At 45.2% G+C, this 288,358-nt stretch overlaps 1 protein-coding gene and 2 pseudogenes across 2 annotated transcripts in view; all 3 read left to right on the top strand.

Moving 5' to 3' along the window:
• Positions 1-5,062: 5,062 nt before the first annotated feature.
• Positions 5,063-160,417, top strand: LOC144791043 (cytochrome P450 2J2-like; annotated as a pseudogene). Its single transcript, XR_013602282.1, has 9 exons — positions 5,063-5,645; positions 15,755-15,917; positions 17,291-17,440; positions 26,026-26,186; positions 48,835-49,011; positions 50,556-50,697; positions 70,656-70,843; positions 87,976-88,117; positions 159,169-160,417. The product of XR_013602282.1 is annotated as a cytochrome P450 2J2-like (transcript).
• On the top strand, positions 107,919-108,060 carry LOC144793282 (U6atac minor spliceosomal RNA; annotated as a pseudogene).
• A 25,472-nt stretch (positions 160,418-185,889) lies between the features above and the next one.
• LOC144791456 (cytochrome P450 2J2-like) overlaps positions 185,890-288,358 on the top strand; it is a 124,735-nt gene continuing 22,266 nt past the window's right edge. Inside the window, exons 1-8 of the mRNA XM_078666134.1 lie at positions 185,890-186,446; positions 189,878-190,040; positions 198,758-198,907; positions 206,924-207,084; positions 223,609-223,785; positions 225,330-225,471; positions 229,884-230,071; positions 244,487-244,628. Coding sequence (XP_078522260.1) covers positions 186,276-186,446; positions 189,878-190,040; positions 198,758-198,907; positions 206,924-207,084; positions 223,609-223,785; positions 225,330-225,471; positions 229,884-230,071; positions 244,487-244,628 — 1,294 coding nt within the window. The 5' untranslated portion in view covers positions 185,890-186,275. The remainder of the gene's footprint in view (positions 186,447-189,877; positions 190,041-198,757; positions 198,908-206,923; positions 207,085-223,608; positions 223,786-225,329; positions 225,472-229,883; positions 230,072-244,486; positions 244,629-288,358) is intronic.

A 288,358-nucleotide genomic window follows, 5' to 3' on the forward strand; every position in this document is an offset into this window, starting at 1 on the left:
AGACCTCACATCCAGGCAGCAGCACACCATGAAAAACATATGAAAACTGATGGCATAAGAGATTGGACCCAAAGTCTGTTTTCTGTATGGTCTTCTTTAGACTTCTTTTTGGTGTACTGATGTAAAGAGCTCTTGCAACAGACAGCTACCAACCTACTTTTCATTCTTAACCTGCCATACATTCCCTGCCATAGCTCCCTACCAAACATACTTTACTATACCAACCCCCTAACTTACCATCCATTACTTAACCAGCCATACCTACTCCACTATACCAACCCACTAAACTATCATTCATACTTTACCTGCCATACCTATCTTACCATACCTGCCTAACATACGTAACCCAACAGTGCAGTGGGTTTACTTTAAACCTGCCGTGGGGTGGTGGTTTTGTGGAAACAGGGCACGTTATGCCTATAAGATCTTTCAAAGGGTTTAGAGTACTTCAGTCTATTATACAAAGCTCTTCTGTCTAACTCAAGAGATCTATAGGAGGGCCTAAAGTACTGCAACTTGCAAAGGGAAAGTGCTGATTGCAACTTCTTTTGAAGTGCATGAATATGGGAATGTCATTGCTTCTTTAAAAATGGGGAGAGCTATTGGCATTACCAATGTTTATTTCCTAAACTGAGTTCTATGCACTTTTTGCATGTTAATTTTATGTGGCTTTATGATGGCTATACATTTGGATGCATTAAAATAGTTTTGTGAAGCAGAGTTACCACCTTCTAATGAAATTTCAATCAAGAGGGGGGACAATGATTGTTTCTTCTCACACCCCATTCGGGACTTGAAATGTACCACTATTTTAATGGTCTTGCTTGACAGAGCTGCTCTCGCCTGACAATGATGTCATACTCATGACTAGGAGAAGGGCTTTGCCTCCACCCACATGATGGCACCAAGGTGTGCATGTTTTGATCGGGCAAAAGTTGAGTGCTTCTACAAAAGAAGTGCTTGCCCTACACACAGCTGTGTGATCATTTTGTATATTTATCCAGCTGCCTGAGTTTGAACTTTCAGGGGCATACAAATGACATTGTGATGCTATTAAACTCTTCTAGATAACAAGATAATTTATAGTGCTTGCCTTTCTTTGGCAGCAGCACTGGTGCAAGGAGGTCAATCATTAACTTAGGCATCAATTTAAAGACAATAGGCTTTTAAGGATGGATTTGTATTACACTGTGCTAAAGACTGTAGGTAAGTATTTCACAGGTTGCTGTACTAAGCAAGAGTTTTGGTGTTGGGGAACCACTCAAACTAATTGTGAGGATAGAAGATATGCAATACAATAGTCCATGTTGGGCTCTCTCAGGAGAGATTGTAGTTTGCTCTGCCAGTTGTAATTTTGTATGCATGTGTGCTTTTATGACTGCATGTGGATTGGTTGTCATGTAAAACTTTCACTGAGTACAATGGGCTTGAGTTGGTTAGCTCTCCTGTGCTGCTGCATCAGCCTGCTTCCTCCTCATTTTTCTTCGTGGGTTTCCTGCTTTTGCCTAGTTTTTTTGTTTATCCTTCCTTTCCCCCTTTTTTCTGAGTGCTTTTCCCCTATTTTTTTCCCTGCTTTCTCCTTCCTTCCCCTTCTGTTTTCTGGGTGTTTTTCCCTTGTTTTTTACTGCTTTCTCCTTCTTGTCCCCCATTTTTCTGAGTGCTTTCTCTTGTTTTTCACTGCTTCTCCTTGGTTTTTCCATCATTTACCACTCCCGCCTGCTGCCTGTTTTTCTGCTTAGCCTCACCCACCCCCTCCCAGCGCCACTCCCTCCTTCCTGGACCTACTTAATGAAGGCTTCAGCGCAAACCCATTGAGAAGGGCGTAGGCCTATCGTTCCATGCTGCTGCACCGTCCTGCTTCCTCTGAGTGCTTTCTCTTACTTTTGCCTTGTTTTTACTGCTTTATCCTTCCTTTTCCATTTTATTTGAGAGCTTTCGCCTGCTTTTGCCTCATTTTTCACTGCTTTCCACTCAAAGTAGGAAGCAGCTCCAGCAACTTGAGACCCTCACGGGTGATTTACAGTACTTTATATATCCTGATTTATTGGTGGTGAAAAAACAATATCATGGGCTATATGCCCGAAGTTTTATGATGAAACATTATAATAAAGGCAGTTGGCCTGATATACTAATTGTGAAAAGCATATGTTCAAGCCAATAGGCATAAACGGGTAGAATCTTATGACTCTGAATTGAAGCCTATGGATAGGTTTTTTTGTTACATGGAACCTCATAGATTACTTTAGTAGGCAAGGGGGTTGGTGCTGGTTTACCCCTCTAACAAGCTACAACTATAGAAAATTTGTACTGTGAGAAACTCTGCTGAACCCTATTAGGAGCTATAGTATTTAGCCATGCTAATTGTAATTGTGCATACATTTCCAATGTGATTACTGTATGCCTAACAATTGCCTTGTAAGGAAAGCTTATGCTCAGTAGAGTAGGCCTGAGTTGGTTATGTTGACAAGCCAATGTTAAAAGTTGTAGGCTTGATTGGTGTGCAGGGAAATGTTGTGTCTGATGTCATAGGTCTGGTCTGTTTATTATGAAGTTATTTTAAAGGCAGAAGGCCTGGATTATTTATTGTGAAAATCATATGGTAAAGCCAATACCCCTCTAACAGTGAATTGTTATCACATTATGTTACAGGCTGTGAAAAGGTAGTACGTTAAATCTAATATCACAGAATACCATAGTATGCAAGGGTTTTGATGTTGGCCATCCATTCTAACAAACACTGGTAGTAGAATGTCACTGTGATAATTGTGGTTGGGCTCTATTGAGAGGTGTTGCATTGTATATTTTTTTGCCAACTGCAATTTTGCAAATATTTTTAGTTTTATAAATGTTTGCCTGGTGGCTGTCAGTTTATGTGCACTACAGTAGGCTGTTGTACATAGTGTCAAGCCATCGGCATTGGCCAATTCCCATTGGCATTCGCAAGAAGCCTTATCGCTTCCCTGGGAAAAGTTATGTCTGATTCCTTATGTGTGATCTCTTTATAATGAAAAGTTATGTTTCTCCTTTTATTGTTCCCTTTACTTTTCTTTACTTCTCCTCTTTTTATGTTAATGTTTCCTAAAAGGACACTACAGTGCTAATGGATTGCTTGCTTGCCGATCCTTTCATCTGCAGTGCATCGTATCCTGCGAGGCCGGTTGCTCTGAACCAGTCAAGTGGTTGGTTATAGTATTCATTTTTTTAACATTTAAGAATTTTGAACATGTTGGTTCTAAATGTGGCAAACATGCTTGAACTTTAAAATAACAATAGACAATTTAAATGACCTTTACAAGACAGACACCTGCTGCTACTTTTAGTTTGCTATTATAAGCATATTTCCGCCGTGGTCAAATGACAGCATGATTTCTTCTTCCCACTTGTGTATCTTTTAATTTATCTTGCATATGTTGTTCAGTTTGTGTGTGTTGTAGTGCGTTCATGTCAGAAGGTGAACACAAGAAGGAATCAGTGAACTGATGAATGGATGTAAGAGCGGAAAGATGAGTATTATAATGCATGTATAATGACATATTGAGTGCCTATAGCCTCCAATAACACAAAAGGCACTTTCAATCATGAGCCAGACCTATTGTATTGCCAATGCTTGTTAATTTCTGACTCTGACATATTCATTTTAACAGGAGGTGGTGGGATAACAGGTTTTAAGTACAATGGTCGTTCCACCTATTAATTAATTTTCCATAAAGCAACCAATGTGAACCTTCCATGATTGTGGATGAAGAGAGGATTTAAATAAAATGGGTATTTAAATACAAATTATGTTTAACAATCTAAATACAGATGATTCAGGAGTCTCTGGCACAGCTACAAAACACTGGGGCACAGTCCAGGGAGGTTGTGATTTTTATTGTCAATACATTTGTATGCACTTAGGAAAGGTCAACTTAGAGTAGGGCAGTGATGATGCAGCAAATGTTCCAGCTCTGATAAGCCAATATGTGATGTAAAAAGATCAACTGGAAAATAAACCAACACTAATCAACATGTCTGTGGTGACCTCTTCTTAAGAAGACCCACAATGAACATTCTTTGTTTCTGAGGAGTACATTTACAGTACAGTAGGGAAGAACTATCGTCAGTATTTCTGGGTATGGCAGTGCTCCACATTATACTGGTTGCCCGCTGGAAAGACTCAGAAGCCCCTACTTTCCAAATGTGGTTATGCCGTTTTCTGGGAATTTTTAAATATGAGATAGCCATCTATAAAACCAGAGGAAGGAATTCTAGATCACTTGGGACTCAGATTTGGGCTCCTATTATTAGATGGTATAATAACAAAAGGAACTCTTAGAAACCATAATGATTTGAAGTATATCTTTATTTACTTATTTTTCCTTATGTATGCAAATTTATGAAGTGATTTTTTTTTCTTTTTTTGCTGTATCTACAAAGGATGTGATTATTACTCTTCTATTTTTCTTCGTTTCAAATTGTGATGTATATTTTAATGAATTAATTTCTTCGAAGGTTTATTACCGTTATATGTATCTTGTTCTTGCTCAAATAAAGAAAAAAAAAAAAAAGGAAAGTTCAACTTAGAGTAGGGCAGTGATGATGCAGCAAATGTTCCAGCTCTGATAAGCCAATATGTGATGTAAAAAGACCAACTGGAAAATAAACAACACTAATCAACATGTCTGTGGTGACCTCTTCTTAAGAAGACCCACAATGAACATTCTTTGTTTCTGAGGAGTACATTTATTTGTGACTAGTTCTGTCCAACTTAAAAGTACCCCCTTGAGCTGTCTGCTGCCAGGGCTTGTGGCACAGCCTCTAAGCACTGGGCACGAGCCTGGAAATGATGCTGTGTTTATTGCAAGTACAAGTGTATGTCCTTAGGAGAGGTCAAAGGAGGGTGTGACGAAAAAGTTATGTTCCCCCCTAGAGAGATAAGCTTGTGTGTTAATATGAAGCAGCCAACTTGATGAAAAGCCTATCAAATAGCAAACACCAAAGGTAAACACCTCGACTCTAGTTGTTGCGATAAATATAAAAGGGAAAAAAGTAGCACAGAAGCAGAGGAGGCGAGGGCAGCATTTACTGAAACAGGGAGAGTAGAAGAGAGGTGCACGGGATAAGCATACATACTGAAGAAGATAGACATGGAGGCTGGACATAAAGGAGGGAACTAGGCATAGAAATAAGGAATTGAAGGAAGTCAAAGAGCGTGAAAGAAGGTGGAATTGGGAAAGGGATGTGTTCATTAAAACCTGAGCACAGAGAATAAGCATATTCAGGGCAGGGAAAGACGTGCAATAGCTTCGAACACGTTAAAAATAGAAAGAGGGGAGAGGAGGAGAGTGAAATACTAGGAGACATAAATACAGGATTAGTGAACAAGAAATAAAGGACACTAGTTCTTGAGAGAAGAATAGAGTGAGGTTTGAATATAGAAGTAAAGGTCCATTCTGAAGAAGAACACCTAGAAACAGAGACAAGCCTCCACCACCATGCTGCTGCTCACTCAGCTGTTAATTGCTCTGTTTGTTACTCTTCTCATTACACGTTACCTCAAGCTTCAGTGGTTGAGGGGAAAATATCCTCCAGGACCGACCCCGCTGCCCATCATCGGCAACCTGTGGACCCTGAACTTTGTGCTTCACCACGAGACTCTCATGCAGGTACCATAGAGCTGGTTGTAATGTTGTTACCTCTGTTGAATATTTACCCATCACACAGACACACACACACACACACACACTGATACTTGAACCCAAGAACAAATTGAAGGCAATTCATTGGTCTTTGTATTTCTTTCTCTGTGGCACACACCTGAATGTGTCTGTGCCTATCCATCTCCTGAACCTGGCAGGAGAGGTTCACCAATTCAATCTTCTTTTTGCTTCCTTTTCCTTCTTCACTTGTCATACCCAGCTGAGTCACTCACCTTTTCTTAAATCAGCCATTCACCGTGGGTAATAACAAAATGCACACAGACACAGTTCGATTGCAAACTTTCTTAAACCACTCAGAGACAGGTTGCTCCATCATAATTGTACTTTTACTGCTGCATGATTTCCAATGAGTGCAATATTTAGGCCTTCAGTGTACCAAGCATGAACGTCTCCTAAACTAATCAATCCCATTAAATGCATAAAGTTATTTTCCCATAGGCTTTGTCCAAGATGACCAAGGATGTTGATTGCTTGTCAGTTCTCTGTGTCGCTTTATATTGCTCCCAGCCCCACCCCCCTCACCCGGCACTTCAAAAGTAAGCCAACTTACTACAAGAGCCAGAAGAGTTCCCAATTGCTGGTTCCACTGGGCAATCCCCTTTTTAGAGTAAATACTGAGCACTAGCACTAATTAGCAAAGTGATGGTTGTGCTTTGGTGCAGAAGTCCAGCCAGAGTTTTGATTAAAGCTTGATTTATTGGGGATAGGTATTCCTGTTGCTGACTGTTCACAACAAGCACTCATTTATTCAGCAGACTGCATTAGTGCAACTCTCTGGAACCCCTTTGAAAAGTTACATATACTGTTCAATTTTCATAAACTGAACATATGAGTTTCAGGCAGGGCAACTTTTAGATAAACTTCACTGTTTGAAAGGAGGTGAATTCTGTGGAGGGGATGGGCTCATTGATTTTATGAGCCGCAGAAGAGATTCTGGGACTGACCTTATTCCCCTATCTCCCTTCCAGAGCTGCTGATAATGGCCTGGGAAGCTTGCAAAAACACCTCCTCCAAACATGAGCTGGAAACCCACACTGCACAGGGGTTTCCAGCTCATGTGTCTGCCACCGTGGGATACCAGCTCCTCACTGGGAGATCATGTGAGAAGAGCCGATATCTGGTGACACACGGTGGGACGGCATGTGTTTCCAGGTCTGGAGTTTATAAACCAACAACAATCTCTCCTCACAATCTGCAAAGCTCACATGTGACCACCACACAGAGCTAATCCCCAAAATGTCAGTTTTATAGTTTTTATTGACTCATTGCCATTAAAGGAAATGCATTATTTAGTTCAAAATGTGGTACTTAAAAATTCATACCATCTTCAGACATTCGGAGAGTCTGCTTTTGCTAAAAACTTTGTTGGAGATTCCCATGGTGGCCCCAGGTTTAAAATGCCTGATAATAGGCGGGAGCCATGAACATGGCTGTATGTACGGAGAATAGTACATATGATTTTATATGTTTGTTAATAATTAAGGCTATCAAACCCACACATGCCTGAGGGGATCCATAGCATCATATTTTCAGGGACCAGAACAATGGCAGAAACACAATATGTGTCCACATTGAATTCAAGAACAGGACCTGCTGGCTCACATGCACCTATCATCTTTGTCATGAGCTGTTTTATTAACAATGAAGTTGTAATATATATTAGAGTAGGTCTTTAATCTGTGTTCTCTTCTTTAACCCCTATAAGTTTTCAAGAGTGAAGGGTGTACCCCTTTCACATATGCACATTAGAGCTGGCTGAGGCAGATAAATAGGCTTATTTGTAAGCATGGGCGGAAAATCCGTTCCGCTTGCGGATTTTGCGGATTTTCGACAAAATCGCGGTCCGCGAGATTCGCGAATTTCCCGCAAAATCCGCGAGCGGAACGGATTGGGTCAAAAGTTGAAGCTGACTTTTGTAACTATTTTAGAATTGCGCCGGCAAGCTGCCAGCAAGCTGCTAGAGCCATATTAAAATAGTTACAAAAGTCAGCTTCAACAGGAAGCACTAATAGATAAAGTAAAGCAGGTGCTCGAGTTGAAGCTCAAATTCAGTTACACAATCATTAATCACCCCAAACTTGGGGTGATTAATGATTGTGTAACTTAATTTGACCTTCAACTCGAGCACCTGCTTTACTTCATCTATTAGTGCTTCCTGTTGAAGCTGACTTTGTAGCTATTTTAGAATGGCGCTGGCAGCTTGCTGGCAGCTTGCCGGCGCCATTCTAAGTGGGGCTGAGGGCAGAAGGGCACAAAGTGGGACAGAGGGCAGAGGTGACAAAAATGAGTTAGGCAGAGGGCAGAAGGGCACAGAAACGAGTGGGGCAGAGGGCAGAAGGGGACAAAAACGAGTGGGGCAGAGGGCAGAGAGCACAAAAACGAGTGGGACAGAGGGCAGAAACAAGTGGGGCAGAGGGCAGAAGACCACAAAAACGAGTTGGGCAGAGGGCAGAAGAGCACAAAAACCAGTGGGGCAGAGGGCAAAAGGGCACAAACACGAGTGGGGCAGAGGGCAGAAAGGCACAAAAACGAGTGGTACAGAGGGCAGAAGGGTATAAAATACGAGAGGGTGGCAGTGATGAACCAGAGGGCGCATCGCGGTCTCGCACAAAGAAAACCCGCGAACACGCAAAAACGCCCCACGAACACGCAAAGCGCCCCCGAACACGGAAAAATAAAAAAATCCGCAAATTCGCACAGATTCGCGAATTTTGCAGATCGCGAATTTGCAAATACGCAAATTCACGGATCGCGAATTCGCAAAATTCGCCTATATACTTATTTGCTGAGTGTGCTGCTTCTTCCAGCCTAACATCGGATCATCCTACCATATTTCATTTTTCTGAGGTGTTGGGACATTTCTGACAAAAGTGCTGATGCTGACATGGTGAATTCACTTTCATCAGAAAAAGAATTGTTGGACCCGGCCTCGTGGCGTGGTCCTACCCCTCCCGCATGGCGGGCCCGGGACGACACCGGCCCTCTACCGACCCGCTGTCGCCCCCCTGGCACTAGCCTCCACGAACTCTCGACGAGAGCAGCCCCACTGTGGTGTCCCTTTGTAGTGGTGTGATTGCTCGGCTATTATGATTGTAGGAGAGGAGCCTCGCCAAGGAGGCCTCTCGACGGCGCTCGGCCTATTCCATAAGGAGAGGTGGGTCTCGGGGTGGTCAGTCAGACATCTTCTGTCTCCCCTGGGATCGCCTTTCTAACATTGGTGGCAGGCGACGGGATCCGAGCTGACGCAAATCGTACAGCGAGTAACTCGCCCACTACTAACAGATACACAGCAACCATGAGTACTAAAGAAGCCGGAACGACCCCACAGTTCCAAAAGGAACTATTGGAGGAGTACACCCATAAAGAACTCAAACAATTTTGCAAAGACTTAGCTATCGCTACCACCGGACTGAGCACCAAAGAGGATTTTAAAGAAGCGCTGCAAACCTGGGTGGAGGCCGGAGCGACACCACCCCAAACTGAAGGAGACACTGTCCCCGACATGCCCCCGGGAACCATAACAGCCCCAGCGGAAGAAAGAACCGCCAACAGAGACACGGGCCTCTCCCATGAAGACGCCCAAGAGCGAGAGAGAAGCCGGCTCCATGAGTTGGAGCTCGCCCGACTCCGGCTGGACTGAGAACTCAAACTAGCGGAAAAGAAAATGGCCATTGAGCAACTACGGCTCCAAGGAGACCTGGAGGAGAGACGGAGGCAGAGAGAATTGGAAGAAAAGAAACTCACGTTCGAGCACGAGCGTGGCCTCAAAGAACTGGAGATCAAGGCCAAGAGCGAAGAAGCTGGCGCCGCTGTGAACCGAAGCCCCCCACCTCCTGCCGACGCGAAGGTCCACATTCCCAAGGATGTCGTCAAAGAGTACTATAAAAATTACGACATCCAGCAGTGGTTTAAGGCCTACGAAGTCGCCATGACCGCGCACCGCATACCCCGAAAAGATTGGGGTGCCGGCTTATGGGGGAAGTTCATCAGCGAAGGAAGAGACACCCTGCTGGAACTGGCCGACGACGTGATGTCCTCCTATGATCACATGAAGGATGCCCTGCTCACCCGTTATGGTCTCACTCCTGAGATGTACCGGCAGAGATTCCGAGACTGTAAAAAGATCCCCGGTACCACATGGGTGGAGTACGTGAACTTTTATAGCCGGGCCCTGGAAGGGTTGATCAAGGGCAGCAAAGTGACCACCTACGAGCAGCTGTTCGACCTCATTGTATGGGAGCACCTCTCCAACAACTGCTTTGTCGAGCTCAGACAGCATCTACTCGACAGCAAACTGACCGAGCCACGGAAACTCGCCGTCGAGGCCGATCGATGGGTGAGCACCCGGGTCCCCCGGGCCCCGATAGGAGAATCAGGACAGAACCCCCAAGGGCACATCCGCCAGCGAGGTGGCGGAGGAGGCCAGAACCGGAACCGAGACTTCCCGTCTGCGCCACCCCGGAGTCCGCCCCGGGGGTCGCCCCAGAACAACACTTCGCCATCCCTGACCAGAAGAGGGGCCCCCCCAGCACGGCCGGGGCCCCGCCCGAACGTTACCTGCCACAGATGCCAGCGGCCAGGTCACTTTGCCAGTGACCCCCACTGCCCAATGAACCACCGTACCGGCACCGCCGGACCTCCGACCCGCCAGATCGTGGCCACCGCCCTGGGGGAAGGAGGGGAAGAAGAAGAAGAGGCCTACAACGAGGACCAGACCGAGTGGGAGCCAGCCGCCATGGCCCTAGTCTGTCTGGGCGAAAGAGACATGAACCCCCTGTCTCCACTCCCGAGCAACACCCAAAAATACCGTCAGTGGGTCAACATTAATGGGCGACGGGCCGAAGCACTCCGTGACACTGGAGCCAGTGTGACGGCCGTCCGCTGCCACTTAGTGACTCCCGAACAGATCCTACCGAATGTGCTGTGCCCCGTGCTGGCCGCCGACAATTCCGAGACCCTGTGCCAGATGGCCCGGATCCCCTTCGGGTGGGGAGGGGTGTCGGGCACGCTAAAGGTGACCGTCCGGGACGACGCCCCCGTGGACTGCCTCCTCGGAAACGACCTCGAGAGTTCCCCCTGGGCCCAAGTCGAGCGGAGAGAGCACCTGGGGATGTTGGGACTACCCAAGTGGGTCTGCGCGACCACCCGATCCATGGCAGCCCGGGCCCCGGCGTCGACCGAGGCCGCCCCTACCGAAGAACATGAGTGGCCCGCGCCGCCGCCACCCGCCGTCGATGAAGAAACCGACCCTGAGTCCGGGCCACCGGAGCCCCATCGCGAAGACATCGCCGAGCTCGGCGACATCCCCGAACTAGCCCAATGGCGCCAGGAAGGTGGTCCCACCCGAGAACAATTCCGGCAGGAACAGAAGGCCTGTCCCTTCCTCGAGGGAACCCGGCAGCAAGCCGCAGCCCAAGCTGCCGGGGACACATTGGGGTCCCACTGGGTCTACTGGGACCACGACCTCCTATACAGCGAACAGAAAGTTGCCGAACTGGGGGCCAGCCGAGTGTTGGTGGTCCCCCTACGATTCTGAGACTTCCTCTTAAACCTGGCACACAACGTGCCCCTCGCCGGGCACCTGGGGCAGGACAAAACCTACAGCCGCCTAGTGACCCATTTTTACTGGTCAAAAAATGTGCAACGATGTGCACAATCACTGCAGAACCTGTCCGACCTGTCAAGCCAGCGGATAGAGCGGGGGAAAAGTCAAGGCCCAGCTCCAACCCTTTCCCGTGGTAACCACCCCCTTCGAGCGAGTGGGGATCGACATCGTGGGGCCCCTGGACCCCCGCACCTCTCAGCGACACCGCTTCATCCTCGTCCTGGTGGACCATGCCACCCGCTACCCAGAAGCCATCCCCCTCCAGACCATAATGGCCCCCGTGGTGGGCCGGGCGCTGATGGGGATCTTCTCTGGAGTAGGATTCCCCCAAGAGGTCGTGAGTGATCGGGGCACAAACTTTATATCCAAATATATGCGGTCCCTGTGGCAACAGTGCGGGGTCACATATAAGTTCACCACCCCGTATCACCCCCAAGGGAATGGACTTGTGCAGCGGTTTAACTGAACACTCAAGGGGATAATCAAGGGCCTGGAAGAGGCCCTACGCCGCAAATGGGACGTCCTGCTGCCCTGCCTCCTGTTTGCCTATCGGGAGGTGCCCCAGAAGTCCCTGGGGTTCAGCCCCTTTGAACTATTGTACGGACACCCTGTCCGAGGTCCCCTCAGCCTGGTCAAAGAAGGCTGGGAGACTACAGTCCGAGATGCTCCGCCTGATGTCTACCAGTACCTCCTGACCTTCCGAAACCAGACTCGGAAGTTCCGGGAACTGGCCGAGGCCAACCTTGGGGCCAGTCAGGAGGAGATGAAACGAATGCCTCATCCATCGAGTTCGAGCCGGGCCAGCAGGTCTGGGTCATGTCCCCGGTCGAACCTTGTGCCCTCCAGGACGAGTGGACGGGGCCCTTCAAAGTGGTGGAGCGCAAGAGCCCCGTCACCTATCTGGTGGACATGGAGTCCCCCAGGAACCCCCTCCGGGTTCTGCACGCCAACCGGCTCATGCCTCACTTTGCCCGCACGGAGCTGAGCCTGCTGTTGGCTACGGATGATGGAGCCGAAGACGACTCCGAGCCCCTGCCCGACCTCCTGAAATGCTCTAAAAAAGACGGCTCCATCGAGGGAATCCCCCTCTCCTCCGCCCTGACCCCCGAACAGCACCAGGACTGCCGAAAGCTGCTGGGGCAATTTGCGGACCTGTTTTCGCTCACTCCCGGGGTCACCCAGTGGTGTGTCCACGATGTCGACACCGGGGACAGCCCGCCCATGCGACACCGGGCCTTCCGAGTTCCCGACCGAGTTCGGGCCTGCATCCAGTCCGAAGTTGCCAAGATGCTAGCCCTGGGGGTGGTCGAGCCCTCAGACAGTCCCTGGGCCAGTCCAGTTGTCCTGGTCCCTAAAGCCGCCACCCCCGGCGCCCCTCCAGAACTCAGGTTTTATGTCGACTACCGGGGGCTGAATGCCGTCACCAGGACCGACGCCCATCCCATCCCCCGGGCCGATGAACTGATTGATCACCTGAGGGCCGCCAGGTACCTCAGCACCTTCGAGCTCACGGCCGGGTATTGGCAGATCGGCCTCACCCCTGGTGCCCAAGAGCGATCTGCCTTCTCGACCCCCGATGGCCACTTCCATTTCAAGGTGATGCCCTTCGGTATAAAAAACGCCCCGGCCACCTTCCAGAGACTGGTGAATAAGGTGCTGGCGGGGCTAGAAGAGTTCAGTGCCGCATATCTGGACGATATTGCGGTGTACAGCCTCCACTGCGACGAGCACCTGACACACCTCTGGGAGGTCCTGGCGGCCCTCCGACGGGCCGGACTGACAATAAAAGCCAGCAAGTGCCAGATAGGCCAAGGGTCTATGACCTATCTGGGGCACCAAGTAGGGAGCGGCCAGGTGGCTCCCCTCCAACCAAAGATTGACGCCATTGTGTCCTGGGAGCCCCCGGTCACCCAGACAGCAGTCCGAGCCTTCCTGGGGCTCACTGGATATTACCGGCGCTTCATAAAAGACTATGGGAGCATTGTGGGGCCCCTCACTGACCTGACCTCCAAAAGGCAACCACCGAAGGTGCACTGGACACCCGAGTGTCAGACGGCCTTCGAGACTCTGAAAACTGCCATGTGCACCGCCCCTGTGCTCCAAGCCCCCGACTGCAGCCGAGAGTTTGTGGTCCAAACCGCGCCTCGGAGCACGCCATCGGGGCGGTCCTATCGCAAGTTAACCCTGAGGGAGTTGACCATCCTGTGGCCTTCATCAGCAGGCGCCTGCTGGCTAGAGAACAATGATGGAGCACCATAGAGAGAGAAGCCTTCGCCGTCGTGTGGGCCCTAAAGAAACTCCGGCCCTACCTCTTCGGCACGCACTTCGTGGTCCAGACCGACCACCGGCCCCTGCGGCGGCTGATGCAGATGCGGGGCGAGAACCCGAAGCTGCTACGATGGTCCATCTCCCTGCAAGGGATGGACTTCACTGTGGAGCATCGCCCTGGCAACGACCACGCCAATGCTGATGGCCTGTCCCGCTTCTTCCGCCTCGGCGAGGAGAACCCCCAAGAAGATGGGTGACTCTCCCTGCCTTCAGCTGGAGGGGACGTGTGTTGGACCCGGCCTCGTGGCGTGGTCCTACCCCTCCCGCATGGCGGGCCCGGGACGACACCGGCCCTCCACTGACCCGCTTTCGCCCCCCTGGCACTACCCTCCATGAACTCTCGACGAGAGTAGCCCCCCTGGCAACCCACGGCTCTCCCCCATGGAACCCGGCGAACCCTGCTCGCCCCAACTCTGCAGGTCCGGCTACCACTCCGGGCCACCATTTCAGGCCCGACTCCATCTTGGGCCCATCACGTCCCGAGCATGTGGCCTCGGCCAGACCCCGGCCACGGCCCCAGCGAAGCCCCGACATCGAGGCACCAAGATCCACCCAGGTGGTGTAGTGGCCACTCGACGGAACTAAGAGGAGGGGAGTTTCGATGGCCCTCCAGCCGTCCCCGAACGCCTGGTATCGATCGCCCTCCGGCCTCCCTGGGCGCTGGCTCCACCCCCCTGCTGGGTGTCTGGACACCCTCATCCCGGCCCCTCTGACCCCCAGGCGCGAGGGTCCGGACATCAAAGTACTCCAGCCCTATATCTGGGCTAGCCCTGGATCAGGACTCCAGTTGTATCTTGGAGTCGAAGCCCTGCTGACCTCGTCGCGGCTGATCCTGATAAGAACTCTTGTACTTGGAACTTGGAACCTCGGAGCCCTGCTGACGCTGTCGCGGCCCGACCACGCTGAACCATCCTCGGAGCCCTGCTGATGCTGTTGCGGCCCGACCACGCTGAACCATCTTCGGAGCCCTGCTGACGCTGTTGCGGCCCGTGCTGGGTGGGTTTCCATGTCAGATAGGGCTGCTCCACATTTTTGCCAAACTGAGGGATTGTTTCTACAAAACAAAAACACATGTTCACCCACAATAGACTATACCTTCTAGTGTCTTTGACTAATAGTCATTTGACAGTCAAAGATTTCTGACAGAAGAGCTTGCTCCACCCTGAGAAACCTGGTGGTTGATCTACCTGTAAATACAGTGGAGCAACCTCTGGTTTAATGAGGAGGAAGTCTGAGTCCTTCGCCCAAGTTATAGCAGGGAAAACTCAAGATTGACCACTGGTGAAGTCTTTGCTGACTCTTCTGCTGATCAATCATTCGTGGCGGCCCATAAACACAGATCCCTTGACGATAATGTGTCAGAATTTCCGCCCTGTTTAGGGTATATTCCTGATGCAGATTATAACTGTCCACATCTGACATTCAAACACCTGGCAGGAAAAACTCTCTCTGGTGTGCAGGGAAAAAATCTCTCTGTGCATCGGTGTTATTGGTATTGTTTTGTTTTGTATGCATGAAAAAGCTAAATAGAAATGTTTCCTCATCACAAAAATGTTTTCATGAGCAAACCTGTCATACACTTTGACATACATTGATAAGCCACATAAAGGCATGGAGAACGTCACAACTACTCACATAAAATTATTTGATAGATGGACACTGTTACCAGTGATACAAGTAGTTCAATTAAAAAAATATGGAGAATATTGCTGTTTAGAAAGATGAAGTATGTAAAAGAGAAATTTGCAATGTGAACTATGAAAGAAGGATTTTCGGCCATTTCTCAGGATCATATGCGGTCCTATCATATACATGAACTTGAAGCTGTGCACCTTTCAAGCTGCTCAGATGCTGTTCCGAAGTAAGAAGATTTCTATTGGAATGGCTGACTGATGGGACCTTATGTTCTGTTTAAGTGGCACTTAGGAAGGGCAAAGTAATATGTGCGGGTCTATCTTTCTCAGTGCTTCACCAGTTCTAATACCCTGTGTGTCCATCTTTGTGTGGGCAGCCCTAACTCTAACATGCATCATAGTGACCTCCCCTAAAAGGGACAACTTTTAAGTTGGCACCCACCTCTTGTGTTCTATTCACTTGTTGAGTGTTTACTTCCCATCTCCAGCTTGCGAAGACCTATGGGAATATTTTCACCGTGTGGCTGGGGCGTCAACCAGTAGTTGTGCTGAATGGATACCAGACAGTAAGAGAGGGTCTAATCTCCCACTCTGAGGACCTTACTGGACGCCCTACAACTCCTTCTACAGAAGAGCTTTCAAAGGGAAAGGGTAGGTAACTCTCATCGCACAATGGTGCAGGTACACAGCAAATGATAAAATCTTGTTTTTCTATTGCTCTTCGACTGCAGTTTTACGAAATATAAGTCCTATAAATAGCAGTTGTCAACATTTAGCTTTATACACTTTATTGGAATTCAATTCAACAACCAAGGATTTATAGAGGATGAGTTTCTTGCCAAGGACAGAGTGTGTGATCTGCAGTATCAAGAGTTTTACTCACTAAGCACCTCACTGAGCTCTGAGGCTATCAGAAGGCAAAGAGAGGAGTGAGAAGGATGTGACATTCACTGGGAGATGAAGTAGTAAGTTACCTCAACATTTAATGAACTCCTCTATCTGCTACCATACTATTCTGCTTTCCAGAATGGCAACTCATGCCTTGTACACATGTAGAGTTGTAATTCACGTGTTGCATATCTTACGTGAACGTTTTGCTGATCATTACGGCTGTAAGATTGATCCACATAGCCAATTCACACAGTGAGCTTTCTTTAAGATGGTGGGAATTACTCCTGAGTTATTCCTTCTGATGAAAAAAATCTTTGTGAATCTTAGCCAATGAGAGGATTTATGTATGGATGAGCTGTGCAGTAATGCTAGCACAGAAGGTGAAGAGCTAGAACAAACTGTACACACTGTGCACTAGTTACACATGCAGTGCTTCTGCTATACCTGTACATTCTGCGTATCTTTCTGCCTCCAAGGATACCTTATGTGTGGTCTCCTTTTCCAGCAGGATACCAATCTCTGCTATATCTGTCTAAGCCTTGGCATTGTGAGCTGTTGACTGATGGTAAAGGCAGTTGTGCTAGGCTAGGAGTGACTGAAAATTGAGCTAGCCACAGAAACCAACCAGAGCTAAGACATGATACGAATCAAGCCAGTGAAACAAGAGGAATCTAAGGGCCAGATGTTCAAAGGTTTTTACCCATTCTGTATCTATGGAAAAATGTGTTCATACATATTGCCCTACATGTTAGCACTCAATACATGTTTCAAAACAGAGTAAATCAACTATGGGTAAAAGGATTCCTGGAAGTGTAAGAAAGGGAAGTGACTGTGGATCCCCCAGGACATCAGTTTATCAAGGTATACTTCTAAATTTCTTTTTCAACTACAAGTGTGGTCTAATACAGAAGACAGAGTGGCAGAGTAATGGGGCAGGATGTTTGTACCTCAAAATGAAACTTGATGACAAAGGAGTCTTTTTTGTAGCATTTTGCAAGGAGCACATTTACTTGTACAAGTAACAAATTGGAAGAAATGGAAAAGCATTCTTCAGCCAGACTTAAAAGTGAAACAAGCCTATTATTTATTATAGAAGTAATTACAAAAAAAATAACATACCATTAATTCCTTAGGAGTTGTATTTACTTCTGGACACAACTGGAAGTAGCAGAGACGCTTTGCTCTAACAGTCCTAAGGAACTTGGGACTTGGGAAGAAAAGTCTAGAAGCGCGGATCCAGGAGGAGGCGCAATCCTTGGTGGAGTTTTTCACCATACAGAGAGGTAAATTATTTGAGGCTTCAGCGCTGCTTCTTAGATAATAAAACTTGTTATTGTCATATTTCAACATTAGAGGGACTCTCTGCTTCAGCTACTGTAATGTGACTGGCCCGTAGACATTTGAAGCAATTAAGAAGCATTGCATACCATGGTTTTCACAGGCTGGTCAAATAAGCCTCATCAATATATACTATCACCAAATAAGCACTTACTTTCAACAGGGACTTCTTTCCAAACTAGTTTTTCACTCTTATGAAAAAGCAGACCAGACACATCCAGGAGCGTATCTTGTTACATCCTAATTGCCATTTTAAAACCCTTCTTTGGATCATTGGTTGGTTTATTCATATATTTAGGCATCTTTGAAGTTAATTCTGGTGTCTGACAATGTTTGTCAATAACAGTAAAACATTACTCACTTCTGACCCCAATGCCTTTTTCAGTTTGGTAAGGAAATACTTAGAAACATAACCCAATAGCCACCAGTCTTTAGGTCTTGGATGAACATTGTTTCACCCTGTGGATCCTTCGCCACGCCCTCATCTATCTTTTCATTTCATCAAACAGTATCGGGCATTAGTGACAAATGATCTTATCCTGCAACAGATAAACATTTCTCTTTTTTGTTCCTAAGATACTGCTCATTGGCCTCAACAACCTTCTTCACTTGGTGGTGGCTACTTTTCAGAGCAATGACGCTTTAAATGAGGAAATATTTTAATGTCTTACCTCTGTAGATAATATTTTAGCCAAATCTAGAAGGTTTGAGTCTCCCTTAACATTTCTATGTTACTAGCACAATTCATCTTTTCAATTGATTACTCCTAAGAATTTGATATAGACCAACAAAGAGTTAACCTTCTACCAAAGTTCTTCCCTAACTAAAATGTCCTCATTTAACTAAAGTCCACCTATTAAATATATTCTGCTACCCAAACATGAATGTCCCACTCCTTTCTTGCAGGAATTTGTAAACCCTGCCTTCATTCAATCAATCAATCAATCAAGGTATTTATAGAGCGCACTACATACCTGTGAGTGTCTCAAGGCGCTAGGGGGGGGCGCTGCTTTGCATGCCTTTAATAGCATGCTCAACCCATAATGGCAGAGAACAATATGTCTCAATATTTGAGCAGCTTCTCATGTGACATCACAGAGACCTTTCCTCATGATATGCCTGCACAAGCCCATCTTATATTCACCCAGGTCACCAAGTGATTTCCACAAGTGCCCCGGGGCCTCTAACTGTTGTCCGCATATTTTGCTCTCCTCGTGCAATCCTTATGCCACATGAACTCAATTGACAGTTGCATTATGACCATAATGTTGCATTAAAAAAGAATAATCAAAATCCTTGCTCAAATTTAAATTTAAATTTCTACCTAATGTTAAGCCACATTTCTATCAACACTCATCCTTCTTTTAAAATGGTTTAACCTAGCCAAAATCTTTGGCAATTACTGACATGACTTACACCTCAGTTAAAAATAAATATTCATAGGTAAAACCAACCTGTTTTGAAAATAGCATTAAACATTTTCTGCAAGGAGATCATAGTGTTACTGATTTGCCTGTATTTCTGCCCTTTGAAAGTAGGAGCAAAGGGTCTTGCACATAATTTTACCATTTGGTTCTGATCTCGCTATAAAATCGACAGCGTATAGAATGGTGAACAGGAATTTCACCAGAAAAAACTCTAAATTATCCGCATAGCCCTATCACCAGTGCGTGTGACTCTTCCTTTCATTCTTTGGCTTTTCTTAACATTATTACTATTGAACTGGGTAATAACGTGGGAGATTTGTTGGCTAGCAGTGGTGATGTAGAATAGTCAGTCACATGTCTGACATGTGATTTACACTTACGCAGCTCCACCAACCACTTAGAATAACAGTTGTAGATCATAATCATGTTGTCAATGGTATCTGTCAATGTACTTCGGTAGCAGCTGCATTTTTTTTTTCTTCTATATATTAGCTTCTAGTGTGGTCATTGCTATTAGAACAACTTAAGTGACATTCATCTTGCCTACATAAAGACCATGACACAGAAGTACAGCATTAAAAGACCTGTGGTTGTATTTCATCTATGCACAACACATGGGTTAAACCAGATTACAATGATAAGTATGTCAGCGGAAGAGGCTTAAGTCTCCTAAACATGGGAGTGTTCATGGCAGAGAAGGAAATGTGGCCATGAATGTCCAAGCTAAGCACATTATGCAAAAGTAAGTTGACTCTGCTTTTCACTCTAGTTTTGCATAATAGCAGGACTGAGCTTGACCATTTGCATAAGTGTCAGAGTCATTATCTTTCTTGACTTATCTGTGATCTCTAACTTGGGTGGGAGGAGAACGGTGGCTCCTTCCAATTTGCAATAACTCTGCTTTTCACAGAAGCCCAGTGGCAGGAGCTTACTTGACCAGAATGCTGTCCAAGCAGCAGGGCAGAGACAGAAAGAATGGCTTTTGTTTCGGATGATCTTTGATCAGTGGGGGCTGTGCACCTCTCCCGTGAGGGAATAAGGTGAGCCAAATTAACTTGTGACCCTCAGATTTCTCATATGTAGAAAAATAATTAAGGGCACCAGCAAACACTGGTTTCTTAAAAGTAACAAAATGTAATGTGCCCTTTACCTGTGCTCCCCTGTGCCCATTCTGCCCCGTGCCCCCGCTCTTCTCCCCCGTCCTCCGTGTCCCCCTGCAGTTTTCCCGCCGCTGCGTCCCTCCGGCCCTGCCCCTCTGTCCCCCATTGACCACCCCGCTCCCACCTCCCAGCTGCTCCTCCCTCCCTCTAATCCTCATATGGAGGCCGCGCTGTGACCACGCAGCGGACACGTGCAGCGGGCACGCTGCTGGTGCACCGAATGCGCGCCAAAGGCAAGCCCGTCTGCACCCGTCCGCACCTGGAACGCGCCCAGAGCCAGAACCCCTGGACACCGCGCCCCATGCAACGCCAGACTGCACTACGACTTCAACACCCTCCACGCACTCAACACCGGACGAGACCACCCCTGCCACCGGGCCACCCCGAAGCGCACCCAAGGGCCCTTCGCCTGCTGGAAATGCAGATTCACCAGCATCCAGCCCACCAGACCACCAACCAGAGAACCCAACCACCTCCACTGCATCCTCCTCAACACTCGCTCCGCTCGCAAGCACGCCATCGAACTCTGGGACCTCCTAGACTCCACCGCCCCTGACGTCGCCTTCCTGACGGAGACCTGGCTGAACGCCACCTCAGCACCAGACATCGCCATAGCCATCCCACAGGGCTACAAGATCTCCCGCAGAGACCGCACCAACGGAGTCGGAGGAGGAATCACCATCATCCACAAGGACAACCTCAGAGTCTCGACCAACACCGACGACACCCTCACCACCACCGAACACATGCACTTCCAGATCCACACCGACCCCAACACGACCCTCCGAGGAACGCTCGTCTACAGACCACACGGACCAAGACCACAGTTCAGCGACACCATCGCCGACCTCGACAGCACCCAGGCCCTCGCCTCCACGGACTATATCCTCCTCGGGGACTTGAACTTCCACCTCGAGAATAACAACGACACCAACTCCACCGCCCTGATAGACAACCTCGCCAACCTCGGACTCAAACAGCACGTGACGACACCCACCCACGCTGCCGGACACACGCTGGACCCCATCTTCTCTACAAGCCCCCACGTCTCCTTCAACCACACCACCGAACCCCACGGGACCGACCAAAGATGCGTCCACTTCACCTTCACAAAACCCACCACACACCACCGCACCCAACAGCTGCCACGCCGCTGCTGGGGCAAGGTCACTGCCGACCCCACCGACCCCGACACCGCCTTGACCAACCTCAAAAAAATAGATCAACGACTGCGCCAACACCCTCGCCCCTCTCAAGACCTCCGCAACCAACCACACCAACAAGAAAGTCGCCTGGTTCACCCAAGACCTCCGGACCTCCAAGCGCACCTGTTGGAAGCTAGAGAAGAAATGGCTCCACGACCGAACACCAAACAGCCACACAGCCCACAAGAGCGCAACCCACAAACACCACCAACTCATCAGGACCAACAAGAGGACCGCCTTCAAGGACTTCCTTGACAACAACGCACACAACTCCAGGGAGCTCTTCAGCGTCATGAAAGAACTCTCCAACCCCCGCACCCACCATCGAGCCCAGCACCCCCGCGACCACCACCCGCACCAGCCGCCTGACCGCCTGGTCCAACGTCAGCGACGAAGACACCATCAAAACCATGAACTCCATCCACTCCGGATCCCCATCCGACCCTTGCCCTCACCACATCTTCAACATAGCCAGCACAACCATCGCGCCCCACCTCCGGAAAACTATCAACAGCTCCTTCGAGACAGCAACCTTCCCGGAAAGCTGGAAGCACGCCGAGATCAACGCCCTTCTGAAGAAACCCAAGGCGGACCCCAAGGACCTCAAGAAATTCCGGACCATCTCGCTGCTCCTGTTCCCGGCGAAAGTGACAGAGAAGATTGTCAACAAACAGCTAACCCGCTACCTCGAAGACAACAACATCCTGGACCCTTCCCAATCCGGTTTTCGCAGAAATCACAGCACTGAGACCGCCCTTATCGGCGCCACTGACAACATCAGGGCCAAATGGACAAAGGAGAAACAGCCGCCCTCATCCTCCTGGACCTATCAGCAGCCTTTGACACAGTCTGTCACCGCACCCTATCAGCACGCCTCCATGACGCCGGAATTCAAGAGAAGGCCCTGGCCTGGACCACATCCTTCCTCTTCGGCAGAACCCAGAGCGTCTGCCTCCCACCTTTTTGCTCAAAAAACGCCGAGATCATCTGCGGCGTCCCGCAGGGATCCTGCCTCAGACCGACGCTGTTCAATATCTACATGGCACCGCTCGCCCACGTCGCTCGTCAACACAACCTCAACATCATCTCCTCCGCCGACGATACCCAGCTGATCATATCCCTCACTAAAGACCCCCACACCGTCAAAGCCAACCTCCACAGAGGAATGAAGGCCGTAGCCGACTGGATGAAGGACAGCAGACTGAAGCTGAATTCAGACAAGACGGAGGTCCTTATTCTCGGACCCACCCCATCAGCCTGGGACGACTCTTGGTGGCCCACATCGCTAGGCACTGCCCCGGGAACCCACAGACCACGCACGCAACCTGGGGGTCATCCTCGCCTCCACCCTCTCCATGACCAGGCAAGTCAACGCCGTCTCTGCATCCTGCTTCAACACCCTCCGATTGCTCCGTAGGATCTTCAGGTGGATCCCTCCCGACATGAGAAAAACCGTCACCCAGGCCCTCATCACCAGCAGACTCGACTAAGGGAACGCCCTCTACTCAGGAACAACAACCAAGCTCCTGAGATGACTGCAACGAATCCAGACGCCTCGGTACGTCTGATCCTCGACGTCCCCCGACGCAGCCACATCACACCCCACCTGAGAGGCCTGCACTGGCTCCCCGTCAACAAGAAGATCACCTTCAAACTCCTCATCCACGCACACAAAGCACTGCACAACACCGGACCTGCATACCTCAAAAACCGTCTCAGCTTCCACATCCCCACCCGAAGCCTTCGTTCAGCCAACCTCGCCCTCGCCACAGTTCCTCGTATCAGGAAAACCACATCTGGCGGCAGTTCCTTCTCCTACCTCGCCGCCAAGACCTGGAACGCTCTCCCTACCAGCCTACGACAGACTCAGGACCTGATGGCCTTCAGAAGACTTCTCAAGACCTGGCTCTTCGATCAGTAGCCCCCGCCCCCCAGCGCCTTGAGACCCTCACGGGTATGTAGCGTGCTCTAGAAATGCATTGATTGATTGATTGATTGATAGTTTGTGAAAACCTATGTAATAACACCCTGGTTGACTACTTACTTTTCTTTTCCTTAATTACTGAATTGCTATGAGAATAGTTCTAACTCTGTGCATTCATAGGAATAACAACATTCATAAGCAACAACACAATCCCTTTGAGAATGGGACTCTTGTATTTGTCAGGCAAATCCCTGTTTCATGCTCTTCCTCGCAATGCAGTCAGGGTTATTACCTTTTCACTCCTGGCCACAAACAGGGAATGCCCACTATTAGGCTGTAATCAAGAGTTCAACTTTGAATCTTTTATGAACTGGTCAATAGTGTCTATGGTACCGCAGCACCTTCATCAGCGAACCCCAGGGACCAACAGGCTCAATTCAAGTGTTACCCACTCCTGCAGCTCAGAACCATTCAGAGTAGACATCAAGAAATCTGAAGCTCTGGTCCTGTTCACAGAAGTTGGGCTGGTTGTGGTACACGCTGCAATACCCAGTAGGAACTGGCTCTCGCCTGAGCTCTGCTGTTTGCTTACCCCAGTGAACAGAGTTGCATCCAGACTGCGATGATGGGGTAAGTCAATATATCCCACAAGGTGGAGGTGGAGGTAGGGGTGGAGAGGCGAGGTGAGGGAGGATTCAATCTTCTGGCTCCCGACCTGACAATGGCGATGGTGAGATCACACCGCAACGAGATGGCATGGGCTTGGTGCTCCCCACACAGTGCTCAATGTACAGGTCATTTCAAAAATGCCCTCTCTTGGCATCCGGGGATTGCTGAATTAATCCTATACATTGGCAATGACCCGATAAATGCACAGCTATATCCTACCTCCTCGCACAGGGAGTCGTCTCTGCAATGCTCCCAACTGGACCTCACTCCCAACTGGACCTCGCTCCCTCCAACACTCCCCTCTTCCTCACCGGGCACACAGGTCTTGGCAAGCAGGCAGGCACTGGTGCACCTGGCTCCAGGGCAGGAGGTCTTGATTCCCTGGGTGATGTACCTCACCTAGAAGGAAGACTAGAAGACCTTGGTCCCTAGTCCTGATCACTGGCATGCACATGCATGATTCTTCTTTGCCTGTGACAACAAAACAACAGCATTAAAGATCCAGACAACAGTACAGTTAGACACTCAGAGCAGAGGTACACGCCTTTTACCATGCACAGGACCTTTACGTCACAACATTGCAGAATGTTAAAATATTAGTATTCTGAATAGCATCTAGAGGGCAATCTCAAGAAGTTTCTAAGGCCTGGGTGATCATTCCTTTTACTTAGTACTTTTGATCTGTATTGGTGCTTACAACATTCCCATCATCTATATGAATAAGTTAATAACACTGTTTTTTTGGTTTCTTAGATTTTTTTAAAAGAGTGACTCGAATATTCTTTTGGTGATATATATCTGACACAACTTGTTTTCACTTATTTCCAATGAAGATTATAGTTAGCAGTCTGAAAATGGTATGACTTCTCCAAAGTCGAGGATTTTCCAGAGCATCACAATGATTGCAAACATTTTAAACAGGTTACAAGTAGATTTTCTCTGGGTGAACCCTTGAAAAAAAACTAAATGTAGAAGGACAGTTCTCACATCAAAAAGGTTTGTTCAGGCAAATTGCCTAAAACATTTTTTCCAGGAAATTGTATCTTCTGATGAAGATTTCTGAAATTGACAAACAAAATATCTTCACAGACAGGGGGTCATATCAGAGTTAGAGTTTATGAATGTTGAAACGATAATGCAATAACTAGAGTGATGACCAACTGATTCATGTGGGTGCTTTGGTGCGATTTATGTTGTTCATGACTACTTAGTGTCTATGAACAGGGTTTTAGGAGTTGCCATGTTTCAACACAGTGAACACGATCCCCTGTGGCCTGTTTTGTTCATGAGTGACTCAGTGTTGGCAGCCAGTTAGCAAATGATAACAGTGTACTTTGTAACCTGAGTGATCTCTGTTGCCAGAACATGGGCCCGATTCACAGAACTAACTTAAGACAAAATCCTAAACTTACTACTTTTGGTATTCACAGAAGTTAGGATTTTGTCTTAAGACAGACTTAAGACAGACTTAAGTTAGGATTTTGTCTTAAGTCTGTCTTAAGTCTGTCTTAAGTCTGTCTTAAGACAAACTTAAGACAAAATCCTAACTTCCGTGAATACCAGAAGTAGTAAGTTTAGGATTTTGTCTTAAGTTAGTTCTGTGAATCGGGCCCCATGTTTTGTATTATTTTGTGCAGTGAGTTTTTTGGTTTCTATTCAAAAGGTGCAAGTACCTTATGCAACTGAAATACTAATAAAGTGTTATTGGTTTATGCAAACTAATTCTAGTACAATATTCATCATTATTTCAACCATAATGATTGTGGTGTATTATATCTAAATTCACTCTTCACACAACCTCCTTTAAACTAGGCCTTGATTGCTCAGCTAGGTTGTCTTGAGAGTCAAAGGGGCTTACAATACCAACTTTCCATCCCAGACCCAAGTATTCATTGTCTTGGTTAGAGGGGACCTTTGCATCTCAACGTTGACATTGCTCGGTTGCTCCTGTAACTGAAACAACCAGGGAATCAACCTGACAGCTATTGGCTAAGAAGAACAATGAAGGAGTAAACAGAATGCTTGAAATAATCTGCACAATATTCCTGTCCATGTTTTACTCTTATTTCGCAAGGTGTTTTAAGATGTGTATCCCAAAGCTGCCCATTGCATGCTCCAGTCACTCTTTCCCTCTTTTTTCCAAAGGGAAAAGCCTGGATCCCACTCAGGCATTTGTCCTTTCTGTAACCAATGTAATCTGTTCCGTGATTTTTGGGCACCGCTTCTCCAGAGACGATAAAGAAATCCATCACCTTATCAAAGCAAATGATCTTCTTGTTAATAATCTAGGCACCAAGTGGGTCCTGGTGAGTATCACAGCAGCCTCATATTATATGTTATCTGTCAATCCTAGGAACACTATGAACCAAGATATTTGTAGGTTTGAAGAAAGGTAAAAATTAGAAATGTGAAAAAAGGCAGGTACATGAAGGCAGGGCTTATTCATGAACTGCAATTTGTAGTAAGTTTAGTAGTACTACAATATTATTACTAAGGTACTACAATGCTGTTCACAAACCTACCAGCGTTACCTCCACCTCATCTATCCTTTCTATGGTGTGAACCTCACACATAGAAGTTTACTACCTAAATGTGGGGGGGCTGGAGAAAGGAACACATTTCCTACTAAATATGTGGGGTTTAGTAAGGAATGAGGATGGGTTTAGAGGAGGTTAGGGAGGGGTTTGGTGGTGACATACACCGGCCCACAAAGGAGGGTGCTCATTGCTATTCACAACCTGCAATTTTAAAGTTACTACAGCCAAGAAGGGACCCAAAATAGAAATAAATAGAAATACCTCCAGCACCACTCATGGACTCCAGCCCCTCACGCTGGTAGGCAAAACTCTCCCATAGAAAAAAAAATATTGGCAGGGATTAAAATAAAAATCCATGGGAAATACTGGAAAATTAAATGACATCATTTAAAATAGTTAAACATTTAAATTAATATAATTTCATGTTAAAAAATCGAAATATATATTTATTATTTAATTGCAAAAAATAATAACTTTTTCAGATTTATGAACTAAAGTTGCATATATAAAATCAATTAAAACGAATATTTAACATATAAATATGTTTATATTTTTTTTAAAAATTACATTTTCCCAATACTTTCCAATAGAAAGACTCCACAGTCGGGGTGGAGATCTCCCTATGATAAAATATAGGGAAAATGTTAGAAGGTAGTTTAAGCTTTATATTAAATCAGTACAAACATTTTTATGTTATTTATCGCAGTATATTATTGAATTCTTATGCATTAATAATTATTAAAACTGATGCATGAAATGAATTCCAGCTAGAGTAATTATGGCTTAATAAAATGAATATCACATTAATGTATAACATGCCAAAACGTTGTTAAAATATTTTCCAATTAAATTATAAATATGCTTTATTTTTAGATTTTCTAGTGTGGGGCTGGACTTTCTACTGTTTCTTTTTGGCAGTATTAACTTACACTTGCACGTTAGGCTCCACCCCTTTTCACTTTTCAGTCATTTTTTGTGGATATCAAAAAAAGAAGTAAAGTTATCTACGTAGGAGACACGGTTACAAGATTGAGGATAGGTGTCTGGGCACAAGTAAATAAGCCTTCAGACTCACTGCATAAACATCATTACAAAGACCTGTGGTTGTTTAAGACGCCGTGAGTAGTGATAGGAGCAGAGGAGTTAAAAGGGCGAAAGGGCAGAGACAGGTCAAAAAATGGCAGTTGCGGCCCGTGGCGGGAGTGTTGCAGGTGGTGGGCCGGGGGAGGAGCAGGGTGGGGGGTAGTAAACTAAAGAATACGGCTTAATGGAGGTAAGTAAACAAATAAATACATAAAATGAATTTCATTGTGCGAGCTGCATTGCCAAATGCTATGCAGCACGTTCAACGAAATTCATTTTATTTATTTATGTGTTTACTTACCTCAATCCGGCCGTATACCGTAGTTTACTACCCCCCACTCTGCTACTCCCCGCCCTGCCCCACCCCCCAGCCCGCAGCACTCCCTCCATGGGCTGCTACTGAAAGAAACATTGGCATAGCCAATAGATCTGGCTTTTGGGACCTTCTAAGTATTTAGTTATGCAGCACATTATCCTTGGTGCAACCTCATCAACTGTTGCATGGCTAAACACTTATAAGGTCCTAAAGACGAGACCTATTGGCTATGCCAATGCTTGGTGTGGTTATGTGTGTGGTTGTGTGTGTGTGTGTGTGTGTATGGTTGTGTGTGGTTGTGTGTGGTTGTGTGTGTGGTTGTGTGTGTGGTTGTGTGTGTGTGGTTGTGTGTGTGGTTGTGTGTGTGTGGTTGTATGTGTGGTTGTGTGTGTGATTGTGTGTTTGTAGTTGTGTATGTGGTTGTGGTTGTGTGAGTGTGGTTGTGGTTGTGTCTATGTGTGGTTGTGAGTGTGTGTGTGGTTGGGTGTGTGGGATTCTGTGTGGATATATTTGTGTGTGGGTGTGGTTGTGAGTGCGGTTGTGGTTGTAGGTACCGTTGTGGGTATGGGTGTGGTTGTGGTGTGTGTGTGGATGTGTGGTTGGGTGTGGTTGGGTGTGGTTGTGTGTGGTTGTGTGGTTGTGTGTGATTGTATGTGGTTGTGTATGGTTGTGTGTGGTTGTGTGTGGTTGTATGTGTTGTTGTGTGTGGTTGTGTGTGTGTTTATGTGTGTGGTTGTATGTGTCTGGTTGCATGTGTAGTTGTGGTTATGTGTGTGGTTGTGTGTGTAGTGTGTGTGGTTGTGTGTGTGGAGTGTGTGTGGTTGTGTGGTTGTGTGTGTTTGTGGTTGTGGGTGCGGTTGTGGGTGTAGGTGCGGTTGTGGGTGTGGATATTTGGTAGGGTGTGGTTGGGTGTGTGGTTGTGTGGTTGTGTGTGTGGTTGTGTGTATGGTTATGTGTGTGTGGTTGTATGTGTGGTTGTGTGTGGTGTATGTGGTTGTGTGTGTGGAGTGTGTGTGGTTGTGTGTGGGTGTGGTTATGTGTGGGTGTGTTTGTGTGTGGGTGTGTGTATGGTTGTGTGTGTGGTTGTGTGTATGGTTATGTGTGTGCTTGTGTGTGTGTGGTTGTATGTGTGGTTGTGTGTGTGGTGTATGTGGTTGTGTGTGTGGTTGTGTGTGGGTGTGGTTATGTGTGGGTGTGTTTGTGTGTGGGTGTGGTTGTGGGTGTGGGTGCAGTTGTGTGGGGGGTTGGTTGTGGGTGCAGGTGTGGTTGTTGGTGTGGGTGGGTGTGGTTGTGGGTGTGTGTGGATGTGTGGTTGGGTATGTGATTGTGTGTGTGGTTGTGGTTGTGTGTGTGATTGTGTGTGGTTGTGTGGTTGTGTGTGTGGTTGTGTGTGGTTGTATGTGTGGTTGTGTGTGTGATTGTGGCTGTGTGTGTGGTTGTGGTTGTCTGTGGTTGTGGTTGTGTGTGTGTGGTTGTGTATGATGTGTGATTGTGTGTGTGGTTGTGTGTGTGTGGTTGTGTGTGTGTGGTTGTGTGTGTGGTTGTGTGTGTAAGATTGTGTGTGTGGTTGTGTGTGTGGTTGTGTGTGGTTGTGTGTGGCTGTGTGTGGTTGTGTGTGTGGTTGTGTGTGGTTGTGGGAGTGTGCGGATGTGTGGTTGGGTGTGGTTTGTGTGTGATTGTGTGTGTGGTTGTGTGTGTGTGTGGTTGTGTGTGTGGTGTGTGTGTGGTGTGTGTGTGGTTGTGTGTGTGGTTGTGTCATTGGTTGTGTGTGCGGTTGTGTGTGTGGTTGTGTGTGCGGTTGTAGTTGTGTGTGTGGTTGGGTGGTTGGGTATGGTTGTGTGTGGTTGTATGTGTGGTTGCATGTATGGTTTTGTGTGTGGTTGTGTGGTTGTGCGTGTGGTTGTGTGTGTGGTTGTAGTTGTGTGTGTGTGTGGTTGTGTGTGTATGGTTGTGTGTGTGTGGTTGTGTGTGTGGGTGGTTGTGTGTGTGTGGTTGTGTGTGTGGTTGTGTGTGGTTGTCTGCATGTGGTTGTGTGTGTGTGGTTGTGTGTGTGGTTGTGTGTGGTTGTGTGTGTGAGGTTGTATGTGTGTATGGTTGTGTGTGTGGTTGTGTGAATGTGTGGTTCTGGGTGTGGTTGTGTGTGTGGTTGTGTGTTTGGTTGTGTGTGGTTGTGGGTGTGGTTGTGTGTGTGGTTGTGTGTGGTTGTGTGTGGTTGTGTGTGGTTGTGTGGGTGTGGTTCTGTGTGTGGTTGTGTGTGGTTGTGTGTGTGTGGTTGTGGTTGTGTGTGTGGTTGTGGTTGTTTGTGTGTGGTTGTGTGTGTGTGGTTGTGTGTGTGTGTCGCTGTGTGTCTGTGTGGTTGTGTGTATGGTTGTATGTGTGGTTGTGTGTATATGGTGAAAAGTGTGGTTGTGTATGTGGTTGTGTGTGTGGTTGTGTTTGTGGTTGTGGGTGTGGTTGTGTAGTTGGGTGGTTGTGTGTGTGGATGTGTGTGTGGTTGTGTGTGTGGTTGTGTGTGTGGTTGTGTCTGTGTGTATGGGTGTGTGTGTGGTTGTGTGTGTGGTTATGTGTGTGGTTGTATGTGTGGTTGTGGTTGTGTGTGTGGTTGTGTATGGTTGTGTGTGTGGCTGTGTATGTGGTTGTGTATGGTTGTGGTTGTGTGTGTGGTGTGTGTGATTGTGTGTGTGGTTGTGTGTGTTGTTGTGTATATGGTTGTGTGTGGTTGTGTGTGTGGCTGTGAGTGTGGTTGTGTGTGTGGTTGTGTATGGTTGTGTGTGTGTGTGTGTATGGTTGTGTGTGTGGTTCTGTGTGTGTGTGGTTGTGTGTGGTTGTGTTTGTGTGTGGTTGTGTGTGTGGTTGTGTGTGTGTGGTTGAAGTTGTGTGTGTTGTGTTTGTGGTTGTGTGTGTGGTTGTGTGTGTGGCTGTGTGTTTGTGTGGTTGTGTGTGTGGTTGTGTGTGGTTGTGTGTGTGGTTGTGGTTGTGTGTGGTTGTGTGTGTGGTTGTGTGGTTGTGTGGTTGTTGTGTGTGTGTGTGGTTGTGTGCGTGTGGTTGTGTGTGGTTGTGTGTGCGGTTGTGTGTGTGGCTCTGTGTGTGGTTGTTTGTGGTTGTAGTTGTGTGTGTGTGGTGTGTGTGATTGTGTGTGTGGTTGTGTATATGGTTGTGTGTGGTTGTGTGTGTGGCTGTGAGTGTGGTTGTGTGTGTGGTTGTGTATGGTTGTGTGTGTGTGGTTGTGTGTGTGTGTGTGGTTGTGTGTGGTTGTGTGCATGGTTGTGTTTGTGTGTGGTTGTGTGTGTGGTTGTGTGTGTGTGGTTGAAGTTGTGTGTGTTGTGTTTGTGGTTGTGTGTGTGGCTGTCTGTTTGTGTGGTTGTGTGTGGTTGTGTGTGTGGTTGTGGTTGTGTGTGTATGGTTGTGTGTGTGGTTGTGTGGTTGTGTGTGTGTGGCTGTGTGTGTGGTTGTGTGTGTGGTTGTTGTGTTTGGCTGTGTGTGGTTGTGTGTGTGGTTGTGTGTGTGGTTGTGTGTGTGGTTGTGAGTATGGTTGTGTGTGTGGTTGTGTGTGTATGGTTGTATGTGGTTGTGGTTGTGTGTGTGTATGTGTGGTTTTGGTTGTGTGTGTTGTATGTGTGTTTGTGTGTGTGGTTTTGTGTGTGTGGTTTTGTGGGTGGTTGTGTGTGGTTATGTGTGTGGTTGTGGTTGTGTGTGGTTGTGTGTGTGTGGTTGTATGTGTGTAGTTGTGTGTGGTTGTGTGTGTGTGGTTGGGTGTGCGTGGTTGTGTGTGTGGTTGTGCGTGGTTGTGTGTGTGTGTGTGTGATTGAATGTGTGGTTGTATGTGTGGTTATATGTGTGGTTGGTTGTGGTTGTGTGTGCGGTTGTGTGTGTGGTTGTGAGTGTTTGTGGTTGTATGTGTGGTTGTGTGTGTGGTTGTGGTTGTGTGTGTTGTGTGTGTGGTTGTGTGTGTGGATGTGTGTGTGGTTGTGTGTGTGTGGTTGTGTGTGTGGTTGTGGTTGTGTGTGTGGTTGTGGTTGTGTGTGTGGTTGTGGCTGTATGTGTGTGGTTGTGTGTGTGTGGCTGTGTTTGTGGTTGTGTGTGTGGTTAGGTGTGTGGTTTTGTGTGTGTGTGTGGTTAAGTGTGTGTTTGTGTGTGTGTGTGGTTGTGTTTGTGGTTGTGTGTGGCTGTGTGTGGATGTATGTGTGGTTGTGAGTGTGGTTGTGTGTGTGGTTGTATTTGTGTGTATGGTTGTGTGTGGTTGTGTGTGTGGTTGTGTGTGTGGTTGTGTGTGGTTATGTGCATGGTTGTGTGTGTGGTTGTGTGTGTGGTTGTGTGTGTGTGTGTGGTCGTGGTTGTGTGTGTTGTGTTAGTGGTTGTGTGTGTGGTTGTGTGTGTGTGTGTTGTTGTGTGTGGTTGTGTGTGTGGTTATGGTTGTGTGTGGTTGTGTATGTTATGTTATGTTAAAATAATTTTTAGAGCGCACTTACACTAGGCGGTTTCATGGCGCTAGGAGCGGAAGGACTGCAGCAGAAAGATTCCCGGAACATTATTCATAAGCTTGTGAGAACAGGAAAGTTTTCAGAAGAGTTCTAAATTGAGTATAGCACATTAGGAAGGGAGTTCCAAAAACGGGGGGCCAGAAAAGAAAACCTAAGACCACCATGTTTTTTTTGTTTGAAAGTGGGGATAGTGAGCAAGTGGAGGTGAGAGGAGCGAAGTTCACATGAGGGAACATAACGTTGGATCCTGGAAGAAATGAAAGCAGGGCCTTGACCAGCAAGGGCTTTGAAGATGATACAGCCTAATTTAAATACACAGCGTTTGGCTACCGGGAGCCAATGAAGTCTCTTCATCAGGGGGCTAACATGTTGGTGCTTGGGTTGGCGAAAGATGAGCCTATCTGCCTGATTTTGTACGAGCTGTAGGCGATGAGGTTGCTATGCTGGAATGCCAACATAGAGAGCATTCCCATAGTCAATGCGAGAGGTGACCAGGGCCAGGATTACAAGAATAAGGGCCTCTGTGGTCAAGAACCTACAGATCTTCCGAATTCTGCGAAGATGGAAGAAGCAGGAAGAGACTACAGCATTGATTTGTGGCTTCAAGGACAAGTCACTGCAGATGATGACTCCAAGACTAATTACAGAGCCTAACGGGCGGGGGGGGTGTCCAGAGACGGAGGCCAGAAACTGGAGTTCCAGGGGTTGGTGGACCCGCCAGTTAGAAGAAGCTCTGTTTTATCGGGATTAAGTTTTAATTGGCTAGAATAAATCCATTCACTATTAGAGATCATAGTGGATTGGAAATTACTAATGGATGTATTGGAGGAGTCTATGATGAATACCAACTGGAGATCATCGACGTAATTGAAGGTTATGGCTGGGCTATTACGTAAAGATACAATCAAGGGTTCCATCTTTAGGTTGAATAGGAGGGTTGATAGGGCAGAGCCCTGAGGGACCCAACAGGTCAGTTTTGTTTTCCCTGCCGAGAAGTTGGCCAGATGGACTGCCTGGAAGTGCCTGTGTAGAAAGGAGGTGATCCACTGTGTCAAAAGCCGCCGATAGATCCAGAAGCACCAGGGCCTGGGTGATGTTTTTATCGGCTCCTCTCCTAAGCTCATCCATGACTGCCAGAATGACAGATTCCATGGAGTGTGCTGGCCTGAAACCCGCCTGCAGGGGGTTGAGAAACTGGGAATGCTCAATAAATGAGCTGAGGCAATTCGTGACGTGAGCCTCTAATATTTTGCTGTGGTAAGGGAGCAAAGAAATGGGATGAAAATTGATCAGCACTGAAGAATCTGCGTTGGGTTTTTTCAGTATAGGAACAACTACGGCGCATTTAAAGGTATCCGGAACAATGCCTGATTTGAGTGAGTTGTTAAGGAGTGAAAGTGGCGGGTCAGGGCAGATAAGAAAGGCCTCTTTCAGAATGTGGGGGGGGGGGCAGCAGTCAATAGGAGAGCCAGATCCCACTTTATTCAGAAGGGTCAGGAACTCTTCTCCAGAAATCAGGAGAATTTGATCAAACATGAAGGGGTTTTTACAGGGTATGGGGGTGGTAGGGGAATTGGGGGTAGGGATATTGGGATATTGTTCTTAATGGAGGTAATTTTGTCAATGAAGAATGAGTTCAATGAATCACATAGTGATTGTGAAGGGACAGATTTAGTGGTCACCCTGTTAGGTTGTGCAAGCTCATCGACAATTGAGAAACTGTCTTTAGCCTTCATGGATGAATTGTTGATTTTTTGGGAGAAGTATACAGATTTAGTTTGAAGAATGGAATCTTTATAATTTTTTAACAGGGCTACATATGCCGCTCTCTCCTCAGATGCATAGGCTCGCCGCCAACAGCGCTCTGCCTGTCTGAGTGCCAGTTTTTTCTTTTTTTAGATCATCGGAAAACCAGCGTTGGGCATCGTGGGGGCGTTTAAGTTAGATTTTTTTCAAAGGGGCCGCCTTGTCACTGGCTAATTCTAGCCAGTGATCAAGGCTAGAAGCCTGAAGAGAGATAGGGGCCCGTTCATTGGGAGAGGTGATGTTAAAAATGCGTGGAAGTCGCCCATATTAGCCCGTTTCCAGTTCCTGGCCAAGAAGTTACCTGCCAGGGGCGACATAGTGGGGGAGTATAGGCCATAGTAAAAGAAATAAAATGATGATCAGACCAAGTGCAGGGAGAAACTAAGGGGAGTGTGATTTCTATGTTAGATGACCAGACCTGGTCCAGAGTATGCCCCTTAACGTGGGTAGCTTTGTGCACATGTTGCGTGAAATTCATGTCTAGTAGAGAGTCCGTGAACTCGACCGAGATGGCACTCTCGGGAGTATCAGAGGGCCTGTAGTTGAAATCACCAAGGATAATGATCCTGGCATGATTGATGACTAACTGGGAAATTAATTCACCAAAGAGTTGAGGGAACAGGGGCATATGATCCGGGGGTCGATAAAAAAGAGCACACATGAAGGAAAACTTGGGGGAGTTAAATTTTAAAATAGGACTATCAACCTGAGGTGGTCTGTTGATCTGTAAGGTGGTACATTTATGTTTTTGTTGGATAATAGCTGCCACTCCGCCCCCCCAGCTTACCCGACACCCTATTTGCTTGGAGTTGTGTGTGTGTGGTTGTGTGTGTGTGTGTGTGTGGTTGTGTGTGTGTGTGGTTGTGTGGTTGTGTGTGTGGTTGTGTGTGTGTGGTTGTGTGTGGTTGTGTGTGTGTGTGGTTGTACGTGTGGTTGTGTGTGTTTGGTTGTGTGTGTGGTTGTATGTGTGGTTGTAGGTGTGGGTGCATGTGTGGTTATATGTGTGGTTGGTTGTGGTTGTGTGTGTGATTGTGTGTGGTTGTGTGTGTGTGGTTGTGTGTGTGTGGTTATGAGTGTGTGTGGTTGTGGTTGTGTGTGGTTGTGTATGTGGTTGTTTATGGTTGTGTGTGTGGTTGTGTTGGTTGTGTGTGTGGTTGTGTGTGGTTGGGGTAGTGTGTGTGGTTGTGTGTGTGGTTTTGGTTGTGTGTGTTGTTGGGTGGTTGTGTGGGTGTGTTTGTGGTTGTGTGTGTGTGTGTGTGTGTGTGTATGGTTGTGGTTGTGTGTGTGTGGTTGCGGTTGTGTGTGTGGTTGTGTGTGTGTGGCTGTGTGTCTGTGTGGTTGTGTGTATGGTTGTGGTTGTGTGTGTGTGGTTGCGGTTGTGTGTGTGGTTGTGTGTGTGTGGCTGTGTGTCTGTGTGGTTGTGTGTATGGTTGTATGTGTGGTTGCATTTGTGGTTGTGTGTATATGGTGAAATGTGTGGTTGTGTATGTGGTTGTGGTTGTGCGTGTGGTTGTGTTTGTGGTTGTGTTTGGTTGTGTGTGTGGTTGGGTGTGGCTGTGTGAATGTGTGGTTGTGGCTGTGGTTGTGTAGTTGGGTGGTTGTGTGGTTGTGTGTGGTTGTGTGTGTGGTTGTGGTTGTGTGTGTGGTTATGGTTGTGTATGTGTCTGTGTGTGTGGGTGTGTGTGTGGTTGTGTGTGTGTGGTTGTGTGTGTGTGGTTGTATGTGTGGTTGTGGTTGTGTGTGTGGTTGTGTATGGTTGTGTGTGTGGTTGTGGCTGGGTGTGTGGTTGTGTGTGTATGTGGTTTTTGGTGTGGTTGTATGTGGTTGTGGTTGTGTGTGTGGTTGTGTGTGTGGTTGTGTGTGTGGTTGTGTGTGTGGTTGTGTATATGGTTGTGTGTGGTTGTGTGTGTGGCTGTGAGTGTGGTTGTGTGTGTGGTTGTGTATGGTTGTGTGTGTGCATGGTTGTGTGTGTGGTTGTGTGTGTGTGTGTGTGTGTGGTTGTGTGTGGTTGTGTGCATGGTTGTGTTTGTGTGTGTGGTTGTGTGTGTGTGTGTTAGAAGTTGTGTGTGTTGTGTTTGTGGTTGTGTGTGTGGTTGTGTGTGTGGCTGTGTGTTTGTGTGGTTGTGTGTGGTTGTGTGTGTGGTTGTGGTTGTGTGTGTATGGTTGTGTGTGTGGTTGTGTGATTGTGTGGTTGTTGTGTGTGTGTGGTTGTGTGCGTGTGGTTGTGTGTGGTTGTGTGTGCGGTTGTGTGTGTGGCTGTGTGTGTGGTTGTGTGTGTGTGGTTGTTGTGTGGTTGTGTGTGACTGTGTGTGGTTGTGTGTGGTTGTGTGTGTGGTTGTGTGTGTGGTTGTGAGTGTGGTTGTGTGTGTGGTTGTGTGTGTATGCTTGTATGTGGTTGTGTGTGGTTGTGGTTGTGTGTGTGTGTGTGTGTGGTTGTGGTTGTGTGTGTTGTGTGTGTGTTTGTGTGTGTGTGGTTGTGTGTGTGTGGTTGTGTGTGTGTAGTTGTGTGTGGTTATGTGTGTGGTTGTGTGTGGTTGTGTGTGTGTGGTTGTATGTATGTAGTTGTGTGTGGTTGTGTGTGTGGTCGTGTGTGTGGTTGTGTGTGGTTGTGTGTGTGTGGTTGAATGTGTGGTTGTATGTATGGTTATATGTGTGGTTGGTTGTGGTTGTGTGTGTGTGGTTGTGTGTGTGGTTGTGAGTGTTTGTAGTTGTATGTGTGGTTGTGGTTGTGTGTGCCGTTGTGTGTGTGGTTGTGTGTGTGGATGTGTGTGTGGTTGTGTGTGTGTGGTTGTGTGTGTGGTTGTGGTTGTGTGGTTGTGTGTGTGGTTGTGTGTGTGTGGTTGTGTGTGTGTGTGGTTGTGCATGTGGTTGTGTGTGTTTGGTTGTGTGTGTGGTTGTATGTGTGGTTGTAGGTGTGGGTGCATGTGTGGTTATATGTGTGGTTGGTTGTGGTTGTGTGTGTGATTGTGTGTGGTTGTGTGTGTGTGGTTGTGTGTGTGTGGTTATGAGTGTGTGTGGTTGTGTGTGGTTGTGTATGTGGTTGTTTATGGTTGTGTGTGTGGTTGTGTGTGGTTGGGGTAGTGTGTGTGGTTGTGTGTGTGGTTTTGGTTATGTGTGTTGTTGGGTGGTTGTGTGGGTGTGTTTGTGGTTGTGTGTGTGTGTGTGTGTGTATGGTTGTGTGTGTGTGTGGTTGCGGTTGTGTGTGTGGTTGTGTGTGTGTGGCTGTGTGTCTGTGTGGTTGTGTGTATGGTTGTATGTGTGGTTGCATTTGTGGTTGTGTGTATATGGTGAAATGTGTGGTTGTGTATGTGGTTGTGGTTGTGCGTGTGGTTGTGTTTGTGGTTGTGTTTGGTTGTGTGTGTGGTTGGGTGTGGCTGTGTGAATGTGTGGTTGTGGCTGTGGTTGTGTAGTTGGGTGGTTGTGTGGTTGTGTGTGGTTGTGTGTGTGGTTGTGGTTGTGTGTGTGGTTATGGTTGTGTATGTGTCTGTGTGTGTGGGTGTGTGTGTGGTTGTGTGTGTGTGGTTGTGTGTGTGTGGTTGTATGTGTGGTTGTGGTTGTGTGTGTGGTTGTGTATGGTTGTGTGTGTGGTTGTGGCTGGGTGTGTGGTTGTGTGTGTATGTGGTTTTTGGTGTGGTTGTATGTGGTTGTGGTTGTGTGTGTGGTTGTGTGTGTGGTTGTGTGTGTGGTTGTGTGTGTGGTTGTGTGTGTGGTTGTGTATATGGTTGTGTGTGGTTGTGTGTGTGGCTGTGAGTGTGGTTGTGTGTGTGGTTGTGTATGGTTGTGTGTGTGCATGGTTGTGTGTGTGGTTGTGTGTGTGTGTGTGTGGTTGTGTGTGGTTGTGTGCATGGTTGTGTTTGTGTGTGTGGTTGTGTGTGTGTGTTAGAAGTTGTGTGTGTTGTGTTTGTGGTTGTGTGTGTGGCTGTGTGTTTGTGTGGCTGTGTGTGGTTGTGTGTGTGGTTGTGGTTGTGTGTGTATGGTTGTGTGTGTGGTTGTGTGATTGTGTGGTTGTTGTGTGTGTGTGGTTGTGTGCGTGTGGTTGTGTGTGGTTGTGTGTGCGGTTGTGTGTGTGGCTGTGTGTGTGGTTGTGTGTGTGTGGTTGTTGTGTGGTTGTGTGTGACTGTGTGTGGTTGTGTGTGGTTGTGTGTGTGGTTGTGTGTGTGGTTGTGAGTGTGGTTGTGTGTGTGGTTGTGTGTGTATGCTTGTATGTGGTTGTGTGTGGTTGTGGTTGTGTGTGTGTGTGGTTGTGGTTGTGTGTGTTGTGTGTGTGTTTGTGTGTGTGTGGTTGTGTGTGTGTGGTTGTGTGTGTGTAGTTGTGTGTGGTTATGTGTGTGGTTGTGTGTGGTTGTGTGTGTGTGGTTGTATGTATGTAGTTGTGTGTGGTTGTGTGTGTGGTTGTGTGTGTGGTTGTGTGTGGTTGTGTGTGTGTGGTTGAATGTGTGGTTGTATGTATGGTTATATGTGTGGTTGGTTGTGGTTGTGTGTGTGTGGTTGTGTGTGTGGTTGTGAGTGTTTGTAGTTGTATGTGTGGTTGTGGTTGTGTGTGCCGTTGTGTGTGTGGTTGTGTGTGTGGATGTGTGTGTGGTTGTGTGTGTGTGGTTGTGTGTGTGGTTGTGGTTGTGTGTGTGGTTTTGGCTGTATGTGGGTGGTTGTGTGTGTGTGTGTGTGTGGTTGTGGTTGTGTGTGTGTTGGTGTGTGTGTGGTGGTGTGTGTGTGGTTGTGTGTGTGTAGTTGTGTGTGGTTATGTGTGTGGTTGTGTGTGGTTGTGTGTGTGTGGTTGTATGTATGTAGTTGTGTGTGGTTGTGTGTGTGGTCGTGTGTGTGGTTGTGTGTGGTTGTGTGTGTGTGTGGTTGAATGTGTGGTTGTATGTATGGTTATATGTGTGGTTGGTTGTGGTTGTGTGTGTGTGGTTGTGTGTGTGGTTGTGAGTGTTTGTAGATGTATTTGTGGTTGTGGTTGTGTGTGCCGTTGTGTGTGTGGTTGTGTGTGTGGATGTGTGTGTGGTTGTGTGTGTGTGGTTGTGTGTGTGGTTGTGGTTGTGTGTGTGGTTGTGGCTGTATGTGGGTGGTTGTGTGTGTGTGGTTGTGTGTGTGTGGATAGGTGTGTGGTTGTGTGTGTGTGGTTAAGTGTGTATGTGTGTGTGTGGTTGTGTGTGTGGTTGTGTTTGTGGTTGTGTGTGGCTGTGTGTGGATGTATGTGTGGTTGTGAGTGTGGTTGTGTGTGTGGTTGTGTGTGGTTGTATTTGTGAGTATGGTTGTGTGTGTGGTTGTGTGTGGTTGTGTGTGGTTATGTGCATGGTTGTGTGTGTGGTTGTGTGTGTGGTTGTGTGTGTGTGTGGTTGTGGTTGTGTGTGTTATGTTAGTGGTTGTGTGTGTGTGTGTTGTTGTGTGTGTGTGTGGTTGTGTGTGTGTGTGTGTTAGAAAGGCGACCCCGGGGGAGGCAGAAGATGTCTGACTGACCACCCCTAGGTCCACCTCTCCTTTGAGAAGTAGCCGAGCGTTACTGAGAGGCCTCCGGAATGAGGGCCCTCTCCTAGGATCGTACAGCAGAGTAATCACAACACTACAAACGGACACCACACAGGAGGGCAAGTTCTCAAGTTTTATAGGTAGTAAAAGGATGCGGGTTCTTGGCAGTATATACAGCTGGATCGAGGGATCCGTAAAGTCTCGAAAAGGAGGGGACGAGGTAGCGGGACAGTCTAGCTTCTGGGTGCAGGAAGGGATACCCTGCGCACAGCTCTCAATCCTCGAGCTGGGGGGTTCCGAGAGGTTCGAGCCGCGGCCGTGCCAGCAGGCTTACAGGATGATTCAGCAAGGTAGGCCGCGGCAGCGCCAGCAGGCTCTCAGATGGTTCAGCAAGGTAGGCCGCGGCAGCGCCAGCAGGCTCTCAGATGGTTCAGCAAGGTAGGCCGCGGCAGCGCCAGCAGGCTCTCAGATGGTTCAGCAAGGTAGGACGCGGCAGCGCCAGCAGGCTCTCAGATGGTTCAGCAAGGTAGCCCGCGGCAGCGCCAGCAGGCTCTCGGATGGTTCAGCAAGGTAGGCCGCGGCAGCGCCAGCAGGCTCTCGGATGGTTCAGCAAGGTAGGCCGCGGCAGCGCCAGCAGGCTCTCAGGAGGTTCCGCAAGGTGGGCCGCGGCAGCGCCAGCAGGCTCTCAGATGGGCTTCGGGTCACAGGAAGGATGAGTTCATCTGGTGTCGGCCGTGACAGCGTCAGCAGGGCTTCCAGTCCAGGATACAACTGGCGTCCTACTCCGGGGCTGGCCCAGATATAGGACTGGAGTCCTTTGATGTCCGGACCCTCTCGCCTGGAGGTCAGAAGGGCCGGGGTGATGGTGTCCAGACACCCAGCAGGGGGGTGGAGCCAGCGCCCAGGGAGGCCGGAGGCCGATCGATACCAGGCGTCCGGGGGCGGCTGGAGGGCCATCGAAACTCCTCTCCCTCCGGGATCTGTCGAGTGGCCACTCGACCACCTGGGTGGATCTTGGTGCCGCGAGGTCTGGGCTTCGCCGGGGCCGAGGCTGGGGCTGAGGCCACGTGGTCGTGACGTGGTGGGCCCAAGATGGAGTCGGGCACAGCCTCGTGCTTAGGTTGTGAGGGGCCTAGGCTAGAGCCAGGCCGGTGATGGGGATCCGGGATGGTAGCCGGATCTGTGGCGTTGGGGTGTGCCGGGTCGGGCCGAAGGGGCCGCCCGAGGTCCGGAGGAGGGCTGATGTCGTCCTGGGCCCACCATGCGGGAGGGGTCGGGCCACGCCATGCGGCCGGGTCCAACACGCGTCCCCCCCAGCTGAAGGCAGGGGAGAGTCACCCATCTTCTTGGGGATTCTCCTCGCCGAGGCGGAAGAATCTGGACAGGCCGTCGGCATTGGCGTGGTCGTTGCCGGGGCGATGCTCCACGGTGAAGTCCATCCCTTGCAGAGAAATGGACCAGCGCAGCAGTTTCGGGTTTTCCCCCCGCATCTGCATCAACCACCGCAGGGGCTGGTGGTCGGTCTGGACTCGGACGTGGGTGCCGAAGAGGTAGGGCCGGAGCTTCTTGAGTGCCCACACCACGGCAAAGGCTTCCCGCTCGATGGTACTCCACCGCTGTTCTCTTGCCAGGAGGCGTCTGCTGATGAAGGCCACTGGCCGGTCGATTCCTTCGGGGCCCACTTGGGACAGGACCGCCCCGATGCCGTGTTCCGAGGCGTCGGTTTGGACTACAAACTCTCTGCTGTAGTCGGGGGCCTGGAGCACAGGGGCGGTGCACATGGCCGTCTTTAAAGTCTCAAAGGCTGTTTGGCACGCAGGAGTCCAGTGCACCTTCTGGGGTGATTTCTTGGAGGTCAGTTCCGTGAGGGGCCCCACAATGCTCCCGTAGTCTTTTATAAACCGCCGATAGTATCCGGTGAGCCCCAGGAAGGCTCGGACGGCGGTCTGGGTGATCGGGGGCTCCCAGGCCCGGATGGCGTCTATCTTGGGTTGGAGGGGAGCCACTTGGCCGCTTCCCACTTGGTGTCCCAGATAGGTCACGGACCCTTGGCCTATCTGGCACTTGCTGGCTTTGATGGTTAGTCCGGCCCGCCGGAGGGCCGTCAGGACCCTCCAGAGGTGGGACAGGTGCTCATCCCAGTGAAGGCTGTACACCGCAATGTCATCTAGATAGGCGGCGCTGTATTCCTCTAGTCCGGCCAGCACCTGGTTCACTAGTCTCTGGAAGGTGGCCGGCGCATTTTTCATGCCGAAGGGCATCACTTTGAAGTGATAGTGGCCATCTGGTGTCGAGAAGGCCGATCGCTCTTGTGCGCCAGGGGTGAGGCCGATCTGCCAATACCCCGCCGTGAGATCAAAGGTGCTGAGGTATTTGGCGGCCCCTAGGCGATCGATCAGTTCATCCGCCCTGGGGATGGGATGGGCGTCGGTCCTGGTGACTGCATTCAGTCCCCGGTAGTCAACACAGAACCGGAGTTCGGGAGCTGTTCCGGGGGAGGCAGCTTTGGGGACCAGGACAACGGGACTGGCCCAGGGACTGTTGGAGGGTTCGACTACCCCCAGGGCCAACATCTTGGCTACTTCCGATTGGATGCAGGCCCGAACCCGGTCGGGCACCCGAAAAGCTCGTTGTTTCACAGGGGGGCTGTCGCCGGTGTCTACATCGTGGACACACCACCGGGTGACCCCCGGCGTGAGGGAAAACAGATCCGCAAACTGCCCCAGCAGCTTCCGGCAGTCCTGTTGCTGCGCTGGGGTCAGGGTCGAGGAGAGCCGGACCCCTTCGAAGGAGCCGTCTGTCTCGGTGGTGTTGAGGAGATCCGGGAGTGGCTCGGAGTCGTCTTCAGCTCCGTCATCGGTCGCCAGCAGCAGGCTCAGTTCAGTGCGTGCAAAGTGTGGTTTGAGCCGGTTAGCGTGCAGAACCCGGAGGGGGTTCCTGGGGGACTCCATGTCCACCAAGTAAGTGACGGGGCTCTTGCGCTCCACCACTTTGAAGGGCCCCATCCATTTGTCCTGGAGGGCACAAGGTTCGACCGGGGACATGACCCAGACTCGCTGGCCCGGCTCGAATTCGATGGACGAGGCGTTTTGGTCATACCAGCGTTTCATGTCCTCCTGACTAGCCTCCAGGTTGGCCTCGGCCAGTTCCCTGAACCTTCGAGTCTGATTGCGGAGGGTCAGGAGGTACCGGTAGACATCCGGTGGGGCCTCTCGAACTGCTGTCTCCCAGCCTTCCTTGACCAGGCTAAGGGGGCCTCGAACCGGGTGTCCGTATAGGAGTTCAAAAGGGCTGAACCCCAGGGAATTCTGGGGTACCTCTCGGTAGGCGAACAGGAGGCAGGGCAGCAGGACGTCCCATTTGCGCTGGAGAGGCTCTTCCAGGCCCTTGATCATCCCCTTCAGTGTTCGGTTAAAGCGTTCCACTAGTCCATTTCCTTGAGGATGATACGGGGTGGTGAATTTATAGGTGACCCCGCACTGTTGCCATAGGGACCGCATATGCTTCGAGATGAAGTTGGAGCCCCGATCACTTACTACCTCTCGGGGGAAGCCGACCCGGGAGAAGATGCTCATGAGGGCTCGGCCCACCACGGGGGCTCTGATGGTTCGGAGAGGGGTGGCCTCCGGATAGCGAGTGGCATGGTCCACCAGGACTAGGATGAAGCGGTGTCCCTGCGAGGTGCGAGGGTCCAGGGGTCCTACAATGTCTATTCCTACTCGCTCGAAGGGGGTGGTCACCACGGGGAATGGCTGGAGCGGGGCTTTGACTTTCCCCCCGCTCTTCCCGCTGGCTTGACAGGTCGGGCAGGTTCGGCAGTGGTTATGCACATCGGTGAGCATTCTTGGCCAGTAGAAATGGGTCACCAGGCTGCTGTAGGTTTTGTCCTGCCCCAGGTGCCCGGCGAGGGGCACATCATGTGCTAAGTTCAGGAGGAAGTCTCTGAATCGGAGTGGTACGACCAGTACCCAGCCGGCCCCTAGCTCGGCAATCTTCTGCTCACTGTAGAGGAGCTCGTTGTCCCAGTAGACCCAGTGGGACCCCGCGGGGTCTCCCGCGGCCTGAGTAGCGGCTTGCTGTCGCATCCCCTCGAGGGAGGGGCGGGTTTTCTGCTCCTGCCGGAACTGTACTCGTGTGGGGCCCCCTTCTTGGCGCCATTGAGCGAGTTCTGGGAGGTGGTTGAGCTCGGCGAGATCTTCTTGGGCGGACCCGTGGGGGCCGGCCTCGGGGTCGGCATCCTCGGGGACGACTGGTGGCGGAGGCGCGGGCCACTCTGGCTCTTCGGTCGGCGCTTCCCCCGCTGGGGGGGAGGCTCGGGCGGACATGGAGCGGGTGGTCGCACAGACCCACTCGGGCAGGCCTAGCATCCCCAGGTGCTCTCTTCGTTCGACGCCAGCCCAGGGGGAACTTTCCAGGTGGTTCCCAAGGAGGCAGTCCACGGGGGCATCGTCGCGGACAGTTACTTTCAGCATGCCCGACACTCCTCCCCACTCGAAGGGAACGCGGGCCATCTGGCACAAAGTCTCTGAGTTGTCTGCGGACCGGACTGGGCATAGGACGTTAGGAAGGATCTGCTCGGGGGTCACCAGGTGGCAGCGGACCGCTGTCACGCTGGCTCCAGTGTCACGGAGGGCTTCGGTCCGGCGACCATTGATGGTGACCCACTGGCGGTATTTCTGGGTGTTGCCGGGGATCGGACCTCGATGCATCAGGTCGTGAGTGCCCAGGCATGCTAAGGTCATGGCGGCGGGTTCCCACTCGGGCTGTTCGGGGCTGTTGTCCTCTTCCTCGCTTCTCTCTTCACCCAGGGCAGCTGCCGCGATCTGGCGGGCGGGGGGCCCGGTGGTGCCGGGTCGCTGGTTCATCGGGCAGAGGGGGTCATTCGCATAATGACCCTGTCGCTGGCATCGGTGGCACGTAACGTTCGGCCGGGGCACCGGCCTGGCTGGGGGGGCCCCTCTCCGGCCCAGGGGTGGCGACATGGAGGTAGGGGATGACCCCTGGGGGGCGTCTCGTCCCCGGCCCTGGCCCGCTCCGCCGCCTCGGGGTCGGTGGTTCCCGGGGGATCCCCGGCCGTCCCCCACCGTGTTCCGGGGGACTCGGGTGCTCGCCCATCGGTCTGCCTCGACAGCGAGTTTTCGGGGCTCAGTCAATTTGCTGTCGAGGAGGTGCTGCCGGAGTTCGATGAAACAGTTATTGGACAGGTGTTCCCATAGAATGAGGTCGACTAACTGCTGGTAGGTGGTGACCTGGCAGCCTCTGATCCACCCCTCGAAGGCTCTGCTGTAAAAGTTCACATACTCCACCCACGTGGTACCGGGGATTTTTTTGCAGTCTCGGAATCGCTGCCGGTACATCTCGGGGGTGAATCCGTAGCGAGTGAGGAGGGCGGTTTTCATGGGTTCGTACGAGGTTCTCTCGGTATCAGGGAGCTCCAGCAGGGCGTCTCTCCCTTCGTTGATAAACTTCCCTCACAGGCCGGCGCCCCAGTCCCTGAGGGGTACTCGATGGGCGGCCATGGCGACCTCGTAGGCTCTGAACCACTGTTGGATGTCATCGCTCTTATAGTACTCCTTGACGACATCCTTGGGTATGTGCACCTTCGTGTCCACCGGGGGGGTTGGGGTCTTACCCCCGGAGGTGGCTGTCTCGTTTGCCTTGGCTTTAAGTTCCATTTCTTTGAGGACGCGCTCGTGCTCGAGCAGGAGTTTCTTCTCCTCAAGGGCTAGCTTCTTTTCTGCCAGTTGGAGTTCTTCTTGTCGGAGTCGGGCCAAATCCAACTCGTGGAGCCGGATCCTTTCTCGTTCTCGGGCGTCTTCGTGGGAGAGGCCCGCGTCTGGGTTTGCGGGTCTCCCTCCCGCTGGGTTCACCTCAGCCTCCGGACCTCCGTTCGGGCTCGGGTTATCTTCACTCGGAGGTGGCGCCTCGCCGGCGTCCACCCAGGCCTGCAGGGCCGATTTAAAATCTTCTTTGGTGCTTAAGCCAGTGGTAGCGATGCCTAGGTTTTTGCAGAATTGCTTTAACTCCTTGTGACTGTAGTCTTCCATTTTTTCTTTCTGGAATTATGTGCTCATGGTTGCAGTGGGTTTGTCTGGGTAGCGGGTGAATCACTCTCTGTACGATCTGCGTGGCTCGGATCCCAGCGCTTGCCACCAATGTTAGAAAGGCGCCCCCGGGGGAGGCAGAAGATGTCTGACTGACCACCCCTAGGTCCACCTCTCCTTTGAGAAGTAGCCGAGCGTTACTGAGAGGCCTCCGGAATGAGGGCCCTCTCCTAGGATCGTACAGCAGAGTAATCACAACACTACAAACGGACACCACACAGGAGGGCAAGTTCTCAAGTTTTATAGGTAGTAAAAGGATGCGGGTTCTTGGCAGTATATACAGCTGGATCGAGGGATCCGTAAAGTCTCGAAAAGGAGGGGACGAGGTAGCGGGACGGTCTAGCTTCTGGGTGCAGGAAGGGATACCCTGCGCACAGCTCTCAATCCTCGAGCTGGGGCGCTCCGAGAGGTTCGAGCCGCGGCCGTGCCAGCAGGCTTACAGGATGATTCAGCAAGGTAGGCCGCGGCAGCGCCAGCAGGCTCTCAGATGGTTCAGCAAGGTAGGCCGCGGCAGCGCCAGCAGGCTCTCAGATGGTTCAGCAAGGTAGGCCGCGGCAGCGCCAGCAGGCTCTCAGATGGTTCAGCAAGGTAGGCCGCGGCAGCGCCAGCAGGCTCTCGGATGGTTCAGCAAGGTAGGCCGCGGCAGCGCCAGCAGGCTCTCGGATGGTTCAGCAAGGTAGGCCGCGGCAGCACCAGCAGGCTCTCAGGAGGTTCCGTAAGGTGGGCCGCGGCAGCGCCAGCAAGCTCTCAGATGGGCTTCGGGTCACAGGAAGGATGAGTTCATCTGGTGTCGGCCGTGACAGCGTCAGCAGGGCTTCCAGTCCAGGATACAACTGGCGTCCTACTCCGGGGCTGGCCCAGATATAGGACTGGAGTCCTTTGATGTCCGGACCCTCTCGCCTGGAGGTCAGAAGGGCCGGGGTGATGGTGTCCAGACACCCAGCAGGGGGGTGGAGCCAGCGCCCAGGGAGGCCGGAGGCCGATCGATACCAGGCGTCCGGGGGCGGCTGGAGGGCCATCGAAACTCCTCTCCCTCCGGGATCTGTCGAGTGGCCACTCGACCACCTGGGTGGATCTTGGTGCCGCGAGGTCTGGGCTTCGCCGGGGCCGAGGCTGGGGCTGAGGCCACGTGGTCATGACATGGTGGGCCCAAGATGGAGTCGGGCACAGCCTCGTGCTTAGGTTGTGAGGGGCCTAGGCTAGAGCCAGGCCGGTGATGGGGATCCGGGATGGTAGCCGGATCTGTGGCGTTGGGGTGTGCCGGGTCGGGCCGAAGGGGCCGCCCGAGGTCCGGAGGAGGGCTGATGTCGTCCTGGGCCCGCCATGCGGGAGGGGTCGGGCCACGCCATGCGGCCGGGTCCAACAGTGTGGTTATGGTTGTGTGTGGTTGTGTATGTTATGTTATGTTAAAATTATTTTTAGAGCGAACTCCCCCAAGTTTTCCTTCATTTGTGCTCATTTTTATCGACCCCCTGATAATATTCCCCTGTTCCCTCAACTCTTTGGTGAATTAATTTCCCAGTTAGTCATCAATCATGCCAGGATCATTATCCTTGGTGATTTCGACTACAGGCCCTCTGATACTCCCGAGAGTGCCATCTCGGTCGAGTTCACGGACTCTCTACTAGACATGAATTTCATGCAACGTGTGGTTGTGTGTGTGTGGTTGTGTATGTGTGGTTGTGTGTGTGGTTGTGTGTGTGGTTGTGTGTGTGGTTGTTTGTGTGGTTGTGTGTGTGGTTGTGTGTGTGTGGTTGTGTGTGTATATGGTTATGTGTGTGTGGTTATGTGTTTGGTTTGGTGTGGTTGTGAGTGGTTGTGTGTGTGGTTGTGGTTGTGTGTGTGGTTGTGGTTGTGTGTGTTTGGTTGTGATTGTGTGTGTCATGTTTGTGGTTGGGTGTGTGGTTGTGTGTGTGTGTGGTTTTGTGTGTGGTTTTGTGTGTGGTTGTGATTGTGTGTGGTTGTGGCTGTGTGTATGGTTGTGGTCTTGTGTGTGGTTGTGTGATTGTGTGATTGTGTGTGTGTGGTTGTGCGTGTGTGTGTGGTTGTGTGTGTGTGGTTGTGGTTGTGGTTGTGGTTGTGTGGTTGTGTGTGTGGTTTGGTGTGGTTGTGTGGTTGTGTGTGGTTGTGTGTGGTTTTGTGGTTGGGTGTGGTTGTGTGTGTGGTTGTGTGGTTGGATGTGGTTGTGTGTGTGTGTACGGTTATGGGTGTGGTTGTGTGTGTAGGGTTGTGTGTGTGGTTGTGTGGTTGTGTGTGGGTGTGTGTGGGTGTGGTTGTGGGTATTACAGTGGCATTATCAAGAACAGATTCATATTTCAGGCACCGACACAGAACAGTAAGATCTGGCTAAGATGTCAAATTAGGAATGGAACAATGTGAACCTGCCTCTCACAGTCGGGCTTTTGAATGTATAAACAATTGAGCCATTTTGAAAAGAAACTCCTGGAATATTTCAACATTTGAAACATGGTAGAAGGTTGGTTTAAAGGATTACTAGGTTAAAGGTTCTCCAGACCACCTCGTTATGAGAGCGGACCCCTGCTCCTGTTCCCAGAGGAAACCTTCAGTGATGCATATTTCTAATCGAGCCTAAATTACAGTTTCACATTCCTCTGTAATACCTCTTTGGCAGGTAAACAAGAAAACATTCTCACAGCTACTGAACTGCCACCCTTACTTTGAAGCCCTTATTACAAGCCTGGTGGGTGCGCCACTTAGGAAGAATGGACGCCTTCATCTCAGAGGGTGTGTTACCTGTCCATCACCATTTAGTTGTATCTTTGTGATGAAGCCAATGAAGGAAATGATCCACAGAGGAATCAAGATGAAATAAGACAGGATTTAATCTCTAAATTCTTACACCTAGTCCCTGCATTGTATCAGTCCAAACAGTTCATACCATTACAAAATTCTCGTATGTTCTATTTATTTGGAAAATACTTGTTAATTAGTTTGTCTTGGACACCCACAAATACACACACATAGATAAAAAAAACACTATGCATGGATGTCTTCTAACAATCTAGATTATAGCTTTTTTTAGAGGGAGAAAGAATTTTCAGCAAGTCCTCTAATAGTCTGTCACCATTGATTATGATAAATTGAAGATATTATCAAAAAATAACATGCTTCCTAATCATGTCCCATGGCTTTCACCCCAGCTCTATGACACTTTCCCCTGGCTGATGAAGCATCTTCCAGGACCTCATAATAATATCTTTAAAGGCAATGCCCTTGTGGAAGAATTCGTGAAGAAGGAAATCAAAAGTCACAAAGAGAATGGAGTGTCTGAAGAGCCCCAGGACTTGATTGATTTCTACCAAACTAAAATATCACAAGTGAGTATTTGATGCTGTTACATTGATTGATCAGTTCTGGCTCTGATAAAGTGCTCTAGCATATGGGAAACACAAGTGGCCATAAGGTAGGACATCACACAAAGGGGATTTTTATGACTGTTTGCTCATGTGAGTGAGCAGTTTCCAGGATGCATTCTGTGTAACAGTTGGCTTTATGATCTTCTTGTTCAATTATTTTATAATAGATGCCACAGCAATCAATAAAGAAAATGGATTAAAAACAGACTCTGTGTTGACCTTATGAAATCAAACTACATTTACTCCATATCTGCAGTTAACCCTCCTACTGAATCAAAGTCATGTTGTTCTGCACCATTTTCAAAACCTGCAGATGCATTAGCCAGGAATAGCTATTGTATCTAACTATCATCGGGTATAACCTACAATTGGGAAATTAACTTAATATTGGTTTGTTATTGCACAAACATTTGCATGTTCAGTACCAAGCTGTATTCCCCTTTTAAATTCCGAAACTTATTACCTACTAAAATTCCACAGGAAATATAAACGTTGTTTCTCCCAGTAATGTTTGGATGTAAGTCCATATTCCTTCTTATTCTGATCACTGTGCAAACAGGGTTTTGTGCACTCATCGTTATCATCCGGGTCCTATAATGTGAGGCTTAATTTCAGTTGAAAAAGAAGATTGAGGCACAAGATTTAGAGCTCCCTCCTGCTTTGTAACTCTGGCATAACTTCAGTCCCTCCCTTATAAACCAACTAAACAGATATTTTCCAGAAGGGCTTCACTCAGCTCCAAATCAAATGTATGAATTTCTCTATAGCATGAAACTCAGCCACAAGCCTCAGTAAAGTTAGCAATCTTCCCTCTGTCCCTAAAGGATCATTCTGCAAACAAAGCCCCCACAACCCATTGATAACCTAGAATCCTTGCATTGATGGTATAGCTTTTAAAAGGGACTGAAGGCTAATATATTTGGCACTTTGTAGAATAAACCTAAATCAACACGTGTTATTGATCACCACTTTGATTGATTTTATCATTCTCTCTTCCTTTTCCTCTTTCATAACTGGCCTGACTAGTTAGATTTCTCTTTTACTGAGAAAGATATTGCTTTACCCATCTCTTCCTGGGATGAAGTCATACGTTCTACTTATTTCTCCCATTGACGAAGACCGTGTTGACTTCCTTTCCACTCAAGACAGAGGTCAATTAATCTCACCAATAACTAATGCAGACATAGGCCCTCAATAATATTCATAATCCAACCATGTATGAGTAGACAATCTAACTCTCCACCAACCTTCAATACCTAATGTGATCTAAACCTACTTTCAAATCAAATCTGTAATTTTACTCATCATCATTAGAAGATACTGGTCTTCTTACACAGAAATGCGTTCCAGAATTTGATGCATTCATTTTCATCAATTCTATTTTATGAACAACGCTAAGCACTTTTATATCACCCATTAGTCCTCAAGGAGGCCTAGCTTCACAATATGTCATGCTCTCTCTATATTTCGTATCTGGTGAATGTGAATTTTTTTATTGCATCCAGGACTCCAAAGATGTCACCTCTACGTTTGATGAGCGTAACATGATCCGCCTTGTGGCTGAACTTTTTGGAGGTGGGACAGAACCCACCACCACCACTCTACGGTGGGCACTCCTCTACCTGGTGAATCGACCAGAAATCCAAGGTGAGATCTAGGATAGATACAACAAGTTTTTTTTTATACACTATACAATTTGAATTTAGAAGTCAAAGGAATTACCAAATTAAATATGTTTATCTGGGGTACAGAACATTCCACAAAGAGATAAATGTTTCATTCACTGTCCTAAGCCAAGGGTTGAGTTCAGACTGCATGCCACAAGTGCAACAGCTGCTCAAAACAAGCACCACTCGCAAATATCCCCATTGATAGACTATAATTGGCACGTTTACAAAAACAATCACTGATGCCAATTCATCAAAATACCAGGTGTGTCAGAAATGATATCACCTAACCTTGAAACCTCCTCCATTTACATCACAGAATGTTACATCATATGACCTTTGATGGCATTGCTGCAGCAGGCCATTGACACTGGTGTAGTCAGAATGAGTAACATCAGTAAAAAAAATACAAGCAGTGTAAGATTTAATAAAAAAATATGTGAAGGGAAGTCAAGCAACTTTATTATATTTATAAATAAACGTTGTTGAAATCAGAACGATACCTTGTGTATCTAATAGTACCTCACAAGGGCTTGTCCTCATTTTAAGATAAGTCAAGATTTCTATAAAGATGTATTGTCTGTGCAACCAAAAATCAATAATAGGCTACTATTTTCCAAAATGGCATTGATTTGTACCGGCGAGATAAATCGTCTCAAAACAAAAAAAGCAACTGTCTGCATAAAGGCTTCTTCAGCATCCGGTCACATATTAGACCTCGTTGCGCCATATATAACTATGTGGCACAAAAGGGGGTGGTGATGGACAGAGCATCTGAACCAATCAAACACTCACACCCAGTCAACAGATCTGGGTTTAATCCATCACCGTTCTTTAGCCAACTCTGCCACCCCAGTTCAGACATGGCCATATGCAAATCAGTCTGACCCTGTGCCTCATGGGAACAGTCCAGCCCGAACTGCCAAGCCATGCCTTCCCTGGACCAGAAACAAGCTTCCGAGGACCGGTTTCTGGCATTTCAGCCATCTTCAGCCCGGCTTGCTTGAATCCAGTGGCAAAATGAGCAAGGGACTCACGTCTGAGCATACCCTGCCAACTTATGGCAAACAAAGTGGTACAAAACGGGGTGGTGATGGACGGAGCATCTGAACAAATCAAACACTCTCACCCAGTCAAGAGATCTGGGTTTAATCCATCACCGTTCTTTAGCCCACTCTAACACCCCAGTTCGACTTGGCCATATGTAAATCAGTCTGACCCTGTGCCTCATGGGAACAGTCCAGCCCAAACTGCCAAGCCATGCCTTCCCTGGACCGGAAAAAATCTTCCGAGGACCGGTTTCTGGCATTACAGCCGCCTTCAGCTCGGCTTGCTTCAAACCAGTGGCAAAGTGCGAAGGGACTCACGTCTGAGCATACCCTGCAAACTTATGGCGAACAAGTGGTACAAAAGGGGGTGGTGATGGACACCACATCTGACCCAATCAAAAACTCATACCCAGTCAACAGATCTGGGTTTAATCCATCACCGTTCTTAGCCCACTCTGCCACACCAGTTCAAACATGGCCAAATGCAAATCAGTCTGGCCCTGTGCCTCATGGGAACAGTCCAGCCCAAACTGCCAAGCCATGCCTTCCCGGGACTGGAAACAAGCTTCCGAGGACCGGTTTCTGAAATTTCAGCCGTCTTCAGCTCGGCTTGCTTGAATCCAGTGGCAAAGTGAGCAAGGGACTCACGTCTGAGCATACCCTGCAAACTCATGGCAAACAAAGTGGTACAAAAGGGGGTGGTGATGGACGGAGCATCTGAACCAATCAAACACTCACACCCAGTCAACAGATCTGGTTTTAATCCATCACCGTTCTTTAGCCCACTCTGCCACCCTAGTTCAGACATGGCCATATGCAAATCAGACTGACCCTGTGCCTCATGGGAACAGTCCAGCCCGAACTGCCAAGCCATGCCTTCCCTTAACAGGAAACAAGCTTCCCAGGACTGATTTCTGGCATTTCAGCCGTCTTCAGCCCGGCTTGCCTTAATCCAGTGGCAAAGTGAGCAAGGGACTCACGTCTGAGCATACCCTGCCAACTTATGGCAAACAAAGTGGTACAAAACGGGGTGGTGATGGACGGAGCATCTGAACAAATCAAACACTCTCACCCAGTCAAGAGATCTGGGTTTAATCCATCACCGTTCTTTAGCCCACTCTAACACCCCAGTTCAGACTTGGCCATATGTAAATCAGTCTGACCCTGTGCCTCATGGGAACAGTCCAGCCCAAACTGCCAAGCCATGCCTTCCCTGGACCGGAAAAAATCTTCCGAGGACCGGTTTCTGGCATTACAGCCGCCTTCAGCTCTGCTTGCTTCAAACCAGTGGCAAAGTGCGAAGGGACTCACGTCTGAGCATACCCTGCAAACTTATGGCGAACAAGTGGTACAAAAGGGGGTGGTGATGGACACCACATCTGACCCAATCAAACACTCATACCCAGTCAACAGATCTGGGTTTAATCCATCACCGTTCTTTAGCCCACTCTGCCACACCAGTTCAAACATGGCCAAATGCAAATCAGTCTGGCCCTGTGCCTCATGGGAACAGTCCAGCTCAAACTGCCCAGCCATGCCTTCCCTGGACCAGAAACAAGCTTCCGAGGACCGGTTTCTGGCATTTCAGCCGTCTTCAGCCCGGCTTGCTTGAATCCAGTGGCAAAGTGAGCAAGGGACTCACGTCTGAGCATACCCTGCCAACTTATGGCGAACAAAGTGGTACAAAAGGGGGTGGTGATGGACGGAGCATTTGAACGAATCAAACACTCACACCCAGTCAACAGATCTGGGTTTAATCCATCACTGTACTTTAACCCACTTTGCCACCCCAGTTCAGACATGGCCATATGCAAATCAGTCTGACCCTGTGCCTCATGGGAACAGTCCAGCCCGAACTGCCAAGCCATGCCTTCCCTGGACCAGAAACAAGCTTCCGAGGACCGGTTTCTGGCATTTCAGCCATCTTCAGCCCGGCTTGCTTGAATCCAGTGGCAAAGTGAGCAAGGGACTCACGTCTGCGCATACCCTGCCAACTTATGGCAAACAAAGTGGTACAAAACGGGGTGGTGATGGACGGAGCATCTGAACAAATCAAACACTCTCACCCAGTCAAGAGATCTGAGTTTAATCCATCACCGTTCTTTAGCCCACTCTAACACCCCAGTTCAGACATGGCCATATGTAAATCAGTCTGACCCTGTGCCTCATGGGAACAGTCCAGCCCAAAATGCCAAGCCATGCCTTCCCTGGACCGGACAAAATCTTCCGAGGACCGGTTTCTGGCATTTCAGCCGCCTTCAGCACGGCTTGCTTCAAACCAGTGGCAAAGTGAGCAAGGGACTCACGTCTGAGCATACCCTGCAAACTTATGGCGAACAAGTGGTACAAAAGGGGGTGGTGATGTACACCGCATCTGACCCAATCAAACACTCACACCCAGTCAACAGATCTGGGTTTAATCCATCACCGTTCTTTAGCCCACTCTGCCGCCCCACTTCAGACATGGCCTTATGCAAATCAATCTGACCCTGTGCCTCATAGGAACAGTCCAGCCCAAACTGCCAAGCCATGCCTTCCCGGGACTGGAAACAAGCTTCCGAGGACCGGTTTCTGGCATTACAGCCGCCTTCAGCTCGGCTTGCTTCAAACCAGTGGCAAAGTGCGAAGGGACTCACGTCTGAGCATACCCTGCAAACTCATGGCAAACAAAGTGGTACAAAAGGGGGTGGTGATGGACACCACATCTGACCCATCCAAACACTCATACCCAGTCAACAGATCTGGGTTTAATCCATCACCGTTCTTTAGCCCACTCTGCCACACCAGTTCAAACATGGCCAAATGCAAATCAGTCTGGCCCTGTGCCTCATGGGAACAGTCCAGCTCAAACTGCCCCGCCATGCCTTCCCTGGACCGGAAACAAGCTTCCGAGGACCGGTTTCTGGCATTTCAGCCGTCTTCAGCCCGGCTTGCTTGAATCCAGTGGCAAAGTGAGCAAGGGACTCACGTCTGAGCATACCCTGCCAACTTATGGCGAACAAAGTGGTACAAAAGGGGGTGGTGATGGACGGAGCATCTGAACCAATCAAACACTCACACCCAGTCAACAGATCTGGGTTTAATCCATCACCGTTCTTTAGCCCACTCTGCCGCCCCAGTTCAGACATGGCCTTATGCAAATCAATCTGACCCTGTGCCTCATGGGAACAGTCCAGCCCAAACTGCCAAGCCATGCCTTCCCGGGACTGGAAACAAGCTTCCGAGGACCGGTTTCTGAAATTTCAGCCATCTTCAGCTCGGCTTGCTTGAATCCAGTGGCAAAGTGAGCAAGGGACTCACGTCTGAGCATACCCTGCAAACTCATGGCAAACAAAGTGGTACAAAAGGGGGTGGTGATGGACGGAGCATCTGAACCAATCAAACACTCACACCCAGTCAACAGATCTGGTTTTAATCCATCACCGTTCTTTAGCCCACTCTGCCACCCTAGTTCAGACATGGCCATATGCAAATCAGACTGACCCTGTGCCTCATGGGAACAGTCCAGCCCGAACTGCCAAGCCATGCCTTCCCTTAACAGTAAACAAGCTTCCCAGGACTGATTTCTGGCATTTCAGCCGTCTTCAGCCCGGCTTGCCTTAATCCAGTGGCAAAGTGAGCAAGGGACTCACGTCTGAGCATACCCTGCCAACTTATGGCGAACAAAGTGGTACAAAAGGGGGTGGTGATGGACGGAGCATCTGAACGAATCAAACACTCACACCCAGTCAACAGATCTGGGTTTAATCCATCACTGTACTTTAACCCACTTTGCCACCCCAGTTCAGACATGGCCATATGCAAATCAGTCTGACCCTGTGCCTCATGGGAACAGTCCAGCCCGAACTGCCAAGCCATGCCTTCCCTGGACCAGAAACAAGCTTCCGAGGACCGGTTTCTGGCATTTCAGCCATCTTCAGCCCGGCTTGCTTGAATCCAGTGGCAAAGTGAGCAAGGGACTCACGTCTGAGCATACCCTGCCAACTTATGGCAAACAAAGTGGTACAAAACGGGGTGGTGATGGACGGAGCATCTGAACAAATCAAACACTCTCACCCAGTCAAGAGATCTGGGTTTAATCCATCACCGTTCTTTAGCCCACTCTAACACCCCAGTTCAGACATGGCCATATGTAAATCAGTCTGACCCTGTGCCTCATGGGAACAGTCCAGCCCAAACTGCCAAGCCATGCCTTCCCTGGACCGGAAAAAATTCTTCCGAGGACCGGTTTCTGGCATTTCAGCCGCCTTCAGCTCGGGTTGCTTCAAACCAGTGTCAAAGTGAGCAAGGGACTCACGTCTGAGCATACCCTGCAAACTTATGGCGAACAAGTGGTACAAAAGGGGGTGGTGATGGACACCACATCTGACCCAATCAAACACTCACACCCAGTCAACAGATCTGGGTTTAATTCATCACCGTTCTTTAGCCCACTCTGCCACACCAGTTCAAACATGGCCAAATGCAAATCAGTCTGGCCCTGTGCCTCATGGGAACAGTCCAGCTCAAACTGCCAAGCCATGCCTTCCCTGGACCGGAAACAAGCTTCCGAGTACCAGTTTCTGGCATTTCAGCCGTCTTCAGCCCGGCTTGCTTGAATCCAGTGGCAAAGTGAGCAAGGGACTCACGTCTGAGCATACCCTGCAAACTCATGGCAAACAAAGTGGTACAAAAGGGGGTGGTGATGGACGGAGCATCTGAACCAATCAAACACTCACACCCAGTCAACAGATCTGGTTTTAATCCATCAACGTTCTTTAGCCCACTCTGCCACCCCAGTTCAGACATGGCCATATGCAAATCAGACTGACCCTGTGCCTCATGGGAACAGTCCAGCCCGAACTGCCAAGCCATGCCTTCCCTGGACAGGAAACAAGCTTCCCAGGACTGATTTCTGGCATTTCAGCCGTCTTCAGCCCGGCTTGCCTTAATCCAGTGGCAAAGTGAGCAAGGGACTCACGTCTGAGCATACCCTGCCAACTTATGGCGAACAAAGTGGTACAAAAGGGGGTGGTGATGGACGGAGCATCTGAACGAATCAAACACTCACACCCAGTCAACAGATCTGGGTTTATTCCATCACTGTACTTTAACCCACTTTGCCACCCCAGTTCAGACATGGCCATATGCAAATCAGTCTGACCCTGTGCCTCATGGGAACAGTCCAGCCCGAACTGCCAAGCCATGCCTTCCCTGGACCAGAAACAAGCTTCCGAGGACCGGTTTCTGGCATTTCAGCCATCTTCAGCCCGGCTTGCTTGAATCCAGTGGCAAAGTGAGCAAGGGACTCACGTCTGCGCATACCCTGCCAACTTATGGCAAACAAAGTGGTACAAAACGGGGTGGTGATGGTCGGAGCATCTGAACAAATCAAACACTCTCACCCAGTCAAGAGATCTGAGTTTAATCCATCACCGTTCTTTAGCCCACTCTAACACCCCAGTTCAGACATGGCCATATGTAAATTAGTCTGACCCTGTGCCTCATGGGAACAGTGCAGCCCAAAATGCCAAGCCATGCCTTCCCTGGACCGGACAAAATCTTCCGAGGACCGGTTTCTGGCATTTCAGCCGCCTTCAGCACGGCTTGCTTCAAACCAGTGGCAAAGTGAGCAAGGGACTCACGTCTGAGCATACCCTGCAAACTTATGGCGAACAAGTGGTACAAAAGGGGGTGGTGATGTACACCGCATCTGACCCAATCAAACACTCACACCCAGTCAACAGATCTGGGTTTAATCCATCACCGTTCTTTAGCCCACTCTGCCGCCCCACTTCAGACATGGCCTTATGCAAATCAATCTGACCCTGTGCCTCATAGGAACAGTCCAGCCCAAACTGCCAAGCCATGCCTTCCCGGGACTGGAAACAAGCTTCCGAGGACCGGTTTCTGGCATTTCAGCCGTCTTCAGCCCGGCTTGCTTGAATCCAGTGGCAAAGTGAGCAAGAGACTCACGTCTGAGCATACCCTGCCAACTCATGGCGAACAAAGTGGTACAAAAGGGGGTGGTGATGGACGGAGCATCTGAACCAATCAAACACTCACACCCAGTCAACAGATCTGGGTTTAATCCATCACCGTTCTTTAGCCGACTCTGCCACCCCAGTTCAGACATGGCCATATGCAAATCAGTTGGACCCTGTGCCTCATGGGAAAAGTCCTGCCCGAAATGCCAAGCCATGCCTTCCCTGGACCGGACAAAATCTTCCGAGGACCGGTTTCTGGCATTTCAGCCGCCTTCAGCTCGGGTTGCTTCAAACCAGTGGCAAAGTGAGCAAGGGACTCACGTCTGAGCATACCCTGCAAACTTATGGCGAACAAGTGGTACAAAAGGGGGTGGTGATGGACACCACATCTGACCCAATCAAACACTCACACCCAGTCAACAGATCTGGGTTTAATCCATCACCGTTCTTTAGCCCACTCTGCCACACCAGTTCAAACATGGCCAAATGCAAATCAGTCTGGCCCTGTGCCTCATGGGAACAGTCCAGCTCAAACTGCCAAGCCATGCCTTCCCTGGACCGGAAACAAGCTTCCGAGTACCGGTTTCTGGCATTTCAGCCTTCTTCAGCCCGGCTTGCTTGAATCCAGTGGCAAAGTGAGCAAGGGACTCACGTCTGAGCATACCCTGCAAACTCATGGCAAACAAAGTGGTACAAAAGGGGGTGGTGATGGACGGAGCATCTGAACCAATCAAACACTCACACCCAGTCAACAGATCTGGTTTTAATCCATCAACGTTCTTTAGCCCACTCTGCCACCCCAGTTCAGACATGGCCATATGCAAATCAGACTGACCCTGTGCCTCATGGGAACAGTCCAGCCCGAACTGCCAAGCCATGCCTTCCCTGAACAGGAAACAAGCTTCCCAGGACTGATTTCTGGCATTTCAGCCGTCTTCAGCCCGGCTTGCCTTAATCCAGTGGCAAAGTGAGCAAGGGACTCACGTCTGAGCATACCCTGCCAACTTATGGCGAACAAAGTGGTACAAAAGGGGGTGGTGATGGACGGAGCATCTGAATGAATCAAACACTCACACCCAGTCAACAGATCTGGGTTTAATCCATCACTGTACTTTAACCCACTTTGCCACCCCAGTTCAGACATGGCCATATGCAAATCAGTCTGACCCTGTGCCTCATGGAAACAGTCCAGCCGGAACTGCCAAGCCATGCCTTCCCTGGACCAGAAACAAGCTTCCGAGGACCGGTTTCTGGCATTTCAGCCATCTTCAGCCCGGCTTGCTTGAATCCAGTGGCAAAGTGAGCAAGGGACTCACGTCTGCGCATACCCTGCCAACTTATGGCAAACAAAGTGGTACAAAACGGGGTGGTGATGGACGGAGCATCTGAACAAATCAAACACTCTCACCCAGTCAAGAGATCTGAGTTTAATCCATCACCGTTCTTTAGCCCACTCTAACACCCCAGTTCAGACATGGCCATATGTAAATCAGTCTGACCCTGTGCCTCATGGGAACAGTCCAGCCCAAAATGCCAAGCCATGCCTTCCCTGGACCGGACAAAATCTTCCGAGGACCGGTTTCTGGCATTTCAGCCGCCTTCAGCACGGCTTGCTTCAAACCAGTGGCAAAGTGAGCAAGGGACTCACGTCTGAGCATACCCTGCAAACTTATGGCGAACAAGTGGTACAAAAGGGGGTGGTGATGTACACCGCATCTGACCCAATCAAACACTCACACCCAGTCAACAGATCTGGGTTTAATCCATCACCGTTCTTTAGCCCACTCTGCCGCCCCACTTCAGACATGGCCTTATGCAAATCAATCTGACCCTGTGCCTCATAGGAACAGTCCAGCCCAAACTGCCAAGCCATGCCTTCCCGGGACTGGAAACAAGCTTCCGAGGACCGGTTTCTGGCATTTCAGCCGTCTTCAGCCCGGCTTGCTTGAATCCAATGGCAAAGTGAGCAAGGGACTCACGTCTGAGCATACCCTGCCAACTCATGGCGAACAAGTGGTACAAAAGGGGGTGGTGATGGACACCACATCTGACCCAATCAAACACTCACACCCAGTCAACAGATCTGGGTTTAATCCATCACCGTTCTTTAGCCCACTCTGCCACACCAGTTCAAACATGGCCAAATGCAAATCAGTCTGGCCCTGTGCCTCATGGGAACAGTCCAGCTCAAACTGCCAAGCCATGCCTTCCCTGGACCGGAAACAAGCTTCCGAGTACCGGTTTCTGGCATTTCAGCCGTCTTCAGCCCGGCTTGCTTGAATCCAGTGGCAAAGTGAGCAAGGGACTCACGTCTGAGCATACCCTGCAAACTCATGGCAAACAAAGTGGTACAAAAGGGGGTGGTGATGGACGGAGCATCTGAACCAATCAAACACTCACACCCAGTCAACAGATCTGGTTTTAATCCATCAACGTTCTTTAGCCCACTCTGCCACCCCAGTTCAGACATGGCCATATGCAAATCAGACTGACCCTGTGCCTCATGGGAACAGTCCAGCCCGAACTGCCAAGCCATGCCTTCCCTGAACAGGAAACAAGCTTCCCAGGACTGATTTCTGGCATTTCAGCCGTCTTCAGCCCGGCTTGCCTTAATCCAGTGGCAAAGTTGCAAGGGACTCACGTCTGAGCATACCCTGCCAACTTATGGCGAACAAAGTGGTACAAAAGGGGGTGGTGATGGACGGAGCATCTGAATGAATCAAACACTCACACCCAGTCAACAGATCTGGGTTTAATCCATCACTGTACTTTAACCCACTTTGCCACCCCAGTTCAGACATGGCCATATGCAAATCAGTCTGACCCTGTGCCTCATGGAAACAGTCCAGCCGGAACTGCCAAGCCATGCCTTCCCTGGACCAGAAACAAGCTTCCGAGGACCGGTTTCTGGCATTTCAGCCATCTTCAGCCCGGCTTGCTTGAATCCAGTGGCAAAGTGAGCAAGGGACTCACGTCTGCGCATACCCTGCCAACTTATGGCAAACAAAGTGGTACAAAACGGGGTGGTGATGGACGGAGCATCTGAACAAATCAAACACTCTCACCCAGTCAAGAGATCTGAGTTTAATCCATCACCGTTTTTTAGCCCACTCTAACACCCCAGTTCAGACATGGCCATATGTAAATCAGTCTGACCCTGTGCCTCATGGGAACAGTCCAGCCCAAAATGCCAAGCCATGCCTTCCCTGGACCGGACAAAATCTTCCGAGGACCGGTTTCTGGCATTTCAGCCGCCTTCAGCACGGCTTGCTTCAAACCAGTGGCAAAGTGAGCAAGGGACTCACGTCTGAGCATACCCTGCAAACTTATGGCGAACAAGTGGTACAAAAGGGGGTGGTGATGTACACCGCATCTGACCCAATCAAACACTCACACCCAGTCAACAGATCTGGGTTTAATCCATCACCGTTCTTTAGCCCACTCTGCCGCCCCACTTCAGACATGGCCTTATGCAAATCAATCTGACCCTGTGCCTCATAGGAACAGTCCAGCCCAAACTGCCAAGCCATGCCTTCCCGGGACTGGAAACAAGCTTCCGAGGACCGGTTTCTGGCATTTCAGCCGTCTTCAGCCCGGCTTGCTTGAATCCAATGGCAAAGTGAGCAAGGGACTCACGTCTGAGCATACCCTGCCAACTCATGGCGAACAAAGTGGTACAAAAGGGGGTGGTGATGGACGGAGCATCTGAACCAATCAAACACTCACACCCAGTCAACAGATCTGGGTTTAATCCATCACCGTTCTTTAGCCGACTCTGCCACCCCAGTTCAGACATGGCCATATGCAAATCAGTCTGACCCTGTGCCTCATGGGAAAAGTCCTGCCCGAAATGCCAAGCCATGCCTTCCCTGGACCGGAAACAAGCTTCCAAGGACCGGTTTCTGGCAATTCAGCCGTCTTCAGCCCGGCTTGCTTGAATCCAGTGGCAAAGTGAGCAAGGGACTCACGTCTGAACACTTTGCCACTGGATTCAAGCAAGCTTGGCTGAAGACGGCTGAAATGCCAGAAACCGGTCCTAGGAAGCTTGATTCCGGTCCAGGGAAGGTATGGCTTGGCAGTTCGGGCTGGACTGTTCCCATGAGGCACAGGGTCAGACTGATTTGCATATGGCCATGTTTGAACTGGGGTGGCAGAGTGGGCTAAAGAACGGTGATGGATTAAACCCAGATCTTTTGACTGGGTGTGAGTGTTTGATTGGTTCAGATGCTCCGTCCATCACTATCCCCTTTTGTACCGCTTTGTTCGCCATGAGTTGGCAGGGTATGCTCAGACGTTGAGTCCCTTGCTCACTTTGCCACTGGATTCAAGCAAGCCTGGCTGAAGATGGCTGAAATGTCAGAAACCGGTCCTAGGAAGCTTGATTCCGGTCCATGGAAGGTATGGCATGGCATTTCGGGCTGGACTGTTCCCATGAGGCACAGGGTCAGACTGATTTGCATATGGCCATGTTTGAACTGGGGTGGCAGAGTGGGCTAAAGAACAGTGATGGATTAATCCCAGATCTGTTGACTGGGTGTGAGTGTTTGATTGGTTCAGATGCTCCGTCCATCACTACCCCCTTTTGTACCGCTTTGTTCGCCATAAGTTGGCAGGGTATGCTCAGACGTTGAGTCCCTTGCTCACTTTGCCACTTGTTAGAAAGGCGATCCCAGGGGAGACAGAAGATGTCTGACTGACCACCCCGAGACCCTCCTCTCTGTATGGAATTGGCCGAGCGCCGTCGAGAGGCCTCCTTGGCGAGGCTCCTCTCCTACAATCGTAACAGCCGAGCAATCACACCACTACAAAGGGACACCACACAAGAGTAGATTCTTAAGAGTCTTTATATAAAGAATTAAGGCAAGGTCTCGCAGCAATGTGTACAGGGGGATCGAGGGATCCGTAAAGTCTCGATATCAGGGGAAAGGGGTAGCGGGACAGTCTTGGTACCAACGGGTACTAGGATACTCGGCACATAGCTCTCAATCCTCGAGCTGGGGGGTGCAAGGAGCCGCAACGTCGTCAGCAGGGCTCTGAGGATGGTTCAGCGTGGTCGGGCCGCGACAGCGTCAGCAGGGCTCTGAGGATGGTTCAGCGTGGTCGGGCCACAACAGCGTCAGCAGGGCTCCGATGATGGTTCAGCGTGGTCGGGCCGCGACAGCGTTAGCAGGGCTCCGAGATGGTTCAGCGTGGTCGGGCCGCAACAGCGTCAGCAGGGCTCCGAGGATGGTTCAGCGTGGTCGGGCCGCGACAGCTTCAGCAGGGCTCCGAGATGGTTCCAAGGACAAGAGTTCTTATCAGGATCAGCCGCGACGAGGTCCGCATGTCTTCGACTCCAAGATACAACTGGAGTCCCTATCCAGGGCTGGCCCAGATATAGGACTGGAGTTCTTTGATATCCGGACCCTCGCGCCTGGGGGTCAGAGGGGCCGGGATGAAAGTGCCCAGACACCCAGCAGGGGGGTGGAGCCAGCGCCCAGGGAGGCCGGAGGGCGATCGATACCAGGCGTCCGGGGACGGCTGGAGGGCCATCAGAACTCCCCTCCTCCTGGATCCTTCAAGTGGCCACTCTACCACCTGGGCGGATCTTGGTGCCTCGATGTCGGGGCCTTGCTGGGACCGCGGCCGGGGTCGGGCCGAGGCCACGTGCTCGGGACGTGAGGGCCCAAATGGATTCGGGCCTGAAATGGCAGTCCGGGGTGGTGGCTGGACCGGCAGGGTTGGGGCGAGCAGGGTTCGCCGGGTTCCAGGGGGGAGAGCCGTGGGTTGCCAGGGGGGCTGCTCTCGTTGAGAGTTCGTGGAGGGTAGTTTCAGGGGGGCAACAGTGGGTCGATGTAGGGCCGATGTCGTCCAGGGCCCGCCATGTGGGAGGGGTAGCACCATGCCACGAGGCCGGGTCCAACACACGTCCCCTCCAGCTGAAGGCAGGGAGAGTCACCCATCTTCTTGGGGGTTATCCTTGCTGAGGCGGAAGAAGCGGGACAGGCCATCGGCATTGGCGTGGTCGTTGCCAGGGCGATGTTCCACGGTGAAGTCCATCCCTTGCAGGGAGATGGACCATCGCAGCAGCTTCGGGTTCTCGCCACGCATCTGCATCAGCCACCACAGGGGCCGGTGGTCGGTCTGGACCCGGAAGTGGGTGCCGAAGAGGTAGGGCCGGAGTTTCTTTAGGGCCCACACGACGGCGAAGGCTTCTCTCTCGATGGTGCTCCACCATCGTTCTCGAGCCAGCAGTCGCCGGCTGATGAAGGCCACCGGATGGTCAACCCCCTCGGGGTCAACTTGAGATAGGACCGCCCCGATACCGTGCTCCGAGGCGTCGGTTTGGACTACAAACTCTCGGCTGTAGTCGGGGGCTTGGAGCACAGGGGCAGTGCACACGGCAGCCTTCAGAGTCTCGAAGGCCGTCTGACACTCGGGGGTCAAGTGCACCTTCTGTGGCTGCTTTTTGGAGGTCAGTTCAGTGAGGGGCCCCACAATGCTACCATAGTTTTTTATGAAGCGCCGGTAATACCCAGTGAGCCCCAGGAAGGCTCGGACCGCTGTCTGGGTGACCGGGGGCTCCCAGGCCACGATGGCGTCAACCTTTGGTTGGAGGGGAGCCACATGGCCACTCCCCACTTGGTGCCCCAGATAGGTCACAGACCCTTGGCCTATCTGGCACTTGCTTGATTTCACAGTTAGTCCGACCCGTCGGAGGGCCGTCAGGACCTCCCAGAGGTGCTTCAGGTGCTCTGCCCAGTGGAGGCTGTACACCGCAATATCGCCCAGATATGCGGCACTGAACTCTTCTAGTCCCGCAAGCACCTTATTCACCAGTCTCTGGAAGGTAGCCGGGGCGTTTTTCATGCCGAAGGGCATCACCTTGAAATGGAAGTGGCCATCGGGGGTCGAGAAGGCAGATCGCTCTTGGGCACCAGGGGTGAGGCCGATCTGCCAATACCCGGCCGTGCGGTCGAAGGTGCTAAGGTACCGGGCGGCCCCCAGGGGATCGATCAGTTCATCGGCCCGGGGTATGGGATGGGCGTCGGTCCTGGTGACGGCATTCAGTCCCCGGTAGTCGACACAAAACCTGAGCTCTGGAGTGGCGCCGGGGGCGGCGGCTTTAGGGACCAGGACAACTGGACTGGCCCAGGGACTGTCTGAGGGCTCGACCACCCCTAGGGCTAGTATCTTGGCAACTTCGGACTGGATACAGGTCCGAACTCGGTCGGGAACTCGGTAGGCCCGGTGTCGCACAGGCGGGCTGTCCCCGGTGTCGACATCGTGAACACACCACTGTGTGACTCCGGGACTGAGTGAAAACAGGTCCGCAAACTGCCCCAACAGCTCTTGGCAGTCCTGGCGCTGTTCGGGGGTCAGGGCGGAGGAGAGGGTGACTCCCTCGACGGAGCCGTCTTTTTCGGAGCACTTCAGGAGGTCGGGCAGAGGCTCAGAGTCGTCTTCGGCTCCGTCATCTGTAGCTAGCAGCAGGCTCAGCTCCGTGCGGGCAAAGTGAGGCTTGAGCCGGTTGGCGTGCAGAACCCGGAGGGGGTTCCTGGGGGACTCCATGTCTACCAGATAGGTGACGGGGCTCTTGCGCTCCACCACTTTGAAGGGCCCCGTCCATTTGTCCTGGAGGGCACAAGGTTCGACCGGGGACATGACCCAGACCTGCTGGCCCGGCTCGAACTCGATGGACGAGGCGTTCTGGTCATACCAGCATTTCATCTCCTCCTGACTGGCCGCAAGGTTGGCCTTGGCAAGTTCCCGGAACTTCCGAGTCTGGTTTCGGAGGGTCAGGAGGTACCGGTAGATATCTGGCGGAGCATCTCGGACTGTAGTCTCCCAGCCTTCTTTGACCAGGCTGAGGGGACCTCGGACAGGGTGTCCGTACAAGAGTTCAAAGGGGCTGAACCCCAGGGACTTCTGTGGCACCTCCCGATAGGCAAACAGAAGGCAGGGCAGCAGGACGTCCCATTTGCGGCGTAGGGGCTCTTCCAGGCCCTTGATCATCCCCTTGAGTGTTCGGTTAAACCGTTCCACAAGTCCAGTTCCTTGGGGGTGATACGGGGTGGTGAACTTATATGTGACCCCGCACTGTTGCCACAGGGACCGCATATACTTTGATATAAAGTTTGTGCCCCTATCGCTCACGACCTCTCGGGGGTACCCCACCCAGGAGAAGATCCCCATCAGCGCTCGGCCCACCACGGGGGCCGTTATGGTCCGGAGGGGGATGGCTTCGGGGTATCGGGTGGCATGGTCCACCAGGACGAGGAGGAAGCGGTGCCCTTGAGAGGTTCGGGGGTCCAGGGGCCCCACGATGTCGATCCCCACTCGCTCGAAGGGGGTTGTTACCACGGGAAATGTTGGAGCGGGGCCTTGAACTTTCCCCCGCTCTTTCCGCTGGCTTGACAGGTCGGACAGGTTCTGCAGTGATTGTTCACATCGTTGTGCATTTTTGGCCAGTAAAAATGGGTCACTAGGCGGCTGTAGGTTTTGTCCTGCCCCACGTGCCCGGCGAGGGGCACGTTGTGTGCCAGGTTTAGGAAGAAGTCTCTGAATCGTAGGGGACCACCAAAACTCGGCCGGCCCCCAGTTCGGCAATCTTTTGTTCGCTGTACAGGAGGTCGTGGTCCCAGTAGACCCAGTGGGACCCCGACGTGTCCCCGGCGGCTTGAGCTGCGGCTTGCTGCCAGGTTCCCTCGAGGGAGGGACAGGTCTTTTGTTCTTGCCGGAATTGTTCCCGGGTGGGGCCACCTTCCTGGCACCATTGGGCTAGTTCAGGGAGGTCGCCGAGGTCGGCGATGTCTTCGCGGGGGGGGGCCCCGGTGTCCCGGACTCAGGGTCGGTGTCTTCGTCGACGGCGGGCGGCGGTTCTTCGGTCGGGGCGGCCTCAATTGGCGCCCGGGCTGCCATGGATCGGGTGGTCGCGCAAACCCACTCGGGTAGTCCCAGCATCCCTAGATGCTCTCTCCGCTCGACTTGGGCCCAGGGGTAACTCTCGAGGTCGTTTCCTAGGAGGCAGTCCACGGGGGCGTCGTTTCGGACAGTCACCTTTAGCAGGCCCGACACCCCCCCCCACTCGAAGTGGATTCGGGCCATCTGGCACAGGGTCTCGGAATTGTCGGCGGCCAGCACGGGGCACAGCACATTTGGTAGTATCTGTTCGGGAGTCACCAAGTGGCAGCGGACAGCCGTCACACTGGCCCCCGTGTCAGGGAGTGCTTCGGCCCGGCGCCCATTAATGTTGACCCACTGGCGGTATTTTTGGGTGTTGCTCGGGAGTGGAGCCCGGGGGATCATGTCTCTTTTCGCCCAGACAGACTAGGGCCATGGCGGCGGGCTTCCACTTGGTCTGGTCCTCATTGAAGACTTCTTCTTCTTCTTCCCCTTCTCCCAGGGCGGCGGCAGCGATCTGGCGGGTCGGAGGCCCGGTGGTGCCGGGACGCTGGTTCATGGGGCAGTGGGGGTCACTGGAAAAGTGACCTGGCCACTGGCATCTGTGGCAGGTAACATTTGGTCAGAGCCCCGGTTGTGCTGGGGGGGGCCCTCTTCTTGTCAAGGATGGCGAAGTGTTGTTCTGGGGCGACCCCCGGGTTGGACTCCGGGGCGGTGCGGCCGGGAAGTCTCGGTTCCGGTTCTGGCCTCCTCCGCCGCCTCGCTGACGGAGGTGCCCCTGGGGGTTCCGTCCGGATTCTCCTATCGGGGCCCGGGGGACCCGGGTGCTCGCCCATCGATCGGCCTCGACGGCGAGTTTCCGTGGCTCGGTCAGCTTGCTGTCGAGTAGATGCTGTCTGAGCTCGACAAAGCAATTGTTGGAGAGGTGCTCCCATAGGATGAGGTCGAACAGCTGCTCGTAGGTGGTCACTTTGCTGCCCTTGATCCATCCTTCCAGCGCTCTACTATAAAAGTTCACGTACTCTACCCATGTAGTACCGGGGATCTTTTTACAGTCTCTGAATCTCTGCCGGTACATCTCAGGGGTGAGGCCATAACGGGTGAGCAGGGCGTCCTTCATGTGGTCATAGGAGGACATTACGTCGTCGGCCAGTTCCAGCAGGATGTCTCTTCCTTCGCTGACGAATTACCCCCATAAACCGGCACCCCAATCTTTGCGGGGTATGCGGTGCGCGGTCATGGCGACTTCGTAGGCTTTAAACCACAGCTGGATGTCATCATTTTTATAGTATTCTTTGACGACATCCTTGGGAATGTGGACCTTTGTGTCGGTAGGAGGTGGGGGGCTTCGGTTCACAGCGGCGCCAGCTTCTTCGCTCTTGGCCTTGATCTCCAGTTCTTTGAGGCCACGCTCGTGCTCGAACGTGAGTCTCTTTTCTTCCAATTCTCTCTGCCTCCGTATCTCCTCTAGGTCTCCTTGGAGCCGTAGTTGCTCAATGGCCATTTTCTTTTCCGCTAGTTGGAGTTCTCCATCCAGCCAGAGTCGGGCGAGCTCCAACTCATGGAGCCGGCTTCTCTCTCGCTCTTGGGCGTCTTCGTGGGAGCGGCCCGTGTGTCTGTTGGTGGTTCTTTCTTCCCCTGGTGCGGTTATGGTTCCCTGGGGCACGTCCGGGACCGTGTCGCCTTCCGTTTGGGGTGGTGTCGCTTCGGTCTCTACCCATGTTTGCAGCTCTTCTTTAAAATCCTCTTTGGTGCTTAGTCCGGTGGTAGCGATACCTAAGTCTTTGCAAAATTGTTTAATTTCTTTATGGGTGTACTCTTCCAATAGTTCCTTCTGGAACTCTGCGGTCGTTCCGGCTTCCTTAGTACTCATGGTTGCTGTGTGTCTCTGTTAGTAGTGGGCGAGTTACTCGCTGTACGATTTGCGTCGGCTCGAATCCCGTCGCCTGCCACCAATGTTAAAAAGGCGATCCCAGGGGAGACAGAAGATGTCTGACTGACCACCCCGAGACCCACCTCTCCGAATGGAATTGGCCGAGCGCCGTCGAGAGGCCTCCTTGGCGAGGCTCCTCTCCTACAATCGTAACAGCCGAGCAATCACACCACTACAAAGGGACACCACACGAGAGTAGATTCTTAAGAGTCTTTATATAAAGAATAAAGGCAAGGTCTCGCAGCAATATGTACAGGGGGATTGAGGGATCTGTAAAGTCTCGGTATCAGGGGAAAGGGGTAGCGGGACAGTCTTGGTACCAACGGGTACTAGGATACTCGGCACATAGCTCTCAATCCTCGAGCTGGGGGGTGCAAGGAGCCGCGACGTCGTCGGCAGGGCTCTGAGGATGGTTCAGCGTGGTCGGGCCGCGACAGCGTCAGCAGGGCTCTGAGGATGGTTCAGCGTGGTCGGGCCGCGACAGCGTCAGCAGGGCTCCGAGGATGGTCCAGCGTGGTCGGGCCGCGACAGCGTCAGCAGGGCTCCGAGATGGCTCAGCGTGGTCGGGCCGCGACAGCGTCAGCAGGGCTCCGAGGATGGTTCAGCGTGGTCGGGCCGCGACAGCATCAGCAGTGCTCCAAGATGGTTCCAAGGACAAGAGTTCTTATCAGGATCAGCCACGACGAGGTCAGCAGGGCTTCGACTCCAAGATACAACTGGAGCCCCTATCCAGGGCTGGCCCAGATATAGGACTGGAGTTCTTTGATGTCCGGACCCTCGCCCCTGGGGGTCAGAGGGGCCGGGATGAGAGTGCCCAGACACCCAGCAGGGGGGTGGAGCCAGCACCCAGGGAAGCCGGAGGGCGATCGATACCAGGCGTCTGGAGACGGCTGGAGGGCCATCAGAACTCCCCTCCTCCTGGATCCTTCAAGTGGCCACCCTACCACCTGGGATCTTGGTGCCTCGATGTCGGGGCCTTGCTGGGACCGCGGCCAGGGTCGGGCCGAGGCCACGTGCTCGGGACGTGAGGGCCCAAGATGGAGTCGGGCCTGAAATGGCGGTCCGGGGTGGTGGCTGGACCGGCAGGGTTGGGGCGAGCAGGGTTCGCCGGGTTCCAGGGGGGAGAGCCGTGGGTTGCCAGTGGGCTGCTCTCGTTGAGAGTTCATGGAAGGTAGTTTCAGGGGGGCAACAGTGGGTCGATGTAGGGCCGATGTTGTCCAGGGCCCGCCATGTGGGAGGGGTAGGACCACGCCACGAGGCCGTGTCCAACACCACTGGATTCAAGCAAGCCTGGCTGAAGACGGCTGAAATGCCAGAAACCGGTCCTAGGAAGCTTGATTCCGGTCCAGGGAAGGCATGGCTTGGCAGTTCGGGCTGGAATGTTCCTATGAGGCACAGGGTCAGACTGATTTGCATATGGCCATGTCTGAACTGGGGTGGCAGAGTGGGCTAAAGAACGGTGATGGATTAAACCCAGATCTGTTGACTGGGTGTGAGTGTTTGATTGGTTCAGATGCTCCGTCCATCACTACCACTTTTATACCGCATATATAACTAGGCAGAGCCGACACTGGCGATATATGGACGAGACATGCATGCTTTTCATTTGAGACGCAGTTTTATATTGGACGTGCCTCATGGTTTCTTTCATAGAGGGATGTATAAGCCTACAGGCTTTCTACCTGGGGGAGGGACCATCTAAACCAAAGTTAATGAATATGACCCAATAAGGGTGAAGGTAACTGAAACTGCTCTTGCCAGTTCTATTGCTGGCTTTTTTGAACATGCACATTTTTTATTCCAGCACTCTTAATTGTCCAGATTCCACAAACATTTCAAGTAACATAAACTGAAAATGATCAATAACATTTCCGAATTTATTATCTGAAAGAGCAAACTACTGGCATTTGTAGGGAGGATTTGATTTCATTTGATGGTGGGTTGACTTGAATCGACGTGAGTTGACTTGGGCTGAGGTATTACAACTGAGGGAATAGAGGGACTTGGATTGGGATTTGTAGCCACAACTGTCTTTAATATAGATGTATAGATAATTGAGGGTTATGATGGTGCTATTCCTTTGACCTGTGTAAATGTTTCTCTCCAGATAAAGTTCAGAAGGAGTTGTCCGCTGTCTTCGGTGAATCTCAGGTCATTCACTATGAGGACCGAAAGAGGGTTCCATACACCAATGCTGTAATCCATGAGATACTACGCATAAGCAGCATTGCATCCATTGGAATGATTAGGCAGACTACGAAGGATATCTCATTGCAAGGGTTCAAAATTAAGAAGGTATGTATGAATCAGCATTGACTGACAAAGGGGAATATTCACAAGAACTGACGCATCAGCAATGATGCATCAGATTTCTTGTTTCCTGCTGCAAATACCCTAACTACGTCATGAATGTGCTGTATTTACAATACAGTGCTCCATGGTGCAAAGATTCACGGATGCATCAGAAATTCTGAGGCATATTTTGACTCTAAAGTGACGCATTGCTGGAGTTGGCCGTAAGACTGACGCAACTCCAGCAATGCATCAGAAAACAGAGGCAAGTCCAATGTTAAAAGCCCTGCGTCAATCCTTATGCCTGGTTTGAAAAGGCGTAGGGATTTTGACGCAGTCAAGTCATAGAGTGACATAGCGCAAAATGGTAGATTTTACTGCTTCAGTTGTATGTGGCTTTTAATGTGGGCATGCCTACCCTGCACACATTATACCTGGTGCAGGTATAATGCGACGCAGGCCTCTAAAAACCGGCGCATTGGGCCCAATGCATCAGTTGGTAAATGTAGAGCACTGTGGAGAACTGATTGCTCCACCGCTGCATTAAAAAAAATGAATGGCTCTGTGTCAGCACTAGCTCCTTGTAAATATGCTCCAAAGTAGGAGGTAGAGTAGGATTTGTCATCTGATAAATTACAGATATTATTATATTGTGAGGCAAGATAACACAGAATACAAGGTCCGCTATCAGAAAACATTCTGACAGAGGGTATGAAACAGACTGTGAAGTATCTCTCACCAAGCAAGGTAAACAAAACACATTGTGGGTATACAACCTTTACCACGCATTTTTTACCACGCAATACCATTACAACGCTGGCATTACAACGCAAACCATTACAACGCATTGCACTGGGGGGCGCTCTAGGATAGGGAATAAGTTTAATTTTCTATCCAACACCTTCCCTAGTGTCCACGGGGACTGGAGTTGGAATAGAAAATTATACTTACCACTATCCAGCACCTCTAAGCGCTATACGTTGTAAAGGTATGCGTGGTAAAAACCGCGTTGTAAAGGTATGCGTGGTAAAAGTATGCGTTGTAACATCATACATCCCACATTGTGTGACAGTAAGTGAAGAAGACAGTGCCTGGCTTATCCAAGGGAAAGGAACAGATAGAGCGGTGTGTATTGTAGAAGCAAAAAGTGGAGCAGGGCGAATGGGAAATATCAAGAGGAGAACAAGAATGAAGGGGAATAGAGGGATTTTCTGTACAGTGTAGAAAGTGACACAGGACGGAAAAAAAGCACAATGAGCAAATAAAAGGAAAGAAAATGCCATTGTAAAGTCGAAATCACTAAATTTTGTTTCCTGAACTGCAATCCAGGATTAGTAACAGGCGGATTACCCATAGCAGAAATTCTCAACTACTAGAGTTACAATTACTCATGAAATTAGAAGTATTCAAAATCCCATTCAAAGTTTTGTTTGAAAACACTTTTTCACCCCCAATTGTTTGTTTATGCACTTGAAAGCTTAGTGTAGGTTTGAGGGATGTTTCCCTTGCAGGTGTTCTATTGTTCCATTGTCTATAAATCATTGTTTCAGGACCTAAATATTACCATATTACCACTGGTTACACCTTTGAAATTTTATTTGAGCTTCCTCTGTACTGTCACCCTAACACTGGAGTGCAGAGAATGTTAATTTGACATCAACAACAAAAGAGTGTTCCTGTTCTGTTTGAGGTGGAAAAAAGCACAGAGCACAAGGAACCAACAAAGCCCATTTAGTTTGTTAGGAAAGCCCTCACTCACCGACCTGGTCGGTGACTTGCTTCATCATCGGGCCCCACCGGGTGTGACCGAATGTCACCCCGGTGTGCTGCGACGCCAGAATTACTGCGGAGCTGGTCTTGTGAGGGTGGGAGGGCTATGTGAAAAATTACGTGAATAGTGTGAAGTGGTGACTTAAAATTGCCTTGTATGTATCAAAAAATTAATTTAATCAAAGATCATCAAGGACAAAGTTAAAAAATGTGATGGTGAGTAGGGCCAACTAATTGAATGGTCTACTCCCACTAACATTAAGTGACAACGTGAATGGTCAACATGAACATGTTTCAGCCGGTGTGGTATAATTAACCTGGCATTCGTCAGGACCTAGAGTGTAAACCTCGGCGGTATGGGCACTCTAAGGCCCACCCAACCAGAGGACTTGAAAGTTAAAAAGTCTGTGAAGTGCAAAAAACAAGGGAGGCGGGCTTCACCACCCGAAGGTAGGACGCACACACCTCCTGTCTCTAAAGTTTAGAGACAAAAAATAAAAAGCACCTGCGGGAATTAAAAACAGACAAACAAAACAAGACAAACAAACAATTAGAATATTTTGTCGATAGATTTAGCCGATTCAAGCTAATTACTTGTGCTCAAGGTGCCAGGGTGCACAACTCATACATAATAGCAGAGGTGCGTGGCTCTGCCTGTGGCTGAGATTAAAAGGTAGGTAGTATAGTTTATACAGTGACACTCTCATGGTAGATTGCCAAGTTGCAGAATCTAGCGGTGTGAGTGCGCAGGGGGGGTAAGATGGGTGAAAAAGGAGGCGAATGGCAGTGAGAACATTCAAGCAACACTAAATCACTCTGCGATCAATGGGCCAAATGGCCAGTGACCAATCAACAAAAAAGCAGCAAAAGAGGTGAGAAAAGGTAGGTTCTCACTTCACCAGGGATGAAAATCCACCCCATAGACCGCGGGAGGGAGGGGACGGCGCATTTGGCACATCCTAAAAGGGAAGCATAAAATGGAGAGGAAAGAGGGACAAAACCCAGTCAGCAAGCAGTAACAGTACTTAGCTTAAATGGTCCTTTGCACCCAGAGTAGTACTCACGCCCACGACGCCCGTCTCCTGCAGGTACACCTATTCAGCCCTCGGGACCGGGTCTCGTCGATCCGGATTTGGAGAGTGTGAGCGGTTTTATGAGCCTCCGGTAAGGAAACCCGCGTTCGCGCTTCCGGGAAGGGAAGCGTGCGTACTGCGCATGCGTGAAAAAAGTGGCAGAGGACTAGACCGGGAACCTCTTCCGGTAGAGGATACTCACTTCCGGAACGGAGGCGCTGTTTGACGCGCATGCGTGCCTGCTCGGCTCTCCTGGCCGAAGCAATTGAACTCGGTTAGTGGTGATTTTTGTGCGCATGCGCCGGAGTTGTGGGCCAATGCGGGGAGAAGTAAACAAAGTGGAGTTTGTTGTGGTGCGCATAGGGAGTACCCATAGATTCGGAATAAGGCAGAAATGGCCCATGGGTTAGAAATGCAGTAACGAAGGGGATTACAAGATAGCCCATATGAAATGAGTTGGATATTAATCTTATAGGTCTAACTTATATTAGTTGGATAATTGTAAGACACAATCACCACAGACAGAGGGAGTTATTCGGAACAGATACGAGTCTGGGGTTTTTTTTGGCATTATTTGAGGACAGAGCCCCAAGGTATATCGTCATTGAGGCCATTGATATGAGTGCCCAGGCGGTATACCCAACGTTGTTCCTTTTCAAACAATCTCTCAGAGATGTTGGTGCCCCCAAGGATTTGTTCAATCACAGTCCATTTTAGATCGTTGGTGGTGTGATTGGTTTGGAGAAAGTGATCACTCATTCTTGTCGTCGCTTTTTTGCACCTAATGTTGCTTCTATGTTCACATATTCGTTGTTTAATTTTTCTGGTTGTCATGCCCACATACCGAAGTGAGCATGGACATGTGACAAGGTACACAACATTTATGGAATTGCAGTTAGTATGTGCTTTTTGCCACCATATTTTCCCGGGTTCAAGAGTCAAAGATTTTGTAGGGGCTGTCAGGTGACAGACAGAACAGTTTGAGCAGGGGAAGTGGCCTGTCACTTTGGGTAGGTTCCATGCATCAGTGACACTCCTCATAGGGGTTGCGTGTAGTTCTTTGGGTCTGGTGTGGACCAAGGCATCTCTGAGGCTGTGCCCTTTCTTAAAAGAAAACAGTGGTTTCTGCCAATCCTTCTTGCGATAATTTTCCAATTCTTGTTTATTGATTTCTTCATTTGATTGGATAATGCACTGTAAGTGGTTACACAAGTTAAGGGGACTTCCGTTGTTGTTTTTATGATGGGTTCTAAGAGGGCTTCCGTGGTTGGTTCCGTGCCCGTTTGAAACCTTTGTTGAGCAGGTGACTTGGGTAACCTCTTTGTGCCAGCTTGGTCGTTAGATCAGTTGATTGACGTTTAAAATCAACTATATTGCTGCAGTTCCTGCGGATACGTAAATATTGTCCGTACGGGAGATTCTAGGTCAGGCCTATCTTTTTATGTGCAGGGTCTCCGCCACAAGTTTGGGGTCTCTGTAGTCATAAAATAACTTTTAGCAAAATTAAACTCATATTTTGTTAATACCAAAAAATAGTAAACTTCAGAGTCTCCGCCACAAGTTTGGGGTCTCTGTAGTCATAAAATAACGTTTAGCAAAATTAAACTCATATTTTGTTAATACCAAAAAATAGTAAACTTACACAAAAGTGAATCACACCCTTTATGTCCAAAGGTAGGGTTTTGGGTGTGAATGCTCACAATAAAATCAATCAATGGAAATTTTTTATTGATCTTCTAAGACTTAAATTAATCATCACTGAGTGTAAACCCTTCATTTATTTTTAAAGACGTAGTTTATTCGTTTTTTGTACACAACATGGAAAACTGTGGTATATTTCACATTACAGTTATCATATCATTTCTCAGAGTCAAATGTTTGCCCCCCGCTCTCTAATCTATAACCAGTATGATCATATGTCAATTCTACACAATCAATTCTCCAAACTAAAACCACTTCTCTTAAAAAAAAATGAAACCCCTCAACTTCACACTCAAACTTACACCCCCCCTCTGCCCTCCCTAATCCTCCCCCATCACCAACGCACATACCCCATTTTATCCCCCTTGTGGTGCGTATATTGGAGTCTCCATTTTCGAAATAGTGTAATGTACCTGTCCTGCTACAGGGCTAGTCTCAGCCATCAGTGTCCTCCACCCCCTCAGCCCGAGGGCCATAATCTCGTAATGCTTGCACTAACATCTCCCACTCTGTTGTAGCTTCTAATTCTCTGTCATTGCCCCGCCTACGCGCCATTTGATAGCGTAACGCGCTCTCGCTGGTGGCCCATTTAAAAAATTCGCCCTTCCACCGCATGTACCTGGGTCCTACCGTTGCTTTCCAATGCCTCGTGATTTCTCGCTTCGCCAACACAAGCCCCATATCCACAAACTTGCTTGTGATCTTATTCTTGGACATGTGGGGGAACCAGTGTTGTATGCTGGTGGCCATATCAATCTCTAACTCCCTCTCTGTAATGTCGTTCAGGGCGTTTCCTACTTCTTCCCAATAATGTTCCAGCGTAGGGCATGACCATAACATATGTTTGATTTCCGCCCCTACCCTCGTGCACCTAGGGCAGGCGGCTTCAGACACCCGAAAATGCTTCTGGATTTTTCCTGGTGTCATGTATGCTCTGTGCAGTACATAGAAGTGTATGAGCTGAAATCGTGCATTCCTCGAGCTCTTCCAGGCCCTTCTCACAATCTGTGTCCAGGTTGCTTCTGGGATGGGTTTCCCCAAATCCATCTCCCTTTTGGCTTTTAATGCCTCCAAGAGAGCTAACCCTTCATTGAGCATCCTGGAGTACAAGCAAGTGACCGCCTTGAAAGTCCCCGCCTCCATCATTGTATATTGGCAAGCCATTGATGTCTTAGGTTCCACCTGTCCCTCCCGCCAGTGCGCTTGTATCGCTCTCGTCGCTTGTATCGCTCTCGTCAGCGCCGCATGCAACAGGAACTCTCCCCTCGGTAAATCAAACCGCTCTAGTAGCATCTGGTAGGGCAACATAGTGCCGTCCTCATAGAAGTCTCCCAACACCTGTAGTCCCGCTTCTTCCTAGGCCTGCAATCGCGACCAAACCCCTCCGTGTGGTAACGCCGTCACCATGCCCAACGGGATTTCAGGTGCGTATGAGTGGAGTACTCCCGCTCTACGCTGGGATCGATTCCAGCAAAGCCTGAGTGTTTTTTCTTCTGGCAGGAGCCCCCTAAGGTCTAGCTTCTGTTGCAGCGTTATAAAAGATAAGAGGTGGCGCTGTATTCCTGTGCCTCTCTTATGATCGGGTCCCCTAAATTCTCGTGCCACTTCTTGCGTAAAGATCTGTAATTGGGCCGCCAGATAATACAGCTCGAAGTCAGGGACTGCAAACCCGCCCTCTGCCTTAGGGCGTATGAGCGTCGCCAATGCGACTCTCCGTCTGCCTATCCCCCATAGAAAGGATACTATGAGTGATTTCAGTGTTTTAAACATGGAGCTCGGTATCCACACCGGTAATGTCCGAAAATAGTATAGGAAGCGAGGGAGCGCTATCATCTTCAGTAGGGCTATTCGACCCATCACCGATAGTGGGAGGGCAGACCAAAAATCCATGCTGCCCTTCAACGCTCTCACCCCGCGGCCCACGTTACCCTCCAACATATCCGCAGACGTATGATAAATAAGCACTACCAGGTATTTGAAGCAGGTGGGCTCCCATCGCATCTGCCAGATCGTGGTGGGCCGGGGCTCCCCCCGTTTCACCGGGAACATACACGTCTTAGACCAGTTAACCCTCAGGCCCGAGATAGTTCCAAAATGAGATATCAAGGCCTCTGCTCCCATTAGAGCGTCACCAGCATTCTCCAGGAAAAGGAGCATATTATCTGCGTATAACGACACATACTGTTGACCAACTCTTCCCGCAAGTCCCCCTTAATGGGCTCCCGTACGAATCGCGATCGCGAGGGGTTCTACCGCTAGGGCAAACAATAATGGGGATAGCGAGCAACCCTGCCTCGTTCCTCGTTCTACCGAAAATTGCGAAGATATCAGCGCACCCACTCGCACTCGAGATACCGCCGATGTGTACAAGATCTTTGTCCATTGCAGGTAAGCATCGCCCAGGCCAAATCGCCTCATTACTTTATATAGATACTCCCATTCTAGACTGTCGAACGCCTTCTCTATGTCCACTGATAGTACCACTGGCTGGCGCGCTTCAGGGTGGTATTCCTCCAGTATTCGTACCAAGCGCCTAATGCTCGTGGTCGTATTCCGCGTTGGGATAAAGTCGGCTTGATCTTCATGCACAAGCTCGGTCATATAAGGCAGGAGCCGGGTCGCTAAAATGCTGCTCAGTATCTTGTAGTCCATCGTCAGCATCGATAGCGGCCTATACGAGGCTGTATCCTCACTCCCCCTCCCCGGTTTCAACAAGGGGATCACTAACGCCTCACGCATGGACTGGGGCAGTCACCCTGTCTTCTTAGCCTTCTTGTAGACTTCCTGAAGTCTGGGCGCCAGCTGGTCAACATATTTCCAATAAAATTCGATGGGGAGCCCATCTAACCCTGGGGTTTTATTGCGGGCCATTTGCTTAATGGCCCCTCTGATCTCCCCTATTTCTATGTCTCTATCTATTTCTATCGCCTGTTCCTGCTCCAATTGCGGTGGGTTCACTCCCTCCAGGAAATCGTCAATGGCGAGGTCACCGGCTACTAATTTACTCTCATAAAGTGCCGCATAATAGCGCCTGAAACATTGCAGTATCTCGTCCTGGGTGTAAACCTCACCGCCGTTTTCCGCTTTAAGAGCTAGTATGGGGGAGCTTCTCTTCAGAGGATTGGCAAGCCAAGCCAGTAAGGTACCTGCCTTATCTCCCTCCGCATGAGCCCTCATCGCGTAAGCCCTGAAGTCAAAGCTACGCAATCGCTGCACTTCTGCAGCTACCGCTTCCCTTGCCGCACTAACCTCTTCCGGTAGTTCGGTACGGCCCGGCCGCCGTAGCTCCGCCTGGTGCAGCTTATCGTCGGCCACGGCTAAGTCAGCTAACAGGACCTTCCGTACCCCCACGTGTTTCCCTATGCAGAGCCCTCGCAGGACCACCTTAAAGGCATCCCATTCCATGGCTCGTGACTCCGTCGTACCAGCATTTTCTGCAAAATAGTGGGAAAGTCCCTCCCCTATCGCCGCCTGAAACAACGGGTCATCCAGCGTTTCGGGGCGCAATCTCCATGTGGGGACACAGGAGATTCCGTTCATCCATTGCACAGTGGCCAATAGCGGGTTGTGATCCGATAACGTTCTGGCCAGGTATTCCGTCTTAACTATTCCCTGCAGTACCGCGGTCGAGCACAGCACCGCATCCAACCTCACGTGCAGCTCATGTATTCCAGAGAAATATGAGTAATCTCGGGCTCTCGGTGCTGTGCGCGCCAAACGTCTACCAGTCCCCAACGCGTCTGCCAATCAAGCCTTCCTTTGGTCAAGCGATGCACAGGAGAGTCGGGCAAGGGGGGGTGTGATCTATCTAGGGAGACGTCCGTAACAGAGTTGAGTCTCCCCCCATCAGCAAGGGGCACGCGAGATAATGTGCCAATAAACCAGATACTCTTGCCAGAAAGCCCAACTGATCTGTATTTGGTGCATATATACTACACAAGGCATTATCTCTACCCTTCAATTTACCCTCTATGGCTACAAAACGGCCCTCAGGATCTACCAGTTGTTTGGACAGCTAAAAGGGGACCCCCGCCCTAATCCAGATTAACGCTCCCCTAGCGAAAGCCGAGTATGCGGTACTATACACCTGGCCCCTCCATCTACGCTGCAGCGCTACACTTTCCGCTTTCGTTAAATGTGTTTCCTGGAGCAATGCGATGTGTACCCCCCGGCGAACCAAATATGCGTGGATCTTGTGACGCCGTGTCATGGTGTGCAGCCCTCTCACATTCCAGGTCACACATCTTAAATTAGCAGTATCAGCCATTTTCCCAGTGCTCCACACACAATTGTGACCTCGGCTTCAGGCTGGCATAGGTGATTACCCTACCCCAACTTCCCCTCACGCAACCCCTTCCCCCCTTCCAAGAACATCATCTTACATCTAGTCCCCATCCAAACCATAACTCCTAACACAAAACTACTAAACCTCACAGCAGTGGCTGTAGGCATGCCTTAAGGGCAGTGAGGGGGAACTATGCACCAGCGTGGAGCTGCCTACCTTTTCAGACCCCATGGGGCAACCGAGCCCATCTTGATCAAAAGCGTCAGGTATCCTCTCACCCCCCAAACCCCATGCAGTTACATCCCCCAACCTGGACCCAACCAGGAGTTCACCCCAGTTTTAGCTCCTCCTCCCGGGCCCGCTTCCAGGTCCATTTACCCCTCATCCAGCATCCCTTCCGCCGTTTCCGGAGTCACCTTCGGTAAGCGTTCACTGTTCGTTTCCAAATGTTCTGAGTCAGATCGTTTTCCTTCCTCCTCCGAGTCTGTGCCCTCCAGCAATGGGGGTCCCAGCGCACCTGATAATGTGGACACCACCTCCAGTACTCCTCTCCTCTCAGCTGCTGTTTGGGACGAAGAAGGCTTCTTCAGTCCTCTCCGTCTGCTCCTGTTTCGTCGTGGCTTCGGCAGTGGGCGCCCCTCTGGGGCAAGCAGTGTGCCATTTCCAGCCCCCTCTTTTCCCGTCTTGCATAGCTCCAACCAGGCAGCGGCATCATCCGGAGTATCAAAGAACCATGTTTTATCGTCCACTATAACTCTGAGCTTGGCTGGAAAGAAGAGGGTGTACTGGATACTCTCATTGCGCAATTCCCTCTTAACGGCCAGAAAAGAAGTACGCCGGCATTGGGTTTCATATGTGTAGTCTGGAAAGATGTTGACTCTACTGTTGTCCACCTGGAATGGTCCGTCTGTGCGCGCCTTCTGTAATATGAAGTCCCGGTCTCGAAACTGCAACAGCCGGGCTACCACCGGTCACGGTGGTCTCCCCTGTTGCGGCGGCCTCGCTGGTACCCGGTGGGCTCTCTCTAAAGTGTAGAAGGAGGACAGGCCTTCTCGTGCCACCACCGTCCAGAGCCAGTCCTCCAGATACTGTACCATATCTGATCCTTCAATTTTTTCCGGTAGACCTACGACTCGGATGTTGTTTCTCCGATTTCGTCCTTCAGCATCTTCCGCTCTCTTTTCCAGGGCGGTAACCCGTTCCATCATATTTGCTATAGCAGCTCCGAGGTCTTTCGGCGCCGGTTCAATAGTTTGTAGTGTGCCTTCTACCAGCTTAACTCTGTCCACCAGTTTCCCATGGTCAGCTTTCAAAAGCCCCAGTCCCTTTGCTACCTGGGAAATGTCCTGCTGGATCGCTGTTCGGGACTCAGCTATGGCCGTCAGGATTTTGTCCAGTTGTTGTTGGAGTCCGGGGTCTCGCACCAATTCAGTGTCCGCACTTCCTTCCCATTCTGGAGGTTCTCCCTCAGTAGAGGAGTGTGCTCCGCCTCTGCTCCCTTTCAGTTTCCCCATGGTCGGACTTGGCCGATGCAAGTGGTGCCCGCACCACCTCAGCGGACGAGTTCAGGATAAGACGCCCAAGGAAGCCACCAGCGCCCGCAATTTCCTGGCACCATCAGCTCACCTTACAACGGTGCTGGACACCACAATTCAACGCCAGCGGTCACCGTGAATCACCGTTGGAATGTCTGTGGTTGTTACGAGCAACGGCCCCCACGTCCCTCACCCTGTCAGGGCCCGCCGATCGGTTCCCCCTTGTACCAGCAGCCAGGGCAGAGACCCTTGTATGACCAAGTCTCTGGGTCGCAGCTTTGTCAGGCGGTTAGCGCGTTTGACCCCCACCGGTCCTCCGATTAAGCGGACATTCTTGCCGAGTGGAATGTTCTTCCTGGCCTACCGCAACCTGCCGGGTCCCGAGATCGTATGGGCCCCGGTCCTTCCACAGTCCGTCATCCGTCTGTCCCCACAGCGCATCCAGGTGGGCCCCCCCCGTCGTTCTCCAATATCACCCTGTAGTACTCGGGGGGTAGCGGCACTTCTTGCCAGTTCTAACAGAGGACGACCCGGGCGCTCTGTGTGAATCTCCCACTGCTGGGCGCCTGTGCTCGCCCTGCTCGAGCTGTCCCGGTGATCTCAGCTAGCAGTGGTCATTCAACAGTACAATCCAATATGCTGTTGGGTACAGGGGTGCCTGACAGCAGTCGCCGGTAGCTCACCGCACTTAGGGATCTGGGGTTCTGCACGGTGCCAGGCTCTGATCACTGGAGCCACTAGTTGGGTTCCCGGGTGTGGTGCGACTCGGGGTAGTCTCCCCAGCGTCCAGGCGGCCCTACATCAAGTGGCTGCGGGGCCCTCGCGAGGGGGACACTCTCCTTCTCATCAGCAGGGGATGGTGTGCTGCTCTGATGGATCACCTCTTGAGGGCCCGGCTCCTGCTCTCACTCGCTGGCACCCTCGTTCCTGTTCTTGGCCCCCCGGTTGCGCAGCTACAGCGCAGATAGCACTTGCCTCCCGTCTCACAGTCAGCGATGCCCCGCCGAGATGACAGTATCCACCGGTCACCGCTCCGGGGGGAGAGGAGGGAAGGCAGGGCTCCCGGCACACCGCCCGCACCCCTCGGCTCCGCCGGTAATGATGTCCTTCCCTGCTTCGCCCACGGCACTTTTCACGATGTCGGGGGACGAGCAGCCGACGCCTACAGTGTCTAACCCCTCCGGTGTGGCCCTGATCGTTCACTTCAGCACGCCTCCGCTCCGGGCTCCCTTTGTTCTATGGAGCCGCCACGGGCGCCATCATGGGAGCGCCCCTCGCAGCAACCCGGTTGTCTGTTTCCGAGCATCGGCAGGTCCAAAGGCCGCATGTCCCTGCCGATTTGCGGGTCCCTTCCTCTACCGCTGCGCTGGAGGCGGGGGCCCGATTATCGGTAAAAGAGGATAAACTGGGGGCTCGGTTGCGGAGCTCCCCACTCAAGCAGCCTCCATCATCAGCTGCAAGCCACGCCCCCGAGTGTAAACCCTTCATTAAACCATTTTCTAATAGTCAATGTATTTAGTTTTACATCTTTCAGTGCTTCAGACCAATATTGGCATAACATGTTTTTATCTCCCATTGAGACAAGGATTTCTAATATAATCTAAAGAGTACAAAATTCCTTCCTATCTCAATGACCTACTATGGCAGATTTACTGTCTTTCAAACTTTAAATATTTTCTCAAAATGTATCACTCTTACTCCTACTATTGAATTGCAGGTGTTCTAAATCCCTTAAAACATGTTTATAATGGAGTCCTTTATTAGCTTAAGAAAATTGGAAAGGGAAGAGCTGGAGCTGTGGCAACCAAGCATTCACAACCCCATCAGCTTAGCTATATCTCCAGGGGCTTTTATCTGTCTATGAACTGATTTATTGACAAGGTATCGCTTGGACCTCTTTCACCTCCTGCTTGCCTTCCCCAGGGGGTGCAGTAGAGGACAGCAGCTTGCATCCTGTGGCTGCTACAATGAGTCTCAACAGGATATGCTACATTTCATTTTTTATTTTTTTTTATTTTATGAGGTTCCGAGGAAGTCTTTTTTAGTCCCTATTTTAAAGAATCTGAATTTTCCACAGACGCGCCCACCTCCCCTGTATCTACAACTTCTTAAGGATGATTGTATTTTCTCTGTTGTGTGTTATTAAAAATCTGTGCTGAAGTCCAGGGCTTGTTTTAATTAAAAAAGTTTTGTGTGTTCTGTGCTTATGGTTACCATCTTTAAGTTTTATCCATTTTTATAAAATAGGACTATTTTATTGAGGGAACTAATCTAAAGCGGAAACTTGTTGATTTATGAATTGTAATTTGATGCCACCAAACAATCGGATATATGGTATAACATCATTTTACAATGTTTAATGGTGCTGATCTTTTACAATTCTATAACACCTCGTGGTTGTGTCACTCTGTTTTATGGCTATTATGTTACAGTCAACCATGGGACTATTGATGATAAATTGTGCTTCTATTCTGAATATTTTATTATTTTTATGTTTGTCAACTTTTATGGTTTTATATTTCAAAAACCGAATAAAGTTCATATTGATTGAAATATAATGACTGGGTATGTATTAGGCAATTTGGGAATGAAGGATGATTTCAATTTGAACCACTGTCTGTAGAGTGAGTGTCTTTAGTGCTTAGGCAATATCATTTAGATTTGTGTGCGACAACTCTTTTTGAGGTATTAGTGCTTGCTCTTTCTTTCAGTTCTGTATGATAAATTCATGTGTAGCTTTATTTATTTTTTTCATTATCAGGATCGTAGGTGGTATAATTTTAAAAAATAAGTCTTCAATTCCAGTTTTTTAAATGTAATAGATAAATTGCAAATTAAAGAAACTGACCTGCTTGAATGGTGTGGAAGCTAACCCGTTATTATGTGTTAGTCTTTTTGGTTAGGATTATGTAAAACAATTAATTAAGCTTTGAAGTTGTAGTCATCCCTACTCTGTGCTCTGTGGTGTCTTTCTGTATGTTTCTTCCTCCCTCTATTTCTTCTCTTTTTCTCTTTCTCCTTGATGCTTGGTTGCTCATTGCAAAAATTACTTTTACACATGTCCGTAAACCAATTGGCTTTATGATTAGTTATAAAAAGCCTAAATCTGTTGAATAAGTATACATGGAATGAAGTGATTAACAGTATTTATCATTGGGGTTTATCGAAAATTGTAAGTCATCAAAATAAATTCTCTTATAGGTATTATATTAATTGTTAAGAGGGACCCTAGTCTATTTTTTTTACCTTAAATGTGAACATTTTGGTCTTGATCCTGTCACTTATGGGAAAGGTTAAGGTCTGTTTTGACATTTGATTTGACCAGTGGTTGACCCACAGGTCGATTTAGGTGTGAGGTTTAAACATCAAACTTCACTTTTAGAGGTGGGTGAAATATAGCATTCCATCTGGGGAATTGGCAGAATTTTGGCAACTCCACATTACTATTGTAACGCCGAGTTCCGGCCAAATTCTGCCAATTGACGCATGGTGGAATTTTTTCAGCACGCAGACCCAGGATGGTAAATTGAAGGGCACAAGCAAGATTTTGTTTTCCCTAGCGCAATTTCAGGGTGCTAGGAGGATATCTGGCGAGGTTTTTTCTGCGGGATGGTCGGGACTGTCGCAACTGTTTCCAATCAGAAGCCTGCAGCTTGAGGAGAAAATGTACACAAGTGGCTGCAAAATCAAGTTGAGTAGTTGTGCCTTCTGGCGCACCGCGTGGTGCCGTTGGCGCTGATTTTTCAGCGTGGAACACACTCTCTGTGCTGAATTGCAGCTTAACTTGGTTATTTCTGCCCATTGGCAGAATGCCACAGACACCTGCATAGTTTTTCTGTGACTCCGCAGAATTCCGCAGTCAGATTCTGTGAGTTCTGCCCACCCAACCTCTAATCTTACATATGAGGTAATGTATATTCCTTTCAGTTTGGCAAGCAAGTCATATGCACTTCAGCAATTTATTTTTAACATAACACATATGTCTTCCAGAAATTAAAAACAGCATTAAAAATGATATTATTTATTTGTATTTGTTTTTGTATGCATGATCCTCAGGTGAAAGTGAAGGAGCAGTTACGTAATAAAACAACATATTTATGTTTGCACATATGACTGTGTTTCACAATGGTTGAGAGGGAAGCTTAAAATATTAAATGTTAGTGATGTAAATGGGATAATGAAATTAACATAATCATACAGGCAGAGAGCAAGTTAATTTTGTCTTTGATATGTTCAGGAAAACCGAGATTTGTTGTATTTGGATATGTGTGAACGAAGATTGCTCATAGTGAGCAAAGGAATAGTCTTGCGCATGATAAAATGAAACATAACATAACTGTAAAGTTGTGTCCCAGAAATTGAAGTGCATGATCTAATTTTAAAGGAGATGTAGATTTTCAAAATCGTACATTAAGTATTTGGAACATACTGCTCAAATGAAGACTGAAACTTACAAAGATTGTGTTATTGTTGATTGAAAAAGCTTCAGAAATGTGGTAACTATGTGCTTGAAAAAGGCTCCGTATTGGGAGCATCAAAGGCAGTTCCTGCAGGGCTATGTTATATTCTACCTATTGCATATTCCTTTGCATGCCTTTACCAACTTCATGCATTGAAGTGGAATGCCTCTGCACTGTGATGCACCATAGAATGTTGGGTGATGATTGAAGATAAACCACAGTTATGATGGGGCTGAACTACCTGCTGGCTGCTCCTGGTGGGTTCTTGTTCTTGACTTATTCCTGACTACTTAACATCTCAATAAATACCTCTTGAAATACCTCAACTCGGCTGGACTTAATTACTACAGGCATGGATTGTCAAGTATATGCCCTGCAGGAACTGGGTGTGTATGCAGGGGGCACAACACATGCCCCCCTGCATGCACCCCATGGTGCAGAGGCCTGTAGGGACCCTTAACCTCATGGATGCTGAAGACCTCCCTCCCCTGTGCTGGGCCATAATGTTAATGGGTGTGGTCATGACGAGCTCAGCTTGTCATGAGCACCCTAGAGGTATATGCCATGACGAGCTTAGCTCGTCATGAGCATCGAAAGGGTTAATTCCTCACTGCTACACTTTTCATGACGGTTGCACTTCCATGAACCGTGTGGTAGTGAGGAAACTCCCAATATGCTTGGCGGTGCTGTAGTGGCTTCGACCGGAATATTGGAGGCCTCAGAATGCTGCACCACCACCAGGGATTCTGGATCCCTTGCAGCCGCAACGGTCCTGGTGCGGTCCAACCGCCACAGTCCTAATGTGGCGGGCAGACCACCACCACGAGTTTAGCAGACCATTAGACCACTGATCTCGTAAAAAAGGCCATAGACATCGAAACTAAGTTTTAACTGCTATGAGTTTTAAACTGCATGAGAAATAAAGAAACTCTTACTTTTTCACAAAAATTTGCACTAAATACATTTTATTAATTCCATCTTACGGTATAATAAACATATCAAAAATTGTATTCTTTTTTGGAAATCTTGGCATGACACAGGAATTAATTCAATCAACCTTAAATTCCTTAATTAATAAAATATCCCCTCCCCTGTAGTCCAATTTATCTTGAAATTGCCAAGATCCTTAATGGATCAATTCAACTTGTTAGCCCAAAATATTCGAGATTCTATTTCACAGTTACAAACTAATAACATTCCATGGTTGTTTGAAACTAGAACGACTTATTTGTCAAAGGTTCACTTTAAAGAATTGTTGATAGGCATACATATTCCTTGTCCTTCTAATGTTGTAATTAAGTTTAATGTTGAACTCCAATGGGAAAAAGGTTTACAGGTTAATTGGACTGTAACTTGCTGTGACACAATTTGGGCTAAAATACCCAACGTTGTTTACACCGAGCAAACATTATATTTTGTATGTTATAGACTAATAATAACTCCTTTGCCTTTATTGAAAATGTAAACTTGCATTAAAGGATAATTGTTGGTCATGTGATTTGATCCATATGCTATTTAATTGCGTGCAAATTTATATGTTGCCCTTGAGTGTTTGGAAATAAATCAACATTCTTTAAAAACTCTAGATTCATAAGAAAGTCATGCAATATCATTGCTGAAGAAGTTACAAAACCTCCTTGTATATAAATATTTTGAATCTCTACTTAGAAACTTCTATTCATAAAGTACTTCTGGTTCATGCTTACAATGTATTTATTATTTATATTATTATTATTATTATATTGGTATTGAATATTTATGAAATGTTGCTCTTTTTTACATGTTGAACCTATGCAATTCCTTATATTTCTCTTTTCCTTCCTTCTACCTGCCTATCTCATATTTATGCTATATTGAATAGATTCTTTTTCACTTTTAAATTCTTCATATTGATTCACTCAACATTTTTGTTGCTTTTTTTATGATACTGTGGACTTATCTGTTTCAGACTTATCAGCTTTGGAATTATTCTTTTTCCAACATCTGCTAGTTTACTACAGCATCATGGGGTGATACATCAAGAGTCTGTGTTTGAAACTGAGACAGGTGGAGAGTTGTACATTTAATTTCAGTACAATCCATTGAAGTTTATCGAAGAATTGTTCATAGGAGGAATGTGTTGGGTGAGAAACAAGGAAGTGTCTTTGAGCAAATTACCCACAAAAGTGTAGAGGCTCTGTGTTTACTCTCAAATCTGTAAGACATTGTGTCACTACTGCAGAGTATAGTTTTGATGTAGTAAGAGGTATCTTGTCTCAGATGAATTGTTGAAAAGTATATACAAATGAGAAGATGTTTTCCTTTCTTGCAGGGTACTCTCATCATAGCTAGTATTCATTCCACTCTGCATGATCCTGACCACTGGGAGACACCAGGACAGTTCAATCCTGGCCACTTCTTGGATATGGAAGGGAATTTCATTCAAAAGGAGGCCTTCTTAGCTTTCGCTGCAGGTTTGCCTTGCAAATTGTTAGACAATTTACGTTATGATGGAATAATGTCATGTCACTCCTCCTCACATCCTCCTTTGTTCTCTCTACTTTTTGTTTAAGATGATACGGTGGGTTCACTGATTTACCAGATCTTTGATATTAAACTTGTTTTTGTTTATGATTAGTTTGTGATTAGAGTTCACTAAACGCACAGCCATTTGGCTCTCGCGCTTCCTTTAATAAAAGCCCCCGGGTGGGTCGGGTCCTGGGGCACTGTAAATTCATTAGCAGGGGTCCGCAGGGGCCCCTGCAGCCCCGGCAACCGTCACCTCCCCGGGGCTGTCAAAAAAATGCGTGGGGGGGTCCCAATCTCCCCACACAGCCCCAAGGACCGCCACTTCCTCGGGGTTTTAATAAACAACCTCCCCAGGGCCCTATTTATTTTAAAATAAAACCTGTGTCGGGGGCTCAAGCCCCCACATGCCCCGGGGACCACCACCTCCTGTGGCACTAAAAATGTAAATGCGGGGGTCCCTTACAGACCCCCCGAGCCCTGGTTACCACCACCTCCCTGGGACTTTTACAATGAAGGGTGGGGGCCGCAGGCCCCCCTCCTGGATCCCTTCATGGCCCTGGGGAATGTCACCCCACAGGGCCGGCTCCAGCAGTTTCCCGGGGTGGCAGGACCGGGGGGGCATTGGGTCTCCCCCCGCGATCCTCAACGGAATGGGCCGGCCCCAGGGGATGTGGTCCCCGGGGCCGAAATTGGCCTGGGGAGGGGGGCCGCGTAGCCCCCCTCCTTAAAATTATAAAAATAACAGCCAAGCCCTGGGGATGGGGTCCCCTGGGCTAATAGACGCCTCAGGAGGGGAGCCACACAGCCCCCTTCCTTACAAAATACAAATATATACACAAGTGGACTTCATCGTCCAAGCAGCAGTGTGCCAGAACCCGCAGTTGCAGCATGGTGTAAAAAAGGGGCATGGCCTAAGAATAGTGAACAGCCATTAGTACGTGGCTGTTTGTATGCATGCTATTACCTCGCAAGCGTTACTACGCTTGTGGTGTAAAAACGCATACTATTAGTATGCATGCTGTTACATCACAAGCGTTGTTACAACCCATACGTAGTAATTGTATGCGCTATCACCATCATTATTTTCAAGGCGCATCCGTTTCTAGACGCATCCGTTTCCAGACGGGGCAGGAAGCCGGAGCAGAGAGGACCCATGTGAGACAAGAGGGACCACGAGGAGAGAGAGGTAAGTGGGGTTGTGTAGTTTTCAGGGACGTGCAGGGGGTAGTGCTTTGGGTTGTAGTGTTGTGTTTGTGTATTGTAGTCTACAGTAGTGTAATTGTATTTAGGGTAGTGTAGGGGTTGTGAAAGGTAGTGTCTGAAAGTAGGTAGCATACATGAGTGGGGGTAGGGGCAGGGTCGTGCTTTGGGTAGTGTTTTAGGGTTAGGGTAGTTTTGTAGTGTTGGTGTAGTGTAGGGTAGTGTTATAGGGTTTAGGGTAGTATAAGGGGTTGTGAAGGGCAGTGGATCAGTGTAGGGGACGGATTTGGGTAGGGGTAGGGTTGTGCTGGGGTAGTGTATTAGGGTTTAGGGTAGTGTTGTAGTATTTGTGTAGTGTAGTGTATTGTTATAGGAATTAGGGTAGTGGAAGGGTTCGTGTAAGGTAGTGTTTCAGTGTGGGGGAAGGACTGGGGGTAGGGGTAGGGTCGTGCAGGAGATTGTGATTTAGGGTTTACGGTAGTGTTGTGGTGTTTGTGTAGTGTAGAGTAGTGTTTTAGGGTTTAGGGTAGTGTTGGGGGATCATGCATGGTAGTGTTAGAGTGTGGGGTCAGGAATGGGGGAAGGGGGAAGGACATGTAGGAGTAGTGTTTTAGGGTTTATGCTAGTGCAGTGGTGTTTAATTAATGTAAGGTATTGTAGGGTTTGAGGGTTAGGGTAGTGCTGTGATATAAATAGTTAATGGAAATGTGTATAAATAGTGGAAGGAACTTATTTGATAAAAATGACAATATGCTGGTACAATTTAGTTTGAAAAGATATTGCTTTTAAAACATTAAGCAAAAGTCAATCGTTAAAAATAATATTTTATGCATTTAATGTTCATTTTTTAGCTCAGAATTAATTTTTTTTACAGAAAAAAAAATGTTTGATTATTTGAAAAATTATTTAAAAGATGACTGACATAATCATTTTGAAAAAAAGATTGAAATTCGAGAGTATTTAAGAAAATAAGTTGTGAATTTTATTTATTACCAAATAATAAATAAATAGTTGATTTCCTAAATTAATCCCCCACCCAAAACCCATATTTCCTTGTCATCCTGACACAGGGGATTGGTTAATATTTAAAAAAATATATACTTATTACGAGGAAAAAAAGCGTTTCCGTGGCATGCGTAGTAATCAAATGCATTTAAAAAGCATTTTTAGTACTTTCAAAGCAGTAGTGAAATAAAAGCCTGCGCAGTAAAAAACTGCGAAGTAATTGTATTTGCAAAGCATAAACATGCAAAGTAATGGTTTGCGTAGTAACAACATATATTCCCTAGGAACAACTCTCTGCAACGCAACTCTGTGGTGCTTTCAGATAACAATTTTTCTCCCTTTTTTTGCTGTCATCTGCTACTACTTAACTTCACGATTCACAGTGATGTCAGAGTAGTTTCATCATAAAGAGCAGGGAAAAAAAACTATCAACTAGATTGTTAAAAAAACAAAAGGAACACAAATAACACATCCAATGCTATTTCCAATCTTCAAATCTAAGCTTTACTTTGTAATTTCTGTGCACAGTTTCCCAATACGCCTATTAATGTATCAAAAATGTTGCTTTGAAAGCATCCAATATGAATTCCTTAAAGTATCTTTACACCTTCCCACAAAGCCGAATGGTGTATCTAAAATCTTTGTTTCAGAAATATCAAGTATGAGTTGGGTAATTCATAAGGCAATCTTGGTTTCATTTCCAAGTGTGAAATAAACTGTATAATGTCCACTTGTAGTAGTACTTCCAGCTTTAAAAACAATAGCAACTGTTGTAAAAGTTCTTCCAGAAATAGATACTTGACTAGCAACAAAAATCTTTATTTTGGTTTCCACTCTTCTTCCATTTGATCTACAGCGTTGCAGCATTATAATCAAATATTTTCCATATCTTTGTAGGCATAATGTAGATAGCATTGTTGATTTACAACGAGAACACATCATCTCGTGATCAGCCTCTTTTACTAATTTGGAAAATGGTACAGATTTGCAGTCAAGTATTGTTAAAAATAGAAATCGTTCTCTGTCAACTATAGTGCTTGAAGTTAACGCTTTAGCTGCGACCATTATTTTGGCGCAGTGCTGGGTGTTCCAAAGAGTGGGCGGGGCCGCATCAGTCGTTGAGCATTCGCAGCACCAGCCAGGAGGTGCTCCGAACGTTCAGCAGCCGACGGCAGCAGCAATGGGGTTAATGAACACTGTTTACATTTATGTTCCCATTTGTAACTGAGTCCAAATAAATTCTCAATCTGAATTCCTTCATCTTCTAGTACTCAAAGCATAACCAGAAATTCTTGTGCATCTTGTTGTATATTAGCACTAAAAGTTATAGATCCAGTACATGTATCCAACAGTTGGCGAATACCAGAAGCAGAATTCTATCAGTTCTCAATTCTTTCCACAATTTCACCATAAACATCTTCAAGATAAAATATAACGTTTAGAATAACATTACCATAGCAGAGGACCCCAGAAGCATTTTCTAATTGGTATCCAACAATATCATCACTTGTTTGTATTTTCTGCTTCTTTAAATTATTTCTTTTCTCTTGATTTTCTTTCTGCTTTTCAACCATAGTTAATTCTTCAACATGTTTGCGTTTTGAACACACAGCACGTTTTTCATAAATGGGATATTCACCTAAATTTGGAGCATAAAGCCTTCTCAAACGATTATATTCTCTTACACAATTAACATCAGCACTAACCTTGTTCTCATCAAAATCAAGTGAATACAAACCAGACAACATTCTAACATGAGATAATGAAACATATACCATTCCCTCTTTAAACACAGTTCTTCCTACATTTACCAAAGCATTATCTACACTTAAACCTTGAGATTTATGAATGGTTATTGCATATGCTAAACAGAAGGGAAACTGTTTTCTACGAACATACAAGTCTTTTACAAGCAAAAAACATGCAGCAGAACGCGCAATCTGTCTTTCCTCTGTAATCTGATCAAATTTAACTTTCAAGAATTCAATTCCATTTCTATTTTGATATTTCACAAAATCAACAACTTTCCCCGTTGCTCCATTCACTAAACCTTCTTCTACATTCAGATTACGCTTCAAAATTACCCGACAGTTTAAACATACATCTAAATTGTTTTCTAAGCCAGCAGTTTTTGATAGACTTTTCCAAAGAATCCAATTTAGTCTGTGGTTTTTCTGAAAGAACAATTGTTAATCCTTGATGCTCGATTTTATCAATAGCTTCAATGTGAACTATTTCTTGATTTTCCAATTTCATAAGCTCTCTATTAAATGTATAACACTCTTCCACTGTAGGCATTAAGCAAACTATAGACTTGTTTTCTTTAATTTTCTTGTTCATTACTTCTGCTGGTGTGTTTTCATTAGTAAACAAGTTCTTTAGTAGACGACTTTGAAAGGTTTGTTTACCATGTTTGCATAGAACACCAATTCTTACATTTTGCATAATCTTCATCTCTTGCTTGTTGCATATTCTGAGTGGGTTCTTTATATTCAAAATGTAACCACAGATTCACATTTCCAATACTTCCCAAAGATTTCTTAGTGTCTTGTAGAAGAGTTTTAAACACTGGTTCTCCTTTTACACGGGTAAGTTGTAGAAGATCTCCAAATACAATTAAATGTTTTCCTCCAAAGAGAACGTCGTAATCTGTTTTTAATACCTGTTGCATTCTTAAGTGTACAAAAGCAAGCATTAAGTTTGAGACCATGCTCACCTCATCAATAATTAAAAGTTTAATTTTCTTCAGCACTCTTGACACTTCATAAGAAGCTTCTCCGGACAACTTCTGATATTCTAATTTTTTATCATGCTCAACTGGTAACATCAATATTCTATGCAAAGTAACTTCTTTAACATTGTGTGCAGCTAATCAAGTTGGAGCTGTTACCACACAACATAAATGTGAACCAGTAGTTTTTGGAAGGTAACTGGTCAAAACTTTAATTAAAAAACTTTTACCTGTCCCAGCTTTACCACTGATGTACATCAGAAGAGGTTTAAAAGATAAACACACCTTCCTTTTTTCATGCAACAAACCATGTTCTATACGTTCTCTCACTTGCACATATATTTCTTTCTGTTCAACATTTACTTGTTCTTCTACGTTTTCTAATGTAATATTCTTCTCGTGTGCTTGATGCATTGCAATTTTAACTTCAGGCATAGCAATTGCTGCTTCATTTTCCAGAATTGTCTGTTCAAGAGGATCTCGACAACATGGACCACTATTTTGACTATCTTGAGAACTTTCATGAGCTATTTCAGCTGTAATAGTCTTTTCCTGTTCAACTTCATGATTCAACATTTTTAAATATGTAGGGGAAATTCTACATCCAATGCTATCTTTACATGCATTAAAAGATTTTTTGTAACAGTCAAAGTCTCCAAGTAATTCACTTTCGCTACGCCATGGTTTAAACAGTTGCAGAAGTGCTAAATAGTAAAATTCGCGCATATCTGGAGTTTCACAACTAAGTTTCTTGTGGTTTATAAAATTACCGTTTGCATGTTTTACTAAACAACCATTACATCCAACTACTGCAAATTTTCCTTCTTTTAAATTCTGTTTAACATTTCTTTTGAAGCTGTAATGTTGAAGTACTTCATACAGACATAGCTGTTCCAGATGTCGACTCCATTTCGGATAGTATGTGTCCAACATATTCGTTTTAAGAATGTCTGTACTGTCTGGTTCATTTGCTGCTAATTGTTCAATTTCTTCCAATGATTTCAACACTCGATTTCTTTGGCAGGCAAGACCTAAACTTACCCAAATGATTCCTTGTGACTTTGAATATAAACGTGAAGAGCACAAGGGGTCTGAACATTCAAAGGATCCAATTTCTCGGTGGGAAAGCATTTTAAAGCTGTACAATTTTTTGCTAAGGCTTTTCTCTTGTGCAATTTCTTCCCACATTTGTTTCATCTCTGTTTTTTTCCCATTTTGTTATGTAATGTAACATAACATGCAACTGTAATTGAGTTATCTGCAACATACTGCATGTCCATGTTCGCATTCCACATTTTTAAAATGACTGGATTGTAGTCATTGATATACTTTGACACTTCTGTTCTTTTTAAGTTGTAGGTATTCTTTGGAAATTTCCGAGTTATTGTGTGCTTTACAGGAAAAAAAAAGAATTTACTCATCCTTTAGAGATGACTGGACGGGGAAAACTGTTGTAACTTGTGTTTCCCTGCTGCTCAGCTAGTATGTATGATGTGTGGAATGTTAGATGATTGGAATGTTGGTGTGCTGTGAATGTCAGTTGAATGAGGGCTGAGCAGCAGGACAGCTGCTCCTGATGGGGTTATCATCATAACATAATATCTTAATAAAGTAACTTAAAGAACCTACAGTTCCAGCTTCCTTTGATTACTTCATTTGGCGACATTTGGTGATCAATCTGAAGAAGAATCTACGCGTGCAATTTAAATAAGGTACCAAAAGGAAAAGGAGTATTGGACTGGAACAAAGAAAAGAGTGAAACAGTCAAGAGAAATAAAAGTTGAAGAGAGTGTAACTGGACTGCAAAAGAACATCGTTGGAAAAGACCAATTTTGAGGTAAATGACTTTTATCTGGTGAAGTATGCTTGTTTCTAATATTGTCTGGCACAAAAAGGAAGAACCCCATCAGTGACCTTACCATCGGTCGCCCTGATACACAGGTGTGTCAGATAAATGTGATTCAAGAGATTAAATTCAGCTGTGGTCTTTGGTTGTTAAAATTGGCTAGTTCTTCGGGGGCATAAAATCGAGCCTCGGAGAAAAGTGAAAAACATTTGTCAGATGGTGTATGATTCCCGAGTATTTGAGGAATTAAAAAAAAAAAAAAAAAAAAAAAAAAAAAGAGTTCAGGGGCAGGAAATCGAGCCTCTGTGGGACAGTGAAATCGAGTCACGGTGTTGAAAGAATGAAAATTACCAACTGCACTGTGATAGATCGAGACTTTGGGAGTGAAGTGCTTTAATAACAGCAGCTGTGTGGTCTGTTTATCTTCGGTGGAAGAAAAAAAGCGATTAATCGAGTCTGCTGCTACTCTGAGAAAAGTGTAAATTTCAGCAGATGAGTAAGCTGCAGCTGTGATGTTACGTGAAGGGAAATGCGTGTTTGGAAATAGTTGTGAAAGAAGATGAGCGAAGTCACGCTTGAGAAATGCGCTATTGGAAATGTGCTACAAGTACATGTACTTTCATTGCCATCTTTACCATCTTTATTTTTAAACAACGCAGGCAAACTGCGCAATGCGCAACTGTCACTTTCTAAGGTGGAAGGCACGAGGAACACATGCAACCTACCTTTCTGAGTGACTCGATCCCTCTTTGTTCTGCGCTTACTCATTCTATTATGTGCTGACGTCTTCGTGTCTCTCTCAATTACGTGATTACGTGATTGCAGCCATTCGTCTTTTCACAGCAACAATGATGGTTGCCTAGTAACGCGAACGGAGCACGGAGAAGAGAGGCGGCGTGATCTGTTTAATTTTCGTGAGTAAACACCGAAGCAGTTGTTGGTAAGGAGAGGCAGTCCAGGAAGCCCTTTTGATTTTATTTTGACTTGATTTTAGGAGCGCGTTGAGAGCCTGCATGAGTTGAGACAGTCAGGGCTCAGGAGAATAATCGTAGTAATAAGTACTGCAGAGTATTAATCCAACACTGCTCAGGGAAATCAATGTTAAACGGCAAGTTCCACTGATGAAAACTGTTTTGAGGAGCTAAATGGCTCAAGTTACAGGAACTACATAGAGGTCCAAGTCAATGCACTGGAAGTGTCTATTTAAGGAAAGTGCCCTGTTTTTGCGCATGAACTGATTATTTAAAGAAGATGTCCCAGAAACTGCACCAGACGTGACTATATTAGGAAGGATGACTATTTAAGGAAAGTGCCCCGTATCTGCGCATGAAGTGATTATTTAAAGGAAGATGTCCCAGAAACGACAGCAGAAGTGACTATGCCACTGCGCATGAAGTGACTATAAAATGGAATGTGTCCCAGACATTGCACCGGAAAAGTCTTTTATGTGTTTGTGTTGTGTATAGATTGTTATATAGTCTAATTTATGAGTTTGGTGGGTTTGGACGTAAGTTTTGATTTACCAAGAGCTGTACCACACTTGTGGTGTGTGTGTGAGTTGGCGTCAGAGTTGTTAGGCCACTCATTAGCTCATGTTTGTGGGGGCTATGTAGTATATGGTCACCCCTTAGTTGTGTAGTTTGGGTGTTGGTACTAACGTAACAAGAGTTGTTCCACAACTAGTGTTGTGTGTGGGTGTGTCTAGATGTTAGGCGACTCATTAGCTCATGTTTGTGGGGGCTATGTAGTATATGGCCACCCCTTGGTTGTGTAACTATGTGATATGTGGTCACTTGGTTATTTGAGGGCTATGCAGTATATAGTCACTCATTAGTTATTTAGTTTTGGAGTGGTGATTGTTTCACCAAAGAGTTGTTACACAACTGGTGTTGTGTGTGAGTGTCTCTAGATGTTAGACGACTCATTACTCATGTTTGTGGGGGCTATGTAGTATATAGTCACCCTTTAGTTATGTTTGTTCCCAATGGTTATTGCGTGTGAGTTGGCGTCAGGTGGTCGAGCCACTCATTAACACAAGTTGTTTACCGCATATGTCCAGTTTGGGTTTGTTGTGTACACGTGATTTCCCAGCTACGTTGTACTTGTTGTATACATGCTGAGGTATGCTTGGGTGTGTGTGTGGTTTCCCGTAGTATGGATGAGTTGTTGCGTTAAGTTTGTTCCTTTGTGTCATACTTGTTATACTGGTCTGGCCAACTTGTATAATTAGTGGCATAAGGATGTAGGATGAAGATAGTTGTTCATTTCTAGAAGGAAAGCGGATTGTGTTTAAATTAAATTAGTATGTGTTGTCCAATTGTACTTTGGTACATTGTTTTAATATCTTTGACTATGTGTACTAGAGTACATCTTATTGACAACCATTTTTATTGCTTTATGTAATTGTACCCATAACGAAGGGAGATATGTTGTAACTTGTGTTTCCCTGCTGCTCAGCTAGTATGTATGATGTGTGGAATGTTAGATGATTGGAATGTTGGTGTGCTGTGAATGTCAGTTGAATGAGGGCTGAGCAGCAGGACAGCTGCTCCTGATGGGGTTATCATCATAACATAATATCTTAATAAAGTAACTTAAAGAACCTACAGTTCCAGCTTCCTTTGATTACTTCAAAAACCAAACAGACATTTGATGTAAAATGTTCCTTTAGACTTGTATTTTCTTCTGCAATACTTTCCACATTGATGACTTTGGAAAACGTAAAACTTGCTGTCTCAAGTTTCTATCTCCTTCTTCTCTTGAAATCTCACATGTCACATACTGTTCAATGAAAGACAATACTATTTCATCAGAATCATGCCCAAATGTAGGTGCATCCTTGATCCATAGAAGCATATGTATATGAGGTGCACCTCTTGCTTGATACTCCTTTCCCCAAAAGAAATCGGTAACTTCTCCAAGAGGTGGATTCTTTTTCTTGAAGATAAAAGACATCACAGCTTGAAACCTATGATTAAAATATCTGTACACATTTATATTTGAACTCGCTGCTCTTAGAAACTCAAGCAAATCTTCCCATGCATACTCTGCACAGCTAAATGTGACAAACCATATTGGTGTACCTAAGTTCCGTAACATACACTTGAGTTTTCCATGATGACGATACCAATACTCATTTGTTCCACGTTGATATGCCATCAAATTGATTAACTGTGCTTCTAAATTTTCATCTGTTTCTTGAACTTTCTCCACAAATTCTTTCGCAGAAAGAAGTGATTGGTGAACTCCAGTTTTAAGTATGTGGTTCACTGCATACGACAGAGAAGACAGATCACTTTCAAACAAAAGGTGAAATATGTATGGAATGCACTGTCGAAATCTAGGATATTCAGAATAGAATCTTGTTGACCGATATTCTGAAGCTGGAATCCGTACAGGTCAGTCATCATATCGTCCACCTTCTCCAGTAGGAAATAGCTGTGGAAAACAATGAGCTTCCAAGCTTTTCTCCCATACACTCATTGGAGTTCCCTGTGATTTTTTCATTTGAAATAACTCAATGCTGCTTCCTATTACTTCTTTTAAATGCAAAGGACATATTGTGTAATGTTCATAAATCTATTCAGTCCTTGACTTGTCCACTTTCTCTATTTTACCACTTGAAATTTCAGATTCATCTTCTAAACTTATTACCTGTTCATCCAAGTTTACATTTTTGTAATATATATTGTTCTCTCTGAGATATAAGGTAGCCTTTTCAACTTTATTAACATCCACAAATTCTTGCCATATTTACCGACTCTTTGTTGGTACACCATTTATTAAAATAACTACTGCCTCCTTTTCCTCTTTCTCTCCAGCAATAGTTTCAATATTTTTCTTAAAAACCAAAGGTAAGTACACCACTCTTCCTTTCAGCCATCTTTGCAAGTCTGTTGGTGGCAGTTTACCTGTTTTAGGATCCATCCAAATTATAGTTTGAAAAGGATGAACAGATTGAATTAGAACTGATTGAATTAGAACTGACTCATATGTATTCAATTTGGCCAGTTCCTCCGGAATAGCTACTAATTCTAAGTTACTAAGTACTGCTCTAGCAGGCATTTTGTTCTCTTCTAATTTGTTGTAACAATACTTACATATACATTGATCACTACGTAACTTAACTCGACCTTCCACAAACAAGTAAGTTGCACATTCTTCCCACTTACCATTGTTCTCCTTTTCACTTTTCAATTACAAATCAACATTCCTACGTTGACTTTTATAATGAGTACGTCAACAACAAATACAAACATAGGGTCCTATTAGGATGGCAGATTGACCTGCCTCCGCCTCCCACCCCCAAGGTGGAGGGACCATCTACAGGGGCAGCGCCGGTCCCTACGGTGCAATTAGGATGTGACCACCACCCAGGCGGTCACATCCCGTATCTTTAACCTTGTGGCGGGTGCTGCTTGAATATGCTGCTTCACTCTAGACCAAAAAAGACAGATACTGTTTCTTTATCATGTTTCCTTTCCCTGGTATTTGAAATTGAAGTCTGCTTCACCTTACTTGAAAAATTCTTCTCTTTGCTTTGTGTGATGTTTTTTTCATTAAATGTTCGTAATATTTTTTCCACAAATTGACTTGTGCTTTTACTAGAACAAATTGTTTCTGTACTACTTGCAATTTTCTCTAATTGAAGATCTTTCCTTTTGGTCAAATATATATTTTTCTTCTCTTTTCTTTTTTTTCACTTGTTCTAGGCATTTTCAAATTTTAATCCAAACGAAGTAATTTTTTGAAAAACAAAAAATAGATTCAATTATTTTTTACATCTGTTCACTATGTTAAAATAATTACATACAATTACAAAACTTCTACTAACGACTTCCAGACCCAGTGCTGCAACGTGATGGAGCACAACAGGGGAGCAATAGGATGACAAGTAGTGCCATAGAACATACAGCAAGTATTTATTTAATTATTTACATACACCTCTACAATTTATATGTAACTGCACTACCTCGTACTTTTCACCTTTCTGCCGCACCCCACCACCCCACAGAACTCTCTCTGCAACCCACCGTAGACAACTTTATAGATAGAATTTAAAAAAAATGTAATCTATGTACTTAGGATGATATTGTCAACCAAACGGCACACACAACAATTACCATTATTAGCCTAACAATTTTATCTACAACTTCCCAAACATAACACTGCACCCAGGGCTTTAATTGGGGAGGGAGGGGGCGGTGTGTGTGGGGGTCTGAGCACCAGCACTTTATTTTTGGGGGCCTCAAAACAGGTCTTTATGGGGCTCTATTTTCGGGCCTCGCAAAGGTAGTCTGTTTTTTTTCTTTTTATTGCACTGCAGTGAGACTGTGAGAGCATGCACATTGCTCACTACTGAGAAGTGCAGACATCATGCCAGGTGAGTCACATTGTAGGATAAGGGAAATCCTTTAAAGAGAGCCATTTTCTCCAAGGATTTCCCTTCTCTTTTTGCAACGCAGGAGCAACATCATTGTAGGGTGATTAGCAGACAGACCATCAGGCGTACAACGCCCTTTGCCCCGGACTCTCGGAGAGGATGTATGACATCACAACGCATACTTTCACAACGCATGCCATTACGACGCAACTTTTACAACGCATACCATTACAACGCATAGTGCTTTGGGACGCTGGATAGTGAATAGTTTAATTTACTATTCCAACTCCAGTCCCCGTGGATAGTAGGGATGCGTTGTCATGGTTTGCGTTGTAAAAGTTGCGTCGTAATGGCACTGCGTAGTAAAAGTTGCGTTGTAAAGGTTGTCTCCCCTCGGAGACAGCTTACCGGGCGCACACACAGAGCCGCACCCGAGTACTTTACAGGTCTCAAAAGACCATTTTTTTATAAATGAGACTCTGTTCTTTTTCACCCCTTTTTACAGCCCCTACATCCCCACTCTGCCTATTGCTGAAAGAATTAGGCTTCCCTGAAATTTCGCTCTGGTTGCGCCTCTGCGACGACCACAAGCAGGTGAATCCAGCACGACCCTGCTCTGACCCTACACAGTATCTTGTTTTAGTGCTACGAAAACACACGCACGCTTTGCCTGGCTCACTTAGTTCTCACACCCCCTCTTTAATATGAAGATAAAAGCTTTGCAATTCCTTTTATATTCCTATACTGTGCTTCACATGGAAATATAGAACTGCAGGTTCTCACCACCCCAAATTAGCTCTCTGGTATACTCTCTCAAATGTAAGAAGTACAGGTATTCAGTATCTGTGAGTCACAGCCACTTTAAAGCATTGTTCCTATATACAAATGGACAAATTGTTATGTTTCTAAATTAACGGCTTACACTGAAAAGCTCCTTTACATTTCTTTCGCTAGATAATCCTTTGTTTAAAACACCACCAGAGAAGTGTGGAGAACTATGCTCCACAAAGAGCAACTCAAAGCTTTGTTGTTCTTTATACCAAAAATCTGCCTGTCAATGCTTATCGCCAGCCTTTTCGACCTCTTAAGAGGCTGGGCGGATGAGTATAATACGCCGTATTTAGGATCGGGGCGGAGGGTGCACAGAAATAAGGACGTATAGTTGAATAAAGGACAAGTGGATGCATGGCCAGATGGATGAATGGATAGGTAGATGGATGGATGTATCAATGTATGGATGGAAGGATAAATGAATGCATGGACCAGTACTTATAATAGACGGGTGGGCTGATAGATGCTTAAGATTGGTTCTGGGACAGATGTCTCTATGGATATTTAGGCGTATGGCTGCATGGATTGGACAGTGCTTACCATAGGTGAGTGGGCTAATAGATGCTTAAGATAAGTCAGGAACATATGTATGTATGTATGTATATAAGTAGGAATGTATGCATCAATTAAAAGATGGTTAGATGGCGCAGTACAGGATGGATGGATGGTGTGCTTTAATTGGGCTGGGTCTGAGAACCGGCAGTTATTTTCAGGGAGCATCCAAACGATTCTCTATCGAGCTCTATTTTCGTCCCTCGCAAAGATAGTCAAATTCTTTGGTTTTTTTGCGCTGCAGTGACAGCATGCACATCGATGTACGCATGCTAATTTTGCTCACTACTGAGAACTGGAGACAGTATGCTAGGTGAGCCTTGTTGTAGAAGGAAGGGAAATCCTTTAAAGAATGTTTTTTCCATACGTAGGATAATTGGAGGGGATTTTCTGAAGCACACAATGCTACTTATCTTGATTAAGACCACACCCCTACTAGCATAGCCCACACCCTTTTAAGAGGTTTGCCCCCCTTTTAAAGCACCCCCAGTTTATTTTTTCTCACTTAAAACCCTGACTACACCATAGTAACAAAGAAATAGTCTAAGCTTCCAGTGAAATTTACAATGGCACCAAGTTTCATAATTTACCATCAACGCTGGCAGCCTTCTACCACAGTGCAAGAGTGTCTATCAGTACGAAGATTTGTTATCCACAGAAGTGTTGTGTGATTTGTGTATCTGTCTGCTGGAACACTCATCACCAAAAGGTATTAAAACATGGGAATTTGCCAGAAAAACATGTACCATACCATGAAGTGATTCATAAATGGGCCCACTGCCACTACACCACCCTCTTCCCATCCTTCCTTAACCTTAAAAAATCAAAGAAAGAGCCCCAGGAAACCTCGTAGAGCCACTACAGCAATACAGGAACTTAATTTCAACAACTGTCTGCTGGAGCGCTCATCATCAAAGCGTATTAAAACATGCAAATTTGCAGGTAAAACATATACCATGTCATAGTGCACTTTATAAGTGCTCTGAGTGGTACTACTTCACCTTTAGTACCTAGACATCTGCACGTTACTAAATTCTGTATTTTAATCACCAACATACCCACCTCCACCACACCCACCCCGCCCTTGCTTAACCCTACGAAATCAAACGGAAACCCACACCATTGCTAGTAGCGCCACTATACCCATACACAGGGTACATTTTAACAGGTGTCTGCCCGAACGCTTATCACCAAAAAGTATTCAAACATGCAAATTGGCGGGAAAAACATAAACCATCCCATAGCACGGTTTATAAATGAGCCCATTAGCACTAGATTACCTTTACTAGCTACACATGTCCACGTTACAAATGTTGTGTTATAATCAGCAACATACCCACCTCCCCCACCCCCACCCCTGCCCTTGCTTTACCTTACGAAATCAAACAACGAGCCCCAGAACTCCCTTTACCGCCACTATAGCCATACATATTCTTAATGCTCATCAGCAAAAGCTATTAAAACCTGCAATTTTGCAACTAAAACATACACCATACCATAATACTGTTTATAAATAGTCGCAGTACCACTACACCACCTCCACATCCGCCCTTGCTTAACTTTATGCAATAAAAGAAAGAGCCCTAGCAAACATAGAAGCGCCACTATAGCCATACAGAGGCTTAATTTCAACAGATGTCTCCCGAAAAGCTCATCCACAAAACGTATTAAAACATGCAAATTTGCGGGTAAAATATATACCATGCCATAGGGCGCTTTATAAATAGTTGCAGTGGTACTACATCACCTTTAGTAGCTCGACATCTGCACGTTACTAAATTCTGTGTTTTAATCACCAACATTGCCCACCTCCCCGACACCCACCCCCGCCATTGTTTAACCATACGAAATCAAACAGAAACACCCACCATTCCCAGTAGCGCCACTATATCCATAGACAGGGTTAATTTTAACAAGTGTCTGCCAGAACACTTATCAGCAAATAAGTAATCAAACATGCAAATTGGCGGGTAAAACATAAAACATCCCATAGCATGGTTTATAAATGGGGCCAGTGTAATTACACCACCTTTACTAGCTAGACATCTATATGTTACTGAAGTCGTTTAAACACTCTGTAGAGTGAATAGCAGGGGATGGGGAGAGTAAACAAAGTTGTAATTCCCAAAGTTTTGATATGCCGTCCCCATACTGTATCTATATATTAAAGACATTAAATGGAATGAAAAAATTGACGGGTGTTTCAAAAGGGACAGTGAAGCTGAGCATCGGTAAAACCCCAGACCACTTCAACACCGACATATATCCAGCACAGGGACACAGCCTGAAAATAGGATCACTTATATTCACATGTACTTTACTAATGTCAACAAAGTCATACAGAAAATATACCACACATGTTCATTTCTTGTTTATTTCTCACACATTTATAAAACATCCCTTCTATAGAAGCATTCCCCAACCACTTCTATTTCATAAGAAAAGACAATCATTAATACGTTTACTACCATATAGTTTAGTATATCTACCTTTTTATTATTCACTAGTCCGAAACTACTAAAACTATTAACTATACCCAAATGCAAACCAGATACCATGTTCATATTATATCGCAACCTATGATCAAATGATTCAAACTATGCGTGCATATAAAAGGAACAGATCACTTTTACTATCTTCATCTCCTCTCCATGTAATCTCCAAACACTGTAGACGGCCTCACAGTACAACAACCTACCTCGACTTACATTCAAATCTACCTCTCAGTGTAAAAAATGAGACCACAACCTGCCCACATAACATTTCTGGGTTTCGTTTTATCGCTTTTAACTTAATAACACATTAATCTCCTACCCCCCCACCCCCACCCCCACCCCACTATTTCCACAAACAGTATAATTTGCGAACATGGGACATTTTCTTTATCTCGCCCGAATACATTAGCAAACCCAAATTAACGCTGTACCTCATTTTCAAAACCATACAGTCCTTTAAAGATGACAAACTACACTTCTTCTTTGTGAAAAATTCCTAAACATAAAAAAAGTACTTATTTAACAACAGGTCAAACTTTGTGCATTATTTATAACCAATATGAAACACCACACTTTAGTAACTTTCAAACTTTCAAACTTTTACACATCACCTCAAATACTTAATCACTACTACAGAACACATAACACACCTTGTTCATTTCTACCTCACCTTTGTAGTTGGTATGCAGATTGCAAATATCACACACGCATGGATTTCTTTCTTTGTCACACACTACATGTAAAGCACCGCTTTCATCAAGAATGGAACGAGTAATGCCACAATTTCTCTGTCGCCCCACACATAATTACATGTAAAGAACAAATCAGAATACTTCTTTCCTTCAACGACATTCCAAAACTTATCCCCATTGGTTAATATAGAATTTTCCATACGAAAAGATACTTAATATTCCACGCCACATACAGTTCAGAAGTTCAACCTTTTTTATCACCAGACTTTCTGGAACATTCTACGACTCATTTAACGGCACATGCAGGTCAAAAGTTCACAATAGGGATCAGTAGTTCATCAGCTTTATCCCCAACTCCAGCAGCACCTCAGCTTAAGCCCCCAATGCCATCAGACCCATAGGAGTCAGTGCTTTCCACTTTACAAATACCAAATTCATTTGATACACACAAATTTACCTTTGCACTTCCTGTATAACACCCCCTAAGCACCATACACAAGTTACAATGTTCGAAACAAAAGTTCCTCCGAGTAGGTATAACTACATGCTGACACTACTTGGACAGATGTGGCACAGCAGCCAGAAAACATGACTTCACAGCACATGACACACAGTTTGGGCTCACGCTTTCCTCCCGGCAGCAGCTCTGCTTAGCAGCATGAGACTCTAGACAGTACCCCACATATTTTCCATACCCCAGAACGTTCAGACCAGTATGGGTCAGTAGTTTGGCCTAGTAGGTATAAACCCATGCTTACACTACTTCACCAGATGTAGTACAGCGCCCACGGCACATGACTTCACAGCATAAGACACACAATTTGGGCTCACGCTTTAATCCCCGAGTCCAGCACCAGCTCACCTTACCAGCATCAGACTCTATGCAATACCTCACTAAATTTCCATAGCCCAGAACTTTCACACTGGTAGGGGTGAATACTTTGCTTCGCACCCCCTCTATAGCACACCCTAAACACCCCACAGAGGTTACAGTGCTCCTCCCCTCCTCTTTCCTACTTTTTTAGCCCTTTTTCCCCCTTACTCGCTTCAACTGAATAACAAAATGGCGGGCAACACTTCCTAGTTGCAAAAGCTCACAGCCAATAAGCAGCAAGCTGGTGCTCGTAACGCCTCAGCCAATCAGATGGCAGACTTCCCAAATATCGATATCTGTAAATTTCAATATTTCTCAAAAACTACTGAACGGACTTACACCAAATAAACAAAAGTGTGCTTTCTAGACCAAGACCCTTCTCCCTGCCAAATTTGGGGTAATTCCGTCACCTGTTCAACCTGTAGCCTTGTTTGAAGATTCCTATGGAAACACGTTTTGGACCCCCTTTTTTCTCAGCCACCCTTGATGAATCACCCCCAAACTTTCAAGACAGGAGCTGATATGAACAAAAAATTTGTTTTGAAACTTCCATGAAGATTCATCAAACGACGCCAAAGTTATAAGCAATACAAAAAATGCTCTTCCTATGGAAACTAGGTCCTAACTATAACTACCTACTGGCGACTGCCAGTAGTTAATATATATATACACTAGCAGCCCGTCCTGACGTTGTCAGGGTATGAAATAAATTGTGTGTAATGTGTGTATTTGGCAAGGGCAATTTATTTTAAAATCTTGCGGTAGACAACATTTTTTGTTTCATTAGAATAGGGATGGGGCAGGGCCAGCTGCAGCCCTGGTTGATGTTAGCAGGGGCGTGTAATTGGTGTAGTGATCCGCCGCCTGAGCCCGGCTACAGCCCTGGTTGATGTTAGCAGGCGTGTAATGTCGTTGAAGGAGAGAGTTATCAGCCGCGGGTAAATCCGTTTAATGAGAGAGTTCAGTGACAGCGAGTGGGAGAGGCTGCAGTAATTGTCCCCGCAGACTCGCTCATTTGCGTGTTCCCCCGCTTGAGGACCAGCTGCAGCCCTGGTTGATGTTATCAGGCGCGTGTAATTAGTGTACTGATCCGCCGCCTGAGCCCGGCTAGAGCCCTGGTTGATGGTAGCAGGCGCGTCTAATTTTCTTGAATGAGAGAGTTCAGTAACGGCGCGCAGGAGAGGCTGCAGTAATGTTACTTACCAGGCCTCCAGCTGAACACGTTTGTCATGCCCCCAGCACACGGCCACAGCAGACGATCTTCTGATTAAAGTACGACCCACATGGCATGAAGGGAGGCACGTAGCACACACCCCCAGCGTTTTTCATGCCCCAAGCGTGCCCCTTGATGCGGCGCAATTGCGTTCACATGGCATGAAGGCCGGACACACGCCCCCAGCGTTTCTCATGCCCCCGACGTGTCACGCCCCCAGCATGCCCCTTGATGCTGCGCAGCAACGTAATTAATGCTTGCATGTACGACTCACATGGAATGAAGGGCAGACACACGCCCCCAGCGTTTGTCACGCCCCCAGCATTTGTCACACCCCCAGCACACGCCCACAGCCCACGATGTGATGGCCGTACCACACGCCCCCAGCGTTAGTCACGCCCCCAGCCCACGCCCACAGCACAACGCAGACATGCCCACAAGGGACTACTTTGCTGGCACGGTTCTTTTACCTTTTAAATGTATATGGTGTCCTATGGTACAATTGTATGTCTTGCACTGTATGATTGTGATGAACACCACTTTTTCTTGAAAAGTTAATAAAAACAATAATAAAAAAAAAATTATATGGTGGCCGTCTGCATAGCCTATGTCATTCTGCTGCAACTTCCCTTTCCAACGCTGTATTGGATGTTGTGATTGGTGCTGTGGTTACTGAGATTACCTGCCTCAAAGGTTTGGGCTCTCTCTTTATAATATTAGTATGGATATATATGTATGTGTATATTTGTATTAACTGAAGACACCAAAGGTTACAGGGATGTAACAGTTAGGTTTAGAATTTACACACACAAAACCATAGAAATCCAGCAGTTATAGTTATCGCAAGTAACTCCTTGTGCCCTAAGGTAACTATTAATCTTGCTCTTGCCATGTACAGTTTACTCAGCGATAGTTTCACTGCAAGTGTTGTATGAAAAGAGAGAAGGTTAGCACCACCCTTGAGAAGGATGGAAGAGGTCCTAGTGGCCTTTACAACACATATACGGTTAAGGCACTGCCACTTACTTACTTCAGTGCAAATGTTGCAGTGAAATTATCAATTATGTCATAAAAGATGTCATGAGCGATGTAATTAGCAGTGCATGGTGAATACGTGAGTTTTAGTTACCTAAGGGCACAAGTTACAGTTGAGATAACGATAATGCATTTCTGTGGTTTTGTGGGTGTAAAATCTGAATCTAGCTGTAACGTCCCTGTAATCTTTGTTTTTTTTCTGCACATTTCTACGTTTAAAAAAATTCTATTTCTATACCACCCCTGCAACATTTCCTTTCTTCAGTAAATTCCTATGTTTTGTTAATGCTATTTACTAACTATAACGTCCTTATAACCTATGTTTTTTTGTGAATCTTACTGTTTTTGTTTATATAAATTGCACTACAATTTGACCCATAAGTTTGATTTACTAATATACATTTTTGCAAGCTTATTAATACATTGTATTTTGCTATCCTATATCTCTTCAGGAAGGCGTGTATCCATCAACACTTGTCTAGGCCTACCATCCAACAAATGTTCCAGTTAACACCGTAAGTGCTCATGACGAGCTCAGCTTGTCATGAGGCACGGTGCTCAGGTGCTCATGACGAGCTGAGCTCGTCATGAGCCGTGGAACGCTCACACGCAGGGATAATTCCACTGCTGTGCTGAACGGTTCACGGAAACGGGTGTGGTCATGACGAGCTCAGCTCGTCATGAGCACACGAGCACCGTGCCTCATGACGAACTGAGCTCGTCATGAGCACAGGGGTGCTGTACGTGGCCCCGCCCCCCAGCACAGCAGGGGAATTACACCCACTGCAAAGGGGTTAAGGACCTTCAACGTTTGTACTGTCATGGCAATAGAACATTATGCACCTACTACATATGCCCCCGAGGCCAGTTAGCGCCTCATAATGGTTCCCCAGTCTGTGTAACCGTGTGTAATCCTGCGTGACTCTATTGGTTCCCTCGTGACGACAACATCTAGAAAGAAATTAACAAACCCTTCCCTCCTCTCCTCCCACAGGCAGTAGTATAAATTGGAATTCAGATCTCCTGTTCCCCACACCAAGCGATACATACCACCCCAAACCACCCTCCCTTCCTCCCTCCCTTAGACGTTCCAAACTCAGTATATTTTGCTTAGGGTGTTGTCCCAAGCCTTCATTGTCTAGTATAGCCAAAATTGTGTCTATTAAATGCTGTGCAAGAGAGTCGGTGACGCCGGGGTGCGAGATTCCTCTCAAGCTTCCCCGACAACCCTGGTCTCTAGTGGGGGCATTGCTGCTTCTACAGCCGCCCACGATCCCAGCCGAACAATTGCGTCATCTGACCCCCAGCCTGTAACGATTAGATATTGAGAATAGGCCACAGAGGAGAAACTCAATGGAGCAGTCAGGGTATCGCCCCCTCAGTCGGAAAATAAAGATTTCCCTTGGACCCATAAGGTAACAGCTTCGATCAGAAATGCCAGTGTCCTCTTATCTGCAGTACAAACAGAACTTATCTCTACATTACAGCAGGTAATGTTCAGTGCATAGAGTTCATTAGTGTCCACTGCCGGGTCCATCGGCCCCCACTCAATGTCTAGAGTCATGGCCACCGAATCCGTTACCACATCTGAGTAGGAGGCATGCAACATGCCGTTGTGCCTGACCGTGACCCAAACCAGGCTCTTTTCTGTGGTTTCTGATGCGTGGATTGTCTCCGGCCTCTCGAGGAAGACAGTGAAGACAGTGTCCTGATGGAATTTGTAGATGGGATCAGGCGTCTCCCATCCGGGGCTCTGGTATCCAGCCAATCACTCACTTCTCCTGCTGAAAAGAAGAACAATGCGCGCTCTTTGCTCTCCACCCTGAACGTCGCCGGGAACATGGGACTATAGTTTTAGTTCAAGTCTCTTAGCTTCCTTTTCACTACAATGAAAGTTTTCTGCTGATCCTGAACCCTTTGGGTATAATCCGGGAATATTGCTATAGAATGTCCCTCAAAGAAAACTTGTTTGCCACTGCAGGAAAGCTGAAGCATAAGGTGCCTATCCCGGAAGTTAAACAGTTTTGCAATAATGGCTTGGGGAGGTGCTCTAGGTCTAGGGGGGTAGCCAGTGCCCTGTGTGCCCGCTCCACACTAAGGAACTTCAACAGTTGTGTGGGAGGCATTTCTCTGGTGATCCAGTCTTCCAAGAAAAGCCCTACATCAGGCCCTTCCGCTTTCTCTGGAAACCCCACAAAACATATGTTCCCTCTTCTGGAGCGACCTTCAGCGTCTTCCGCCCTATCATCAAGCTTAATCACCTGACCCTTCAACTCCACCAATGTTTCACCAAGGTACTTTACCTCTTTCTTAAGGGCCTCCATGTCTTTCTCAGTAGTCGTCAACCTGTCAGAGACTTTCCCGAGATCGCATTTTAATAGATTAACATCTATGGCCACAGCGTCGATCTTCTTAATCATACTGTCTCTAGTGGATTGGCCGGCCCTGATAACATCCATCAACGTTGGAGCATCCCTGGCAGCTTCCTCTACTGTTCCTTTTTCCATTATAGGGTCCTCACTTCGGTTCTCCGGACCATGGAGTAGGGGTTGAGCGTAGTTGGAAATTTTGTTGGATTGTGATTTCGCTGTTTTGTCTTTACCCATACTGTTACGCGAGGTGCAGCAAGGTTGTCTGTATGAGTCTTCTCCACAAGAGGTGTAGCCAGTCTGTGCCACACATCACTAAGATGTATTCCAGGAAGGATCTTGCTCTTCCACACACAAAGTATCACTCTCCCAAGTCGTGTTGGCAGGACACCAACCAGGTCAAAAACCTTCTGCTCTCCGTAGCTCTGAAGCGAGAGTCCCGCAGTCACTCCACTCCTTCGTCGTCCTTGGCGAGTTCAAACAGGCTGTCTATTACCTTCCACATAGGTTGCCCCAGAGGACCCCACCAAGACCCTCGTAATGCCTCCAAATCACAAGGATGGGACCTTGGATCATCTCTTATGCTGTCCTTCCTCCACCAGGAACCACACGCTTCAGGCTGCTCTCCTCTCTGTCATCATAGCGCCTCAATTATTTGCTGCCCTGGAATTGCCCTTTGCTAGGGTGCATCAGTCCTCCAATCTGTACCACACGATTCTCACCACCTGTAACATCCGTCAGTGTGTTCCCCCAGTGATGTTCTTAGCATCTCCTTTTTGGACTATGCAGATCACATTAGCTCAGTCTCATTCGGGGGTTTTGCCATGTACCCAGTGTAACTCGCCTCCGCTGTCAAGATTTATTATGCTCACCAAAGCTTGCTGAAGTGGGAAAATGCAGTTTACCACCATCCCTCAGCACAGCCAAGCAAAGTCTGGTGCAGGATATTGCCGAGGGAGTCAAATTAGTACCCACTGGGATTGTTATATAGCTGCGTGAGATCCGGTTGGATCCATGCACCTGCCTTTGCCTCTTCATCTCCCCGGCCTCTGCTCAGGGGATCTACTCACCAGGCAGGTATGTCTTAGGCCGAGGCAGAGTCCCCCTTCCACCCGGGGTCTCGGACGGGGTTGCACCACCACCCAGACTCGCATGGGGGGATCTCACCATCTACACACGCCGGGTTTGTTTCACTCCACACCAGGCTTTGGTGTTCAGATTCGGCGCCTCGCCCGACAGCTCCGTACAGGGGCAGGATCAGGAGGACTCCACCACGTCTCAGCGCAGGGCTCCTCCTCTGGGCCTCAGTGGCCCACTGTGGACTTAGCTTCTGCTACCGCACAGCCCCAGGATCGAGACCATCACCTCGGAGCCCCGGACTCACTCTCCTCACCTCGGCAGTTCCCAGGGACGAGTATCAGGGGCACCTGGGCACTCGACCCTCCTCTCCAGGTCTGCGTCTCGGGTTTCTTCAGGACAAGATGGTGCCACTGCTCAGTCCGTACAGTCCCGCTACTCTGGGAGATGCTGAGTTATAGTTACCTCCACAGCCTTTATCGGTAGATGTACGGGGTCTGCGTTAAGTCAGGATACGGTTCGGGAACAAAATAGAGGAAGGATAATGCAGGATTCTGGATTACATTGGGCCACTGCACGGAGCTCGTCTAAAACACGTCTAGGCGGCCATGATGTCAGGCCACGACCCCATTCACACATTCAAACTTATTATATATTTTAAAACTAAAAAATTTAAATTAGGGTAAGGTAACTTATGTAGTCTTTTCATAAATGCATTGCACCAAGTCTTTCCTTTTTTTAAATTTGTTTTATGGGTCAGTTGTAATCCTCTGACAAATAAGAGGTCTGCCAGTAATGTTGCACATATTCAATACCAAAACAACAAAGCATTTAATACAAACATATGTTATTGCAGTTTATATAAGTGTACCACTGACTGTGTGTCAGTGTGTGAGTGGCTGTGTGAGTTACTGTGTGGGTGTGTGAGTGGCTATATGGGTGTGTGATTGGGTGTGTGTGACTGTGTAGGCATGTAAGTGGCTGTGGGAGTGGCTGTGTGGATATGTGAGCAGGTGTGTGAGTGTCTGTGTGGATGTATGAGTAGGTGTGTGAGTGGCTATGTGGGTGTGTGAGTAGGTATGACAGTGGTTGTGTGGGTGTTTAAATGGGTGTGTTATTATGTCAGTGGATGTGTGAGTGACTGTGTGGGTCTGTGGTTGTGTGAGTGGTGTGTGGGCCTGTGATTGAGTGCTTGAGTGACTATAGAGGTATATGAGTGGGTGTGTGAGTGGTTGTGTGAGTGGGTGAGTAAATATGTGAGTACGTTTGTGGGTCTGTGGGTGGGTTTATGAGTTTTTTTAAAATACGGGTCTGGAATCGGATCCACAGATCCACCTGAATCAATGAGGATCCACGCAGTAAAATATTTTAGACAATTTCGTATCTTTGAGGGGTCCGTCAGCAACCTCTCCATCAGTCCCATGGTAACAGGGTACCTCTACCCTGATGCCTTCTACCACTTTTACATTTTACATTCCCCCTAGGAATCAAGTATCAATGCACAAAATGGTGGCCTCAACTTTCATCTCAGGTTGCGACCAGCATTTCTGTTGGCGAATGGATCGCGGTAGGTCCACATCTCTAGATATCCATAAATCCTTGCCTGTCTCTCACTGGAGCCAGCAGTACTTGCTTGCTCCCATGAGAGTATTACATAAGCACAGGGCCACGCTGGCTCCCTCAAGACTCTCAACTGATCAGTAAAAACAGATAGGTATGAGTTTCTGTGATGTATTGGCCACATACAGGCATTGCCCCTACAACTAACAAATGTCACATACAGCCAAAGGCCATGCGTACTGGCTGCCTGCCAAAAGCCATTTATGGAAGGAGCTGACTGCCCGCAGTGGGTAGGCAGCAGGGCCTGGACACAGGCTAGGCCCTGCTACAAACCCCACACCAAGCATGACCAAAGGCTGTGCGCAATGAGGGGTTGGCAGTGGTATAGTTATATTTTGTAATAAAAATGACATTAAAACAATTAGGTTATCATTGATAACATCACTGATGTCATCTGAAATGATTTCATTGATGACAATGCTGTGCATTGCGGGGCGTGAATTACAGTTACCTGAAATAACTATAACTGGTGAATATCAGTATTTTTTTTTGTTTAAAATGTTACATTTAAACTGACAATTTCACCTAACTAGAACATCACTTTACGTACCGTTATGAATAAAATATTACTTTATGTTTAAACAAAACTAGAAATTCCCTGAAAAATCCAAAGTTTAAGGTGACAGTATAGTTAGGTATGGTAATATTATCAAACTGCCATCCTGGGTGCAAGAGGAGCTGACTATATTACTTTTTTCTCACCCGGTCCACCCAGCATACCCAGATGGTAGCAAGTTTTTTTCTCTGTGTTTGCTGCCCGTGAATCAATTTTATATTCGATGCACACACTCTCACAGGTGGGGCACAAGTCAGTGTCTCCGTGGATTTCTCAGGCCCTGGCTGAGGGGATCCCAAATGCCCTCCTATGGATTAGTGATGGGCATGCCTCCTTCCCATAACAAAAGTCAAAGTCAAGGGATAGTCTCCTGTGGGCCTTTTAGCAGACCGAGAAGCGGATTGCACTGCCCTTACTAAAAATAACTAAGCTGTACCCAGGGCCTTTTTTATCGCTAATGCCACATGACCAAAGGCTGTGCGCCAAATAAGTAAATCGGCCTCGGAGATAATGTCCCTGGGTCCTTCAAATGCCTCAGGAATAGGGGTGATAAAACCCACTTCCAAAAATATATTGAAACGTGCTGGAACCTGGTCTACACTAGAGAGAGGGCTTCAAATTCAAAAGGGCAGGAGCTCACCATTTTTACAATTTTTTTACCACCACCTTCGATTATTTAAACAAAGGAAATCACTGAAATTCACCAGGTATGTGAGTTATCTCGAATAGCTATGACTTATACCTTAAAGTAACTATAACTCGCACCCCCGCCATGCGCATTGTATTCATCAATGATGTAATTTCAGATGTTGCAATGATGTTATCAATTATGTCATAAAACATTTCATGTTTGATTAAATATGTGAGGTAATTAGTAGTCCATGGGGAGGACTAGAGTTATAGGGCCAGATGTAGGTAGAACTTATTTACCGATTCTTAATTACCGAATTTTACTGATTCGGTAATTAAGAATCGGTAAATAAGAAGGGGGGTATGTAGGAACATCCAGATGTTCCATTTACCGAATCGGTAAATATCTGTATTTACCGATTCGGTAAATACCGACCGGTAATGCTCCATTCATTCCTATGGGCTTTGAAGCCCATAGGAATGAATGGGGAATTACCGGTCGGTATTTACCGAATCGGTAAATACCGATTTTGACAAGGGTGCAGGGGGTGTCACTTTGACACCCTCTAGCACCCCCAAAAAAGGTTTGGGCCATGTGGCAGGCATACCTGCCCTAAGGGCAGGTCTGCCTGTCATATGGCACAGGTGTGCATGCACACATGTGCATGCACACCTGAATCGGTATTTTACCATCAAATTGAATTTGATGGTAAAATACCGAATTTGTAGGGCTTGTGGGACTCAGAAGAGTCCCACCTACATCTCAATTTTACCGATTCAGTAAAAATACCGGTCGGTACATTTACCGACCGGTATATTTACCGAATCGGTAAAATTACCGAAATGCCCTGTTGCAATCCCCCTACATGTCGATAGCCAAATACCGGTCGGTAACGGCCTAATTCGGCCGTTACCGACCGGTATTTGGCTACCTACATCTTGGTTATAGTTACTTGAGATAACTGTAACTGGTAAGTGATTTCGTTAGGCCAAAATAGTATGTTTAACTGACAATTTCACCTAACTATAACCTGCCTTTAACCTGTGGACAGACCCCCAACCCCCACATGTAGTCAAACCCCCTCTGCGCACTGCCTTTAGCCAGGCGTGGCAGTGGTTGGCTGCAGCTCACGCAGCTAGGCCTTGCATCGAACACATCTGTTGGCATTGCATAGGATTAGCACAGTGCCAGAGTGGAACAAAGGCTTTTGCCATTTTTCAGCTTGGCATGGATCACACTTGCTAATACTATGCGTAAAAACTCTGCTCAAGAAACAGACAATTTATTTGAGAAGATTCAGAGTGTCAGTGGTGTTGTAGTGTTCTTCATATTAGGAGTTGCTCTCTAGAGTTCCTTGCTTCCTTTCTTGAATAATTTATGCAGCATTCTAAGCCTGAAAAGGTATTGTTTTGATATTACATTGAGATATATATATATATATATATATATTCACTTAAAAAACCATAGGTTTCAAGCCTTATATAGTTAGGAATTAGCATTTGAAAAACCATTGAAATTGCTCCTATATAGTTAGTTGTACTAACTATATTTCGCGCACCCGCAATCCACTGCTGATGATGGCACATATTACATCATTTATGACATGGTCAGTGACATCCCTGATGACATCACTGATGACATCGTCCAGTGACTGTGTGTTTCTGTAAAGTTTAAATATGTTTTACATATTGAAGAATGAGTGGATGTATAAGTGTCTGGATGAAGGATTTAGTAGGTGCGTGACTGACTGTATGAGTGAGTGATTAAATGTGTCTTACTAAATGCATGGGTTAGTGACTAAATTGTCTGAATGTGTGCATCTGTATGTCTGTTCTTGTGTAAGCTGCTGCATGCGTTGATCAGTAGCTATATGAGTGGCTATGTGGGTTATTGATTGGTTGCCCAAGTATTTGAATGGGAGACTGAGTGTGTGTGTGGGTGGCTGGGATGTGTGTGAATCTGTGCATAGATGTGTGAGCAGTTGATTCACTAGGTGTATGAGTTCAAGAGTGCATGTGGAAACAGCTATATGGGTGGTTGACTGTGTGCATGGGTGTGTTGGTGAGTGAATGGATATCTCAGTGCTACATGTGCAAGTAAGTACATATGTAAAACACAGTGCATTGAAGAGTTGGCATATATTAATGACTATACATGAGAGCCAGTGAATGTGCGAGTGGCTATATGGATCATTGTGTACTTGTATCAGTGATTGTATAAGAGAGTAAGTATGTGTTAGTATATGTTTGAATAAGTAAGGTGTTGTGTGTATAACTGTATAGTTGAGGAAATGGAAGTGTGATTGATTCTTTGCATGACTGCCTAGGTGTGTGAGTAACTTGAGTAACTCCATGGATGAGTGGCAGTGTGTGAGTGTCTGTATAGGTGTATGAGTGCATATGATAGTGTTGTATTGATGAGTGACTTTATGTATGAGTGATTCTATGGGTAAATGAGTGAATGTGTGTGTAGACCTAGGAATCAGTGAGTGCGTATGTAGTAACTGGTATTGGTGTGTCAATGGTTTCGAGAATGGTAGTTTGTATTTTATACTGGGTGTATCAAAGGTTATATTAGAGTGTGAGGAGGTGCATCGTATTATCACATGGATGATATCATCAGTGATGTGATCAGTGATGTCAAATGAGATGTCATCAGTGATGTCATCAGTGATGTCATTTGAGATGTCATCAGTGATGTCATCAGTGGTGTCACTGACCATGTCATGAATGATGTAATATGTGACATCATCAGCAGTGGATTGCGGGTACGCGAAATTTAGTTAGTACAACTAACTATATAGGAGCAATTTCAATGGTTTTTTAAATGCTAATTCCTAACTATATAAGGCCTGAAACCTATGGTTTTTTTAAGTGAATTTGCAAGGTTTTTAAAATGCTAATTCCTAACTATATAAGGCCTGAAACCTATGGTTTTTTATGTGAATTTGCAAGGTTTTTAAAATGCTAATTCCTAACTATATAAGGCCTGAAACCTATGGTGTTTTAAGTGAATTTGCAAGGTTTCTTAAATGCTAATTCCTAACTATATAAGTCATGAAACCTATGGTTTTTTAAGTGAATTTGCAAGGTATTTTAAATGCTAATTCCTAACTATATAAGGCTTGAAACCTATGGTTTTTTCAGTGAATTTGCAAGGTTTTTTAAATGCTAATTCCTAACTATATCAGGCGTGAAACCTATATTTTTTTCCAATAAATTTCAAAGGTTTTGTAAATGCTAATTCTATTAGCGGATAACATTTATATATATTATTATCCATCTGGGACCACCTGAGCAGCCATCTTGTTTCTCAGGAGAAGTGAGGCACAACAGAGCACAAAACAAGAGTGGAAAACGCGAAAAGGGGGCAGGGTTGAGACCCCCTGATCCCCTAGCCCTTCTCAGGGGGTCCCAGAAGGACCACCAAATGTAAAAAAAAATTAAATATAGGAAAGGCACTACTGCATACCTGTCCCTACCATTTTGCCAAGTTTGGTGTAATTCCGTTCAGCCGTTCAGGCTGTAGCCGTGTCTAAAGGTCCCATAGAAAATGCCATTTGAAAAATTTCAAATTCAATTTTCTCAAGAACTACTGGAGGGATTTACACCCAACATACAAAAGGCACTGCTGCATACCAGTCCCTACCATTTTGCCAAATCTGGTATAATTCCGTTCAGCCATTCGAGCTGTAGCCTTGTCAGAATGTCCCTATGGAAATTAACATGGGGAAAACACGTTTTGGGACCCCCCTTTTTTCTCGGCCCCCGCTTGACGAATCCCCCTGAAACTTTCAGAGAAGGAGCGGAGCGCAGCGAGGCAAATTTAACGAAAATTACAGGCAGATCCCTCAATCGGCGCCAAAGTTATTCCCAATAGATTGTTTGGAATTTCCTATGGGAACTAGGTCCTAACTATATATACCTACTGGCGACCGCCAGTAGGTAATATATATCCACTGGGTTTTCCCACACCTCTTAGATGCACTCCAACCGGCAGCGCTCCAAACGACGAGAAACAGACACCAAAATTACGTGGTTAAGCAGGTCTTTATTGGCTCACAGCTGATGTCAGGTCAGACGCATTTCGAATAACAAGTATTCTTTATCAATTGACTGGACACAGTCCACTTTCTATTTTTATACCCCGTTTTTTTCTTCTATTGGTGATGCTTTCACCCCCCCCCTTGTGATTATTAGACATGAAGGAAATACTAGACATGCATAAATGCTACTAGACATACTTTGTGTTGTCTGACACATAAATGTTATTGACATTTCTTTGTAATATACATATTGGTTGTTTTCACATGCATCTATAGACATGACGGTGTGATAGGTAGCTTAAATGCTTTTTAGGAGGGCCCTACATTGGCCTCTGTTTGTAAGGAGGCACAGTTTGTAGTTTGCAGATTGTGTGTATGTATATATGTATATTCGATATCATAGATATAAATAAAAAAATAAATATAAAAATTCGAAATACGCATACCTTGGTATATACATACAAAAATATATATATATATGAATCAATATATTTTGTTAAAACCATTAAATATCTTGAAAATAAAATGCTTAAAATGCATATATTCTAGTACAAATGGAATCACAATCTAGCAAAAAATAAATTCTAAACTGATTAAAGACCTAATATGGTTAAAATCAGTATGGGCAACTATCCTAATTGTATGTACAAATTGTCGCAATGTGCAAAAATTATCATATGTGCAAATATAGCATTTGAGCAGCTATTTCTTGTATTTCTAAACATTGTCATAAAGTGCGTACAAAAAGGGTTATCTGTGCAAGTTGAAGTGCAAAAATAGAGATAAAGTGGGTATGTTAAAAGATACATACAAAAATATGTTTTGTATGTATTGGGAAAGACTAAAAGCATGATGTTTTTTATTTATTTTATGGGAAACACAAACATAATAACAGTTTGTTTGGAATACCAAAATGGATGACGGACAAGTATTGGTACACAGCAGATTGAATTAAATTAACTTTAAAACCAGAGCTAATATATTACAGGAAATTGTGTAGGTCCTCTGTGTTGTTGAGTCCATTTGGATGTTTGCTGTCTAGCTCAAGGATATATTTGCATTCCAACTGTCTTAAGCTCTTCTCTCGGTTGCCACCCCGGATAGGTTCAGACACAGCAGCTATGACAAAATATTTAAGATTCTTGAGGTCATTTTTATGGGCAGCCTTAAAGTGTCTGGCTACCGGGTACGACGGGTCATTATTGACTATGGCCCGTAAGTGCTGGAGTATCCTGACATGCACCTGTAGCTTTGTACTGCCCACATATCTGAGGATACAGGTGCATGTCAGGATATATACGGCGTACTCGGTTTTACAGTCAAAACATCCCTTGATCGTTGACTCATGAGGGCTGAATGGAGTGTTATATTTGGTGGTTGTAACACCAAATTTACAAGCCCTACATGATGAGCATTTATAAAAACCATCCCTTTGTTTTAGCCAGGTAGATTTATTGCTCTTTATGATTTCTGGATGACTGTGAACTATCTGAGTTCTCATAGAGGTGCCTCTGCGATTTGTTATAGTGGGCCTAATGGGCACCTCAGGTGATATCACAGCATCCGTTAGAACAATGGGCCAATTTTGAGTGATGATAGACCGTATCTGACGATATTGGCTGTTAAAGGTTAGAATTAAGCGGGGGGCATTAGTTGTCGCTTCATCTACCTCGGGTTCATGCTCATCAGTGCTATTGTTTTTTGAGGAAACCAACAATGATTCCCTTGATCTGGTTTTGGCTTTGTTGAGTGCTCTGTTCAGAGTGCATGTGGTGTATCCTCTCCTATGGAATCTTTCGATTGCCTCCCTCATGCAGGTGCCTTGTTGCTCAGTACTGCTGCATATGCGTTTAATTCTGAGGAGCTCTCCGTAGGGAATGCTCTCAATTAGGTGTTTAGGGTGAGAGCTGGTGGCATGTAAAGTGGAGTTGCCCGCCGTCACTTTTCTATGTAGGGTATTTTTAATGGTATCATTCTCCACATACACTTTGACATCTAGGAATTCAATCTCTTTGGCATTGATATGTGAGGTAAATTTTAGGTTGACCTGATTGACATTGAGGTTGGCAATAAATTCCTTAGCATCTTCTTCACTGCCCTGCCATAGTGTAAAGACATTTTCTATAAATCTCAACCACAACCTCACATGTGTGTTGTATAGTACCGAATGTTCTTTCTTGAGGACCTGCTCCTCCCACCAGCCAACCATAAGACAGGCATTGCTGGGGGAGAAGCAGGATCCCATCGCTACACCCCTCATTTGCTTGTACATTTTTGTTCCAAACATAAAAAAGTTGTTATTTAAACACCATTCAATGCTTTTAATGACAATCTTATTATGACTGTAACATTCTATCGACCTATTGGTCAAAAAATGTTTGGTCGCTGTTAGACCCACATCGTGTTCTATGCACGTATAAAGTGACTCTATGTCCAGAGTGAACAATTTCATATCATTTTCCCATTGCATTCCTTGACCATGTCCTGCAGGTAGTAATCTACGTATTGTGATAGATGTTCACCTGCACTGTTGATAGCCGATATATATATATATATTCATCAAAGTTGCCCACGCAAATAAGCCCGCACACCAAACAGGTAAGTTGCAATCCACAACTTTTATTTAAAGATGAAGTGGGCATTTTAGTCCGTGTTACTCCTTCTGTAATCCTGCCTGACGCGTTTCAAAGATAACAATCTTCTTTTTCAAAGGCACTCCGAGGTTGCAAAGTCTTTCCTGCCACAATTCCGCTTCCGTTGTTTTAAGGATTTTCAAAGCGCTCCTGCATCTCTTTCACTCCAACAGTTCATTTAGCTCAGGTGTATTTATGCAGGGCATCACGGTATTTGTAGTTTCTAGCCACTTTCTACCCTCCAATGGGTTTCATGCAACTTCGTCAATTTTTCCAAAGAAGAGAGCAGCCCTCCAATAGGCAGAGACTGAAAGTCCCACTTCCATCGCTTTTAAATACCTGTATTGCCCATGTCGATTTGGCATAATTCCAAACCTAGGGTCCCTTAATTTTAGGGTGGAGCGTCGACTTCATGGCTGGACCTGACGTGTAAAGTATTCATCAAAGTTTCCCACGCAAATAAGCCCGCACACCAAACAGGTAAGTTGCAATCCACAACTTTTATTTAAAGATGAAGTGGGCATGTTGGTCCGTGTTACTCCTTCTGTAATCCTGCCTGACACGTTTCAAAGATAACAATCTTCTTTTTCAAAGGCACTCCGAGGTTGCAGAGTCTTTCCTGCCACAATTCTGCTTCCGTTGTTTTAAGGATTTTCAAAGCGCTATTTGTAGTTTCTATTGCAAAACAACAGTTGATGGACAGAATGCAGAACAATGTCATACATTCACCCCAGTACAGAGATCTGGGCCTAAATCCATTGTTTTTTTGCACTCCACACCACCCCAGTTCAGACATGGCCATATGCAAATCAGCCTTGACCCTGTGCCTCATGGGAACAGTCCAGCCCGAACTGCCAAGCCATGTCTTTCCTGGACCGGAATCAAGCATCCTAGGACCGGTTTCTGGCTATCAGCCGTCTTCAGCCAGGATAGCTTGACTCCAGTGGTGTGGAGAGCATGGAACTCACGTCTGAGCATACCCGTCCCACTCGGGGTGACAAATGCAAAACAACAGTTGATGGACAGAATGCCGAACAATGTCATACATTCACCCCAGTACAGAGATCTGGGCCTAAATCCATAATTTTTTTGCACTCCACACCACCCCAGTTCAGACATGGCCATATGCAAATCAGCCTTGACCCTGTGCCTCATGGAAACAGTCCAGCCCGAACTGCCAAGCCATGTCTTTACTGGACCAGAATCAAGCATCCTAGGACCGGTTTCTGGCTGATCCCAAGTGGGATGAACAAAAACGGAGTAAATGTGATTTGTTAAAACAGTAGATGGCGTCATTGACTGTGAGTAATAACTTAAATGGCCTAATCTATGATGGAAGAATTACGAGCAGAACTAACTGTTGCAATGTATGATGGGCCCTGTGTTCCTTAGAATGAAAAGAGTGAATGGTTAAAGATAAACTCCAATTTTTGTGCCAACTTTTGGCCTTGACATTGAATCAAATGTTTATATTTATCTACTTTGACCACAGTACCGTGAAATAATGAACTACTAAAGTTATAATAATGAATTAAACTTGACTCGTAGTCATCTTCAGTGTCTTATGACCTGAAGATTTAAAAACAGACTAACTGCCCACATCACATGATGCATAGGATTAAAGCCTGGAGGAGGTTGAAATGCTTTATGCTTGAATCTTCTACAAAATAAAGAATATTGAAGATTGTAGCACTACTGTACCGGCTGGTGGGCTCTACATGTCTCTTCTCTAGATGCAAAGGCTGTTTCTTGTGATATATATATATATATATATATATATATATATATATATATATATATATATATATATATATATATATATATATATATATATATATATTCACTGAAAAAAACCATAGGTTTCACACATGTTATAGTATGACATCACTGATGACATCATCCTTGTGACAAAGTGACAGACCTTCTCTAGCGTAACACACACACAACCTTTGACACACACATTCAAAAATAGAAACTAACATTTTCTTAAAAATTGAGATACCAATACGATTACAACAACCTATTAGGTACTAACTGTGCCTGTTTCTGCAATGGTCTCGGTGGTAGTGTCTGGTGTGACTGGTGTCGGCCTCCCTGTGAGTAGTTCTGCTCTGGATAAGGTGTTGGCCCTGTCAGTGGCTGTCTTTATGTTGCGTATGGAGTATCCTCTTGCCCTGAATCTGTGGTAGGCCTTTTTCTGACATACTGCTAGATCTTCAGCGGAGCTACTTATTCTGCGCAGGCGCAGTATTTGGCCATATGGAATGCTTGTGATCAAGTGCCTAGGGTGAAAACTTGAGGAATGTAAGGTAGAATTACCTGCAGTGGATTTCCTCTGCAACTTAGAATGCAGTGCCCCATTGGAGACGTACAAAGTGACATCTAGGAACTCAATCGCATTGTTGCTGATGTAGGCATTAAACTCCAAATTGCGATTGTTGGTATTGATCTCATTGACAAATGTCTGTGCACTTTCCACACTACCTCTCCAGACTACAAAAACGTCATCTATGTATCTGAGCCAAGTAACCATGTTGTGATATGAAGAACCAGAGAGACCAGCCATGAGAACCCTTTCCTCCCACCATCCCACATGCAAGCATGCTTAGCTGGGAGACATGCAGGCTCCCATGGCAACCCCGCTGAGTTGATGGTACACTGTTTTGTTGAACATAAAAAAGTTATGACACAAGCACCATTTAATTAGGAACAGAACAAAATCATTATGTTTATAACAGTGGATGGGCCTTTTGTCGAGAAAGTACTTGCAGCCTTTTGACCATCTTTATGACAGATGCTAGTGTAAAGTGAGGTGATGTTGAGAGACATCAGGATGTAGTCATCACACTAGGGAATGTCATAGATTTTCAAAAGGAATCACTGGTGTCCTTTAAATACGTTGGTAGACTGGTCACCAAACCCTGTAGGAAAAAATCAACATATTTTGATATGTTCTCATACATGTCACATGTTTTTGCTCGCAGAAATGATTGGGCGGCCTGGGATTGGAGTAGAGTTCTTGTGCACCTTGGGAAGAAAATATAGGATTGGGAGTACTGGAGAGTCCGTGCTCAGAAATGTATGTTAATTTCTGCTAAGAATTATATATATATATATACATATATATATATCTATATCTGGCACAAGGACGTCTTGCAGCTGTCACGCAGCATAACAGACGAGGCGAACCCAGGTAATAGTGCTAATGGTTTATTTTGCTCTCCACCACACCACCATTACGCGTTTCGGCCAAACACGAAGTCCTTGCTGAAGCAGCCGCGCCTCGCCAGAAGAACACAGCCTGCACTCCAGGTAGGTTCAAAACTATTTATTTGAATAGCTGACGCGTTTCAACCAGGAGGTCTTGATATAAAGATATATATATATATATATATACATATATCAAGCCAAAGCAGAACCCTTATGGAACAGGAGCCTCACGAGGGTGAAAATAACTGCCCTCTTTATTCAAGCTACAGCCTGCCAGCAGGTTAATTCATGGAAACTTCATTTTAAAAGTAGAACGCCAGACGCGTTTCAGGAATAAGTTCCTTTCTTCAGTGGCGTGATGGCAAGTGTCAGCTGCAGGCGCTTACTAGGAGAGCACTCGGTTAAACATCCTCGCTCAGGTGGGCGTGGCTTGAAGCCTTCTGGGTGATGTAGTCCTCTTCAAGTGTAACCACTGTGGGCGCGCCCGCACGCCAACACCAAAACACAGCCAGTCAATGGAAGAGACCTGAAAACACCTGCACCGCTTTGCGTGCCATGGCTTAGGGATTGGAGCTTGAATCCTCTGCACGACCCCTCGCTCCACCTTCGCTCCAAAATGGAAACACCGGTTGGTGCTTCCCTGGATCCGCAGGGGCGACAGGCTCCCTTCCGCGACCGGGACGGCCGCTACACATCAAGCCAAAGCAGAACCCTTATGGAACAGGTGCCTCACGAAGGTGAAACTAACTGCCCTCTTTATTCAAGCAACAGCCTGCCAGCAGGTTAATTAATGGAAACTTCATTTTAAAAGTAGAACGCCAGACGCGTTTCAGGAATAAGTTCCTTTCTTCAGTGGCGTGATGGCAAGTGTCAGCTGCAGGCGCTTACTAGGAGAGCACTCGGTTAAACATCCCCCGCTCAGGTGGGCGTGGCTTGAAGCCTTCTGGGTGATGTAGTCCTCTTCAAGTGTAACCACTGTGGGCGCGCCCGCACGCCAACACCAAATAACAGCCAGTCAATGGAAGAGACCTGAAAACACCTGCCCCGCTTTGCGTGCCATGGCTTAGGGCTTGGAGCTGGAATCCTCTGCACGACCCCTCGCTCCACCTTCGCTCCAAAATGGAAACACCGGTTGGTGCTTCCCTGGATCCGCTGGGGCGACAGGCTCCCTTCCGCGACCGGGACGGCCGCTACACATCAAGCCAAAGCAGAACCCTTATGGAACAGGAGCCTCACGAAGGTGAAACTAACTGCCCTCTTTATTCAAGCAACAGCCTGCCAGCAGGTTAATTCATGGAAACTTCATTTTAAAAGTAGAACGCCAGACGCGCTTCAGGAATAAGTTCCTTTCTTCAGTGGTGTGATGGCAAGTTTCAGCTGCGTCTGGCGTTCTACTTTTAAAATGAAGTTTCCATGAATTAACCTGCTGGCAGCTTGTTGCTTGAATAAAGAGGGCAGTTATTTCACCTTCGTGAGGCTCCTGTTCCATAAGGGTTCTGCTTTGGCTTGATGTGTAGCGGCCGTCCCGGTCGCGGAAGGGAGCCTGTCGCCCCAGCGGATCCAGGGAACCACCAACCGGTGTTTCCATTTTGGAGCGAAGGTGGAGCGAGGGGTCGTGCAGAGGATTCCAGCTCCAAGCCCTAAGCCATGGCACGCAAAGCGGGGCAGGTGTTTTCAGGTCTCTTCCATTGACTGGCTGTTATTTGGTGTTGGCGTGCGGGCGCGCCCACAGTGGTTACACTTGAAGAGGACTACATCACCCAGAAGGCTTCAAGCCACGCCCACCTGAGCGGGGGATGTTTAACCGAGTGATCTCCTAGTAAGCGCATGCAGCTGAAACTTGCCATCACGCCACTGAAGAAAGGAACTTATTCCTGAAACGCGTCTGGCGTTCTACTTTTAAAATGAAGTTTCCATGAATTAACCTGCTGGCAGGCTGTTGCTTGAATAAAGAGGGCAGTTATTTTCACCTTCGTGAGGCTCCTGTTCCATAAGGGTTCTGCTTTGGCTTGATGTGTAGCTGCCGTCCCGGTCGCGGAAGGGAGCCTGTCGCCCCAGCGGATCCAGGGAAGCACCAACCGGTGTTTCCATTTTGGAGCGAAGGTGGAGCGAGGGGTCGTGCAGAGGATTCCAGCTCCAAGCCCTTAGCCATGGCACGCAAAGCGGGGCAGGTGTTTTCAGGTCTCTTCCATTGACTGGCTGTTATTTGGTGTTGGCGTGCGGGCGCGCCCACAGTGGTTACACTTGAAGAGGACTACATCACCCAGAAGGCTTCAAGCCACGCCCAGCTGAGCGGGGGATGTTTAACCGAGTGATCTCCTAGTAAGCGCATGCAGCTGAAACTTGCCATCACGCCACTGAAGAAAGGAACTTATTCCTCAAACGCGTCTGGCGTTCTACTTTTAAAATGAAGTTTCCATGAATTAACCTGCTGGCAGGCTGTTGCTTGAATAATGAGGGCAGTTATTTTCACCTTCGTGAGGCTCCTGTTCCATAAGGGTTCTGCTTTGGCTTGATGTGTAGCAGCCGTCCCGGTCGCGGAAGGGAGCCTGTCGCCCCAGTGGATCCAGGGAAGCACCAACCAGTGTTTCCATTTTGGAGCGAAGGTGGAGCGAGGGGTCGTGCAGAGGATTCCAGCTCCAAGCCCTAAGCCATGGCACGCAAAGCGGGGCAGGTGTTTTCAGGTCTCTTCCATTGACTGGCTGTTATTTGGTGTTGGCGTGCGGGCGCGCCCACAGTGGTTACACTTGAAGAGGACTACATCACCCAGAAGGCTTCAAGCCACGCCCACCTGTGCGGGGGATGTTTAACCGAGTGATCTCCTAGTAAGCGCATGCAGCTGAAACTTGCCATCACGCCACTGAAGAAAGGAACTTATTCCTGAAACGCGTCTGGCGTTCTACTTTTAAAATGAAGTTTCCATGAATTAACCTGCTGGCAGGCTGTTGCTTGAATAAAGAGGGCAGTTATTTTCACCTTCGTGAGGCTCCTGTTCCATAAGGGTTCTGCTTTGGCTTGATGTGTAGCGGCCGTCCCGGTCGCGGAAGGGAGCCTGTCGCCCCAGCGGATCTAGGGAAGCACCAACCGGTGTTTCCATTTTGAAGCGAAGGTGGAGTGAGGGGTCGTGCAGAGGATTCCAGCTCCAAGCCCTAAGCCATGGCACGCAAAGCGGGGCAGGTGTTTTCAGGTCTCTTCCATTGACTGGCTGTTATTTGGTGTTGGCGTGCGGGCGCGCCCACAGTGGTTACACTTGAAGAGGACTACATCACCCAGAAGGCTTCAAGCCACGCCCACCTGAGCGGGGGATGTTTAACCGAGTGATCTCCTAGTAAGCGCATGCAGCTGAAACTTGCCATCACGCCACTGAAGAAAGGAACTTATTCCTGAAACGCGTCTGGCGTTCTACTTTTAAAATGAAGTTTCCATGAATTAACCTGCTGGCAGGCTGTTGCTTGAATAAAGAGGGCAGTTATTTTCACCTTCGTGAGGCTCCTGTTCCATAAGGGTTCTGCTTTGGCTTGATATATACATATATATATATATATATATAGATATATATATATATATATATATATATATATATCTATATATATATATATATACATATACATATAAATATATATATATATATATATATATATATATATATATATAGCGATACTTAGCAGGCAGTAGAAATTTGCAAAAAATATAAGAGGCACACGCGGAGTCTGGTTATCAAAGCAAGGATGCTTTATTCGGTGCTTAAGTGTCCTCTCCCCTCCAGTTCGACAGACGCGTTTCGCCTTCGCGGCTTTTTCAATGTCGATTAACCCACAGTGTGTCAATGGTTATAAACCCACCCTTCAATTTCATGGTCATGGAAACAAATGACGTACATATATTCAACCAACTTTACATCCGCAAAGCGGTGGCCATGTTACAGTGGGTGAAAAAATACTGTTGTTTTGTGATAAGTTTACACAAATAATGTAAAAGTGCAAGTGCATAAACAATAATAATACAATCTTGAGTTAAAAAGGAGTCAACATCCACTCCTACCGTTAATTCATAATGAACAGGTCTGTTAATGAAAATTATACAATTTTCACTGATTAAATGACCTGTGTTATTTACGAGATCTTGGTAGATACCATAACTGTGAGAAAGGGGGAAAAAAATTCCAAAATTCATGGGAACATAATGACCCTCACACAATCATGTATAACTATCTACTCAGTTGTCAAAATTGAGCCCTGTATGGGCATGAGGCTCCCAGCATAATGCTTGTAGTTATGTCCAAATATACATTCAGTTATTCTGGGGTGACCCTTGTATCCCGGATTTTTTTAGGGAGATTAACTTAGAGGAAAAAGAAGAGTGAAATGCTAGGTGTACATGTCAGTTCATGCTGGACCAAATTCCTATATGTGTCATACTGACTATGTAGACCTTCACTTCTGAATCCACAGTTTCATGCTAGATTGATACTAATACAAGTCATTTCAACAGGATACTTCATACGAAAGTGCACTAGTCTAGGTGTGCCCAAAGCTCTTCATCATTGTTGAGTCCAGCCGGGCTCATGCTTTGGAGTTCTATAATGTAACGGGACTCTTTGGCTCTGAGTTTTTTCAATCTGTCTCCCCCTCTCTCATGTTTGCCCACCCCGTCAATGCAATAAAACTGCAATAGATCCCTATTGCTCTGATGATATAACTCAAAGTGTCTTGCATCGGGGTAGGTGGGGTCTTTATTAGAGATGGCCCGCATGTGTTCTAATATGCGTTTCTTTGTGGGATTTTTGGTGCTACCAATGTATCTCTTTTTGCAAGGACAGATGAGACAATAAACCGTATATTCGGAATTACAATTGTAAAACTTATTGATCGTTTTCATGGGCCTATTAGTTCCTGGAGCACCTTCAAACTGTGTCACTTTCTTACTAAATTTACAAGCCTTGCATTTCTTGCAAGGAAAAAAGCCATTTATTCCCAGTTTGTTTTTGGTGGCTGTTGGTTTGGTAAAATGACTATGTATGAGATGGTCGCCAATTGATAAACATCTTTTGTAGGTGATAGGTGGGCGATCTGGTATATGCTTCTTCAAGACAGAATCAGTCTGAAGAATGTGCCAATTCTTTCTAAAGATTTGGACAATTTGTGCAGATTTCTCATTGTATGTTGTGATCATACGTACAGTATTGTCCTCCTGTTTGGTTTTGTTTTTACTTGCTGAGGACAGTAAAGTTCTTCTTTCAATTTGTTGTACTTTGAGTTCTGCACTTTGCAAATGTCCTCTCTTGTAGCCCCTGTTTGTGAAACGTTGTAGAGCCTGTTTTTTTGCCGTATCATAACTTTCATTGGTAGAGCAATTGCACTTAAGGCGCAAAAGCTCACCATACGGTATGCTCTTAAAGAGGCTACTTGGATGGTGGCTATCGGCGTGTAGTACTGCATTCCCCGCCGTGGGTTTCCTGAAGAGGCGAGTGGCTAGGACGTTGTCTTCAATATATACCTGGAGATCTAAGTAATTGACTGTGGTGTCACTGATGTTTCCTGTGAACCTTAAATTGAGGTCTTTATTATTCAGAGTGGCAACATACTCCTCAGCCGAAGAGCGGTCGCCTCTCCAAATAATAAAAAGATCATCAATGTATCTTGTCCAAAGTACTATGTTCTCTAGCCAATGATCGTTATGATCTCCCCAGGCCACGTGCTTCTCCCACCAGCCTACGAAGAGGTTCGCGTAGCTGGGGGCGAAGCACGTTCCCATCGCTGTACCCCGTTTTTGTAGGTACAGTTTTCCATCAAAGATAAAGATGTTATTATTTAGACAATAGGTTACCATCTGTACGAGCATGTTATTGTGTTGTGCAAACTTGGGATGCTTCTGGCCCAAAAACCATCTTATTGCCTTCAGACCATCCGCGTGACAGATGCAGGTGTATAAACTAGTGATATCTAGTGTTATCAACAACAGATTATCTTCCCAACAGATTCCCTCTACATGTTTTAGGAAATCCTGTGTATCCTGTATATAGGATGGTAAGTTCTTTACAAAGGGAGATAAAAAAGAGTCTACATAAATTGCAGTGTTCTCTAAAAGACTGTTGTTAGAAGCAACTATTGGTCTTCCAGGAGGATTGCTATAGTGTTTATGGACTTTGGGCAAATGGTAGAATGTGGGCAGCGTTGGTTCTTCACAAAGTAGGAAGAGATGTTCATCATGATTCAGCATGCCTTCTTCTTTCCATTGACCTAGTAGTTGATGGTATTGCATAATACTTTCCACATAAACACCACGTTGGATTTTGATGTAACATTCCATGTCTTCTAGTTGTCTCATTGCTTCTTTTTGATACTGTTCTTTACTAAAAATCACCATGTTACCACCTTTATCAGAAGGTTTTATTTCTATGGTTTTGTCATTTTTCAGGGTTTGTAAAGCTTTCCAATATTTCCTCGGAATGTTAAAGTGATCGATCTTTTTCTGGTTTCTATCGGCCAAACTTTTAAGGTCATCAATGACTGCTTCGTTAAAGACATCGATCGCGTCGAAGGGAGTCTGAGGAATCTTTCTAGATTTTCTCTTGAAGTTGCTCTTGCCTCCAACTTGAGTTATTCCTGCTTGCTGTAGGTATTGCTGAGTGTTCGGGCCGTTGATTCTCCAGCACCAAGACACTCTAATGCCTGTAATGTAGACATAGCCTGGAATGTGTTAACAGTTGGTGAGGCCTCTTCTATGTTCTCATCCTCCGAGATAGTGGGAGGTATGGATAAAGGTTCCTGAGGATTGATTAGAATTTTTTTTTGACATTTTAATTTTCTAATAAATTTGAACAATTCGATGCGAGTGTTTGCATAGTCAAATCCTGAGGTTGGACAAAAAGTGGGACCCAGTTCCAAAACCTTGAGTTCATCATGTGTCAATGTTCTTTCAGATAAATTGACCACAATACGTGCTGGTTGGTCCTTTAATTTTTGTTCTTCTTTTGCCGTTGACTCCTGGTTTCTCTCTGGGTTGGTGGTTCTGCCACCTTGTTTCCTGCTCCGCCTTGTTTTCCTTTTGGATTTTTCGATTTTTGTTGAACAGGAGCATGGGGTTGTTGCGTTTTTCTTTGGCGGCTCTCTGTGATGATTTTGTATTCCCGAAAAAAGGGGGGATCATTTCCATTGCCAACTTCCGCTGGTCCTCCATCCCTTTTAGTGGCTGTAGATTCCTCATCCGAGACTTCTACTTCCGACTCGGAAGTTTCCCGACCATCCGTGGCTGTAGTTCCTGTCTTATTTAACCTTGTTCTTACTTTATCGTATTTTTTTGCAAAGGTTAATACTCGCCCCGTAACGTAGTCCTGCTCATCGCGATCAAATTTGTTCTGTTTTCTTCTCCTGATCGTCATCTCATAACTCTTGAGTCTCTTAAGCATATTGTCTTTGAGATCTAGTATAGCCGTGGAATCTTGTTCTTTGCTTATCAGGTCCTCCAGTCTAGCTATTTCATCTAGAGCTTTCTTTCTGTCGCTCCATGCGTAGTGTACCAGCATTTTTACCAGACCTTTGTCTGACTCAGCTGTATATGCTGCCCAATCTTTTAACAGTTGAGGGTCCGGATTTTCGTAGGCTGGCACGGTGTATGTTCTGAGGCCTCTTGGGATGCGGTCACAATCCACATATCCCTGTAGTGAGGTGGCTTCCCACCACTTTCTCAGTTCCCTCTCATGGGCTTTCTCTAGATTCTGAAATAGGATCGTTAAATTGCTGGCAGGACTCGCCGCGGCAGATGTATTCTCATTTGTTTTAGGTCGTGCGCCAGAATTAGGCTTAAACATTCCTGTGGCCACTTCCTCACGTTCTTTAACGCTCGACATAATGAATTAGCAAGGGAGTCTCTGATGTTTTACTTATATAGAGGCGATATTGAATGGCGCCCTTGATAGTACTTGCACTTATCGTATGGGTAAGGGAGGGAAGAGGACAACACCGCACCGTGATTTGACCCCTCAAAATAAAAACTTAGAGCTTGTTTGTAATGGTACAGTCCGTTCGACACATGCAGGGACAGTGACTCACCCCGTTCCGTGCTGCAGCCTTCCGTCGAGGGCTGTGTCGCGTTCCGAGGATCCGTCACCGCCTAACCACGGTCTTCGTATCTGCCATTTCCGTCTTGATTTCTCCGACAGGCAGCGCTCTCTTGATGCCGCACACTTTCACTCCGATGTATCTCTCGGCGTCGCGGTGTGTTTAGAAGCTTCCGGGCTGACGGCCATATTGATTTCTGGAACAGGGCTTCACCGCCGTCGCTCCGTTCTTCCGGGTGCACTCTCTGACGTTGGTGAATCGTTCAGTATAGCGATACTTAGCAGGCAGTAGAAATTTGCTAAAAATATAAGAGGCACACGCGGAGTCTGGTTATCAAAGCAAGGATGCTTTATTCGGTGCTTAAGTGTCCTCTCCCCTCCAGTTCGACAGACGCGTTTCGCCTTCGCGGCTTTTTCAATGTCGATTAACCCACAGTGTGTCAATGGTTATAAACCCACCCTTCAATTTCATGGTCATGGAAACAAATGACGTACATATATTCAACCAACTTTACATCCGCAAAGCGGTGGCCATGTTACAGTGGGTGAAAAAATACTGTTGTTTTGTGATAAGTTTACACAAATAATGTAAAAGTGCAAGTGCATAAACAATAATAATACAATCTTGAGTTAAAAAGGAGTCAACATCCACTCCTACCGTTAATTCATAATGAACAGGTCTGTTAATGAAAATATACAATTTTCACTGATTAAATGACCTGTGTTATTTACGAGATCTTAGTAGATACCATAACTGTGAGAAAGGGGGAAAAAAATTCCAAAATTCATGGGAACATAATGACCCTCACACAATCATGTATAACTATCTACTCAGTTGTCAAAAAAAAAAAAAAATATATATATATATATATATATATATATATATATATATATATATATATATATATATATATATATATATATATATATATATATATACATATATATATATATATATATATATATATATTACCTACTGGCAGTCGCCAGTAGGTATATATAGTTAGGATTTTTTTGAATAGGGATTTCTGAAAATTCTATGTTGAATAACTTTGGCGTTGATGGACTGAATTGGCTGAAATTTTCAGGAAAATGGCACATTTTGTTTCTGAGCGTCCCCTAAAAGTTTGGAGGGGTTTCGTCAAGCGGGGGTCGAGAAAAAAGGGGGGTCCCAAAACGTGTTTTTAACATTGAGTTTTCCATAGGGCGGTTGGACTCACTTTTAGCTCGAACAGCTGAATGGATTTCTACAAAACTTGGCAAAATTGTGGGGACTGGTAGCCCGATGTGCCTTTGCTATGTCTCAAGATATAGCCTCCAGTGGTTTTTACGAAAATTAACTTTGAAAAATATATATTGGGCTACATTGGGCTATATATATGTTAGAGCCCAAATGTAGCCCACTGTAGCCCAATGTAGCCCAAAGATGGCCACCAGAGACAAAAAAAAACAAATGTAGCCCACATATCAGCCAGATGTAGCCCAACTATAGCCCAGTGACAGAATGTCCCAGAGTGTTCTAAAGAACAACTAGAGCGCTAACAGTCTTACTTATGACAAAAGTATGGCACACCTGAAGTCATCTTGATTGGAATAAAGTGTTAACACTTAAAACATTTAATTTGCAAAGGAACAAAATGAGGGGGTTCATTTTGCCATAGAAATTATGATTAGTGCTGAAGAAAGAAAAATTAGGGCACATTTTGAGTGACTTCTCAAATCCTCTTAAGTTTGGAGGGGTTTCGTCAAGCGGGGGCTGAGAAAAAAGGGGGGTCCCAAAACGTGTTTTTAACATTGAGTTTTCCATAGGGCGGTTGGACTCACTTTTAGCTCGAACGGCTGAATGGATTTCTATGAAACTTGGGAAAATTGTAGAGACTGTTTGCCCGATGTGCCTTTGCTAGGTCTCAAGATATGTGCTCCAGTGGATTTTGAGAAATTAACGTTCAAAAAACATATATGTATCTGTGACAGCGTCCCGGTTAGCGCCCTGGTTCGCGTACCAGACACGTAACGGAACTTCGCGAGGAGAAGCGGATTGGCTCTCCGGTGACTGTCAACATTCTAAAACAGTCCGGAGCGGCCGCCATCTTGTCTCTCGGTAGGATCGAGAGACAAGAGGTGGAAATAAACGAAGGGGGAAATGAATGAAAGGGGGCAAGGTAGACCCCTCCTGACCCCCTAGGATTGATGTGGGGGCTATTAAAGGGCCCCGCGGGGCAAAAAAATAAAATAATTTTTTTTTCGATTTTTCGCGGTGGAAGCGCAACCCGGTACGTGAACCGGGTAGCTCACCGGTAGCGTAACGGGAGTCCGCCATCTTGTGTTTCGGACGAATTTAGTCACAAGATGGAGGATAAACAATGTTGGGAATGGGTATAAGGGGGCACGGGAGACATATCCTGACCCCCTAGGTTTTCTGAGGGTGGCTGAGGAGGCCCATATATCAAATTTTCGCACGGTTAGCGCCCGGTCCGCGCACCGGGTAGCGTTCCGGAAAGCATAACAAGGGGAAAACCAAGGGAAATATTAAAATAATATTTTAGAGTGCTTTGAGGTAGGGTAGCTCTGAATAGAGCTGTTGTGTTGTGTGGGTGATGTAAGTACCAACATGTAGGTACCAATGAAGAGTCTAAAATTCAATGTACACCGTCTCCTCTGTAGATATTTTGTATGTTCTAATATGGGTTATTTAAATGTAAATGTGTGGAAAAGCACTTCATGCTTTAAAGCAATTGTATTTTTGAACTGATTGTTCTTTCCTCTTGGTCCTCCTCTTTGTTTTTTTTTCCCCACACACTTCTTCAGCATGATAGTTGATAAATTCGTTCCCTCAAAAAATGTATATACATAAAAAAATTATATTAAATACATATAAAATATATTTTTCCTTTAAAAGAAGAATACATTTTACAGCTTTTGATGTTTGCTATTAAAAAACCATTGAAATTCACTGAAAGAACCATAGGTTATAGACCATATATAGTTAGGAATTAGCATTTACAAAACCTTGAAAATTCACTGAAAAAACCATAGGTTATAGACCATATATAGTTAGGAATTAGCATTTACAAAACCTTATTTTACTCACACAAAACCATTGAAATTCGCATATATAGTTAGTTGCACTAACTATATATCGCGCACCCGCAATCCACTGCTGATCATGTCACATATTACATCATTCATGACATGGTCAGTGACATCACTGATGACATCACTGATGACATCTCAAATGACATCACTGATGACATCACTGATGACAACATCCAGTGACTGTATGTTTCTGTAAAGTTAAAATATGTCTTACATATTGAAGAATGAGTGGATGTATAAGTGTCTGGATGAAGGATTTAGTAGGTGCATGACTGACTGTATGAGTGAGTGATTAAATGTGTCTCACTGAGTGCATGGGTTAGTGACTAAACTGTCTTAATTTGTGCATCATTATGTCTGTTGTTCTGTAAACTGCTGCATGTGTTGATCAGTAGCTATATGAGTAACTATATGGGTTATTGATTGGTTGCCCAAGTATTTGTATGGGAGACTGAGTGTGTGTGTGGGTGGCTGGGAGGTGTATGACTCTGTGCATAGATGTGTGAGCAGTTGATTCACTAGATGTATGGGTTCAAAAGTGCATGTGGAAACAGCTGTATGGGATTGTATAAGAGAGTAAATATGTGTTAGTATATGTTTGAATAAGTAAGGTGTGTATAACTGTATAGTTGAGGAAATGGAGGTGTGAATGATTCTTTGCATGACTGACTATGTGTGTGAGTAACTCCATGGATGAGTGACAGTCTGTGAGTGTCTGTTTACACTGAGTGTATCTAAGGTTATATTAGAGTCTGAAGAGGTTCATCGTATTATCACATGAATGATGTCATCAGTGATGTGATCAGTAATGTCAAATGAGATGTCATCAGTGATGTCATCAGTGATGTCATTTGAGATGTCATCAGTGATGTCATCAGTGATGTCATTTGAGATGCCATCAGTGATGCCATCAGTGATGTCATCAGTGATGTCATCAGTGATGTCATTTGAGATGTCATCAGGGATGTCATCAGTGATGTCATTTGAGATGTCATCAGTGATGTCATCAGTGATGTCACTGACCATGTCATGAATGATGTAATATGTGACATGATCAGCAGTGGATTGCGGGTGCGCGATATATAGTTAGTGCAACTAACTATATATGCGAATTTCAATGGTTTTGTGTGAGTAAAAGAAGGTGTTGTAAATGCTAATTCCTAACTATATATGGTCTATAACCTATGGTTTTTTCAGTGAATATATATATATATATATATATATATATATATATATATATATATATATATATATATATATATTCACTGAAAAAACCATAGGGTATAGACCATATATAGTTAGGAATTAGCATTTAAAAAACCTTATTTTACTCACACAAAACCATTGAAATTCCATATATAGTTAGTTGCACTAACTATATATCGCGCACCCGCAATCCACTGCTGATCATGTCACATATTACATCATTCATGACATGGTCAGTGACATCACTGATGACATCACTGATGACATCTCAAATGACATCACTGATGACATCACTGATGACATCATCCAGTGACTGTGTGTTTCTGTAAAGTTTAAATATGTTTTAGATATTGAAGAATGAGTAGATGTATAACTGTCTGGACGAAGGATTTAGTAGGTGCATGACTGAATGTATGAGTGAGTGATTAAATGTGTCTCACTGAGTGCATGGGTTAGTGACTAAACTGTCTTAATTTGTGCATCATTATGTCTGTTGTTCTGTAAACTACTGCATGTGTTGATCAGTAGCTATATGATTAACTATATGGGTTATTGATTGATTGTCCAAGTATTTGTATGGGAGACTGAGTGTGTGTGTGGCTGGCTGGGAGGTGTGTGACTCTGTGCAGATCAATGTGTACTTGTATCAATGATTGTATAAGAAAGTAAGTATGTGTTACTATATGTTTGAAAATGTAAGGTGCTCTATGTTTAACTGTATAGACAAGAAAATGGAAGTGTGATTGATTCTTTACAGGACTGACTAGGTATGTGAGTAACTCCATGGATGAGTGGCAGAGTGTGAGTGTCTGTATAGGTGTATGAGTGCATATGATAGTGTTGTAAAGATGAGTGATTGTATGTATGAATGATTGTATGGGTGAATGAGTGAATGTGTGTGTAGACGTAGGAATCAGTGAGTACGTATGTAGTAACTAGTATTGGTGTGTCAATGGTTTCAAAAATTATACTCTGTATTTAACACTGGGTGAAACAGAGGTTATATTAAAATGTGAGGAGATGCATTGTATTGTCACATGAATGATATCATCAGTGATGTGGTCATTGATGTCAAATGAGATGTCATCAGTGATGTCATCAGTGATGTCATTTGAGATGTCATCAGTGATGTCATCAGTGATGTCACTGACCATGTCATGAATGATGTAATATGTGACATGATCAGCAGTGGATTGCGGGTGCGCGATATATAGTTAGTGCAACTAACTATATATGGAATTTCAATGGTTTTGTGTGAGTAAAATAAGGTTTTTTAAATGCTAATTCCTAACTATATATGGTCTATAACCTATGGTTTTTTCAGTGAATTTTCAAGGTTTTGTAAATGCTAATTCCTAACTATATATGGTCTATAACCTATGGTTTTTTCAGTGAATTTCAATGGTTTTTTAATAGCAAATATCATAAGCTGTCGAATGTCAAGTACGTGGTAAGTGAAAACATTTTCGTGTTTATGCACACTGATCTGCTTTGAATGGTGCCCCCCCCCCCCCTCATTTCTATTAGGAGTACTCTCTCTTTGCAGATAGTGAAAGGTAGTTAACGCAGGCCTTTGCCCCCGTTGTAATCCGTCGTGCCTGCTTCTCTCTCCATTTGATTGATTGTTATCCAAGTATTTACTGTTTTAGAATTAGTTCTCTTTGGTTCATTCTCTATTTACAAACAAACACAGAGTCGCAATACTCTGTTTAGTCTTTGCAGATAACGAAAAATCGTGTAAAAAAAAAGAAAAGGAATCGAGCAAAATCAGTAGGCCACTAATGGGATCTCTTTTTGACCTCGCTAAAATAGAAACATTAGGAACAACCCCTCATGACAAATACAAAACTAGTGAGATGAACTGAACTCCACACAATGATGGCTGCAAAACAGCTCGGCTCCGCCACCCACCCCGCCCAAAATAACGATAAAGAGCGGCTGCCATGATTGGTTGCGGAATGGCCACAACGGAGCTACGAAATGGTGCTGCTCTCATGCTAACCCCAGCTTCGGTCTGAAACATCCAGAAACACTGTAGACTACCAATTCGATCAGTTCCGGTAGCGCCCCAATGTAACCCGGTAGAGAAGAACTAGCCCTCCCCTCTTTGACTGATGGTTCTTGTTGCCTGTCCCTTCTGTTGTCATTTAACAGAACTATTTAGCCTGCTGAAAGGGGTTGTGTTTCGACCGCTGGTTGGTGGAGACATTTTGACTATATTCTGGACCTGCGTTGTCGCGTAATGCGTCATATGACGCGCCGCGTTAGCGCATCCGGAAGTCATCCGGGGCGCGCAGCGCGTAACGTAAGCATAACAAGTCATGTGACTTGTTAATAAAACTTTTCATTGGTTCATTTTACTTTTCTTATTCTAATGATGAAAGCCTTGGTCATATCACCTAAAAATTACGCTTTTAATTACTTCCGAACATTATTTTCTCTTAAATATATGTTATAATGTTCCAGGCTAATGTACTTTCCCGGAAATTTTACAACTGTCCTGCAAGTAAAATATATTCTTTTTTCGAGAAAAAGAGCGTTTCTTCGTCCCATGACGGAGCCGTTGAGCAAAAGAGGGTCGACCTGCTGTCTTAGTCGCCGATACGCCTGAATATGAGATTCTTATCGATCACTTTATGTTGCAGGAATAGAAAACACAACAGCCCTTGACCATTTATCTTTACTGCGTTCCTTCGTATTATACCTTTTACCCTTCATGTAATTGGTCTGCTTTATTTCACTTGCCTTTTAATGATTCTAAAACAGTGACTATTATTAAAAACTTTACCAATGTATACACTACTACCATGTTTTCTTTTAAAAACCTTTATTGTGAAAATTTCATTATACAAATACGAGCCTATAACCACGTGGGCCTGCCACGGAGCAAACTGTAATCGTATATGATGAATAGACATTTACACTGTAGAGGAACGTAACGGGCGGGCCATTAGGTTGCAAAAACTAAGGTGTCTAACAGTTACGGAATCGGTGGACGTACATTTTATAATTAAAATACGACAGGGCCAGTTACAATAAAATTATCTAGATATACATTTGCGGGCAAGTACCATGGGTGACGTTAATTCGAATTTTCAACAGTACAGTAATCAATAACACATCAGAACTTAATATCAATAGGGATGTCGAAATATTCAATCAATTCTCGTCCCCGCCCGCCATGTGCTTCAAAACTGCATACGTATCTCGTGATTTCAAGGTTCTGCAACCAGTACACAACAAGGAGTTACGAGTCCCATTTATTCCGGCGCCATTTTGGGCGAGGACGGGCAGGTCCAGGATATAGTCAAAATGTCTCTACCAACCATCGACTATGATGATGTTCATATGCTGTATTTATTAGAGTAACACTCATCTGCCCACATGAAATTAATTTACCACAATCTAAACATGTCATTTTAATCTTTCCAAAGTTCTTCTAAATATTTGGGACCGTTTCCCTTGCCTCTGAAGCTCTCAGTGCCACTTCTTTGATGAATGTACTAGCAGGTCAGGGGTTCTCCTCCAAATCTCTCTTTTATGCAGCACTATAATTAATTGGTGCCACCTCTCCATATGACGATGCATGGTATAGTTACCACAACTATATTTTTTTTCGGTTCCTCTGGAGAGTTCATCGTGGCAGATGAAGCGTGTAACATACCGGGCATTTACCTTTTTTTGCATGTACAGGAAAGGAAAAAAAAATCGAGCGTCCGAGTTCTAAGGTGTCCCAGGGCCATTTTAGTGGACCAGGCCCAAATCCAAAGAACAGGCCGCCATTTTGAGAGTCCTCTTGCAGCCGCCTGTCGCTGTAGCATCAAGAGCGGCCGAAACTCAGCTGAATGGCAACTGAAACGGTAAAGGGGCGCCCCACTACATTTCAGCATTGTAGGATGACCACACCAGTACAGCAACTTGCTAGACATCACCTCGGTGCCATCCGGATCTCGGCGCCCCACTGCAGATGAAGTGCCTCTCAACTATGAAACCACCACGGTGACATCCGGATCTTGGCGCGTTGTGCTGCCTTCGGCCTATTCGCACATCGGTCCGCTACTGACGCCATCTCACAGGCTAATGGGGTGACCCACGCCGAGTTTCAGCATTGTAGGATGACCACACCAACTTGCTAGACATCACCTCGGTGCCATCCGGATCTTGGCATCTCAACGCCTAGTGGTATCTTCCATACAGAAAATATTGTTACGCTGCCTTTGGCCCCATTCGCACATCAGTCCGCAACTTAGACATCACCTCGATGCCATCCGGATCTTGGCATCTCAGCGCCTTGTGGTGTCAGTCAGAAAATATTGTTGCGCTGCCTTTGGCCCCATTCGCACATCAGTCCGCTACTGACACCATCTCACAGGCCAATAGGGCGCCCCACGCCGACTTTTACCATTGTACGATGGCCACACCAGTGGCACAACTTGCTAGACATCACCTCGGTGCCATCCGAATCTTGGCATCTCAACGCCTAGTGGTATCTTCCATACAGAAAATCTTGTTACGCTACCTTTGGCCCCATTCGCACATCGGTCCGCAACTTAGACATCACCTCGGTGCCATCCCGATCTTGGCATCTCAGCGCCTTGTGGTGTATTCTCTTCAGAAAATATTGTTGAGCTGCCTTTGGCCCCATTCGCACATCGGTCCGCAACTTACACATCACCTCGGTGCCATCCGGATCTTGGCATCTCAGCGCCTTGTGGTGTCTTCTACTCCGAAAATATAGTAGAAAATATTGTTGCGCTGCCTTTGGCCCCATTCACACATCAGTCCGCTACTGACACCATCTCACAGGCCAACAGGGCGCCCCACGCCGACTTTTACCATTGTACGATGGCCACACCAGTGCCACAACTTGCTAGACACCACCTCGGTGCCATCCGGATCTTGGCATCTCAGCGCCTTGTGGTGTCTTCAAATCAGAAAATATTGTTGCGCTGCCTTTGGCCCCATTCGCACATCGGTCCGCTACTGACGCCATCTCACAGGCCAACGGGGCGCCCCACGCCGACTTTCAGCATTGTAGGATGGCCACACCAGTGCGGCAACTTACTAGACACCACCTCGGTGCCATCCGGATCTTGGCGCGTTGTGCTGCCTTCGGCCTATTCGCACATCGGTCCGCTACTGACGCAAACTCACAGGCCAACGGGGCGCCCCACGCCGACTTTCAGCATTGTAGGATGGCCACACCAGTGCGGCAACTTACTAGACACCACCTCGGGGCCATCCAGATCTTGGCGCGTTGTGCTGCCTTCGGCCTATTCGCACATCGGTCCGCTACTGACGCAAACTCACAGGCCAACGGGGCGCCCCACGCCGACTTTCAGCATTGTTGGATGGCCATACCAGTGCGGCAACTTACTAGACACCACCTCGGTGCCATCCGGATCTTGGCGCGTTGTGCTGCCTTCGGCCTATTCGCACATCGGTCCGCTACTGACGCAAACTCACAGGCCAACGGGGCGCCCCACGCCGACTTTCAGCATTGTTGGATAGCCACACCAGTGCGGCAACTTACTAGACACCACCTCGGTGCCATCCGGATCTTGGCACGTTGTGCTGCCTTCGGCCTATTCGCACATCGGTCCGCTACTGACGCAAACTCACAAGCCAACGGGGCGCCCCACGCCGACTTTCAGCATTGTAGGATGGCCACACCAGTGCTGCAACTTGCTGGACACCACCTCGGTGCCATCCGGATCTTGGCGCGTTGTGCTGCCTTCGGCCTATTCGCACATCGGTCCGCTACTGACGCCGCCTCATGTGCCAACGTATTTTCTCCTAATTTTACACCCTATGCCGCATAACAGGTCATGTGACTTGTTTATAAAACTTTTCATTGGTTCATTTTACTTTTGGTTTCCTAATGATGGAAGGCTTGATCATGTGACCTAAAAACAACACTTTTCATAGGATGAAAACTTTTTTTTTTCCCCAAACGATGAAAGCCCCACCTTGTTTCTGGATGTTTCAGACTGAAGCTGGCGTCAGCATGAAAGCACCACCATCTCGTAGCTCAGTCGTGGTCATTCCGCGAGCAATCATGGCAGCCGCTCCCCACCAGAAGCCTGCAGGAGTCGGAGCCCCCAAAACTTTTGATGAATTCTCAAGGCGGAGGGGACGCTTTCGAGAATGAGGTCCAAGACCTAGCAGACAAGCGTCCGATTTCCAAGGTGTCCCAGGGCCATTTCAGTGGACCAGGCCCAAAAAGGAAACAGCCTGCCGCCATTTTGAGAGTCCTGTGACAGCCGCCTATCGCTGCACCGCAAGAGTGGGCGCAACTCAGCTGAATTGCGGCTTTTGACACAGTGGACCAAAAACGGACGGAATGGCAACTGAAACGGTAAAGGGGCGCCCCACTACAACAGACGAGACTCCACCTGGAGAGGCCCGTTCACGCCGCCTCCCCCGGGGCGCTCCACGCCGTTATTCGGAGCAGCATTGTAGGATACCAAAACCAGTGCGGCAACTTACTGGACATCACCTTGGTGCCATCGTTCTGCTGCCTTGGAACTATTCGCGCAACAGTTTGCTACTGATGACCCACCCCCCGCGACGCCCCATGCCGTTATTTGCTGGGTGGCAACTTACTAGACATCACTTTCGTGTCATCTAGATTTCGGCGCGTTCTGCTGCCTTGGAACTATTCGCACAACAGTTTGCTACTGATGACCCACCCCCCGCGACGCCCCACGCCGGAAATCTGGACGTTGTGCTGCGTTGGGACTATTCGCACAGCCGACCGCTACTTCGTTGTTTTTCCCTAAAAATGTTTATATGTTATTACTATTTTTGTTTTCTTGTATATATTTATAAATTATTAAAGTTTTATAATCTTACTACTTTGTCGGAGTGCTATATATTTTTAATGTGACACATAATTGTAAAAACTTTGATGTACAAAGAGTCATCCCTGGAATCTTCCGCTTCAGGCTCGGTCCCCTCCCCAATCACAATACAGGATGGTTTTCAGATAATAGCAACGCTTCTGCTGTGACGGATCTCATCGAGTGTGGGCCTTGATCTACTATAACTCCTTTGAAGAGGGGTGATTCTTTACAGCTGTGGCCATAAACTACATCTGCAGGGCTAGCTGATACCCTAGGACCAGCCTGGACAATCGGACACAGAGGAAAAGGAGTGTCAGAGGGTGCGGTAGTGAATAGGGCGAAAGGGAGGTGTCGGGCGGGCACAGGGTGTGATTCTCAGGGAACAGCAGCGCAGATGGGGGAGGTTTATTACCCATGCATAAGACAGAGAGCGGGGGTGACCACTGCCTGGGGGAGATGCTTGCGAGGGTGGGGAGCCATGCTAAGGATCGACAGCGTGCACAGAGTGGGTCTGGTCAAGGCATCTAAAATGGCTGCCGTGCACGACAAAAGTGTGGCATTTGAAAAAAGACAAGATGGCGCAGACAATGTTTTTCAACACTTCCTGATTTCCTTCGAATCGAACGTTAACAGACGTTGGGGCATATTACCAAAGTTAAGCGATATTTATCCCTAACGATGCTTAGCAACGATTTTTTTACCGTCAGAAATTATCGCAGATAAACCTTGCTATTATCAAGGTTTATCGGAAATACGATAAAAAACGACCGCAATGCATTAATATCGCTGAAAACTCAGCGATATTCATGCATTACCGAGCTAATGCTCTTAGCCATGTTATCCACCTCCCATTGGATAACATGGCTAAGAACTGCTCAGGGCAGGTGGTAGCTTTTAGAGATATTCGCCCTTATCTCGAATATTTCCAAAAGTTGATAATAGGAGATAGCGATGTTAGCGACTGTTTCCAGTCGCTAACATCTTGGCATGCCCACTTTGCATGTCATTAGTGATAAATATCACTCACATGCAAAGTGGGGCCCAAGATGGTCGCTATCTTCTACTAGCCGTCGCTAACTGGTGTTAGCAACAGCTAGGTAATACACATATAATTTTATCTCCGCGAAGCGGAGCGCTGTTACAGATATATATCTTGTTTCTGAACGTTAATTTCTCAAAATGCACTGAAGCACATATATTGAGACCTAGCAAAGGCACATCGGGCTACCAGTCCCTACAATTTTGCCAAGTTTCGTGCAAATCCATTCAGCTGTTCGATCCTACCGAGAGACAAGATGGCGGCCGCTACGGACTGTTTGGAATGTTTACAGACACCGGAGAGCCAATCAGCTTCGCTTCGCAAAGCTCCGTAACGCGAAAAGTACGCGAAGCGGTGCGCTGTTACAGATATATACCTTTTTTTGAACGTTAATTTCTCAAAATCCACTGGAGCACATATATTGAGATCTAGCAAAGGCACATCGGGCTACCAGTCCCTACAATTTTGCCAAGTTTCGTGCAAATCCATTCAGCTGTTCGATTATTATTATTTTTATTTTTTTTTGCCCCGCGGGGCCCTTTTAAAACCTCCACATCAAACCTAGGGGGTGAGCGACAATGTACTATGCCCCCTTATGGTCATTTGCCCCTTCGCTTTGGCCTCCTCTTGTCTCTCGATCCTACCGAGAGACAAGATGGCGGCCGCTACGGACTGTTTGGAATGTTGACAGACGCCGGAGAACCAATCAGCTTCGCTTCACAAAGCTCCGTTGCGTGAAAAGTCCGCGAACCAGAGCGCTGCCCGGTCCGCTGTTACAGATATATATCTTTTTTTAAACGTTAATTTCTCAAAATCCACTGGAGCACATATATTGAGACCTACAAAAGGCACATCGGGCTACCAGTCCCTACAATTTTGCCAAGTTTCGTGCAAATCCATTCAGCCGTTCGGGCTAAAAGTGAGGCCAACCGCCCTATGGAAATTAACATGGGAAAAACGCGTTTTGGGACCCCCCTTTTTTCTCGGCCCCCCCTTGACGAACCCCCCCCAAATTTTCAAGGGCTGCTCAGAAACAAAATGTGCCATTTTCCCGAAAATTTCAGCCAATTCCGTCCACAAACGCCAAAGTTATTAGACATAGAATTTTCAAAAAACCCATAGAGAAAAAATCCTAACTATATATACCTACTGGCGACCGCCAGTAGGTAATATATATATATATATATATATATATATATATATATATATATATATATATATGCTCAAGGTAGGCCACAGGCCAGAACTTAGGCATATACTCCACCCTAGCTGAAGAGAGGTATAATATATATGATGACTATATATACAGAGAACGAGCCACCATGCTAGAATACCAACAGGACATTTTATCTGAGTGTACGCATTAAAGAACAACAAATAACATGGAAGTCATTTCAACGAAATATGATGTCGTCACCGGGTCGATGTCTTGTTCCGTTCTTAGCCTCCCAAAAGCCGTTCGTTTGCTTTTGAGAGTTATAAGATAAGTACAAGAAGAGGAAACTACTCAAAGTAATGTAAAGGGACGCTTGGACACGTGTTTACTTTCTATTTCTGGTACTGCCTTTTGACCAATGCAACCAAAAGCAGTAAGGGCAGTGACAACAGTATCAACGTTCAAGATAGGGGGTAACGTTTGCTGTGACCACTGCCCTCATCTGCTTTCATGAAAGAAGCTGCAGCAGAGCACCTCCTTTCCACTACTTAAAATAACCTAGGAACTCAGCAGGCACCTAGGGCCTTATTTATGAAGGCCTTGCGCCGCCGGTGCGTCACTTTTTCCCATTTTAAAAGTGACGCACCGGCGGCGCAAGGCCTTCATAAATACGGCCCCTAAAGTGTAGCCTCACCCCTGAAGGAGGCATCCTGGGTGTAGACTCACCCACGAAGCATGGATCCAGAGTGTAGCCTCACCCTTGAAGGAGGCATCCCGAGAGTAGCCTCACCGCTGAAGGTGTCAGGGAAGATTTTTGAAGCACTATATTTAGGATGATTCAGAGGTTCAGCAGAGCAGACGCACCATGGATGGAACAATTGCACTAACAATGCAGCTACATGGAGTGACCTGTGTGTAATGGGTACCGTGACCTTTTTCCAAGATGGCACCCAAACTCCTCTGATTTGCAAGGACTGACACAAAAGATCACACTTTTTATTACGTCATTGACCATTGACCCTGCCGGAGGTGCATCGTCAGCCTCCTTGTTTGCTTCCTGTGTTTATCCGGCCACTCTGCCACGCCTCGCGGCCCCCGCTTCGCGGGAGCCGCTCGCAGGCTTGTGACTTCGTTAAAGAGCCAACTCCTGGGCTTTTATCTGTGCACCTGGGCACCAACGCGCATTGAGGGAATTTGCTGCCGACCCCAGGAACTGAGGCGGGACTGCGAGGACCAGCGTGATCAGCGGCGCTGATCGGCCGCAGCTGGTCCTCTTCCCGCCCCCTCCTCCTGCAGTCAAAATCATCGCGGAGAGAGCCGTTCCTTGGGACTCACCATTGACCATTGACCCTGCCGGAGGTGCATCGTCAGCCTCCTTGTTTGCTTCCTGTGTTTATCCGGCCACTCTGCCACGCCTCGCGGCCCCCGCTTCGCGGGTGCCGCTCGCAGGCTTGTGACTTCGTTAAAGAGCCAACTCCTGGGCTTTTATCTGTGCACCTGGGCACCAACGCGCATTGAGGGAATTTGCTGCCGACCCCAGGAACTGAGGCGGGACTGCGAGGACCAGCGTGATCAGCGGCGCTGATCGGCCGCAGCTGGTCCTCTTCCCGCCCCCTCCTACTGCAGTCAAAATCATCGCGGAGAGAGCCGTTCCTTGGGACTCACCATTGACCATTGACCCTGCCGGAGGTGCATCGTCAGCCTCCTTGTTTGCTTCCTGTGTTTATCCGGCCACTCTGCCACGCCTCGCGGCCCCCGCTTCGCGGGGGCCGCTCGCAGGCTTGAGACTTCGTTAAAGAGCCAACTCCTGGGCTTTTATCTGTGCACCTGGGCACCAACGCGCATTGAGGGAATTTGCTGCCGACCCCAGGAACTGAGGCGGGACTGCGAGGACCAGCGTGATCAGCGGCGCTGATCGGCCGCAGCTGGTCCTCTTCCCGCCCCCTCCTCCTGCAGTCAAAATCATCGCGGAGAGAGCCGTTCCTTGGGACTCACCATTGACCATTGACCCTGCCGGAGGTGCATCGTCAGCCTCCTTGTTTGCTTCCTGTGTTTATCCGGCCACTCTGCCACGCCTCGCGGCCCCCGCTTCGCGGGTGCCGCTCGCAGGCTTGTGACTTCGTTAAAGAGCCAACTCCTGGGCTTTTATCTGTGCACCTGGGCACCAACGCGCATTGAGGGAATTTGCTGCCGACCCCAGGAACTGAGGCGGGACTGCGAGGACCAGCGTGATCAGCGGCGCTGATCGGCCGCAGCTGGTCCTCTTCCCGCCCCCTCCTCCTGCAGTCAAAATCATCGCGGAGAGAGCCGTTCCTTGGGACTCACCATTGACCATTGACCCTGCCGGAGGTGCATCGTCAGCCTCCTTGTTTGCTTCCTGTGTTTATCCGGCCACTTTGCCACACCTCGCGGCCCCCGCTTCGCGGGTAACGCTCGCAGGCTTGTGACTTCGTTAAAGAGCCAACTCCTGGGCTTTTATCTGTGCACCTGGGCACCAACGCGCATTGAGGGAATTTGCTGCCGACCCCAGGAACTGAGGCGGGACTGCGAGGACCAGCGTGATCAGCGGCGCTGATCGGCCGCAGCTGGTCCTCTTCCCGCCCCCTCCGCCTCCCTTACTCCTGATAAGCAGCTACAGCCACGCGCACGCGGGACGCGCGCGGGGCAACGACCGGGGCGAAGACCGGGCAAAGAGCGGGCCGTTTAAGGCCGTTCAAGGACGGCAGAGGACGGCCCAGGCCCTGAACCCCTGCCTCATCGCGCCTAAACCACCTAATTGCCAAGGTAGGCGGAACTGTGTTTTCGTGTATCGTATCATCAGTGGCCGCTTTTTAACTACATCATCATCATCTTCCACTGTCCTTGCGCCACAGATGTCGGCTATGCGCAACAGAACTAGAAGTTGTACTAAAAAAGCTACGGTAGTAGCACAGGTGACCGGACCTATAGACCTTTTTATTTCACGGGTGAATGAGACTATTGATAAAAGCATTGTTTTATTGGAAAAAAGAGTTTCCATGGATCTGGCGAACGCAAAGCGCTCGTCCTTGGGCTCTCTTGCCAACGCCAAATCACCCGCCCAGCAGTTATCGAACAATTGCTCTTTTCCTTTAACTGTTCCTTCTATTAGTGCTCCGACTGTACCAAATGCTGTTGATTTATCAGTTGCACTTTCCGACTCGGATCCGTCTTTTGTTGATCTGGAGACTACTCCAGACTTAGAAGCCTGTCAATCATCTAGCAAAGCGGATCCGAGCCTGGGTGGGTTAGTTGATATGGAAACGGCACCTATACTTTTAAATTCAGGGGGGAGGGTTATCGTTCCCCCAAAAGATCAAATTAATTGTAAAAATAAAGTAAAAGTTGCAGCTAGGAACCACAATTTGATATCACCTACCCCGCAACCGGCGCCAGGTATACCCTGTTGGGTACAAAATATGGTAACAGATCTAAAATTGGATCTTGAAGCCACAATAGCAGCACAAATCAAGCCCTTAATTTCAAAACTTGATAGGCTCACGTCTTTAATGCACTCGAAGTGGCCAAATAAGACGAACGGGCAAGGGCCTGTTCAGCCACAAGGGTCCATAGAAGCAGTTTCTAAATGTTTATCTTGTGTCCAACTTTCTAAAGATGTATTGAATAATGCACAGGTTATTACTGCTCCCGGGAATCCAGTTTTAACTCATTTGTCGCAAACAGGGAATAATCATGTTCAATCCACAGCTTCATTTACCCCGAAGGCTGTGGGTTCTACTTTGATTCACCAACACTCTGCTGCTACTAACCAAACTATCACATCTCAAGTTAAAGACGATGTAGGTAAAACTAAATCCCCTTTAGTACCTCCCCCTGTACACAAGATCGATGGCTCTAAATCAAAGCAGGCACGTTTTAGGTCAATTAACCTGCCACCAGAAGTCTCTCCTTTTGTGGTCGTGCTGACAGCTGTTCCCCCACTGAAGGAGGGAGTAAAAGAAACCTTTGTTGAGCTAAGAAATAAATGTGCTCAGTGGCTCCATTTACATAAACCCCTACCCAATAATATGAACGGTGAAATTCTTACCGTGCGTAGAGGGGACTGGGTGGGCAGAAGCAAGAAAACAATAGTTGGGGACGTAATTACAGTTAATTTTAGGGATGTAGGGGCAGCTAGTTACATATGTAACGCCCCCAATAGTGGTCCTGCTACACAAATCAATCCACTTCCTCTGTCTTATTTTCTACCGGCGCCCTCACGACCAAACCCACCTAGTTTTACCAGTTTAAGTAATAGAGGATCTGTGTATCCTCTGCAACATACCACTAAACCTTGGCAGCAACCACCGCATCTTTCTTCATTCTTTCCACACCACGCTAGTTTTCAGCAGCAGCCATCACATGTTCCATTTTTTCCCCCACACCAGGTCAATCCTCAATTGCAATTACCTCCTCATTTTCCACTACCACCTCATTTTCCACCACCTTTATACCAGCCTGCCCATCAGTGGCAACAACCTTGTCAGCCCCTTCAACCAGTTAAACCTCAATGGCAACAATCATGGCAGGACTTGCCCCTTTCCCAAGATCCCTCGTACTCACAATTTGCCCATCTTAACAGATACGCTGTGTTAGATGAGGTAGATTGACTTAGCTCTACTAAAGAACCAGACTTAAACATCCCTACGTTTAATCTAGATACGGAATGCGTCCCTTCGGCTACTTCTTCCACCACACCACCTGAATTCCCAACAATGTCATCACCAACATCCCTTATGTATATAGGAAATAGGGACAGCCTTGGTGGATGTACATCTACTGTTACCCCCAGATTGGGTTTAGTTACCAACCTCGGGGTAGATGGTTCAATTCTGCCACGCCTAATAGAGCCAGAGTTGAGGATTGGTGGTGATCCTGGTAAACCAGCAGGACTTTCATTTATTTCTTGGAACATCGCTGGCCTTGCCAGTAAAATAGGTACGCCCTTCTGGTCTAGATTTATTGAGGAGGGTTTTGACCTAATTTTGTTGCAGGAAACGTGGTGTCTGGACCTTATTAATATTGAAGGGTACGCATCCCACTGCCTTAAAGCGACTAAATCTAGCTCGGGCAGGGCTAAGGGGGGTCTTTTGTTGCTTTTGTCCACTAAGTTGCACGATTGTACGGTTAAAAGTAGCACGACAGTTGGGACTCACAGTCAAGTAATAAGGGTGGAGTGTAAGAAGAGCATTGATTTAGTTGTAGTAAATTTCTACAACAACATTTTTGATGCCACCAGAGGAGATATCCTACCGCCTTTAGAAAAGGAAATTGTTAAAGCCTTGGGTTTTTCGAAAAGAAAGGCTGAGGTCGTTTGGGCAGGGGATTTTAATCTGCAGCCTTGTAATTTGCTTAATGGGAATATGTGTGGCTTTGGAGTGGCCATGAGTAGTCAATGGGGGGGTCGGGGAATGAGGGTGGATTCGCCTCACTTCCAACATTGTAGTTATGGTACTATACTAAATAATATGTTAATCACTCTAGACTTGACCCTGCTAAACTGTAATATAAATAATCAGGCAATATCATGTCCTACATTTACAGGAAGAAATGCAGGGTCATTCATAGATCATATCCTTATATCTAGCAGTGGAGACTATACCAATTTGCATGTACAAGAAGAAAGTCTCAGTGACCATAATAGCATTCGTGTAACCCTCCTAGGGCATGGTACCACGACAGATCCAGGTGAAAAATGCTCTACTAACTTAGTGCCCATAAGACCGAAGGGTCTAAGGATTAAATGGACTGGTTCAAATTCTAAGGTTAAGCAGAAGGAGGTCGTTACCAGATGTAAGAACCAAATCAGTTCTTGTCTGGACAATGATTGTGACCCAGGTTGCTTACTAGCCCATTTTGTCTCTATGAACAGCATCATTGATGGCATTTTTTCTAAGGCCCCGTCACCCAATAGTGGTCTAAAGCGGGGGTGGTTTGATAAAACCTGTATAATCGCCCTTAGAGACTTAAAGAAAGCTTTAGGTACTAAACCACGCGCTAAAGAGGACATTCAATATTTTAGGACCAGATACAGAACAGCAGTTATCAATAGGAAAAGGGTACTGCAGTCTGAAGCGTGGGAAAAGCTGAAGGAAGCAGCCGAGACCAAAAACTGCAAACTTTATTGGGATACAATTAACAGCTCTTTTCTCAATAAAGAAGATGTACCAGAACTAACATCTTATGTGGCATGCAGCGATTGGGTTAGTCACTTCTCAAACATCTTTAATCCAGAAGGGTTATCCCTTGCGCCATTGCCACCTGAGTCTACCCCCTGGCTACCCCTCCCGCTGGGTATAACATTAGAGGAAAGCCATGAGGGAATTTCCATTAGTAAGGGAGGCAAGGCTCCTGGCCCTGATGGGGTCCCGCTTGATTTATACAAAGATGAACCAGTGTTGTGGGCTCCCATCCTGGCGAGGATTTTTAACTGTGCGGCAGAAACTAATTTCCCTCCTACTTGGGGTCAATCGGTTATCGTCCCTTTACATAAGAAAGGTAACAAATCAGAGGCCTCCAACTATCGGCCAATTTCATTATTGGACGCCTCTGTAAAAGTAATGAGTAGGATTTTGCTCAAAAGGCTAGAAGACTGGGCAACTGATTCTAATATTTTAACCAGAGTCCAATATGGCTTCCGGAAAGGTTTGCGCACATTGGATCAATGTGTTAATTTGGACCTTTTAATTAATAAATACACTGTGGTGAAAAATGGTAACCTTTTTTTATGTTTTGCTGATTTGAGTAGCGCATTTGATTTGGTTAACCACGCTATTCTTTGGGAGGTTTTGCTCGATGCCGGGGCACCGAGGGAAATTGTTCACTTCTTAGCCAGACTTTATGAAAAACTCTCCTGTAAAGTCCGCTATGGTACCCTAGGTGAATGTACCCCGTTTTTTAAAGTATCTCGGGGCATACGCCAGGGATGCGTTTTGGCCCCGCTTTTATTTTCTCTTTTTATCAATGATGTCGACCGCTCCTTGGTGGACACCCCAGCAGATGCCCCCTTGATCAGTGGCAAACCCGTCCCGTTGTTACTTTATGCGGATGACGCGGTACTCTTATCTCGAACACAAATTGGCCTCCAGCGTTTAATTGACAAATTTATGCAGTTTATCCAAGGCCGGAGGCTTCGAGTGAACAAAGCTAAGACATATGTCATGTCATGTGGACAGGCAGTAAAGCAGTCTAAGCATTCCTTTTTCCTGGATAAAGAAAAATTGACCCATGTCAAGTCCTTCTGCTATCTAGGTATTACATATAATGATAGTGGGACTTGGACCTCGGAATTTGATTCAGTTAGGTTAAAAATGCTGCGGTCTATTAGCAGTATTTTTCGATTTGCCTCTAAACTTGGCTCACGAAGCATTTTAGATATGATGAACATATATAATGTTTGTTGTGTCTCCTCAGCACTGTACGGGGCAGGTGTATGGGGCCACAGCAAGGGTATACCCATGCAGAGGGAGGAAAACAAGTTTCTAAGGAGGCTGTTATGTGTTCCCCCCTCTGCCTCTGTTCAACTGATTCATGAAGAAGTCGGGGTCGAGCTCATCTCCGACTTAGCAGCAGTCCGGCCACTTTTATTGTGGCGTTCTATTTGGGCTAAGCCGGAGACTCGATTCACTCAGGATATTATTCTTGACTGTATAGGTTTGCACCATTCTTCACGTATACAGTGGTTGAGATACATCCATCATTGGTATCTCCTTCTTTTTAATATTGATGTGTATCTTGAGCCAGAAGAGGTTGTTTCTATTTCAAAAAAAGAAATTAAGACAACGTTTCTAAATTTTCAAAAGGCAGAACGAAATAGAATTTCTGATGATCTTACTACTGTGAAATTCTATAAAAATCTGAATCTAATTCCAGGGTTCCAACCCTATCTGGGGTTTGTGACTCGTCCCACTCATCAGTATGTTTTGACACGCGTTAGATTGGGTATTGTCCACCACTTGGTTGCATTCCCTAATGCAAGAGCCAGATCAGAGACACCCTGTCCGTGTGATAGTACTTCTCGCCAAAGTAGTTGTCACTTTTTACTTTTTTGTAAATTTTTTCATTCTTTTAGGTTAAAATACCTCAAACCAATTTTTAAAAAATATAATATTCATACTACTGAAACAGCACTGCTACTTTTATCCTCTTTAGAGAATGAGGAGATTTGCTTTTTTTTGGCCACTTTTATTTTGAAGTGTACAGCTGCCAGGAAAAGTATAGTACTGTAATATTCTTTGTGCTTACCTGTCTGTACCTATGTTATTTAATACAGCTGCCAGGAATTGTATTATGTTGCTATTTTTCTTCTTACATTCCTGTCTGTATATTTGAGCTTCTAAATTTTATAACAATTCTTTTTAACTAAGGTTATCCTTATTTGTTGATGTCCACAGTGTGTTATGATTATTTAAATGATATGTACAGCTGCCAGGAAATGTCTATTGAGTAATCTTTATCGATTTCCTGTCTGTCCATTTTCTGAGTGTCTTGTATATGGTAACAGTATGTTGATTTAAATTTGCAAGATTACTTTTTTAATAGTTGCCCACTAGCCTTTATATAGCTTCCTACCTCCTTTTCTATATATGTCTATACGTCGATTTTCAAAGTTTTAACTGTGTATTTTATTATGCTTGTATGATTTGTATGTACAAATCGAATAAAAGCTTTATAAATTGAATTGAAATTGAATTATTACGTCATAGTGGGCCACCTGTGCAAATAAGCATTTTCAGGCACTTGTATCAAACATGTCATTTGCGATTCCGTATTAGCAAAAAATAAGGATTCCTAAGGAATCGCAAAAGCCTATGCATGTAGGAATCGCTGAGAAAATAGAGGATCCTACAAATTCCTTAATTGTGACTCGCAAATTGCGTGTCACAATTAAGGAATGGCTCCCCATTCATTCCTATGGGCCTACAGGCCCGTAGGAATGAATGGGAGATTGCATGCGCAATTAGCGAGTTGCAATAGGTACTCGCAAATTGCGCATGCAATTTCAAGGGTGCAAGGGTGTCAAAATGTGCCCCTGAAATTGGGATGTGCACCCATGTTGCGCACAGACATGCCCTAAGGGCATGTGTGTGCGCAACATGAAACTTTGAAGGCACTTTAGTGCATTTTTCAAAGTTTTTGCAAATTACCGACCAGTTTAAATGCTCAGTAATTTACGGACCCAAATAGAGAAATTGCTATTTTAAAGTGGGTCTAGCATTGCATTTAAGGAATCGCAAATTGCGATTCCTTAAATGCAATCGCAATTTAAGAAATCACAATAAAGTGCGATTTCTTAAGTTGAGATTGCCTTAAACCTTGATGCATCGCAAATGCGCTTTTTGCAGCGGCAAACAGCCACGTTTTGCGATTCACACCATTTGTGCTCACAAATAAGGTAGATGCATGTGCCTGATTATGATTACTATTAGCGATTTTCACTGAATTGTTATTTGGTAATAGTAAAACGCTATGTATGTAAGGAATCATCAAAGTTTGTGCAAGCCCTTAATATTACCTATTAACAATTCGGTAAATAGTGACTCCCTATTATGTAATATTACTCCATTCGATTGCAAATGATTTTGCATTAGCTAATTTGCGATTATCCAATTACCAAGGATGCCCGGGGCCCTTAGGCCACCCTGAAGCACCACATAAATGTGCACATGTAAAGCGCACATATCCCCAAACAAGATTCACATTTTGCACATGGTTACCATCGACTTCAAGTTGATTGTAATAGCATTTCCTAAATGCACAATTTGCATTTAGAAAATGCTTTGTACATGTGCTTACAGGAACGCGAATAATGATTCCCTATTTGCATTCAAAATTTTAGGTAAGCGCCCATTATAACACGTGGTCCCCTTTGGAGGTTTCTCTCTTTTTCTATCAGGCAAATGATTTAAATGAGATTCATAACAGGGAGGTGTGTAACCAGAAGAGTTGAATTTGCTATTATAGTTGATGTGCATGAAGGCAATGTATGTAATTAACAAGTAATGTAGCTCAGTGGAGTAGTAGTAAGTAAGCTTTATTCGATTTTTCAGATAAAATCATAAAAGCACTACAAAAACATTTATATATACAGCAATTAAAAAGTATCATGTACATAGTTGATACAAAATAGACGCTTACTTTATCATTTAAAAAAAGTTCATTAAGAAAACAGAATAAAACACCAAATTTTACGAGCAATTCAATAATAGCAGAAAGCGATGTGCCAAGAGATGAACAAATTTTAACACAGAGTTTTTCTATACATTATTACCGTTTTTAAGAAACATGAGACGGCAGAATGTAGCTCAGTGTATTAAAACCCTTTCTCGGGCCTTTATATTTTCAGTGGTCAGTTAAATGAACCCTAGCCAGTATTTGGATGCAACAATAATGCCCACAGAAACACAAATACTGAGGGGCCGATTCACAGAACTAATTTAAGACAAAATCCTAAACTTACTACTTTTGGTATTCACAGAAGTTAGGATTTTGTCTTAAGTTTGTCTTAAGACAGACTTAAGACAGACTTAAGACAGACTTAAGTTAGGATTTTGTCTTAAGTCTGTCTTAAGACAAACTTAAGACAGAATCCTGACTTCTGTGAATACCAAAAGTAGTAAGTTTAGGATTTTGTCTTAAGTTAGTTCTGTGAATCAGGCCCGTTGGGTTCAGCCATACCCTGTGCTCCGTGCATTACGTTCCTATTCTGTTTGGAGGTAAAAAGGCAATTTTGTCTGGTTCCAAGCTGAGAAACTTTCAGATCTGTGGGGTAATTTTGTATAGATTGTTATCTCTATTTGCACTGAAAATCCTGTTTGTGCCTGGATAATTGGCCTGACTAGACTGAAGGCCTGAGTTCTTAACAATCTTTTATTCAAGTCTCGATAAAGAGTACTTAAATAGTGATATTTGCAGCCGTTTGTTCTTTTGCCCTTGCGGTTCTTTTCACACATTTCACAAGTCTCAACAGGCAGCCCAGCAATTTCCCCCCTTTCGATTTATGTTTCCAATACTTCACTTCTCAAAATCCTTCTCTATCAGTCTTAAACTTTCACAAAGGTTCACCCACTTGGGTTCACTTACCTGTTACCCAGCTGTTCCAGCAAGCCTTCTGCCGTCTGAGTGAGCTGTAAGATCTGAAATGATATTTGCAATTCAAAAAACAAGTCGCAAGTTAGAAATGGAGAGCAAGATTTACTAACGTTTCAAGCAACGCAGTGTACAAAGGCAACTTGCTGTGCTGCGTTACGTGAAACAGAAATGCACCATATATACTAAAATATGGTGCACTTCTGCTCTCTCATAGCGCTACAAAAGGGGGTGGTGATGGACGGAGCATCTGAGCCAATCAAACACTCACACCCAGTCAACAGATCTGGGTTTGATCCATCACGGTTCTTTAGCCCACTCTGCCACCCCAGTTCAGACATGGCATATGCAAATCAGTCTGACCCTGTGCCTCATGGGAACAGTCCAGCCCTAACTGCCAAGCCATGCCTTCCCTGGACCGGAAACAAGCTTCCTAGGACCTATTCTGGCATTTCAGCCGTCTTCAGCCCGGCTTGCTTGAATCCAGTGGCAAAGTGAGCAAGGGACTCACGTCTGAGCATACCCTGCCACACTTATGACGGCCAAAAGCGGTACAAAAGGGGGTGGTGATGGACGGAGCATCTGAACCAATCAAACACTCACACCCAGTCAAAAGATCTGGGTTTAATCCATCACCAATCTTTAGCCCACTCTGCCACCCCAGTTCAGACATGGCTATATGCCAATCAGTCTGACCCTGTGCCTCATGGGAACAGTCCAGCCCGAACTGCCAAGCCATGCCTTCCCTGGACCGGAAACAAGCTTCCTAGGACCTATTCTGGCATTTCAGCCGTCTTCAGCGCTGGCACACTTCAGGCAGCCTGACGCCAATACAAGCACTCTTGCACCAAGGTGCAAGAGTGCCTGTGTTACAAGGAGATACGTTTCTGCACAAAAACAATCTCTCAAGGCATTTTTCTGCTTGATTGCAGCACACATATAAAGAGTAAACAGGGAGAAGAAAATATTTTTCTCCTTGTTACACTATCCTCTGGGAGGCGTTTATAAAACATTGTGAATCTGGGATTGTTTGAAATCCATGGGTGGATGTATGGGAGCGCCCATGTTCCACCCATGGAACGCCTCCCAGAATGAAATGTAATACAACTCAGCACCAGCTGCTGCACGGAGTTAAATGTTTCTTTACAACGCCATGCAAGGCAAATCGCCCCTTGCCTGGGTTTGTAAATATCTGCTAGCATTTAGCGACACGGATGCGCCACAACAGTGGTGCAACCATGATGCAAAAATTTTGTAAATCTGGCCCATAGTTTTAAGTAGGCTTTTGAGGGAAAATCAAAGTCATCTGTACTGTTAACAGGATGGCAACGCTGAGATGGCCATGCGAAAAAAAGCAAAACACAAAGGGCCTCATTTAGAAATGTTTTGGCACAGGGCAGAAAAGCAAGTCACTTTGTTGCACTACACCACGTCAAAAGGAAAAGGCAGGAAATTGCCTTATTTATGACATACGCCGCATTCCTGTCCTTTCCCACTGTGCTGGTGCAGTTTTGGCTGCATTGGGCCAGTGCAGGCACCCTTGCACCACAATGCAAAGGTGTCTGTTTTTTTGGCAGGATTGTTCTGGTGCAGGAAGGGAATGGTTCCCGCACAAAAAACCATCCCCGCAAGGTATTTTCCTCGTTCTATGTGTGCTGCAGGAAAGAGCTAAAAACAAGGAGAAATTAAAACATTTATTCTCATTACGCCTGCTCTGGAGAGGTATATGGTTTTAGCGCTGCTTCGGGTTTACGTGATTTTGTAAATCTGGGGCAGCGTCCTTAACCATGGGTGTTGCATGGGAACACCCACCGCAATACCCATGGAATGAACCCTTGATGCAGAATAAAGCAACATAGCGTTTTGCTTTACTCCGTATCTATGAGGCTATCCAGGCTGGATTGGCACCATCTCATAGATATAATTAAGAGGTCTGAGCCACCTGTTTGTCAATAACATTTACACTCCAGTGGCACAGGCCTCTTGTAAATAAGCCACAAACTCTGGATATGGGGAACATTATAGCCTCTTTGTATTCAACCCGAATGTCTGAATTCATTGCACTGTAGCAGGGGTGGCTCTAGGCTCATGGTGGCCCTGGGCAGGGAGCGTAGGTAGGGGCCCCCGGAAGAGGGGACCTGGGCGGGGCGGAGCGCAGAGGCCAGTGAAGAGGGGGTCAGGGTGTTTGGAAGTGGAACAGAGCCGGAGGCCGCCAAATCCCTGCCAGGGGCCACCACGCAAATATGTATCCATCCTCAGAGCATTATTATATTAAGGATATATATGGTAGCCCCTGGGGTTTGGTGGCATTGTGCAGCTGCACAGCTTGCACATGCCTAAGACCGCCCCTGACTGTAGTCTCACAACTCTGAGCTCCTATGTACCCATAGGCCGCACATCCAAGGGCCTTCCTGCCATATTACCTGGCAAATTATGCATCATGAGCAGTAGTAAGAGAAGTGACCCATCTCTCCTCTTCTTTCACATGCAGGACACCGTGCGTGTTTGGGGGAGACGCTGGCCAGGATCGAACTGTTCATCTTCTTCACAAGCCTCCTCCGGGCCTTCACCTTCCGGCTCCCAGAGGGAGTGAAGAATGTCAACATGGAAGTCATCTTGGGGGGCACAGTGCAGCCACACCCTTTTCAGATCTGTGCTGTACCCCGCTAGGTAGAGGGTGCCCCTGGACAGAAGATAGAACTATGATTCAGAAATATTTTACAGTTTCATTGCCCACTTGGCGCCATCTTATACCTACCTATAATAGCTCATTGGATAAAAATGAAAGTAACATGCAATAATACTGGTGGATTAATTTTGTTAGAGTCATGTAATGGAATTATTACTGTCTGGAGTACTGTTGTAAAATAGCTTTTTTCATTTACATTTCATAATTAGCTTGATTTACCTTAAATTATAACTAGTCAAAAATATACTGTCAAAGTGTCAGAGAATGTCTCCAGATCTTGTTGAGCGACAAACCCTTAAAGCATGTGTACACTGTGACTGTTCTTCTTCTGCTCTTGTGCCCTTCATTGTAGTTCTGACTCTGAAGGTGATGTAGGAAAGGGGGCCAGATGCTGCAGTCTTGATTGTAATGTTTGCTCTATAAGCAACCCACCATAAGGAAGAGTCAACCGGTAATGCAGTTATCAGGGTTAGCTATAGTTAGTGCAACTGGTGCAAGCCCAAAGGTTGGTGGCTTGCCTGAAAACAAAAGAAAACACATGCTGGGCAATCCCAGTGTAAAATTCCCCCCCAAAAGTCCTTTTTGATGGACTACCAAGTATTCATATGTATAAGCGAGCATGCAAGAAAATAGCTAACCTTGCATGTCTGTTTCAGAAACCAGCCAAGTCAGGCGTTGGCGCATGACCTCAGGGACAGAATGTAAGGGCAGATTGACTGAAACAAAATTACTAATTAAGGAAAAGTCATATATGGTCTGTGAGAAATGCAAGAAGTCTTCAACACAATTTGAGGAGCATTCATAGACAAGCTAAGGTTTTACCCTGGGAAAGATGATGACAAGCCTTGGGCTGATAAGGATGAAAGAAATAACGAGAGATGGACTCTGGTCAGAATAAGAACATTGACATCACCTAATATTTAGATCACTGCTTCGCAGAGTTTCGTTTGATAAATTAGCGTTGGCCAAACTTGGTGAAGTGTTTTTTGTTTTATGTACATATACTTCTTTGTGTGACTTGAACTAATTTTTTATAAAATATTGAATTATATTCATCCCATTTTGTGTCAATGTTATGATCACAAAGAGCAAAGCGGCATCACAATGACCAGTGTTGAAAATAGAGGAAATTTATTGTGGGAGCACAGTATAAATTTCGTGGACAGGACCAGGGATGCGTGTGTCTGCTGTTGACGGGGCAAAGTGAGAGGAGTCTCTGTGGCCCATGTTCCACCCATTATATATTTAGTTAAGAGTGGTTATATAGTACAAGCAAGACTCTCAAAAAAGAGTGGCAGAGTGTCCTAAGGGATACATAAGTAGGTATTCTACAGAGGTAGCTATATGTGAAACAAATGTAAATGTAAATCAACTACAAACAATAGGGAGCAGTGGCAACCAGTAATTTTAAAAGGAAGAGTGGTGGATGGGACAAACACGCTCACATACATACTCACTCATTACCAAATATTCAAACATACACGAACGCACCAAACATTAATAAAAAAAAATAATAACACTTACCTGCAGCTCTGCTTCAGAGTTCCCAAGAGCGTTAGGACTGTGCCTTCCCTCATTGGTTGACCTTAGGTCAACCACTGAGGGAAAGCAGCATTCCCAACTTGGTCACAGGGTGGGATGGGGTTGGTGAGACTGCTGACCCCACCCCACTATGTGGCGAGGTTTTACTGATTGACACTCAGGTCTGAGCACTGTAAGGCTTAGAAATTAAGCGCCCAGGTCTGAGGTAATGAGTGTTGCTCCCCCTCGTCACGAGGGGGAGGGCCTTGATGACCTTTGTTGAGCTGAAGAAGTCCTGCCACCAGAAGTTGAGACATCCTTAGCCCAGCAAGTTCAGTTCAGACTACGAGGAGCCTTCGCATTTAGCGCATGTCTAGCTCTTGGCTTCCTGATCAAAAAATGAAGAATGTCTGTCAGGCTGACCTTTGCTCAGCCTGACTGACACTGTTCTTGAGGGGCAAAAGGGGAGGGAATGTGGCCCCTATGGACGGGCCGCAGCTGATGAGGGAAAATACTGATATTTAGAGGAGAAATATATAGGAAGGTGACTTAGGTCAGGACACAATAAATAAAGAGAGAGTGGAGAGGTAGTGGAGAGAGGTGGGGAAGTAGGAGGGAGTCGATTAGGTTAGCCAATAATTTAAAAGCAAGGTCGGGGGAAAAGTGCTATTTCAGGTAAAAGGGTACATGTGGGGTGGATGTGCTCAAATGTCACATGGAGAGGTCTTTAAGGTGGATTTCGTCCTTCCCTTCTGTGTTGGCCAAAGGCATTGTCTTCCTCAAGTGATGATCAACGTTTCTTTTAAAATGTCCCTCTCCTTTCTTTGAAACCCCCTTAGTTTCATTATATCACCAGTGCACCACAAACATGGTCATCTGCTGAACACCTGCACATCAATGGTGAATAGTATTTTTCACAAATGCATGGTCATTTGTGTAGCCTTACTACCGCTGTTTGGGGCGCTGAAGTGATTTCACATGGATAGCAGTCTAAGCCATATGGAGTTTCTGGTTGGAAGGGTGTTGTCTTTGCTTTGTGCCCAAGAGGGAAGTGTGTGCACGCTGTGCTTGATGGCCATTGAGGTGTGGTTATCATGTTATGGCACTTGGTGCTTTGTGGTGTGAATTACACCAGGCACATTCCCCAGCAGCCTCTTTTAGGAAGAGCCCGAGCAAGAACAAGGGTAGATCAACCATAGGGAAATGCAAACATGGCGCAGGTTGAACAAGAGGTAACACATCCAGTCCACAATATATCAGACATCAATTAGTCCAAAGATCAATAGCTGTACTATCCAAAGGCCACTGCTTTAAATGGGTCGGTACTGTCCGGTACTGAGTACCAGCACTTTTTAATTTTGAGAGGGTGAGTACCTGCATTCCTCAGGAGTGATAAAATACATTTAATTGGAGAATACCAGCTCTCTCAGAAACAAGCAGGTACTCTGGTACAGCGTACCTCCACTTCTATTTTTCCATTTCAAGCACCGCAAAGGACTCTCCTCTGTATCAGCAGACCAGACTGACTTTGTCCAATTAAAAATAGAAATGATTGAATAATTTAGCAAAATTACAAAGACACATTTACTTTCATGAAAGAAATGGGATCATTAGCACCGAAGTAAGAGGGTTGCAGAAAAAAAATCTACATTTGTACCTCCTAATTCTGAAACCTCTTCGAAGATCATTACTTTGGAAACTAAAGTACTGTCACCTATAAGCCATTTGGAGAAGAAATGGCTTCTCTTAAATCTCTTATTCCGGGGGGGGGGGGGGGGGGGGGGGGGGGGGCGTCCGACGCACCGAAGAGGTTAAGTTCAAGTTAACGTTGTAACCTGAGCGCCCTCTCCTTAACATTGATCAAAACAATCCTCTTACTATTGTTAAAAATTCCACTATCTGTCGAACATCCAGAACAAATACTTGTATTGTTATTTTAAAAATACAAATAGATCTTTAGAAATATATCTTTATTCAGTATTTTGTTAGATTTGAGGCTCGACCAATAAAGCCATTGGATTCATTAGGGCTTAATTCCAGTTCTCTGTCACCTGGGCAATAACCTATTAATTGGGCATTCAATAATGTAAGTCACAAATAGCCACTTTAAGAAGAACCAAGAATAATAATTTTCATAGTTTGGTTGACCATTGTTAAACATTTTGTTAGAACTACGTGCATAATTACATATGCAACTATCCCTGCATGTGAAAAAAAAACGATTACCATTTGGGAACAGTGGCAGCTGGCACAGATCGGGAGTGGCAGGGTGGGAGGCTTTAGGCGGGAGGCGGGGTGGAGTGGGGGTAAGGGTATCAAAAATACCTTATCGCTGCGTCTCCTTCTGCACCGGTAACAGAACCGGAAACACCCTGGCTCCCTGACCAATTACAAACTGCAATACAGTGTTGTGAAGTGTTGTGATTGGTCTGAGCGCCGTGGTTCGGTGCTCAGCCAGGGAATGGGACCCTGGTCATGTTCTCCACCCAGGCCGTAATGCAGCGTGGGTGGAGACCATGTAAAGAGCGCATGACTGTTTCGCCAGCCCAAGAGGGACGACCAATCTGTCATTGCAAACTCACAGAGTGCCCACCTCTCCTCCCCCCTGCTCTGAGAGCAGAGCAACACCTTCCCGCATGGATGCAGCAGCAGGAACAAATAAAACTTCGAGTTATTATAATTTTATTTTTCCTTTATTTCACGGCTAAAAAGGCTTAGCAGAGGAGAGGCAGCACAGACCATTGAAACTTGTTGTTGTGTGAAAAAGGTTGCTTTATTGAAACAGGTGCACATCACAAAATAACCTGGGCCTTTGCCTTAAAAAAACTAAAACCTCACTATACAGCTTATCTAACATATGTTAAGCTACTCCTTCCCTAGAATCTCTATTCCCCTACAACTTAATACAGTTATAGTGTACCCGCTCCAGAGCTATTGAATTGCAACTGTGACCTTAAAACTCCCCAACCCCTTTCCTACAACTATTACCCCTACTCTTTTTTATAACATGTTTTTATCAGTTTTCATAACCCAGTTGACATCAATACACAGAGCACGATTGATAACATATGTGTCTTCAATTAATCGGTAACAACTGCAGTCACATAAGACAGTAGCAAGATAGCATCACAGTAAGGATATACAAAGTAGGCTAATACACTCTGGAACTATTACAGTATGCTTGATTCACTAGTCTGAGTGCAAGCGATTACCATGTAGGATATACAGCTGTCATATTCTTTTAAATCAATACTCATAGAACTTATTATTTTTTGGGCCTACCACGTACAACATATATTCATTCATTAGCCACACTGTCGCCTTTTTTCACCACTACATTTTGTGCATATATACCCCAAAAACATTTTGGACGACTTTTGGTGGCATCAGCTCATTATAAACATCTGACTGCTTATTACAGTAGAGCATATCCCTCTCCCATTCTGTCGCAGTAGGTATAGGCCCGCGCATCCAGCGCATCGCAATCCTGCACCTCTCATGGCGTCATGAACGAAATGCGCACCAAAGAGGGATACATTGATTCCTGCTGCAGTTAAGAGCCACCCGGCCAGCGTCGCTAAAGAGATCAGACCAAAGGGCTTCTGGGGAGAAATAAGCAACTGCTCAGCATTATCCCTGAAAACTTCACAAGTAAAAGCTTCATAGGCCACACACACAATTTCTGATTGTCAGGGAAAGCTGGGTAATTTACACAATGGGAATTCATCTTAGTATGACACTCTACCTTGTGGAGAAGTGTGGCTCAGGGGTTATAGGCAGCAGACCCGGAAGCTGAGATCAGTCCTGGACCAGGGTTCAATTCCCCGCCTCGGCGGGTCTTGGGCTAAAAATTCCACGGACTCGATAATTCTCACCCCGGTGCCTCCTCGACTCACGGTTTCACACTCTGCGACTCTGGGCAATAGCTTGCTTAATCTCCACAACGGCTCCTCGCGGCGGGATGCCTGACTTTCACCTTGTGGATACCCTGCTATCTCACAGGGGAATACCAGGAAGGGTTCCCTAAGCAAGCGCCGGGAAACCCACTGCGGGTAGCTGTGCGCTATATAAGCTCAACTACATTTACATTTACATTTACATATCGAGGGCCTTGACATCAGATGCTCGTCAACAGGAAATAAGACACAGAAGTAGGGTTCATTTAGCCACTAATTGATTCCTTGTGAGATCCTCATTTGCAGGCCTTGTCTGTAAAAAAAGAAGGATCACATCAGCATCCCACAGGACATAATACTTTGATTTGGGGAAATAAACAATCCTAAAACCCCTTAGAGCTAGCATACAGATGTTCTCCCACCGGTTTACCTGCTAAATTTGGGTGACTCGCTGAGACGGCGGAACAACAATTGTTATACGACCTGTAGGCCAAGCTCTGTGCAGAAAAATGAAATGAAATGAAATTTAAAAAGCATTTATTAAGCGCATAGCTACCCAGCGTTCAGAACTGTAGACACCCCAACCACATCAGAGAAGAGCCAAGTTTTTAGAAGTTTACAAAGGGCCAAATGATTGGATTCCCTGCGTAATGGAAGTAGAAGAGTATTCCACATCCTGGTGACATTTTAGGAGAACAGGCGGCCCACACTTCTAGTCTTGTTGATCCTGGGAACTACTGCAAGATGCAGGCCATCCGAACGCAGGGGTCTATTCGCAAAGGTAAGGCAGGACAATGAAGTGGTTGATGGATGGTCCTTTCCCTGCTATACTCTTATGGACGATACACATGGCCTTAAAATAAACTCTCTCCTGGATAGGGAGCCAATGAAGAGATTTCAGGGATGGTTTAGCAGATTGACGATTCGACATCCCAAGAAGCATCCATGCTGCGCAATTTTGAGCAGACTGGAGTTTTGAGATGGTAGCACATGGGGCACCTAAATAAAGAAAATTCCCGTAGTCCAGGTGAGAAAGAATGAGCACCTGGACCATAAGCCTTCTTGCAAGGAGGGGAAGAAGAGTGATGACTTTCAAAAGCATCCTTAGGATGCCGCAGCAGGAAGCTGCCACATTCCGTGTCTGTACCTTGAAGCTCAGATCTCGATCAAGCCAGATACCTAGACTTTTTATCTGGTGCTTGGGAGCAAGAACGGAGAACTGGCAGGCTGGCCACATTACTTCTCCTTTAAAAATGGAAGGATTCCCCAGAAGCATCATCTCTGTCTTTTCCGCATTCAATTTCAAATATGAGTGATTCATCCACTTGGCTACCTTCTCCAGACAAGGTCGAAGGCCAAGAGAGAAACTGTCAGAATGATTCAGTGCCACAACCAGTTGAGTGTTGTCAGCATAGGTCACTAAGTGAACCCCAAACGGACGCACAATCTACACTAGCGGGCTCATATTAACATTGATTAGGGTGGGACTTAGGGACGATCCCTGTGGAACCCCGCAGCGGAGAGGCATCCATTTTGGGGTCGCATCACCTTCGAAAACTTGGAAGAATCTGTCTTCCAAGAATGATTGCAGCCATACTAAGGCTTTCCTAGTCACCCCCAAATTTCTGAGTCTGTGGCCCATGATTTGGTGATTAACCGTGTTGAAGGCTGCACTGAGATCCAAAAGGATACTAGCAGTGGTGCCTCTGGCCTTTCGCATGGGTCAGATGAATAACCCTTTGTTTAAACTGATAAGCCGTAAGGTCATTAATGATCTCCACTGCAGCCACATGTATGGGGTCATAAAAATGAAGGTTAAAACTGCCTAGTAAAGTAAAATTAGCGGGGGCACTGAATAGGTTTGTAGCCATATCAGGCAATAATTTGCAAAACTGACTCAACGCCCCAGGAGGACGATAGATTAAAATACCTGACAAAATAAGCATGGGCGCAAATCCTATCGTAAATGAGAGGTTCTCACAGTCTGGTAGTGGGCCTATGGAACTATGGCAGGTAAGTTGACTTTTATAAATTGTGGCATCCCGTCCCCTTTACCTGAGACCGGGTCTAGCCTCTGGATAAGTTACCCCGGAGGAAGGGCTTGAACAAGATTGGGATCGGATCCTGTATTGAGCCAAGTTTCTGTTAAAAACAAAACTTCTGGATGTTCTTCCTCTAACACAATAGAGATTTCCACTGCCTGTTTAGGCAGTGACCTGCAATTTGATAAAAGCATTTTATATGATTTCTGATGGGGCGGGCGATATGAGAAAACAGTGAAAATGTAAAGGTGCAGTGGGAACAGCCGACATCCATACTACAAGGATCAATAGAATGTGAACAGTTATCCTTAATTGCCTCCTTTAGCTGTCGGAGCGAATCTGAGTTATAAAAGTAATTATTTGCAGAAAAAAAAACAGGGGTTGTGGTCCCTGGCACCGACCGGACGCGGACGGGCGCAGACGGGCATGCAGTTGGAGCGCCTTTGGCAGGCCAGCAGCGCGCCCACTGCGCGGTCGCATCATCCGCCCCTTATGTAGCTCCCGAGTGATGGTGTAGCTACTGGAGCGCTGACCTAGACGGCTGCCTAAAAAGTGCAAGTGCAGAATTAGCGTTGTTTTAGCCTCCTGTGCTTTAACACAGCTCACACAAGGAATATAACAGTGAATTAAAAACAATTCCACAACAGGATCAAATTAGCAGTTTTCTCCCCTCTGAGCCTTCGCAGTGCTCGTAATGACAAAAGTTTACTGCAGCGCGGTCGTGTCATCGGTCCCTTATGTAGCTCCTGAGAGATGGTGTAGCTACTAGAGTGCTGACCAGGATGGCTGCCCAAAAAGTGCAAGTGCAAAACTAGCGTTGTTCTCAAAAAGAATATAGCCCCTGAGCTTCAACACAGCTCACACAAGTAAAATAACATTGAATTAAGAACAATCTACAATAGGATCAATTTAACAGTTTTCCTCCCACCGAGCCTTCGCAGTGCTTGTAATGACTAAGTTTACCGCAGGGTGGTTGCGTCTTCCTCCCCTTATGTAGCTTTCAAGTGATGGTGTAGGTACTAGAGCGCTGACCAAGATGGCTGCCTAAAAAGGGCCAGTGCAGAATTAGCGTTGTTTTTAAAAAGAAGATAGCCCCTTGAGCTTTAGCACAGCTCACACAAGTAAAATAACAGTGAATTAAAAACAATTCCACAACAGGATCAAATTAGCAGTTTCCCGCCCTCCGGGCCTTCGCAGTGCTCATAATGACTAAAGTTTACAGCAACGGGGTGACGTCATCCGCCCCTTATGTAGCTCCCAAGAGATGGTGTAGCTACTAGCGCCTTGATGCCTATGGGTTTAGTCGCGCTCTACAAATTCAAATTCATTCATTCATTCATTCATTCATTCATACTAGAGCGCTGACCAAGATGGCTGCCCAAAAAGTGCAAGTGCAGAACTAGCTCTGTTTTTAAATGGAAGATAGCCCCCTGAGCTTTAACACAGCTCACACAAGTAAAATAACAGCGAATTAAAGACAATTCCACAACAGGATCAAATTAGCAGTTTTCCGCCCTCCGAGCCTTCGTTGTGCTCGTAATGACTAACGTTTACTGCAGGGCGGTCGGGTAATTTTCCCCTTATGTAGTTCCCGAGAGATGGTGTAGCTACTAGAGAGCTGACCAAGATGGCTGCCCAAAAAGTGCAAGTACAGAACTAGAGTTTTTCTCAAAAAGAAGATAGCCTCTGAGCTTCAACACAGCTCACACAAGTAAAATAACAGTGAATTAAAAACAATTCCACAACAGGATCAAATTAGCAGTTTTCCGCCCTCCGAGCCTTCTTTGCGCTCGTAATGACTAAAGTTTACTGCAGTGCGGTCGCGTCATCCTCCCCTTATGTAGTTCCCGAGAGATGGTGTAGCTACTAGAGCGCTGACCAAGATGGCTGCTTAAAAAGTGCAAGTGCAGAATTAGCGTTGTTTTTAAAAAGTAGATAGCCCCCTGAGGTCTAACACAGCTCACACAAGTAAAATAACAGTGAATTAAAAACAATTTCACAATAGGATCAAATTAGCAGTTTTCCGCTCTCTGAGCCTTTGCAGTGCTCATCTGCACGCTTACCTCCAAGGGATCCACACTCCATTCACTCCACCTATGGGCACAATAACGTAATGTTGCAGCATGCCTTCTATGGGTACTGGGACCCAGGATTGAGATAAGAAGAAAAGAGCCTGCCACTGTCCCCTGAAATTATCCACGCCATTAAAGCAACCAATCGTCGACCACCAAAGGGTCAGGAAGCCCCACTGGGTTAGAAAAAAATTCATTGAAGGACTGAATTTGAATCTGAAGTTAGAACAATAGCGCCATCGCTACCAGGAACCATGACTGCGCTGTCCAACAAGGGGTCACCAGAACTACCTCCACAGCGTGACGACGCACTCGGGAGAGAACACTCTGAATCTTCACAAATGGTGAAAAGGCATAGAACAAATTCCCCATTCAGGACTAGAGAAAAGCATTCAAACTCACTGCCTGGGAGTCTGGCCTTCAGCTGTAGAATAGAGGAAGATGTGTGTTCAGGCGAGATGCAAATATATCTATCATGCACAGGACCCATACCTGATTCAGTGTCCAGAAAATGTGAGGATGAAGCCTCAATCACTGGAATTGCGAAGAAACTGAGAGATCCAGTCCACCACAAGATATTCTGCTGTCATTTATTCGAAGATCCAGACAGTAATGCCAAAAATCCTTTGAAATTTCTCCTAAGCGCCACAAGCACGTACCCTCCCCCCAACTTGTTGATATATCTCACTGACAAAATATTGCCCATTCATAGGAGTATGTAACATTTCACTCTGCGGGGGCAGAGCCTTCACAGCAAATGTCTCGCTAGGGGCTTAAAGCAGTTGATGTGAAGGCAAAGCACTTCTGGGGACAATCTGCCTCCCATTGCCACCGAGCCACACCATGCACCCTAGCCCCATCTGCTGGCATCCGACTCTCTGACTACCTCTGCAGGGGGACCCTCCTAAGATGGATTTGCAAAGAAATCTAGCTTGAATTCCTGCACTGTCTCCAGTACCCAAGCATCTTGCATTATTAACTTCGAATTGTGAAGAAAAAATCTTATTCTGCCCTCCATTTTGACTTTTGATTATGGAATAACCTTTACCTGAGTAAGAGGACACCAATGCATAATTTTCCCCATGGTAGGAACCCCTGCGGGATTTTCCTCAGCCCTTTTGAGCATGGTTTGGGTAGAAGGTGTTGGCGTTAGAGTAGGAAGCAGCTCCACTTTCTAGGTATGAGTAATCTCTGGGAGAGGCTTGAGAGAATCCTCGGCCCGGTGCATGGCCCCTTTGGAGACTGACCCTTGCACAAAGGCCAGTTAACACCTTCGGCGCTGATGACGAGCTCAGCTCGTCATCGGTTGCTCCGCTCGCACGCTGATGACGAGCTGAGCTCGTCATGTAACGCGGCTTTTGGAAAAATAGCCGCAGCACGCATGCGGTTAAATACCTTTTTAACTGAAGATTGTGCTTTATTCAACACCAAGAATGTGGCAGCATATTTGGCCAAGTCTTTTGCGAGCTTATTACCAAACAGGAGCGCCGTTACTCAATGACCAGCCTTGGTGGAGGCTGCCTCAGTGAGTTTTGGATCAATTCAAATCAAGAAGGATTAATGCCATTGAGCTAAAATGGTGCAATTGGCATTGCCGAGAAAACACAATGCATGCTAGGACCATTCTAACAGAGTATCTGGGATTATTGGGAGGGGGCTTGTATCTTTGGCGTGAATAACTAGTCCCTGAATGTTTTGTGATCAGTCCTGAGTGGTCCACGAGGCAAGATCTATACTTTTTCTGCAATCTTTTACATATTTCTTAAGGAATGTTGCCATATTAGGGTTGAGCTTTGGTGTCTCCCTGGAGAGATGGTCTTGGGCATTCCGAGCACAACATGTTGCGCACCCCTTTCAAAACCCTTATGCAATCAAGACTGCACTTAATCTGCTACCTCATGGCAGGAAACCCATTCTGAAGAGCGTGGGAGGATGATATCAACAGAATTGATCTGAAGATTCTTAGCCCAGCGGGTTCTCAATGGTATTGGAAGATGTGTGTACGTCTTCCATGGATTGTCCGAAGTGGATGATTGCGAGGAAGAGTCCTCTATGCCCTGGCCCAAATCATGAGAGAGTGGCGAAAGTCCTGGTGCCTCTCAAGTGCAATATTTGGGGCGCAAAAAAGCTGATGAGGCCATTTGTACTAAAACCTCAGCAAGAGGCCATCCAGCTGCCCCTTTGAGAGGAGGACCAGACTATGAGGAATGTACTCCCAGTGAGGGTTGTTCACCGAAGAGCTGGCGCCCATTTCTCTCTTGCCATAGCACACTAGATGTTCAGTAAAGGGGGAGGAGAGCTTTGATCAATACCCTTTTGAAGGAATCCTGCACACGGTCGTCTAGTACCTTTGCCAATCGTTCCTCTACCTGGGGCCATATTTTAGAATACAGCACACCCTCCTTGTTGGTGCCAAGCGCACCTTTTTGAAAAGGTTCACTCAGCGCTAACAGGGAGAGTGCGCTGTAATATGTTGAATGCGCCGCCTCAGGGCAGATGCGAAGTCAAGCTACCTGGGGGCAGCGCATTCAAGTGGAAAAGGGAGCAGTTTTGAAGCAGCCACACCATGATTCACTGTCCACAACGGCAACCCGGCTGCACTTTTTAGGGGGATTAGCTATACGGTTGCAGGCGGGTGCAGTGAAGGACTGCACCCACCAGCAAGGGGATCTCTCTTTGCCCTCTTTAGAGGGTCACCATCAGGGGGCACACTAATAGTGCATCATCTTTGAGGTGGCGCTCTGTCAGTGCGCCCCCTGACAGCTTATTTACCTTTGCGCCTGCAACTATAATACGGCGGGTGCGCATAGGCAAAGGGATTCCCCCATACAAATGAGGAAACTACTCTAGTGATAGCACTGGTACTGTGTGCACGAGCTCTAGCTGTATTACAGAAAGGGCAGCACAAGCATCTGCTGCCTTTTATGTGGTACCAAATTGCCCCAGGGTCATGCAAAGCTGGCTCCCATGCCTGTTGCGCCACTGGGGCACTTTGTATAATACGCCCACTGGTGTTCATATGGAATGTCAATGTACTCACCAAAGGTGTGGGCCATTCTGATGCAGAGCACTAATCCAGTAACTCCAGAGGGGTTGATTTAATTAGGAGGATGTGGGAGGAAGGGGGAGCCCCAGCCAGATGAAAAATAGCAATATCAATGATGAGGCCGGCAAGTCAAAGTGGAGGGAGCCGTCTAGTTAAATTCTCCCTAGGGCAAGGTCCTGACCCATTGGATGTTATATGTGAAAAATGAGCGTGTACGTGCAAGCGCTGCCTCGTAAGGCGCTCCTGAGACCGAGAGCATTTGTGGAACGCGAGCCGTAGAACATGAGCAGCACTGTGTTTTCTCCGTCGTCTATGCTCCTGCTCCACACCGGCTGGTAATCCTCAAAGGGATTACTTTTCCTTGGTACACTTCTGAAGTTGCAAGGCAAGCCTTAGTATGTCAAATATAAGTCAAAATGAAGGCTTATGCAGTAGCTAAACATGCAGTATCAGAATGTCACACTCATCTGATGCTGTGCAGCAGCAAAGAAAGAGGAATGACTGTGGACTCATGGTGTTTTATATGTACTGATGGTACCTGATTGGTGGAGCAGTATGGAGGATGGGCAAGAGGTTCATTTGAAATGCAGTTTGTATTTGACAAGGTAGCGCTGCACTACGCTGCTGTGCGTTTGGCGCTTTTTATTGCTGATCAGAAAGCATTTTAAAACTTCCTGTTTATTAGTTTGTTTTAGCTGGGTTATTATCCCCTGTTTTGTGTCCCCTTACCTGCACTATTATTGTAACAGCACCGCCGCTTGTGCAGGTCCAGTTCTGGGGTGGGGTCCGTTTTTGTATTGGCCGCCATCTTGGAGTGGTGTGGTGGTGGAGTGGGCAGGGACTATTTCCGGCGAGCGCTCTAGTGCGCAGGAGCTACGGAGGGACAGGTACTTAAAGCTCCCCGCCCAGCGCAGCGGTAACGCGCAGCGGGCGCGCCCTTGCGTGGCCGGAGTCGTGCCAGAGTCCTGCCCGTCTGCGCCCGTCCGCGACAGGACATGCAGGACGGGGCAGGACCTTGACCCATCCTGTGGCTTCTCCCTTGGCCATAATGCTGTGCTATGCTAGGGACAATCTCGTTGCTATTGGTCAGTCTCTTGGGACCTGTGGGACAACCCGGGTGGACCCCTTATGTGGCCCCCTCTCTTGTGGTTGTGGACGGTTTACTCTTCCCGCTCCCGCTCCCCTTGGAAGGGGTTCCAAGGAGCGCGTCACGGTGGCTGTCAGTTCATCTCCTTCTATCAGCATCTGGAATTTGAACGTCAGGTCGCTGATAAAGCACCAGCTGGATATTTCCGACCTGCTATGCCACGATCCGCCAGATCTATTCTGTCTGACAGAGACCTGGCTGCAGGATGCTGATACGGCCGTTGTCAACCTGGCCTTCCCGCCTGAATACTCGGTATTCACTCTTAACCGAGTCTCTAGAGGTGGAGGGATAGCCCTTGCGGTCAGGTCCTGTTACACGTGTACGTGGCAGGGACAGAGTATCTCTGGCTGTGAAAGCGCAATGTTTAAGGTGGCTATCACGCCTAATTTCACTCTGTCGGGGTTATTGATCTATCGACCCCCAGGGAGCGAAGTGAGCTTTAGAGCCGCCCTACCGGATGCCATTAGCAAGCTGGCTGTAGGGTGCTCCAACTTCTCCATTATTGGGGATTTAAATCTGCATTTTGACAATCTATCTAGCCCGTCGGTGTCTAGCTTCATGGCAGATCTTGAAGCGCTCCAGCTGACTCAGATGGTCTCACAACCTACCCATATAGGGGGCCATATCCTTGACCCGTTCTGTACCAACTTGGCGGAAGCCAGCATTTCTAGCCTGACACCGTTGGCATGGACTGATCATTATCTGATACAGATCCGGTGCCCCGTACCTGTTATGCAGCCCAAACCAGTGGTGTGTCCAACTCCTAGACGGCGCTGGAACAAACTGAAGTTGGATGAGTTTTACCATCTTTTGTCGTCCGACCCATTAGATATAACTGGGGCTGTAGATCAAGGTTACGACGGCTTCTGCAACTGGGTGACTAGGGCTTTAGATTCCTTTATCCCCATAGTCTGGTGAAAATCGGGGGCCAGGAATTCCAGCCCATGGTACAATGACGCGTTACGGGCACTTAAGACCACTTGTAGGCGTGCAGAGCTGGCATGGCGCAAAACCTATAACAACGAGAAAAAGGTCCTGTACCTGGCCACTGTTAAACTCTATCATCGAGCAGTGTGCAGAACCCGCGCTGCCTGCTATGCCTTACAATTTCGGACTAGTGCTAACCCCTCTAAAACCATTTTCAAGGTGTTGAAAGACCTTACCGCTAAAAAGGTGAATGCGATCCACCAGAGCTCTGTTGTGCACTGTGAAATATTGGCGGATTTCTTTTTGGAAAAGGTCAATGCTATTTATCGGGCCTTTCTGACGGCTGTTCCACCCGCAGAAACACCTTTTAAACGTTTGACATCCGAGGAGCTGCACTCTTTTCCGAATTTAACATCTGACAGCCTTGGCAAATTGGCTTGCCACGTGAGGTCGGGGTCCCCAGCGGATCCGCTTCGTCCGGCTGTGTTCAAAGACCTAGCTGTGCATGACATCTCACCGCTATGTTCTCTGATCAATACGTCGCTTACATCCGGCGTAGTTCCACATAAGTGGAAACAGGCCATGGTCCGGCCTATCCTCAAGAAACCTAGCCTGGATGGCAGTAAGCCCGAAAGCTATCGGCCAATTTCACTTCTGCCGTGGCCTGCCAAGGTGACTGAGGCGCATGTTAACGCGATCCTCTCGGAACATCTACACCAAGCCGATATCCTTGATATGACGCAGAATGGGTTTCGGGCAGGTCATAGCACGGAGACGGCTCTGCTGTATATGGTGGAGCATTTGCGCTCCGTGCTTGATGCGGGTCAAACGGAGGCGCTGGTGCTATTAGATCTGAGCGCCGCCTTTGACACCGTATCACACCACATCCTTCTGCGTCGTTTAGAGGATGCTGGTGTCACCGGCATCGCTCTCCAATGGTTCCGGTCTTTTTTAGCCAATCGGACCTTTAGCGTGACCGTCCCTCCGTACCAGTCCAAATACCATCTGTTGGATCTGGGTGTCCCCCAAGGTTCCTCGCTGAGTCCTACATTGTTCAATCTATACGTAAGGCCGCTAGCTGAGGTTGTCCGGCAATGGGGTATGACAATGGTGTCATACGCCGATGATACCCAGCTAGCGGTCACGATCAGCGGGGATGCCGATGTGGATGCACCCAGATTCCAACAAGGACTGCGGGCGGTCGCTGGCTGGATGACATCCAACTGTCTCCAGCTGAACGTCAGTAAGACCGAGGTCATGATTTTTGGCAAACAACCGGAACTTTGGGGAGGGAGATGGTGGCCAGGGGATTTGGGTCCCACACCAACCCCAGTCTCTGAGCTTAAAAACCTCGGGGTATGGCTGGATCCTTCCCTTACGTTTGCCTGCCATACCAAACGTACTGCGGCCTGTTGTTTTGGCATTCTACGGGGACTCCGTCCTGTGCTTAAGTTTTTTGATGCCGCCACCAGACAACTTGTGGTCCAAGCCACTGTCATCTCTAGGCTGGATTATGCGAGTTCCCTATTGGTTGGCCTGAACCAGGCAGAAATTGGACGCCTGCAGCGGATCCAGAACGCCGCTGCGAGATCGGTGGTAGGACTACCTAGATCATGTCCTACTTCCAGTACCCTGCGCTCGCTACATTGGCTCCCGGTGGCTCAGCGGATTCAGTTTAAGGTCCTCTGCGTCGCCTATAAAATACTCAAGGGGTCTCCGGCTATGATTCTGTCCAAACTTCTGGCTCATTACACTCCAGCCCGAGCTTTAAGATCTGCTGACTTAGAACTGGCTGTTGTTCCTCGCTTTAAGCGTAGTAGAGCTGGCGGACGTTCCTTCCAAGTCCGTGCGGCGGTGCTTTGGAACTCCCTCCCCCCGGCGATTCGTGCTCTCAGGGACCTGCTTTCCTTTCGCCGTGCGGTGAAAACCTTTCTGTTCCCTTAGTTTTTTATTGTGTGCTGTCACGTTGTGTTGTGCTGCTACCTTGTCGCGGCGCCAGGACGCTCCTTCGCTGGAGCATCTGTGCGCCTAATAAAAGTGCATAACATAACATAACATAACATTTCTGTTTGTTTAATTGGCTGCTGTGTTTAGCAGTAGTAAAAAAAGAAGGCAATCATAATCCGAAGCCTCCGGTCCTGCCATGGAATCTGGTAACAGTGAACAAAAACTGTGACCATGTGAGCACCTCACGCCATTATCTATTTTTTATTTCCACTACAACTGACATCGCAGAAATTAAAGACGGACAATGGTGTGTATCTCAGTCAGACTTCGAATGTATATGTGGCGGTTGTACGACGTTACAACGCATGCTTTTACCCCGCATGCCATTACAACGCAATTGTTTACCCTAACTTGCTGTCGGGGGTGAGCTGGAGGTTGGAATAGTATAATTTACTATTCAACTCCAGTCTGTGCAACAGTAGGGAAAGTGTTGGAGTTAAATCCAACACCTTATACCCCCTACAGCAAGTCATTTTCGTTGTAATGGCATGCGGGGTAAAAGCATGCGTTGTAACTGTTATTTCCCATATGTGGCTACCCTAAAGCTGGCACTAATGCCAAATACCCCGGAGAGGGCTGGAAAGTTAGTGGTGACCTACAAAAGCGGCCCCCAAGTAACAAAACCTCCCCCCCCCATAACACAACTGGCCCCATCCTTCCAGCCTCCCAAAGAAACACCTGGTGCCCTATATTTACAGTCTGGGCCTAATAAAGGGATTCGAGAATTCAAATGGGACCAGCAAATTGGTAACTTCTCTTGCTTTTGTAATCAGATGACTCACTTTTTGAAATGCGGGGGGGGGAATAAAGTTATGGAGAGTTTTGACAAGCAATCAAAATCCTTTGTCATCTTTGATACAGCCTATGAGTAATCAACTTTAGGTATTTGAATGAGGTCATTTTATTTGCAAAACGGACATTAATTAGTTTAGGAATGGTTTATTATAAAATACCGAATTTTACCGATTCGGTATTTTAGAATTGGTAAATGCTATGTGGCAAATAATTCGGTAAAAATTACCGAATCGTTAAGATTCGGTATTTACAGAATCGGTATTGGAGGCCCATAGGAATGAATGTCAATTACCGAATCGGTACATACCTTTTCGGTAAAATAGGTAAAGAGTCAAGGGTGGCAGGGTGTCACATTGACACCCTGTTGCACCCCTGAATAGTGCTTGTGTGCACATGTGGCGCACATGCATGCCCTAAAGGCATGTATGTCTGCCACATGGCACTGGTGTAAATGCAAAGATTTGCATTTACAGAGGTATTCGTTATTTACCACCAACTAATAGTTGGTGGTAAATAATGAATCCTTAAAGCACGGAAGCACTCTTCAAAGTGCTTCCTACATGTCATTTACCGATTCGGTAAATACCGAATCGGTAAATGATGATTCGGTAAATACAGAATCGGTAAATATCGATTCGGTATTTACCGAATCTCCTCTACATAGCAAATGGCTCAATACCGGTCGGTAAACCTGAAATTTGCCGAATTTCGGGTTTACCGACCGGTAATGGGCCACCTACATCTGGCCCCTAGTAATGTTGTGTGAGTGGGAGAGAAAGGCAGAGAATAGAGAGTTTGTTTATTTGTGCTTTGTGTTTCACCCTACACTATATGACTACCTAAGGAAAGGTCACTCGGCTTGGCCATAACAAGTGAAAAAAGAGGAGGAAGTAAATGAAAGACAATCCATGTGGTGAAACTCTCTTGTCAGGCTCAGGTGTTGTACAAACAAAGGTGTGCGCCACTGTGCGATAAAGGCAATAAAGTCTCTGAGACTAGTGACTGAGGGCCTGATTCACAGAATGAACTTAAGACTCAATCCTAAACTTACTACTATTTTGGTATTCACAAAATGCACTTACTACTTTTGACATTCACAGAATGAATTTACTACTTTTGGTATTCACAGAAGTTAGGATTTTGTCTTAAGTTTGTCTTAAGACAAACTTAAGACTGACTTAAGACAGACTTAAGACAGACTTAAGACAAAATCCTAACTTCTGTGAATACCAAAAGCAGTAAGTTCATCTGTGAATGCCAAAAGTAATAAGTGCATTCTGTGAATACCAAAATAGTAGTAAGTTTAGCATTGAGTCTTAAGTTCATTCTGTGAATCGGGCCCTGTCTTTCAACTTTTTCATAGGTTCAAGTATCAATCTCTGTGTGAGTATGGGATCTTTCTGGGTGTGTGTTTGTGTGTGACTGTATCATGGATATTTTTATTCTCTGTCATATAGGAATCAAACACTATCCAGAAATAAATAAGCAGACTGAGTTGGAAAGTATTAAACACTCAAAAGAAGTAACAAATACCTTGTAACCAGGCGTACGGTACTACAGAAACACAAACTTCACGGTCCACAGGTTGCGAATGATGGGCAGAGAAGTCGGTCCAGTAGGATATGGAGTCGGTCCAAGAGGATATATTCTCTCAACCACTGCAGCGTGAAGTAATGTGCAATGAGTAGGGCCAAAACAGAGCATTCAACAGCTCGGTGAGTGGCAGCATGGTGAACACCTTTCTCTGCTTACAGAGATACAGTTAATAGACTTCTTGCCTACAAATTGTAGCATTGTTTGACAGAAGCACAAATACATGATGTTTTTAATAAAGCACACCTTTTTGCTTATAGATGATTTTGTATATGCATGCATGTGTGATTTTATAACAATAATCATAATTATATTAATCCCTTTGCTAGCCACATTTTATTGGCAGAAGTATGTCATGCCTTCAAAGAAGGCAGTCTTGGATTTATATTGGTTGTATGTTGGCACACACAGAAAAATATTGGTTCTGACACACAGCATAATATTGCATAAGGAACACTTCTGTCAAAGAGAAAGTATGTCTGTTCCTCTTTAAGGAAGCATGCACACCTGCATATGTACTTTGTGAACAAAGAGCTGTAAACCCAAAATGTTATCATAACAACAAACTATAGAAAATGTGCAAAGATGATTAGGGAGTGGCACTGACTTTTTATGACAGCTTTAGTTTTCCAAACAGCAAGCAGTAAAATAACAAAGCACTCTATAAAATGACATTATGCCAGCAAAGTAAGTACATCAAAAACACAAACTGGATAAAGCTAAACATCAAGTTTAATTAAAGGACTACTTGATGTAATCAACCTCATTCTGCAATGCCCTCAACAGACCTCACATCCAGGCAGCAGCACACCATGAAAAACATATGAAAACTGATGGCATAAGAGATTGGACCCAAAGTCTGTTTTCTGTATGGTCTTCTTTAGACTTCTTTTTGGTGTACTGATGTAAAGAGCTCTTGCAACAGACAGCTACCAACCTACTTTTCATTCTTAACCTGCCATACGTTCCCTGCCATAGCTCCCTACCAAACATACTTTACTATACCAACCCCCTAACTTACCATCCATTACTTAACCAGCCATACCTACTCCACTATACCAACCCACTAAACTATCATTCATACTTTACCTGCTATACCTATCTTACCATACCTGCCTAACATACGTAACCCAACAGTGCAGTGGGTTTACTTTAAACCTGCCGTGGGGTGGTGGTTTTGTGGAAACAGGGCACGTTATGCCTATAAGATCTTTCAAAGGGTTTAGAGTACTTCAGTCTATTATACAAAGCTCTTCTGTCTAACTCAAGAGATCTCTAGGAGGGCCTAAAGTACTGCAACTTGCAAAGGGAAAGTGCTGATTGCAACTTCTTTTGAAGTGCATGAATATGGGAATGTCATTGCTTCTTTAAAAATGGGGAGAGCTATTGGCATTACCAATGTTTATTTCCTAAACTGAGTTGTATGCACTTTTTGCATGTTAATTTTATGTGGCTTTATGATGGCTATACATTTGGATGCATTAAAATAGTTTTGTGAAGCAGAGTTACCACCTTCTAATGAAATTTCAATCAAGAGGGGGGACAATGATTGTTTCTTCTCACACCCCATTCGGGACTTGAAATGTACCACTATTTTAACTGTCTTGCTTGACAGCGCTGCTCTCGCCTGACAATGATGTCATACTCATGACCAGGAGAAGGGCTTTGCCTCCACCCACATGATGGCACCAAGGTGTGCATGTTTTGATCGGGCAAAAGTTGTGTGCTTCTGCAAAAGAAGTGCTTGCCCTCCACACAGCTGTGTGATCATATTGTATATTTATCCAGCTGCCTGAGTTTGAACTTTCAGGGGCATACAAATGACATTGTAATGCTATTAAACTCTTCTAGATAACTAGATAATGTATAGTGCTTGCCTTTCTTTGGCAGCAGCACTGATGCAAGGAGGTCAATCATTAACTTAGGCATCAATTTAAAGACAATAGGCTTTCAAGGATGGATTTGTATTACACTGTGCTAAAGCCTGTAGGTAAGTATTTCACAGGTTACTGTACTAGGCAAGAGTGTTGGTGTTGGGGAATCACCCTAACTAAATGTGAGGATAGAAGATATGCAATACAATAGTCCATGTTGGGCTCTCTCAGGAGAGATTGTAGTTTGCTTTGCCAGTTGTAATTTTGTATGCATGTGTGCTTTTATGACTGTATGTTGAAAGATTGTCATGTAAAACGTTCACTGAGTACAATGGGCTTGAGTTGGTTAGCTCTCCTCTGCTGCTGCATCATCCTGCTTCCTCCCCATTTTTCTGTGTGCTTTTCCTGCTTTTGCCTAGTTTTTTAGTTTCTCCTTCCTTTCCCCCTTTTTTCTGAGTGCTTTTTCTTCTTTTTTCCTACTTTTTCCTTCCTTCCCCTCCTGTTATCTGAGTGCCTTTCCCTTGTTTTTCATTTACCACTCCTGCCTGCTGCCCATTTTCCCGCCTCCCACCTAGCCTCACCCACCCCGTCCCAGCGCCCCTCCCTCCTTCCAGGACCCACCTAATAAAGGCTTCAGTGCAAACCCATTGAGCAGGCCGCAGGCCTATCGTCCCATGCTGCTGCACCGTCCTGCTTCCTCTGAGTGCTTTCTCCTACTTTTGCCTTGTTTTTACTGCTTTCTCCTTTCTTTTCCCCTTTATTTAAGAGCTTTCTCCTGCTTTTGCCTCATTCTTCACTGCTTTCTACACAAAGTAGCTAGCAACTCCAGCAACTTGAGACCCTCACGGGTGATTTGCAGCACTTTATAAATCCTGATTGATTGGTGGTGAAAAAACAATATCATAGGCTATATACCCAAACTTTTATGATGAAACATTACAATAAAGGCAGTTGGCGTGATATACTGATTGTGAAAAGCATATGTTCGAGCCAAAAGGCATAAAAGGGTAGAATCTTATGACTCTGAATTGAAGCCTTTGGATAGTTTTTTTTTGTTACATGGGACATCATAGATTACTTTAGTAGGCAAGGGGGTTGGTGCTGGTTTACCCCTCTAACAAACTACAACTAGAGAACATTTGTACTGTGAGAAACTCTGCTGAACCATATTAGGACCTATAGTATTCAGCCATGCTAATTGTAACTGTGCATACGTTTCCAATGTCATGTCTGTATGCCTAACAATTGCCTTGTGGGAAAGCTTATGCTCAGTAGAGTAGGCCTGTGTTGGTTATGTTGACAAGCCAATGTTAAAAGTTGTAGGCTTGATTGGTGTGCAGGGAAATGTTGTGCCTGATGTCATAGGTCTGGTCTGTTTATTATGAAGTTATTTTAAAGGCAGAAGGCCTGGATTATTTATTGTGAAAATCATATGATAAAGCCAATACCCCTCTAACAGTGAATTGTTATCACATTATGTTACAGGCTGTGAAAAGGTAGTGTGTTAAATCTAATATCACAGAATACCATAGTATGCAAGGGTTTTGATGTTGGCCATCCTTTCTAACAAACACTGGGAGTAGAATGTCACTGTGATAATTGTGGTTGGGCTCTATTGAGAGGTGTTGCATTGTATATTCTTTTGCCAACTGCAATTTTGCACATATTTTTAGTTTTATAAATGTTTTCCTGGTGGCTGCCAGTTTATGTGCACTGCAGTAGGCTGTTGTACATAGTGTCAAGCCATCGGCATTGGCCATTTCCCATTGGCATTCGTAAGAAGCCTTATCGGTTCCCTGGGAAAAGTTATGTCTGATTCCTTAGGTGAGATCTCTTTATAATTAAAAGTTATGACAAACCAAGTAGGGCCCACTTAATTATTGTGAAAAGCAGTTTGATAAAGGCAATAGGATTTTAAGGTGGATTCTTATTACACTGTGAGTGGTTGTTAACTCCTTTAGTTTTGAATGTTTCTCCTTTTATAGTTCCCTTTTCTTTTCTTTACTTCTCCTCTATTTATTTTAATGTTTCCTAAAAGGACACTACAGTGCTAATGGATTGCTTGCTTGCCACTCCTTTCATCTGCAGTGCATCGTATCCTGCGAGGCCGGTTGCTCTGAACCAGTCAAGTGGTTGGTTATAGTATTAATTTTTTTAACATTTAAGAATGTTGAACATGTTGGTTCTAAATGTGGCAAACATGCTTGAACTTTAAAATAACAATACACTATTTAAATGACCTTTACAAGACAGACACCTGCTGCTACTTTTAGTTTGCTATTATAAGCATATGTCTGCCGTGTTCAGCTGACAGCATGATTTCTTTTTCCCACTTGTGTATCTTTTAATTTATCTTGCATATGTTGTTGAGTTTGTGTGTGTTTTATTGCGTTTATGTCAGAAGGTGAATACAAGAAGGAGTCAGTGAACTGATGAATGGATGTACGAGTGGAAAGATGAGTAATATAGTGCATGTATGATCACATGTTGAGTGCCTATAGCCAGTAATTACACAAAATGCACTTTCAATTATGAGCCAGACCTATTGCATTGACAATGCTTGTTAATTTCTGACAAATGATGTTTATCAATCTAAATGCACACATTTGAATTGTTCTCTGGCACAGCTACAAAATGCTGGAGCACAGCCCAGGGAGTTTGAGCTTTTTATTGACAAAACATTTGGATGCACTTAGGAAAGGTCAACTTAGAGTAGGGCAGTGATGATGCAGCCAATGTTCTAACTCTGATAAGCCAATATGTGATGTAATAAGACCAACTGGAAAATAAACCTACACTAATTAAAATATCTGTGGGGCCTCTTCCTAAGAAGACCCACAATGCACATTCTTTGTTTCTGAGGAGCACATTTATATGTAACTAGTTCTTACCAACTTAAAAGTACCCCTTGAGGGGGAGGAGCCAAGCTCGCGTCCGAGATGGCCGCGTTTTAGCTCGGCTCCGTTCGCTTTCCTGTTTGGAACGTCTATCCTGTCTTTTATCCTGCCCCGGGAAGTATTCTTTGATAGACTATGGAACTACGACATTTCACAGGCACTTACCGTTTGATCCATTTGTTCCTGGGTGCCGTGGATCCTGAGCTTCACCCTTGTCTGCTTCGGGGCCTCCGGAGCGAGCGGGCCTGACACTCCTTGGCGGCGCCCGGGCGGGACGGAGCGCTGTGGCCGGCCCTTGGTGGCGGTGTGGGTTCGGTCGGAGAGGCCGATGTGCAATTAGACCGGTTACGGCTATCCGGGCCTGATCTGGCGGTCCTGCGGCCTGGTGTTGGGGCGCTGCCTTCCATGGACGGGGTTGACCGTGTATGTGGCTCGTCTCCCCTTTGTTCTCCGGTCCGGCCATTTTGAGTCCCTCCGCCCGGACTCGGAGAACGGAGCCGGTAGCGTGTGGGGAGCCGGCGACCCGCCTTCTTCTGGTGGCCCCCCTTCCTGCTCTGGTGGTGCCTCTGCTGGTGGTCGGCTGTATCCTGTTTGCCCCGCTGGTGTCCGGACGGGGGTCGGAGTTTGCCGCAGCCCCGCCGGGCTTCAAAGATGGCGGCCGACCCCATGTCTCTCGGCCTGGCCGAGACTGGCGACGCTGGTCCGCCGCATGGCTCGTTTGCTGAATACCGTAAAGGCGAGCCTACGCTTGGCGACATCCTCGCCGCCTTGCGCTCCTGGAGTGCTTCCATGGCCGCACCTATCATTGACCTGGAGGAGGATCATTTTGCCGGGCCTGCTGGCCCCCCCCCGGTGTGTGCGGCTTCATCTCTGTTGTGTGCTGCTGGAACTTTCCTGGAGGTCGTGGGCCCGGCGGCTGCCGTTGGTGTGGGTGTACGGATGTCAGCTGCCCTCCTTCATCCTGTGCTCCCCCCTGTGCGGGGGGTCCGCCGGCCGGGTCCCGTCCGGACCGGCCTTGTTGGATCTCCCTTTCCTTTTTTGCCTCGAATGGCCGACCGAAGATCCTGTGATTGCTCCGCCGGATCGGCTTCCCTCATATTGCCGTCGGAACTGTGCCTGCATTGCCTGAGGTGGTTGCCGTCCTTTCCTGCTCATCCGGGTTGCAATCGATATGACTTGTATGGATTGCCGATTGGACTCCCTGTTATTCACCTCCTGTTCCACATGATCTGGTTCCCTGTGCGTTGGACGACTACAGCTTGGGATAAACAAGGACAGGGTTGAGATGAACTTGCCTCGGTGGACTGTTATCTTGCGGTATGGTCGGATGATCCGTTTGTAACTGTATGACTATGTTCGATTCTCCTTCATGTTCCTGGAGTTTATCCTTGTGCTTATTATCTTCCCGTGGGCTCTGAGTATTTTCGGACGGGAGGGTGGGAGCTGATGGGGTTTTGATTATGTGGCTCCTCTCCCGTTGTTACTTCCCTGTTTTCCCTTCTTCTTTTTGTCTTTTGTTTCTTTCTTACTTTTATCTCTTCTATATTTCGGGTTCTGATTAGGGCGACAGGCACGCTGCCGGGGGGTAGGCCATAGCCTTCTGCAGGGGTGCAGGGTGGGATGTGCGGGGTGGGGGGGGGGGGTCTGTCATATTGTGTTTTCCCCTCATTCTTTTTTGGTTCTATGGCTCTTATGTATCCCCTTTTTTCGAGACGCGGTGTCGGCAAGTGGCCCCCTGGGGTGTTTTTGCTAGCATGAGCCTTCTAGTATTCCTGCCGTCACGGTTTACTACGCATTCATTCCTCCTGTTACCAATGGTTCCATGTGCTGGTCTATTCTTGAGTGCTTCGTTAGCCATGGGGCGCGTGCAATGATGCTGCGTTCTTACTTCTCCCCCCTTTTTTTTTCTATGTCCTTTCCCCCCCTTTTTTTTCCCTCTCCCCTCTTTTTTCTTTCCTCCCCTGGGTTGTTGTGGCAGAGGGCTCTTTGTTTTGCAAGCCTAATTTTAGTTTTGTGTATTATTGTGTGTTTTCGTAGTGGTGGGAAGGCGCGGGGCAGCGGTTGCAATTGCCTATTACTGTGGGACTCACGTTCTGCCTTTGCCAAAATGTACCTGTTCTTTTTTAATTTTCCTGTGTTCGATATTTCTGCTTGTTCGCGGCCCACCACGGCCCTCTGGACTTTACGGATTGCCCTTATTCTGAGACACCCTTTCTTCTATTATAAAATCAACCTTCTCTCATCCTGTACGTGGTGGTTGCTCGGTGGCTTTTTGCATTTGCTTCTCGTAAGGATTGCTGTGAGGTCCTGGAGAAGCTTCTGTACTACCTGATATGTTTCTTTTATTGTGGTGGCCGGCCCGATGGGTTGTAGGCCCGTATCTGTGAGCGCTTTCTGTACAATAAAGGTTTAAAAAAAAAAAAAAAAAAAGTACCCCTTGAGCTGACTGCTGCCAGGGCTTGTGGCACAGCCTCCAAGCACTGGGTACGTTCCTGGAAATGATGTTGTGTTTATTGCTAGTACAAGTGTATGTTCGTAGAAGAGGTCAAAGGAGGGTATGACAAAAAGGCCATGTTCCACCGTAGAGAGATAAGCTTGTGTGTTAATATGAAGCAACGAACGTGATCAAAAGCCTAAAAAACAAACACCAAAGGTAAACATCTCTGTTCTAGTTGTTGCAATGATTATAAAAGGGGAAAAAGTGGGACAGAAGCAGGGGAGCGAGAGGAGCTTTTACTGAAACAAAGAGAGTGGAAGAGAGGTGCATGGGAAAAGCATACACACTAAAGAGGATAGGCATTGAGGCTGGACATAAAGGAGGAAAGGCGGCCTAGAAAGAAGGAATTAAAGGAATTCAAAGCGCGTGAAAGAAGGTGTAATTGGGAAAGGGATGTGTTTAAAAACTTGAGCAAGGAGAGCAAGCATGTTCAGGGAAGAGAGGGGGAGAGAGAAATACTAAGGGATATAATTACAGGATTAGTGAACGAGAAATTAAGGACACTAGGTTTAGGAAAAAATAGTGTGTGGTTTGAATATAGAAGAAGAGGTCCATTTTGCAGAAGAACATCTGGGTGCGGAGACAGGTGTGCAACATGCTGCTACTCACTCAGCTGTTAATTGCTCTGCTTTTTACTCTCCTCATTGCACATTACTTCAAGCTTCAGTGGTTGAGGAGAAGATATCCTCCAGGACCGACTCCGCTGCCCATCATCGGCAACCTGTGGACCCTGAAATTTGTGCTTCACCGCGAGACTCTCATGCAGGTACCATAGAGCTGGTTGCAATGTTGTTACTTCAGTTGAATATTTAGCCATCACACAGACACACACACACAAACACACACACACTGTTACTTGAACCCAAGAGCAAATTGAAAGGCAGATCACTGGTCACAGATTTTTTGTTTTTCTGTCTATCACAGTGGCGTACACCTGAATTTGTCTCTGCCCATTCATCTCCTGAGCCTGGCAGGAGAGTTCTTTTTACTTATTTTTCCTTCATCACTTGTCATTACCAAGCTGAGTCACTCACCTTTTCTTAAATCTTCCATTCACCATGGGTAACGACATAACACAAACATACACAAACAGTTTCGATTGCAAAGTTTCTTAAACTACTCTTGGCTCAACAGAGTAATGTTGCTCAATTATAATGGTGCTTTTACTGCTGCATGTTTTCCAATGAATGCAATTTTAAGGCCTTCAGTGTGCCAAGTATAAACATCTCCTAAACTAATCAATACCAACTTTTACTATGCAATGCCCTCAATCAAATGAATTAAGTTAGTTTCTGATAGGCTTTGTCCAAGTTGACCAAGGATGCTGATTGCTTGTCTGTTCTCTGTGTCTAATTATATTGCCCCCTCCCCCCGGCACTTCAAAATTGAGCCAACTTATTACAAGAGCCAGACAAGTTGCCCATTTGCTGGGTCCACTGGGCTTTTCAAACCCTTTTAGAGTAATTACTGAGCACTAACACTAACTTGCAAGCTGATGGTTGTATTTAAGTGCAAAAGTACAGCCACTGTTTTGCTTAAAACGTGCTTCATTGGGGGTAAGTGTTCCTGTTGCTGACTGTTCACAACTAGCACTCATTTATTCAGCAGACTGGATTAGAGTAACTCTCTTGAAGCACTTTCAAAAGTTATATTTATTTTTAACTTTCATAAACTGTACATATTGGTTTCAGGCCAGCAAACTTTTAGATAAACTCCACTGTTTGCAAGGAGGTGGAGCCTTAAAGTGGTGTGGTCTTTGGAGGGGATGAGCCCATAAGCCCATTGCTTTTATGAGCTACTGGGGGGAGGGTACATGGAGTGGAGTTGGGACTGAACGTATTTCCCTATCTCCCAAAACAAAATCTTACACTGGTGCGGCCAATGTCCTAGGGAGTTTGCACACTGCACAGGGGTTTCCAGAACATGTTATCTGCCACCTTGGGATACCGTCTCCTCGTTGGGAGACTGTTTAAGCAGAGCCAATATCTTGTGACACACGGTGGGACCATGTGTGTTTGCAGGTCTGAGGTTTATAAACCAACAGCAATCTCTAATCACTAACTGCAAAGTTCAAATGTGGATGCCACACAAAAGAAAGACCCAAAATGTAAATGTTTTGGCATTATTTACTCATTGGCATTGAAGGAAATGCATTTAGTACAACATTTTGTACTTAAAAATTGATACTGTCTGCAAACATTGGTAGAGTCTGCTGTTGGTTAAAAACTTTAATGGAGATTCCCATGGTGGCCACAGATTTAAAATGCCTGAAGATAATGAGGGAGCAATGATCATGGCTGTATGTACATAGAATGTTACATATGATTGTATATGTTCGTTAATAATTAAAGATTTCAAACCTACACCTGCCTAATGGTATCTGTATATTCGGTATACAGTCGGCGGTCAGCAATAGGCAAAATGGCGCTCTAAGGTCTATCACAAGTAAAAATCAGTTATGGCAGGTAATCTGGCATGGTGCATAAGGTAGGGAAAAACCACCAAATCCCCGCATGTGTGGCCATCAATAAGGCTTAAGATCTTGAATTAAAGATATCTGAAAATACAAAGACAAGCATCATTGTGATATTTTATGTATTTACTTTTAAACGTGTGCAGAGGATTCGTATACATGGTATCTGTATATGTCTACATGTTCTCAGGGACCAGCATAATGGCAGAAACACAATATATGTCACATTAAATTCAAGACAGGACCTGCTGGTTCACATGCAACTATCATCGTTGTCATGTGCTGTTTTATTAACAATGAAGTCCTAATATATATTAGAGTAGGTCTTTACTGTGTGTTCTCTCCTCTAACCCCTATAACTAGTGAAGGGTGTGCCCCTTTCACACAATCACATTAGGGCTAGCAGAGGCAGATAACTAGACTTAATTGCTAAGTGTGCTGCTTTCTCCAGCCTAACACTCGATCGTCCTACCATATTTTACTCTTCTGTTGTTGTGTTGGGACATTTCTGACAAAAGTGCTGATGCTGATATGGTGAATGCACTTTTGTCAGAAATTGAATACTTGGTGGGTTTCCATGTCCGGTGGGGATGCTCAACATTTCTGCCAACCTGAGGGATTGTTTCTGCAAAACAAAAACAAATGTTTACCCACAATAGGCTATACCTTCTAATGTCATTGACCAATGGTCCTTTGACGGTCAAAGATTTCTGACAGAAGAGTTAGCTCCACCGCCAGAAACTTGGTGGTTCCTCTACCTGTAAGTAAAGTGGAGCAGCTGCTTGTTTGGTGAGGAGGGAGTCTGAGTCCTTCGCCCAATTTAGAGCTGGGAAAACTCTATATTGACCACTGGTGCAGACTTTGCTGACTCATCTGCTAATCAGTCATAAACACAGATCACTTGCCCTTAATGTGTCAGAATGTCTGCCCTGTGTAGGGCGTACTCCTGATGCAGATTGTCTCTGTCCGGATCTGCCATTCAAAACATGGCAGACCTAACAGGAAAAACTCTCTCTGGCACGCAGGGAAAAAACTCTCTGTGCATCAGTGTTATTGTTCTTGTTTTGTTTTGTATAGCATGAAAAAGCGAAATAGAAGTATTTCCTGTGCACAAACATTTTGCCATGAGTAAACCTGTCATACTCCTTGACATACATTGATAGGCCTCACATAGGCATGGAGTAAGTCACAACTACTCACATAACATTATTTGTGAATCAAAACACCTTATAGATTGCTTCAATTAAATTAGGGCTTGATAGATGTACACTATTACCAGGGGTACAAATAATTACATTTTAGAAAGATGGAGAACATGGTTGTTTAGAAAGATGGAGTGTGTAAAAGGGAAATTTGCAAAGTGCAGTGTGTATAGAAAGAATTTGGGGCATTTATTTGGATCATATGCTGTCCTTTTTATAACTTGAAGATGTACACATTTCAACCTGTTCAGACCTTACTTAAGTAAGAAGATTTCTATTGGAATGGCTGACTGATGGGACCTTATGTTCTGTATAAGTGGTACTTCATAATGGCAAAGTAATGTGTGCAGTTCCATGCTCCATCAGTTTTACTACCCTGTGTATCCAGCTTTCTGTGGGCAGCCCTAACTCTAAAATGCAAAAAATGCATAATAGTGACCTCCTCTAAAAGGGAAAGCTTTTTGGTTGGCCCCCTCCTCTTGATTTCTATTCACTTGTTGAGTGTTTACTTCTCTTCTCCAGCTTGCAAAGACCTATGGGAACATTTTCACCGTGTGGCGTGGGCATCAACCAATAGTTGTGCTGAATGGATCCCAGACTGTAAGAGAGGGTCTAATCTCCCACTCCGAGGAACTTGTTGGACGCCCTAAAACTCCTTCTACTGAAGAAATTGCAAAGGGAAAAGGTAGGTATTCTCATGGCACAATGGCACAGGTACACAGCATATGATAAAATCTTGTTTTCCTATTGGTATTTGACTGCAGTTTTACTGTGCATAAGTCCTATGAATAGCACTTGTCAATATTTTGCATTATGCAGTTTAATGGTATTCAATTTTAAAACCTTGGATGAATGGGAGGATGAGTTTCTTGCCAGGGACAGAGTGTGTGATCTGCAGTATCAAGAGCTTTACTCACTAAGCACCTCACTGGGCTCTGATGCTATCAGAAGGCAAAGAGAGGAGTGAGAAGGATGTGACATTCACTGGGAGATGAATTGATGGATTACATCAACATTTTATATATTCATCTATATGTTACCATAGGATGTATGACGTTACAACGCACACTTTTACAACGCATACCTTTACAACGCATTTTTTACAACACAACATCCATTACAACGCATTCCATTACAACGCATGCCATTACAAAGAAATTTTAAAAACTACATTTACAACGCATTCCATTACAACGCATAATACCTTTACAATGCATACCATTACAACGCATTACATTACATTGCATGTTTGGTAAGTATTGGATAGTGTAGGGGTAAAATTTACTATTCTAACTCCAGGGGGTGCAAAGGTAGGGTAAGTGTTGGATAGTGTAGGGGTCCAAATTACTATTCTAACTCCAGGGGGTGCAACAGTAGGGTAAGTGTTGGATAGTGTAGGGGTAAACATTACTATTCTAACTCCAGGGGCTGCAACAGTAGGGTAAGTGTTGGATGGTAATATTATGCGGAGACTTTTCTGGCTAGCGCACACTGGGACGCGCTCACCTGTGGCTGAACATTGCTGGGAGGACCTTGAGCCCACACCTCGCAGCACCCGCTCCGCGGGTGCCGCTTCGCTGACAGGAAGGAGGAGGAGGCGTTTTCCACCACTGGAGGGCTGCAGGGCTGCGAGCGTTTCAGGGACTCCAAATCCCAGGAGTCCCTGAGTGACCGGTGACCACTTCCGGTCCGCTCTCCCTGCCGGCCCGCCTACCGCCCACCTGAGGGCTTGTTAAAGCCCCCCCACCTGATCTGCAAATTGGGAGACTTTTCTGGCTAGCGCACACTGGGACGCGCTCACCTGTGGCTGAACATTGCTGGGAGGACCTTGAGCCCACACCTCGCAGCACCCGCTCCGCGGGTGCCGCTTCGCTGACAGGAAGGAGGAGGAGGCGTTTTCCACCACTGGAGGGCTGCAGGGCTGCGAGCGTTTCAGGGACTCCAAATCCCAGGAGTCCCTGAGTGACCGGTGACCACTTCCGGTCCGCTCTCCCTGCCGGCCCGCCTATCGCCCTCAGGTTCCACTATATCTGGGTCCACTCCTCCCGCAGCGCGGGACGCAGCTCGGGGCGAAGACCGGGCTAAGAGCGGGCCGTTTGAGGCCGTTCGAGGACGGCAGAGGACGGTCCCGGGCCATTCACCTTGCTACGGTAACCCCCCCTGGTCGATCATCTATTAGGGTAAAATTAGGCTACCTAAATTGAGGCAACTAATCTAGTAGTCAGTGTGAGGGCCACAATCATAACAATACTAAAGTACCCAGTATGAGTACCAGGATAACACGCAGTACGGCCGCTAAGGGTGGTTCACAAATTAGTGGCCCAATGGATGACTTCATCACTCGCACCAACTTAGCTATCGATGAAGAAATATCCAAACTACAAACAAGAGTATCCCTTGAATTGGCAGCCGCACGTAGGCTGTCTGAGGTAATGGCCCACTCAAAAAAATCTTCCCTAGGCCACATAGCCTCTGCTGTCACCCCTGTTCGCCCCGCCTGCCCAGTTAGTATCATCACCCAGGCCGAACTTCACCATCCCCCGACCACTCTTTCTTTTACTCCCCCTTTAGAACAAACACGCATTGTAGAAGAGTTAAACTCCCCTGCACCGCCTCATATCCAGCCCTCCACCCCTAATCCTCCTGCCCAAGTAATTCCAACCATCTTCAGTGCTACTAGAGCGCATCCCAAAAGGAAACGACAGTCACGATCAGCCTACTTCCGCAAAAAGGCTAAAGTGGCAGGTTCCCAACATCTCACATTGGCGACTACCCAGGCATGTATTGCCTTTCCTAAGGGGTCACCAGCCTTAACATCAAAACCAGTATGCCACAGAATGGGAGGCGACCTAGTCGACACCACTTTAGAGGGCGAGGGGTTACAGGCGCAGGACCAGGGACAATGTGATAATGAATTCATAGGCCAAGTCTGGGAATCACTAAAAAAACTCCTTTCACCACTCGATGTAAGGTTAGCTAGGATTGAAAACAACCTACTCGAAATGGAAAAGAGCATTATTGCTCTGGCCACTCTTGGCCTGAGAAGCCTTGAAAATCAGGGCGTGTTTTTACCTGATTCTCAACCGCTAGCTCCTGCCGCACAAATTGAGCCGCACCCTCCTTTAGTTCCTCCTGTTGCAAGGCCAGTTCCCAAGCCAAGGACGGTGGTTACGGTCCAAATCCCCACATCTACTAAACCCAATGTTCCACAGCTGCAGGCTCCTGCACGGAATCCCAAGCCGCAAAATACAACCTCTAACCTACTGTCCACTAAACCCCATCTTCCGGAAAACCAGGGCCGCCGCCAAAAAGAAAATTTTAGAGGAGGCTACATAGATCTCCCTCCAGAGGCCAACGAGTATGTAGCTGTGTTGACAGGTGTCCCTTCCCTTGGCATTGACCAATATGAAAACCACTTGTCTTTGCAAAACAAAATAATGCACTGGCTTAATGTCAATAGACCAGCTTCCAATGGGAGGAGAAGTCGGGTAATGATGGTCCGCAGAGTACCTTGGGTGGGCCCAACTAAGAAATCCAAGCAAGGGGACTGTGTAGTCGTTACTTTTGATGATCCATACACCGCCCGCTACATTTGCTCCTGGCCAACCAGTGAAGACTCCCTTGTTATCCCGAGGCCGCTATCTTACTTTTACCCTCCACGGCAAGCACGTACCCAAGCTGCAAACTGGTCTTTGGCGCAGCATCCTCGAGAGATTACCCATCTTACGAGGCCAACGGATACCCTCCTACATTGGAATGGCCTCTCAACTTATAATAGATTTGGAGGTCTGGAGGAGGTAGACTGACTTTTTGTGCCACCTACCTCTCCATTAGTTGTAAAAACTCAGTCTCCCTTGGTCTTAGAACCACCTGGAAATCAATCCATCAGTCCTCAAAATAATGATGGTGCATCCCTGACTCACTTGCCACGTATTCTGGAAATATACAATACGGCCACTCTAGACTGTACAGGGATGGAACAATGGTCAGACACTTACAGTCTAAGCCCACCTCTTCCTGCCCAACTTAATCCGATGGAGATCAAACAGCCAGACAGTATTGCACTCATTGAACTTAATCAGCCCAAGATCCCCCTAACACCAACTGTTCCGGATGAAGGGAATTCGACCCTCCCTTCTCATGTTCCTAAAATCTTTTTATCTGGTGATGATTCACTAAAGATCTTAAGCTGGAATGTGGCTGGCCTGGAGCGTAACCTGGATAACCCAGAATGGAATACTTTCCTGGCACCTTACGACATTTGTTTGCTTCAGGAAACATGGTGCCAGGAACCCAGACATAGAGTGGGATTTTCGACCTTTTATGTTCCGGCTGTTCACCAACAAGGTTCCAAAGGACGCCCGTCAGGTGGTCTCCTAATCTGGATTAACATAGCTTTGGATCTCAGTGTTGTCCAAAGAGTCACTGAATCTCCTGACCTCCAATGGCTAACAGTCCAACATAAAGGGGGAAGGAAATTAGAACTGTTTAATATCTATTTAAGGGATATCAGGAACGGTGGATCTTCTACTCTAATATGCTTAAATAACAATCTGACCGCTTGTAACACCGACTCTCTAGTTCTGTTGGCAGGTGATTTCAACTGCTGTTTTGAGCCCCTAGCCAAGGAAGATATCCTGGATACCAACGATGAGGATAACAGGAGGGGAATCCCGATCCTCAATCTCGACCCGATTCCGAAATGGTCACAACGGGCGATTGATATAAATGCCCTCTGTATGGAGTATAACCTGAGAGCAACGAACGGGCGCTCTAGGTCAGATCCCATGGGTGCTCACACATACAACAGGACGGGCCACACCTCCAGAATTGACTTTGTTATGTTCAACTACAACCTTTGGTCATATCACCAGGACATGGAGGTAATAGCAAATTGTGATAGTGACCACAACCCTCTTGTTGTAACTATTTCTGACCCCTGGCACATGGGCTCCAAGGATACGTTGAACCAGTTATGGAAATCATCGTGTGAGATTATTCCCTCAAACTGTGGGAGACGTCTCAAATGGGCTAGAATCTCAGCAGATGAGGCACGGATGACGCAAGCTAAAAATATTCTATTACAGGCTGAATCCAAGTTTGGCCCCAGAAAGGGGGAAAGCAAGAAATATTTAACTCTATTTTTAGAGACAATATCAGCACTAAGTGGACTATTTACTATTTTTAAATCCAAAACTAGAAGTTCAGATAAAGGCGCCTCGAGACTAAATAGAAAGTGGTTCACAGCGACTTGCCGGAAAGCAAAGAGTGAACTCGTGGCTGCTGTAAAAGGGAGAGACCAAGCCACTATCAGGTCTGCAAGGAATCGATACAGGAAATCAGTGTCTGAGGCCAAGCGGTCACATGATTTCAATTTCTGGTCTGACCTAACGGAGGCAAGCATAAAGAAAGATGCAAAGGGGTTTTGGGACTTGCTAAGGTCAAGAGAGAAGCCCGTAGATCATCAACTGACCTGTAATATCCCGGGCACTGTCTGGTTTACCCATTTTTCGAACTTGTACTCAGTACAAACAGGGACCATTCAACCAGACCCCCTATTACGGTCCAGCTCCATTTTTCTACCACCAAATGAAGATGCATTTTCTTGTGCAGAAGTGGAGAAGGCAATCAGTTGTATAGTTCCAAACAAAGCGGCAGGCCCGGATGGGATTCCGGGCGACTTGATAAAAAACAATCCCCCATTTTGGAGCAGACTAATTGCAGAATTACTCAATGAGGCTACATTGGGGGGACCCCTACCCGATTCCTGGAGGGGCGCTGAAGTTGTCCCTGTTTTCAAGAAAGGTAGTAGAGAGGACCCAGCAAATTACCGTCCCATCAGTTTGTTAGATACAACACAGAAGGTGGCGGGGAAAGTAGTACTGGGTAGGATCCTGGAGTGGGTGGACGATAATCAGATTTTATCCGATCTTCAAGCGGGGTTCAGAACAGGGACAGGTACCGTAGAGCAGACCTTCCGCCTCCTAATGCTCTACTGGAAGGTAGTGGTGCTAGGAGGAGGCAGTTTATATTTAGTCTTTATAGACTTGAAAACTGCATTCGATCTGGTTCCCCGAGCACTATTATGGGAAGTTCTTGATGGTCTAGGCCTACCCCCCTACCTTCTGGCTTTGCTGATAAAATTCCACGCTAACAACTTCGCCCAAATCAGATGGGGTGTTCAGGGAGAAAAAACACCGTGTATCCCAGTCGACAGGGGTGTGCGCCAGGGGTGTGTGCTTGCCCCCACTCTGTTTTCGTTGTACGTGAACGGAGTGGTGGAGCACCTTCTACAACATCCTGCAGACGCACCATCCCTGGCTGGAAGGAAAATCCCGACACTCCTGTTCGCCGATGACACCCTCCTGATCTCGAAGACACCTGTAGGCATACAAGCGCTACTCACCAGCTTTAAAGTCTTCTGCGATTCCAAGGGCTTAGCAATAAATATCGGTAAGACCAAATTTCTTGTTCTGAACCCCCCAAAGAAAGCTGTAAAACCCCCCACCCTAGACTCCGTCCCATTAGAGCGGGTCCAAGAATTTGACTACCTAGGGATACGCCTTTGTGACAGCATGAACTGGAAGGCCCACCACCAGAAAGTGTTCCTTTCCCACAAAAGGGTTGTTGGCGCTCTCCTTAAAGAACAACGTGCCTCCACTACAAAACCGATTGGGGCACTGCTTGACATCTATAGGGCTAGGGTGGTTAGTGCAGCGTTGTACGGTGCAGAACTTTGGGGAACCCAGAGAGTGGACACTCTGGCCCATCTAGAAAATAAATTTCTTAAAGATCTGATGAGGTTACCCCAAAGTACTCCCACCATTCCAATTTTGTTAGACACCGGTACTCGCCCTATCTGTGACCAAGCTAAATTACGCCCTTTGCTACTGTGGTCCAGAATTTGGAATGTCCCTGAACTCCGAAGCTATGCGGATGCCCTTAAGGATGTATTGTCCCTCCCTGGCTGGCATAAGATTCCCTGGCTTAGAGAGGTCAAGAAGGCACTTACCCTGTTGGGTTTAGGATCCCATTGGGAAAATCAAACTGCACTTCCCAAACAAGAATTAAAGAAGGTATATTGGGCCTGGGTCGATAGCGAGCGGATGGGTAAACCAAACCACCCAAAAACTGTTGCCAACTTCCTGACGGTTAAATGTAACCCCTCTAGAGAAGCCTACCTGGACCTGATATATAACTCTTATGATAGGGCTTTATATTTTAGATTCAGGGTTGGGGTCCTACCGTTGTGCCAGTTCACCTCTACTTGGAAACCACCACTGCAAACTGTTTCCGTCTGCCCTTTTTGTGAGCTAAAAACAGAATCTGTGGCCCACTTCTTATTTGAGTGTCGAGCCTATCTAGCTCCCAGACGGAGATGGTTGAAGCCCCTGTTTAGGAGCCTAGGTACTCGCTCTCATCTTGAAGCTTTGCGAATATTGCTTTCAGATACAAGACCTTTCTACTCAATCTGTATGGCAAAGTTCTTGGGATGGGCCTGGCGTATAAGAACCTTAAAAAAACTGATGCTTCAATGAGGTCTCCCTTGCTTTTTATATGTCGTTATCCTAATGGTCAGCTTTTTTTTTATGTATAAATGTACTGTAAACTGTTTTATTGTCTATTGTTAAATTGTGACGTGCTACTTTTATGATATGTTTTTATATATCGAAATAAAGCTTACTATTTATTTAATATTATGCGTTGTAATGGTATGCATTGTAATGACTGAGTTGTAATGGCATGCGTTGTAGTGGTGTGCGTTGTAGTGTCATGCGTTGTAATGGTTGCGTTTTAAATGCATGCGTTGTAATGGATGTTGCGTTGTAAAAGTTGTGTTGTAATGGTAGTGCGTTGTAAAAGTTGCGTTGTAAAGGTTGTTTCCCGTTACCATACCATTTGGTTTTCGAGAATGGTAACCCAATGCCTTGTACACATGTACAGTTGTAATTCACTTGTTGCATGTCTTATGTCTACGTTTGCTGATCATTATGACTGTAACATTGATCCACATTGCCAATTCACACAGTGAACTTTCTGTAAAATGGTGGGAATTACTTCTGAGTTATTCCAACTGATGTAAAAAATCTTTGTGAATATTTGCAAATGAGAGGATTGATGTATGGATGGGCGGTGCAACAATGCTAGCACAGATGGTGAAGAACTAGAACAGCCTGTGTACAGTGTGCGCTAGCTACACCATGCAGTGCTTCTGCCCTACCTGTGCACTCTTTGTAGCTGTCTAATGATACCTTATGTGTGGTCTCTTTTCCCAGCAGGATACCAGTCTTTGGTATATCTGTCCAAGCCTCTGCATTGTGAGCTGTTGACTGATGGGGCAGGCAGTGGTGCTACGCTAGGAGAGTCTGAAACTGAGCAAATCACAGAAACCAACCAGAGCTAAGACGTGGTGTGGATCGAGCTGGTGAAATAATAGGAATCAGAGGGACATAGGTGCAAGCCCCTAGTGCCACCAGAGCGTCACTTTTTGCTGAGGCTCTGGTGGCAGTAAGCCTTGCACCATATTTAGAAAGTGGTGTTAAGCCGCTTTTTGTGACTTAACCCTGCTTTGTAAATATGGTACCCTTTCATCTGGTATCTGTGTGAAAGGGGCCTGCAATGGGTGCTGCTGTGGGCGTTCCACCACAACACCCATTGCTTTTTGACATTACTACAGATATATAAGGAGGTGTAATTCTGAGGCAGTGCCAAAAACTAACACCATGAAAGAGCAGGCTTTAGAATGGCGCATGCGGAGAAATGCTTTTATTTCTCCTCGTTTTTGCTTTTTCTATGTGTGCTGCAGAATGCAAAAAACCATTAATGATTGTTTAAATACAGGAACGTGTCTCTTCCTGCACATAAACACTCATTACATAATGACGATTTGCTACTTCTATGTGTGCTGCATTCTGCTGCATGCATAGAAGTAGCAGATAGTCATTATGGGTTGTTCATGTGCAAGATGGGGCGCCTTTCTGCACATAAACATCATCTTTTTCTAGTACATATGCCCCTAAGTGTTAGCAGGCTATACATGTTACAAAACCGAGTAAATCAACTATGGGTAAAAGGATTCCTGGAATTGAAAGAAAGGGAAGTGACTGAGCATCCTCCAACACATCACTTCACCCAGCAATACTTAATTCATTTTTCCACTACTATAACACAACTAAAACAGACTGAGGGGCAGAGTGATGGGGCATGATGTCTGTACCTCAAAATTAAAGTTGATGACGAAGGAGTCTTTTTGTAGCATTTTGCATTGGACACAATTACTTGTAAAAGCAAAAGGTTGGAAGAAATAGAAAAAGCATCCTTCAGCAAGACCTAAAGTGAAGTATGCCTATTTATTATAGAGGTAATTTACAAAAAATCATTAACATACAATTAATTCCGTAGGAATTTCATTTTCTTCTGGACACAACTGGAAGCAGCAGAGACGTTTTACTCTGACAGCCCTGAGGAACTTGGGACTTGGGAAGAAAAGTCTAGAAGTGAGGATCCAGGAGGAGGCACAATCCTTGGTGGAGTTTTTTGCCATGCAGAGAGGTAAAATATTTGAGGCCTCAGTACCACTTCTGAGATAATAAAACTTGTTATTGCCATATTACAAAGTTAGAGGGACACTCTACTTCAGCTACTGTAATGTGACTGGTCCATAGACATTTGGATCAATCAAGAACCATTGCATACCATGATTTTCAAAGGCTTGTCAACACCAATGGATGTTCCTAATACAGATATGATGACAGGTACTTGATGGAAACAAGGGATGGAGGGAGGGGCATCAGATATTTGGGAAAGAGAACAGTAGAAAGCTGTTTTCATTCCATTCAACCAACAACCCAGTTTATCACATCTAATAACTTATAAATAAGCCTCATCAATACATACCATCCACAAATAAACATTTACTCTCAACAGGAACTTCTTTCAAATATAGTTTCTCACTCTTAAGAAAAAACCGACCAGTCACATCCAAGAGCTTATCTTGGTACATCTTAATTGCTGTTTTAAAACACTTCTTTTGATCATGGGTTGGTTTATTCATATATTTAGCCATCTTTGGACTTAACACCTTGCCTGTGTCGAACGTTTAGCTCCAGTGCTGAACGTTCTAAAAACGGGTGGGGCACCGTCGGCCAACGGACGTTCGCTGCACTACCAAGGTAGTGCACATGACCACCATTGGCCGACAGCAGCAGCCAAGGGGTTAATTCTGGTGGCAGGCAATTTGTGTCAAAATAACAGTATAACATTACTCACTTCTGACCCATATATCTTTTTCAATTTGCCAAGTAAACACTTAGAAACATAACCCAATAGCCACCAGTCTTTAGGTCTTGGATGAACATTGTTTCACATTGTTGATTCCTCCTCTTCTATCTTTGCATTTCATTAAATAGCCCTGGACATAGTGACAAATTTCCTCCCCTGGCATCAGATAAACAGTTCTCTTTCTTTGTTCCTAAGATACTGCTCATTGGCCTAAACAACCTTCTTCACCTGGTGGTGGCTACTTTCCAGAACAATGACTCCTTAAATGGAGAAACATTATACTGCCTTACCTCTGTAGATAATATTTTAGCAAAATCTAGAAGGTTGGATTCTCCCATATCATTTCTATGTTACTAACGCATACGCATTACTCTATTTAATTGATTACTTCTGAGAATCTGACAAAGGCCAACGAAGAGTTAACCTTCTCTCAAGGCTCCTAACTACCTAAAATGTCCTCCTTTACCTAGAGTGCACTTGCTAAAAATTGTCTTCTAGCCAAACATAAATGCCCCCACTCCTTTCTTGCTGGAATTTATATACCAAGCCTATGATTGTGTCCTCATCCCCTTATGGCAGAGAACAATATGTCTGCATTATTTGAGCAGCTTCTCTAGTGACGTCACAGATACATTTCTTCGTGATATTCTTGCACAAGGCCATCTTGCATTTACCCAATCATCAATTAATTTCCACAAATGGCCCGGGGCCTTTGATTGATGTCCACATATTTTGCTCTCCTCATGCACTCCTTCTGCCACATGAACTCAATTGACAGTTACATTACAGCACAGTGACGCTCAGGTTGCTTTGAAAAAATTTATCAAAATCCACATTTCTATCAACAGTCGTCCTACTTTTAAAATGGTTTAACCTAGCCTTAATATTTGCCAACTGTTGATATGACTTACACCTCAGTTACAAATTAACATTCATAGGTAAAATAGTTAGTCTGTTTGAAAACAGCATTAAACGTTTTCTGCAAGGAGATCAGTGTGTTACTGATTTGTTTGTATTTCTGCTCTTTGGTAGTGGGAGCAAAGGGTCTTGCAGATTATTTGACTGTCTTGCTATAAAATCAACATCTGATACATTGGTGAACAGGAATTCCATCAGGAAAAACTCTAAATCAGCATCATAGTCCTATAGCAGGTGTGTGCAACTCTGCCTTTCACCCTTTGTCATTTCTTAACATTATTACTATTGAACTAGGTAATTATAATGTGGGGAATTTGTTGGCTAGCAGTGGAAATGCAGAATAGTCAGTCACACGTCTGACATGTGATTTACACTTACGCAGCTCTTCCAACCACTTAAAAGAACAGTTGTGATCATAATCATCTTGTCAACAGTATCTGTCAATATCCTTCAGAAGCAGCCACATTTTTGTATTTTTTGTATATATTAATTTTTAGTGCGGTCATTGCTAATATACCAACTTGTCCATGCGAAGGGTTACCTTGAGAAAGGAACACTGTTATGGAAAGCCTGATTGTACACAAAAACGCTGAAATATTCCCGAGTTCGGGATGGCATTGAGTTACGTTTAAAAATTAAAGAATTACCACTAAAGAAAACGCGAAACATCCCCAAGCTTCGAATTGTGCACCAGTTACGGTTAAAAATAAAAGAACAACATTCAAAGATTTAATTTAAAAAGCTGAGCTGGTAGATTGTTTTGATAAACATCACCTTTGGAAGAAAGCAAAGCTGTATTGCCTCAACAGTCAAGGGTCAGCTGGACTTCCGCCATCCAATAAACATGAGCAAACTTGATGGAGGAAATTCCTTTAATCAGATTAAAATACATTGGCACCGGCTATACGAAAAGCACACAAAAGCTTACATTGTGAGCCTTGAAGAAGTTTGATTGTGGACGAAACGCGTTGGCGGTTGCAAAAAAACTGTGAATAAAAGATGAATTTCAAATATTGAAAGAAGATATCGACTATTCTTGGGAAAACAACTGCGATATAAATGTATCCTACTGTGGATTGTTTACATCTGATACGTATGAGTGTGCTGAGCTGTTCTTGATGTTTAGTAATAGATGAATCAGTAAGGATTCCTTTGGTTTTTCTATATTGGGACCTAGGGGACTGTGTCCCAAGCTCTTTGCACCTTGTTCTGTACTTAAATTATAGGGACGTTAAGACTAGTGCGGGGATCCAGGCTTTGATCTCCATTTTTTGTGCTATAAAATAACAACTTGAGTGATATTCATCTTGCCTGCCTAAACACCATGACACTGATGTACAGCATTAAAGGACCTCTGGTTGTATTTTACTTATGGACAACACATTGGTTTACACCAGAACACAATGTTAAGTAAGTTAGCACAAGAGGCTTAAGTTCCTTAAAGATGGGAGTGTTCATGACGTGGAAGGAATTGTGGCCATGAATGTCCTAGCTAAGTAAATTGTGCGAAAGTAAGTTAACTATGCTTTGCAGTCTAGTTTTGCAAAATAGCAGGACTGAGCTTGACCATTAGAATAAGGGGCAAAATCACTATCTTTCTAGACTTAACCGTGATATGTAACTTAGTTGGGAGGAGAGCGGTGGCTCCTTCCAATTTGCCAGAACTCTGCTTTTCACAGAAGCCCAGTGGATGGAGCTTGCTTGAACAGAATGTTGTCCAATCAGCAAGGCAGCTACAGGAAGAATGGCTTTTGTTTAGGAAGAACTTGGATCAGTTTAGGCTGTGCACCTCTCTAGTGAGGGAACAAGGTGAGAAAAATTTACTTGCGACCCTCAGGTTTCTCAAATATAGAAAAAGGATTAAGTCCACTAGCAAACACTGGTATCTTAAAAGGAAGAAAATGTTATTATCTGTTAAAACCCATGTAATATCACCCTGGTTGGCTACGTAATTTTCTTCTCCTTAATTACTGAATTGCTGTGAGAATACATTTCATTCCTATCTCCTAACTGCAGCAATGGAGAAAAAGGTCCTCAAAACTGAAAAGCATGTGCTATCTCTGATAGCATAGCACTCATGATCATGCTACTCTTTGTAATGTGTGAGTGTCCTGTTCATGGACAGTTCTTCTAGAGGCAGAGGATGAAAATGCACCTGAAACAATGCCCAAATAGGAGCTTGAACAGTGACACAGGCCTGGAAACAAAGTATTGGCTCTTCGCCAAGTTGCCCATATGTAATCACTTCAATCACAGAGGCCAGGAGTTTGAGTCCCATTTTAGTAGCATGCAGATGTAAGATGACCCGAACAGGATTGGCCTAGGTGTACTGCACCACAGCACTACGGTTCCTGGCCCTTATCAAGGAGGCCTCATCCATTGCATTAATTGGCACCTGCAGGAGAGACATATCCTATAACAACCACTACAAGCATACTTGAGCAAGCTCGCATCTCGCATCCCGCATTCCGCGTATTACAACACACGGGGACCTAAGGATCATTTCTCCCCACCGTTCACAAACTTAACAATGCCCTGAAGAAGTTAATTGCTTAATGAACGAAACGCGTTGGCTGGAAATTTTTATTGTCGGATGACATTGAAAATAAAGGATTTTTTTGATACAACAAAACAAGTCATCATGATTTATTGAGAATATCACCTTGGTAGTGCACCACTCCATCTTTGGTGTAGATGTAAGATGTTATATGTTGCATCTTATTGCAAATAATCTGAATATTTTAATTGTCTTAAAATGTGTTAATCTGGAAATATTTTGCATTGTTCCTTTTGTATATACGCTTTGGGCAGTACACACTACATTGATGAGGTATTGTACTAATACTGATCATACCTACAAATGATTCCCAATTGGACAGTGTTGTACCTATATACCTCCACCTGAAATGCATTAGTTCTCTGCACAGCCCCATCAGAGACAAATCAGAAGTATTTCCCAAAGCCAGGTTTAGCTTTTTGTTTCTTTGGATCTACAGTCTGCCACTGACGAACCAATGCACTCTCAAAATCTAATTGACAACATTGTTATTTTAGAGGTCTTTGTAATTAAAGAAAAACTGTTTAAAAGTTTTATAGATTGGTTGATATACTGTTTACACAACTTTCTTCCAATGGCTAGCATTTCATTAATGAAGATCTTATTAAGACAAGTGTGAAATACCGGGATATTGCTGGTGTAAATTAAAAAAAAATTAAATAAAAATCATAAGCCAAACTTTGCAAAGTTTGCATTACAGAACCCCTTTCAGAGGGCCACGGGGCACACAGGTCCCACTGGGATCCACTGTGATCGTTAAGGCCTTTTTCTTTTGTTGTCCCGAGGCATAACCTGCTATGCTGTAATACTTGTTTTTGAATGAAAAAGAAGTATTTTAGTTCTAACTCTATGCATTCAAAGGAATAACGACATTCATAAGCAATAACACACTCCCCTTGAGGTCGGGGCTCTAGTGTTTTGCAGTCAGATCCCAGGCCCACCTTTTCCTTGCAATGTGATCAGGATTATTACCCTTTCACCGGTGGCCACAAACAGGGAATGTCCACTAGTAGGCTGTACTCAAGAGTTTGCCTTTAACTCTTCTAGGAATTATTCAATAGTGTCTATGGTACCACAGCACTTTCATTAGAGAGTTCCCCCAGGGCCCAACTGGCTCAATTAAAGTGTTACCCACTCCGGCAGCTCAGAATCATTCAGGCCAAGGCAATCACAAGCTCTGGTCCTGTTCAGAGAAGTTGGGCTGCTTGTGGTACACACAGCATTACCCAGCAGGAACTGGGTCTTTCCTGAGCTGTGCTGCCTGCTTTTCCCAGTGAACGGACTCCCTGCGAAGATGTGATAAGTCAATCTTTCCACAAGGTGTGGGGGGAGGGGGAAATTCGATCCTTCAGCTCCTGACCGGACAACAGCTATGGTGAGATGTCTTCCTCAGCATCCTCTGCAGTCCTCAGGGGCAGATCTAGATGTGCGGGCTCGACCCCATGGCCGCAGCCTCAATCTTTTCCTGGGCAACAGCCCGAACTGCTGGCAAAGTTGGGCCATGTTACTTTAAGGGCAAAGCGCAGACACCTTTGGTGCAATAACCCACACCATGGTGGTCCCTCCCATGAGTCTTGATATGCTTGTATCACAATCATATCAACAATGGCCCAGTCTGGCATACAGGGTCACAGCAATGAGGCGGTACAGATGTGGTGCTCCCCACACAAGGCTCGATGCACAGGTCATTTCACAGCTGCCCTCTCCTGGCATACGGGTGTGCTGAATCAATCCTGCACATGGGTAACAGCCCGATCAGTGCACAGCTGTATCTTACCACCTTGCACCGGGAGTTCTCTCTGTATTGCTCCCCACAAGACCTCACTTCCTCCAGCAATCTTCTCGTCCTCTCTTCCGAACAGGGCAGACTGGTCTTGGCAAGCAGGCAGGCACTGGTGCTCCAGGGCAAGTGGTCTTGGTTTTCCTGGATGATGTGCCTCACCTAGAAGGGAGACTAGAAGACCTTCGTCCCTAGTCCTGATCACAGGCATGCAAGTGCATGATCCTTCTTCGCCTATGACAACAAAACATTGGCATTAGAGATCCAGACAACAGTAAAGTTGGGCACTCAGGGCAGGGGTACATGCCTTTTACCAAGCAGGGGACTTTTACATCCCAACATTGCAGAAATTAAAAATATTAGTATTCTGAATAGTCCCTTAGAGGATAATCTCAAGATGTTTCGAAGGCCTGATTGATCATTACTTTTAGTTAGTACTTTCGATCTGTATTGGTGCTAGCAACATTCCCATCATTGCTGTAACTCAGTTCATAAAATTGTTTTCTAGGAGGTTTCTTAAATTATTTTAAAACAGTGGCTCGAATATTATTTGTTTCATTGTTCAATATTTTGGTGATACATATCTGACACAACTTAAATTCACTTATTTCTAATCAAGATTGTAGTTAGTGGTCTGAAAATTGCATGACTTCTCCAAATTTGAGGTGTTTAAAAAACTTTGAGATTTTCCAGAACATCTCAATGATTGCAAAATTTAGAAAGAATCTGGTTAAAAACGAGTTACGAGTAGATTTTCTCAGGGTAAACCCTTGAAAAAAACTAAATGTAACAGGACAATTCCCACATTAAAAGGTTTTATTCAGGGAAATTACCCAACGTGTTTTTTATTACTTGAAACGTTGCCTACTGATGAGGATTTCTGAAATTGACAAACTTCATAACTTCACAGTAAGGAGTTCACATCACTGTGAGATTTTCTGAATGTAGGAATGATAATGGTAACCTTAATATGCCAGCCATTCATGGTTGGTACATACAGGTACTTGGTTGGTACCTTCGGACCCTTGGTTGGTACGTTCAGACCCTGTGTTGTTGAAAACTTGTCTCAGCCATAGTGAAAGTCTCAGTATACAATGTATAGACTCCAGAAGGTGTACCTGACCAAAGGGAGTCATAGTTTAACTTTAAGGGCAAGGATGATGTGATTGTGGATTTTAAGGTATAGTCTCTTTCTGGTGGCACATGCATAGAATCTGAAGTCTGTGTAGCAGGACAATTAGAGCTCGGAAGTATGGTTCATTGATATAATCTAGCCAGGCAATAACTAGAGTGATGACCAACTGATTCATGTGGGTGCTTTGGTGTGATTTTTGCCATTCATGACTGCTTAGTGACTATGAACAAGGTTTTAGGAGTTACCATGTTCCGGCACGGTGAACCCGGTCCCCGATGAACCTGTTTTGTTTATGAGTGACTCAGTGTTGGTCGCCAGTTTGTAAATGATAACAGTGTGCTTTGTAACCTGAGTGATCTATGTTGCCAGATCATGTTTTGTATTATTTTGTGCTGTGAGCTGTTTGGTTGCTAGTCATAAGGAACAAGTACCTTAAGTAAATGAAATACAATAAAAGTGTTATTGGTTATTGCAAACTAATTCTGGCAAACTATTCATCATTATTTCAACAATAATGATTGTGTTGTATTATATCTAAGTTCACCCTTCACACAACCTCCTTTAAACTAGGCCTTGGTAGCTCAGACAGGTTGCCTGGAGAGTCAAAGAGGCTTCCAATACCAACTTTCCATCCCAGACCCAAGTGTCTTGGTTAGAGGGGACCTTTGCAATCTCACCTTTGATACTGCTCGGTTGCTCCTGCAATTGAAACAACCAGAGAATCACCATGACAACTATTGGTTATGAAGAAGCATAAATTAGTAGACAGAGTGCTTGAAAAATCCGCACAATATTCCTGTCCATAGTTTTACTCCTATTTTGCAAGGTGTTTCAAGATGTGTATTCCAAAGCTGCCAATAGCATGCTCCAGTCATTTATTCCCTCTTTTTTCCACAGGGAAAAGCCTGGATCCCACTCAGGCAATCGTACATTCTGTAACCAATGTGATCTGTTCAGTCATTTTTGGGCGCCGCTTCTCCAGAGACGACAAAGAAATCCATCAGCTCATCGAAGCAAATGAACTTCTAGTTAATAATCTAGGCACCAAGTGGGTCCTGGTGAGTCTCTCAAAAGCCCCATGTTCTATGTTATTTGTCAATCGTAGGAACATTTTAAACAAAGATATTTATACGTATGAAGAAAGGTAAAAATTAGGCATGTGAAAACAAGGCAAGTATATAAGACATGTAAGGGCTAGTTCACATATTACAATTTGTAGCATGTTTATTAGTATTAGAAGTGTATATAAAAGTACTACAAAGCTGTTCACAAACCTACCAGAGTTACCTCCACTTTCCCCATCCTTTCTATGGTGTGAACCTTACACGTGGAAGTGTACTACTTAGTTGTAAATGTGGGGGGGCTGAAGAAAGGAACGCACTTATTGCTAAATATGAGGGGTTTAGTAAGGAGTGAGGATTGGTTTTGAGGAGGTTAGGGAGGGGTTTAGTGGGCACATACACCCGCCCACAAAAGAGTAAGCCCATTGATATTCACAATTTGCAATTCTAATGTTACTACAGCCAATAAGGGACCCAAAATAGAAATAAATAGAAGTACTTCCAGCACCACACACTGGTAGGCAAAACCCTCCCATAGAAAATAATATTAGCAGGTATTAAAATAAAAAATCCATGGGAAATACTGGTAAATTAAATGACATTATTTAAAATAGTTAAAAATATAAATTAGTATAATTTAATGTTAAAAAATCGAAAAAACATATTTATTATTTAATTGAAAAAAATAACTTTTTTAGAGTTATGAATTCATGTACATATATAAAATCAATTAAAACGAATATTAAACATATAAATATGTTTATACCTCCAAAAAGTTCTACATTTTCCCAATACTTTCCAATAAAAAGACTCCAAAGTTAGAGTGTAGATCTCCCTTTGATAAAATATAGGGAAATGTCAAAAAGTTTTTTAAACTTTATAATAAATGAGTGAAATTCTTTTTATGTTAAATATCGGAGTATATTAATGAACTGTTATGCATTAATAATTATTATAACTGGTGGATAAAATGAACTACAACTAGAATAATAGTGGCTTAATGAAAATTAATGACACATTAATTTACAACTTGATAAAACGTTGTTAAAATATTTTCCAATTTAATAATAAATAAGGTTTCTTTTTAGATGTTTTAGTGTGAGGCTAGACACTAGGGGGTCCATTAGGATGTCGGGTGGATTTCCTCCGCCAGGCTGGCCGCCCGACATCATCAGCCCAAATCCCCCCTGCCAGATTTGGATGGCGGGAGGGACCGCCCCGGTCGCCTAGTGGCCGGGGCGGAAAACCAGTAACATGGTGGCGGTGCACAATGCATTTCCGTGGCAGCAATGCCGCCACGGAAAGGCATCCGGAGACTCCCTGCGGGGGCCCCTTGCGGGCCTCCTGGGAGTCCGTGGCTTGGGGGTGCACATAGGGGGTACCTATGGTACCCCCCCGCATTTCAAAGTGCAACATGGCAGTGCCTGTCATGTTGCGCTTTGAAAAGCACAACGTGCACTTTTACCTTTGCGGCGGGCGGAGATTCCTGCTCCGCCCGACGCAATTGTAAACATACAGGATGCGCCCGCCTGTGTGGCGGGCGCATCCTAATGCCATTGTCGGGACCCCCGCACTGTTAGTGGGCGGTCTACTTCTCCGTTAGGGTGCCCGCCATCCTAATGGACCCCTAGGTTTAGTTTTTTGGCCGTATTAATTATACTTGAGCGTTTGGCTCCACCTCCTTTTCACTTATTAGTCATATTTGTGAATATCGAAAAATAGTAAAGTTATCTACTTCAGAGACAGGGCTACATTTATGGCAGCAAGATCAGGGATAGGTGTATGGGCACAAGTGTAGCCTTCAGACTCCCTGGTTAAACATTATTAGAAAGATGTTTAAGACCCTGTGTGTGGTGGTAGGAGCAAAGGAGTTATGAGGGTTGAAAGGCAAAGACGTGTTGTAAAAAGGTAAGGGAAGGATAGTGTGATAAGATAAGATGTGGGTTTGTACATTTTGGAAATAGGATTATGAAACTGCAAGAAATAGTTGTCTCCATTTTGATATGAGCTGTGGCTGAGTTCTAACATGGTTAAAACACTCAAACACCCAGAATTAAACACTGCAAGAACTCCCAAGCTCGCCCTTAGTACATCAGACAGCAAGGCTTTCATCACAGAATATGCATGTTCATTGTGAAAACCAGAACAGAAAACAACATCAGAGCTAATTAATACATTATTATATCCAAAGTAATTTAGTAAAAAACTTAAACAGTACATTTTTAACGACGTTAAAACGACCTTTGTAAAAAAAAACACTACTGTAACAGTTGTTGTAAACATTTGCTTGCCAATAGTATTAATTTACCTTCACAATTACAATGTCACAAAAATTGGGGTTCTTGTAGCTGCTAAGCTTAATTGAAGAAAGGTAACTTTTGAAAGCATGTAGACGTGCAGTGTAATCTGCTGTTGTCGTTTCCTGAAAACAGAGTATTTTCATATCATGGTTTCCTTTTCATCATGCATATGGGTGCAGCTTACATGTCTGGACATTACGCATCTGGACTTGGCTGCTTTCAAGCCCTCATGCACTGGACTTACTTAATGTCAGATTTATTATTTGAATGGCAAAAATGGGTCCATGCGATATTGTAATGTATTGTAATTGTATTGTACTTGCAATTATATAGTGCTTACTGCCTCTGATGAGGCGTCAAATCGTTGTTTCGGCAAGTAGCACGCTGCTCTGGAACCCAAAAGGATTAGGAATTGGTATAGTCAAATATGAAATTAATTTGAGCTGTGGATATGTTAGTCTGTTATTTGGTTTGATGGAGGGATAGAAGAGGGAAAGGTTTGCATTGGTATAGCGCTTGTTCCCCTTGATGGGGTGTTGGAGCGCTTTTCGGTGAGTAGCACGCCACTCCGGAACCAAAATTTTGGAGAACTGAAGCTTTGACAACAGTGTACCATGGATGTTTCTCAGCCCATTTGCTAGGTTTTAGTCAGACATGCATGTGGGAAAAGCTTACCTTCGTCTTACATTGTGCATTTTACCTTTAATGTACTTGCACTATTTGCATGCAGTATTTTGTTGCCCTGACTCAGCCATCAAATATACTAATTGGGTTGTCCTAGAACAGTTGCCCTGATTTACTGAAAAACACATGCAGTGGAAGCTCATTAGCAGCCTTTCAATGTGGATGTGTGTCAGTACAACGCGATCTTTTAGATCGCGGTACTTTACAAACCGGTTTCTACAGTAAGATCTGGATAAGAGGTAAAATAAGGACTGGAGCAATGTTTTAGTAGGAGCCCATGGGAGCAACCCATTTCAGGATGTAACCAGTATCTCAAAGTGAAACAAACAATTGAGCAGTTTAAAAAAGATACTCCTGGAATATTTCAATATTTGAAACATTGAACATCCATCACCCTATTAACTCTCTCATTCATCCTTTCACTTATCCATATCTCCTTCCTTCGATTCATTTACTCATTCATTCATCCTTTCAATCATCCAAGGTTCCGCTCATCAATCCACCCTTTCACTGCATCTATCCATTCCTTCTGCATCAATCCTACTTTTCCCTCATCCATCCATCCATCTTTCATTCGTCCACCCTTTCATCCAGCCATCCATTTACCCTCTCTTTCACTCACCCATCCATTCTTTCATGCATCCATATTACACCGATCCTTTCACTCTTCCATCCATCCACCAATCAAGGATGACTTAGGTAAAGCTTCTTCAGACCACTTCGTTCTGAGAGCGGACCAATACTGATGGTCCAAGAGGGGTTCTTCAGTTATTCATATTATCAATCCAGCCTAAATTACAGTCTTGCACTCCTTGCTAATACCTCTTAGACAGGTAAAACAGAAAACATCTCACAGCCTTCTGAACTACCACCCTTACTTTGTACTCCTTGTTAGTAGCCTGGTGGGTGCTGCTCCAAGGAAGAATAGACACCTTCATCTCAGAATGTGTGTTACCTGTCCATCACCATTTGGTTGTATCTTTGTGATGAAGCCAATGAATAGTATAAACAACAAAGGTATAATTCCCTAGTGTGTGGATATTTGCAAGGGCAGGAGAAGGGATTCCTCCTTTCGGAAAAGAGCCAATGAAGGCAATGATCCTTAGTGAAATCAAGATGAAATAAGGCAGGATGTAATCTTATGTTCTCTCCTCTAGTCTCTGCATTGTATCCACGCTCCTGTAAAGTTCATACTGGTAAACAGCGTTTACAAGGCAACTTTTACCACGCACAACCTTTACCACACAACTTTTACAACGCAAGTCGTTACAACGTCTTGCGCTGGGGGGCGCTGTAGGATAGGGAATAGTTTAATTTACTATCCAAAACCTTCCCTACTATCCACGGGGACTGGAGTTGGAATAGTAAATTAAACTATTCACTATCCAGCGCCCCCCAACGCAAGTCGTTGTAACGACTTGCGTTGTAAAAGTTGCGTGGTAAAGGCATGCTTTGTAAAAGCATTTGTAGTAACGACAAACATCCGTTCATACCATTACAAAATCCTCTTATGTTCTATTTATTTGGTAATATACTTGCTAATTATTTTGTCTTAGACACACACATACACATACAACAATGAAAAAACACAGGGCATGAATGTCTTCAGGGTGAGGGAGAAAGAATGGTCAGCAAGTGCTCTAATAGTCTGTCCCCATTGACTATGATAAACTGAAGATATTATCAAAAAATGACATTCTTCCATCGGAGGCAAGATGGCCGCTGACTGATTGCAGTGGTCAGTCGCAGCAAGCTCACTCTCCTCCTAGAAAGTGAAAACCTGACCTCTGTCACGCTGCAGTAATGGAATAACGCAATGATCGGAATATATGGGTTTCCTTACTTCAAACGGAAGACAGATCTGCTCCGTTGGATGAGTAAAATCAACGTCACATTCAGGGGCCAGCTCCAGCATTTCCACCTCAGGGACAGTAGACAGAATACACCGATGGCACCGAAGGGCGTAAGGCAGCAGAAAGATGCGGATCCTCTGAAGCGCCCAGTGCCGCTGAGCGGAGATAAGGAAGTTTCGGCAGCAGCTACTGCACTACGATCTTCTGCCTAGACACGGAGAAATCTTGGAAAACAACCTGAGCCTCGTGGTAATGGCGGTGCAGGTATTACCGGCGAGCAGCGCATCATGAAAGAAAAGCCTAGTGGGACCGGCAAGGTCAGTAGCAATGATGTGGCAAAGCAGACGGTGAGAACTCCCAAAGATCCAAAGGATACAGCACTGCGCCAGTCAACACTGAAGGAGTCTTTTGCACCAAAGCCACTGGAAGCTCTGACTGAAAGGCAGGCATCTTCGGCTGGAGACGCCGGGAAAGAAGTTGCCGGGCAACAGTCACGGCGGGAGCAGAGTCAGGACAAGCAGGCTACTGAGACACCACCAGAAGTAACAGAGGCCCTGCAGATGGAACATTTCGGGACAATGGAGGTCGTAAATCAACAAAATTCAAGTAAGCGGGCTAAGACCACAGGGGGCGGGTGTCAAATTCAGGCAAACCGCGCTAAGGGGGAAGTTGGCAACCCCTTGGAAGAAGCACACTCAGTGAGCTCTGAGCAGGGGATAAAGGGGGCTGCTGAGGGGATTACTTCAGAGGTAAGAGGCGGAGGTGGTAAAGCCCCAGTGGTGGACAGAGAGGCGGTCCCTGAAATCCCTGGCACCTCTGAAGTTGACTGCTTTTACTCCTTAAACGAAGACTCTGACTCTTATCTCTCAAGTGAAGAGGGAGGTGAGAGCCAGTCTTTAAGTACAGACTCTGAATCGGAACCTGCAAGGAAGTCATCAGTGCAGAAAATAATTTCAAAAAGGGGGTGGTAATGGACAGAGTATCTGAGTTAATCAGAACACTCCTACCCAGTCAATAGATCAGGGCTTGATCCATCACCGTTTTTTAGCTCACTGCACCATCCCAGTTCAGAACCTGGCTATATGCAAATTAGTCTGTCCCTGGCCCAGTGCATCATGGGAACAGGGCATCCCAAACTACCAAGCCAATTCTTCACTGGAAAGGAAACAAGCTTCCGGGGACCGGTTTCTGGCATTACAGCCGTCTTCGGCCCGGCTTGCTTGAATCCTGATGGTGCAATGAGCAAGGGACTCATGTCTGAGCATACCCTTCCACACTCATGGTGGCCAAAATAATTTCAAAAAGGGGGTGGTAATGGACAGAGTATGTATCTGAGTTAATCAGAACACTCCTACCCAGTCAATAGATCAGGGCTTGATCCATCACCGTTTTTTAGCTCACTGCACCATCCCAGTTCAGAACCTGGCTATATGCAAATTAGTCTGTCCCTGGCCCAGTGCATCATGGGAACAGGGCAGACCAAACTACCAAGCCAATTCTTCACTGGAAAGGAAACAAGCTTCCGGGGACCGGTTTCTGGCATTACAGCCGTCTTCGGCCCGGCTTGCTTGAATCCTGATGGTGCAATGAGCAAGGGACTCATGTCTGAGCATACCCTTCCACACTCATGGTGGCCAAAATAATTTCAAAAAGGGGGTGGTAATGGACAGAGTATCTGAGTTAATCAGAACACTCCTACCCAGTCAATAGATCAGGGCTTGATCCATCACCGTTTTTTAGCTCACTGCACCATCCCAGTTCAGAACCTGGCTATATGCAAATTAGTCTGTCCCTGGCCCAGTGCATCATGGGAACAGGGCAGACCAATCTACCAAGCCAATTCTTCACTGGAAAGGAAACAAGCTTCCGGGGACCGGTTTCTGGCATTACAGCCGTCTTCGGCCCGGCTTGCTTGAATCCTGATGGTGCAATGAGCAAGGGACTCATGTCTGAGCATACCCTTCCACACTCATGGTGGCCAAAATAATTTCAAAAAGGGGGTGGTAATGGACAGAGTATCTGAGTTAATCAGAACACTCCTACCCAGTCAATAGATCAGGGCTTGATCCATCACCGTTTTTTAGCTCACTGCACCATCCCAGTTCAGAACCTGGCTATATGCAAATTAGTCTGTCCCTGGCCCAGTGCATCATGGGAACAGGGCAGACCAAACTACCAAGCCAATTCTTCACTGGAAAGGAAACAAGCTTCCGGGGACCGGTTTCTGGCATTACAGCCGTCTTCGGCCCGGCTTGCTTGAATCCTGATGGTGCAATGAGCAAGGGACTCATGTCTGAGCATACCCTTCCACACTCATGGTGGCCAAAATAATTTCAAAAAGGGGGTGGTAATGGACAGAGTATGTATCTGAGTTAATCAGAACACTCCTACCCAGTCAATAGATCAGGGCTTGATCCATCACCGTTTTTTAGCTCACTGCACCATCCCAGTTCAGAACCTGGCTATATGCAAATTAGTCTGTCCCTGGCCCAGTGCATCATGGGAACAGGGCAGACCAAACTACCAAGCCAATTCTTCACTGGAAAGGAAACAAGCTTCCGGGGACCGGTTTCTGGCATTACAGCCGTCTTCGGCCCGGCTTGCTTGAATCCTGATGGTGCAATGAGCAAGGGACTCATGTCTGAGCATACCCTTCCACACTCATGGTGGCCAAAATAATTTCAAAAAGGGGGTGGTAATGGACAGAGTATCTGAGTTAATCAGAACACTCCTACCCAGTCAATAGATCAGGGCTTGATCCATCACCGTTTTTTAGCTCACTGCACCATCCCAGTTCAGAACCTGGCTATATGCAAATTAGTCTGTCCCTGGCCCAGTGCATCATGGGAACAGGGCAGACCAATCTACCAAGCCAATTCTTCACTGGAAAGGAAACAAGCTTCCGGGGACCGGTTTCTGGCATTACAGCCGTCTTCGGCCCGGCTTGCTTGAATCCTGATGGTGCAATGAGCAAGGGACTCATGTCTGAGCATACCCTTCCACACTCATGGTGGCCAAAATAATTTCAAAAAGGGGGTGGTAATGGACAGAGTATCTGAGTTAATCAGAACACTCCTACCCAGTCAATAGATCAGGGCTTGATCCATCACCGTTTTTTAGCTCACTGCACCATCCCAGTTCAGAACCTGGCTATATGCAAATTAGTCTGTCCCTGGCCCAGTGCATCATGGGAACAGGGCAGACCAAACTACCAAGCCAATTCTTCACTGGAAAGGAAACAAGCTTCCGGGGACCGGTTTCTGGCATTACAGCCGTCTTCGGCCCGGCTTGCTTGAATCCTGCTTAATTCAGACACTCTGTTCATCACCACCCCCTTTTCTGAATCATTTTGTCCACCATAAGCGTGGAAGGGTATACTCAGATGTGAGTCCCTTGCTCATTGCACCATCAGGATTCAAGCAAGCCGGGCCGACGACGGCTGAAATGCCAGAAACCGGTCCCCGGAAGCTTGTTTCCTTCCCAGTATAAGAATTGGCTTGGTAGTTTGGTTTGCCCTGTTCCCATCATGCACTGGGACAGGAACAGACTAATTTGCATATAGCCAGGTTCTGAGCTGGGATGGTGCAGTGAGCTAAAAAACGGTGATGGATCAAGCCCTGATCTTTGGACTGGGTAAGAGTGGTCTGCTTAATTCAGACGCTCTGTTCATCACCACCCCCTTTTCTGAATCATTTTGTCCACCATAAGCGTGGAAGGGTATACTCAGATGTGAGTCCCTTGCTCATTGCACCATCAGGATTCAAGCAAGCCGGGCCGACGACGGCTGAAATGCCAGAAACCGGTCCCCGGAAGCTTGTTTCCTTCCCAGTATAAGAATTGGCTTGGTAGTTTGGTTTGCCCTGTTCCCATCATGCACTGGGACAGGAACAGACTAATTTGCATATAGCCAGGTTCTGAGCTGGGATGGTGAAGTGAGCTAAAAAACGGTGATGGATCAAGCCCTGATCTTTGGACTGGGTAAGAGTGGTCTGCTTAATTCAGACACTCTGTTCATCACCACCCCCTTTTCTGAATAATTTTGTCCACCATAAGCGTGGAAGGGTATACTCAGATGTGAGTCCCTTGCTCATTGCACCATCAGGATTCAAGCAAGCCGGGCCGACGACGGCTGAAATGCCAGAAACCGGTCCCCGGAAGCTTGTTTCCTTCCCAGTATAAGAATTGGCTTGGTAGTTTGGTTTGCCCTGTTCCCATCATGCACTGGGACAGGAACAGACTAATTTGCATATAGCCAGGTTCTGAGCTGGGATGGTGCAGTGAGCTAAAAAACGGTGATGGATCAAGCCCTGATCTTTGGACTGGGTAAGAGTGGTCTGCTTAATTCAGACACTCTGTTCATCACCACCCCCTTTTCTGAATCATTTTGTCTACCATAAGCGTGGAAGGGTATACTCAGATGTGAGTCCCTTGCTCATTGCACCATCAGGATTCAAGCAAGCCGGGCGGATGACGGCTGAAATGCCAGAAACCGGTCCCCGGAAGCTTGTTTCCTTCCCAGTATAAGAATTGGCTTGGTAGTTTGGTTTGCCCTGTTCCCATCATGCACTGGGACAGGAACAGACTAATTTGCATATAGCCAGGTTCTGAGCTGGGATGGTGCAGTGAGCTAAAAAACGGTGATGGATCAAGCCCTGATCTTTGGACTGGGTAAGAGTGGTCTGCTTAATTCAGACACTCTGTTCATCACACCCCCAGGATGTAAGGGCATACGTAATCAAACTGTTTAAGGGGGCATTTCCGGAGATTACATCTTGGATATGGGAGTCCTAAGTGCAGAGGGCACACCGTTTCCCTTTGGTACAGAGACATAATTATGGCTCAGCACGAGACTCAAAACCCCAAGCAATTTTGGTATATATTGGTAACTTTTTGGGTAGGCAGGATATCATGGACAAGGCGAGACCTGAGGCGAGACGTACATTTGAAGGGGTTACTTTTTTTGCGCGTCCAGACTTTTGCCATGCTACAGTGGAGAGACGGTGGAGGCTCAGGCAGCTGATCTCACCCCTACAAAAATTGTTTAATGAGGCATATCTATTGTATGCGTGTAACAAGAAGGAGAGAGAGGACTAGATAGCTAGGCCGAGTCCCCGAGGGTTTATATGTGATTAAACAAAGAGGACTAGCTTAAGTTGACCAAAGTGTTGCAGTACTCTAATTAGTTCTGTCACGGGCACCTTGTTGGTGTATTCATGAAGCCCTCACCCACCAACCTAGTTGGTGGCATGCTTCATCATCGGGCCCACCCAGTGACACCTAGTATGTCCCGGGTGTGCTACGACGCCTGATTACAGCGGAGCTGGTATATTGCTGAGAGTGCAGTGAGTGAGGTTGAGTGAGTTGTGATTTAAAACGGCTTGGTGGTGGTCCCAGTACCCGAGGGTAAATTAAATTTTAATAACTGGGCCGTCACCAGCGGTTAAAAGTAAGGCTACAGGACGCGTGAGGGTGGCGAGTTACTGCCCCCTGCGTCCTTCAGATGGTCGACATGTTTCAGCCAGTGCCTTAGAGTATTCTGGCTTTCCTCAGGACCGTTTTTTAAAAGGTGTAGTGAAATAAAACAGACTTAGTGTTGTGGTACAGACTATGTGATACACTCACTAAGGCGTTTTTCTATATGTGAGAGGGGGATTCCCTTCTCATGCATACGCTTTGGGTTATTAGCCAAGGCTTCCTGGAGGGAAGCATTAAGGGGATGACCAGTCTTTCTGGTCAGTGCCTGCCTTGTACCTGTTGTCCCGCCGTCATCCTCCGGCGACGGCGGGACAACAGGTATAAGGCAGGCACTATTGTACCCAGCAAGGCTTAAAACGATTGTGAGGGGAAATGTCAGGATGTTTACCTAAGAGTTAGCAGCGCAGCAGTATATTAAGGATTTGGGAGATAAGAAGGACGGATAATGTGAGCTGGATTGATGTATGGTCACTGGGTTTGTCATACTTTGACACACTTTATTTGAGGTCAGGAGAAGGGAAATCTTTTGGAGGATAAAATGAGAGGAGGGGGGCTGCGGCTACTGCACTCACAGCCGTCACACATAGGTCATGCTTGACCTATTTACCAGTAGGGGGGAGGGGGGAGGGGGGAGGGGGAATAGTTCCAGGTGGGGTGCGCTGAAGGGAGGAGGGGGGGAGGGGGAGGGGGAGCACGCACAGTTTGCACAGCTTTTTCAGTATGCACAATACAGTTTAAGTCTCTTTTGTTTTTGTACTATTTTTTTTATTAAGCCGTTTATACTAGCAGGCAAATCATTTGATGTAGTCTAATGTCATGCAGAATTGCTTCGATTAACATTTGTGGACTTAATGATGTGAACAAAAGAATTAGAGTTGCTGCACTTCTTACAACACTGTGTTTAGATCTGGTTTGTCTACAAGAGACACACATAGAGGGGGCGAAGGGGTACCTCTTGGATCAGCAGGGGTTCTCACTACTGGCAAACATTAAGGAAGGGTCAAGAACCGGAGGAGTAGCAGCTTTGGGTAGATCCAGTGATGTGGTAGTTATTAAGAAAAAAGAGGACCAAGGGGGTAGGTGGGTGCTTTTGGAAATAACCTACAAGGGAGAAAGGTGTACGATTGTGTCAATTTACGGGTCCACTGAGGATGACCCCGATATTTTCCAATTTTTAGATATAGAGTTGGCTCAGTGGCCTGAACCAATTGTGTGCTGTGGTGACTTCAATATCCATGATCTTGATAGCTCTTTTACACAAGTAGGGGGGCAGTATTCAGGGAGGAAGAGGAAAATTTACAAAGCACTGTCTGACATGGTGCAGCATAACTCTCTGGTAGACCCATGGGTTAAAATACATCCCTATTTAGATGGTTGTACATTTTTTTCGGCTCCCCATAAAGTTATGGTCAGGTTAGATTATTTTTTGATCTCCAATTCTTTGACTGCTGGCGCCCAGATAGAAAAACACCCGCGGGTTATCTCAGACCATAGCCCATTAGTCTTAACGATTAAAATAGGTGAGACACAAAGGCGGGAAACTCAGTGGACATTTGAGAGGGCATTGTTGAAAGACAAGGTATATCGTAAACATATGGAAATATGGATCAGGAATTTCTTGGAGATAAACAGAGGGTCAGCATCCCCAGGTATGGTTTGGGATGCTCTTAAAGCCGGGGTGAGGGGAGAGACACTGAGTTTCTTGTTGCATAAGCAGAAGAGGGAAAAGGCTAGAGCAGAAGAATTGAGTAAAAATTTGCTTAAGGCGGAAGAAGAGCTAACCAGAAATATCCAGCAACAACTCCCGCTTGAGCAACACTTACTTAGAATTGTGGCGCTCAAAGCAGAAGCGTCGGAATGCATTGCCAATAAAGCCGCAGGACACTACCTTATCAAAAAGGAAACCGCTTATGAGTTTAGTGAGAGAGTGGGACACATACTAGCCATTCGCACCAGACAAAGATTAGCCTCGTCCGATATTAAGGAGATCACCGATGGACAGGGCAACCGTGTTTCTGAACCAGAAAGGGTGAGGAAAGTCTTTAGGCAATTTTATACAGACCTATACACTCCTGATAACGAAAAAGGGCCATCTGATATAGCAAGGTTTTTTAGAAACATTCAACCCCCGATTTTGCGTGAGAAAGAAAAGGTGGGTTTAGACCTACCATTCCAGTAAGAGGAATTCACCACAGCATTGGGCAGCCTCCCATGGGGTAAGGCTGCCGGCCCTGACCCAATCCCGATAGAATTTTATAAAGTTTTTCAAGGTGTGTTGGTTTCTGATATGTTTAATGTTATGATACAGGCGCAGCAAGGGGAGCCGATCCTGAATTCATGGGGGGGGGGCGGGCATCATAGTAATATTAAAGAAAGGAAAATCCCCATTAGCACCAGGGTCGTATAGGCCAATCATTCTAATGAATGCTGACGCAAAAATATTTTCTAAAATACTAGCAAAACGACTGGCTAGGATCATCGAGAGTTTGGTAAGCCAATCACAGCATGGCTTTATCCCTGGCTAAGGCAATACTCAGCATGTCAGACAGGTAGTTACAATGTTTGATGCAGCTGGAGTCCCAGGAGAACCTATGGCGGCCTTGTTCCTCAACGCGGAAAAGGAGTTTGATAGGGTCTCTTGGGATTATCTGTGGGCAGCAATGAGGTGGTGTGGTATTGGAGAGAGCTACATAAAAGCTGTTCAGATCTTGTACAGAGAACCAACAGCTAGGATTAGGGTTAATAGAGGGTATTCGTCGGCTGTAAGGATTCATAGAGGGACAAGGCAGGGCTGCCTCTCCTCCCCCTTGCTGTTTGCCCTATACCTGGATCCTTTGCTCCGTAATTTAGAAGCTAATCCTGCTATTCCTCCAGTGATGATAAGGGGCAGGGAGATAAAAACATTGGCTTACGCGGATGACGTGGCCATTTTAACATCTAACCCGTCAATAGCCATCAGGGAAGTGGAAGCTGAGGCTCAGCATTTTGGTGAGGTCTCTGGATACAGGCTTAACAAAGCTAAGACCCAGATAGTTAAAAATACCTACACAAGCTGTAATGATACGCGGGTCACCAGCTCTGCAGTATATCTGGGGGTTGAGATTTCGGCAGATTTAGACAAGGTGGTGGAGAGCAATATCTCCCGCTAATTGATAGAGTAACAGTGGATTTAGAGAGAATCAACAATCTTCATTTATCACTTGTTGGCTGTACCAATGTCATTAAGATGTTCGTTTTGCCCAAATTTCTTTATTGTTTTAGAGCCATTCCTTTATATTTTGAGGCTAAGTGGTTTAACGCTTTAGAACTAATTCTCAACAGGTTTATCTGGGCGCCTGGCAAAACCCGCCGGGCATGTAGGTTTATTTCCCTCCCTAGAGATAAAGGCGGGTGGGGCGCCCCGGATTTTAGGTTGTATTATTGGGCTGCCGCTCTGCAGTACATGCAAGGGTTAATTGGTGGGGGAGGTATAGATCAAAGAGTCACTGATAATTCAACAGAGATATATGCACCGGTTTTTGAGGAGGAGGTGGAAAATTGTTTTTTAAATTGCATTGATTTTGTATACTATAAAAGGACAAGATTTAAGACGGTTAGTGCCGCAATTAGAATCTGGACTGCCTTTTTGAAGAAATGCGGTTTGAGCAGATATAATAGATACATTAGGTTGTAAAAAAATAGATCATTCCCAGAGGTGGTTTTTGCGGATTCAACCATGGCAGGCTGGGCTGAAAAAGGGATAGTAATGATTGGTGATATCATGGCCTTGGACAGGATGGTTCAGTTTGCTGAGCTAAAAGATAAATATGGCATAGATTCTAGGAGCTTTTTTAAATACCTCCAGGTTAGGAGCTTCTTGAATGCCAAACAGGGCGGCCCTGCAGGGTTCGGTAGAAATGAAATTCTTAATAAAATAGGGAAAGGGGGTGATCGCACGATCCGTAGTTTTTATGCAAGCTTAGCTGCAGGGAAGCCAGATGATATAAGTAAATACAGTACTAAATGGGTCGAGAAATTGAGTGGTGAAACACACTGGTTTCAGGAGTCGTTGGACTTAGGGCGCACAATCCTTTGCTCAGCACCTTTGCAGGCGCAGCACTATAAAACTCTATACTCTCTTTATTTTACACCGGCAAGGATAGCAAAATGGGGAGGCACTTCAGGGATTTCCAGCCCTCGGTGCACTCTCCTGGAAGCAGATATTGTACACATTTTTGCTACTTGTCCCCAATTACATACCCTTATTAGAGACTAACAGCCCGTCCCGGCGTTGTCCGGGTGTGAAATAGAATGTGTGTAATGTGAGTATTTGGCAAGGGCAATTTATTTTAAAATCTCGCGGTAAACAACATTTTTTGTTTCATTAGAATAGGGATGGAGAAGGCCCAGCTGCAGCCCTGGTTGATGTAAGCAGGCGCGTGTAATTGGTGTAGTGATCTGCCGCCTAAGCCCGGCTACAGCCCTGGTTGATGTTAGCAGGCGCGTGTAATGTCGTGGAATGAGAGAGTTATCAGCCGCGGGTAAATCCGTTTAATGAGAGAGTTGAGTGACCGCGAGTAGGAGAGGCCGCAGTAATGTCCCCGCAGACACGCTCATATGCGTGTTCCCCCGCTTGAGGCCCAGCTGCAGCCCTGGTTGATGTTATCAGGCGTGTGTAATTAGTGTACTGATCGGCCGCCTGAGCCCGGCTACAGCCCTGGTTGATGTTATCAGGCGTGTGTAATTAGTGTACTGATCCGCCGCCTGAGCCCGGCTAGAGCCCTGGTTGATGGTAGCAGGCGCGTGTCCTTTCGTTGAATGAGAGAGTTCAGTAACAGCGCGCAGGAGAGGCTGCAGTAACGTTACTTATCAGGCCTCCAGGTGAACGCGTTTGTCATGCCCCCAGCACATGGTCACAGCAGACAATCTTCTGACTAATGTACGACCCTCATGGCATGAAGGGCGGAACGAAGCACACGCCCCCAGCGTTTCTCACGCCCCCAGCGTGCCCCTTGAGACGGCGCAATTGCGTTCACATGGCATGAAGGCCGGACACATGCCCCCAGAGTTTCTCACGCCCCCAGCGTGCCCCTTGATGCTGCGCAGCAACGTAATTGGTGCTTGTATGTATGACTCACATGGCATGAAGGGCGGACACACGCCCCCAGCGGTTTTGTCACGCCCCCAGCGTTTGTCACGCCCACAGCCCGCGATGTGATGGCCGTACCACACGCCCCCAGCGTGGGTCTCGCCCCCAGCCCACACCCACAGCACAACGCAGACACGCCCACAAGGGACTACTTTGCTGGCAGGGTTCTTTTACTTTTTAAATGTATAGAGGAGTTGGCCTAACGGCTAGGGCGCTCGACCTCGGACCTGGGGATCTGGGTTCGACTCTTGGTAACGACGCCAAACATCCTGTGATTCTGGGCAAATCACTTAATCTCCCCGTGCCTAACAAAAATGAATGTGTGTCCTCATGTAACGTAACTGGTGCTATGTAAAGCGCTCTGATACCTGATTCAGTTCGGGTCAAGTTCGTGCTATATAAAACTCTGCAGAAAAAAAAAATGGTGGCCGTCTGCATAGCCTATGTCCTTCTGCTGCAACTGCCCTTTCCAACGCTGTATTGGGTGTTGTGATTGGTGCTGTGGTTACTGAGATTACCCGCCTCAAAGGTTTGGGCTCTCTCTTTATAATATTAGTATGGATATAGAGTTATTTTTAACTAGTTCAATAGGTATCCAAATAACACTTACACCAACTTGGATATTACTGGGGATTAGCCCAGATGGTGTTACCTTACAGAAGGATTTTATGTTTGCAGCTGTGGCAGTATACAGACTATGTATAGCTAGGGCCTGGCTGGATAAAAATCCCCCTATATTACAAACTTGGCTGGCAAACCTACTGGCCGCATATAACTTGGAAAAATCAATCTATGCACAGAAAGGTAGGAGAGGGAGGCAGCTTGGGTTGAGAATATGGGATCCTATTAGGAGATGGAAAGAGGGACTGGCGCTGTCGTGAATATCACAGTAAATTGCAATGAAGCTTAATTGTAATATGTATTTGCTGTATATAAGTATTGATGGTTTTGTATAGACTGTATAAAGCTGTGCTCTGATGTAAAAGTGTTGGAAGACAAAATGTGGAAAACTTTTAATTAAAAAAAAACAAACAAAAAAAATAACATTCTTCCTAACCATGTCCCATGCCTTTCACCCCAGCTCTATGACACTTTCCCCTGGCTGATGCGGCATCTTCCAGGACCTCATAACAATATCTTTATAGGCAATGCCTTTGTGGAAGAATTTGTGAGGAAGGAAATCAAAATTCACAAAGAGAATGGAGTGTCTGAAGAGCCCCTGGACTTCATAGATTTCTACCAAACTAAAATGTCACAAGTGAGTATTTGCTGCTGCTACATTGACTGATCAGTTCTGGCTCTGGTAAAGTGCTCTAGAATATGGGAAACACAATTGGCCATAAGATAAGACATCAAACAAAAGGGATTTTTATGATGATTTTCTCATGTGAGTGAGCAGTTTCCAGGATCCATTCTGTGTGACAGTTGACTTCATGATCTTTTTGTCTCAATTATTTTATCATAGATGCCACAGCAATCAATAAAGAAATATAGATGAAAAACAGACTCTGTGTTGACCTTATAAAATCAGACTACATTTACTCCAAATCTGCATTTTCCACTCCTAATGAATCAAAGTCATGTTGCTCTTCACCATTTTCAAAACCTGCAGATGCATTGGCCAGGACTAGCTATTGCATCTAGTTCATCACTATTATCGGGTATAACCCACTATTGGGAAATTAACCTAATATTGGTGGTTATTGCACAAACATGTGCATGTTCAGTACCAAGCATTATTCCCCTTTTAAATTTCGAAAGGTTTTACCTACTACAATTCCACAGGGGATGTAAACTTTGTTTCTCCCGGTAATGTCCATATACCTTCTTATTCCCATCACTACGCAAACAGGGTTTTGTGGACTGATCGTTATCATCTGGGTCCCATAATGAGAGCCCTTATTTCTGTTCGAAAACGAATATTGAGGCAAAAGCTTTAGAAATTCTGGTTCGCAGCTCTGGAATAACTTCGGTCCCTACTTAACAAACCAACCAAACAGGTCTTTTCAAGAAGGGATTCTCTCAGCTCCAGATCAGATATAGGAATGTATCTATAAAATGAAACTCTGCCACAAGCCTCAGTAAGGTTAGCAATGTCAGGTCCTTTCCTCTGTTCCAAAAGGATCGATCTGCAAACAAAGCCCTGGCAACCCATTTATAACCTAGAATTCTTGAGAAGATGGTATAGCTTTTGAAAGTGGCTGAAGGGCAATATATTTTGCACTTTGCAGAACAAACATACATTAATATATTTTACTCATCAATCTTTTGATTGATTTCATCATTCTTTCCTCCTTTTCTTCTTTCATTTTTGTCCTGATTAGTTCAGTCTCTCTTTTGCTGAGAAAGATATTGCTTTAATCATCCCTCCCTAGGATGAATTTATAGATTCTACTAATTTCTCCCATTGACAAAGACCATGTTGACTTCCATTTTTCTCAAGACAGAGGCCAATTAATCTCACCAATAACAACTGCAGACATAATCCCTCATTCATATTTATAATCCACCCATGTAGAGTAGAAAATCTCACCCTCCACCAAACTTCAATATCTAATGTGATCTATACGTACTTTCAAAACAAATCTGAAACTCTACTGATCTTCATGGGAAGATACTGGTCTTCTTACACAGAAACACTTTCCAGAATTTGATGCATTAATGTTCATCAATTCCATTTTATAAACAAGACTAAACTCTTTTATATCATCCATCAGTCCTCAAGGAGGCCAGGATTCACAATATGTCATGCTCTCTCTATATTTCCTATCTACTAAATATGAATGTTTTTATTGCATCCAGGACTCTGAAGATGTCACCTCTACGTTTGATGAGCATAACATGATCCGCCTTGTGGCTGAACTTTTTGGAGGTGGGACAGAAACCACCACCACCACTCTACTGTGGGCAATCCTCTACCTGGTGAATCGACCAGAAATCCAAGGTGAGACCCTAAATGGGTACAATAGAAAGTATTTTATTATACGCTGTACAATTTGAATTTAGAAGTTCAGGGAAATACCATATTTAATAGATTAACAAATGTAATTAAATATGTTTTTCTGGGGTGCAGAACATTCCACAAAGAGATTAATGTTTTATTCACTGTTCTGACCTAAGAGTGGAGTTCAGACTGCATGCCACAAGTGTCATAGCTGCTTAAAACAAGCACCACTCGCAAATATCCCTGTCGATAGAATATAATTGGCATGTTTACAAAAACAAGTACTGAAGTCAATTCATCAAAATGCCAGGTGTGTCAGAATTGATATCATATAACCAGCCATGGCTTGTGCAGTTAAGAGCAGTGGGCGGTGCGGCCGGGTGGGGGGGGGGGGGGGAATTCTGACGGGAGATGACAAGGGGAAATGTAACTGATTTTCCTTTGTTGTCGTCTGTTGAAATCCTCCCCCACCCGGCCCCACTGCTCTTACCAGCATAGGCCTTGGATGGGTGCAGAGGAGGAATATCGACGTAGAAATATCGTCTGACATTAATATCTCCGCAGAAATATCGAGTGGAACAAATATCGACAACAAAAATATAGTTTGATCAGAATATCGACTGACAGGTCGATAACAATAATATAGTTGTAATAAATATCGTTTACAAAAATATAGTTTACAAAAATACCGATTTATTAATAATGTTATGTATTTTAGTGTTTTAAATGAGAATTGTTTACAATTTTATTATATATTTTGGAATTGTATTAGTTATTAATGTTTTTTATGTTTAATTTTGTGTTATTACTTCCGTAGCGGGTCGTGGGTTTATAGGGGAATAGGGTGGGAAGTAATTTAATTATATAAAATTAATTGATTAATTAATGTGTTAATTTATTAATAATAGTTTAATAATTAGTTGTTAATTAATTTCAATTAGTCAATTAATAATTAATTATGTTAATTGTTTAATTAATTTTAGGAGTGTGTTGGGGAGTTCATACGTGTAAATGGTGTGAAGGGTGGTAATTAATTAATTTATTATTGATTATTAATAAATAATTTTTTTATTAATTACCATTAAATAATTAGTAATTATTAATTGTAAATGTGTAATTAATGTTAGGTGTGTGTTGTGGTGTTTTTAAGTGTATATGGTGTGAAAGCTGGTAATTAATTAATTAATTGATTAATTAGAAAACCCATTAATTTTCATTAATTAATTAGTACATATTAAATGTCATTGTGTAATTAATTTTAGGTGTGTTTGGTGGATATTATCGTTTTAAATAATGTGTAATTAATTAATTTTTATAATCTGTTAATAATAATATATTTAAATGTATATATTAATTATGTTTATATTGGAAATTAAATGTAATAACATTTTTGATAGTTTGTGTTCCAGTGCTTTCCTTACTATTGTACTCAGTGGAGTGGGAATAGTCATTTTTACCCCTACGCAATCCAACGCTTTCCCTACTGTTGCACTCTCTGGAGTGGGAATAGTAATTTTCACCCCTACGCTATCCAACGCTTTCCCTACTGTTGCACCCTTTGGAGTGGGAATAGTAATTTTTACCCATACGCTATCCAACACTTTCCCTACTGTTGCACTCTCTGGAGTGGGAATAGTAATCTTTACCCCAACGCTATCCAACGTTTTCCCTACTGTTGCACTCTCTGGAGTGGGAATAGTAATTTTTACTCCTACGCTATCCAACGCTTTCCCTACTGTTGCACTCACTGGAGTGGGAATAGTAATTTTTACCCCTACGCTACCCAACGCTTTCCCTACTGTTGCACCCTTTGGAGTGGGAATAGTAATTTTTACCCCTACGCTATCCAACGCTTTCCCTACTGTTGCACCCTCTGAAGTGGGAATAGTAATTTTTACCCCTACGCTATCCAGCGCTTTCCCTACTGTTGCACTGTCCGAGAGTGGGAATAGTAATTTTTACCCCTACGCTATCCAATGTTTTCCCTACTGTTGCACTCTCTGGAGTGGGAATAGTAGTTTTTACTCCTACGCTATCCAACGCTTTCCCTACTGTTGCACTCACTGGAGTGGGAATAGTAATTTTTACCCCTATGCTGTCCAACGCTTTCCATATTGTTGCACCCTTTGGAGTGGGAATAGTAATTTTTACCCCTACGCTATCCAGCGCTTTCCCTACTGTTGCACTGTCTGGAGTGGGAATAGTAATTTTTACCCCTACGCTATCCAGCGCTTTCCCTACTGTTTCACCCTTTGGAGTGGGAATAGTAATTTTTACCCCTACGCTATCCAACGCTTTCCCTACTGTTGCACCCTCTGGAGTGGGAATAGTAATTTTTACCCATACGCTATCCAACACTTTCCCTTCTGTTGCACTCACTGGAGTGGGAATAGTAATTTTTACCCCTACGCGATCCAACGTTTTCCCTACTGTTGCACTCTCTGATTAATTTTTACTCCTACGCTATCCAACGCTCTCCCTACTGTTGCACTTACTGGAGTGGGAATAGTAATGTTTACCCCTTCGCTATCAAATGTTTTCACTACTAATATTTGTATTTTGTTATTAAAAGTATGTATTATTATTTTTTAATATTTTAATGTGTTAATTAAATATAGAATATTTTTTTTATTCAAAATGTTTTATATATGTGTTTTTTTTATTTTTATATAATTATTAAAGTTCATAAATTAAATAAAGATAATAATAAAATGTAATTAAGAAAATATATGTATATGTACACATTTATTGTGTTTATATTCATTAAATTAAGTTTATTTGCTATAATTAGTTAACATATAAATGTAATTTAATTAATTTTGTTAATAATATTAATATTATTTAATTATTTAATTTAAGTTATATTATTTTTTAAAGTCGATATTTTTTACATCTATATTTTTTATATCTATATTTTTGAGTCGATATTGTTGTACTTACCTGTTTAAGTATATGGATTCGATATTTTTGTAGTCGATATTTTTACATCTATATTTTTGTTAACTATATTTTTGTTATTGATATTTAAACATGGAACCCTTGGATGCACCTAAACTTGAAACCTCTTCCATGTACATCACAAAACATTACATCATATTCCCTTTGATGACATTGCTGCAGCAGGCCTCTGACACTGGTGAAGTCAGAAGAAGTAACATCAGTACAAAAAATACAAGCAGTGTGAGATTTATAACAAAAAAGTTAATGCAGTACACCAACATAATATATTTAGATTAGGCAAAAGCCATTATAAATCCAAACCACAACAATTTGTCGATTCAACAGATGTGGTAGCAACAGCTTTGTTTCATAACTCATCACACATGTCTGACTCTTCCAACCCTGTTGTGGTTGACAATAAATGCTGAATAAATTCATTAATTGAAGCAGCAACAGCATTGCAATTTTGTAACTATACCCCTCATCTGTTGTTAAATTTTGTGTAATTCTGTAGAGGTTTGCCTGGCTGTGGGAAAGAGCTACACACTGATGTTGAAATAATCATTTGGTTAATGTTTTGTTATCAGATCATTTATCTTGTACAAGTAGAATCATATGAAAATGGATGTCTAGGAAATTTATTGTTTTTATATATTAACATTGTTGAAAAAATAATCATTCCTTGGGTCTCTAATAGTACCTCACAATAGCTTGTCCTCGTTTTAAGATGAGTCAAGATTTCTATAAAGAGGTATTGTCTGTGCAACCAACCACCAGAACCAGTCTGCTATATTCCAAGATGGCATTGATTTGTTCCAGCCAGCGACATCATCTCAAAAGAACTAAAGTAACTGGCTGCATTGTGACTGCTTTAGCATCCAGTCACATAACAGACCTCGTAGCTGCATTTGTAACTAGGCAGAGCAAACACTGGCTATAAATGGAAGAGACATGCATGCTTCACATTTGAGACTCATTTTTATATTGGACGTGCCTCATGGTTTCATTCATGGAGGGATGTGTAGGCTTATATGATTTCTAGCTGGGGGAAGGACCATACAAAACAAAGTTAAGGCATAAGACCCAATAAGGGTGAAGGTAACTTAAACTGCTCTTTCCATTTCTATTGCTGGCTTTTTAAAACATGGGCATTTTATATTCTAGCACTCTCGATTGGCCAGATTTCACAAAAAATTAAAGTGACATAAATTGAAAATAATCCGTAACATTTCTGACTTGATTATTTGAAAGAGCAAAACATTGGTATTTGGAATGAGGATTTGATTGCAATTGATAAAGCATGTGTGGGTTGACTAGAATTGACATGAGTTGACTTGGGCTGAGGTATTACAACTGAGGGTATGGCGGGACTTGGATTGAGATTTTGTTGACAACTGCCCTTTTATAGACCATAGATATTTGTGGGTTATATTGGTGCCATTCCTCTGACCTGTGTAAATGTTTCTCTCCAGAAAAAGTTCAGAAGGAGTTGTCCACTGTCTTTGGTGAATCTCAGGTCATTCACTATGAGGACCGAAAGAGGGTTCCATACACCAATGCTGTAATCCATGAGATACTACGCATAACCAACATTGCATCCATTGGAATGATTAGGCAGACTACGAAGGATATGTCGCTGCAAGGGTTCAACATTGAGAAGGTATGTATGGATCAGCATTGACTGACAAAGGGGCATATTTATAAGAACTGACGCATCAGCATCGATGCATAAGATTTATTGTACCTGCCGCAAATACCCTACAAACACCATGGATGCCATGTATTTACAATACAGTGCACCATAGTGCAAAGATTCAAGGATGCATCTGAAATTCTGACAAATCTTTTGCCGCTAAAAGGACGCATTGCTGGAGTTGGTCATTAGACTGATGCAACTCCAACAATGCATCAGAACACAGCAGCAAGTCCCATGTTAAAAGCCCTGCATCAGTCCTTACGCCTGGTTTGAAAAGGCATAGGGATTTTGACACAGTCAAGTCGTAGAGTGGCACAGTGAAAAGTTGTAAATGTCACTGCGTCAGATCTACGTGGCTTTTAACGTGAGAACGCCTACCCTGTATACATTATATCTGGCGCAGGTATAAAGTGGCCCAGGCCTCTACAATCTGATGCATTGGGTCCAATGCATCAGTTTGTAAATATGGAGCCCTGTGGAGCACTGATTGCGCCACCTCTGCATCAAAAAAATGATGCTGCTGCAGCTCCATCTCCTTGTAAATATGCCCCAAAGTGTGAAGCATAGTAGGATTTGTCTCATGATAAATTACATATATTACTGCATTGGGAGGTAAGATAACACAGAATGCAAGGTCTGCCATCATAAAAAGTGCTGCCACACCAACATTCTGACACAGGGTATGAAACGGACACTGAAGTGTCTCTCAGCTAGCAAGGTACACAAAACAAATTGTGTGGCAGTAACTTTAGAAGACAGTGCCAGGCTTATCTCAGGGAAAGGAACAGATAGAGCGGTGTCTAGGGTAGCAGCAAAAGGTGGTGTAGGGCAAATGGGAAATATCAAGAGGAGAACAGGAGAGAAGGGGGAAAAGCATATTTTAGCTGATGAAATAACCTTTATTTTTCCAGTTCAAAAATATTTATAGCATGGCATTAGAATTGTTACCACTCTAGAAACATTGAGTATTTTTCCAAAGTGTGCAGAACAAAACCAAGGTTGATAGTCAGTAGAGTAAAAGGCAAAGCAAGGGAGGATGATGATGAATAGAGGGATTCTCTGTTCAGTGTAGGAAGTGACACAGGAAGGAAAAAAACACAATGGTGTAAATGAAAGGAAAGAAAGTGCCATTAAAAGGCTGAGATCACTAAATTTATTTTTTTAAACTGTACTCTAGGATTAGTTAACAGGCAGATTACTCATGGTAGAAATACTCAAGTATTAGAATTACAATTACATTAGAAGTATTCAAAATCCCATTTAAAGATTTGTTTGAAAACATACTTTCATCCCAATGGCTTTTGTATGGACTTGAAAGCTTACTATGGGTTTTGCAGATGTTTCCCTTGCAGGTGTGATATTGTTCTATTGTCTGTAAATCCTATATTTGAAATTTAATTTGAGCTTCCTCTGTATCCCACCCTAATACTGGAGTGTAGAGAATGTTAATTAGCCATGTTGCTATTCAGTCTTATAACCACAAGATTAATGTATGCTGTTAAACCTAGTATTGGCTCCCAATGGACAGTTCATTATTAACAAAACTGGGTTTGAGCTGAATTACATGTCCCTATCTTCTGTTAATAATCTTCCTAATTGTAAACAAAGAGCCTTCATCCTTATTCAAATCTATTTCTACAGATCATAATTCATGTATCCAGGTTGAATCTATATCAGGCAGCCTGAATTCCTTATTGCCACCTCTTCTCTTTGCCTTTCCGTGAGAGATTCACTTAAATGTGCATTTTCTGACCACATGTTTACCATACCATTCAATAAATTTATTGGCATTGAGGGAGCAAACCTTGAACTCCGTTCTGTGCTTTGCACCTACAGAAAGAGCTGTTCTTCATCTAGAAAATGGTAATTATGCACTATCAATTAGGCCAGTTGTAATAGTAGTTTGGATGACAAAATACATTTGCAAATCATTGGCTTAAATGCAAGTTATTTTCTTCCAAATATTTTCATTTTCATAAGCTCGTGTATGGGCTTCTGACCTTATTTGTTACTAGAAGGAAACTGTAGTCCTATGGAATTTTTTAACTCGTATTCAAGAGATCATTTCTGTCTTTTAAGTAGGAGCATGATAAAGTAGGTAATGTTTTCAGATATTTTGAGATCCTTCCATTGAGAGCCTCTATGTCAGATACTATGGGCCAAATTCACAAAGGTAAACATACACTTTTGTGTAACTTCACTAGTTTAATTTCACTAATAATAATTTTATGACTGTGAAGACTCTGCAGTTGGGAAGTAGAACTATGCACATAAAAGATAGGAGAGGCCTATCTTTTTATGTGCTGCGTCTCCGCCATGAGTGTGAAGTCTCCGGAGTTTTAAAATCACTATTAGCACAATTAACTTGGATTTTGTTAACACCAAAAAACAGTAAATTTGTACAAAAGTGTGAATTTACCTTTGAGAATCACGCCCTTTAAGTCTAAAGGTAGGGTTTTGGGTGTGGATGTTCACCATAAAATCAATCAATACAAAATGGTTATATTGACATTAATCATCATTGAGTATAACCGTTCATTATACCATCTTCTTATGGTCAATATAATTTAGTTTTACATCTTTCAGTGCTTCACTCAAATCTTGGCATAAAATGTTTTCATCCATTGAGTCAAGGATTTTTAACATAATCTATACATTTAAAAAGGACAAAATTCCCTAGGAGCTCATTTTCCTGCTATGGCAGATGTTTTGTCTTTCATACTTTAAATATTTTCCCAATATTTTTCACTCCTACTCAGACTAATAAATTACAGATGTTCTAAATCCTGTAAAACACATTTATGAAATATAATGACTCTGTATGTATTAGGCAGATTGGGAATGAATGATTATTTCAATTGAAACCACTGTCTGTAGAGTGAGTGCCTTCAGTGTTCAAAGGCAATTTCTTTTTAAATTTGAGTCCGACAACTCTTTTTGAGGTATTAATGTTTATCATTCTTTCAGTTCTGTATAATAAATCCATGTGCAGTTTTTTCCTATTATGGGGATCATAGGTGGTTTAATTAAAAAAAAGTAGGTCTTCAATTTCACTTTATTCAATGCAATAGATAAGTTGCAAATTAAAGAAACTGACATGCTGCAATGGTGTGGAAGCTAAACTGTTATTAAGTGTTAGTGCTTCTTAGTTGGTTAGGATTTTGTAAGACAAATTAAGGTAGCTTTGGACTCGGGGCATGGCCTGGCAAGATGGCCGAGTCGACATTTCTCTCCGCTCTCCGGTTGACCCAAATTAATCTGTCAAAATCCCGACTGTCCTGGATAGTAATTTCCCTCCTGACCCGAAGGAAACGTCCAGCTATGTCCCAGGCACTCATCTGCTGACAGGATCCGTAACCCCTTATAGTGCTAGAAGACGATGAAGACACAGGTGTGGGTCGGCCGCCATCTTCCCTGCAGGGCCCCGGATACAAGTGTGAAGCAGTCCTGGGTGAAGAGTAGCCTGCACTGGATACTGCCCCAGGAGATAGTGTGAATAGTTGCCCGCCAGCTAGGAGGTGAGAACCCCCCTGCAAGTAAGTAGCACACAGAGAAAATCACGCGACACACCCGGGAGATCGGTCTGGGGGGCTGACGTCGGCGGTGCAGCGTCACTGTGTATCCAGGGCTGAGGGCAATACTCCGGGCCATGGAGGAAGCGCATAAAGTGCCCCTGGCAATTCGGAAGAAGGGCGGCTGGTGTCCGGAGATTGTGATGACCAACCTGGGGGCCTGAGTGGTCCCCTGGATCACAGAGTGTTCCGCATTATCCTGGCAGTCTGAGCCTGCATGAAGTCTTTGGGAGACACCGGTGGCGGCCCCGAATACAGGATCGCCCCTAAAACTAGCACCGGCACGAGTCAAATGCAAGCCCGCATGTGACGACCTTGGGTGCAGACATTTAAGAAACTGAAGTGCACTGGATGAGTCTCTGACCTCCAGCGGGAGCGGTAGAGTCCATGGAGGGCAAACAACATAATGCACCAATAGGACCATGTGGAGATGATGGTGTCGAGCAGCTATCTATGGACACTATACATTGCTATGAAGGGGAGGGGTGGGACGCAACCCCCAGATCAATGAATTCCTCAAAGTGCGGCCTCAGATACAGGAAGATGCAAACAGGACACCACCGGAGAATAGTAGAAGAGGATCTAAGGAACCTGGGACAGACAGGGCAGTCACTATATGGTCAAATAGCTGCACATGACTAGCCAGGCATCTCCAATGAGTAGCTTGTGAGCTACCAGTAGCTCTCCAGCTACCTGTGAGTAGCTCTCCTGTGTGCAGTCCAGACTACTAAATTAGAAGCTTTTGCTAGGTTAAATTATTCTTTGTGTACCAAAAGGAAAAAGCATGTATTCAAGATGAAAATATGTATTTTTTCAGACCTCATAAGATGATGATTGGGAAAAAATTAATTTAAAGATATAATTTGAGTTAGAGAGATGTATTACTCATATTTCGAATTTAGGAGGTTGTAGCTATGGATGTTTTCTATTACCAATGTAAATGCATTCAAAATTGATAGTGCTGTGTTACTTTATGGCAAGCAACCATGCCTAATGCACTGATGAGATCACTTGATAGTATGCACTCCATCCAAGACTATTATATCACTAACATCAGTAGTTCAGGATGATTTTAGTTGAATATAAGTAGCTCTTATTACAGAAAGGGATTGAGACCCGATCTGGAGACCTGACATTATAGACAGAATAGACCTGGGCTTGGCATTGACAAACCTGCGTCCAGATCCCATTGGGGTAGTGGATCATGTACTCATTGTGAGGGGAATCTGGAAGGGACACTGACCTACAGGATATCTTCTAACAGGGAGTACTGTGAAGTGTGCTTGGACTCCCAGTCTATACCTCTTACCGCTTTGAAACAGTGCACGCGGGAGGAACAGAGATTGGAACACTAATCCCTAGCAACATTAATAAGTACAAACTCTGACGGCATGGCCATAGACCAAGGAAACAGTGCACCTCAAACCAACAAAATGACAAAGTACGCACACCCTCTCCTATCAGATCATGGAGCGCAGGCAGCGCCCCTAACAGGACAACCAGGAAACATGCAAACTCTGGTGAACCTGGCTCCTTCTATGGCGGATGTACCTGAAGCTATACATTACCACCCGTGACGAGATAGTACATAAAATAGACACAGTCGCCATTGAGGTTAACCTGCTCCGTTGTGACCTCCGCAAAGTCACAGAGTCACCATTAACGAACAAATAGTGCATACCTTGCAGAAGGAGGTTCACACATTGAAGGACACAGTTATCGAGCTCCAAAAAAAGATGATCCATCTGGATGAACATGCAGTGGACTCAGAAGGGAGGTCTCGTAGAAATAATGTATGCTTTATAGGATTTCCTGAAAAAGCGGAGGGGCCATCTGCTGAACTCTTTTTGGAAGACCGGATCACCTCCACAGTGGCTTCACAAAAGTTGTCTAAGTTCTTCACTGTTGAGAGGGCACACAGGGCACTCGTGCCCCCACCCAGGCTGGGCGCAACACCAAGAGACATTATTGAGAGACTCTTTAACTTCTGGGACCGTGAAGCTCTCCTGCAAATGACACGTATTTGCAGCTTACTGCTGTTGAAAGGGCACCGGATGTCAATCTACACAGACCACACACAGCGAGCGCAGGATCAAAGAAAATCCTTTTTAAGGGTAAAACGGTGCCTCCGAGATTTGAATCTCAAACAGAGCCTCCTCTTTCCGGCTAAGCTGAGGATCGAAAGCAATGGGAAAGCTGTGTTCTTCTCAGCGGCGAAGGCCAGCGACTGGTTGGATTCCTGAACACAACCAGAACAGGGTGTAGTCCCCTCAATGAACTAGTCGCAGGCTGCAAGTTCGGGATGCCCACCAAAGGACAAGGAAACACAGAACACGCAACAGCACAGTGCCATAATGCGTAGCCCAGGAAGAATCCAGGTGTGCCAGGACGGCACTTTGCAGATATCGGACACCGTTCCTGACTCAGAGGATTCCTCCCAAGCACAGCTGATGAGTAATGATCTACACAAAGAGGAAGATAACTAGGGAGGGATCTCCTGTCAAAACAAAAAATAACACCGGCTGGACGTTTGGATTAGATAAGTATATGGCTGTTTACTGATGGGGATTACTGAGACTCTTATCACATGCAGGAGGGAAATTGTAATTGTACTTTTATGGTATATGAAATTTGGCAATCCTAGACTCAGGATATAGGCAACCAACAGAGGGCCTAACCCCCCAAAAGTGGACAACTAGGTGGGGAGTGGAGGCGTGTCCTCGCACCACACTAGCATCGCAAAATAATGTTGGCAAGTTTTCCTTGTTCAATAACAGAAAGCATAGGCACTTGGAAAGTAAGGATGCAGATTGCATATTACTGTTTCATTGTTTTTATATGTTTTATGTTTTGTGGGGGGATGGCGTGGCAAAAGTACATCTTTACATTGTCTCATTTATGACCGGGGGTGGTGCAACATTGCCCTAGTAGAGGGGGTTGCTTATTGTTGTTGGGGTATGATTGGGGTTGTTTTTCCTGCCCTCCTATGGAGTCACTCAATATTAAATGTTGCCACGGTATCATAGGAAATGAGTGGAGTACGGTACTGCATGGTTGTGAAACAGGGGTGGAAAAGGGACGTATGCGTTATGGCAGCCCCGTGAAAAAACGGATTAAATGGAATGTTTGTGGGATAGCCGCCGTTGAAAAATGCAGAATATCAGAAGAGCTATAAAGTAGCCATAGCATGTCTGTAGGAGACACATGTCTGGTGGGATTCCCTACCCTGTCGGGAGAAGCGCTGGAGAAGGCAATTGTATGCTACCTTGCATTCTGGGTTTACCAGGGGGTCCTCATCTGAGTGGCTTCTGGGGTCCCCTTTCAACATTTGCATCACTCTGTGGACCCAGTGGGGAGGTATGTCATCCTGAATGGCAGGTTTGAGGGCAAAGAAGTATGCACTATTAATGTGTATGCCCCCAATGATGACTGTCCATCTTTCTTTCCTGACCTGATGAGGGTGACTGCCCCCTATTTGGGGTCATCTATACTGCTGGCAGGAGACCTTAACTGTGTCCTGGATGGTACCATAGATTGTGAGCCCCCCAAGGTTCTGCACAAAGCCCCGGATGACGGAGACCCTTAGGGATATTTTAGAAGGCATACAGTTGATTGATGTATGGTGCCAGCGGCACTAGATGACCCGACAGTTTTCCTGTTATTTTCCCACATCTAGAACTTTTAGTCGGTTAGACTATTGGCTCCTCTCTGCTGAATTAGGACCTGAAGTGCGGGTAATATCCTATTTACCTAGATACCTTACTGACCACTCGCCCGTACTGCTCAGCTTGTGTGGAACGAGAGCCTGCCTGTCAGACCTAACCTCGGGCGGTGAACTCAGACTCTGCGGCATAGCCGAGTTAGGCTCTACGCCGAGCAGAACGGGAAATAATCACTTACCTGCTCTGGCATCTCCGGGCTGCCCTCCACCTCGCCGAGGTCTCTCCATCTCACCATACTCGCGTCCTCGCCAGCCACAAACCCCTATTTTGTACATTTTGGGAGGACTGCACATGCACACCTGTGTGCGAATGCACACTCCTCGCATGTCGTACAACCATGATACCAAAACCAGATAGGGACTCCCTGTTAGCCAATTCCTATAGACCGATATCCTTACTAAATATTGATGTAAAAATAGTTAGTGGGGTCATAGCTGCGTGCCTGCTTCATAGGGTCCCACATATTGTTCACTCGGACCAGGCAGGATTCATACCTAATCGCAGTACCACCCATAACCTGAGTAGATTAGGACATGTTTGGCACCCCCCACGCTTAATGGAAGATGATTATGCCTTAGCACTGTTAGATATAGAACAGGCCTTTGACTCAGTGGAGTGGCCTTATTTGTGGCAGGTCCGCTGAAGGGTTTGGGTTAGTTCCTTAAATGGATTAAACTACTTTACACATCTCCTGTGGCAAGAATTAGAATAGGGAACTTGGTGTTTAGACAGTTTGAGTTGTGTAGAGGCACTCGTCAGGGGTGTCCACTTTCTTCTTGCTGTTCACGATGGCCATAGAGCAAGGCAAACAAGAGTGGGGGTCAGGCTAGGTGAGACCAATCAAGTGGTATCCCTATATGCTAATGATACACTAGTCTGTCTACATCAACCAACAAACTCAGTACCACTGTTATTGGCAGAGTTGAGGAGATTTGGAGATTCATCCAGACTTCGGATCAATCCAGGAAAGTCCAACCTCATTCCCATTGGAAGATTAGAGGGTGTACCACAGACTGAGCTCACAAAAGGAGAGCTACCATGGTGGGTGAGGGGGCTAGATACTTGGGAATAAAGTTGACAAACACAGACCCCGCATACTTCGACCTCAACTTTGGTAGAGTGATAGAAGAGTTATGTGGCTCCATAAGGTTTTGGCCGGGCTTGCCATTTTCCCTTATGGGTCAAATTGCAATAATAAAAATGATAATTCTACCCAGATGTTTATATACATTGCAACACTCGCTTTACATCATCCCTCAGCGCTTCTTCCGAACTCTTGACCAACTTCTGTCAGACCTCTTAAGGGGCAATAAATGTAAATGGGTACATTTAACAACGCTGCAGAGGACATGGGGCCAGGGGGCTGGTAGTCCCATGCATAGAGCTTTATTATAAGGCCTCCCAGTTGCATAATGCGGTGCGCTAGTTAGATACGGACAACAACTGGAAGATGAACCTTCTGGGGGGCACCCATGACAGATACACACTGCTCGAGCTCTTGATGCTTGGAAAAGGTTTTCCACCCCAGATCTCATACATTGCACGACACGTGGCCAGGAGTTGGGAAACTGCGGTTCGAAGATTAGTCCAACATGCTTCATATGCCCCTGATATGCCCCAGTGGGTGCTACAGCCTTTTGCCCGTATTGCAGCCTTTATGTCCATAAGAAGGTGGGAAAAAGGAGGATGCCAAGCACTGGGAGACCTGTATATGAATGGCAGGTTTATAACATGAAAGGAAGCAAGGGAAGTCTTTAACTTTGGGGCGGGACAATTCCACAATATGAAAAGATTTCCAGTGTGACCCGGGAAACATGGCCAGGGTACCCAGCAGAGCCCAAACACATTGGAAGTAATGCTATACATGGTGCAAGGTAGATGACTAATATCCCACCTATATAGAGCCTTAAGGGATGACTTGGCAGACTTGGAATACTGTCGGCAAAGCAGAGATGGGGCGCTATGCTTGAGGAGAAGCTATCTGATTAAGATTAGGAAAGAGCCCAGGAGGGGGTTTGTATAATCAGCTCTAATGCGTGATTTAAACTCTCACAATACAACCTAGTTCATCAAGTGTACCTAACCCCAAGCACACTGCACACAGTTTATCCTGCCCGCATAGATGAATGCCCGAGATGTAAGTCACAGGCAGCGGACTTTATTCATACGGTTTGGATGTGCCCCACATTATTCTCCTACTGGGATACAATAAATACACACCTTCAGAGATGGTTAGTTCCTAAAGAGATCCAACAAGTACTGCTGGGTATATTACCTAACCCCAAACATAAAAAAATAAGTAGGCGTTTACTTTCATTGGGGCTGGTGTTGGCAAGAAGGCGCATTATTATAATGTGGCTCAGACCTGGGCCCCTGCAAGTGGGCGAGTGGACGAAAGATATATGTGAGTGGGCGACCATGGAAAGAGTGCGAGTGAAGCTTGTTTGTAAAGATGAAAAATTGGAAGAAGATCTCCAGATGTAGTAATAATTAGACCTTAGAGGGGAACAAAATATGGGAACCCAAGAGTGTGCGAGTGAGGTGGGTGTCACATCAAGGATGTTTTAGGGGCGTTATAGTTAGTTGGGCATTTGACTCGTACAAAACCATAGAAATTCCCCCGTTATAGTTAGTTCAGCTAACTATAACCTACGCGCCCGCAATGCACTGCTGATGATGTCACATATTACATGACTCATGACATGGTCAGTGACATCACTCATGACATCACTCATGACATCTCAAATGACATCACTGATGACATCATCCTTGTGATAGAGTGGCATACCTCCTCTCACCCTAATATAACCTTTGATACACACATTCAAAAATAGAAACTAACATTTTCAAAAAAATGGAGATACCAATACCAGTTATAACACATCTATTCAGTAATTCCAAGATCTATACACACATCCACTCAATCACCAATAGTTCTATACGGTCACTCATACATGTACTCACTCATCATATGTACTCATACATCTATACATCCTGTTACACACTGACACTCATCCATAGAGTTACTCCCACACATAGTCACACATGCAAAGTATAAAACATCCATTTAGTTATATATACAGTTATACACACACCACCACAGTCACATCTACAGAAACGTAGACATACTTACTCTCATAAGAAATCACTTATAGAAACACATACTTATTTGTACAGGAACTCTTCTAATCTCTCACTCTCACAAATACTCACTTATATACACCAATACTCACATATACTAGTTTTAAAACATATGTACTTACTCGTAAAGACACTATTGAGACAGTCATTCACTCACTAACACACCCATACACACACTCATCCACCCATACAGTCCTGCACAGTTTTTTGGGCATTTCATGCCCCCCAATCCATTTGCGGTTCTTTTTAAAATCCACTCCCAGCACTAGTAGGCACAATGGGCCTCCTGTTGCTTCAATAACAGACCCATCGCAACCTCACCATGATTTTAACAAGCATGCAATTCTGCTAAAACCAGTGTTTGTGACAATTCACAGATGCAGATTGCTTTTCAATCACTGCCTATAGCGGCATCACCAATGCTGCTAAAACGCTTGTTTGTGATCCCTCACAGATGTAGATTCTTAATCACTGCCCAAATAGGTACTACCACCTCGTGGGTTCCACCCCTTTGTACTCATGAGTAGACGCATGCATGTCCTATTTTTTCACACTCTCACTTGCACTCTAAAGGTACAGCACCTAGATGACCCGCCTTGGCCCTTGGGAATCCCCTGATCCTTTGGTCTTACCCGTTGTAGAGCATTTATCGCTTGGACACACTTACAGAATCCTCCTCGAGTGTCCCCATTCCTTGGCTAAGACCCCTCCAGCCATCCTAGGGTGAGTAAAGCCGCCCTGTTCCATTTGTGCATCGGTACGAGCACACCAGCAACCTCTCCCATAACACGCGCCTCATCCTTCCTTTTAGGCTGTCACCATCCCTCCTAGATACTTTGTCCAAATGAAGACCCACCGTGATCACCTATTAGGGGGACTTTCAGGGTTGAAACGTCGACGCTTACTCCAGGTCCAGACCTACCAAGACTCCACCTAACGCAAGACAGAAGGTATTGGTGTAAAAGCATTATCTGGCCTATCTCTCTTCTGTACATATAAACCACAATCATCCTTTATATATTGCACAATTGTACAGCACTGAGCACTTATGTCACAAAATCACCCCGTAGTCATGTAAATATTTCCAGTTGACAGCCTCTGTTTACTGTGATTATATAACTGAATGAATTAATTCCATTAATTATAAACAGAAGCGGTGTCAAGCATTCACACTCTGTCTCTAATTCCTTCCAAGTAAATGTTTTTTATCCATATGCGTGTTCCATAGGTTGCTATCATTTTTCTATTTTGCACTAGGAGCATGACTAAGTAACATACTTTCCACCCGACAGAACCACTTGTTGTTAAATTATACTTACCCAGGTTCCGAGGGACACAGGGTTACCCCATTTTTGTTATACCAGATGCTGTCTTCAACACATACAAACAGTGAGTCACTCATTCATGCATCTATGCACTTAGTAATACCCTCCACCGAACCATACAGACACTCAGACACTCATACCTATACTCAAAAAAACCAACTAATAACCCATATAGACACTGATGTAGCTACTCACCAACCCATGCAGCCACTTATACACAAAGTGAGAGACTGAGACAAATATTTACATATTTAAACATTACTCACTAACCCATGTATTCACTAAGATACACTTAATCAGTCATACAATCAATTTTACAAAAAAACATCCATTTACACACTTATATACCTATGTAATCTTCCATCGACTTTGAGATATAGATATATAAAACATATTTATTTTTCAGAAAAACACACATTCACCGGATGATGTCATCAGTGATGTCATCAGTGATGTCATTTGAGATGTCATGAATGATGTCATGAGTGATGTCACTGACCATGTCATGAGTGATGTAATATGTGACATCATCAGCAGTGCATTGCAGGCACGTGAGTTATAGTTAGCTGAACTAACTATAACGGGGGAATTTCTATGGTTTTGTACGAGTCAAATGCCCAACTAACTATAACGCCCCTGAAACATCCTTGATGTGACACCCACCTCACTCGCAGACTCTTGGGTTCCCATATTTTGTTCCCCTCTAAGGTCTAATTAGTGATGTAATATGTGACGTCATCAGCAGTGCATTGTGGGCGCGCGTATTATAGTTATCTGAACTAACTATAACGGGGGGATTTCTATGGTTTTGTATGAGTGAAATGCCCAACTAACTATAACGCCCCTGAAACCTATGGATTTTTCAGTGAAAAAAAAATATATATACATACATACATATATATATATATATATATATATATATATATATATATATATATATATATATATATATATATATATATATATATATATATATATATATATATATATATATATATATATATATATATACATACATCTTCCTTGTCCTTCTAATGCTAGGATTAGGTCTAATGTGGAACTCCAATGGGAGGAAGGAGTACAGGTTGATTGGACTGTAACTTGCTGGGATAAAATGAGGGCTAAAATACACAAAGTCTCTAGAGTTGTTTACACCAATCAAACATTATATTTTGTATATAATAGACTAATAATAACTCCTTTATCTTTATTGAAAATGGACGCCTGCATCACAGAATAATTGTTGGTCATGTGTTGCACCACATTGTGACTTGATCCATAGGTTATTTAATAGATTTCAAATTCATATATTTTGGTTGCATGTTTGGAAATAAAATACGATGATTTTTAATGTTAATATTCCTTATTTCATATCTAATATATATTTAGACAATGTTTCATCTGATTGACATATTTTGCCTTCTCCACCTAAAGTCCTAGACCTTTTACTTGCTGTAGCATTTCAAAGGATTACTTCACATTGGAAAATGCTTTTCACCAGATTACTTCACATTGGAAAAATGATGGGATTGGTACTGATAAAGCTTGGCTGTATGCTGTTTGTTTTAATGATAGTTTAGATAGAGCTTATATTAATCCTATTGTGTTAATACTTAAAAGGGAACAGATGTGGTCACCTCGAACAACATTCTTTAACAACCCTAGATTCTGCAGTAAGTCATGAGATATCATTGCTGAAGAAGTTACAAAACCTCCTCGAATATATATATTTTGAATCTCTACTTATAATATTTTAATCATAAAGCACTTCTGGTTCATGCTTACAATTTATGTATTATTAGTATTATTATTATATTTGTTATTGAATATTTATGAGATTTAATTTTTGTTACATGTTGAACTAATGCAATTTCTTATACTTCCTTCTACCTGCCTATCTCATATTTATGCTTTATCCTATAGATTCTTTTTTCACTTTTACATTCTTCATGTAGACTTAATCAACAATTGCTGTTGCTTTTTGTAGGATAATGTCTATCATTCTTTGTATGCATTAAAGATGTCAACTACATTTCGTTATCACTTTTTTCTATATTTCATTAGTTATGTTCATGCTATGGTTTCTCTTTCTCAATAAACGTTTTTAAACTGAAAAAAATACAAAGGACAATTTTTAAAAGATTTTTGTAATTGATAAAATGTTGGCAGCTTCAGTGTAGTGTGAATGATCTAAAACTGTGTGACTTATCTGCTTAGGACTTAGCAGCTTTGGAAATTGTTGTTTTTCCAAAACCCGCTTGCTCACAATAGCACCATGGAGTGACACATCAAGAGTCTGTGTTTGAAACTGAGCCAAGTGGAGAGTTGTAAATTTAATTTGAGTACATCAGATGGAGTTTATCAAAGAATTGTTCATAAGAGGAATGGCATATGTGCTTGATGAGAAACAAGGAATTGTCTTTAAGCAAATTAACTACAGAATTGTGGAGGATCTGTCTTTACTTTTAATTCTGTAAGACACTGTGTCACAACTGCAGATGGTAGTGTGAATGTAGTAAGAGCTATCTTGTCTCTGATAAATTGTTGAAAGGTTTATATGGTTGCATGTCACTCCAGAACATTAAGCACCAGTCAGAGGATGTTTTTCATTTCTTGCAGGGTTCTCTCGTCATAGCTAATATTTACTCTTCTCTGTATGATCCTGACTACTGGGAGAAACCGAAACAGTTCCATCCTGGCCATTTCCTGGATAAGGAAGGGAATTTCATTCAAAAGGAGGCCTTCATACCTTTCTCTGCAGGTATGCCTTGACTCGGTTAGAAAATGTAGTAGATTATGATGGAATAATTTCATGCAATTCCTCATCACATCCTCCTTTGTTCTCTTTACTTTTTGTTTAAGATGATACGGTAGGTTCACTGATTTAGCAGACTTTTGATATTAAACTTGTTCATGATTAGTTTGTGATTAGTGTTTTCTAAATGGACAGCAGTTGAGATCACGGCCCCACCAGAAATAGTAGCAGAGGGGTGCAATAGAAGTAATATCTTAGGACAGATTATTTATTCATGCAAAATATTTATGAAACCCATCACACAAGAAGTAAAATATAAATGAAAGGGGCTACTAAACCTATCACTGATGGTCCTGATATGCCTACAAGATGAAGTTTATTATATGTGCTTCACCCACCCTTGGGGGTACAATGAATAGGTTTGTTCAGATCTTTGTAGGGGCCAGCCTGTGTGCAGGTGTAGGTTGTAAGGTGTATATGGTACATTTAAAAGCATTCATTATACCCAGTTGTGCCTCTATAACTAAGGTTGACTCCTCCTAGGAAATTCCTTTTTTGCACCTATATTAACTACATATCCTGGGGTAGATTTACAAGCCCCTTGCGCCCCAGTACATCACTTTCTGTGATGCACTCGCAGCGCATTTCACTGCCCCATATTTACAAGGACAGGAAAAGCCATACTGCGTGGCTTTTCATCTCCTTATAAATAAGGCCCCTTTACACGCAGCACTTTGCATGAAAGGGGCGTTCCCTGGGTGATGCTGTGGGTGTTCCCACTCAACACCCATGGAACCTGACACATTTCCAGATTTACAAGGATTCGTAAACCTGGAAATCCGTCAGTATGCTACGCCACCCTAGGAGTGGCGTAGCAAGGTGCAACGAGGAGGTATGTTTACATTTCCCCACGTTTTTTCCTTTTTCAATGCGTGCTGCATTCTACAGCACGCATTGAAAGAGGAAAATGCCTGTAGTGATTGTTTTTGTGCAGACAGGTGCCCCTTCCTGCACATAAACAATCTCCCCATGATGCAGGCATCCTTGCACCATGGTGCAAGGGTGCCTGCGCTGGCGCATGGAAGCTGTTTGTGCACCAGTGCAGGGGAGAGCACAGGAATGCGACATGTCATTGTAAATATGTCACATTCCTGAGCTCTGAAGGTGCAGCAGCGTGGAGCAGCCAAAGGACATGTCATTGTAAATATGTCACATTCCTGTGCTCCGAAGGTGCCGCAGCATGGCGCAGCCAAAGAGCTTGCGGTGCCAGGGTGCGCACCTTCTCGCAAATCTGACCCCTATGTTTAATTTGTCCTAACTATGAGCACGATATTTGCAATTCAAAAATACAGTTCTCTCCCTGGCCTGTCTTACAGGGGGAAGATCACACAAAAAGCAGACCTTCACCCTCACATCTCCTGGCCTGGCCACCTCCAGTCATGGAGGACCATGTGACACCTCTTTTTAAAAAATAAACCCACCAACCTTAACCAGGAACAGCATCCCAAACAATGCCTAAGGTTGTGGAGGATAACTACTGCCCCTATCTCTGCCTTATTGTTATAAGTGGTAATACAAGTGTTACAACAGGGCAGCTATTAGCTATGGCCCCCCATACTACCCAACAGCAGGTTAGGATTCAATTGGGCCAAATAATCCCCACTTTGACCAAAAGTGGGGGTGTTTTTTTGTCTCCCCATATTTCCAAACTGAAGGTAGTATTTTGTTTTTCCCTGCCTTGGTCAAAGATGGATTGGAATTTTACCCCCTACCTTGCCCAAGCACAAGGAGACTACATAAATATATAAGAAGGGCAGCTAACATTTGTAGAGTACTATCTTTGCATTTACAAAGTTGACATGGGGGTTGCTGCTCAGGTCCTTTGGAACACCAAGTCTGTGTTGTCACAGAGGTTTGGGTCAGCTAACACCTGTCTCTACCTCCCTCGTTGCAACTACAACCATTAAATTGGCCTCACTTGGTTTTCTTTTTCCCATCATATTTCCTGTGCCCAATTGGTGCCATTCAACACCTACTTAGAGCGAATGCAAATGTTTTCATTTTAGTTTGTTTTATTTTGCCATTGGCAGGAACAGAAGCATGTGACCTAGCTGTCCTTTCTAGATGTCCACACCAGTGCTTAATTTGTATAGAAAAAAAAACATAAGTGCATAAGTGCCAGGGCACTCATTAAGAGGCCTCCACAGATTACTCCACCCATTGCCACTGCCGGCTTTGCCAGTGACAGTACCTACAAAACTACTAACCAGCACACAGCTACAAGTGTGGCAATTCACACTATTGCAGGCCCCCAAAGATATAAAAAAAATACCTAGGGCGGAAGGTATTAGTTGTTTTTAATATATTACTGAATTAAGAAACAATTGATGTTCTTCTCATCCATAAATTATACAAACAGCGCCACCATGTGGCACCTGTCATAAGTGCCGGTGTTGACAATTAAGTGCCAGTGCAGAACACCGGAAACCACCGGCTCAAATTCAACACTGGACCACACTTAACTCAGAGCACCAGGACAAGGAGACGGAAAGAGAAAATTAGGGGCAAAGACCTGCCCACACAACCACTTCTAAAACATACATGCATTTTTCAATTTGTAGTAAAAAGAAGATTCCTCTAAGTTGTATTTCTATTCAAAAGACTGAATCAATTGCAGACAAAAGTTACAAGTTAGAATTAAAAGAAAATACAATGCTCATTGTAAATTGTACTGCTGCCGCCTAGAGCTACAAAAATACAATGGTACAATGCAATACAGGATTTAAACAGCCAAGTAGGTTTGGTTGGCTACAGGAGCTAATGATGGTAATCTAATGAGGGCAAATTATAGGACAACTTAGAACTTAGGCAGTACTGTGTCAAAGTGCAGCTGTAACCCTCCCCTCTCCTTCCTAAGAATCCACACCAAGAAACAGGCCTATTAAGATTAAGAGAAAGAACACAAAGCAGCAGGGAAGACTTTGACTCATGCAGATGAGTCTGGTTTAGAAATGTTTTAGATCAATAGACCAATTAGATTAAGGAGACCGAGGCAGGCAGATGTATTAACAAAGACGAATTTTCTACATTTATTGTTTGTTGTGCTTAAATATGCACACATATACACACACATGCACGCACACTGGCCACACATGCACTCACATATATTCAAGAGAAAAAAAAGGTTAAAACTTAGTTAAACTTTGAAAAAATTCATTTATGACTTCTACACAAAAACTTTAACTATGCAAACCTTAGAAATTCTAAAGTTAGAGTTTTCACTTACATTTATAACTTGTGCATCGTCTGAAACATCCTACGTCCTCCATACACAGTATTGGGAACTCGCTAGCCACTATGCACTGTGTTCTCATAAACTGTCATTAGATATGTCATGAGTCTTCTTAGGAATGCTATATTTGAACATGTTATAAGTTAGCAGTGCATGGAGAAGGTATGAGTTATAGTTAATGCAGTGTGGATAGCGAGTTCCCAACACAGGGTCTGATCCACAATGGGCAGATGCCCGCTGTTATGAACCCCACTGTACCCCAATATTGGCCTAGGTAGTCACACGGCCTTTTACCTACATCTGTCCTACCATTGTTCTACATAACAGGTTTGGCGCTGACCTTTTACCTAGTTAGATGTTACATGACTGTTGTGTGGTTTTCTCCAAAAACTAGCCTCATGTATTATGCATGAGGACTCTCAGTATCACAGCAGGATTACCATCTTCTGCATAATACCTCTGTATAAGGGTCATCTCTCTCGTCATCCTTGCCCAACATACACTTCTAGGTATAACACCTAAGGGTACCTTTTGGGTATTAAGCACCACATCTTCGCTGGCCAAACCAGAGGAGACAGACTTCCAAGCTGACAAGCTGACGCGAGACGGTGAGGTCCCTGCACGCAGACACTCCAGCACGCAGTGGTCTGTCATCCCTTGTGGGGTGTCCATCTCAAAACCAAGACGGGGTCCTTCGCTCTCCCACATCAGGTAATGGGGTTGGCTCTATCCTAAGGGGATTCTTGGCTATACACCTACATACATGTCCACATAAACAGCTCTTTTCTTGACACTCGGCGCTATTAGCTGGTGCGAACAGTGGATACGGGGGAGCCAGCCGTTATTACAGCATTATTCGACAAATCCAAGTAACCCTACGTGTTTCGGTCTGTCCACAGACCTTGCTCACAGGTGGCAAAATGTTTCAAACATTACTACCATTTGAATATATCACATGATGTTACATCACATCCTGGTTTGGTATCGCTTTGCATTCGGGTATTTGTAGTGCAGTGATTGTTGTGCGATTATACAAACAGTGTCAATAGTGAATATAAAAATGTATACTGTGGTTGTGCAGTGTGATTTTTACGTTCACCTTTCAGATTGTGATAAATAGAAAAAAGGGGGGGTTTCCCATTACGTGTCCACGTATTTCATTATACATTCCCCCTCCAACGGGTCTCAAGTTGTGCGTTGCAGTTCAATAAGGATTAATCTCCCTTTTATTAAGCAATACATGCCCTCTAGTGGGCCATCTTTCACAATTTAAAACCCATTGCAAGGTTTCCCCTGTTTTACTTAGATTGCATATCTTCATATTTCATTATACCTTCCAACCTCAATTGGGTCATGATGTTGATAATCTTAGATAATAAGTTGCAGTGCAATGAACATTGGTTATTCTATTTACAGTACTCGCCCCCTAGTGGGCCATCTTTTACAGTTGTTAAAACCCTTGACAGATTTATCAAATATTATTTAGGTGAATATTAGTGTCTAATTTGTGACATGTGTTAAAAATCATATGCTTCATCAGTTACATTTAGGGATTCCACTCTAGTTCTTTGTATGTAACTACCAGATTCCTATATGGAAAGGAGAGATTGATTCAAAACTGTTACAGACTTGGGTAAACTATACAATTGTGTGAGGTATCATATTCGTATTTACACGATGGTAATACAGTTCGTTGGGGCTTTTAGTTTGTTCACTCCCTATAGGTGTGAGTACATCTCCTTGTCCTTGTTGAGACCATAGGGCGCTAGAGTTCTAAAAGACAGTATGTGACGGGATTCCTTCTGTTTCAGAGTCTTTTCTCGATTGCCACCTCTCACATGGCGATTGACCATCTCCACAGCAAAGAACTTTAGTTTCTTCTAGTCACTTTCATGGCATTTGTCCATGTGTTCTGCAACAGCATAACTCAGGTCCCTGTTTGCTGTTGCCCTCACATGCTCAAGAATGCACTTTTTTAATTTGCACACTGTGCTCCCCACGTATTTGTGTTTGCAGGGACACTCAATTATATAGATGACATATTGGCTTTTACAGTTAATTAGTTGATTAATTTTCCTTCTTTTGGTTTGTCATTGTGATTTCCTTCATGTTTTGTGCAATTTGATAGACTTTTCTAGTGCAACATCTGTAAAAACCCTTTACATCTAGCCATGTCTTCTGCTTTTTTGTTTCAAAGTGACTGTGTACTAGTTCATCTTTACGTTTTTTTGCTCTCTTGTATGTAATTTTCGGATGGTTTCTCATAATTTTGGCCATAGTAGGATCTAAGAACAATATATTCCAGTGTTTACGTCGAATTTTACGTGTAATTCTTTTCAGCTTGTTTGGATTCTATGGAGAGTGTTGTGATTAGTCAGATTGCATCTTCTTTTTTGTCCTGCTGTGGCTTTTTGTTCTTTATAATATCAATTCTTGACTGTTTTTCAGTTCTTTCCAGACAGGAAGTTAAAACATATTTATTATATTTTCTTTTCCTGAATCTCATCATTGATTGTTTACTGTGTTTTTGCCATTCATGTTCCTCCGAGTATATCCGTCGTATCCTCAATAGTTCACCATATGGGATGTTTTTGACTAATGTGGCTTGATGACAAATCTTCGCGTGTAATGTCGCTGTACTCTTGCGGTGCAGTGTTCTATGTACCATATTTTCCATAATATAGATCTCCGTGTCCAAGAATACCACTCAGTTTTCACTTATGTTGTATGTAAAAGGTAGGTTGGTGTTGGTGTTATTTAAGATGCTGAAATATGAGTCGAAATCTTCTTCGGACCCATCCCAGATTATGAGAAGATCATCTACGTATCTCTTCCCCGATATTATTTTCTCCACATATTGGTCGTTGTTCGCATTCCAAGCCACCTTTGGCTCCCACTAGCCTATTGTGAGACACACATAACTAGGACTGAAAGAAAATCTCATCGCTGTTCCATCCTTTTGTAAATATATTTCATCTCCAAACATGAACACATTTTGGGACAAACATAACTCAATCATTTCCATTATCATTGCGTTGTGATTTTCAAAGTGTATCTTCTGTTCCTTTAAGAAGTATTTGCACGCTGTCATACCTATTGTGTTGTGGATGTTAGTGTATAACGAGATCACATCCATTGTGATTAACTTGTATGTTGGTTCCCAAGTGATTTCTTGCACAATTCTTAGTAGGTCATTGGTGTCTCATAGGTATGATGTCAGTTCCTTTACATATGGAAACAGATAGTTATCTACAAAGTTTGCAATTGCCTTCAACAGTGACCCCTTTGCAGAAATGATTGGTCTCCCAGGTGGTCTTGTGGGGTGTTTGTGTATCTTTGGGAGAACATAAATTCTTGCAGTTATCGGATGTTCGGTCGTAAGATATTTTTTCTCCTAATATGCTATGAGTTTTGTATCCAGCCAGCCTTGTAATTTCATATCAAGATCGTATTTGAATGATGCTGTTGGGTTTTCCTTCAGTTTCCCGTAATGTCTTATGTCACTTAACTGTGAGTGGGCCTCATCGACTTAGAGATCCCTATCTTGGATGATAATGTTTCCCTGTCAGGATTGGCCAGCTTAGTACAAGAAACCGTTTTGCTGGCTGTAAATACCCCTGTTACCTGTATTCTAGGCTTCGTAGATCTATTCCAGTGAGGCAGGTAGCCTTGTGGCTTAGATTGCTGACTTCGTTTGTAACGCGGAATTACAAGATGGCTGCCCGCTATGGAGGGAGCGGTTGTCAGTATAGTGTTTTGGCAGATGAATTCTCCTCAGCTGCCTTCGCGTGCGCTTCCTAATAGCACTGCGCACTTCAACTGAAGTCCTCGCTGAGAAAGGCAGCATCTCCTTACTACGCTGCTTTCTCTCATTTTTGACAGCTATGCGGTAATTTTCTGGAGGTTGAGTTAGACGCTGCAGACCCTGTGAAGACCAGAGTTCAGGTGACGCTCTAGAATTGACAAAGATGGCGGTTATTCTCTGGAGGTCTAGTCAGACGCTCCAGTCCTAGAGAATTCAAGAAGTTCAGGCAACGCACAAGACTTAAGGAAGAATAATCAAGTTAGCAACCTCCCGTTCGTGAGTACTTGCGGAGGTGGTAATGGAAAGTTGCTTCTGGCATGACAAGTAAGTCTCTTAGACTTTACATAAAACTCTCTGAAGCGATAGTTGCAGATAGCTACAAGGACAGTTCAATAGTATCAAACATTTAGCTTATGGAACATATGAACTAACCGAGAAAGCCAGTTACAAAGACCTCGCAGAGTACTTAGAGACAGTGGAAGGCGAAGTTACTCTAAGAAGTGGGCTACATTGATATAGAGGCCAGCTGGAATAATGAGTTTGCAAGAGGATGAAATACATTGCAACAAGATTTTCAGCTTCGTTATCATTCAAATAGACTTCATGCATGTAGATATGGTAATATTTTATTTATATATATATATTGAGCTAACGGATTAATAAACCCTTTTCTATTTTCCCACGCCACGGAGTGCAGTCAGTTCTTTTTGGATGTGCCAGAAGAAATTGGAGCGTAATATATATATATATATATATATATATATATATATATATATATATATATATATATATATATATATATATATATATATATATCTATATATTACCTACTGGCGGTCGCCAGTAGGTATATATAGTTAGGATTTTTTCTCTATGGGATTTTTGAAAATTCTATGTCTAATAACTTTGGCGTTTGTGGATGGAATTGGCTGAAATTTTCAGGAAAATGGCACATTTTTTTTTGAGCAGCCCTTGAAAATTTGGGGGGGGTTTGTCAAGGGGGGCCTGAGAAAAAAGGGGGGTCCCAAAACGTGTTTTTAACATTGAGTTTTCCATAGGGCGGTTGGCCTCACTTTTAGCCCGAAGGGCTGAATGGATTTGCACGAAACTTGGCAAAATTGTAGGGACTGGTAGCCCGATGTGCCTTTTGTAGGTCTCAATATATGTGCTTCAGTGGATTTTGAGAAATTAACGTTCAAAAAAAGATATATATCTGTAACAGCGGACCGGGCAGCGCTCCAGTTCGCGTACTTTTCGCGCAACGGAGCTTTGTGAAGCGAAGCTGATTGGTTCTCCGGCATCTGTAAACATTCCAAACAGTCCGTAGCGGCCGCCATCTTGTCTCTCGGTAGGATCGAGAGACAAGAGGAGGCCAAAGCGAAGGGGCAAATGACCATAAGGGGGCATAGTAGATTCTCGCTGACCCCCTAGGTTTGATGTGGAGGTTTTAAAAGGGCCCCGCGGGGCAAAAAAAAAAATATATAATAATAATCGAACGGCTGAATGGATTTGCACGAAACTTGGCAAAATTGTAGGGACTGGTAGCCCGATGTGCCTTTGCTAGGTCTCAATATATGTGCTCCAGTGGATTTTGAGAAATTAACGTTCAAAAAAAGATATATATCTGTAACAGCGCTCCGCTTCGGAGCTTTGCGAAGCTGATTGGTTCTTCGGCGTCTGTAAACATTCCAAACAGTCCGTAGCGGCCGCCATCTTGTCTCTCGGTAGGATCGAGAGACAAGAGGAGGCCAAAGCGAAGGGGCAAATGACCATAAGGGGGCATAGTAGGTCGTCCCTGACCCCCTAGGTTTGATGTGGAGGCTTTAAAAGGGTCTCGCAGGGCAAAAAAAAAATATATCGTTTTTTTAGTTTTTTTGCGTGGAGTGCGCCCGGTTCGCGAACCGGGAAGCGTTTTGGGGAGCGTACTTTCTTGAAAATTAGTGAAAAAAGTTAGAGTAAAATAATAATTGTGAGTGATCAGATGTAGGGTAGCTCTGAGAAGAGCTTTTGGGTTTATGGTACATTTAGGTACTTATAAGTAGGTACCAATGCACAGTCTTAAATTCAAAATGAAAACTCTGTTGCCCTCATCTGAGAAGTGAACTCCATCTCCTCTGTAGATATCTTGCATGTAGTAACGCAAGTTATTGTTGTACAGGGAGCCCATTCCATGGTCTCTCATGTAAGCTGAAACAGATTTGTTTACATGCTTCCTCGACTTCTCAATTTGTGGACAAAATTGGTTTGACCACCTCCATTTCTGTCTTTGGCATATATTTGAATATACCAAGGCAGTCTGAGGAAAAAGTGCCATCAATTTCTCAAAGGTGTCCTTTAAAAGCATTTCCAGACCTACCCCAGTCAAAGTGCCCAAATCATTACCTCCACAGTGCACAATTAACAGGTCAGGTTTTCGCAAATGCATAAAGGTTTTCACCAATGGTATCAATTGGTGACATTTTAATCCTCTGTGGCCAAACCACTTAATTTCCACATCTTGTAAATTGAGGTTAGGTAAATTCCTGTTCTCGGCATACCTCTGAGCCCAATAGATGTAACTATGTCCAACAATCCAGACAGAAAACATGGTGAGAGAAGGTTCTCCTGCAGTCAGATGAAGTGTGGCAATGAAATGGCAGTTGAAAAAATAAGAGTTTAAAATGAAAAAAAATGTGGAGTTTCTGTGTTAATGAAGCAGTAACAGTGATTGGTGGATTTTGATTGCTGAAAACAGAAAGTTAGGGTGCATGGATGAGTTGTTTGAAAGATGTATTTTGAGTGGTGAAGAAAAAATCATTAAATGAAAGAATGCACTGGATATGAGGTGCACTGAGAGTTCAGAGTTCAATTGCAACATTGTTGTGTGAACTTGCAAACACCAGAGGTCTTCCAAGACGTGGTTGCCATGCAGAAAAGGCATGAAATGGCAGAGGGGGGAAGGGTTTTCATTTGAAAAAAAGTGAGGGAAGAGTTTTGATTGGGTGACATGAGAGATATGTGTGAAGAATTACAGCATTTCTGTGCTTTTGATAGCTGCAGACTCTGGAGTGCATACCTTTTGCTCTGCTGAAGACAAATTGGTGTGTTTCTGAGACTGTTTTGAAACTCAAAGTATTTGCTAAGGTGAGAAAAGATTTCTTTAATTTAGATAGAAAATAGTGTGCTTTAAGGAGAAAATTATGAAGAAAGTTGTGTTTTTCAAATGTTGCTTTGTCTCAAGTGTTTTACAAATAGATTTTGTTTCTTTGAGAAATTGTAATTGGAGAAAATGTGAAGTATTAGTACTGACAGGGTTTTTATGTGCATAGGAGCTGTGGAGTGTTTTCAAATTATGACTTGTAAATCGTTTTTGAGAAAAAGCAATGGTTTTAATATTGATGACAAGGACATAATGGTGTCTGCTTCTTTATAAGGTAATTGAGAGTCTCTGATGTTATTTTTCCCATTTCAATGTAAGAAGTTTGTCTGTGGAGCAAATTGCTTGTAAATATGCTCCCACCTGTGCATGGCAAATTTAGATTTTGAATGTTTGCGTTACATAGGCATGTTAAAGGTGACTGAAACATGCTGCAAAGGCAATCAAAAAACGCTTTTATGTGTCTTAAGGACATTTTAAGTCATTTCCCCATGTGCAGTGTTTTCAAATTATGAGTTGAAAATCGTTTTTGAGGTAAAGGAATGTTTTCAAAATTTATGTGCGCCATATGCCCCCAAATTTCTTTTTCAGGGGTGCAGCAGGGTGTTCTTGAGACACCCCTGCACCCTCGGAAAAATTCGTAATTTGCGATGAGGTAATTGCTAATCGCAAATTGCACCTTCATTCCTATGGGCCTCCTGCTGCATGGAAATGAATGGGTAATTTGTAATTAGCAAATAGCTCATCGCAAACTAGGAATGGTAAAGAATCGCTATTTATTCCTTAAAGTTCGCTATTTAGGAAATGCAAAAAACTTTGATGATACATATGGCGGTTCATCTCTAACAAGATAAGAAGCATAGGGATAGATTTATGATGACTGGCGCATCACCAGGGATGTGTTAGTCATTCTGTGCCGCTGTTCCGTCACCTATGGTGTGCTGCATTTACAATGCGGCGCATCATGGGGCAAAAACAGCACAGATGCGTGACGTATCTGTGCCGTAAAGGTGGCGCATTGCTGGAGTTGTATCGCAAGTGTGATGAAGCTCCAGCAAGGCTCAGGGGTGTCCCTGTCGCAGGGTTTCTGTTCTCACACAGAACTGTGGACAGAGGATTGGAACCTCGGCGAATTAGGGTGCCCCAAAACTCACCTTAGTAATCAAAAACCCCTTAGCAAGCTAGGTACAGTGTCACATTGGATATAACAAACTTTCAATGTTTAGACAATCCAGAATATGAACTTATAGTACCTCAGGATACGTGGAACTCATGAACAGTCGGTCGTTATATATTTCTTAGAAACCAGAACATGGAGTTAAGAAGAACACATGTGTATTTGAAATGTTTATTTACTAATGCCGTCTTCTCCGGCGTAGTATCTTAGATAATAGAAGTACACATATTATCAGTAGCAAAATTACCAGCATAGTTACTAGTACATAAAAAGCGAATGGTGACAGTATGTTAACATGCTGTAAATGAATAAGAGTTAGCAACACTTATAAGCAGCCGCGGGCCGTGGAGGGAGTTACGGTGGGGCAGGGAGGCGGGGAGGGGGAGGGGCAGGGTGGAGAGGGCTCCACCCTGCCCCTCCCCCTCCCCGCCTCCCTGCCTCACCGTAACTCCCTCCACGGCCCGCGGCTGCTTATATCTGACCCTCCCTAATACACATATTATATTATTTGCTAAGAAGGTCTCTTTGTGTTGGTTTAGGGCGTGCCCATACTTTAGTGTCTTAGATTTGAAGGAATCACATCAGCATACACCAGCTCTCTCTTCATGTGAACCGCATCAAGTGTTGTGTATGTGTGTTCGGCAAAGCAATATAAAACCCGCCTCATGCCCAGAATTGGCAGAAGCTGCACTTATGTTATGAGTATGAAGTCGTGGAGATCAGACCTCATAACAATTCTGTATCGTGTTGTTCTTTAAACTTCAGCAGTCGCTGTACAGATATAGTTTAACAAGCAAAGCAGATAGTAGAGCAATAACATATTATTCTCATGTAAACCACGATGAACTACTAGGTTGAAAGCTAAAGCAACAACTAAGTGTCGTGTGCAGAAGTTGCAAAAAAGGAAAAATGGCGTTTAAACCGGTAATGAGCCCATGCTAACTTAACACGGTGTAAAGATATCCAGGATCTAGATGACACTTCCCCATGATCCGGAAACGAACTGAATAAGATAATAGAAGTGGCATCTCATGAGAGCAGATTGCAACTTTATATGTGGACGGTCCGCAAGGTAAAACATTAAAAACTAGGAAAATGTAATGCTAAAGAAAAATAAAACAGCCAACTACTTTATCGAGGCTTAAGCCAATAGGCAAGCTAAATAATAAAAACTTGACAAATAAGTCAATGAATTGTCAATGAAATGCTAGTACTCAGCATATCAAACATGAAAAAGGTCTATGACATAACTGTGTATGCAAAATAAGCTGCAACAGCCTCCAATAGGAAGTCACCGTCTTCATCCGAAAAGAGTTCAGCCATCCAATTTAAAAGCGGAAAAGAACATACGTGCTCTCCCAGCACCGGATCCTCTATCACCATCAGAGGACAGCTCGGTGGGTTTTCAAGAAAGCTCTGTTCCAAGAAAGACTGTGTTGCCGCCAGTAAATTCCAGGGACCAATTAGTCCATGCATCAATGCCACAGCCATAATCCTTTCGCCAGGACAAACCAACTCGTGAGTAATGATAGGAGTCATCAGCTGATTAAAGTCGACGTCAGGAGAAACCGGTCCGCAGAGACACAAATCAATGGCCCAATCGAAATCACAGGTCAGGGAGTGAAATACAGGCTGGACACAGGTGAAGTAGGAGAATCGAAAAGATAATCCATATGCCGTGCTTAATATCGCCAACGGCATTGTGCCATAATATTCAAGCATGCGATTGCGGAACAGCGTCAGCAGCTGCAGGGCGGGAGCTTGCACAGGAGGGACATCCATATTTAAAAATGTAAAAAAGCACAAGAGCGTCCGCTGGTAATGCAAGTAAAAATGGGAATCCACCAAGCACAGTGGAAAAAATAGAATGAAAGAAAGCAGGGATGACTCCAAAGATTTTCTCAAATGAAGTCACGAGACCACTGGTAACAACTTTAAAAAAGTGCGCCAGGCCCTTTGTGGAGGACGCGTTAAAGATAGTCCGAACCATCTTGCTGAAATGGAAAGGCAAATCTGTATTTAAAAGGGTCTGCACCTCTGTACGGGTGTTCGCTATGTGAAGCACGAAAGTTTCACGGGCCGAACTCAAGGCCACCTCTCTCTGAGACAAAAGAGCTCTTATTCTTGCCATGCCGTTGAAATCTGTTCCCAAGGTTGGTATTTGTGGCCAGATTGAAAACTCCCTATGTTCATGTGTGGGAGGAAATAGAACATTTCTGCAGCAAATAACCCGTTCACTTACTGTTACGATAAAAGGAATACTTTTAATTAACCCAGAACAATCTTCATTATTGAGCATCAAATAACTACCATTTTCCAACAACTTGAACGTGGGGATGATAGCAGGAACTGGCGTGCCTTGCAACACGCAAGCCATATTTGGTCGGTGTTTGTTGCATGAACCGTGTAACTGTATGTGCCTACACATTAGTGAATGATCTGGCGTCTCAGTGCATTCCTCTCCATTCAGATAAACTTCTTGATCATCTTTGAAACATCTGTATGTGTATGGAAGTGACCAGACCTCATGAAGAAAACCACTACCTAAAGGTGCATAACGACCTATTGGTATATATTTCATACAATTTGAAAACCTATATAAAGCAAAAGGCAGCGTTATTAAACCGTGGATAAGGCACGTTGCCAAAGCAGCCAACCTTTTGGATTTATACTGGAAATGTTAAAGGAAGAATTATGGAGTAGGGCCTGTAAATCTTTAATGGACAACCGAGTAAAATTACTCCAACCATCATATTCCTCTAACTCCGGGATAGTAGGGGTGTTTAATTTTTTAGAAGTAGCCAATCCAAAGCATTTGGTCTGGGAAATTGTTTCATTCACAAACAACATATGATTTGGGATGAGATATGCACGGTGCAAAGCCTCAGTGCCTTTTACCTGCCAGGTTCGTGAACCCCAAACTGATGTAGATCCTGGATATCTTTACACTGTGTTAAGTTAGCATGGGCTCATTATTGGTTTAAACGCCATTTTTCCTTTTTTGCAACTTCTGCACACGACACTTAGTTGTTGCTTTAGCTTTCACCCTACCTGCGTCAAGATCTATGCCTGCTTCAAGCGGGCGCAGGGTTTTGATGCAGCTTTGTCCTATCTGATTGTAAATGCGGCAGACTGTGGGTGGTAGAGCAGCGGTGCACGTTAACTGGTGCATCTCTGGGGATGTGCTAGTTAATATAAATCTGCCCCTTTCCATACATACTGAGCATGTCATGAATGATGTAATATGTGACATCATCAGCAGTGGATTACGGGTAATAGTATCTCTAGTTTACTCCCCTATAGCTGTCTTTCTTTTAACATAACTGTCTGTTTCCTTCCCTTATACTTACTGTTTTTTTGGTTGGCTTCCGGTTCGCGTACCGGCGAGCGAACTGGGAAGCGAACTAAGAGAAATAGAGGTTGGCACAGTTCCAAATATTGTACCAATTTTTTAATACCGGGGAGGTAGTTCTGAAAAGAACTTTTTTTTAATTGTTTTTGTTGTTTTATATTTTTTTAATTATTTTTCTGAACATTTTTTTACTTTTTTTGAATTTTTCTGAACAGTTTTATATTTTTTTTTTTTTTTTTTTGGAGGGGGCAACGAAAACGATTCATTGTAAAGGGCTCAACAGGAGCAACAAAAAAAAAAAAAGAATTTATTGTTTGGGGCGTTTCGGACAAACATGAGCATGATTGTCAATAGCTCTGTTGATCAGAGTGATGCTACTTTCTCCTTAGCAAATGAATCCACTGCAATGTACGCAGACTTGTTTTACTTCACGAAATCTCGTTTGTATATTTGGCACCATCTCCCTGCCCTCTGGTCCCGTTACTTCCGGTACAACAGATCTTCTGGCCATAATAGGGAGATTATCTAGGTCGTTACGAAACTGTGCAGCACTGTAGTTGTTAGGATGCCACCTAGTCATATGGCGATGCATTGTGTAGTTTCCGAAACTGTATTTTTTGTCGGTCCCTCTGGACAGTCTATCTTGACATATAAGGCAAGTTACGTATCTTGCATTTACTTTTTTCTGACCTTTGGGAATTTAAAAAAATTGCCAAATGAAGTTTTCTTTCCGGTGAGACGTCCTGGGCTCCTCAGGCAAAAAGTGCCTCTCTTCGTGCTCTTCGTCCTGTTCCTCTTCTTCCTCTTCTTGCTGAATTATAACTTGAGCAGGTGGTCCACTCTTCCTTGGATGTGGTGGAGGTGGTGGGGAAGCACCAGCTGAAGCTACTAAAGAAGCCATTGCTCACTGGTAACAAAGGGTCTTTCTCTCACAATGATGAAAGTCAGAGTGAGGAAAGAAGGAGGGATTTTCATCATTTGGGAAAAACAATAGTTCTCAACCAATGAAAAGTGTTCATTTTAGATTATATGACCTAGTCTTACATCATTAGGAAACCAAAAGTGAAATGAACCAATGAAAAGTGTTATTACCAAGTCACATGACCTGCTGTGTTTACGTTACGCGCTTTGCAGGGCCTCCCGGTTTGCTTCCAGAAACCTGCGCTTTGCGCCTCGCTTCGCGTACCAGTTCGCTAACGTAGCACGTCATATGACGTATCACGCGACAACGCGAAACGTCATGTGGACGGGAGGCATCACGATGTTGTTTTCTAACGCGGCAGTTGCGGTAAAGAAACGTTTACCGGCTCGCGGTCTATTTCGCGGCATCAAGGACAGCTAACGGGAAGTTTCCCGATTCGCGAAGCGGGAACGAAGAAAAAAAAATATTTTAAAAAAAATTATTAATAAACATATAAAATATATTTTGGGATTTAAAGAAGAATACATTTTACAGCTACAGATATTAGCTGTTAAAAAACCAATGAAATTCACTGAAAAAACCATAGGTTATAGACCATATATAGTTAGGAATTAGCATTTAGAAAACCTTATTTTACTCACACAAAACCATTGAAATTCCATATATAGTTAGTTGCACTAACTATATATCGCGCACCCGCAATCCACTGCTGATGATGTCACATATTACATCATTCATGACATGGTCAGTGACATCACTGATGACATCACTGATGACATCTCAAATTACATCACTGATGACATCTCAAATGACATCACTGATGACATCATCTAGTGTCTGTGTGTTTTTGTAAAGTTTAAATATGTTTTACATATTGAAGAATGAGTGGATGTATGGAAGACTGAGTGTGTGTGTGGCTGGCTGGGAGGTGTGTGACTCTGTGCATATCAATGTGTACTTGTATCAGTGATTGCATAAGAGAGTAAGTATGTGTTAGCATATGTGTGAAAAGTATGGTGTTCTGTGTTTAACTGTATAGATGAGGAAATCGAAGTGTGATTGATTCTTCACAGGACTGACTAGGTGTATGAGTGCATATGATAGTGTTGTAATAATGAGTGACTGTATGTATGAGTGATTGTATGGGTGAATGAGTGAATGTGTGTGTAGACGTAGGAATCAGTGAGTGCGTATGTAGTAACTGGTATTGGTGTGTCATGATGTCATCAGTGATGTCATTTGAGATGTCATCAGTGATGTCATTTGAGATGTCATCAGTGATGTCATCAGTGATGTCACTGAAGTATGGTGTTCTGTGTTTAACTGTATAGATGAGGAAATGGAAGTGTGATTGATTCTTTACAGGACTGACTAGGTGTGTGAGTAACTCCATGGATGAGTGGCAGTGTGTGAGTGTCTGCATAGGTGTATGAGTGCATATGATAGTGTTGTAATAATGAGTGACTGTATGTATGAGTGATTGTATGGGTGAATGAGTGAATGTGTGTGTAGACGTAGGAATCAGTGAGTGCGTATGTAGTAACTGGTATTGGTGTGTCATGATGTCATCAGTGATGTCATTTGAGATGTCATCAGTGATGTCATCAGTGATGTCATTTGAGATGTCATCAGTGATGTCATCAGTGATGTCACTGACCATGTCATGAATGATGTAATATGTGACATCATCAGCAGTGGATTGCGGGTGCGCGATATATAGTTAGTGCAACTAACTATATATGGAATTTCAATGGTTTTGTGTGAGTAAAATAAGGTTTTCTAAATGCTAATTCCTAACTATATATGGTCTATAACCTATGGTTTTTTCAGTGAATATATATATATATATATATATATATATATATATATATATATATATATATATATATATATATATATATATATATATATATATATCCATATAATTGTACTTACCAACAGAGAAGAATATCGAATTCTGTAAGACAAGAAGAGAAGAACATTTAGTATCAATCCCAAAAATTATTAGAAAAGAATATTCAAAAAGACAATCTTTAGGCAGTATAACTGGAAATACAGGTAAGAGGGATTTTCTAGTGGGGTCATTCACATAGTCAGTTACAGTATTTACATGTGTGTTTTTCGTTGCTGGAGAATAACAGTAAATGTGCAACCACACAAGAAGGTTCTGAACAAATCCTTATTTCCATAAACAATCAGATTTAGAGAGCAGCAAGGACACTGTGGAAGCACAGGTATTTTAGGAAAGTACTAGAAGTTGGTTGCCAGTGAGAATTGTAGCTGTTACATGTTGTATTTGGTTACAGGATATCTTGAGGAGCACGATTCGAGACCAGTCCAGAAGAAGTGAAGCAGTGGCAGTCTCTCTTTTCTCCCAAATCCCCTTTCCCCCTCTTTGCTACTCGTGGGCCTTGACGTTTGCAGTAGTGGAGTAGGGGATTGAGGAATTATCATCTGCTGCTGTGGAAAATCCAAGTTCAGGTTTTGGTACTTAGTATGTCCGAATGAGGTCGCACACTGCTCGTCCCATCATCGTGTGACCCCGGAGCATAATGGTTGATGTAGTCGGTATCAGCGGGTGCGCTTCTACCCGATTGTTGAATCTTGGGGGTGTTCACTGGTGTGCTTGCCATCCCTGGACACGTGTTTCGCATTCATTAACGCACATCAGCAGGGATTAGGCGTGTGCACGGGGCTGCTGCGTGGGCTGCCGAAAACATTCACAGGTCCAGATGCCTCTCAAGTTTTGGTACTTGACAGGTTGAAGTGCCCTTACCCAAACTTCCACCTGAGCAGAATGGCTGAGGGGATAGATGTTCAGGCATTAACGTCAGTGCTTGATAGCATACAAAGACAGCTGAGTGATGCCGTGGAAGAGAATAAGTATCTTAGGGAAGAGGTTAGGAAGTCAAATCAAGAAGCCCTTGATTTACGCCAAAGATTCGAAGAACGGACTGTGGGTTCCAACCCTGTGACCAAAGAAAATGAATCCCCATCCTTGACTACCCAGTTCATTCATGCCAATTCGCCACAATTCCATTAGCTGCTCCCGAGAGGTTTAGCGGGGATCCCCATAAGGCCCAGATTTTCCTTACTCAGTGCTCTTTACATTTTTTATGTAGACCCATAATTTTTAAGGAAGATCAGTCGAAGGTGGCCTTCGTATCGTCCTACCTGAGCTGAGATCCAGTGGCCTGGTCAATGCCTTTGGTGAATAATAATGATCATATTCTACATGAATTTGAAGAATTCAAAAAGGAATTTTTGCAAATTTTCGACAGACGATCCATCTCTCAAACTACCGACAATGAACTTTTAGACTTGAAGCAAGGTAATCGAGAATTGGTAGCTTATTAAGTTCAGTTTAATAAGCTAGTTGTAGAAACCAATTGGCCAGAAGCCAAAAGGGCAGCCATCTTCTATAGAGGATTGAAAGACGAGTTAAAGGGATGGGTTGGCCCAAATTCCTAGAAGACCTACAGAGATCTCGGAGTTGATTGATTTAGTACTACAGATAGACCAACGTCAATCTGAAAGAAGAGGTGAACGTCGAAAGGAAATGAGAAACTTTCCACCTCGATTCGATAGAATGAGGTCTGATAAAACTAGATCTAAGGAGGCTGTTCCTGAAGAAGAACCTATGCAAATTGGGTCAATTTGAGGTCCTTTCTCCAAAGTAGAGAGAGAGAAGAGATGAGTAGGCAAGCATGTATGTATTGTGGAGCCTCCGGACACTTCGTTAAGAAATGTCCCAAGAAACCCAAGAACAGTTTTTGGGTAAAAGACAGGCATCATCAGTAGAAGGCGTTGCCCTGGTGGAAGGGAATCACAAGTCAACTTCAGACACTCAACTTCTCGCAAATACTTTGCAATCTTCTGCCCCTCATTTAATCATTTCTGGCTTGATAAGCTTTGGGAACTCTGTGGTGGATAAGATTTCTGTAATGATTGATATAGGGGCTAGAGGAAATTTTTGTGATATTGGATTTGCCAAATCATTAGGAATTTAATTTCTCAAGAAAGAAAGAACTGAGTCTGTTAGAGCGGTTGATGTAACCGATCTTTCCTCTGGTCCCATAGTACATGACAATGAAGAAATTTCTTTGAAAGGGCCTGAAATGACCCCCGCATGGGGAGTACGATTGCAAAATCGATTTGGAACCAGGAGCTTCATTGCCTTGCAGCCGGAGTTATGCCCTCTCCAAAGTGGAAAATCAACATTTAAAGGAGTATGTGGAGTAATACTTAGCCAATGGCTTTATCCGTCCATCTGAGTCGCCAGTCTCCTCTCCACTCTTCTTTATTCCGAAAAAAGATGGCACACCGAGAATGTGTATTAACTAACGGGCACTCAACCTAGTTTCTAAAAAGTACCTATACCCTCTGCCTTTAAATTCGGAATTGTTGGATCAGGTAAAGGGAGCTAGAGTGTACACAAAAATGGATTTAAGGGGAGCTTACCGTTTGGTGCACATGGCTGAAGGTGACGAGTGGAAGGCAGCATTTCGAACGAGACTGGGTTTGTTTGAATATCAAGTCATGCCATTCGGTCTGTGTAACGCCCCGCCGGCGTTCCAACACTTTGTCAATAATGTTTTAAAGGAATTTTTGGAACATTTTGCAGTGGTCTACATTGACGACATTCTCATCTTTTTGTCCAACATGAAGAAACACATTCTGCACGTGCGAGCAATCCTCGGTAAGTTGTTGGAAAACCAGCTGTTTATCACACTGGAGAAGTGTGTTTTTCACTCTACTCAGGTGGAGATTTTGGGGTGTGTATTGACCCCAGAAGGTATCTCCATGGATGATGCCAAAGTGAGGGCAATTCAAGAGTGGCCGTCTCCGGGTAGTGTGAAGGAGGTGCAAAGTTTCATCGACTTTGCCAATTTCTACAGACGCTTCATTCTTAACTTCTCGGAAAAGGTGAGCCCACTCACTCGGTTGTTGAAGAAAAAGGCAATATTTGAGAGGAATGATGAAAAGGAGGAAGCTTTTCAAGGTTTAAAGAAGATCTTTATCTCTGCTCGGATGCTTCGAAATCCCAATCCAGAAGAACCTTTTTTTGTGGAGGCAGATGCTTCCAATTTGGCGATTGGAGGAATTCTTTCACAGAGAAACATTAGCACCGGTCAACTTCATCCAGTGGCATTCCGGTCTCGAAAATTGACGGTAGCTGGGATTAACTACTCTATTGCTGATAAAGAGCTATTGGCCATCAAAGGTGCTTTCCAAGAGTGGCAACACTATTTGTTGGGGGTTAAACATGAAGTAACTGTGTTTAAGGATCATTGTAATCTTCAATTTCCCCCAGACAGTTGAGAATGTCTTATGTCACTCAACTCTGAGTGGGCCTCCTCGACATAGAGATCCCTATCTTGGATGATAATGTTTCCCATTAGCTGAACTAACTATAACGGGGGAATTTCTGTGGTTTTGTACGAGTGAAATGTCCAACCAACTATAACGCTCCTGAAACCTATGTTTTTTTCAGTTAATTTCTAAGGTTTTTTAAATGCTAATTTATGACTATAACGTGCCTGAAACCTGTTTTTTTCAGTGAATATATATATATATATATATATATATATATCATCACAAAAAGAACACCCATTAGAGGAGCCTCAGGAGAAAGTTGACGCCTTTAATCACAGGATGTTTGCAGCACAATACAGCAACAGTGTCACTTATCCAAAGTAGAAACCCAACGCGTTTCGAACTGAAAAGTTCTTGCTCACGGGTTAACGCAGTGCTATTGGCAGCGTTGATTGGGAACACCCTGATAAGTATGATTGGCTCCACCTCCGTTCCCGAGTGCCGTTAGGCATGCTGGAGCCTGTAGTTCCGCCTCGTTTTACCTAGTGGGTACTGCCAACTAACATCGAAGTAGTCCATATTTACAACCTATGTAGGTGAAGTTAGACTCTGAGGTACTTGAGCTGCATATAAATTCACTCCTGCGCGCAGCTTATCTTCTCTGTGTGCTCGAAAACTTCCAAGCACTCGTTCTGCCCCAGATTCGGCAGCGGGCTTCCTCGCGACCGGGCTCGGCCGCTAAACATCAGCACAAAAAGAACACCCATTAGAGGAGCCTCAGGAGAAAGTTGACGCCTTTAATCACAGGATGTTTGCAGCACAATACAGCAACAGTGTCACTTATCCAAAGTAGAAACCCAACGCGTTTCGAACTGAAAAGTTCTTGCTCACGGGTTAAGGCAGTGCTATTGGCAGCGTTGATTGGGAACACCCTGATAAGTATGATTGGCTCCGCCTCCGTTCCCGAGTGCCGTTAGGCATGCTGGAGCCTGTAGTTCCGCCTCGTTTTACCAAGTGGGTACTGCCAACTAACATCGAAGTAGTCCATATTTACAACCTATGTAGGTGAAGTTAGACTCTGAGGTACTTGAGCTGCATATAAATTCACTCCTGTGCGCAGCTTATCTTCTCTGTGTGCTCGAACACTTCCAAGCACTCGTTCTGCCCCAGATTCGGCAGCGGGCTTCCTCGCGACCGGGCTCGGCCGCTAAACATCATCACAAAAAGAACACCCATTAGAGGAGCCTCAGGAGAAAGTTGACGCCTTTAATCACAGGATGTTTGCAGCACAATACAGCAACAGTGTCACTTATCCAAAGTAGAAACCCAACGCGTTTCGAACTGAAAAGTTCTTGCTCACGGGTTAAGGCAGTGCTATTGGCAGCGTTGATTGGGAACACCCTGATAAGTATGATTGGCTCCGCCTCCGTTCCCGAGTGCCGTTAGGCATGCTGGAGCCTGTAGTTCCGCCTCGTTTTACCAAGTGGGTACTGCCAACTAACATCGAAGTAGTCCATATTTACAACCTATGTAGGTGAAGTTAGACTCTGAGGTACTTGAGCTGCATATAAATTCACTCCTGTGCGCAGCTTATCTTCTCTGTGTGCTCGAACACTTCCAAGCACTCGTTCTGCCCCAGATTCGGCAGCGGGCTTCCTCGCGACCGGCTCGGCCGCTAAACATCATCACAAAAAGAACACCCATTAGAGGAGCCTCAGGAGAAAGTTGACGCCTTTAATCACAGGATGTTTGCAGCACAATACAGCAACAGTGTCACTTATCCAAAGTAGAAACCCAACGCGTTTCGAACTGAAAAGTTCTTGCTCACGGGTTAAGGCAGTGCTATTGGCAGCGTTGATTGGGAACACCCTGATAAGTATGATTGGCTCCGCCTCCGTTCCCGAGTGCCGTTAGGCATGCTGGAGCCTGTAGTTCCGCCTCGTTTTACCAAGTGGGTACTGCCAACTAACATCGAAGTAGTCCATATTTACAACCTATGTAGGTGAAGTTAGACTCTGAGGTACTTGAGCTGCATATAAATTCACTCCTGTGCGCAGCTTATCTTCTCTGTGTGCTCGAACACTTCCAAGCACTCGTTCTGCCCCAGATTCGGCAGCGGGCTTCCTCGCGACCGGGCTCGGCCGCTAAACATCATCACAAAAAGAACACCCATTAGAGGAGCCTCAGGAGAAAGTTGACGCCTTTAATCACAGGATGTTTGCAGCACAATACAGCAACAGTGTCACTTATCCAAAGTAGAAACCCAACGCGTTTCGAACTGAAAAGTTCTTGCTCACGGGTTAAGGCAGTGCTATTGGCAGCGTTGATTGGGAACACCCTGATAAGTATGATTGGCTCCGCCTCCGTTCCCGAGTGCCGTTAGGCATGCTGGAGCCTGTAGTTCCGCCTCGTTTTACCAAGTGGGTACTGCCAACTAACATCGAAGTAGTCCATATTTACAACCTATGTAGGTGAAGTTAGACTCTGAGGTACTTGAGCTGCATATAAATTCACTCCTGTGCGCAGCTTATCTTCTCTGTGTGCTCGAACACTTCCAAGCACTCGTTCTGCCCCAGATTCGGCAGCGGGCTTCCTCGCGACCGGGCTCGGCCGCTAAACATCATCACAAAAAGAACACCCATTAGAGGAGCCTCAGGAGAAAGTTGACGCCTTTAATCACAGGATGTTTGCAGCACAATACAGCAACAGTGTCACTTATCCAAAGTAGAAACCCAACGCGTTTCGAACTGAAAAGTTCTTGCTCACGGGTTAAGGCAGTGCTATTGGCAGCGTTGATTGGGAACACCCTGATAAGTATGATTGGCTCCGCCTCCGTTCGCGAGTGCCGTTAGGCATGCTGGAGCCTGTAGTTCCGCCTCGTTTTACCAAGTGGGTACTGCCAACTAACATCGAAGTAGTCCATATTTACAACCTATGTAGGTGAAGTTAGACTCTGAGGTACTTGAGCTGCATATAAATTCACTCCTGTGCGCAGCTTATCTTCTCTGTGTGCTCGAACACTTCCAAGCACTCGTTCTGCCCCAGATTCGGCAGCGGGCTTCCTCGCGACCGGGCTCGGCCGCTAAACATCATCACAAAAAGAACACCCATTAGAGGAGCCTCAGGAGAAAGTTGACGCCTTTAATCACAGGATGTTTGCAGCACAATACAGCAACAGTGTCTCTTATCCAAAGTAGAAACCCAACGCGACTGAAAAGTTCTTGCTCACGGGTTAAGGCAGTGCTATTGGCAGCGTTGATTGGGAACACCCTGATAAGTATGATTGGCTCCGCCTCCGTTCCCGAGTGCCGTTAGGCATGCTGGAGCCTGTAGTTCTGCCTCGTTTTACCAAGTGGGTACTGCCAACTAACATCGAAGTAGTCCATATTTACAACCTATGTAGGTGAAGTTAGACTCTGAGGTACTTGAGCTGCATATAAATTCACTCCTGTGCGCAGCTTATCTTCTCTGTGTGCTCGAACACTTCCAAGCACTCGTTCTGCCCCAGATTCGGCAGCGGGCTTCCTCGCGACCGGGCTCGGCCGCTAAACATCATCACAAAAAGAACACCCATTAGAGGAGCCTCAGGAGAAAGTTGACGCCTTTAATCACAGGATGTTTGCAGCACAATACAGCAACAGTGTCACTTATCCAAAGTAGAAACCCAACGCGTTTCGAACTGAAAAGTTCTTGCTCACGGGTTAAGGCAGTGCTATTGGCAGCGTTGATTGGGAACACCCTGATAAGTATGATTGGCTCCGCCTCCGTTCCCGAGTGCCGTTAGGCATGCTGGAGCCTGTAGTTCCGCCTCGTTTTACCAAGTGGGTACTGCCAACTAACATCGAAGTAGTCCATATTTACAACCTATGTAGGTGAAGTTAGACTCTGAGGTACTTGAGCTGCATATAAATTCACTCCTGTGCGCAGCTTATCTTCTCTGTGTGCTCGAACACTTCCAAGCACTCGTTCTGCCCCAGATTCGGCAGCGGGCTTCCTCGCGACCGGGCTCGGCCGCTAAACATCATCACAAAAAGAACACCCATTCGAGGAGCCTTAGGAGAAAGTTGACGCCTTTAATCACAGGATGTTTGCAGCACAATACAGCAACAGTGTCACTTATCCAAAGTAGAAACCCAACGCGTTTCGAACTGAAAAGTTCTTGCTCACGGGTTAAGGCAGTGCTATTGGCAGCGTTGATTGGGAACACCCTGATAAGTATGATTGGCTCCGCCTCCGTTCCCGAGTGCCGTTAGGCATGCTGGAGCCTGTAGTTCCGCCTCGTTTTACCAAGTGGGTACTGCCAACTAACATCGAAGTAGTCCATATTTACAACCTATGTAGGTGAAGTTAGACTCTGAGGTACTTGAGCTGCATATAAATTCACTCCTGTGCGCAGCTTATCTTCTCTGTGTGCTCGAACACTTCCAAGCACTCGTTCTGCCCCAGATTCGGCAGCGGGCTTCCTCGCGACCGGGCTCGGCCGCTAAACATCATCACAAAAAGAACACCCATTAGAGGAGCCTCAGGAGAAAGTTGACGCCTTTAATCACAGGATGTTTGCAGCACAATACAGCAACAGTGTCACTTATCCAAAGTAGAAACCCAACGCGTTTCGAACTGAAAAGTTCTTGCTCACGGGTTAAGGCAGTGCTATTGGCAGCGTTGATTGGGAACACCCTGATAAGTATGATTGGCTCCGCCTCCGTTCCCGAGTGCCGTTAGGCATGCTGGAGCCTGTAGTTCCGCCTCGTTTTACCAAGTGGGTACTGCCAACTAACATCGAAGTAGTCCATATTTACAACCTATGTAGGTGAAGTTAGACTCTGAGGTACTTGAGCTGCATATAAATTCACTCCTGTGCGCAGCTTATCTTCTCTGTGTGCTCGAACACTTCCAAGCACTCGTTCTGCCCCAGATTCGGCAGTGGGCTTCCTCGCGACCGGGCTTGGCCGCTAAACATCATCACAAAAAGAACACCCATTAGAGGAGCCTCAGGAGAAAGTTGACGCCTTTAATCACAGGATGTTTGCAGCACAATACAGCAACAGTGTCACTTATCCAAAGTAGAAAGCCAACGCGTTTCGAACTGAAAAGTTCTTGCTCACGGGTTAAGGCAGTGCTATTGGCAGCGTTGATTGGGAACACCCTGATAAGTATGATTGGCTCCGCCTCCGTTCCCGAGTGCCGTTAGGCATGCTGGAGCCTGTAGTTCCGCCTCGTTTTACCAAGTGGGTACTGCCAACTAACATCGAAGTAGTCCATATTTACAACCTATGTAGGTGAAGTTAGACTCTGAGGTACTTGAGCTGCATATAAATTCACTCCTGTGCGCAGCTTATCTTCTCTGTGTGCTCGAACACTTCCAAGCACTCGTTCTGCCCCAGATTCGGCAGCGGGCTTCCTCGCGGCCGGGCTCGGCCGCTAAACATCATCACAAAAAGAACACCCATTAGAGGAGCCTCAGGAGAAAGTTGACGCCTTTAATCACAGGATGTTTGCAGCACAATACAGCAACAGTGTCACTTATCCAAAGTAGAAACCCAACGCGTTTCGAACTGAAAAGTTGTTGCTCACGGGTTAAGGCAGTGCTATTGGCAGCGTTGATTGGGAACACCCTGATAAGTATGATTGGCTCCGCCTCCGTTCCCGAGTGCCGTTAGGCATGCTGGAGCCTGTAGTTCCGCCTCGTTTTACCAAGTGGGTACTGCCAACTAACATCGAAGTAGTCCATATTTACAACCTATGTAGGTGAAGTTAGACTCTGAGGTACTTGAGCTGCATATAAATTCACTCCTGTCGCAGCTTATCTTCTCTGTGTGCTCGAACACTTCCAAGCACTCGTTCTGCCCCAGATTCGGCAGCGGGCTTCCTCGCGACCGGGCTCGGCCGCTAAACATCATCACAAAAAGAACACCCATTAGAGGAGCCTCAGGAGAAAGTTGACGCCTTTAATCACAGGATGTTTGCAGCACAATACAGCAACAGTGTCACTTATCCAAAGTAGAAACCCAACGCGTTTCGAACTGAAAAGTTCTTGCTCACGGGTTAAGGCAGTGCAGCGTTGCCTTAACCCGTGAGCAAGAACTTTTCAGTTTGAAACGCGTTGGGTTTCTACTTTGGATAAGTGACACTGTTGCTGTATTGTGCTGCAAACATCCTGTGATTAAAGGCGTCAACTTTCTCCTGAGGCTCCTCTAATGGGTGTTCTTTTTGTGATGATGTTTAGCGGCCGAGCCCGGTCGCGAGGAAGCCCACTGCCGAATCTGGGGCAGAACGAGTGCTTGGAAGTGTTCGAGCACACAGAGAAGATAAGCTGCGCACAGGAGTGAATTTATATGCAGCTCAAGTACCTCAGAGTCTAACTTCACCTACATAGGTTGTAAATATGGACTACTTCGATGTTAGTTGGCAGTACCCACTTGGTAAAACGAGGCGGAACTACAGGCTCCAGCATGCCTAACGGCACTCGGGAACGGAGGCGGAGCCAATCATACTTATCAGGGTGTTCCCAATCAACGCTGCCAATAGCACTGCCTTAACCCGTGAGCAAGAACTTTTCAGTTCGAAACGCGTTGGGTTTCTACTTTGGATAAGTGACACTGTTGCTGTATTGTGCTGCAAACATCCTGTGATTAAAGGTGTCAACTTTCTCCTGAGGCTCCTCTAATGGGTGTTCTTTTTGTGATGATATATATATATATATATATAGGCGCAAGCAAATAATAGTAGTAAAACACATGCAAGTAGTAACGAAACACTAACACTCAAATGCGAGGGAGTAAAAAACAAGCAGATAATAATAATTGTAAAACACATGCAAATGAACTCATTATATATATATGTATATATATATATATATATATATATATATATATACATATATATATACATATTCACTGAAAAAACATAGGTTTCCGGGTCTTTATAGTTACAAATTGGCCTTTAAAAAATCTGTGATGGACTGTATGGGTGGGTGAGTGTGTGTATGGGTGTGTTAGTGAGTGAACGTATATCTCAGTGGTACATGTGTGAGTAACTACATATGTGAAAGGCAGTATATATGTGTGTTGGAGTATATAAATGGCTATAAGTGAGATTGTGTGATTGTGAGAGTGGCTGTATGGATGAGTGTGTGCTTGTATCAGTGATTGTATAAGAGCATATGAATGTGCTAGTATTTGTGTGAGTAAGTGAGCTGGTGTGTGTATAACTCTATAGGTGAGTAAATGGCAGTGTGATTAATTATTTGCATGACTGCATGATGGTGTGTGAGTGCCTCTATGGATGAGTGGTGGTGTGTGAGTGTCTATATAAGTGTATGAGTGCATATGATAGTCCTGTACTGAGTGACCATAAGTATGAGTGACTGTACGGGTGAGTGAGTGGATGTGTGTGTAAACCTAAGAATCAGTGAGTGGGTATGTAGTTATTGGTGTTGGAGTGTCTATGGTTTTGAGAATGGCAGTCTGTAATTTAGAGTGGGTGTGTGAAAGCTTATATTAGAGTGTGAGAAGATGCATCAAATTATCACATGGATGATGTCATCAGTGATGTCATTTGAGATGTCATCAGTGATGTCATCAGTGATATCACTGACCATGTCATGAGTGATGTAATATGTGACGTCATCAGCAGTGCATTGCGGGGGTGCGAGTTCTAGTTAGCTGAACTAACTATAAAAGTGGAATTTCACTGGTTTTGTATGACTGAAATGTCTAACTAACTATAATCTATATATATATATATATATATATGAACAAACACCTCCTTTACTTGAAAAGTGCAGAGGCCACCATTTAGTACATTAGGGAAGCACTTTATTCGAATCAAAACGGCGAATGCATTTCGGCAGTCATTGCCTTCTTCAGCGCCATAAGTGTCCACGAGGCTCCCATCTACGCTCACAATGAGTGTCCGCTGCCTGATGAAGCCGTGTGACTCAGGCCCCGCCCCCGATCTCAAGGACCCACCTGATGGAGTTCTTTGCGTGGTCCTGAACTGCAAACCCCAGAATGCAACAGTTTGCTTCCAGGTGAGTAGTGGGATGGAATATCAAGTCCGGTGGAGGTGCGGGATGCAGGTTTGAGCAGAAGGGACCTCAGACACTATTTTCAAAATGAACGATGCCTCCTCATGTCCCCAGACCGCTTTAGCCCCGATGCCCAGGTCCAAAAATACACGGGGGCAGCTGTGTCAGTGCACGCCTCCCAAGACGGGGATACATATCCATGTCACCGCTTCTCTTGATCCTGAACTTCTTGGCGGGCCCAGGCAGTACCAATACCTTAGTGTCCAAAAAAAGCCGAAGCTGAGCCAAAAATGCCTGGGCCAACTTTTCAAAGCGGGGGCTTCCAAATGCGTCTCTGGCCTGTACGCATAACAATGAACAAACACGTCCTTTACTTGAAAAGAGCAGAGGCCACCATTGAGGACATTAGGGAAGCACTTTATTCGAATCAAAACGGCGAATGCATTTCGGCAGTCATTGCCTTCTTCAGCGCCATAAGTGTCCACGAGGCTCCCATCTTCGTCTCAATGAGTGTCCTGCTGCCTGATGAAGCCGTGTGACTCAGGCCCCGCCCCCGATCTCATGGACCCACCTGATGCAGTTCTTTGCGTGGTCCTGAACTGCAAACCCCAGAATGCAACAGTTTGCTTCCAGGTGAGTAGTGGGATGGAATATCAAGTCCGGTGGAGGTGCGGGATGCAGGTTTGCGCAGAAGGGACCTCAGACACTATTTTCAAAATGAACGATGCCTCCTCATGTCCCCAGACCGCTTTAGCCCCGATGCCCAGGTCCAAAAATACACGGGGGCAGCTGTGTCAGTGCACGCCTCCCAAGACGGGGATACATATCCATGTCACCGCTTCTCTTGATCCTGAACTTCTTGGCGGGCCCAGGCAGTAGCAATACCTTAGTGTCCAAAAAAAGCCGAAGCTGAGCCAAAAATGCCCGGGCCAACTTTTCAAAGCGAGGGCTTCCAAATGCGTCTCTGGCCTGTACGCATAACAATGAACAAACACCTCCTTTACTTGAAAAGAGCAGAGGCCACAATTGAGGACATTAGGGAAGCACTTTATTCGAATCAAAACGGCGAATGCATTTCGGCAGTCATTGCCTTCTTCAGCACCATAAGTGTCCACGAGGCTACCATCTACGCTCACAATGAGTGTCCTGCTGCCTGATGAAGCCGTGTGACTCAGGCCCCGCCCCCGATCTCAAGGACCCACCTGATGCAGTTCTTTGCGTGGTCCTGAACTGCAAACTATATATATATATCCGGTTTACTGCGCTGGAGCCAGTGGCCAACAATCCTCTCCTTGGTCGCCCAAAAACAACGGACATGGACCTTCAAGTTGGTGCAGAATATTTTTTTTCTTGCAGAGTAGTCGCAATAAAGTTTCGGCTCCCTGGAGCCTTGATTATATACATATATATATATATATATATATATTCACTGAAAAAACCATAGGTTATAGACCATATATAGTTAGGAAATAGCATTTAGAAAACCTTATTTTACTCACACAAAACCATTGAAATTCCATATATAGTTAGTTGCACTAACTATATATCGCGCACCTGCAATCCACTGCTGATGATGTCACATATTACATCATTCATGACATGGTCAGTGACATCACTGATGACATCACTGATGACATCTCAAATGACATCACTGATGACATCACTGATGACATCTCATTTGACATTACTGATCACATCACTGATGACATCATTCATGTGATGATACAATGAACCTCTTCAGACTCTAATATAACCTTAGATACACTCAGTGTAAACAGACACTCACAGACTGTCACTCATCCATGGAGTTACTCACACACCTAGTCAGTCTTGCAAAGAATCAATCACACCTCGATTTCCTCAACTATATAGTTATACACACCTTACTTATTGGAACATATAATAACACATATTTACTCTGTTATACAATCCCTGATACAAGTTCACAATAATCCATACAGCCACTCACACATTCACTGGCTCTTATGCACAGTTATTTATATATGTCAACTATCACATGTACTGTGTTTTACATATGTACTTACTTTGACATGTAGCACTGAGATATCCATTCACTCACCAATACACTCATGCACACAGTCAACCGCCCATACAGATGTTTCCACATGCACTTTTGAACCCATACATCTAGTGAATCAACTGCTCACACATCTATGCACAGAGTCATACACCTCCCAGACACCCACACACACACTCAGTCTCCCATACAAATACTTGGGCAACTAATCAATAACCCATATAGTTAGTCATATAGCTAATGATCAACACATGCATCAGATTACAAAACAACAGACACAATGATGCACAATTTAAAACAGTTTAGTCACTAACCCATGCACTCAGTGAGACACATTTAATCACTCACTTATACAGTCAGTCATGCACCTACTAAATCCTTCATCCAGACACTTATACATCCACTCATTCTTCAATATGTAAGACATATTTTAACTTTACAGAAGCATACAGTCACTGGATGTTGTCATCAGTGATGTCATCAGTGATGTCATTTGAGATGTCATCAGTGATGTCATCAGTGATGTCACTGACCATGTCATGAATGATGTAATATGTGACATCATCAGCAGTGGATTGCAGGTGCGCGATATATAGTTAGTGCAACTAACTATATATGGAATTTCAATGGTTTTGTGTGAGTAAAATAAGGTTTTCTAAATGCTATTTCCTAACTATATATGGTCTATAACCTATGGTTTTTTCAGTGAATTTTCAAGGTTTTGTAAATGCTAATTCCTAACTATATATGGTCTATAACCTATGGTTTTTTCTGTGAATTTCATTGGTTTTTTAACAGCTAATATCTGTAGCTGTAAAATGTATTCTTCTTTAAATCCAAAAATATATTTTATATGTTTATGAATAATTTTTTTTTAAAATATTTTTTTTTCTTCGTTCCCGCTTCGCGAATCGGGAAGCTTCCCGTTAGCTGACCTTGATGCCGCGAAATAGACCGCGAGCCGGTAAACGTTTCTTTACCGCAAGTGCCGCGTTAGAAAACAACATCGTGACGCCTCCCGTCCGCATGACGTTCCACGTTGTCGCTTGATACGTCATATGACGTGCTACGTTAGCAAACTGGTACGCGAAGCGAGTGCCAAAGCGCAGGTTTCTGGAAGCAAACCGGGAGGCCCTGCAAAGCGCTTAACGTAAACACAGCAAGTCATGTGACTTGGTAATAACACTTTTCATTGGTTCATTTCACTTTTGGTTTCCTAATGATGTAAGACTAGGTCATATAATCTAAAATGAACACTTTTGATTGGTTGAGAACTCTTGTTTTTCCCAAATGATGAAAATCCCTCCTTCTTTCCTCACTCTGACTTTCATCATTGTGAGAGAAAGACCCTTTGTGATCACTGAGCAATGGCTTCTTTAGTAGCTTCAGCTGGTGCTTCCCCACCACCTCCACCACATCCAAGGAAGAGTGGACCACCTGCTCAAGTTGTAATTCAACAAGAAGAAGAAGAAGAGGAACAGGAGGACGAGCACGAAGAGAGGCAGTTTTTGCCTGAGCAGCCCAAGACGTCTCACCGGAAAGAAAACTTCATTTGGCAATTTTTTAAAATTCCCAAAGGTCAGAAAAAAGTAAATGCAAGATACGTAACTTGCCTTATATGTCAAGATAGACTGTCCAGAGGGACCGACAAAAAATACAGTTTCGGAAACTACACAATGCATCGCCATATGACTAGGTGGCATCCTAACAACTACAGTGCTGCACAGTTTCGGAACGACCTAGATAATCTCCCTATTATGGCCAGAAGATCTGTTGTACCGGAAGTAACGGGACCAGAGGGCAGGGAGATGGTGCCAAATATACAAATGAGATTTGGTGAAGTAAAACACACCTGCGTATTTTGCGATGGATTCATTTCCTACGGAGAAAGAAGCATCACTCTGATCAACAGAGCTATTGACTATCATATGCAAGTTTGTCCGAAACGCCCAAAATAATAAATACTTCTTTTTTTTGTTTTGTTGCTCCTGTTGAGCCCTTTACAATGAATCGTTTTCATTGCCCCCTCCAAGAAAAACCCAAAAAAATATAAAACTGTTCCGAAAAATTCAAAAACAGTAAAAAAATGTTCAGAAAAATAAAAAAAAAAGTTCTTTTCAGAACTACCTCCCCGTTATTAAAAAATTGGTACAATATTTGGAACTGTGCCAACCTCTATTTCTCTTAGTTCGCTTCCTAGTTCGCTCGCTGGTACGCGAACTGGAAGCGAACCAAAAACAGTAAGTATAAGGGAAGGAAACACACACTTATGTTAAAAGAAAGACAGCTATAGGGGAGTAAACTAGAGATACTATTACCCATAATCCACTACTGATGATGTCACATATTACATCATTCATGACATGCTCAGTGACATCATCAGCAGAGGATTGCGGGTTTTTTGGCAACATGCCTTATCCACGGTTTAATAACGCTGCCTTTTGCTTTATATAAGTTTTCAAATTGTATGAAATATATACCAATAGGTCTTTATGAACCTTTAGGTAGTGCTTTTGATCATGAGGTCTGGTCGCTTCCATACACATACAGATGTTTCAAAGATGATCAAGAAGTTTATCTGAATGGAGAGGAATGCACTGAGACGCCAGATCATTCACTAATGTGTAAGCACATACAGTTACACGATTCATGCAACAAACACCGACCAAATATGGCTTGCGTGTTGCAAGGCACGCCAGTTCCTGCTATCATCCCCACGTTCAAGTTGTTGGAAAATGGTAGTTATTTGATGCTCAATAATGAAGATTGTTCTGAGTTAATTAAAAAGTATTCCTTTTATCGTAACAGTAAGTGAACGGGTTATTTGCTGCAGAAATGTTCTATTTCCTCCCACACATGAACATAGGGAGTTTTCAATCTGGCCACAAATACCAACCTTAGGACACGTTTCAACGGCATGACAAGAATAAGAGCTCTTTTGTCTCAGAGAGAGGTGGCCTTGAGGGGAAGCACCACTTACATCGGATATATCGCATCGCGCTGCCATTGCAACGCGGCGATTACATCGTGGCCGACATCAGATCGCGTGTCATCAGTGCGCATGCAAGTGCATCGCATTTACATTTACATCGTTAACGATGACATCGTGAATGCGAGCGAGCACAATGATGACCTCGTATTTGGAAGCACAATGTTTAATAATGTCATAAAATGGGAATTGCAAACCATGTATGTCATAAAATGCCATATTTTACAATTAACAAACATTGACACAAAGAATGCGAGCGTGAATGCGAGCACACACAATGTATTTGGAAGTATGTTTATTCAAAACCGAAGTATGTTATTTGCGTATTAGAGCAGAATTGTGCATTTTACAATTAACAAACAGAATGCGAGCGTGAATGCGAGCACACACAATGTATTTGCAAGTATGTTTATTCAAAACCGAAGTATGTTATTTGCGTATTAGAGCAGAATTGTGCATTTTACAATTAACAAACATTGACACAAAGAATGCGAGCGTGTAGCTAGGCAGACTTTGGTGCTGTCAGACAAGGTTCGAGCCTCCTATCATCCCTTCATATCAAGAGCATATATTTTTTAGAATTAACAAACATGTACATAAATGTGTTCAAATATCAAGAGCATATATTTTTTTGAATTAACAAAAATGTACATAAATGTGAATTACCAAAAATGTACATAAATGTGTTCAAATTAACATATCATATTTCATAAACATCTGCTAATGTTTACTTTTTTTTGCGAGCCTACTATCATCCACTCATATCAAGATAATATACTTCTTTTGGGTGGGTGGGTGGGTGGGTGGGATGGGTGGATGGATGAGCGGGTGCCTGGATGGATGCATGGGTGGATGTGTGGGTGCCTAAATGGATGGATTGGTGCCAGGATGGATGGATGGATGGATGGGTGGCTGGGTGGATGGATGGGTGGGTGGATGTGTGGGTGCCTAAATGGATGGATTGGTGCCAGGATGGATGGATGGATGGATGGGTGGCTGGGTGGGACGGGTGGATGGATGGGTGGGTACCTGGATGGATGGGTGGCTGGGTGGGATGGGTGGATGGATGGGTGGGTGCCCTGTTAAAAATGAATACAGATGATTTTCTGTATAGTTCTATTTAAGTATCATATCTGGGACTTTGTAGGGTCTTAAAACGAACAATTGCCAGTACGTTTTCTTTGCTCTGGAGAATTTAGCAACTCTCGACACGTATCTCAAAAACGGTCTTCAGCATGCCGTCATTTAGTAAATATAATGTGTTGATATTTTTTTCAGTTGTTGGCTTTGTGAGCTGCGCATTCACTAAGCACACAAAACCAATACTTAAGCATCACATTTTTGTACTCGCTTACGGTGAAAAGTGCATTTTGGAAACGTGCTAACCAAGATAGCTTGCTGGTTTGTTTTAAAGTATTTTTACTCTGAGTGAGTTCTAAGGTCAGTTATTCTTTAAAGTATGAAAGAGATACTGGTCCTTTAGAATAGGCGACATGGCTGTCGTACCCGTCTCAGGAGATGTGCTCGTCTATGTTTCTGGCTAAGGCGCACCCTTTGTCTGCTTACTTATTTTAGCTCCTTCCCAAAAACTATATTCCACAAAACCTGTAGTACTTGCCATTGACAGGATAATGTAGCCATTAGAGTGTAATTGATTGATTAAAAAATAATGTCTGACTCAGATGTGTTTCAGTTAGCATGACTAGGCCGCAGCTAGCTGGTCTTGCTTGACAAATTCACAATGTCAGACATTAAAGGGCACTTATATTTTATAGGAACACAAATGTATGTGTTTCTCTATGTGCATTTCCATTTCAGAAAATGCGCGAAATAAAAGCCTCCACCACAATCTTTGTTTATTGAGCAAAACCTAACTGTATTTAGTCATTTGTGTTCCTCTCCACGGCGGGCAACACAATATATACCCCCCACCCCCCGAACAACCAGTGGCGTAACGAAATCTAAGGGGGCCACCCTGCAAAGTGCATGGAGGGGCCCCCTTCCAGACTTACTCATAGCTGCCATGGTTTCAGATTTCTATGCGTGACATTTTCAAAATTTCAATACAATTATGAGTGACATTTTGACGAGTATGAGGGACACTTTCTTGCGAGTAAAAAAAATCAAGCAATAAAAAAAAGGAAACATAAAAATGTCAGAAATGAATTAGATCGAGGAGCTCTAAGATCTTAAAAGTGGTGCAAACAACTGCGGTGGCTGACCTATAATTACAATGAAATTATGAAAATGACACATATAGCAATCTAAAACCTTGGCAGCTATGGGCAGACTGGTCTGTACCCTCACCCGGGAGAATGCCTGACCAAAAGTTAACGAATGCCTTTGCCTCACTTATCATTAATGTTTCAGTCATTCTGAAACAGACAGATGGAATCAGGAGTAGAAATCGAAGCTCTCAGCTGGCGGGGCCCATTCATAAATAAGTAGCCTTACTTAAAAGTAAGCGGAGGGGGTTAGTACTCATACGCTAGAGGCTGCCTCCCCCTACTCCCCAGGACGGAAGAAGTAGCAACAGAGAGGCCCAGTCATCCCGGATTGACACTCCAAGACCTGAGCTGGCAGTCACGCAGGCACGCTGCTAAAATAGAGACGGAGTTAGTCATTAAAGAGAAAGGGCGGGCACAGGGCAGCAGAGAAAGTGGCACCCCTAACCGTCACCCTGGGGGTGCCTCCTTTTGCCCCAGGAGTGTGGGGGCAAAGGCTTGGGAACCCAAGTCTGCTCGGATTGGTTTTCTGAGGCCAGGGCTGCGCTAATAAATTTACAGCTGAATGGCATTGTTAAAGGCCGAGCGGGACAGAAGAAGGCATGGCACCACTGAGCCCCCTGCATGTGAGCGGACATAAACAGAGGCCCCAATCTCTCTCGGTACACCTGTGAGCATGGTGGTGCTGTGGACTGAGGGTCCGACTGCCCCTGCAAACACAAGACCCCGATCAATCGGCTGGAGCTCCTAAATATCTTCAGGCCGAGTCAGCTCTGTTAAACGGCTCAACATTCAGTGGGACAACACTGCGCATCAGGATATTAATAGTCAGACAAATAAAGGTGCCACTGCCACCACCGGGCCAAAACTGCCTGCCAGTCCGGACCTCTTAAATGACCTTAAGTGCACTCACTCACAGAGGCATGTCCTGCTTGATGTGCACGATAATTAGACATTGAGGGCATGCAAGTGTGACCTTTATATCGTAAATCCCAATGAGACTGGCTCGAGTCGACCCTTCACTGATAAAGCATAGTATTGTATAATCGAAGTTCTCTTTATATTATGCTGCTGTGCTGCACTGGCTTTACCTGCGCTGCCTCATTCGACTTTGTGCAGACTGCATACAGAGCTGTTCTATGTAACTGTATTTTAGGCTGAATGTCGCCGCTCCTAAAAGAAAATTGCAGTTGGAAGACAAGAAGAAACAGTGTGTGACACCTCACTTACTTTGATTGCACAGTCCCTGGCAGCTCCACGGCTGCAGTCCAGATCGGACACTCTTCTCCGGCCGACATGCATGGCATTAGCAGAACTAGCTGCACTGGGCTCGCTGCAGGTGGCACCTGAGCCGAGGCAGTCATGCTGATGCACCGTCACGGCCGAATAATAACGCCGATCTGGCCGAGTGCTGAGAGCTGCAGCGGAAGGCCCAGTGTGCTGGCTGCACAACAGGTGAAACTATGCCGCCGCCCGCTCAGACACCTATGCTGATTGGGCAAATTAGATCATGGGGCAGGCTCATGATTCAAAGAATGCGCGGTATCGCGTAAAACACTGTAGCTAGCTGGGAGCTGAGCCAGCCCCTTTAAGCCTGTCGGACGAGAAGAGGTAGCAGCCAAGTTAGGAGCTGTGCAGTCTGGAGCTCTCGGGCGTTGGTACTGTGGATTGTGAGGGGGCCCCCTGGAGCTCGATGCCCCCCGCACTGCGTGGGCTGCGGGGGCCTTTGTTACGCCCCTGCGAACAACCCATTTGCTGTAACGATTTCCAACGTGCGGGCTAAACCATCGCGTTGTCATGTCGCGCGATGTAAAGCCTATTGCATAGCCACATTTGCGTTGCTACCTCGTGCGATGCTAAAACGGCCGATGTGACTGCATTTGCGATGTAGTGACGGCGATGTGAATTACCGCGATGTGATTCAGTACGATGGATCATACAACCGGCCTTGAGTTCGGCCCGTGAAACTTTCGTACTTCACATAGCGAACACCCGTACACAGGTTTGCCTTTCAATTTCAGCAACATGTTTCCGACTATCTTTAACGCATCCTCCACAAAATCCCTGGCACACTTTTTTAAAGTTGTTACCAGTGGTCTCGTGACTTCATTTGAGAAAATCTTTGGAGTCATCCCTGCTCCCTTTCATTCCATTTTCTCCACTCTGGTTCGTGGATTGCATTTTTACTTGCATTACCAGCGGACGCTCTTGTGCTTTTTTACATTTTTAAATATGGATGTCCCTCCTATGCAACCTCCGACCCTGCAGCTGCTGACACTGTTCCGCAATCGCATGCTAGAATATTATGGCACAATGCCGTTGGCGATATTAAGCACGGCATATGGATTATCTTTTCGGTTCTCCTACTTCACCTGTGTCCAGCCTGTATTTCACTGCCTGACCTGTGATTTCGATTGGGCCATTGATTTGTGTCTCTGCGGACCGGTTTCTCCTGACGTCGACTTTAATCAGCTGATGACTCCTATCATTACTCACGAGTTGATTTGTCCTGGCGAAAGGATTATGGCTGTGGCATTGATGCATGGACTACTTGGTCCCTGGAATTTACTGGCGGCAGCACAGTCTTTCTTGGAACACAGCTTTCTTGAAAACCCACCGAGCTGTCCTCTGATGGTGATAGAGGATCCGGTGCTGGGAGAGCACGTATGTTCTTTTCCGCTTTTAAATTGGATGGCTGAACTGTTTTCGGATGAAGACGGTGACTTCCTATTGGAGGCTGTTGCAGCTTATTTTGCATACACAGTTATGTCATAGACCTTTTTCATGTTTGATATGCTGAGTACTAGCATTTCATTGACAATTCATTGACTTATTTGTCAAGTTTTTATTATTTACCTTGCCTATTGGCTTAAGACTCGATAAAGTACTTGGCTGTTTTATTTTTCTTTAGCATTGAATTTTCCTAGTTTTTAATGCTTTACCTTGCGGACCGTCCACATATAAACTTGCAATCTGCTCTCATGAGATGGCACTTCTATTATCTTATTCAGTTCGTTTCCGGATCATGAGGAGGTGTCATCTAGGTCCTGGATATCTTTACACCGTGTTAAGTTAGCATGGGCTCATTACCGGTTTAAACGCCATTTTTCCTTTTTTGCAACTTCTGCACACGACACTTAGTTGTTGCTTTAGCTTTCCACCTAGTAGTTCATCGTGGTTTACATGAGAATAATATGTTATTGGTCTACTATCTGCTTTACTTGTTAAACTATATCTGTACAGCGAGTGCTAAAGTTTCAAGAACAACACGATACAGAATTGTTATGAGGTCTGATCTCCACGACTTCATACTCATAACATAAGTGCAACTTCTGCCAATTCTGGGCATGAGGCGGGTTTTATATTGCTTTGCCGAACACACATACACAACAGTTGATGCGGTTCACATGAAGAGAGAGCTGGTGTATGCTGATGTGATTCCTTCAAATCTAAGACACTAAAGTATGGACACGCCCTAAACCAACACAAAGAGACCTTCTTAGCAAATAATATAATATGTGTATTAGGGAGGGTGAGATATAAGCAGCCGCGGGCCGTGGAGGGAGTTACGATGGGGCAGGGAGGCGGGGAGGGGGAGAAGCAGGGTGGAGCCCTCTCTACCTTGCCCCTCCCCCTCCCCGCCTCCCTGCCCCACCGTAACTCCCTCCACGGCCCGCGGCTGCTTATAAGTGTTGCTAACTCTTATTCATTTACAGCATGTTAACATACTGTCACCATTCGCTTTTTATGTACTAGTAACTATGCTGGTAATTTTGCTACTGATAATATGTGTACTTGTATTCTCCACCCTGCTTCTCCCCCTCCCCGCCTCCCTGCCTCACCGTAACTCCCTCCACGGCCCGCGGCTGCTTATAAGTGTTGCTAACTCTTATTCATTTACAGCATGTTAACATACTATCACCATTCACTTTTTATGTACTAGTAACTATGCTGGTAATTTTGCTACTGATAATATGTGTACTTTTATTATCTAAGGTACTACGCCTGAGAAGACGGCATTAGTAAATAAACATTTCAAATACACATGTGTTCTTCTTAACTCCATGTTCTGGTTTCTAAGAAATATATAACGACCGACTGTTCATGAGTTCCACGTATCCTGAGGTACTATAAGTTCATATTCTGGATTGTCTAAACATTGAGAGTTTGTTATATCCAATGTGACACTGTACCTAGCTTGCTAAATAGTTTTTGATTACTAACGTGAGTTTTGGGACACCCTAATTCGCCGAGGTTCCAATCCTCTGTCCACAGTTCTGTGTGAGAACAGAAACCCTGCGACAGGGGCACCCCCGACCCTTGCTGGAGCTTCATCACACTTGCGATACAACTCCAGCAATGCGCCACCTTTACGGCACAGATACATCACGCATCTGTGCTGTTTTTGCCCCATGATGCGCCGCATTGTAAATGCAGCACACCATAGGTGACGGAACAGCGGCACAGAATGACTAACACATCCCTGGTGATGCGCCAGTCATCATAAATCTATCCCTATGCTTCTTATCTTGTTAGAGATGAACCGCCATATGTATCATAAAAGTTATTTGCATTTCCTAAATAGCGAACTTTAAGGAATAAATAGCGATTCTTTACCATTCCTAGTTTGCGATGAGCTATTTGCTAATTAGCCGAATGTAGCCCAATGAAGCCCAATGTAGCCCAATGTAGCCCAAAGATGGCCGCCAGACACACAAAAAAACAAATGTAGCCCAAATATCAGCCAGATGTAGCCCAACTATAGCCCAGTGACAGAATGACCAATCAGCTTCGCAAACCTCCGTTACGCGAAGCGGAGCGCTGTTACAGATATATATCTTTTTTTGAACGTTAATTTCTCAAAATCCACTGGAGCACATATATTGAGACCTAGCAAAGGCACATCGGGCTACCAGTCCCTAATATTTTGCCAAGTTTCGTGCAAATCCATTCAGCCGTTCAATTATTATTTTTATTATTTTTTTTTGCCCCGCGGGGCCCTTTTAAAACCTCCACATCAAACCTAGGGGGTCAGCGAGGATCTACTATGCCCCCTTATAGTTATTTCCCCCTTTGTTTTGACCTCCTCTTGTCTCTCGATCCTACCGAGAGACAAGATGGCGGCCGCTACGGACTGTTTGGAATGTTGACAGACGCCGGAGAACCAATCAGCTTCGCTTCACAAAGCTCCGTTGCGCGAAAAGTCCGCGAACCAGAGCGCTAACCGGTCCGCTGTTACAGATATATATCTTTTTTTAAACGTTAATTTCTCAAAATCCACTGGAGCACATATATTGAGACCTACAAAAGGCACATCGGGCTACCAGTCCCTACAATTTTGCCAAGTTTCGTGCAAATCCATTCAGCCGTTCGGGCTAAAAGTGAGGCCAACCGCCCTATGGAAAACTCAATGTTAAAAACACGTTTTGGGACCCCCCTTTTTTCTCGGCCCCCACTGGACGAACCCCCCCCAAATTTTCAAGGGCTGCTCAGAAACAAAATGTGCCATTTTCCTGAAAATTTCAGCCGATTCCGTCCACAAACGCCAAAGTTATTAGACATAGAATTTTCAAAAAACCCATAGAGAAAAAATCCTAACTATATATACCTACTGGCGACCGCCAGTAGGTAATATATATATATATATATATATATATATATATATATATCCAAAATACAGGTCACCCCACTTCGAAGAGCCACCAGACAGGTAGGTTTCAATTTGCGTTTTTATTGCAGGTTACAGCGCAGAGTGGAAAGAGCAAAAGTCCTGTTTGAAATGAAAAGCCCGACGCGTTTCATGCTCATTGGAGCACTTCCTCAGAGGCTTGTTTGACACTGCGCCGAGCATAGAATTCCTTTTTAATCACTTGCACCTGCCCTGATAAGCGTTAGCACTCCCAGTGCTTGACGGTGCATGTAGTTCAATCAATCACGCTGCAGTGCGCTGCTCTCACAGTGTCTCAATGTTCAAAAAATAAAACCACAGTGGGCCAGAAAAAATGCAATCTTCATTCCTGCGCCGCTCATGCCCACCTGCAACACGACCTTCCTGTGATGTTCGCGCTGCTCACCATTAGCTGCAGCATGAACCACCCTGTGGGCGTGGGGCTCTTCCCGACCGGGACCGGCCGGTTAAACATCCAAAATACAGGTCACCCCACTTCGAAGAGCCACCAGACAGGTAGGTTTCAATTTTCGTTTTTATTGCAGGTTACAGCGCAGAGTGGAAAGAGCAAAAGTCCTGTTTGAAATGAAAAGCCTGACGCGTTTCATGCTCATTGGAGCACTTCCTCAGAGGCTTGTTTGACACTGCGCCGAGCATAGGACTCCTTTTTAATCACTTGCACCTGCCCTGATAAACGTTAGCACTCCCAGTGCTTGACGGTGCATGTAGTTCAATCAATCACGCTGCAGTGCACTGCTCTCACAGTGTCTCAATGTTCAAAAAATAAAACCACAGTGGGCCAGAAAAAATGCAATCTTCATTCCTGCGCCGCTCATGCCCACCTGCAACACGACCTTCCTGTGATGTTCGCGCTGCTCACCATTAGCTGCAGCATGAACCACCCTGTGGGCGTGGGGCTCTTCCCGACCGGGACCGGCCGGTTAAACATCCAAAATACAGGTCACCCCACTTCGAAGAGCCACCAGACAGGTAGGTTTCAATTTTCGTTTTTATTGCAGGTTACAGCGCAGAGTGGAAAGAGCAAAAGTCCTGTTTGAAATGAAAAGCCTGACGCGTTTCATGCTCATTGGAGCACTTCCTCAGAGGCTTGTTTGACACTGCGCCGAGCATAGGATTCCTTTTTAATCACTTGCACCTGCCCTGATAAGCGTTAGCACTCCCAGTGCTTGACGGTGCATGTAGTTCAATCAATCACGCTGCAGTGCGCTGCTCTCACAGTGTCTCAATGTTCAAAAAATAAAACCACAGTGGGCCAGAAAAAATGCAATCTTCATTCCTGCGCCGCTCATGCCCACCTGCAACACGACCTTCCTGTGATGTTCGCGCTGCTCACCATTAGCTGCAGCATGAACCACCCTGTGGGCGTGGGGCTCTTCCCGACCGGACCGGCCGGTTAAACATCCAAAATACAGGTCACCCCACTTCGAAGAGCCACCAGACAGGTAGGTTTCAATTTTCGTTTTTATTGCAGGTTACAGCGCAGAGTGGAAAGAGCAAAAGTCCTGTTTGAAATGAAAAGCCTGACGCGTTTCATGCTCATTGGAGCACTTCATCAGAGGCTTGTTTGACACTGCGCCGAGCATAGGATTCCTTTTTAATCACTTGCACCTGCCCTGATAAGCGTTAGCACTCCCAGTGCTTGACGGTGCATGTAGTTCAATCAATCACGCTGCAGTGCGCTGCTCTCACAGTGTCTCAATGTTCAAAAAATAAAACCACAGTGGGCCAGAAAAAATGCAATCTTCATTCCTGCGCCGCTCATGCCC

The sequence above is a fragment of the Lissotriton helveticus genome, chromosome 11 (genome assembly GCF_964261635.1).
Source record: "Lissotriton helveticus chromosome 11, aLisHel1.1, whole genome shotgun sequence".
NCBI lineage: Eukaryota > Metazoa > Chordata > Amphibia > Caudata > Salamandridae > Lissotriton > Lissotriton helveticus.